Here is a 288358-nt window from a genome sequence, read left to right on the forward strand (position 1 = left end):
TATTACTGCAAATCGGACGAACATATATATGGGATGGGATATCCCAATCTGAACCAATTTTTTCCAATTTTAAAAGGCTTCGTCTCTAAGGCGAAAAACATGCCTGTACCAAATTTTAAGACGATCGGATGAAAACTGCGACCTGTACTTTGTACAAAAACTGACATGGACCGACGGACAGACAGACAGACAGACGGACAGACAGGTAGACAGACAGACTGACAGAGGGACATAGCTAAATCGAATCAGTAAGTGATTCTGTGTCGATCGGTATACTTATCAATGGATCAATCTCCTTCCTTTTGGGTGTTACTAAAAAATTCACTAAGCTATAATACAATGTGCCACAGTAGTGGTGTAGGGTATACAAAATTCTCTTATAAACATGTGCCATACCATGGAAAAGAGTGGTGATAGCGACAATAATAATATTTTTCTTACATATCAAAATAATTGGATAATTCAAGTTTGAATGTATGGTAATAGATGGTTGCATCACCATTCAATGACTGAACACTCTTAGAATCACTTTTTCAAATAAAAACAAGTAAGAGCTTGCTAAGTTCGGACGGACCGAATCTTATATACCCCTTCATGTTTATATAGGAGCAGTATCAATCTATTGATCGATTCGGACCCTATTAGACACGTATGTTGAAGGTCATAAGAGAAACCGTTGTAAAAAATTTCTGCCAAATCGGATGAGAATTGCGCCCTCTAGAGGCTCAAGAAGTCAAGATCCCAGATCGGTTTATATGTCAGCTATATCAGGTTATGTACCGATTTGCGCTATACTTAACACAGTTATTGGAAGTCATAACAAAAGACCTCATGCAAAATTTCAGCCAAATCGTATGAAAATTTCGCGCTCTATTGTCTCAAGAAGTCAAGATCCAAGATTGGTTTCTATGACAGTTATACCAGATTATGAACCGATTTGAATCATACTAAACAAAACTGTTAAAAACTGTTTGGCCGGACCGAATCTTATATCCCTCCATGTTTATATAGGAGCAGTATCAATCTATTGATCGATTCAGACCCTATTAGACACGTATGTTGAAGGTCATAAGAGAAACCGTTGTAAAAAATTTCAGCCAAATCGGATGAGAATTGCGCCCTCTAGAGGCTCAAAGAGTCAAGACCCAAGATCGGGTAATATGGCAGCTATATCAAAACACGGACCGATTTGAACCATACTTAGCGCAGTTGTTGGAAGTGATACCAAAACACCACTTGCAAAATTTCAGTCAAATCGGACCAGAATTGCGCTCTCTAGAGGTTCAAGAAATCAAGACCCAAGAACGGTTTATATGGCAGCTATATCAAAACATGGACTGATTTGGCCCATTTACAATCCCAATATTTGTGCAAAATTTCAAGCGCCTAGCTTTACTCCTTCGAAAGTTAGCGTTCTTTCGAAAAACGGACGGACGGACGGACCTGGCTAGATCGTCTTAAAATGGCATGACGATCAAGAATTTATATACTATGGGGTGTTAGACGCACATTTCGAGGTGTTAAAAACGGATTGACGAAGTTAGTATACCCCACATCCTATGGTGTAGGGTATAAAAAACAACCTAACTCTAAAAATTCTTTGTTGGATTTCTTCGTCAGCAAAATAAAAACCTTTTTAAAAAGTTAAGGCAAAATGTGGTGTGCTATATGTGCACACACGTAAGTCAAAATATGATATCATAGAATGTTCTCTAACCGAGGCCATAGTTCACTAATTAGTGAGTAGGTTGGAGCATGTAATCTTTTTGGGGCTCAGCGGACTGATGATAAAGCTCTGGTCAGCTTCGAAATTGCGACCTCCTGCCCTAGCCTGTCTAATGTATTTGTAGCACACCACATTTTGCCTTCACTTTTTAAAAAAGGTTTTATTTGGCTTTGTATAGCAGCAATGCCATAGTTGATTGGTTTCAGCTGGAGAAGAATATCCTACAATAAAATGAAACAACCAAAATAAAAAGTATCTCAGAAGCAGATCTAACAAGTGCGAGCCTGGTTAGCTTGGCAGGGGCGAATCTTATATAACCACCGCGATGAATCGCATTTGGCAAGTTTTTGCCTGGTATCTTTTTATGAAAACTAAGGATAATGGATATGAGTTCCTAAGCTATTGAAGTTTTATCTGGTTAAGGACAGATATTTGGTTTTGCTGTTAGAGACCAAAGTTGAGGTCATTGCACAACCAAATCGATTAAGAATTGCTCCTTGTAGAGGCTCAAAAAGTAAAATCGACAGATCGCTTAATATGGGAGCTATATCAGGTTATGAAACGATTCAGACCATATTTGGCACGTATATTGAAGGAAATCGGAGATGTTGTTGTGCAAAATTTCAGCCAGCTCAAATAAGAACTGAGGGCGAGGAGCTCAAGAAGTGGAGTTTGTATGGCAGCTATATCAGGTTATGAACCGATTCTGGCCATACATAGCACGTACGATGAAGTTAATGGGGGAAATAATTGTGCGAAATTTCGGAAAAAAGCCGGATCGGATAAAAATTGCGCCCTCTAGAGGGCCAAGAAGTATATTACAAAGACCGGTTAATATGGGGGCTTTTTCTGAATTTGAACCGATTCGGACCATACTTGGCTTATCTGTTGAATGTCATAGAACAAACGTAAAAATACAAAATTTCAGGCAAATCGAATAAGAAATACGCCCTCTAGAGGCTCAGGAAGTATAAACCGGAGATCGGTTTATATGGGAGCTTTATCAGGTTATAGACCGAGTGAATTTCGAACAGCTGATACTCGATTATGCACTCGTTCACGTATGCGGTGATTAGGCTTCTGGATTTTGCCAATTTAAACCCAATCAGAATCGTTGCTTGATTTCCAACATCCTCAAGTCACCGAGTTTTGCTCAAGTGTCTCACAAAGTCTGCCAAAATCCTTTGGGCGAAGAAAATATAAATTTTTAGTAATTTTAACAAATTCTGAATTGGTTGTGACGAAATTTACCAGATGCTTGTGTTATCAAAGGGTCCATGTTCCACGCAGTGTCGATTACACATTGCCTGGGCCGTTTTTTGGTAAAAAAGTACTGTACCACTATTCCTGATAGAACTCATTGGAACTACAATATCCCCGGTAATAGAAGATACATAGACTTTTATACGGATGGTTCCAAACTAGACGACCAGGTGGGCTTTGAGGTGTACTCTGAAGAACTAGAAGTGGTTATATCGAGCGGATATACTTGCAATTGAAAAAGTTGTGAACTGGCTAAGGGCTGCCATTTACGTATTCCTGAATTCAAAAGTCTGTCCTGGACTGTCGCAGATCTCTCAAGGAGTTGGCTGAACAGCTCCAAATTTACCTGTTTTGTGTGCCGGGCCACAGAGATATGACAGGGAATTGTAAAGCGGACACGCTTGTGAATTTAGGAACTACCCTTCACATTCCAGGGATACTGGAATCTGTGGGTGTGCCTCTAGTGACTTGCAAGCTAAGTTTTCAGTATCAGACCCGAAGGGCAATAAATGATGGAGAGGGGGCTGTGAGCATTCCAAAATTATGTGGCCTAATCTAGACTTGAAGAGGTCTACCGCTTTGCTTTCACTGGCTAGAACAGGCTTCTCACTCATTGTGTCCCTCACGACAGAGCACTGTCTAATCGGAAAACATGCTGACAGACTGAAGGTTGCCAGTAACGACTATTGCAAAAGCTGTGAGGATGTCGAGGAAGAATATACTATAGGACAACTGCTGTGTGTGAGTGTCCCGTACTGGTTGGCAGTTGGAAAGAGTTCTACATTAAGTTTTTTATATAATTTTTTGATATCTGTAGGGGGGCGGACCCTCCCCCTTGCCCCAAAAGTACTACCCAAAAATTAAAGTGGACCGATCGGGACAATATGGGATTCACATGAAAGGTATTCAAGAGTAGAGTACGAATTTCATAATAAAAGTTGGTTCCACGTACCTGGGAGGCCGCACCAACCCCGAAACCCCTTAAAATAGGTTTATTTGACAATCATGACAATATGGGACTCAAATGAAAGGTATTCGGGAGTAGATTACGAATATGGTCAGGAATTAGGAATAGGCTTTATAATTTATTGATAACGGAAGGGGGCGGACCCTCCACCGTTACCCCAAAAACACCATCCAAAATCTAAAGTGGACCGATAAGGACAATATGGATGGGTATTGTATGAAAAGTATGCAGGAGTAGATAACGAATCTGGCATACAAATTCATATCGAAGTATAGGGGGTCACCCCACCCCCACGAAAACGCCCAAAATGGGAACATTAGCCAATCACGGATATATGGGACTCGGTTTGTTTGTTCCGTGTATAGACTGAAAAACGGTAGAACCGATTTTCTCGAAATTTCCTCTTATTGTGTAGGTTGGCCTGAAAGGAAACATAGGCTATATAATTTTTCGGTATCGGAAGGGGGACGGACCCTCCCCCTTATGCAAAAAACACAACCCAAAATCAAAAGTGGACCGATCGAGACAATATGGGTATCAAATGAAAGGTATTGGAGAGTAGAATACGAATATGGTATTAAAATTTGAGTTAAAGTACCCATCGGGCTGCCCCAACCCCAAAACTCCCTCAAACAGACATATTGGACGTTCATTTCATGAAAGGTATTCGGGAGTAGATTTCGAATCTGGCATACAAAATCAGATCAAAGTGTAGGGGGTCACGGCAACCCTCAAAAACGCCATTAGACCCATTATGACAATATGATACTTGGCTGAAGCGATTTTCTTAAAATTTTCATAGATTGTGTACGTTTGTCTGTTAGGAAACATAGGCTATACAATTTTTAAATATCGGGGGGAGGCGGACCCTCCCCCTAACCTCAAAAATGTCACCCATATCCGAAAGTGGTCCGATGGGCACAATAAGGGTATCAAATGAAAGGTGTTGGAGACCAGAAAACGAATATGGTATTAAAATTTGGCTCCAAGTACCCAGCGGGCCCGGTTCGGCTAGTACTTAGTTTAAAAAAAACACTTCAAAATTACCAATACATTAACATTTACTAATCGCAAACATTATATAACCAAAATATATATTAAGACATTAAATTTAGGACAACAGTTACCGATACTAAAGAAACCTCCAGAGAATACTCAAACAATAAGCAAACAATCATTCAATATATTGTTATATATGCACGAATTTCAAGTCCTCTACTTTCAGAATTGTAAAATCGAAGACGTATCTGATAGGTATTAGGTGGAAAGGGTATTAAATGGATTGCATCCGTTGTTAAGATCAGATCCTTAATAATGACATCATGCTACACCCAGTGAAAAGTTATAGAAATTACCATAAATAATAAATAATGTTCGCTTTGCTTACGTTCAAGGGGCAGGTGTGATTGAGATTTGTGGCAGGAAATACAGCATCCCAAATAACATCCAACGCTTGGGATTTTTCATAAATTGACAAAAATTCAGGGTGTTGTTGTACAAATAGGGCCTATATCCATTGCCTCGATGAAGTAGTTGGGCGTTCAGCTGAGACCAGGACAAAAAATAGCTCTGCGCATTAGGTAATAGACCGTTGAATTCATAGCCTACCTTTATTTCATTGACAGGATAGGTATCGAACTTTACATGCACATTTAAGCTGACATTATGTCGACCTAAAGCTTTCAATGTACATTTTTCGAAATCGGTATAAGTCTTATCGAAAGATTCACTTTCTAAATTGGTGAATTTGATAAATAACCCCTCGCTGATTATGGTCAAACTCCATAGTATTGCGAGTGCAAATTCTGATGCTAATTTCATGGTGGTTTTTTTGAAAATGAGAATAAAACTGAAGATTGATTTTAAATTATTATTGTATTTTAATTGAAGACTTTCACAAAAAACAGAGAAAATGTATTTGCTATTATTTTATTATACCCACCACCGAAGGATGGGGGTATATTCATTTTGTCATTCCGTTTGCAACACATCGAAATATCCATTTCCGACCCTATAAAGTATATATATTCTTGATCAGCGTGAAAATCTAAGACGATCTAGACATGTCCGTCCGTCTGTCCGTCTGTCTGTTGAAATCACGCTACAGTCTTCAAAAATAGAGATATTGAGCTGAAACTTTGCACAGATTATTTTTTTGTCCATAAGCAGGTTAAGTTCGAAGATGGGCTACATCGGACTATATCTTGATATAGCCCCCATATAGACCGATCCGCCGATGTAGGGTCTTAGGCCCATAAAAGCCACATTTATTATCCGATTTTGCTGAAATTTGGGACAGTGAGTTACGTTAGGCCCCTCGACATCCTTCGTCAATTTGGCCCAGATCGGTCCAGATTTGGATATAGCTGCCATATAGACCGATCCTCTGATTTAGGGTCTCAGGCCCAAAAAAGCCACATTAAGTATCCGATTTTGATGAAATTTGTGACAGGGAGTTGTGTTAGGCTCTTCGACATCCTTCGTCAATTTGGCCCAGATCGGTGCAGATTTGGATATAGCTGCCATATAGACCGATCCTCCGATTTAGGGTCTTTGGCCCATAGAAGCCACATTTATTATCCGATTTTACTGAAATTTGAGACAGTGAGTTGTCTTAGGCCCTTTTACATCCTTCGTCAATTTGGCCCAGATCGGTTCAGATTTGGATATAGCTGCCATATAGACCGATCCTCCGATTTAGGGTCTTAGGCCCATAGTAGCCACATTTATTATCCGATTTTACTGAAATTTGAGACAGTGAGTTGTCTTAGGCCCTTCTACATCCTTCGTCAATTTGGCCCAGATCGGTTCAGATTTGGATATAGCTGCCATATAGACCGATCCTCCTATTTAGGGTCTTAGGCCCATAAAAGCCACATTAATGATCCGATTTAACTGAAATTTGGGACAGTGAGTTGCGAAAAGCCCTTCGACATCCTTCGTCAATTTGGTCCAGATCGGTCCAGATTCGGTATGAAAGGTGGTTTACATATATACCCGAGGTGGTGGGTATCCAAAGTTCGGCCCGGCCGAACTTAACGCCTTTTTACTTGTTTTTTTAATTGCTTAGCCATATGATTCGATATTGTTTTGCTCAAGAATCGGGCTTTATCATAAATTGTATTCTAAACAATAAATTGAAAATGTTCATTTTAATATGCGCTCATTATTCAGCTGTAAAGGGTTCTCCAATAGGGACTTGACAAACTATGAATTTCGAACTGCCAGTTAATTTGCTCAGTAAACTCAACATTTTCATCATGTCAAAGTAAACGAAAGAACAAAGTCTGAAAATCATAAAAATCCCATGGCAGCGTAACGGATTGACCCGATGATGTCTTTCATCGGCAACTGCAGTACAATACAATACTACAACAACAACGTCAACCACACAAAAATTTACAATCGAAATTAGGAGTCAGTGATCATACACAACACAAAGCCACCGTAGCGCAGAGGTTAGCATGTCCGCCTATGACGCTGAAAGCCTGGGTTCGAATCCTGGCGAGACCATCAGAAGCAAGTAAAAGCGTGCTAAGTTCGGCCGGGCCGAATCTTATGTACCCTCCACCATGGATCGCATTTGTCGAGTTCTTTTCCCGGCATCTCTTCTTAGGCAAAAAAAGAATAAAAGAAAAGATTTGCTTTGCTTTAAGAGCAATATGAAGCTATGGTCCGATTCGGACCACAATTAAATTATATGTTGGAGTCCTGTGTAAAATGTCAGCCAATTTGAATAAGAATTGCGTCCTTTAGCGGCTCAAGAAGTAAAATATAGAGATTGATTTATATGGGAGCTGTATCAGGCAATAGACCAATTCAGACCATAATAAACACGTGTGTTGATGGTCATGAGAGGATCCGTCGAACAAAATTTCAGGCAAATCGGATAATAATTGCGACCTCTAGAGGCTCAAGAAGTCATGATCCCAGATCGGTTATGAACCGATTTGAATCTTATTTGGCACAGTTGTTAGAAATCATTACAAAATACTTCGAACAAAATTTCGTTCCAATCGGATTAGAATTGCGCCCTCTAGAGGCTCAGGAAGTCAAGATCCCAGATCGGTTATGAACCGATTTGAACCTTATTTGGCACAGTTGTTAGATATCATAACAAAATACTTCGAACAAAATTTCATTCCAATCGGATTAAAATTGCGCCCTCAAGACGCTCAAGAAGTCAAGACCCCATATCGGTTTATATGGCAGCTATATTAGGTTATGGACCGATTTGAACCATACTTGGCTCAGTTATTGGATATCATAACGAAACACGTTTGCGCAAAATTTCATTCCAATCGGATTAGAATTGCGCCCTATAGAGGCTCAAGAAGTCAAGACCCAAGATCGGTTTATATGACAGCTATATAAGCTTATGGTCCGATTTGAACTATACTTGGCACAGTTATTGGATATCATAACAAAACACGTCGTGCAAAATTTCATTCAAATCGGATAAGAATTACGCCCTCTAGAGGCTCTAGAAGTCAAGACCCAAGATCGGTTTATATGACAGGTATATCAGGTTATGGACCGATTTCAACCATACTCAGCACAGTTGTTGGAAGTCATAATAAAACACCTCATGCAAAATTTCAACCAAATCGGATAAGAATTGCGCCCTCTAGCGGCTCCAGAATTCAAGATCCCAGTTCGGTTTATATGGCAGCTATATCAAAACGTGGTCCGATATAGCCCATTTACAATCCCAACTGACATACACTAAAAAGAAGTGTTTGTGCAAATTTTCAAGCGGCTAACTGCACTCCTTCGAAAGTTAGAGTGCTTTCGACAGACTGACGGACGGGCGGACGGACATGTCTAGATCGACATAAAATGTCGCGACGATCAAGAATATATGTACTTTATGGGGTCTTAGACGAATATTTCGAGGAGTTACAAAAAGAATGACGAAATTAGTATACCCCCATCCTATAGTGGAGGGTATAAAGAACAATTTTCAGCGGTGGGTTTTCCCACCTAATGCTGGCAACATTTGTGAGGTACTATGCCATGTAAAACTTCTCTCCAAAGAGGTGTCGCACTGCGGCAAGCCGTTCGGACTCCGCTAAAAAAAGAAAGCCCCTTATCATTGAGCCTAAAACTTGAATCGGACTGCACTCATTGATATGTGAGAAGTTTGCCCCTGTTCCTTAGTGGAATGTTCATGGGCAAAATTTGCATTTTGATCATACACAACAACTAACTATTCGATGCGGTTTGCATGCCGGCCATGTCATTGGGCCATACTTCTTAGTCGACGATGCCAATCGTCACGTTACCGTAAATGGATCCGCACCATGCTCAGTGATTAATTTTGGCTTGAATTGAAAGATATGGACCTGGAGGACATGTGGTTTCAACATGACGGTTCCACAAGCCACACCGCACACATTACATTTGATGTGGGGAAGAGTAAGATTCTAAACCCCACCAAAGAGTCAAGAGTCAGAAATAGAAAAATTCACCAGCGGTAAAAGCAAATAAGAGTCGGGTCAAATCTAGAGTCAAATTTGAGGTATGAGAGAGAAACAGCAAGACTGGTGGTGAATGTTGCAAATTTGCTCAAGAACATACCATTAAGGAACAGGGGCAAACTTCTCACATATCAATGAGTGCCGTCTGATTGAAGTTAAGGACTTCTTTTTATAGCACAGTATGAACGGCGTGCCGCGGTGCGACACCTCTTTTGAAGACAAGTTTTTACATGACATAGTACCTCGCCAGCATTAGGAGAGGATAACCACCGCTGAAAATTTAATGATAGTCTAGCTAGGATTCGAACCCAAACATTCAGGACCATAGGCGGACATCCTAACCTCTGCGCTACGGTGGCCTCCTTTCGTGGTAATGCCGGAAATATTGCATCAGATCCGAGTGTCTTAAATGTTTGGAAGCTACTCAAGACTTCCTTTACCATAAATTCTGTAATGATAAGCCTTCCATTAACCTCTTTATTCCAATATTCCGGTATTACCGTGAAATATGGTCCCGATGGGATTATATATAGATATAGCTGCCATGTAGACCGGTCTACCGATGTAGGGTATTAAGCCCTAAACGTCGCGTTTAGTTCCCGAATTCGCTGAAATTTTAATCAGTGAGTCCTATTATTCTTATCTGCATATGAACCGGAGTCTAGGCCTAGTCTAAGTCAACGTCGAAGTATTAAGCCGGAGTCGGAGAGCGGTTCGGAGTTGAGGCTAACGTGCTCAACTCTGAACCAAACTCCCACTTCAGCTCAATATTCCGACTTTGATTACGGCCCCAAACACTTGACGCCGGTCGACTCCGCAGCGCTGGGTACATCATATAGTGAATTCTGGGAACCCACCACCATGAATTTTGGTAAAATATGGGAGCTTTATCTAATTATAGATCGAATTGGACCGTACTTGGCGCAGTTGTTGAGAGTCATAACAGAACACTATATGCCAAACTTTAGCCAAATCGGATAAAAATCGCGGGTTGTAAGGGCTCAAGAAGTCAAATCAGGAGATCGGTTTATATGGAAGCTATATCCGTTTCTTGACCGATTTGAACCGTACTTGGCACAGTTGTTGGGTGTCGTAACAGACACATAACAGTTGTTTGGGTGGTGTCATGGGGGTGGGGTGGCCTCATGGACACTTTTCCCGAATATTGATATCAGATTCGTGCTTTACTCCCGTGCTTGAGACCCATATTGCCGTGGTCAGTAAATAAGTCCTATTTAGGGGTGTTTTGGCGAAGGAATGGACCCACATTGGGATGTCAGATTCGTGTTCTTCTCGCCAATACCTATCATATGAGTCCCATATTGCCATGGTCGGTAAATATGTCCGATTTAGGGGCGTTTTGGGGGTTGGGTTGGTCCCCCAAACACTAGGTCCGGCAATTGGATATCAGATAAGTTTTCTAATCTTAAATACCTTTCATTTGAGTCCCACATTGTCGTAATTGGTCTTTATATATATTTGGTAGGTTTTGTGGTGGGGCGGCCCCCCTAAGTACCCCATCCGAAATTCGGATACAAAAATCTTGTTTTTAGGATGCTATAAGAGGACACACAAGAGGACGCTTAAATCGATCGACCCATCGCAGAGATCTGGCATTTTTGAAAATTATGGTAAGGGGGGTGAGTCCGAGGGTAAGGTGGAGGGTTCAGATATCAAACAATTTAGTACCCTATTTTGACCACAGGATGATTATGCACCATCTGTGGAAATTTCAAGAAAAGTCGGTTTAGCCGTTTTTGAGTCCATACGGAAAAGACAAAAAACACAATTGAATTTTATACCCAACACCGAATGATGGGGGTATATTCATTTTGTCATTCCGTTTGCAACACATCGAAATATCCATTTCCGACCCTATAAGGTATATATATTCTTGATCAGCGCAAAAATCTAAGACAATTTAGACATGTACGTCCGTCTGCCTGTTGAAATTACGCTACAGTCTTTCAAAATAATAGTATTGAGCTGAAACTTTGCACAGATTCTTTTTTTGTCCATAAGCAGGTTAAGTTCGAAAATGGGCTATATCGGACTATATCTGGCTATAGCCCCCATATAGACCGATCGGCCAATTTAGGATCTTAGGCCCATAAAAACCACATTTATTATCCGATTCTGCTGAAATTTTGGAACAGTGAGTTGTGCTAGGCCCTTCGACATCCTTCGTCAATTTGACTCAGATCGGTCCGGATTTAGATATAGGTGCCATATAGACTGATCCTCCAATTTAGGGTCTTAGGCCCATAAAAGCCACATTTATTATCCGATTTTGCCATAATTTGGGACAGTGAGTTGTGTTTGGCTCTTGGACATCCTTCGTCAATTTGGCCTAGATCGGTCCAGATTTGGATATAGCTGCCATATAGACCGATCCTCCGATTTAGGGTCTGGAGCCCATAAAATCAACATTTATTATCCGATTTTGCTGAAATTTGTGGCAGTGAGTTGTCTTAGGCCCTTCGACATCTTTCATCATTTTGGCTCAGATCGGTCCAGATTTGGATATAGGTGCCATATAGACTGATCCTCCAATTTAGGGTCTTAGGCCTATAAATGCCACTTTTTTTCCGGTTTTGCTGAAATTTGGGACAGTGAGTTGTCTTAGGCCCTTCGACATCTTTCATCATTTTGGCTCAGATCGGTCCAGATTTGGATATAGGTGCCATATAGACTGATCCTCCAATTTAGGGTCTTAGGCCTATAAATGCCACATTTTTTCCGGTTTTGCTGAAATTTGGGACAGTGAGTTGTCTTAGGCCTATCGACATCTTTCTTCATTTTGGCCCTGATCGGTTCAAATTGGGATAAAGCTGCCTTATAGACCGATCTCTCGATTTAAGGTCTTAGGCCCATAAAAGCCACATTTATTATCCGGTTTTGCTGAAATTTGTTGCAGTGAGTTGTGTTAGGCCCTTTGACATCCTTCGTCAATTTGGCTCAGATCGGTCAAGATTTGGATATAGCTGCCATATAGACCGATCCTCCGAATTAGGGTCTTGAGCCTATAAAAGCCACATTTATTGTTCGATTTTGCTGAAATTTGGAACAGTGAGTTGTGTTTGGCCCTTGAACATCCTTCGTCAATTTGACTCAGATCGGTCCGGATTTAGATATAGGTGCCATATAGACTGATCCTCCAATTTAGGGTCTTAGGCCCATAAAAGCCACATTTTTTAACCGATTTTGCTGAAATTTGGGATAGTGAGTTGTCTTAGGCCTGTCGACATCTTTCTTCATTTTGGCCCTGATCGGTTCAAATTGGGATATAGCTGCCATATAGACCGATCTCTCGATTTAAGGTTTTTGGCCTATAAAACGCGCATTTTTTATCCGATGTCGCCAAAATTTAACACAGTGTGTTAAGTTAAGCCCCTTGACATACTTCTGCAATATGGCATAGATTTGTCCAGATTTAGATATAGCTGCCATATAGACCGATCCTCCGATTTAGGGTCTTAGGCCCATAAAAGCCACATTTATTTTCCGGTTTTGCTGAAATTTGTGGCAGGGAGTTGTCTCAGCCCTATCGACATATTTCTTCATTTTGGCCTTGATCGGTGCGGATATGGATATAGGTGCCATATAGACCGATCTCTCGGTTTTAGGTTTGGGGCCATAAAAGGCGCGTTTATTGTCCGATTTTGTTGAAATTTGTGGCAGTGAGTTGTCTTAGGCCTATCGACATCTTTCTTCATTTTGGCCCTGAACGGTCCGGATATGGATATAGGTGCCATGTAGATCGATCCTCCGATTTAGGATCTTAGGGCCATAAAAGACACATTTATTATCCGATTTTGCTGAAATTTGTGGCAGTGAGTTGTGTTTGGCCCTTGGACATCCTTCATCAAATTGGCTCAGATCGGTCCAGATTTGGATATAGGTGCCATATAGACCGATATCTCGATTTAAAGTCTTGGCCCCACAAAAAGCGCATTTATAATCCGATTTCACTGAAATTTGACACAGTGACTTATGTTATGACAATGACATGTACTTATTAGTGTTTGTTCCAAATCGGAACATATTTCGATATAGCTGCTATGGGACAAAAGGTATGCAATTTTCACCGGATTTTAATGAAAGGTGGTTTAAATATATACCCGAGGTGGTGGGTATCCAAAGTTCGGCCCGGCCGAACTTAACGCTTTTTTACGCCTTATACACCTCATCCCATGGTGGTGAGTATAAAATGTCCAATAAACCCGGTCAGATAATTTAAGGCATAGTCGGCAATTTTGAGAGCCTCAGACAGGTTCGGCCTGTTCGGTCGGTGTGTTTCCGACATCAACTTCCCTTAACTTACCTTTTATTTTTTAATTTTACCAAAAATAAAACATTAAACTTTTTTTTTGTTTAATAATATTTCTCTACATTTATTTTTTTTTTTAATATAATTCATTGTTACAAACTGTCGTCTCGCATGCTGTATATAGCTACTTGGTATTGAATAAATCCAATATTTATAAGTTTTTGGGATACTTTAGCAAATTTTATGAAATAAATGTATGCATATACTATTCAGTATAGTAGTAGTAGTAGTAGCAGTATTATGTATACAATATACAAGTAAAATATATAACATATGTTTTTTACACATACTTAAATAAGTATATATGTGTGTATGTATATATGTATAAATAAAACTTCAAAATAACTTATGAAAACTAATACATAATCTTAAATATTTTTTTTTTTTTTTTAATTAGAAGAAAAAAATCTTTAAGACTTTTTTTTGTTGTGTTGTTGAATTTTTTGCGGCTAAAGTTGAAGGTTTTTTTTTTATTTGTATACCAAGTTGGAGGGGGAACTTAGAAATAATTCGTATTTGGATCATATGCATGTTGTGTTATATAAAATTATATCTCTAAGTACTTTGGGGTTTCTTTTGTTAATTGTTTCGCTTCGAAGGCTTCGAAGGTCTACCTTGCGCAAATGGTCAAGCCTTAAAATCTAGATAGTATTGCTTAAGATATTTGACTAAAATGATGAGGGATAGGAAGGGGAAGGGCAAGGTTTAAAACGGGTGGAGCAGGAGTTGGGGACAAATGACAAAGGTACATAAATGGACTATTTACAAATAATGAAAATAAGAAAAAACAAAAATACAAAATAAATACATTTCAAATTATATATACAAAAATGTTCAGTTATGACAATGATATCTGGCATAAAGCAGTAACAGATATAAGCCAGACTATCTAACTCTTTGTCTCAGAGAGTTTTAGATATCATAGCATGTGTTTAGCCCTCTAAGCTTGTTATTGCAAATTGTTTGTGTTACACAAAACGCATGGGAAGAAACAGAAAAGCTTATGAAAGAAACCAAACTCTTTTTTAAAGTATCGATATTTTTTTCTGATATTTTTTATTGAGAAGTTATATTTTATATTTATATATGTGTGATTTGTAATATTTTGTAAGGAACGATACGCTGATTTCAGACTGTTATATGTAAATGTGTGTTTGTTTTTTCAACAATTTTTCAACAGAGATCCAAGAGAATTGGACAATATGAACAAGGATAACATTTTAAAAGAAATGATATTCAAATATTAAAAATGTTTAAGCTTTTGGCCAAGTAAAATAAAAATTAAAATCAAATAAAAAATATAAAATATAAATAAAATAAAAAAAATTAAAATAAAAATAAAATAAAATAAGATAAAATAAAATAAAATAAAGTAAAATAAAATAAAATAAAATAAAATAAAATAAAATAAATGAAACAAAATAAAATAAAATAAAATAAAATAAAATGAAATAAAATAAGATAAAATAAAATAAAATAAAATAAAATAAAATAAAATAAAATAAAATAAAATAAAATAAAATAAAATAAAATAAAATAAAATAAAATAAAATAAAATAAAATGAAATAAAATAAAATAAAATAAAATAAATGAAATAAAATAAATGAAATAAAATAAAGTAAAGTAAAATAAAATAAAATAAAATAAAATAAAATATAAATAAAATAAAAAAAATAATAAAAAATAAAATAAAATAAAATAAAATAAAATAAAATAAAATAAAATAAAATAAAATTAAATTAAATTAAATTAAATTAAATTAAATTAAATAAAATAAAATAAAATATAAAATAAAATAAAATAAAATAAAATAAAAAAAAAATAAAATAAAATATAAATAAAATAAAATAAAATAAAATAAAATAAAATAAAATAAAATAAAATAAAATAAAATAAAATAAAATAAAATAAAATAAAATAAAATAAAATAAAATAAAATAAAATAAAATAAAATAAAATAAAATAAAATAAAATAAAATAAAATAAAATAAAATAAAATAATATAAAATAAAATAAAATAAAATAAAATAATATAAAATAAAATAAAATAAAATAAAATAAAATAAAATAAAATAAAATAAAATAATATAATATAATAAAATAAAATAAAATAAAATAAAATAAAATAAAATAAAATAAAATAAAATAAAATAAAATAAAATAAAATAAAATAAAATAAAATAAAATAAAATAAAATAAAATAAAATAAAATAAAATAAAATAAAACTAAAATAAAATAAAATAAAATAAAATAAAATAAAATAAAATAAAATAAAATAAAATAAAATAAAATAAAATAAAATAAAATAAAATAAAATAAAATAAAATAAAATAAAATAAAATAAAATAAAATAAAATAAAATAAAATAAAAACAAAATAAAATAAAATAAAAACAAAATAAAATGAAACAAGAAAAATATAAATAAAATAAAAACAAAATTAAATGACATAAAATAAAATAAAAATAAATAAAAAAAAAATAAAATAAAAAAATAAAATAAAATAAAAAAAAATAAAAAAAAATTAAATAAAAAAAAATAAAATAAAATAAACAAGTAAAAGCGTGCTAAGTTCGGCCGGGCCGAATCTTATATACCCTCCACCATGGATCGCATTTGTCGTGTTCTTTTCCCGGCATCTCTTCTTAGGCAAAAAAAGGATATAAGAAAAGATTTGCTCTGCTATTAGAGCGATATCAAGATCCGGTCCGGTTTGGACCACAATTAAATTATATGTTGAAGACCTGTGTAAAATATCAGCCAATTCGAATAAGAATTGCGCCCTTTGTGGGCTCAAGAAGTAAAATAGAGAGATCGATTTATATGGGAGTTGTATCGGGCTATATACCGATTCAGACCATAATAAACACGTATGTTAATGGTCATGAGAGAATCCGTCATACAAAATTTCAGGCAAATCGGATAATAATTGCGACCTCTAGAGGCTCAAGAAGTCAAGATCCCAGATCGGTTTATATGGCAGCTATATCAGGTTATGAACCGATTTGAACCATATTTGGCACAGTTGTTGGATATCATAACAAAATACAACGTGCCAAAATTCATTCAAATTGGATAAGAATTGCGCCCTCTAGAGGCTCAAGAAGTCAAGACCCAAGATCGGTTTATTGACAGCTATATAAGGTTATGGACCGATTTGAACCATACTTGGCACAGTTGTTGGATGTCGTAACAAAACACGTCGTGCAAAATTTCATTCCAATCGGATAAGAATTGCGCACTCTAGAGGCTCAAGAAGTCAAAACCCCAGATCGGTGTATATGGCAGCTATATCAGGTTATGGACCGATTTGAACAATACTTGGCACAGTTGTTGGATATAATAGCAAAACACGTCGTGCAAAATTTCATCCCAATCGGATAAGAATTGCGCACTCTAGAGGCTCAAGAAGTCAAGACCCAAGATCGGTTTATATGGCAGCTATATCAAAACATGGACCGATATGGCCCATTTACAATACCAACCGACCTACACTAATAAGAAGTATTTGTGCAAAATTTCGAGCGGCTAGCTTTACTCCTTCGGAAGTTAGCGTGCTTTCGACAGACAGACGGACGGACGGACGGACGGACGGACAGACGGACGGACATGGCTAGATCGACATAAAATTTCACGACGATCAAGAATATATATACTTTATGGGGTCTCAGACGAATATTTCGAGTAGTTACAAACAGAATGACGAAATTAGTATACCCCCCATCTTATGGTGGAGGGTATAAAAATAAAAATTATAATATATAATATGTATATGACAGCTATATCAGATTGAGGGCCGATTTGAACCATAATTGGCACAGTTGTTGGAATCATGACGAAACACGTTGTGCAAAATTTTATAGGGTAGGTGTAGGGTATTATATAGTCGGCTCCGACTTTTCCCTTTCCTTACTGGTTATATTTAATTCTTATTTCAATTCTTTCCAAAATCTTTCAAAATTAATTTTTATTTGATAGAAATTTTTTTTAGGCTTTAAAATATTTTTTTTTTACCACTTAAAAAATTTTTTTACACATAAAATTTTGTGTGTTTGAGAAATCTTAAAAAAAAAAGAATCAAATAAATTTTCCATCATGAGAAAAATATTTATTTTTGCCTTAATTTTCGTTTACTTTTTTAAATTATAATTTTTTTAATATAACTTTTTTTAAATTATATTAAAAAAATTATAATTTGAAATGTTTTTCTTAATTCACTTTGTTTTACTTAAAACAGCAATTTAGCATGCCAAAAGTCAAAGCTTCGATGGGTTAGCGCTTCTATAAGTGCTTTTTGAATCATTTCGAAAGAACATTAATTAGTTCAACCTTCCTTAATTCTAATAAATTATAAACTAAAAAAGATAAAAAGCTTTTTCAAACTTTAAAGAGGTAAAAGCTTTGCAATAAAAGCATAAACTAAACACACTTTTCTGAAAAGAAAAGCTTCATGTAAGCTGACCGGTGGCTTAGTTGTTAGCCAGCAGGGATAACCTGTGCAAGGATCTTGACTTCAATTCCCACCTCCGGCCTTGGTCTGACGTGGTATTACAATGGACTGTTGTTTTTAAGGCTACCTCGATCGAAATCAAACTTTGCCTCAAAAAAAAGCTTTTAGTAGGCTTTAAACCTACTTTCAAGCTTTATTCGCTTCTTTTCTCTACTTTCAAAAAAAGAATTCTCTGGATCTCTGTTGTATGCTTTGATTGAGAAAATCGTCTATCAAGTTTAGAGTAAGCTTTTAGTTAAGCCTCTGAAAATTCATTGCAAGCCGAAAGCTTTAACTAAACTTAAGCTGTAAAACAAATCTACAAACCTTTTCCAGCTATTCCGGCAAAAGCTTAGAATTGTTAATGGGCCTTGCAAGCTTGTTTGCAACAGCTTTTGATTTAGTTGTTCGCAGGGATTGTGGGGGTTTAACATTAACTTGTTCGTTGCCAAAAGCTTTTTTCCTAAAAAAGTTCTATAATTCATATGTATGGAAGACTTTTGAAGCCTTTTTTCTCGTTCTCTTTCATTCTTACTTTTTTCCCCTTTGCCTCATGCTTACATTGTCAATTGATGGGCATGCAACATCACTGTCTTCAGAGCACAAGCCAAGTGGCTGATGTCCACCACCGAATCCACCATTTCCTGCACCGCTGTAACACTAGGGAAATAGGCTGCAGCTTGTTTGGACTTAAGAACACAGGTTTTCAAAGCTTCAGCTAAATTGTTGGAACATCTAAGAATTTTCTCCTTTAAATCGGCTTTGGACACATTGCGATGCACAATGTCGCCTATGGTCACCAAGTTATGGGCACTGACCACCACAAACTTGCCATAGGCTATGAAGAATTTCGGTGGCTGATTATTTTTCACCGTTTCCAGAAAAGAGTCTATGGCTTGACCCAAATTACCCATGTGTGTGGTGATCTGTACTGCGTAATAACGCACCAACATTTTATCCTTTTCGTTCATTTCCACTACCACCTTTTTGCCATTGGGTGTGGCCGGCATGTTGTTGCTGGCGGTGGTCAGAACTGTGTTCTCAGCCACCTTTAGCACTGTATCGAATTTATTTTTCATATTCTCGGGTATGGCCTCTCGCAGTAAGGAATTTTTGCGTGCCGCTGCATCTTTGGACTCAAACGACACATAATCATAATCTTCCAACAAGACAGCGGTGGTTCGTTCCTCCTCCGCTGTGGGAGTTTGTGGCACCGACGTGGTTTGATTTGCTGCCACCGATGACTCCTCGATGACCTCGCTTAGCTGACGCTTAAAGAGCAGGGAAGCATTACCTTGTATAAACGAAGTGGTTGAGCGAACATCTTCGGTTAGGGTTTGAGCACAGGCTATGAGACGATCCAGGCTATCGGGTGACTTGCAGGTGTTCTTATCATCATCACGCACCAACAGATCCATAGACCATCCTCCGTTAGCCTCTAGGACTTCACAGGAATCTTGCACCAAATTGTTGGCATCTCGTAGAGCTCGTATAATGGGTTTTAGTTTTGTGGCCAGGGTACGATCCTCCGATTTAGAGGCATTACCCAAGGCTCCCTCGCCAAACTCCGCCAGATCGTGTAGGGCAGTGCGCAGCCGCACTGCAGCCAGTTTGACTTCCATGAGAACAGGCTCGAGCTTTTCGCGGCAACGCCATTCGGGAGAGACAAAAGCCAAAAGTCTGAAAGAAAGGAAAAGGAGAAAAAATGGAAAAATTAGACAAAATTTAACAAAGAGGAAGACAGGAAGAACGAAGCGTATTTAGGCCTTATTTTACTACCCCCCCTCCCTCCCTTGGACATCGTCGCAACTTTGAAGTGTCGAAGGAAGCATTTAAGTGCTTGGGCTTCCTTAAACGGTGAAGGAATTACTTCACTCCGTCTGATCTTCTTAACATCTACACCACTTTCATAAGACCCAAATGGAGTAGAACTCACATGTAAGGGCTGGAGCTTCAAAGTCATCCCTGTAGCTACTGGACCGTGTACAGAGGAGAACGATGGCGTTGATTGGGGATAGTAGGGTATCCAACTTTGTTGCCTCCCTTGAACATCGTCGGTACTTTCATGGTGTGTGTTCGTCTGATATTCGTCTTCTTATTCCTGATGTAAGACTGTTTGTCAGGGATACTAGACATTATAGGAACTTACACCCGTTTGCAATTGATTGGCCAGCGGACCGCACAATGTATCATAGGGCGAATTCTTATTTCGCCCGAACCGTTCGTATGTGGAATCGACTTCCGGCTAATGTTTTTCCCACCCACTTTGGCATCCAGAGATTTAAGACAAATGTCAATAAAAACAGAGAATTGCGCCCTCTAGAGGCTCAAGAAATCAAGATCCCAGATGGGTTTATATGGCAGCTATATCAGGTTATGTACCGATTTGCGCCGTACTTGGATGAAAATTGCGCCCTCTAGCGGCTCAAGAAGTCAAGATCCAAGATCGGTTTCTATGACAGCTATACCAGACTATGAACCGATTTGAATCATATTTAACACAGTTGTTGGAAGTGATACCAAAACACCACGTCCAAAATTACTGTCAAATCGGATATAAATTGAGCCCTCTAGAGGCTCAAGAAGTCAAGATCCCAGATCGGTTTATATGACAGCTATATCAGGTTATGTACCGATTTGCGCCATACTTTGCACAGTTATTGGAAGTCATAACAAAACACATCATGCGAAATTTCAGTCAAATTGGATGAGAATTGCGCCCTCTAGAGGCTCAAGAAGTCAAGATCCAAGATCGGTTTATATGACAGCTAAATCAGGTTATGTACCGATTTCCGCCATACTAAGCACAGTTATTGGAAGTCATAATAAAACACCTCGTGCAAAATTTCAGCCAAATCGGATAAGAATTGCGCCCTCTAGAGGCTCAAGAAGTCAAGATCCAAAATCGGTTTATATAACAGCTATACCAGATTATGAACCGATTTGCGCCATACCTAGCACAGTTATTGAAAGTCATAACAAAACACCACGCACAAATAGATCCATATCTCGATTTAAGGATTTCAGATTTCGCCGAAATCTAAAGCAGTGAGTAGAGTTAGGCCCTTCGAGATCCTTCTTCTGTTTGGCCCGGATCGGTCCAGATTTGTATATAGCCGCCATATAGACCGATCTCTCTATTTAAGGTCTTGGACCCATAAAAGACGCATTTATTGTCAGATTTCGCCCAAATTGAAGACAGTGAGTTGTGTTAGCCCCTTCGGCATCCCTTTTCAATTTGGCCCAGATCAGTACAGATTTGGATATAGCTGCCATTAAGACCGATCTCTCGATTTAAGGCCTTGGACCCATAAAAGGCGCATTTATTGTCCGATGTCACCGAAATTTGGGACAGTGAGTTAAGTTAAGCCCCTCGATAGACTTCTGCAATTTGGCACAGATCGGTCCAGATTTGGATATAGCTGCCATATAGACCGATCTCTCGATTTAAGGATTTTGGCCCATAAAAGGCGCATTTATTGTCCCATGTCGCCGAAATTCGGGACAGTGAGTTGTGTTAGGACGTTCGATATCCTTCTTCAATTTGACCCAGATCGGTTCAGATTTGAATATAGCTGCCATATAGACCGATCTCTCGATTTAAGGTTTTGGGCCCATAAAAGGCGCATTTATTGTCCGATGTCACCGAAATTTGGGACAGTCACCGAAATTTGGACCGTCCGTCCAGCTGTCGAAAGCACGACAACTTTCGAAGGAGTTAAGTTAGGCGCTTGAAATTTCGCACAAATACTTCTCATAAGTGTAGGTCGGTTGGGATTATAAATGGACCAAATCGGTCCATGTTTTGATATTGCTGTCATATAAACCGATCTTGGGTCTTGACTTCTTGGGCTTCTAGAGGGCGCTATTCTTATCCGATTTGGCCGAAATTTTGTGTGAGTTGTTTTATTATTACTTGCAACAACTGTGGTAAGTATGGTCTAAACCAGTCCATAGCCTGATATAGCTGCCATATAAACCCATCTTGGGTCTTGACTTCTTGGGCTTCTAGAGGGCGCTATTCCTATCCCATTTGGCCGAAATTTTGTGTGAGTTGTTTTGTTGTGACTTCCAGTAACTGTGCCAAATATGGTCAAAATCGGTTTATAATCTGATATAGCTGCCATATAAACCGATCACCCAATTTAACTTTTTGAGCTTCTTGAGGGCGCAATTTGCCTTAAGTTTTGCAGGTTATATTTTTCTATGACTTGTACGGCATGACAAGTTCGGTCCATATCGATCAATTACTCGATATAGCTCATGTATATTTGATAAACTAATTCAATGAACTTGAGAAATGCGATCCATGGTGGAGGGTATACGAGTATAAGATTCGGCCCGGCCGAACTTAGCACACTTTTACGTGTTTACAAAATTTATGAACGCTTACCTCGTTATTGCCATTGTCGTCTCCGATTGCAATTTGGCCAGTGTTTCCAGAGCCGATGACAGTTCCAGCGGTAATTCTTTGGTTGCTACTACAGCTTGACCTGCGCCTTTTTTGTCCAGGCCATTTGTGGGTATGGGAAAATCATATGTCGAACAATTGCCATTCACCGAAGATGCTCTCGATGAGGGTCTCTGCTGTTGTTGCTGCTGCTGCTGCTGTTGCTGCAAAACTGCCCTCACAGGCAATGGATTGCGACGTGGTATATCATAATCCGGCATATTTGCCAGCGATGAACGATTTGATGATGAGAATGAAAGTGAGAGACTATCATTTGTGAGCAGTGATGAATTTGAACTGCTTGGGGTTAATGTATGCTGATGTTGCAGCAATGAATTCAAAGGTCTTGGCACATCGTAATTCTCATCTGGTATGGGTGTGGAGCATGCTTTCTTGGCAGCAGCATGTAAATGAGCCATATTGCGTTTTATGTAGCGTGGTATATCGTAATTGATGGGTACGGCTGGTTTGGGTATATCGTAGGTCTCAAATTCGTGACTTACAGAGTGGCCAGGAAGATTTTGGTAAATTTGTTGCTGTTGCAGTTCTTGTTGAGCAAAAGCTGCCGACAGAAGGTGCTGTGAATTGTGTGATTGAGCCTGATGTTGCTGTTGCTGTGGGGGTATATTGTAAATGTAGACATCACCGTGACGTTGTGGTGTGATAACCTGAAACGAAATGGGAAGACAAATTAGAAAAGTTGTAACTAAAAAAAAGAAGTTTCTTAACAAAAATTGCGGCTTGTAGGGATTCATAAAGTCAAGTCGGGAGATCGGTTTATATGGGAGCTATATCAGGTTATAGACCGATTTGGCACAGTTGTTGGAAGTCATAACAAAACACCACATGCTCAATTTAAAATCGGACAAAAATTGAGGCTTGTAAGGGCTCAAGAAGTCAATTCGCGAGATTGGTTTTTATGGGAGCTATATCAGGTTATAGACCGATTTAGACCGCACTTGGCACCGTTGTTGGACAAAAATTGAGGCTTGTAAGGGCTCAAGAAGTCAATTCGGGAGATCGGTTTATATGGGAGCTATATCAGGTTATAGACCGATTTGAACCGTACTTGCCAAAGTTGTTGGAAGCCAAATGGGACAAAAATTGAGGCTTGTAAGGGCTAAAGAAGTCAATTCGGGAGATCGGTTTATATGGGAGCTATATCTAAATCTGAACCGATATGACCCATTTGCAATCCCCAGTGAAAAGATATTGAATTGAAAATTTGCACATGGAGATTTTTTTACATTGGCATGTTAAGTTCGAAGTAGGGCTATATGGGACTGTATATTGATAGTCCTCATATAGACCGATCATCCGATACCCGATTTTGCGGAAATTTGTATCAGAGAATTGTTGTCTCGGCATCCGGCATCGGGACCACGTATGTCCCAGATCGTATGTATGTATATAGCCCCAATGTAATCCGATTTGGTTTCTTGGGCTCATAAAATGGGTTTCTTAGATCCGATTTTGTTGAAATTTTGCCACATTGAGTTGTTTTGGTCATCCGCCGATATCAGCCGACCGACTTTCATGAAATTTTCACAGAGGGTAGAGTTTGAGCCCCCGGTGCAAATAGGGAACTACATTTTTTGATATCCGAAGGGGAGGCGGACCTTCCCCCTTACCCCAATTTTCAAAAACGCCCGATCTCGGAGATGGGTGTACCGATTTAAGTGAGATTTTGTATGCCACCTTATGGTACCCCGAAAACACGAAATTGGTATACCAAATAAATAACCTGGGGGAACGCCCCATCCTAAAACCCACCCGAACGGACGTGTTTACCAATTGGGACAATATGGATATCAAATGAAAGGTATTTAAGAGTAGAGTACGAACTTGGCATACAAATGTCACACTAAGTATCGGGGGGTCCTCCACCCCCCAAAAACACCTCCCAACAGTACACTTTTACCGCTTTGGGCAGTATGAGTTTCAAATTAAATGTATTTAAGAGTAGAGTACAAATCTGGCATAAAAATTTATTCCTGGATGCCTGAGGGGCCTCCCCACCCACCAATACCCTCCAGCACGACACATTTATTCGAATCCCAGGATCGGTTTATATGGGGGCTATATCTGTTTATAGAACGATTCGGATCATACTTAACATGGATGTTGGAAGTCATAACTCAAGACTTTGTTCCAAATTTCAACTAAATCGCATGAAAATTCAGGCTTCTAAGGGCTTAAGAAGTCAAATCCGGGGATCGGTTTATATGGTGGCTATATCTGTTTATAGACCGATTAGGATCATACTTGGTATGGATGTTGGAAGTCTTAACTCAAGTCTTTGTTTCCAAATTCAAATCGGATGAAAATTGAGGCTTCTAGGGGTTCAAGAAGTAATATTAGGGGGATCGGTTTATATGGAGGCTACATCTGTTTATAGACCGATTGGGATCATACTTGGCATGGATGTTGGAAGTCATAACTCAAGTCTTTGTTCCGAGTTTCGGCCAAATTGGATGAAAATTGAGGCTTCTAAGGGCTCCAGAAGTAAAATTGGGGGATCGGTTTATATCAGGGCTATATCCAAATCGAATCCCATATGGCCAATTAACAATCCCTAACAACCTACATTAATTGGAAATATCTTTGCAAAATTTTAAGAGGTTAGCGTGACGCGTTTGACCGCTTTTGTGATTTCGACAGACGGATGGACGGACATGGCTAGATCGACTCAGAGTGTGGAAACGATCCAGAATATGAGGATATGGGGTTGCCGATCAATATTTCGAGGTGTTACAAACGGTATGACCGGATTAGTATACTCCTATCCTATGGTGGTGGGTATAGTAAGAGAGTGAAAGAAGGCGCAGCGGAGGGGGCCCTGTCCAACTAGTCTTCTTGTATATAAAAATCAATTTGTGTTTGTTTGTTTGTGTGTTCCTTATAGGCTCAAAAACGGCTGAACCGATCCCGTGGTGAAAATAGGGTACTACATTTTTGAATATCTAAAGGGGGGGGGGGGGGGGGGGGGGGGGCGGACCCACCCTCTTACCCTAATTTTCAGAAACGCCAGATCTCGGAGATGGGTGGCGCGAATTCAGCGAAATTGTGTGTGCTCTCTTATAGTAACCTAAAAACAAAATTCGGTATCCAAATTTCGGATGGGGTACCTAGGGGGACCGCCCCACCCCCAAAGCTACAATTTACATATATAGACCAATCGCGACAATATGGGACTAAAATGAAAGGTATTTAAGATAAGAAAATGTATCTGATATCCAATTGTCGAACCGAGTGTTTGGGGGACCACCCCAACCCCCAAAACATACCTAAATCGGGCATATTTATCGACCATGGCAATATGGGACTCAAATCAAAGATATTTGCGAGTAGAATACGAATCTGATATCCAAATGTGGGACCAAGTGTTTGGGGGGTTCACTCCAACCCCCAAAACACCCCCCAAATAGGACTTATTTACTGACCATGGCAACATGGGGTTTAAATAAAAGGTATTTGAGTGTAGAATACGAATCTGATATCCAAATGTGGGACCAAGTGTTGGGGGGGGCCTCCCCTCCTCAAAAACATGCCACAAAGAGGATAAATTTACGACCATATCAATATGGGGCTCAAATGAAAGGTCTTTGGGAGTATAGCACGAATCTGATATCAATATTCGGGAAAAAGTTTCTATGGGGCCACCCCACCCCCATAACACCACCCAAATAGGAAGTATTTGCTGACTATTGCAATATGGGGCTCAAATAAGAGGTATTTTAGAAAAGGATACTAATCTGATATATGTTTTCAAGGCCGAGATACTGAGTGGTCGCCCCATCCTCCAAACCGGTCATGTTTGCCGACTATGGAAATATGGGGCTCAAATGAAAGGTATTTGGGAGTAGATTACGAAGCTGATATCAACATTCGGGACCACTTGTCTAGGGGAAGCCCCAACACCGTAAAAACCCCCAAGTAGGACATATTAGCTCGCCAAGACAATTTCAGTCTTCAAGGCAGTAGAGCTCGATACTGATAGCTTTTAGGGTCCATACCCCAAACCGGCCATATTTGTTGACTTTTGCCATAAAGGATTTAAATGAAAGGTATTTGAGATTAGAAATCAAATTTGATATCCAATTTTGAGACCAATGGCAATATGGCGTGCAACGAAATGATGTATCCATATATGAGAATAGAGATGCTGATATATTTTCAAGGCTAAATGTTTGGGGGACAACCCCACTCCCCAAAACTTAATCGAGCTTATTTACCGATCATGTTGATGTGGGGCTCAAATTAAAGTTCTTGGGGAGTAGAGCACGATATTTATACCCACTTTCGGGACCAATTTTCTGGGGGTCTACGCCTTTCCCAAAATACCCCACAAACAACAATTATTTAGTGACCATCGAAATATGGGGCTCAGATAAAGGTATTTGGCACAATGTGGGACCATGTTTTTGGGGTACCGCTCCTTCCTCAAAATACCCCCCAAAGGGTAAAAATTTACCAACCATGCCAATATGTGGTTGAAATAAAAGATATTTAAGATTAGAAATCAACTTTTATAACCAATTTTGGAGTCAAAGGATACTTTTGTTCCATATAAAGTAAAGGAAGCCGCAGCGGAGCGGGCGCGGTTCAGCTAGTCTATTTTATAGATCGAACTATTTTATAGATGAAATGGAAGAGATCCCTGATTATCCATGCCGTATATCAAGATATCAGGATCAGACCAAAATGACAGCTATAGACATAGCTGTATATAGAGCTAGCTCCCGAATAAACTTTTTCGATTCATAAATGGTGCTTTTCAGATCGAATTTAGACGAAATATAGATACGATATATGTATGTCAGTGGTGGTGGGTATCCAAAGTTTATGTCTGTTTTACTTGTTGAATTTTCATATTTTGTATTATAATTTTGTTTCTAAACAATTTTAAAAATATCTTCAATAGAGTGCAGCTTGGCATTTTCCGTTTTGCATAACTGAAGGTTATTTAAGTATTTTACAGTAGAAGACGTTCGTTGAACACAGGAAGTAAGATTTTGTAACTCGTTTTGTTGTTTGTGTGGCTTTTCAGTTTTGAGGAATTGTAAGTTTGTAAATTTTTGAACGGTTTCCAAAACAATAGCAGTAAAATGAGAAAAAGCACGACTTTAGATTTTAGCTTTCTGAAATTTTTAAATTTTTTATATTCGTTTTTGGCACTTTTTATATAAAAACACGTTTTTTCTAAGGCATCACAGCTCAAATTTTATTTCCTTCCAATTTATTTAAATTTTTTTTTTTTTTTTTTTTTGAAATTTTGAATTTTTTTTGTGGTTGAGGTGTAACTGCATAAAATATTCATAAAACCATGTTGTCTTGTCTCTTTGTGGTATCTTGTATCTTTCCACACCTTTTTACACTTCAGGGATTACAGAAGGCACGTTTTACTACAAGTTCAAGGCATTACAATGTGTTATGCAGCCCAGGGTGAATGTAGACAATTTTAGAATCTCTTTCAATAAATCAACTTTCTATGAATTTTATTTATGCTAAATGGTATTTTTTTTCTAAAATTTCGGTATGAATTTGTTTTAATTTTCTCGCCGGAGAAAAATTTCACATGTTTTTCTTTACAACTCAAACTCAAACATACTCACACACACACCTTTTACAGCAGGCACTCATACACGCACAAACACCTTATGCCAGGAATGTCTAGCCTGCAGGAGTCATTTCAACCTTTTGTACGTCTTATTATATTGATTTTCTTCTTCTTCTTCTTGTTCTGCTTCTCGTTTGTCTTCCCCACAAAAGAACAGTGAAATAGCAGTTTATTCTTAAAGATTTTCGTTTTTGGTTAATAACTGTATAAATTCTCCATTTTTTTTAAGTATAAAAAAAATATAGTCAGTCAATTGTTGCTTGATTCGTTAATAGCTTGGAATTTTTTTACAACTGCAACTCTGTTGTATGCGGTATAAAAAAATATTAAAAATTCCACACTTGATTCGTTTTTCTTATTGTCTATGTCTATGTCGTTAACTATGAAAAATACTACTGTTTCAGAGGCATATTGTTGTTGCAGAGTAAACATACACTTGGCACAACATCCTCACAGTACTGTTAACTCTCCTTTTAGTGTGTGTGTGTGTGCGAGAGAGTGAGAGCGAAACTAAAGCGCATGTCATTGACTCTGCAAATGAGTTTTACGCTTATGTGGGTGGTGGATTTCATCCTTTTTGTTTTTCTTTTTTCAAAGTCCATTGACTATTGGACGTTTGTTTGTAGAGGTCGCCGCTGTTTGTATATGCATTTCGAGTAGAAGTTGTAAAGCTCGTTAAGTGTATGGAGGCCTGGCAACAGGCCTTTACCTGTGTTTAGTATTCAATTTTATCGTTTTATACGACGTGATGCGCTAACTCTAAAATCAGACATTTATTACCAAAAGTTTAGACATCTAGAAAACTCATGGTGTGCTGCTTTGGAAATGGTTGGTTAAACAAGAAAGTAACTTGCATAGGACTAATTTACACTTTTGAACAAAATTGGCAAAAATTGCCAAGTAATCTTTTTTTTTGTAAAAATAAGAATGATGACAAAAACTTTAATAAAATAAAATGTCAACCATATTTGGACAAAAAATTTTCTCTAGAAGAAGAAACGCTGTCAAACATATCACACAATTCCATAAAAGTAGAATTTTTATAAAAAAAATTCTAAAATTTTTTTAAAAATAAATTCTAAAAAATTCTATTTTAAGAAATAAAATTTTGATACATTTTCTGTAAAAAATAAAATTTGCAAAAACATTTTCTCTAAAAATAAAATTTTGACATACAGACACTTTAGAAGAAGAAACATTGTCAAACAAATCACATAATTCCATAGAAATAGAATTTTTATAAAAGTTTTAAAACAAAAATTTTCCAAAAAATTTTTAAAAATAAATTCTTAAAAAATTTTATTTTAGGAACTAAAGTTTTGACACATTTTCTGGTAAAAATTTAATTTGTAAAAACATTTTCTCTAAAAATAAAATTTTGACATACCGACCCTTTATAGGCCGATCGGTCTCTATGGCAGCTATATCTAAACATGAACCGATCTAATCCATATTTAGGTCAGATGTCGGGAGGCTTAAAACTACGCACTCCAAATTTTACCGAAATCGGACAATAAATAAAGCTTTTATGGTCTTCAGACCCTTTATCGGGAGATCGGTGTATATGGCAGCTATATCTAAATATGGACCGATCTAATCCATATTTAGATCAGATGTTGTGAGGCTTAAAATAACCCACTGTTTTAAATTTCAGTGAAATCGGGTATTAAATAAAGCTTTTATGGGCTTGAGAGCCTTTATCGGGAGATCGGTCTATATGGCAGCTATATTTAAACATGGACCGATCTAATCCATATTTAGGTCAGATGCCGGGAAGCATACAATAACCCACTGTTGCAAATTTCAGCGAAATCGGGTATTAAATAAAGTTTTTATGGTCTTCAGACCCTTTATCGGCGGATTGGTCTATATGGCAGCTATATCTAAATATGGACCGATCTGAACCATATTTAGGTCAGTTGTCGGGAACCTTAAACTACTCACTGTTCCAAAATTTCAGCAAAATCGGATGAAAAAAAAGTTTTTATGGGCATTAGACCCTTTATCGGAAAATCGGTCTATATAGCAGCTATATCCAAATATAGTCCGATTTGGCCCGTTCAAAAATTTAACCAGCGTGCATCAAAAAGACGTATCTGTGCCAAATTTCAGCTCAATATCTCAATTTTTGAAGGCTCTAGAGTGATTACGGACGGACAGACACACGGACATCGTTAAATCGTCTTAGAATTTTACGACGATCCGAAATGTAGATACTTTGTAGGTTCGGAAATTGATATTTCGATGTGTTGCAAACGGAATGACTAAATGAACGTACCGCCTATCCTACGGTGGTGGGTATAAAAACACTTTAATCACATAAAAAATTGCAAAAATTAGGTCTTTCAAAGGGTAAACAAGTAAAAGCGTGCTAAGTTCGGCCGGGCCGAATTTTATATACCCTCCACCATGGATCGCATTTGTCGAGTTCTTTTTCCAGCATCTCTTCTTAGGTAAAAAAGAGGATATAAGAAAAGATTTGCTCTGCTATTAGAGCGATATCAAGATATGGTCCGGTTTGGACCACAATTAAATTATATGTTGGAGACCTGTGTAAAATGTCAGCCAATTCGAATAAGAATTGCGCCCTTTGTGGGCTCAAGAAGTAAAATAGAGAGATCGATTTATATGGGAGCTGTATCGGGCTATAGACCGATTCAGACCATAACAAACACGTATGTTAATGGTCACAAGAGAATCCGTCGTACAAAATTTCAGGCAAATCGTATGATAATTGCGACCTCTAGAGGCTCAAGTAGTCAAGATCCCAGATCGGTTTATATGGCAGCTATATCAGGTTATGAACCGACTTGTACTTTATTTGACATAGTTGTTGAAAGTAACAATAAAAAACGTCTTGCGAAATTTCACCCAAATCGGATAGGAATTGCGCCCTATATAAGCTCAAGAAGTCAAGTCCCCAGATCTGTTTATATGACCGCTATATCAGGTTATAAACCGATTTGAACCATATTTGGCACAGTTGTTGGATATCATGACGAAACACGTCATGCAAAATTTCATTCCAATCGGATAAGAATTGCGCACTCTAGAGGTTCAAGAAGTCAAGACCCAAGATCGGTTTATATGGCAGCTATATCAGGTTATGGACCGATTTGAACCATACTTGGCACAGTTGTTGGATATCATAACAAAACACGTCGTGCAAAATTTCATCCCAATCGGATAAGAATTGCGCACTCTAGAGGCTCAAGAAGTCAAGACCCCAAGTCGGTTTATATGGCAGCTATATCAGGTTATGAACCGATTTGAACCATACTTGGCACAGTTGTTGGATATCATAACAAAACACGTCATGCAAAATTTTATTCTAATCGGATAAGAATTGCGCACGCTAGAGGCTCAAGAAGTCAAGACCCAAGATCGGTTTATATGGCAGCTATATCAGGTTATGGACCGATTTGAACCATACTTGGCACAGTTGTTGGATATCATAACAAAACACGTCGTGCAAAATTTCATTCCAATCGGATAAGAATTGTGCACTCTAGAGGCTCAAGAAGTCAAGACCCAAGATCGGTTTATATGGCAGCTATATCAAAACATGGACCGATATGGCCCATTTACAATACCAACCGACCTACACTAATAAGAAGTATTTGTGCAAAATTTCAAGCGGCTAGCTTTACTCCTTCGGAAGTTAGCGTGCTTTCGACAGACAGACGGACGGACGGACAGACGGACGGACATGGTTAGATCGACATAAAATTTCACGACGATCAAGAATATATATACTTTATGGGGTCTCAGACGAATATTTCGAGTAGTTACAAACAGAATGACGAAATTAGTATACCCCCCATCTTATGGTGGAGGGTATAAAAACGGTGATTCTTGAGAAAGGATCAGATCTCTCTGTTCTCCGTTTTATTTTTAGAAACAAAATTACAAAACAAGTAAAAATGTGCTAAGTTCGGCCGGGCCACATTTCGAGAAACCACCGCCACGGAATTGGCGATTGGAAGCCGATCCAATCTGTCTTCTCTTTATTGATAAACGGTCGGCACTCAGAGGTTATAAAGTCGGGTGGTCGGTCGATGGTGTTGAAATGAGAATCTCAGAAACAAGTAAGAGCATGCTAATTTCGGCCGAGCCGAATCTTATATATATATAGAGGTTCAAGAAGTCAAGACCCAAGATCGGTTTATATGGCAGCTATATCCGGTTATGAACCGATTGAAACCATACTTGGTACAGTTGTTGGCTTTCATAAGAAAACTCCTCATGCTAAATTTCAGTCGAATCGGATTAATATTACGCCCTCTAGAGGCTCAAGAAGTCAAGACCCAAGATCGGTTTATATGGCAGCTATATCATGTTATATACCGATTTGCGCCGTACTTGGCACAGTTGTTGATATCCAACAAATATAACAAAACACGTCGTGCAAAATTTCATTCCAATCAGAATTGCGCACTCCAGAGGCTCAAGAAGTCAAGACCCTAGATCGGTTTATATAGCAGCTATATCAAGTTATGGACCGATTTAAAACATACTTGGCACAGTTGTTGGATATCATAACAAAACACGTCGTGCAAAATTTCATTCCAATAGGATAAGAATTACGCCCTCTAGAGGCTCAAGAAGTCAAGACCCAAGATCGGTTTATATGGCAGCTATATCAAAACATGCACCAAATTGGACCATTTGAAATCCCAACTGACCTACACTTTTGGAAAGTATTTGGGCAAAATTTCAATTTTTGTCTTGGTATCTACCTTCGACTGCAAAATTCAGCTTACTGCCAAAGTCCCTCCCAACTCAGGCCTTTTGAGCATCGCTACTGTTTAGGGCAGCCAAAAGAAAGGTGTGTTAATACAATGCCCGGTTTGTTCTACGAGTATGCAGAAGTTCAATAACATTTCTCAATGTTTGCAGACACCATCCTAAGAGGTCCTAAGAGTACCTCTTTAGGCAATACACATCTGCAGAGGCTTAGGCATCATGGAAGGGACTGCAAAAACAAAATACCTAACAACAAATGAAAACCATGGTCTGCAAAGTTTCGAGTGCATTGCATGCCATAACAAATGAATGCATTCTTCATGCAATGTCAAGGTTTTAGTTGTGCAAAATTTTATTATTTCGATGAAACTAATCTAGGTTTTACTTTCAAAATAACTACAATTCGTTGGGAAAATCGAAAATAATAACCATGAAATAAGGCGACCTTCAAAAGCAAACTACCTTATCTTCTGTTTTCATCTTAAAACAAAGGCAAACACAACAACAATTCAAAAGAGTTTGCTTCAATAAAGGCTATATGTGTGCGTGCATATGACACGTAACACGGGTCAAACGTCAAAAAGGACCCTAGATAATTTCGTTGTGATGGACAATTTTGCTGCCCGCATATTCGAAAATTGATGAGGGACCAAAAGAGTGCCAAAGAACAACATCTGCAAACTGATTCTTCTGGTGAAAAATGTGTTGAAACTCAGGTAGTCCGGATGTCATGTCAGGCAATTTCTATTCAACTATTCACTCACCCTTAGGTGTTGGAGTGGAGTCATAAAAGAAACACCCAATCGCAGATATATGAAATGAAACCCAAATAGTTTTTGTCTTCATGTCAATATCCGGTAATGATTCAATTCATGGCAAATAAGCGTGCAACAGCGGCAGCCGTCACAACAATAACAGCAATTGTTTAGGTAACGAATGCCAAATTTTATATGAATCGGTAGGGGTTTTTGTAATGGCCTTTGTGTAGCTTAGTTTTGGGCAAATTTACTAAAACAGAGTTTTAGCAATTATCACAAATTGACTATGGTGGAAGTAGAAAAGGGAGTTTAGCAGCAAAAGAATGCAAACAAAAACATTTTTTTTTTGTTTTGACAAAAAGTTTGCTGAGTGGTAGATCGTTGCTTATCAAGGCTGAAATAGCTTCCATTTGAGCCCCATATTTCTATAGTCGGCAAACAGGCCACTCAGTGACTTGGCCCTGAAAATATATATCAGATTCGTGTTCTACTCTAAAAACCCTCTACTTTGAGCCCCATATTGGAATGGTCAGCAACTACGTTCTATATGGGTGGTGTTATGGGGGAGGGGTGGCCCCATACACACCGTTTCCCGAATATTGATATCAGATTCGTACCTTACTCCCAAAGACCTTTCATTTGAGCTCCATATTGCTAATGTAGTTAATTTGTCCTCTTTGGGGATTGTTTTTGGAAGCGGCGGCCTCCCACACACTTCGTCCCACATTTGGATATTAGTTTCGTATTCTCTACTCAAATACCTTTTATTTGAGCCCCATATTGCCATGGTCAGTAAAGCCAGTCCTGTTTGGGGGTGTTATGGGGAAGGGATGGACCCCCAGAAACTTGGTCCCACATTTGGATATCATATTCGTATTCTACTCGCAAATACCTTTCATTCAAGTCCCATATTGCCATGATGGGTAAATATGTCCGATTTAGGGGTGTTCTGAGGGTTGGGCTGGTCACCCATACACTTGGTCCAACAATTGGATAGCAGATACGTTTTCTAATCTTAAATACCTTTAATTTGAGTCCCATATTGTTGTGATTTGTGTATATATATTTTTGGTAGGTTTTGGGGGCGGGTACCCAATCCCACCCTTGGGTACCCGATCTGAAATTTGGATACCAAATTTTTGTTTTTAGGTTACTATAAGAGAGCACACAAAATTTCGCTTTAATCGCACCACTCATCTCCGAGATCTGGCGTTTCTGAAAATTAGGGTAAGGGGGAGGATCCGCTCCCCCTTCAGATATCAAAAAATGTAGTATCCAATTTTCACCATTAGAAAATCGGTTCAGCCCTTTCTGAGTCTATAAGGAACACACAAACAAACAAACAAGTACAGAAACCTACAAACAAACACAAATTGATTTTTATAATCTCCACCATAGGATGGGGGTATACTAATTTCGTCATTATGTTTGTAACACCTCGAAATATTCGTCTCAGACCCCATAGAGTATATATATTCTTGATGATATTTTACATGACATTTTAAGTCGAACTAGCCATGTCCGTCCGTCCGTCGAAGGAGCAAAGCTAGCCGCTTGAAATTTTGCACAAATACACCTTATAAGTGTAGGTCGGTTGGAATTGTAATTGGATATCGGTCCACGTTTTTATATAGCTGCCATATAAACCGATCTTGGATCTTGACTTCTTGAGGCACTACAGGGCGCAATTTTTATCCGATTTGACTGAAATTTTGCATGAGGTGTTTTTTTATGATTTTCAGCAATTGTGCTAAGTATGGTTGAAATCGGTCCATAACCTAATATAGCTGCCATATAAACCGATCTGGGGTCTTGACTTCTTGAGCCAATAGAGGGCGCAATTCCTATCCCATTTGGTTGAAATTTTGCACGACGTGTTTCGTCATGTCTTTCATCAAATGTGCCAAGTATGGGTCAAATCGGTCCATAACCTGATATAGCTGCCATATAAACCGATCTGGGGTCTTGACTTCTTGAGCCTCTAGAGGGCACAATTCCTATCCGATTTGGCTGAAATTTTGCAAGATGTGTTTAGTCATGACTTCCATCAACTGTGTCAAGAATGGTTCAAATCGTTCCATAACCTGATATAGCTGTCATATAAACCGATCTGGGGTCTTGACTTCTTGAGCCTCTAGAGGGCGCAATTCCTATCCGATTTGGCTGAAATTTTGCAAGACGTGTTTCGTCATGACTTCCAACAACTGTGCCAAGTATGGGTCAAATCGGTCCATAACCTGATATAACTGCCATATAAACCGATCTGGGATCTTGACTTCTTGAGCCTCTATAGTGCGCAATAATTATCTGATTTGGGTGAAATTTTGTACGATGGCTTCTCTCATGACCTTCAACATACGTGTCAAATCTAGTCGGAATTGGTCTATAGCCTGATACAGCTCCCATATAAAACAATCGCCGTACATTACTTCTTGAGCCCCTAAGGGGGGAATTCCTTATTCGATTTGGCTGAGATTTTACACAATGACTTCTACTGTGGTCTCCAACATTCATTCCATTATGGTACGAATCGGACCATAACTTGATATAGCTCCAATAGCATAGCAATTCTTTTCTTTTACCCTTTCCTTCGTTTGCCTAAAAAGAGAGACCGGGAAAAAAAACTCAACAAATGCGATCCATGGTGGAGGGTATATAAGAATCGGCCCAGCCGAATTTAGCACTCTTTTACATGTTATATATAGAGTACCTCTAGGATCCGATCAAGGATGATTGAGAGACCGGTTTACATGGAAGCTATATCAGGTTATGGTCTGATTTATAACGTTCTTGGCACAGTTTTTGTAGGTTATTACATAACACCGCCAAATCGGACACGAATTGTGGCTTATAAGAGCTCAAGAAGTCAAATCGGGTGATCGGTTTATATGGGAGCTATATCAGGTTCTTGGCCGATTTCAACGGTAGTTAGCACAGTTGTTGAAAGTCATAACAGAACACTACATGCAAAATTTTAGCTCAATCAGACAAAAATTGCAGCTTCCAGGGGCCCAAGAAGTCAAATCGGGATATCGGTTTATATAGGAGCTACATTCAAATCTGAACCGGTATGGCCCATTTGCAATCCCCAATGACCTACATCAATAGTAAGTATCTGTGCAAAATTGCAATCGGCTTTAGCTTTACGCGTTGGAACGCTATCGTGGTTTCGACAGACGGACGGACGGTCATTGCTAGATAGATTGATAGCGAAAACGTATCTATGATACAATTACCAGATTAACCAAGCTCGACAACCCTGCCTATTAGCTGTACTTTTTCCAATGCATATATTTTTGTGTAATGACAGCCATTCTATCTGTATAAAATTACACTTCTTCCGTACTACACATGATTTTTGTTCATCTGTTGGAAGTTGTGTTGATGGCTTCGAACGCTAAAACAACGGCATTGTCTCTTGCCGTTGCTCCGTGGTCCCAGGTTCGAATCCTGGCCGGGCTCTGACGACTTTTTAATTTTTAAAGTTTTTTGCCTTTTTTGACATTTCAAAGAAAACCAGACTTGAAGGTGAGGAAAACTTCAGGCAAACCTCAAGGACACAACATGCATACCTTAAGGACGCAACATGCATACCTCAGTCGGGGCAGTTCGAAAAGACATCCCCTCTACGCAGTGATGCAAGAAGTCGAGACGGCTTTCTTACTGAAGGAGTACGCGATGGCGGCCTTCCTAAATATTGAGAGGGCATTTAACAACGAGGAGATGGGTCGGCAGTAACCGCTCTAAGCCGCACGGGAATCTACCCGAGTGTATGCTATGTGACAGCACCATCAAAGCGGACTTCGGAGATAGAAAGATCACTGGAAAAATCACTGTCGGGATGAGCTACAACAAAATTGAGGATGATAGATATGGTCCTTTTCATTCGGAGATATAAGATACAGGTTTATAGACTTTCGTCTTTGGACGTTCTTCACAGATGGCTGCAAGATGGAGCCAGAGAATGGAGCGGGATATACTGTGATACTCACAACATTGGTATATTGGTGAGACTACCGGACAAGTGTACGCTTCATCAGGCAGAGTTCTGTGTCAAAACCATAGACGAATAAGATATTCTAGGCTGAAATTTACCATTTTCTAAACTCAGGATTTATAGTATGGCGGCCCTCAAGGCATTGCGTTCGAGTACAGTGGGATTGAAGTGCGTGGCGGAGTATTTGAAATCTCTGAATATACTCCGGGCTCACTAATAGTGTTGTAATTTCTTCTCATATCAACTATAAATTGTTAAATACTACACATAGAAATCATAGAACTGAAGTAAAAGTTTTCTAAATACACATTTTTGGGTTTGAAATTTGTTCAAACTTTGAATATTTTATCAACTGACACGAAAACGGAACTTAAAATTTAGTATGTAATGAATTCTACTTTCCAGTTATGGTCGACAGACGTTCGGTAATCGTTTACATGTGTTTTCATAAGGCAAAACAAAAGAGCTGACACGTTGTTCTTCATTTACTGTACATTTGCGAGAGCATAATCAGGCCTTAAATCATGCAAACCTCATCCATTGTAATACAATTTGGTATTGTGCGATATACTAAAATCTATCTTCGACTGCCAATTAACAATCCTCAATCCATCAATAATCCATCGTTATTCAATTATGGAAATGAGTTGAAGCCCTTACCAACCATTGTTTCATGTTTGCCATTTCCTACCAAGTTTCCTCTTCTACTTCCACAATTTCTTGCCTTAGTAAATCATCATAAGTTTGAAGTTCTTCTTTATTATTCAATAAAATATGGCACTTAATGTTTTCATTAATTTCCATTTAATCATTTAATGGTGAGGGAGCGTTCTCACTCAATACATTCCAAAAATATTCATCAAAAAAAAAAAAAAAATAGGTCACCAAAAACCCATCCCATATCTGCAGAATAATACCACAACCCAAAATTATTCCAATTTTGAGTTTTTTTTTTTTACTGTATTTCTATACTCCAAGGAGTATTTATTGCTATGTGACTTTGTTTTTCGTTTTTGAAGTGAACATTCATTCCTTCTTTATCCTTCCTTAATAGAGTTATGTGTGGGGCATAAAATTTATAGTGGCTTTGCCTGTCAGTGCTTTGAGAAGTTTTTCATTTGAGGAGTGGTAAGATGAATGTGCGGAATATTTTTTTTTTTGTACATTTTGTGCAGGAAGTTCTACTCTAAGGATTTGACTATCTTGTTTTGTGGTTTGACAAAGTGGGAATTTGGTGATTTATTATGTATTGAAGAACAAATGAAGTAGGAGCTGGAATAATGTATTCTACATATATGTGTTTTTGTGAGGTCTATTCGTATAGATAAGAAGAATTCAGTTTTTTGATAATGGAGGCATTATTTTCAATGTTTTGCCTTTTTGGTGATTTAGTATAGAGAATGATGGATTTTCTTTTTATTTTAGGGGGTTTGCGTCCGTTGATAATGTCTGTCTATCAGTATTGGTAAGTGCGTTGTTGAGAATAAATTGCTGATAAGATTTGTTGCCATTTTGTGAAAGTTGTCACCATAAAATAATTCTATTTCTAACGAGAACATCTGGAAAAAATTCCATAATGGCATTTTGAATATAAAAAAGGAATATTAAAATAGAATAATAACTTCCTTAATAGTGTTGAAAAAATTTTTAAATTGAAAGCAATACATTTTTAAAAAGGATATAAAAAAGGTTAAACTTAAAAAATTAATTGATATTTTTATTTATATTCACTTGTATATAGCTAATAGATAAAAATGTTGCATTCACTCTAAGTCGAAAACACTAGGGATATTATTATGGAGATGTACTCCTCAACTGTAACCGCTGATCTACATATAACTGTAGAAGATTCTAAGGTACTACGTACAAGCTATATATAGGATTTATGATCATAGTGATCAAAGTGTAAGGAAATTTCTCCAAATCTGCTTTAAAAAATGAAAATGTGAAAAAAATCATTATTATAGGTCTTTGGTCCAATAACACTGCAGAACAGTTTTATGTTAATGGTCCGGGTAGTGAGACAATTCAAATTGGGGTCATCGTATTTGGAAAGTAATTAAAATCCCAAAAGGGGTTATAGTTCATGGGTGAAACTGTTTTTAGGGTCCATTATAAATAACTTTAATCAAAGGCAAAACATTCGAGAAATATCGAAGATTAATAGATTAATAGATGCCTTAAATTACAAATCGGATATTTAAATGTGGGGCCCAACATCTGGGGGAACGCCCCACCCCAAAATCTTCTCAAACGGGCATATAGACTGATCCGTACAATATGGGACTTAAGTGAGAGGTATTTAAGTGTAGAGTACGAAACTGATATAAACAAGTGAAGAAGCATTAAGTTCGGCCCGGCCGAACTTTGGATACCCACCACCTCGGGTATATATGTAAACAACCTTTAATCAAAACCCGGTGAAAATTTCATACCCTATGTCCCATAGCAGTTATATGGAAATATGATACAATTTGGACCAAATACTAATAAGTACAAATCATTGTTACATGGTGTATAGCAAAATATTGATCTTTTAAGTAGCTAGATCTAAAAATAAACCGATCTGAACCATATACAACATGGATGTCGAAAAGCTTAACATAAGTCAATGTGTAAAATTTCAGTTAAATTGGATTATAAATGCGCCTTTTTTGGGGCCAAGACTTTAAATCGAGATATCGGTCTATATGGCAGCTATATGCAAATCTTCATCGATCTAGACCAAATTGTAGAAATATGTCCCAAATTTTGACAACATCAGATAATAAATGCGCCTTTTATGGGCCCAAAACATTAAATCAAGAGATCGGTCTATATGGCAGCTAAAGGGTGATTTTTTTGAGGTTAGGATTTTCATGCATTAGTATTTGACAGATCACGTGGGATTTCAGACATGGTGTCAAAGAGAAAGATGCTCAGTATGCTTTGAACACTGATTTTGGTAATAAAATTCAATGATTTGCAAGCGTTGCTCGTTAGTAAGTCTATTCATGATGAAATGTCAAAGCATACTGAGCATCTTTCTCTTTGACACCATGTCTGAAATCCCACGTGATCTGTCAAATACTAATACATGAAAATCCTAACCTCAAAAAAATCACCCTTTATATCCAAATCGGGACGGATCTGAGTGAAATTGGAGAAGGGCCTAACGCAACTAACCGTTCCAAATTGCGCCGACATCGGACAATAAATGCGCTTTTTATGGAGGCAAAACCTAAAACCGAGAGATCAGTCTATATGGCACCTATATCCAAATCTGATCCGATCAGGGCCAAATTGGGGAACAATATCGAAGAGCCTAAGACAACTCACTGTTTCAAATTTCAGCAAAATCGGACAATAAATGTGGCTTTTATGGGCCCAAAACCTAAAATCGAGGGGTCGGTCTATATGGCAGCTATATCCAAATCTGATCCGATCTGAGCCAAATTGACGTAGGATGTCGAAGGGCCTAACACAACTCACTGTCTTAAATTCCAGAAAAATCGGATAATAAATGTGGCTTTTACGGGCCTAAGACCCTAAATCGGCGGATCGGTCTATATGGGGACTATATCAAGATATAGTCCGATATTGCCCATCTTCGAACTTAAACTGCTTTTGGACAAAAAAAAAAAAAAAAGAACTGTGCAAAGTTTCAGCTCGATATCTCTATTTTTAAAGACTGTAGCGTGATTTCAACAGTCAGACGGACGGACTTGGCTAGATCGTCTTAGATTTTACGCTGATCAAGAATATATATACTTTATAGGGTCGGAAACGGATATTTCGATGTTTTGCAAACGGAATGACAAAATGTATATATCCCCATCCTTCAGTGGGGGTATATACATTTCAGTATAAAAAGTAAAAGTAAAATAGGGAGATCGGTTTATATGGGAGCTGTATCAGGCTGTAGTCCGATCCAGACCATATTCGACATGTATGTTGAAGGCCATGGGAGAAGCCGTTGTACAAAATTTCAGCCAAGTCGGATAATAATTGCGTTCAAGATCCCAGATCGGTTTATATGGCAGCTATATCAGGTTATGGACCGATTTGAACTATTCTTAGCACAGTTGTTGAAAGTCATATAATGCAAAATTTCAGCGAAATCGGATAACAATTGTGTCGTCTAGTGGCTCAATAAGTCAAGACCCCAGATCGGTTTGTATGACAGCTATATCAAAACATGGACAGATTTGGCCCATTTACAATCCCAAAAGACCTACACTTATAAGAAGTGTTTGCGCTAAATTTCAAGTGGCTAGCTTTACTCCTTCGAAAGTTAGCGTGTTTTCGACAGACAGACATACGGACTGACGGACATGACTAGATCGACTTAAATGTCATGACGATCAATAATTTATATACTTTATGGGGTCTAAGACGAATATTTCGAGGAGTTACAAACGAAATGTAGAAATTTGTATTCCCCCATCCTATGGTGAAGGGTATAACAAATGAATGAGTGTAGTAGGATGTTAGTTATTATTCCTCGCTCCAACTGCCCAAAAGGCAAATTTGATTTCCATCTGTCAATGCTGTGGTAGCACAATGGCCGGCAAATTGCCTAAGGGTATCTCTGGCACTATTTCTTAACTTATGATTAGGTTAATTCAGCTAAATTTGATACGAAATGCTACCTCCAAATGCATGGCATGGGTGTTGAAAGCCATAACAAAACATCCAATGAAAAATGTCCGCCAAAAGTGAATAAGCTTACGACCTCTATGCGCTCCAGTATTCCGGAATTTTAAAATCGGTTTATGAGGATGATATATTAGGTAAACAAGAAAGGCGAACTACACATGACATCATGGTTTGAATATTAACCAGTTCAGTAATTTTACTAGTTCCATGATTTTACAATTTCAGTTATTTCACTCGTTCAGCTAGTTGAGTAGTTCAGTTAGTTTAACGGATGGCAACGTCATTTAGTACCCTAGTTTATTTTGTTCGATAGTTCAGTTAGTTCCCCTAGTTAACGAGTTTAGTTAGTACACTAGTTCAGTAAGTTCACTAGTCTAGTAAGTTCATTAGTTCAGTTAGTTCATTAGTTCAGTAAGTTCACTAGTTCAGTTAGTTCACTAGTTCAGTTAGTTCACTAGTTCAGTTAGTTTACTAGTTCAGTTAGTTCACTAGTTCAGTTATTTCACTAGTTCAATTCGTAAAGGGAGCTATTCAGAATATGAGACGAATTTCAGAAGGTTCATAGGAAACTTTAGTTAGTTCAGCTAGTTAACGAGTTTAGTTAGTATACTAGTTCACTAGTTCAGTTAGTTCACTAGTTCAGTTAGTTTACTAGTTCAGTTAGTTCACTAGTTCAGTTCGTAAAGGAAGCTATTCAGAAAATGAGACGAATTTTAGAAGGTTCATAGGAAAATTTATAAACATCATTGAAACAAAACCTAAATCAAAAAACACTATATGACAAAAAAGACATCTATCTCCTTTCAATTCTTCGAACTAGCCATGCCCGTCCGTCCGTCCGTCTGTCGAAATCACGATAGCGGTCGAACGCGTAGAGTTAGCTGCTTGAAATTTTGCACAGATACTTAGTATTGATGTAGGTTGTTGGGGATTGTAACTGGGCCATATCGGTTCAGATATGGATATAGCTCCCATATAAACCAATCTCCCGATCGAACTTCTTGAGCCCCTTGAAGCCACAATTTTCATCCGATTTAGCTGAAATTTTGCACATCGTGTTCTGTTATGACTTTCAACATGTGTGAGAAGTACGGTCTAAATCGATCTATAACCTGATATAGCTCCCATATAAACCGATCTCCCGATTTGATTTCTTATGCCCCTGGAAGCCACAATTTTCATCCGATTTGGCTGAAATTTTAGGCATAGTATTTTGTAATGACTTCCAACAAGAGTGACAAATACGGTCTAAATTGGTCAAGAACCTGATATAGCTCCCATATAAACCGATCTCCCGATTTGACTTCTTGAGCCCTTAGAAGCCGCAATTTTCATCCGATTTGGCTGCAATTTTGTACATAGTGTTCTGTTATGACTTACAACAACTGTGCGAAATACGGTCCAAATCGGTCTATAACCTGATATAGCTCTCATATAAACCGATCTCCCGATTTGACTTCTTGAGCCCCTGGAAGCCGCAATTTTCATTCGATTTGGCTGAAATTTTGCACATAATGTTCTTTTATGACTTTCAACAACTGTGCGAAGTACGGTGCAAATCGGTCAAGAACCTGATATAGCTCCCATATAAACCTATCTCCCGATCTGACTTCTTAAGCCCTTACAAGCAGCGATTTTTTTTTCGATTTAGCTGAAATTTTGCATATAGTGTTCTTTTATGACTCTCAACAACTCTCACCGACTCTCAAGACCAATTCGGTCTATAACCAGATTGTTTTATTTTCATTTTAATCAAAATGTCTAAAAATTCCTACGAAAACATTTACAATGCACACTTAAACATGGTTTTAATATTCCCCTCATTGTTTTGGTTTATTATTATTTTTTATTAGAAACAAAACATTTGCTTATCTGTCACAGAAATGCGTTACCAATTTATGAGTTTCACGAGCAATGTTTAGGGCATGCTGAAATTGTATACTTGACATACATATTCCATATAACGGGAATGGGAATATGAAATTGCTATAAAATGTTGATTATGCAGAAGTTTTCGAAAAAAAAAACCAAAAAATACAAAGAAAATTTTTATTTATGCTAAAAGTCAACATGCCATACATAAATCCCAACATTTAGGGAACTCTTAAATCATGAAAAGCGTTACTTTTTGAATTTCTGGGGAAAAAAAACCCAAAACACAGTGTCAGTTTACACAACAACAATATGCCAGAAAGACAAAAACCAAAAAGTTGTTTGCTTCTCATTTTGGCAAATATCCTCCATACACATCCCGCTTCAAATGCAATGTCTGCATTTTATTCTCAGGAGGGTGGTACACAACACAAAGTACGAAGTGGTATAACAAAACTTTTAGAAACAAATTTTTATTTTGCCAAACGGAAAAGTTTGCTTAGCTTGTTGTTTGATGATGGGACAGCTGAGACCAAGAGAACTTACTGTTGTTGTTTTATGTTAGCTTTGGTCTTTGGGTTTGCAGCAAACGACAAAACTCATCCAATCCTTATTTGGAGACTACTATGCCAACAAACAGATACGAGTACAGGGAAAACAAAAACAGCAGGCAACACATTTAATGACATATTTTAGTCACCATCATACAAAATGATAAGATTGGCGCTCTTTTCATACCCTCCACCATAGGATGGGGGTATACTAATTTCGTCATTCTGTTTGAAACTACTCGAAATATTCGTCTGAGGCCCCATAAAGCACATATATTCTTGATCGTGGTGACATCTTATGTCGATCTAGCCATGTCCGTCCGTCTGTCCGTCCGTCCGTCTGTCTGTCGAAAGCCCGCTAACTTTCGAAGGAGTAAAGCTAGCCGCTTGAAATTTTTGCACAAATACTTCTTATAAGTGTAGATCGGTTGATATTGTAAATGGGCCATATAGGTCCATGTTTTGATATAACTACCATATAAACCGATCTTGGGTCTTGACTTCTTGAGCCAAAAGAGGGCGCAATTTTACTCCAATATGGCTGAAATTTTGCGTGAAGTGTTTTGTTACGACATCCAACAACTGTGCCAAGTATGGTCCAAATCGGTCCATAACCTGATATAGCTGCCATTGGGTCTTGACTTCTTGACCCTCTAGAGGGCGCAATTTTTATCCGATTGGAATGAAATTTTACACAACGTATTTTGTTATGATATCCAACAACTGTGCCAAGTATGGTTTAAATCGGTCCATAACCTGATATAGATGCCATATAAACCGATCTTGGGTCTTGACTTCTTGAACCTCTAGAGGGCGCAATTCTAATCCGATTGGAATGAAATTTTACACAACGTGTTTTGTTATGATTTCCAACAACTACGCTAAGTATGGTTTAAATCGGTCCATAACCTGCTATAGCTGCCATATTAACCGATCTTGGGTCTTCACTTCTTGAGCCTCTAGAGGGCGCAATTCTAATCCGATTGGAATGAAATTTTGCACGAAGTATTTTGTTATGACTTCCACAAACTGTGCCAAGTATGGTTCAAATCGGTCCATAACCTGATATAGCTGCCATATAAACCGATCTTGGGTCTTGACTTCTTGAACCTCTAGAGGTCGCAATTCTAATCCGATTGGAATGAAATTTTACACAACGTGTTTTGTTATGATTTCCAACAACTACGCTAAGTATGGTTTAAATCGGTCCATAACCTGATATAGATGCCATATAAACCGATCTTAGGTCTTGACTTCTTGAGCCTCTAGAGGGCGCAATTCTAATCCGATTAGAATGAAATTTTGCACGAAGTATTTTGTTATGACTTCCAACAACTGTGCAAGTATGGTTCAAATCGGTCCATAACCTGATATAGCTGCCATATAAACCGATCTTGGGTCTTGACTTCTTGAGCCTCTAGAGGGCGCAATTCTAATCCGATTGTAATGAGATTTTACACGACGGATTCTCTCATGACCATCAACACACGTGTTTATTATGGTCTGAATCGGTCTATAGCCCGATACAGCTCCCATATAAATCGATCTCTCTATTTTACTTCTTGAGCCCCTAAAGGGCGCAATTCTTATCCGAATTGGCTGACATTTTACACAGGTCTCCAACATAAAATTTAATTGTCGTCCGAACCGGATCATATCTTGATATCACTCTAATAGCAGAGCAGATCTCTTCTTTTATCCTTTTTTTTTTGCCTAAGAAGAGATGCCGGGAAAAGAACTCGACAAATGCGATCCATGGCGGAGGGTATATAAGATTCGGCCCTGCCGAACTTTACACGCTTTTTTTTTCATTTATCGTTCGGTAAACATTTTCTTCAAGTCTTCCCAAAAAAGGAAAAAGACCAAAACTGGGATGTATGGCAACGTACAGGCAAGATGGCCAGGCAGCATTGGTTTCGTTGAGAAGACGTTGCAATTGACAGACGTATGGCTTGAAGAAAGATGAAACCACAATGGAACACTATGCGAAAGGAAGGACAGACAGACAGACAGACAGACATTGTTCATCCAAGTCTTAGTTAACATAGGTAAACAGTTAGTTCGGTTGGCTGATTGTTGGCTTGGTTTTGTCCTATTCAGGTACATCAATTTATAGCTGTTTTGCCAAAATTAAGTAACTGATATTGCACAGTGGGTTTGAAGGGGCGTTTTTATTCATTGAAAAAGTTTTTATAACCTCCATCATAGGATGGGGGTATACCAACCTCGCAATTTTGGTCTAAGACCCCAAAAAGTATAGGAATTATTGATCGTCATGACATTATAAAACGATTTAGCCATGTCCGTCCGTCTGACCGTCTGGCCATCTGTCTGTCTTATTTTCGAAGGACTAAAGCTAGGCGCTTGAAATTTTACACAAATGCTTCTTATCAAAGTAGATTGGTTGTGATTGTAAAAGGGTCTTATCGGCCCATATTTTGATATGTCTGCCATATAAACCGATCTTGTATCTTGACTTCTTGAGCCTCTAGATGGCGCAATTCCTATCCGATTTGGCTGAAAGTTCATACGAGGTGTTTGCTAATGACTGCCAACAACTTTGTTAAGTATAGTCATAATCGGTTCATAACTGGATATAGCTGCCATATAAACCGATAACGGATCTTGACTTCTTGAGCCTCTATAGACCACAATTATTATCCGATTTGGCTAAAATTTGGCATGAAGTCTTTTGTTTTGACTTCCAACTACTATGCTAAGTACGGTCGAAATAGGTTGCAAACCTGATATAGCTCCCATATAAAAAGATCTCTCAATTATATTTCTTCAGCCTATAGAGGGCGCAATTCGTATCCGATTTGGCGGAAATTTTGAACAACGTATTTTCCTATGACCTTCAACGTGTCTGACAAATATAGACTGAATTGGTCTATAATCTGATATATCTCCTATATAAACCGATATCCCGATATATTTTTGTACTCTCCTCCATACGATGGAGGTATACTAATTTCGTCATTCTGTTTGTAACACCTCGAAATATGCGTCTAAGACGCCATAAAGTATATTGTATCTTGATCGTCGTGACATTTTAAGTCAAACTAGCCATGTCCGTCCGTCTGTCTGTCGAAAGCACGCTAACTTTTGATGGAGTAGAGCTACCCGCTTGAAATTTTGCACATATACTTCTTATTAGTGTAGGTCGCTTGGGATTGTAAATGGGCCAAATCGGTTCATGTTTTGATATAGCTGCCATATAAACCGATCTTGGGTCTTGACTCCTTGAGCCTCTAGAGGGCGCAATTTTCGTCCAATTTGACTGAAATTTTGCACATAGTTTTAGTATCACTTCCAACAACTGTGCGAAGTATGGTTCAAATCGGTACATAACCTGATATAGCCGCTTTATAAACCGATCTTGGGTCTTGACTTTTTGAGCTTTTAGAAGGCGCAATTCCTATCCGATTTGGCTGTAATTTTGCACGTGGTGTTTTGGTATCACTTCCAACAACTGTGCGAAGTATGGTTCAAATCGGTCCATAACCTGATATAGCCGCTATATAAACCGATCTTGGGTCTTGACTTCTTGAGCTTTTAGAAGGCGCAATTCCTATCCGATTTGGCTGTAATTTTGCACGTGATGTTTTGGTATCACTTCCAACATTTATGCGAAGTATGGTCCAAATCGGTCCACACCCTGATATAGCTCCCATATAAACCGATCTGCCGATTTGACTTCTAGAGTCCTTACAAGCCCAGTTTCTGTGCGATTTGGCTGAAATTTTGCATGCGGTGTTCTGTTTCGCCTTCCAAAAACTGTGCCAAGTACGGTCCAATTCAGTCCGTAACCTGATATAGCTCCCATATAATCCTGTCTCTCGTTTATCTTTGTTCGGTTCTTAGGAGCTTAAATTGTTGCTAATCCATGGTGGCAGGTTCCCAGGATTTGGCCCGTTCGAACTTTTGCTTGTTTTGATGCTGATGATGCTGAACGCCTAGGTTCGCATCCTGGTGAGAACATCAGAAAGAAAGCTTCAGCCAGCTTAAGGAGGGGATAACCACTGCTGAACAAATTTTTTGATGTTCTCGCCAGGATGTGCGGTTCTGTGTCATGTAAAAACTTCATCCCAAAGTGGAGTAGCACTGTGGCATGCCATTCGGAGTCGGGTATAAAAAGGAGGCCCCTTGTCATTGAGCTTAAACTTGAATTGGACAGCATTCATTGGTATGTGAGAAGTTTGCCCCTATGTCTTAAAGGAATGTTCAAGGGCAAATTTTCATTTACCTAATAATCAAATAACTCTATTATGATAAGCTTCTATTTAGCCCATTTTATGGTTTTTATGGAAATTCAATGATTCTCCAGAACTAAACAAATCCTCATTGCTTTGGTAAAATTTTTAAGAACTTGGATTTTTTTTCAAAAATTTTTGCACCCCATTGTGAATTGCTAAATATTGACGAACTCACAGTTAACAAACACACCATCTACCCAGACGCAACACTCCCCGATTAAAGAGACAACCGTCTTGCATCATCACCAAAGCCATTGACCATATGTGGGCTCAAGGAACTCTATAAAAGAGCACAGCAGCCTCTATAGCTAAGAGCCTACTCTTAGATCTAAGGAGACTTGTTGCAAGCACATAAGCACCGCAACGTATGTTCATGGGTTGCAACCCAGCCACAATGCTACTCCTAAAACAAATTGCAAATGCAATAAATGTCTTACGAGATGTCTGGTGGTGGTTGGTTGGTAGTTTTTCAGCTTCTTGAATAAATTTTTATTTTGGGCAAAAATTTTTTGAAAATGACTTGATTTCGATTTGAAATTAAAATGAGCAGGACAGACAAGAAAAAAAAAACTAAAAGTAAATAAAATTTTCTGGTGGGCTGAGGCTGACTGTTGGCTGTTGTGTTTTTAACACAATTTACATTTCCGCTCTAAATTCTAAGAAGTGTCGCCTGTCGTTGTTATTTTTCGAATTTTATCTATCGGTGTCTAAGTAGGCCTAGCCACGCAAACTACAAATGCCTGAATGGTGTTGATTTTATTATTATTTTTTCTTATTATTTTTTCTATCAAAGAAAACACGTTTCATTCATGCATTCAGCGAGTAGCAGCAGCACCAATCCATTTGGATTCATTAAAGGCGTTCATGTACAAATATAACACAGTGCACTCATTCTCTATACTCTTGCAGTTTTGTCATATGGTTGTTTGTACCTACTAATGTTCATGCCTACCAGGCTCCAGTCATATTAGTACATGACTGGATGTATGTCTAAGTTATGGCTGCCCGTCCATCCATTCATTAATATCTCATTCATAAAGTCTAATGGGCAATAGACCGCCAAACAATCAGGCAAATAACCGATTGCTAGGGTTGCCATGGGAATATCTTTTTAAACCCCCATCTCGAGTCCTTACCTTGCCCTTGCCCGGTCGAACTTAATGCCTTTTTACTTGTTTTGGTCTCAAGAAGTCATATCGTGATATCGGTACTTAGGGGGGCCTATATTACCATACTAACCGATTCGGGTAAGACTTGTCACTGATGTTGTAAGTCATAAGATACGGTTTTGGGCCTATTTTCAGCCAAATCAGGTGAAAATATAGGCTTCTAAAAACTCGAGAAACCAAATCCGGGGATCGGTTTATATGGGGGCTATATCTGTTTATAGACCGATTCGGATCATACTTAGCATGGGTCTTGGAGTTCATAACTCAAGTCTTTGTTCCAATTTTCAGCCAAATCGGATAAAAATTTAGGTTTCCAAGAGCTGAAGAAATCAAATCCGGGGATCGGTTTATATGTGGGCTATATCTGTTTATAGACCGATTCGGATCATAACTGACATGGATGTTGGAAGTCATTACTCAAGTCTTTGTTCCAAATTTCAGCCAAATCGGATGAAAATTTAGGCTTCCAAGAGCTGAAGAAATCAAATCCGAGGATCGGTTTATATGGGGGCTATATCTGTTTATAAACCGATTCAGATCATACTTGACATGGATGAAAATTGAGGCTTCCAAGAGCTGAAGAAATCAAATCCGAGGATCGGTTAATATTATGAAATTCAGCTCTTTTTAGTTCAGTGAACTAGTTCTCTAGTTTAGTTCAATGCTTTTCTTTTTCTATTGATTTTCATTTACCAATCAGTTTCAAGGATCGGTTAATATGGGGGATATACCTGTTTATAGACCGATTTGGATCATTCTTGGCATGGGTGTTAAAAGGCATAACTCAAGTCTATATTCCAAATTTCAGCTAAATTGGATGAAAATTGAGGCTTCTAAAATCTAAAAAAATCAAATCCGAGGATGGGTTTATATGAAGGCTATATCTGTTTATTGACCGATTCGGATCATACTTGGCAGATGATTGCTCTTTTCGTATATACAAATGCAAATTTTGCCCATGAACATTGCACTAAGAAACAGGGGCAAACTTCTCACATTCATACCGATTGCATTCCGATTCCATGTTAAGCTCAATGATAAGGGGCCTCCTTTTTATAACCGAGTCCGAATGACGTGCCCCAGTGCGACACCTCTTTGGAGAGAAGTTTTACATGGCATTGTATTTCACAAATGTTGCCAGCATTAGAAGGGGAAAACCACCGCTGAAAATGTTTTCTGAGGGTCCCGCCAGGATTCGAACCCAGGTGTTCAGCGTCATAGGAGCACATGCTAACCTCTGCGCTATGGTGGCCTTCCCTTTTCATATATACGAGTACCAATCATTTGTGACCCTTGGAGTCCCGTCCGCTCTACGTATCCGCTTTGGTGGTTTTGTAGGGGGGAGATGGGGTGACCTCCGAAATATCACATTTTTAAACCAGATTTAAACTTTATCTCAAATATCTTTCATTTGAGTTCCATATTGTCTTGAGTGGCCCCTGTGTTCATTTTAGGGATGGGACGGCTTTCCAGGCACTTGCCTCAATGTCTTTCGTTAATGCTATTGAGATCTCGAAGATGGGTGCATCCAATAATGTTCAATTTTGTATTCCACCTTACGGTACCTCAAGAACACAATAAGGGTATAAATCTTTGGGGTCAAACAACCGTGGGGAATGCGCCAACCCAAAACTCACCCTAACGGACATGTTTACCGATTGGCACAATATGGGTATCAAATGAAAATTATTTAAGGGAAGAGTATGAACTAGATTTAAAAATTTATCCCTAAGTATCGGTTAGACCGTCCCACCCCGCAAATGCGCCACAAATATGACATGTTTACCGATATGGGTATCAAATGAAAGGTAGTTGTAAGTTGCATTCGAAACTTATAGAAAATTTTGGGGTCAAGTCCCAAAATTGCCACCCCAATTTTATTTTTATTTTATTTTAGTTTATTTTTATTTTATTTTATTTTATTTTTTTTTTTTTATTTTATTTTATTTTATTTTATTTTATTTTATTTTGTTTTATTTTATTTTATTTTTTTCTATATTATTTTATTTTATTTTATTTTATTTTATTTTATTTTATTTTATTTTATTTTATTTTATTTTATTTTATTTTATTTTATTTTATTTTATTTTATTTTATTTTATTTTATTTTATTTTATTTTATTTTATTTTATTTTATTTTATTTTATTTTATTTTATTTTATTTTATTTTATTTTATTTCATTTTATTTTATTTTATTTTATTTTATTTTATTTTATTCTATTTTATTTTATTTTATTTTATTTTATTTTATTTTATTTTATTTTATTTTATTTTATTTTATTTTATTTTATTTTATTTTATTTTATTTTATTTTATTTTATTTTATTTTATTTTATTTTATTTTATTTTATTTTATTTTATTTTATTTTATTTTATTTTATTTTATTTTATTTTATTTTATTTTATTTTATTTTATTTTATTTTATTTTATTTTATTTTATTTTATTTTATTTTATTTTATTTTATTTTATTTTATTTTATTTTATTTTATTTTATTTTATTTTATTTTATTTTATTTTATTTTATTTTATTTTATTTTATTTTATTTTATTTTATTTTATTTTATTTTATTTTATTTTATTTTATTTTATTTTATTTTATTTCATTTTATTTTATTTTATACTTAAATTTATTTTTTTATTTTTTTTTTTCATGCGGCAACCCTATCACCTATCCACGCAACCAGTCCGCCAGCTTACAAACCATTTTCAAATTCTTTCCGATTGTGGTTAGATAAGTGTTTGCGGCTTAAGTTTTGTTTTTTTTCTAAGTATTTCTTAATAGTATCTATCTTTCATTCATTCAATACAAATGTTTGCCGTTGTCGAGAATTATTATCTGTAAGCTGCAAATAAGGCTTAAAAAATCTGCGTAGGTGTTCCTTTTGGCCATTTTTTCTTTGCCTTGCGTGCTTATGAATGCATTTAAATGAATTGCTTTAAATGGCATTGATTCTGTTTTCCTCTTTCAGGCTGAAAAGATCTATTAGACATCAAGAATAACTATTATATAATGTGAATGACTTGGTCTGTTGAATGGGTTGCATTTTTTTTTTTTTTGCAGTTGATGTGGGCATATTTGTGGTGCAATCACTTTTATTTCCAAGAATTTTTTCAACAAGCACAAATAGCGGTGGCCTGAGCCTACAAGTGCAGTAGTGTCCATACAGAGGTAGTACACTTGAAGAAAAAACAAGTAAAAAGGCATTAAGTTCGGCCGAACTTTGGATACTCACCACTTTTCGTCATAATCCGGTAAAAATGTATCATTAATGCACTTATACCAGCTATATCCAAATATGGTCGGATTTGGGCCAAATTCAATACGGACATCGAGAACAACAGATCTTTTTGGCAGCTATATCCAAATATAGACCGATCTGAAACATACACGACACGGGGCCAAGACTTTAAATCGAGAGATCGGTCTAATGGCAGCTATATCTAAATCTGGACCGATCTAAGCCAAATTAAAAAAAGGGTGGCAAAGGGATTTACACGACTCACTGTCCCAAATTTCGACGAAATAGGAGCCTAAAACCTTAAATCGAGAGATCGATCTAATGACAGCTATATCCAAATCTGGACCGATCTGTGCCATATTGCAGAAGTATGTCGAGGGGCTTAACTTAACCCACTCTCCTCAAATTCGGCGACATTGGACAATAAATGCGCCTTTTATGGGCCCGGATCCTTAAATCGAGAGATCGGTCTAATGGCAGCTATATCCAAATCTGGACCGATCTATGCCAAATTAAAAAAGGATGTTGAAGGGCTTAACACAACTCACTGTCACAAATTTCAGCGAAATCGAACAATAAATGTGCCATTTATGGGCTCAAGACCTTTAATCGGTATGTATCGCAGCTATATCCAAATCTGGACCGATCTAAACCAAATTGAAGATGAATGTCAAAGTACCTAACATAACTCACTGTCCTAAATTTCAAAGAAATCGTACTATAAATGAGCCTTTTATGGGCCCAAGATCTTAAATCGAGAGATCAATCTATATGGCAGCTATATCCAAATCTGAACCGATCTGAGCCAAATTGAAGAGGAATGTCGTGTAGCCTTATGCAACTCACTGCCTCAAATTTCAGTAATATCGGATAATAAATGTGGCTGTTATGGGCCTAAAATCATAAATCGGCAGATCGGTCTATATAGGGGCTATATCAAGATATACTCCAAAATAGCCTCCGATATAGGAAGAATTCAAAAAAATTTATACATTTTTAGCAGAATCCATGGTGGTGGCTTCCCGAAATTCGCCCCGGCCAAACTTCTTTTCTTGATAGTCGTAAAAATCTAGGACGATCTAGTCTCAGCTCGATGCCGCTGATTGTTTGCGACTGCCATAGCAGCTACTCCGTACAGAGCATTGCACTATCCGCAACCTGTTGACGCGCCCTAAGCTTCTCGTGACAGCAATAAACACCACACACACCCTGTGTGGTGCTCACATCTATCCCGCACTGAGCTTTACGGGTTCGACCGCTATCGTGATTTCGACAGACGGACGGACGGCCATGGCTAGATCGACTTTTTGGGGTCTTAGACGAATATTTCGAGGTGTTACAAATAGAATGACTAGATTAGTATACCCCCATCCTATGGTGGTGTGTATAAAAAAATGGGTGAAATGAAACAAATTTTAGAGGACACGATAGTGTTGGAACGCGTTAAGCTAGCCGCTTGAAATTTTGCACAGATACTTAATATTGATGTAGGTTGTTGGGGATTGTAAATGGACCATATCAGTTCAGATTTGGATATAGCTCCCATATAAACCGATCTTTCGATTTGACTTCTTGACCCCATGGAAGCCGCAATTTTTGACCTATTTGCTGAAATTTTGCACCTAGTGTTCCGTTATGACTTCCAATTACTGTGCCAAGTACGGTCTACATTTTGAGGATAAATGGTCCTGAATCATTTTAAGTGGACATTTGATCAATATTTGTCTTGAATTGTTTTAAAGAAAAAAGGGTTTCTTCTGCATTTGTTGCATTTATTGAATTTTTTCAACGAAATTAGTTCCATTTTTCCTCGAGTGTTTCCAATCATTTCCATGAACAATCAATGCCAACGTTAAACTCACGTACCGCTCACTCATGTGCTATGATTACTTTCAGTTACATTGTATTTAGAGAGTCTCCCTCTGTTGTTTTCACCCCGATTTCTGTTCATTATAATCATTACAATTTGTTAAGTCTTTCAAGTGGATTTTGAGTTATTCAGAGAAAAAGAAAAACAAAACAAGAGCGATTGTTTTTCTTGAATTTTGAAATGTATGTCAAACAATTTCCAAGTTTTGTTTTTATGATTGTTGTTGTTGTTGTTGTTATCTACTATACACTTCTGTACACTGACTTCATAAAGAATTTTTTTTTGTTTCTTGTTTTGGGGATTTTATTGAAAGGCCTTTCAATTGTTCAGGCATCACACTGATGTCTGCAATTACAATTTACAAGTTAAAGGCAAGAAATGTGCATACGAGTCTTGTTTCTCCTTTGTTTTGGGGTTTTTTTTTGCCTCCCCATACTCAGTCATTGACTACATGGACTAAAGGAAAGATTACGGGAAAACGTTTCATTAAAGCCCTATGGTTATAAAGTAATTTTTAACTTTCAGTTATAAAAGTGAGGTATTATAAATGCTACAATCTTTGCAAAATTTGCCAGAGATCTTGAAGTATGGTATTTAAAATGATTAAATGGCATATTGTTTCCGTAGGCTATGAAAACATAAATTTTGTAGTGCTTGAATTGTAGTGGGAAAGTGGAAATGTTGTTGGCGTTGGGCGCCAATTGCAGGTCTATGCATGCCTCATAACCTTTGATGTGGGAAGTGTTTTTGTTATTGCAATAAAAGAAATTTGGGTAATGGCTTAAGTGGGGTTGGGTTGAAAAGAGGGTGCGGATGACAATCCACGCCATGCCACTATGGACATACACCTAAGCCTGTAATCGGCTGGTTGAGCGCTCGGCGGGGCCGAACTTTGGATACCCACCAACTCGTGTAAATCCCATTTCGTCATAATCAGGTGAAAATTGGAAAACTTAAGCAGCAAAATTCGGCACGGGCATTAAGTGGTCTAATATATGAATTTTTTTTTGGGAGATATATCCAATTATAAACCGATCTGAATCTTATCAAGGTCGGAAATCGCGAGGCTCAGAAAAACTCACTGTTTAAAATTTCAGTGAAATCGAATGATCAAAAAAGCTTTTATGGGCTTCAGACCCTTTATCAGGAGATCGGTCTAAATGACAGCTATATCTAAATATAGTTCGATCTGAACCATATTGAGGTCGTATGTTGGGAGGTCTTAACTTACTCACTGTTTAAAATTTCAAGGAAATCGGGTTATAAATAAAGCTTTTATTGACTTCGGACCCCTTATAGGCAGATCGGTCTAAATGACAGCTATATCTAAATATAGTCCGCTCTGAGCCATATTTGGATCAGATGTAGGGAGGCTTAAACTAACCCACTGTTGCAAATTTCAGGGAAATGGGGTAATAAATAAAGCTTTTATTGGCTTCAGACCCCTTATCGGCAGATCGGTCTATATGACAGCTATATCCAAATATAGTCCGATCTGAACCATATTTAGTTCGGGTATCAGAAGGCTAAAAATAACCCACTGTTTTAAATTTCACCGAAATAGGGTAATAAATAAAACTTTTATGGGCTTCAGACCCTTTATTGGGAGATCGGTCTATATGGCAGCTATATCTAAATATAGTTCGATCTAAACCATATTTACTTCAGATGTCGGGAGGCTTACAATAACCCTTTGTTTTAAATTTCAGCGAAATCGGGTAATAAATAAAGCTTTTATGGGCTTCAGACCCTTTATCGGGAGATCGGTCTATATGGCAGCTATATCTAAATATTGACCAATTTAATCCATATTTTAGTAGGATATTGGAAGGCTTAAAATAACCCTTTGTTTTAAATTTCAGCGAAATCGGGTAGTAAATAATGCTTGTATGGGCTTCAGATCCTTTATCGACAGATCGGTCTATATGACAGCTATATCTAAATATGGTTAGATCTGAACCATATTTACGTCAGATGTCGGAAGGCTTAAAATAACCCACTGTTTTAAATTTGAGAGAAATCGGGTAATAAATAAACCTTTTATGGCCTTCAGTCCCTTTATCGGGAGATCGGTCTATATGGTATCTTTATCTAAATAAAGTCTGATCTGAACCATATTTAGATCAGATGTCGGGAGGCTTAAAGTAACCCACTGTTTTAAATTTCAGCGAAATCGGATAAAAAATAAAGCTTTTATGGTCTTCAGATCCCTTATCGCCAGATCGGTCTATATGACAGCTATATCTAAATATAGTCCGATTTGAACCATATTGAGGTCAGATGTCGGGAGGCTTAAAGTAACTTCTTGTTTCAAATTTCAGCGAAATCGGTTAAATAGTAAAGCTTTTATGGCCTTCAGATACTTTATCGGGAGATCGGTCTATATGGCAGCTATATCTAAATATAGTTCGATCTAAACCATATTTACGTCAGATGTCGGGAGGCTTACAATAACCCTTTGTTTTAAATTTCAGCGAAATCGGGTAATAAATAAACTTTTTATGGCCTTCAGACCCTTTATCGGGAGATCGGTCTATATGGCAGCTATATCTAAATATAGGCCGATCTGTACCATATTTACAACGGATGTCGGGAGGCTTAAAATAACCCACTGTTCTAAATTTCAGTGAAATCGGTTTAAATATAAGGCTTTATGGGCTTCAGACCCTTTATCGGGAGATCGGTCTATATAGCAGCTATATCTAAATATTGACCAATTTAATCCATATTTAGGTAAGATATTGGAAGGCTTAAAATAACTCTTTGTTTTAAATTTCCGCGAAATCGGGTAATAAATAATGCTTGTATGGGCTTCAGACCCTTTATCGACAGATCGGTCTATGTGACAGCTATATCTAAATATGGTTAGATCTGAACCATATTTGCGTCAGATGTCGGAAGGCTTAAAATAACCCACTGTTTTAAATTTGAGAGAAATCGGGTAATAAATAAACCTTTTATGGCCTTCAGTCCCTTTATCGAGAGATCGGTCTATATGGCAGCTATATCTAAATATAGGCCGATCTGTACCATATTTATAACAAATGTCGGGAGGCTTAAAATAACCCACTGTTCTTAATTTTAGCGAAATTGGTTAAAAAATAAAGCTTTTATGGGCTTCAGACCCTTTATCGGGAGATCGGTCTATATGACAGCTATATCTATATATAATCCGATCTGAACCATATATGGGTCAGATGTCGGGAGGGTGAAAAAAACCCACTGTTTTAAATTTCAGCGAAATTGGTTAAATAATAAAGCTTTTATGGTCTTCACACCCATTATCGGGAGATCGGTCTATATGACAGCTATATCTATATATAATCCGATCTGAACCATATTTAGGTCATTTGTTGGGAGGCTTAAAATAACCCACTGTTTTAAATTTCACCGAAATAGGGTAATAAATAAAGCTTTTATGGGCTTCAGACCCTTTATCGGGAGATCGGTCTATCCGATCTGAACCATATTTAGATCAAAAGTACCCCAAAAGTACTACTCAAAAATAAAAGTGCACCGATCGGGACAATATGGGATTCAAATGAAAGGTATTCAAGAGTAGAGTACGAATTCCATAATAAAAATAGGGCCCGAGTAACTGGGGGCCGCCCCAGCCCCAAAACCCCTTAAAATAGGTTTATTTGACGATCATGACAATATGGGACTCAAATTAAAGGTATTCGCGAGTAGATTATGAATATGGTCAGGAAGTAGGAATAGGCTTTATAGTTTATTGATAACGGAAGGGGCGGAATTTCCCCACACACCCCCCCAAAACACCATCCAAAAGAGGACCGATAAAGACGAATCTGGCATACATATTCATGTTGAAGCATAGGAGGTCATCCTACGGTGGTGGGTATAAAAAGTAACCTCGTGAGAGAAAATCTAAGTCAGGAATACCGTGCTACTTACCAAATTCATTAAACACTTTTCCATACCAAACAATGTCTTAAAATTTGAGAAAAAAATTGTAAAATTCGGTCTATTTTGTCTAGTGAAGAAAAAATCAGAAGAGTTCACCAATTCTATAGCAGTTGAAGGCTTTTAAAACCCTTCGTCATATCGTACGAATATTTCTGCTCGTTAGTTCTGGAAATTATAATCGACAGCTTATATGTATGCAAGCTGTTGATTATCATAACATAACTATGATAGTTATCACATTATCACCTTCATCAGTGAATACATCCCCCAAGCAATTCATCCATCATAATCACAATTTTCAACACAAAAAGTAGTTTTCACACCGGTTCATGGTAAAAACAACTAAAATATCGACTATTTCAATTACCACTCTCAGTTGATTATAATAATTTGAATTTTCTCAAAACAACACTCAAACATAAATGCCTTAAAAAATATTTGAAAAATTAACACAACATTTTTATTAGTATCACCCATCACAATCGCAAAAGCATAAACAAACTGTTGTGGCAGTTATTTTTCAACAACAAAAAAATAAGCACGAAATATGAAAGCTGCATTAAGAAATTAAAAAATTAATTTCAAGTGCAAATAACTGGATGAGAGCAAAAACTCAAGAAAATGACAACAAAATTTTTCGAATAACATCATTCGGTGGCTTCTGGGGGCTAGTCTGTCTGACGGTTAGTTGGCCGGCCGCACTGGCGATGAGGCATTAAATCATAGCCATGTCAAAAAAAAGCCAAAGTGGCTCCTTTCACTTGTAATGCCTGCACAAGACAAGATTTTACCGGCTCCCAGTGATAATGATGACAAAAAACAATGTTTCGTGTAAAAAAACGCCAGAAATGCAGTAAAAAAGGCGCCACAATTTCAATCTGTAAGGCGTTGGTAATGAGCCACACAAGCCGACCGGTTACTTGTAGCCACTCAGAGGAGCAGCGAGGTTGATCGCTGCACACAGCCTAAGGATGCTGGTAGCCATGACTGGTCTGTTGATGTAAAACGGCGCGACAATCACGCAAAAATTATGATATCCGCAAGGAATCTTCCTGCCATATGTTTGCCGTGTGTGCTCATGAGGATGTATGAATGCTTGGATGCATGGATGGAGGTAACTAACCGAGCCAGCGTCCATTGCTTCGTTTCGGTATGAAACAAATTAAACTTTCCCACTGAATGTCATTTGCTCGAGTAGCACAAAAAACAGCCACAAATTAAATTTAAATATGAAGGAAGAGAAAATAAGAGAAGCCACAAAAAAAAAACAAAAAATTGCCGACAGCATCTGGAATTGTGCGTGCAGTTAAATTTGTCATTAAAAAGGAGGAAAAACATACATAAAATGATTACACCCGAAGAAAAATATTTGTAAAGAAGGAAAGAAACAAGCAAAAACATGCAACCTAACCTAACCTAGGTTGAAGTGGGCCGCCCACCAAAGGTGAGTTCACTCGAAGGCCAGTTGGGGCCATTGTGGTACCCTTGAGAGAGAAAAAGAAGAAAAAGGAATGTGAAGCCTCGTACTACACGAATAAAAAGAAAAAGACAGGAGGAGTGGAGTAAATCCAAGCGGGGGGAATAGAATCGCACTTCTATACCTAAGCACGGACCTACCTACGCCGGAGCCTGTGTAACCCCCCTTCGGAACCATCCTGTTCCCTCAACAAATCTGGGGAGAGATACCAGAGGTACGTTCGCAAGTTCACCCAGATCACAGAAGAAACGGCTCCCCAGAAAGGAAAGCCTACGTCTCTGCAGACGCGGACAGGAACAAGGCAAGTACTCAATAGTCTCCTCCTTATACTCATGGAAGCAACTCCTACAAAAGTCATTGTGCAATATCTCCATGCGCGCCTCCAATGGCACAGTGTCCGGTTATGACCCCTGTCAATGTACTCATCAACCTCTTATCGAATGCCAACAACTCCCTCACACTCCTCCGGTCGATGACCAGCCATAGAGCCTTCGCAGTCCGGCAACTATCTACCGTGTCCCACCTCGGCCTATGGCACAGTGCCCGTTATGACCCCTTTCAAAGTACTCATCAACCTCTTATCGAACGCCAGCAATTCCCTCGTTCCCCTCCGGTCGATGACCGGCCATAGCGTCTTCGCAGTCCGGCAACCATCTAGCGAGTCCCACCTCGCCACCTCGGCCTATGGCACAGTGTCCGGTTATGACCCTTGTCAAAGTAATCACCAACCTCTTTTCGAACGCCAGCAACTCCCTCATCCTCTTCCGGTCGATGACCAGCCATAGAGCCTTCGCAGTCCGGCAACTATCTACCGTGTCCCACCTCGGCCTATGGCATAGTGTCCGGTTATGATCCCTGTCAAAGTACTCATCGACCTCTTATCGAACGCCAGCAATTCCCTCGTTCTGCTCCGGTCGATGACCGGCCATAGCGTCTTCGCAGTCCATCAACCATCTAGCGAGTCCCACCTCGCCACCGACGCCGCCCTGGCCATCTCCTCTACTGTGTTCAGTAGGTCGACAATTGCCAAGTAGGCAAGACCGATCACTGTTCCGCCCCGCGCAGACGAACCCCTCCTGGTGCACTCGTCCGCCCTCTTATTTCCTGGAATCCCCTCATGCCCAGGAACTCATGACAGCGTCATATCGTGGTCCCGGAACCTATCCAGGGATTCCGAACACTCCACCACGCATCTCGACCTTACCATCATCGACCCCAAGGCGCTGAGCTCTGCCATACTGTCTACATAAATTCTGAGTTTCGAGGACGAACCCCTCCTGGCGCACTCATCCGCCCTCTCTTTCCCTGGAATCCCCTCATACCCAGGAACCCATGTCGGCGTCACATCGTGCGCCCGGAACCTATCCAGGGATTCCGAACACTCCACCACGCATCTCGGCCTTACCATTCTCGACCCCAAGGCCCTGAGCGCCGCTGTACTGTCTACATAAATTCTTAGTTTCGAGGGCGGTAGGCTGCTTGCCAGAATTTCTCTTGCGGCTACTGCAATGGCACCGACCTCTGCCTGAAAGACCGTACACTCGTCCGGCAGTCTCAGAGACATACTGATATTGAGTGCATCAGAGTAGACCCCCAATCCAGTCCTTGACTCAATCTTGGAGGCATCTGTGTAGATCGAGGTCTCATCCTCCTCAAGTGCACCATCCGCCCTCCATTCGTCCCTCTCAGGAAAACGAATCGCGAATGCCCTCACTCCAGTCGGCACTGGTGCCAGGTAGTCGGAGATCCTCCTCAGTCTACCCCCTACGTATCCATAACACCCAGAATCGAACTGTGACCATAACTATCCTCCTTCAACATGGCGAGCCCTCTCAGCCTAAGCGCGACCCTGGCGGCGCAGTTCCAAATATAGGCCCCAATGGGCTGCACATCCAGCATCGCCTCCAGGCCCGCCTGCGGTGTTATAGCGGAACACTATGTGCAAAGTTTCAGTCAAATTAGATGAAATTTGCGGCTTCCAGGGGCTCAAGAAATCGAAACGGGAGATCAGTTTATATGGGAGCTGTATCAGGTTATAGATTCAGACCGTACTTGGCACTATTGTTGGAAGTCACAACGGAACATTATGTGAAAAATTTCAGCCAAATCGGATGAAAATTGCGGCTTCCAGGGGCTCCAGAACTCAAATCGGGAGATGGGTTAATATGGGAGCTATATCAGGTTCCTGACCGATTAGGACCGTACTTGGCACAGTTATTGAAAGTCATAGAGGAACACTATGTGCAAAATTTCAACCGATTCGGATGAAATTGCGGCTTCCAGGGGCTCAAGAAGTCAACTCGGGAGATCGGTTTATATGGGAGCTATATCAGGTTCCTGACCGATTTGGACCGTACTTAGCACATAAACCATATCAGAATACTATGTGCTAAATTTCAGCCAAATCGGATGAAAATTGCGGCTTCCAGGGGCTCAAGAACTCAAATCGGGAGATGGGTTAATATGGGAGCTATATCAGGTTCCTGACCGAATAGGACCGTACTTGGCACAATTATTGAAAGTCATAGCGGAACACTATGTGCAAAATTTCAACCGAATCGGATGTAAATTGCGGCTCAAGAAGTCAAATCGGGAGATCGGTTTATATGGGAGCGATATGGGACCGATTTGGACCGTACTTAGCACATAGTGTTTTGATATGATTTATGTGCTAAGTACGGTCCAAATCGGTCCCATATAAACCGATCTCCCGATTTGACTTCTTGAGCCGCAAATCGGATGAAAATTGCGGCTTCCAGGGGCTCAAGAACTCAAATCGGGAGATCGGTTTATATGGGAGCCATATCCAAATCTAAACCGATAGGATTCATTTGTATCTATGCATATTTTGATATATGAGATCTGGCAAAATAACATTGCTCCTATAGAGGGCGCAATTTTCATCCGATTGGCCTAACATTTTGTATAATGATTTCTCACATGACTTCCAACTGACTTTATTAGATTTGGTTATATTCAGTCTGTGCAATCCATCTCCAGATGTTTACTTCTCATTTTCGTTTGAAATATAGGTGATGAGAAATTAACGATAGTATCGATATTTATTTATATATATATTTATAAATATCGATTGTTGCGACTATCGATAATTTGCCATCACTATCCCATATACACCGCTCTTCCGACTTAAGTTCTAAGGCCCTTAAAAGTCGCATTTATTACCTGGCTTCACTGAAATTTGGTACAGTGAGGTGAACGAATAAAATCTGGATATAGCCGCCATATAAACCGATTTCCCGAGTTAAGATCTATACTTCCCATGGAATCCACATTTTTTGCTTCATTTCGCTGAAATTTGTCATAGTGATTGTCTTAGGATCAATGTTTTGAGGTCATAGGCCTATAGAAGCGGCATTTATAACCCGATTTCGTTAAAATTCCTCGCAGTTAGTTTTTTAAGCTCCTCGACATCCGTGCTTAATATGTTTCAGATCGGCTTATATTTGTATTGGGTTGCCCAAAAAGTAATTGCGGATTTTTTAAAAGAAAGTAAATGCATTTTTAATCAAACTTAGAATGAACTATAATCAAATACGCCGACTATATGAAAAATCCGCAATTACTTTTTGGGCAACCCAATATATAGCTGCCATATAGTCTGATCTCCCAATTTAAGTTCTTGGACCCTTAAATGAACGTGACCTTAAATATACGTGACAATTATGGCCTGAATATAGTTCCCATATAATCAGATCTCCGGATTTTATTTCTTGAGCACCTTTTCCGCAGTTGACCTGAGGGATCTTTCCGCAGTCTATACGTATTTTTTCCTCTCTATGGCTGCGAACTTTTTCAGCCGTGTTGCAATTATGAGGTCAATTTCTGAAATTCGACGCAATTTCGATTTACAACATCCTCGTTGGGCGCCATTACGTAAGGGTTGAACACTCCTATAGAGGGCGCTATTACGTAAGGGTTGAACACTTATTCAACATTAGAGGGGCTTCACCTTATTTCTATTTTCAAAACTTAAGTTTTTCTTTTCAACGCTATTAATTCTTCGGGTGCATTTCCTGTAAACTTAAGGAATTTCACCAGACTTTAACTTTATTTCCCTAACACACACACAAATCGAGCATGAAATGAAGAAATTTTCTTACTTGGATGCTAGTGGCTGGCAGAGGAGGCTACAAAAAAATGAGACAACGTTTAAACGTCAGACACCGGTTTGGGTTTTGTTTACTGAATTTAATGTTTATCGCTTATGTCCCCCATGCACCCCATCCTATCAACTGGTCAGTGGTGGTGTCTGGCCCGCCATCAGTCGGTAATGGATATGACTATGACGTCGTTGCAAAAATATGTGATTACAAAAAAGAAGGTTGTATGGTGAACTTACCTTGTTGGGAGACACATGCCATGACCTTCGTGTGCCATGTCGTTGATGCTGTTGTTGCTGTTGTAGCATGTTTGTTGTGGCAGACGTTGTATTTAGTTGGGTTTGACTGACGCTTATGCCACAATTGCTGCCATTGCCACTGCCACTGCTGTTGCTGCTGATGCCACTACTGCCTGAGCCGCTGATTATCGATGTGTTTTCATAAATGTCTGCCGAACATATTGAGCTATTTAAAGTGGCCGTACTGGCAGCCAACGAGGGGCATGGTGACGATGAGGGCGATGGCGAGAAGCATCCAGAATCATATGAATTTACAAATCTCAAACGATTGCCAGGACAAAGACCCTGTGTTTAATGAGACATGAAATTAACAGAGAGGGAGAAAGAGAGAGAGAAAGAGAGGGAGAGAAAAACATGGTTCTTGTTAGTCATGCTGCCATAAACTGGAAAAAGGCTATAAAAATTTCATTAAAGTAAAAATTGTGCTAAATTTAAGAATGTTTATAAAAAAACCAAATTTATTGTAATATTGGATTTTTTTTTTCGTATATTATATGTCCCTTTTTTTTATAGTTCATCTTTTTGTCCAAGAATATTATCTCTAACCTTGAATGCTGTTTAAAACACATGTTTTTTTTCATTATTTATTGAGAACACTTTTTTCGGTTTAATTTATTTTTCTTTGGCTTTGACTAAAGCTAAGTAAACAACATACCCACTTGAAATTTAGACACACCATATCATATTGTCTTTCTGATGTTCTTATCCCCTATAGTCTTAGTAAGACATATGTATTGAGTAAATTGAATGATGGAGCGCAACCAACTCAAAACAAAAAAAAAAAAAATCACACCATTTGTTTAAATCAAACATATGTTTAAATTGAGACTGAATATAATACATGAACCTTCTTAAGTGGAAGTGAAAAAAAAATCATTCAAGGGGACAATATTAGTTCATAAAGTTTAATCTTCAGTTCCCGAAAACTATATCTAAGGTCATTTTAAAACACCTATACAACTTCCTGGGAGGCCACCGTAGCGCAGCTGCCATAAAAACCAATCTTGGGTCTTGACTTCTTCAGCCTCTAGAGGGCGCAGTTGTAGTCCGATTGGAATGAAATTTTGTGTGTCGTGTTTTGCTATGACTTCCAATAACTGTGCTGAGTATGGTTTTAATCGGTCCATAACCTGATATAGATGCCATATAAACTGATCTTGGATCTTGACTTCTTGAGCTCCTACAGGGCGCAATTCTCGTCCGATTTGACTGAAATTTTTGCTTGAGGTGTTTTGTTATGACTTCCAATAACTGTGCCAAGTATGGTTCAAATCGGTCCATGTTTTGATATAGCTGCCATATACAGCGATCTTGGGTCTTGACTTCTAGAGCTTAGGGCTAAGATCATTTATTTCATAATTTTCGTCTGTTTCTCTTTCGAGACGACCTTAATGATCGAAGATTTTTTGCAATGGATAAAGAAAGCCAGAGATTGGAACATACCAACCGCTTTGGGATGCGTTTTGTCATGGGTTTGGGGAATTTTCAACCACATTAGGTGGGAAGGCTTCAAGGTAGAGTTGTGCAAAATTTCGATGGCGCTATCGATATTTAATTTTTTGACTGAATATCGATTGACATTTTTCCGATGGGTACTATGGCAAAAGTTAAATTTTTTGCAAAAATAAGAAATTCGACAGTGAATGCATCCTTTAAGATACATTGCGCCTATAGAGGGCGCTATTTTCATCCGTTTAGGCTAACATTTTGTACAAGGATCTCTCTCATGACTTCCAACTGACTTTATTAATCTTGGTTTTAGTTGGCCTGTGCATTGCTATTACTTCTATATAAATCGATCTCCTGATTTTTACTTTTCATTTCCGTTTGAAATATAGGTTATGGGAAATTAACGATAGTATCGATACTATCGATATTTATTATTAAAACTATCGAAAATATCGAATTTAACGATTATCGATAGTTGGTTAGCTCTACTTCAAGGTTCAAACATTGGTAGTAGAGCTGTCAATAAAAATATAAATCGATATACCGACAAAAAATAAAATATCGATAGTGCCATCGATATTTTATTTTTTGTCTGTATATCGATTAATATTTTTCCTATAGTTACTAACGACTAAGTTTTTGTTTTTTCTTGTAAAATTTGACAAAAATTTAGCGATCCGACACGGAATGTATCCTATAAGATGCATTCCGACTATAGAGGGCGCAATTTTCATCCGATTGGTTTAACATTTTGTGCAATGTTTTTTCTCGTGACTTCCTACAGACTTGATTAAATTTGATTTTATTCGATATGTGCATTGATATTGCTTCTATATAAATGGATCTCCCGATTTTTACTTCTCGTCTTCGTTTGAAATATAGGTTATGGGAAATTAACGATAGTATCGATACTATCGATATTTATTATTCGAAATATCGAAATGTCGAAAATATCCAATGTTGCGAATATCGATAGTTTGTCAGCTCTACTTCAAGGGTCAAACATTGGTAGTAGAGCTGTCAAAATATCGATGACACTTTCGATATATTATTTTTTGTCTGTATATTGATTGATATTTTTTCTATCGATACTATCGGCAAAGTTGTTTTTTTTTTTTTTGTAAAATTTGATAAAAAAATAAGCGCTCCAACACTGAATGTATTTTTATACGATACATTCTGTATTGGAGCGCTTATTTTTTTATCAAATTTTACAAAAAAAAAAAACATTGCACCTATAGAGGGCGCACTGTTCATCCGATTGGTTTAACATTTTGTGCAATGTTTTTTCTCGTGACTTCCTACAGACTTGATTAAATTTGATTTTATTCCGTGTGTGCATTGATATTACTTCAATATAAATCGATCGATCTTTTACTACTCGTCTTCGTTTGAAATACTGGTGATGGGAATTTTACGATAGCATCGATACTATCGATATTTATTATTAGAAATATCGAAAATATCGAATGTTGCGATTATCAATGCCAGCTCTAATTGGTAGTTCGTGCTTATGCTGCTTTGAAGTGAAAGGAATTTTTAAAAATTCAGGAAATTTTGTAGGTATGGTCTATGTAGCACAGCTTACACAACTAATTGTCTGTATATTTAATTTAACACTAAGAGAAATACATTTTAAAAACGTATACATATTTTAATCGTTCAAAATATGTTTTGGTATTCGGAATCCCATATTTGGAGATTTCTGAACAATTCTGGGAGTTATTGTTCGAGCATGTATTTTTCATATTATGTCTATAAAAGTTATCCAAGTATCTCAAAATAGCAAAGTATTTCTCAATGACTGAATTACTCATAAACTCGCCAAATTATTTTCAAATGTGAATGTGATCATTAAGAAATATCCTAATCAACGTTTCGATTATTTATTTCTGGATTATCAATGTTTGTTCCTTTCATTCTTCATTTCAGCTTGTCTCAAAGTAAAAACTCATTAGTACCACTTGAAGTAACTGCTATGTGAATAGCTTTGTAATGAACTTCCTTTCAAAAATGTTCCCACCTGACTTGTTTTCCCTTAAAAAGTCACTTTTGAGCTCTAAACAAAGTGTAATGAAATGTCTTGAGTTGCTTGCTGTTTAACACATGTGCTAAAAGATTTGTAAAAAAAAAAAATCCTAAACATTTATGTCTTTGTTAATTTTGCATTTCCTTTTATTTTCTGATGCTCAGAGATCGAGGTATGACAGCCTGAAATGAACTTCACTTCACTTCGAAGTCAGATGGTGGGGGGTAATCAAAATAAATTACAATTTATTCTTTCTACACGATGGACTAATTTTATGATTAAACCATGATTTTTCACTCATACCATGAAGGGGGAACAACAATTTTAAGCGACTCTAAGGCTGTCCATTGGTTGGTTGCTTTGCGTTTTGACTTTATGCAGGAAATCTCTGTTAATTTTGATTGACATGCCGAGTCAAAGTTTTGCAAAAAAGACAAATAAAAAAAAACCTTCAAAGGATGAATGCATGAAGAGCATAGGAGTAAATGCTGGAAAATATTGAGGGGACGTATGTTTTGATAAGACTGGTCAGTCTCGCTGTATCTTTGCTGTGGTTACGAACAATCTTCAGATCACATTTGCATCGAACTGGTCATTTGGCTTTGAGCGGTATAATGCTGATGATCAAGGCCATGTGGGGAGGCAAGGTGAGTATGCTGTGTGTGATGTTAATACCCTACTTCATTAAAGGGTAATATAACTTAATCCAATTACTTGTTAATGTAAGGTAGAGAGAAAGATTTTTTAGTATTGGGTTGCCCAAAAAGTAATTGCGAATTTTTCATATAGTCGGCGTTGACAAATGTTTTCACAGCTTGTGACTCTGTAATTGCACGCTTTCTTCTGTCAGTTATCAGCTGTTACTTTTAGCTTGCTTTAGAAAAAAAGTGTAAAAAAAGTATATTTGATTAAAGTTCATTCTAAGTTTTATTAAAAATGCATTTACTTTCTTTTCAAAAATCCGCAATTACTTTTTGGGCAACCCAATATATTGATCGTCTCGACTTCCTGAGTCGATCTAGCCATGCCCGGCCGTCCGTCCGTCCGTCTCTCGAAATCACGATAGCGGTCGAACGCGTTAAGCTAGCCGCTTGAAATTTTGCAGATACTTAGTATCGATGTAGGTCATAGGGTATTGCAAATGGGGCATATCGGTTCAGATTTAGATATAGCTCCCATATAAACCGATCTCCCGAATTGACTTCTTGAGACCCTGGAAGCTTCAAATTTCATCCAATTTGGCTGAAATTATGCACATGATGTTCTGTTATGACTTCCAACATTTGTGTCAAATATGGTTCAAATCGGTCAAGATGCTGATATAGCTCCTATATAAACCGATCTCCCCATTTGGCTTCTTGAGCCCCTGGAAGCCTCAATTTTCGTCCAATTTCTCTGAAATTTTGCACATAGTGCTCTGTTATGACTTCCAATAATTGTGCCAAATATGGTTCAAATCGGTCAAGATGCTGATATAGCTTCCATATAAACCGATCTCCCGATTTGACTTCTTGAGCCCCTGGAAGCCTAAAATTTCATCCGATTTTACTGAAATTATGCACATGATGTTCTGTTATGACTCCCGACATCTGTGTCAAATATGGTTCAAATCGGTCAAGAACCTGATATAGCTCCCATATAAACCGATCTCCCGATTTGACTTTTTGAGCCCCTGGAAGCCTCAAATTTCACCCAATTTGGCTGAAACTTTGCACATGGTGTTCCGTTATGACTTTCAACAAGCGCGGCAAATACGGTTCAAATCGGTCAAGATGCTGATAAAGCTCCCGTGTAAGCCGATCTCCCGATTTGGCATTTTGAGCCCTTACAAGCTACAATTTTTTCCGATTTGACTGAAATTTTGCACATGACCGGCCTAGTACGGTCCAAATCGCTTTACAAGCAAAAATCACTCCCCTTTTTTTTAGCAGAATCCATGGTGGTGGGTGCCCCAGATTCGGCCCGGCCGAACTTTGCACACCTTTACTTGTTTGTGTTAAAATCGGTTTAGCCGACAATTCTTTATTCTTAATTTTTTCCTTTTGTTCAATTTTTAGGTTCATCAGTTTCTCATCAGTCTCTGTCTTAGAACTCTTCATTGCCTTTTGCAAACATCCAGATAACATCTTGAAAGCGAAACTTGTCTGACACTTACCTTACGGCCGCGTAATCTGCACAACCACCAACCGGTTAAACCTTCGGTGTCCTGTTCCAAAACTTCCAGTATGTCACCCTTTCGGAAGGGCAATTCATCGGGTGAGTCAGCGGCATTGTCGTACAAAGCTTTGGCTTGAAGTTTCTGCAAAAAAATCAAGAAAAAACCAAAATGAGTAAAAAACGTTAAATGGTCTTTGGGATTAGAATAAAGATTATGAACAGCCATAAGGCATTTTAATTATGGTATAAGCTGTGATGACTAATGGCTGAACAACATAAAAGAGTGCTCCCGGCGCGCATGCGCATAACATAATTTGCAAAAGTTTTGAATGTTTATAAAATTCCAAGAATACTAAATTCACAGACATAACAAATATAATAAGGAAAAAAACGAAATGAGAAAGAAATTTGAGGATGGAAAGAAACAAAAACCAAAAAACTTCATTTGAAGCCTTTTCTATAGAAAAACTTCATTTGAAGCTTTTTTTATAGAAAAGCTGCATTTGAAGCTTTTTCTATAGAAAAACTTCATTTGAAGCTTTTTCTATAGAAAAACTTCATTTGAAGCTTTTTCTATAGAAAAACTTCATTTGAAGCTTTTTCTATAGAAAAACTTCATTTGAAGCTTTTTCTATAGAAAAACTTCATTTGAAGCTTTTTCTATGGAAGAACTTCATTTGAAGCTTTTTCTATAGAAAAACTTCATTTAAAGCTTTTTCTATAGAAAAACTTCATTTGAAGCTTTTTCTATAGGAAAACTTCATTTGAAGCTTTTTCTATAGAAAAACTTCATTTGAAGCTTTTTCTATAGAAAAACTTCATTTGAAGCTTTTTCTATAGAAAAACTTCATTTGAAGCTTTTTCTATAGAAAAACTTCATTTGAAGCTTTTTCTATAGAAAAACTTCATTTGAAGCTTTTTCTATAGAAAAACTTCATTTGAAGCTTTTTCTATAGAAAAACTTCATTTGAAGCTTTTTCTATAGAAAAACTTCATTTGAAGCTTTTTCTATAGAAAAACTTCATTTGAAGCTTTTTCTATAGAAAAACTTCATTTGAAGCTTTTTCTATAGAAAAACTTCATTTGAAGCTTTTTCTATAGAAAAACTTCATTTGAAGCTTTTTCTATAGAAAAACTTCATTTGAAGCTTTTTCTATAGAAAAACTTCATTTGAAGCTTTTTCTATAGAAAAACTTCATTTGAAGCTTTTTCTATAGAAAAACTTCTCTTTGAAGCTTTTTCTATAGAAAAACTTCTCTTTGAAGCTTTTTCTATAGAAAAACTTCTCTTTGAAGCTTTTTCTATAGAAAAACTTCATTTGAAGCTTTTTCTATAGAAAAACTTCATTTGAAGCTTTTTCTATAGAAAAACTTCTCTTTGAAGCTTTTTCTATAGAAAAACTTCTCTTTGAAGCTTTTTCTATAGAAAAACTTCATTTGAAGCTTTTTCTATAGAAAAACTTCATTTGAAGCTTTTTCTATAGAAAAACTTCATTTGAAGCTTTTTCTATAGAAAAACTTCATTTGAAGCTTTTTCTATAGAAAAACTTCATTTGAAGCTTTTTCTATAGAAAAACTTCATTTGAAGCTTTTTCTATAGAAAAACTTCATTTGAAGCTTTTTCTATAGAAAAACTTCATTTGAAGCTTTTTCTATAGAAAAACTTCATTTGAAGCTTTTTCTATAGAAAAACTTCATTTGAAGCTTTTTCTATAGAAAAACTTCTCTTTGAAGCTTTTTCTATAGAAAAACTTCTCTTTGAAGCTTTTTCTATAGAAAAACTTCTCTTTGAAGCTTTTTCTATAGAAAAACTTCATTTGAAGCTTTTTCTATAGAAAAACTTCATTTGAAGCTTTTTCTATAGAAAAACTTCTCTTTGAAGCTTTTTCTATAGAAAAACTTCTCTTTGAAGCTTTTTCTATAGAAAAACTTCTCTTTGAAGCTTTTTCTATAGAAAAACTTCATTTGAAGCTTTTTCTATAGAAAAACTTCATTTGAAGCTTTTTTTATAGAAAAACTTCTCTTTGAAGCTTTTTCTATAGAAAAACTTCATTTCAGGTCTTTTAAACACTTTATCACCCAAAAACTTCCAAATTCACGCCTTCTGGTTGTGTTTTTGTTTTTATTCTTAAGTATGCGTGATTTTAACAACTTCCCTTTCATCTCAACTTTTTGGCTTGGTATAAATTTTTAAGTTCATCCACATCACATCTCACATAAAAACCACACGCATGCTTGAATTGCGGAAATGCTTTTTGTGCTCAAAGAGTAGCGTTTGTGATTTTCAAATAAATCTGAATTGCTTTTAGTGTCGCTTTTTATTTGTTCAACATTTCTTATTTTTTGTTTTACTTGTTGTACGTTTGTGCCATTTTTAATGGGATGGCGTGCTCTATTCATGTTAAAGTTAGGGGGCCGGGGATTTGGTCGCTTTCAAAATACAAAGAGTCATTTTTGTCACTTCCAAAGAGAGTGTGTAAAAAATGTGTGTAACAACACTTTAGAAATCCCAAAGTGCTTTGAGATACAAACATGCAGCCAAATAGACCTTAAAAATTTAACCAGAAATAAAAGACTTGGCAGCTTTTTAATTGTTACAAATGTTGACACGAACTTCAATCAACTATTCGAGCATAGGTAGTTGTTGCATGGTTTATGCTTGTTTCGTAGTTATATTTTGTGGTTAACAGGCGGATATGTCATGTAATAGATCTTGTCTAGGGCCAGGTAATTTGTTTTATTTTACAAGCAATTCATGGTTTACAAGCCTTACACAACAAAATAATAGAAATAGAACGATTTATGGTTAAAATGCCTTTTTTGAGTTTTGCATAACTTCAAAAGTCTAAATTTAAAGAATTATGCCTTGAAGAAGGTCACCAAAAATTCAGAATGGGAATTATTAAAACTTAAACTGACCCTTACCCCCTTTTCAAAAACGCCAGGCTCCAAGACCTGGCTGTACCGATTTAAGTAAAATTCTGTGTGCCTCCTTATGGTACCACAAAAACAAGAAATGGGCATATAATTTTAGAGTCAAATAACCTGGGGGGACGCCCCATCCCAAAAACCACCAGAACGGACATGTTAACAGATTGGGACAATATGGGTATCAAATAAAAGGTATTTAAGAGTAGAGTATGATCTTGATATAACAATTCGACCTCACATGTCGAGGGGCCCAGCCCTGCCCCCTATAACCGCCCAAATATTCCATATTCACAGGTTGTTGCAATATGGGTTTCAAATGAAAGGAATACCCCCAAACAGACATATTGGCCGATCGGCATAATATGGGATTCAAACGAAATGTACGTGAAGCTTTATTTACTGTCCGATTTCGCTGAAATGTTAAACATATAGACCGATTTGCCGATTTAGGTTCTGAAGCCCATAAAAGCTGCATTTATAACCCGATTTCGTTGACATTTGAAATAGTGAATTATTTTAAGCCTCCCGACATCTGTTCCAAATATGATTCAGATTGGACTATATTTAGATAAAGCTGCCATATAGACCGATCTGCAGATTTAAGGTCCTAAATATGTTATTATCCAATTTCGCTGAAACTTGGGACAGTGAACAACGCACGGCCCCTCGACTCTCTTGTTTAATTTGTCTCAGACCGGCTCAGATTTGGATATAGCTGCCATATAGACCGATCGCTCGATTTAAGGTTTTAGGACCATAAAAAGAGCATTTATTTATGTATTAGGCCCCTCGACATCCCTGTTCAATACGGCTTGGATCGGTCCCGATTTGGATATAGCTGAAAGAGTTGCGTGACTGACTGGGTGATTGAACTATAGCTCTGAATTTTGGAACTTAGGCACAACCTTAATTGGGTGACCATAAGAGTTTTTGGAAATAAAGACATTTAGGTACAAAAAAATGTACAAATAAGTACGAAATCGGTGAAATTTGTACGGGCGGATGGAGAGATCTAGATAAAATTTCACTTAAAAGACATCTGGTGCAAAATAATGAGGGTGAAAAAAAAAACAACGGAAAAATAGTACTGGTAACGGGAGAAAACGTACGTTTACTATCGCAATTGGTACCATTTTGGTACTTTCTTTATCGATGGAGCAAGAAGTCTGAAATTTGGTATATAGGTACAACTAAGAAAAAAAAAATTATGGTTAACTAAATGATCTATTCAAAAACGAACATTTTGGTACTAAAAATGGTACAATTCGCTACTTTCTCTTCAGATGGAGCTAGAGGCCTAAAATTTGTAGGTACAACTAAGAAATATATGATGGGTGGCTAAGTGATCTATTTAAAGTTCTATCATTTTGGTTCACAAATTGGTACTATTTGGTATTTTCTTTACAGATGGAGGATAGAGAACCAATATTAGTACCATTTGGTACTTTCTGTGTAGATGGAGCTAGAGGTCTAAAATTTGGCATGTAGGTAACACTAAGAAAAATATGATGGGTGACTAAATGATTTATTTAAAATTCGTACATTTGATACTTTCAGTTCAGATGGAGCTAGAGAAAAAATTTGGCAAGTAACAAAAATATGATGGGTGATTAAAATTTAAGCATTTTGGTACCAAAATTGGTGCTTCCTTACTCCCCAAAACACCCCTAAATCGGACATATTTACCGACCATGTCAATGTGGGGCTCAAGTAAAAGGTATGGGGGAGTAGAGAACGAAATTGTTCGGGCGTTGCCGACTGTATAATACCCTACACCTACCCCTTAAGTACAATGTGGGACCTATATCCTATTTCGAACCAATTTTGATGGACCTCGGTGAGCAAATATGTTCTATCAGTAAAAAGTGCGGTTGACAAATGACAACGCTGTGGCAAATAACCCAAAATCTGATGTACGAATATGTGGGAGCTATATCTAATTCTGAACCGATTTCAAGCAAACTCCTCAGATACTGTAGCAGTCGTCGAGGAAAGCTTTGAGCAAAATTTTGACAAGATTGGTCAATAAATGTGCTTGCAGTGGCTCTTAAAGTGAAAATCGGGCGATGTACATATATGACAGCTATGCATAAATCTGGGCCGATTTCCATGAAATTCACAAGTAATATTGAAAGTCACGAGAAAATCCCTCCTGCCGAATTTCGAGAAAATCGGTTAACAAATGATCACTTTTTTGCAATATTACTGGAAATCGGACGAACATATATATGGGAGCTTTATCTAAATCTGAACGATTTTGACCAAACTCTATGTTTATTGTGGTCGTCATCGAGGAAAGCGTTGTGCAATATTTTGGCAAGATTGGTCAATAAATGTGCTTGTAGCGGCTCTAGGAGTGAAAATTGGGCGATATATATACATGAGAGCTATATCTAAATCTGAACCGATTGCCATGAAATTCAACAGTAATGTCGACAGTCGTAAAAAAATCCTTCCTGCAAAATTTCGTGAGAATCGGTTAACAAATGACCATTTTATTGCATTATTACAGAAAAGCGGACGAATATATCTATGGGAGCTATATCCAGATCTGAACCGATTTTTTCCAATTTCAATAGGCTTCGTCTCTAGGCCGAAAAACATGACTGTACCAAATTTGAAGACGATCGTATGAAAACTGCGACCTGTACTTTGTACACAAATTAACATGGACGGACAGACAGGCGGACGGACGGACAGACAGACGGACATAGCTAAATCGAATCAGAAAGTGATTCTGAGTCGATCGGTATACTTATCAAATTAACATGGACAGATAGACGGACATAGCTAAATCGAATCAGAAAGTTATTCTGAGTCGATCGGTATACTTATCAATAGGTCCTCTTCCTTTTGGGTGTTACAAACTAATTCACTAAGTTATAATACCCTGTACCACAGTAGTGGAGTAGTGTATAACAAGTAAAAGCGTGCTAAGTTCGGCCAGACCGAATCTTATATACGGTCCACCATGGATCGCATTTGTCGAGTTCTTTTCCCGACATCTCTTCTTAGGCAAAATAAAAAGGATATAAGAAAAGACTTGCTCTGCTATTAGAGCGATATCAAGATGTGGTCCGGTTTGGACCACAATTAAATTATATGTTGGAGACCTGTGTAAAATGTCAGCCAATTCGAATAAGAATTGCGCCCTTTGAGGGCTCAAGAAATAAAATAGAGAGATCGATTTTTATGGGAGCTGTATCGGGCTATAGATCATCTAGCTTTACTCCTTCGGAAGTTAGCGTGCTTTCGACAGACAGACGGACGGACGGACAGACGGACGGACGGACGGACAGACGGACGGACGGACATGGCTAGATCGACTTACAATTTCGCGACAATCAAGAATATATATACTTTATGGGGTCTCCGACGAATATTTCGAGTAGTTACATCCTATGGTGTAGGGTATAAAAATGGTTTTTAAGGGTAGAGCATGATTCTATTAATTTTTCAGGGCTAAGTGTCTGGGGATCTTGGCAATTTGTGGGACAAATGAAAGATATTTGGGAGTAGGGCAGAAAATTCATACCCACTTACGGGACCACGTTTCTGGAGGTACACAGCACCCCTTTAACCCACCAACCACCACCCTGGGGTACTTCCCACTACCGAAATCCATATGGGAATATCGGGTTGCAATAAAGTCTTTAAAGCTAAAATAAGTCTTTAAAATCCAAACTTAAATGACCATAACTCCCCGAGCGAATTCAAAGGCGCAGCGGAGCGGACCCTGTCCAGCTAGTGATGTATAAAAATCATCTGAAATATTTTTCTGTATCGTTTAATATCGAAAATTTTGTAACTTTTTACGGCTCATACAAATTTGTTACACAACATTAGAGATTTAAGGCTAGAGATAAATGCGATATATTTTGTTAGTTGAATTTTGTTGGCCATACGTATTTGAAGACGCAATTTAATGGAGTCTTGTGATAAAAACCTATACCCCATATACATATATTGGGTCACAAAACAATTAATCACGAAAAAAATAAGCAAATGTCACGCTTAAAGATTATGGGAAATGATATTTGAATCGTTTTGGGGTATTAATAATGATTTTCACAAAAAAAAAAAAAAAACAAACAACAAGTTTTTCTGCCATTGTTGTGCGCAGGGAGTATCCATGCGAATGTGACAATTTGGTCATATGGTATTTCTAATCGAACTATTGAAATTTGATTAGAGTTATGGAAAATTAACAAAATATCTATGGGACTATAGAATTTCTCAATGTCATTCTAAGCGAGCGAATGCTAATGAAAAATCCCTTAATGAATCATTTTTGGCGATTAATCGAATTGAAACTTAAAGACAGTTTAGGGGTGATTGAGTTATCATTCAGATATTGTACAAAAAAAAAAAATAAAGAAAACTTTGCCTGAGGTGAGTTCATATCAAAGTCTAAAGTCGACGAGCATGAAATAAGAGGTTTTCATAAACATTACGTGACAATTAGGGAGTTTAGAATTTTTTTTTTATTCATTATGAAACAAAATGCAAAATGGCCAAAAACAAAAATCTAATATATGATGGTCGAAAGAGAATTTAGCTTATGCCATATCATTAAAAGTTTTCTAAATTAAAAAAAATTAATAACAATTTTTTGTTAAAGACTTAACCTTCCTTTCGCTAATCCCCCTATTTTTTGTCTTCTTTGTCTATGTTCTCTGATTCAAACGGAAATATTTGACAATAACCAACATAAAGGTCATTTTAAAACCGTTGAACGTTATCGTCGAGCGATAAGAAATCGCATTTAATTGTGAAAAAACCGCTGCCATATTTCTTTTATATAGTCTTGGTTTTCTTGTTTTTGTTTTTTTTTTTTTGCTGAGTGTAATAAATAATAATCTAAGAGTTGGAAAATTTACGACGACGGCTTGTAAAAAAGTAAAATTTTTTTCATATTTTTGTTTTTATACCCTCCACCATAGGATGGGGGTATACTAATTTCGTCATTCTGTTTGTAACATCTTGAAATATGGGTTTGAGACCCCATAAAGTATATATATTCCTGATGGTCATATCATTTTAAGTCGATCTAGCCATGTACGTCTGTCCATCCCTCCGTCTGTCCATCTGTCTATCGAAAGCACGCTAACTTTCGAAGGAGTAAAGGTAGCCGCTTGAAATATTCGTCGTGACATTTTATGTCGATCTAGCCATGTCCGTCCGTCTGTCCGTCCGTCCGTCCGTCCGTCCGTCCGTCCGTCCGTCCGTCTGTCTGTCGAAAGCACGCTAACTTCCGAAGGAGTAAAGCTAGCCGCTTCAAATTTTGCACAAATACTTCTTATTAGTGTAGGTCGGTTGGTATTGTAAATGGGCCATATCGGTCCATGTTTTGATATAGCTGCCATATAAACCGATCTTGGGTCTTGACTTCTTGAGCCTCTAGAGTGCGTAATTCTTAGCCGATTGGAATGAAATTTTGCACGACGTGTTCTGTTATGATATCCAACAACTGTGCCCAGTATGGTTCAAATCGGTCCATAACCTGATATAGCTGCCATATAAACCGATCTTGGGTCTTGACTTCTTGAGCCTCTAGCGTGCGCAATTCTTATCCGATCAGAATGAAATTTTGCACGACGTGCTTTGTTATTATATCCAACAACTGTGCCAAGTATGGTTCAAATCGGTTCATAACCTGATATAGCTGCCATATAAACCGATCATGGGTCTTGACTTCTTGAGCCTGTAGAGGGCGCAATTCTTATCCGAATGGAATGGAATTTCGCACGACGTGTTTTGTTATGATATTCAACAACTGTGCCAAGTATGGTTTAAATCGGTCCATAACCTGATATAGCTGCCATATAAACCGATCATGGGTCTTGACTTCTTGAGCCTGTAGAGGGCGCAATTCTTATCCGAATGGAATGGAATTTCGCACGACGTGTTTTGTTATGATATCCAACAACTGTGCCAAGTATGGTTCAAATCGGTCCATAACCTGATATAGCTGTCATATAAACAGATCTGGGGATTTGACTTCTTGAGCTTTTAGAGGGCGCAATTCCTATCCGATTTGGCTGAAATTTTGCATGATGTATTTTATTTTTACTTTCAACAACTGTGTCAAATAAGGTTCAAATCGGTTCATAACCTGATATAGCTGCCATATAAACCGATCTGGGATCTTGACTTCTTGACCCCTAGAGGTCACAATTATTATCCGATATGCCTGAAATTTTGTACGACGGATCCTCTCATGACCATCAACAAACGTGTTTATTATGGTCTGAATCGGTCTATAGCCCGATACAGATGCCATATAAATCGTTCTCTCTATTTTACTTCGTGAGCCCCAATGGGCCCAATTCTTATACGAATTGGCTGAAATTTTACACAGGTCTCCAACATATAATTTAATTGTGGTCCTAACCGGACCATATCTTGATACCGTTTTAATAGCAGAGCAACTCTTTTCTTATATCCTTTTTTGCCTAAGAAGAGATGCCGGGAAAAGAACTCGACAAATGCGATCCATGGTGGAGGGTATATAAGATTCGGCCCGGCCGAACTTAGCACGCTTTTACTTGTTTTTTCTACTTTCTTGTTTCTCGTATAAACTATCTTTGTTTGATAATCGTTTTTTTTTTGTTTGAATATTTTTTTTTTTACAATTGGAAACTCATTCGCATGCAAACAACAATAATATCATATTTGTCTTTAGACCATAACAAAAAAAAAAAAACTTAAAGTTTATAAAAACAAAAATAAAACAACAAAACGATCGATTTATAGCTGATAGTTTAACAAATTTGTAATTTGACTTTGGAGTCAAGTGAATTGTAAACAAATCATTTCCTCCATAAAAAGAAAGACAAGATAGACGAAACAAGTGAATGGACAGACGGGCTTGAGAAATATAAGGTGCACTGCGTTGCATTGTTTGGCAAACACTAGCATACAGAGAAGTTATGTTTTTATAAGACACTAGTTGACCCGGGCCCGCTTCGCTGCACCTTCTTTTACTTTATGTGGAACAAAAGTTTCCTTGGAATATTTATTTTCGACAATTAAGGAGCTTTTAGTGAAATACCATGGTTCGAAAATAGTATATCGCTTGACCAACAGTTCAGCAATGTAAGTGCCCTTACCTGAGCCCATATGGTCTTTATTGATCTACGTACTCCATTCTTAAAATACTTCATTTCAGCCAGATATTCTCATGATATCTGATTTAGGGGCGTTTTCGGGGGTGAGGTTGTCCCCCAGACACTTGGCCCTGAAACCATAAGCATCGTGCTCTTCTTTCAAATACCATTTATTTTAATCCATAGTGCCATTGGTTTAAGGGGAGTTTACACGATGAGGCGTCCCCCAAACATATGGCCCCAAACTCCTTATTGCAAAAGTCAGCAAATATGTCCGGTACGGGGTATTGGCCCTAAAAACTAAAAATATTTAGTTCCACTCTCTTTACGACCCAAATTGTCTTGGTGAGCAAATACGTCCTATTTGGGGGTTGTAATGGTGGTGGGACGTCCCCTAGACAGTTGGTCCCTAAAGTTGATATCAGATACGTGGTCTACTCCCACCTACCTTTAATTTGAGACCCATATTTCCATAGTCGGCAAACATGACCGGCTTGGGGGTGTTTTAGGGAATGGGTGGCCTCTCAATGAGTTGGCCTTGAAAATATATATCGGATTCATGTTCTACTCTAAAAAAACCCTCTACTTTGAGCTCCATATTGCAATTGTCAGCAAATACTTACTATTGGGTGGAGTTGTAGGGGTGGGATGTCCCCATAGACACTTTTCCCGAATATTGATATCAAATTCGTGCTTTACTCCCAAAGACCTTTAATTTGAGCCCCATATTGATGTGGTCGTAAATTTGTCTTCTTTGGGGGATGATCTCGGGAATGGGCGGCCCCCCAAACACTTGGTCCCATATTTGGATATCAGATGGGTATTCTACACTCAAATACCTTTTATTTAAGCCCCATATTCCTATGGTCAGTAAATAAGTCCTGTTTGGAGAGTGTTTTGGGGAAGGGGTGGACCCCCAGAAACGTGGACCCACATTTCGATATTAGATTCGTATTCTACTCGCAAATACCTATCATTTGAGTCCCATATTGTCATGGTCGGTAAATATGTCCGATTTAGAGGTGTCTTGGGGATTGGGGTGGGCCCCCTAACACTTGGTCCGACAATTGGATATCTGATGCTTTTTCTTATCCTAAATACCTATCATTTGAGTCCCATATTGTCGTGATTGGTCCAAATATATGTTTGGTAGGTTTTAGGGTGGGGCGGCCCCCCTAGGTACCCCATCCGCAATTTGGATACCAAATTTTTATTTTTAGGGTACTATATGAGAGCACACAAAATTTCGCTTAAATCGCAACACCCATCTCCGAGATCTGGCGTTTCTGAAAATTCGGGTAAGGGTAATGCGTCTTTTATCGGTCTTAAGCCTTAAATCGAAAGATCGGTCTATATGGCATCTATATCCAAACCTGAGAATGTCGAAGGTCCCAACACAACTTCCTGTCTCAAATTTCGGCGACAACAAATGCACCTTTTGTGGGTCCAAAACATTAAATCGAGAGATCAGTCTATATGGCATCTATATCCAAATCTGAACCGATCAGGGCCAAATAGCAAAACTGTGTCAAGTGGCCTAGTACAACTCAATGTTCCAAATTTCGGGGACAATAAATGCGCGTTTTATGGGCTCAAAACCTTATTCCGAGAGATCGGTCTATATGGCATCTATATCCAAATCTGAACCGATCTGGGCCAAATTAAAGAGGGCTGTCGAAGGGCCCAACACAACTCCCTGGACCAAATTTCGGCGAAATCGGACAATAAATGCTCCTTTTATGGACCCAAAACATTATTTTGAGAGATCGATCTATATGGCATCTATATCCAAATCTGAACCGATCAGGGCCAAATTGAAGGATAATGTCGAAGGTCCTAATACAACATTCTGTACCAAATTTCGGCGAAATCGGACAACAATTGCACCTTTAATGGGTCCAAAACCTTAAATCATGAGATCGGTCTATATGACAGCTATGTTCAGATCTGGACCGATCAGGGCCAAATTAAAGGAGAATGTCCAAGGTCCAACTTGAGCCCGATTTGACTGAAATTTTCCACGTGGTGTTTCGGTATCACATCCAACAACTGTGCTAAGTATGGTTCAAATCGGTCCATAACCTGATATAGCTGTCATATAAATCGATCGGGGGCATTGACTTATTGAGCCTCTAGAAGGCTCAATTCTTATCCGATTTGGCTGAAGTATTGCATGACGTGTTTTGTTACGACTTTCAACAACTGTGCCAAATATGGTTCAAATCGGTCCATAACCTGATATAGCTGCCATATGAACCGATCTGGGGTCTTGACTTCTTGAGCCTTTACAGTGAACAATTTCTATCCGATTTGGCTGAAATTTTGCATGAGGTGTTTTGTTATAACTTTCAATAAATGCGCTAAGAATAGTTCAAATCTGTCCATATCCTGATATAGCTGCCATATAAACCGATCTGGGGTCTTGACGTCTTGAGCCACTATAGAGCGCAAGTGTTACCCGATTTGGTTGAAATTTTCTACAAGTGCTTCTCTCATGATCTTTAACATACGTGTCGAATATGGCATGAATCGGTTTATAGTCTAATACAGCTCCCCTATAAACCGATCTCTCTATTTTACTTCTTGAGCCCACAAAGGGCGCAATTCTTATTCGAATTGGCTGACATTTTACACAGGTCTCCAACATATAATAAAATTGTGGTCCAAACCGGATCATATCTTGATATCGCTCTAATAGCAGAGCAAATCTTTTCTTATATCCTTTTTATACCCACCACCGAAGGATGGGGGTATATTCATTTTGTCATTCCGTTTGCAACACATCGAAATATCCATTTCCGACCCTATAAAGTATATATATTCTTGATCAGCGTAAAAATCTAAGACGATCTAGACATGTCCGTCCGTCTGTCCGTCTGTCTGTTGAAATCCCGCTACAGTCTTTAAAAATAGAGATATTGAGCTGAAATTTTGCACAGATTCTTTTTTTGTCCATAAGCAGATCGGTTCAGATTTGGATATAGCTGCCATATAGACCAATCCTTCGATTTAAGGTCTAAGGCCCATAAAAGCCACATTTATTATCCGATTTCACTGAAATTTGGGACAGTGAGTTGTCTTAGGCCCTTCGACTTCCTTCGTTAAATTGGCCCAGATCGGTTCAGATTTGGATATAGCTGCCATATAGACCGATCCTCCGATTTAGGGTCTTAGGCCCACAAACGCCACATTTTTTATCCGATTTTGATGAAATTCGGGACAATGAATTGTGTAAGGCCCATCGACGTACTTTGTTAATCTGGCTCAGATCGGTCCAGATTTGGATATAGCTGCCATATAGATCGATCCTCCGATTTATGGTGTAAGGCCCATAAAAGCCACATTCATTATCCGGTTTTGCTGAAATTTGGGACAGTGAGTTGTGTTAGGCCCTTTGACATATTTCTTCAATTTAGTCCAGATCGGTTCAGATTTAGATATAGCTGCCATATAGACCGATTTCTTGATTTATGGTTTTGGGCCCATAAAATGCTCATTTATTGTCCGATGTCGCCGAAATTTGGAACAGTGAGTTAAGTTAAGCCCCTTGACATACTTCTGCAATATCGCACAGATCGGTCCAGATTTGGATATAGCTGCCATATAAACCGATATCTAGGTTTTAGGTTTTGGGGCCATAAAAGACGCATTTATGGTCCGATGTCGCTGAAATTTGACACAGTGAGTTAAGTTAGGCTCTTCGACGTCCTTCCTCAATTTTGCCCAGATCAGTCCAGATTTGCATATAGCTGCCATATATACCGATCTCTCGATTTAAGGTTTAGGGCCCATAAAATAGGCATTTATTGTTCGATTTCGCCGAAATTTGGGACAGTGCTTTGTGTTAGGCTTTTCGACATGTTTATGCAACTTGACCCAAATCGGCCCAGATTTGGATATAGCTGCCATGTAGACCGATATCTCGATTTAAAGTCTTGGCCCCATAAAAGGCGCATTTATAATCCGATTTCACTGAAATTTGACACAGTGACTTATGTTCGGCTTTTCGACATCCGTGTCGTATATAGTTGAGATCGGTATGAGGTATATGAGTATAAGGTATGCAATTTTCACCGAATTTTGATGAAAGGTGGTTTACATATATACCCGAGGTGGTGGGTATCCAAAGTTCGGCCCGGCCGAACTTGTTTTACTTGTTTTGCCTAAGAAGAGATGCCGGGAAAAGAACTCGACAAATGCGATCCATGGTGGAGGGTATATAAGAATTCGGCCCGGCCGAACTTAGCACGCTTTTACTTGTTTTAACTAAGTTCGTTGTAATGTTTTTTGTTCTTTTTTCTATTATTCTTCAAATCAATGATGACCAGTGTAAAACTCACGATCTACTGCATCTTCTAGAGACAACAAGCATTTAGCCTGAGGGTACTCTATGTTGTCTCATGCATCCACAATCTTTCGTTGTGTTTTGTATCTTAAATGCATTGGAGCGGGTCTCAGCGGTAACAAGCAAAACGCATTGATGGTCAACGCTGATGACATTAAAGCTAGACGGATATATAGGCAGAAAAGCGTTTAAACAAATCATTTGTCTACGTTTTACAATCTTACAGCTTTTTTTTCTAAAATCGAAACATACAACCGCACCGAATGCATCCATCAATGCAACGACATTCAGTTTTCTAATTTTTCCCAAGGAAACTCATCAAACTTTGAATTTATTGAAAACACTTTTTTTATGGTGTTGTTACTCTTTTTTATTGGAGAAAAAAAAATTATTTCTTCTAGTATTTTATGTGGACTTTTCAATTAGCATTGTGTTAAAAAAGAAATAAATGCTAAGTGCTTACTCGAAATGGCTGATATAGACTAGGGGAACTTGGGGAACTGGGGGCATCGGGGACAAAGAGTTGGAAAATGCATTTAAATCCATTATCACCATCTCTAAAACAACTCGGCGTTGTAGACGTACACGTCGCCGACATTTGTATGAATGCGATGCACTTGCCTTGGCTGCATTTTGGTTGGCAATACACAACACTGACTTCAAATGTTTGCTACTCATGCAAGTGCATAATTTATCTTTTAGGGAAATTTAGTTGTTGTCTTTGTTTGTTTTTTTTCTTCTCTATGCTTAATGAAGAAAACAAATGGTAATAAATAATATTTTTTATTTTATTGTTTTTTGTATTAGGTGTTGGAAATTGTTATTAATGGTATATGGGTGTTTCCATAAATTATTGGAAAAAAAACATTTGCATAATTGACAGTTTTTATACCCATCATCGAAAGATGGGGGTATATTGATTTTGTCATTCCATTTGCAACACATCTACATATCCATTTCCCACCCTACGAAGTATATATATTCTTGAGCTGCGTAAAAATCTAAGACGATCTAGCCATGTCCGTCCGTCAGTCCGTCTGTCTGTCGAAATCACGCTAGAGTCTTTAAAAATAGAGATATTGAGCTGAAACTTTGGACAGATTCTTTTATTTTTGTCCATAAGTAGGTTAAGTTCGAAGATAGACTATATCGGACTATATCTTGATATAGCCCCCATATAGACCGATCCGCCGATTTAGGGTTTTAGGTCCATAAAAGCCACATTTATTACCCGATTTTGCTGAAACTTGGGACAGTGAGTTGTGTTGGGCCCCTCGATATCTTCCTACAATATGGCTCAGATCGGTCCAGATTTGGATATAGCTGCCATATAGACCGATCTCTCGATTTAAGGTTTTGGGTCCATAAAAGGCGCATTTATTGTTCGGTGTCGCCGAAATTTGAGACAGTAAGTTGAGTTAAGCCCCTCGCCATACTTCTGTAATATGGCACTAATCGGTCCAGATTTGGATATAGCTGTCATATGGACCGATCTCTCGATTTAAAGTTTTGGGTCAATAAAAGGCGCATTTATTATCCGAATTCGACGAAATTTGGGACAGTAAGTTATGTTAAGCCCCTCGGCATACTTCTGTAATATGGCACTAATCGGTCCAGATTTGGATATAGCTGCCATATAGACCGATCTCTCGCTTTAAGGTTTTGGGTCCATAAAAGGCGCATTTAAAATCCGATTTCACTGAAATTTGACACAGTGACTTATGTTAGTCTTTTCGACATCCGTGTCGTATATGGGGCTCAAATTAAAAGGATTTGGAAGAGTAGCAAGAATTTGATATACATATTTGAGTCGAAATGTTTGAGATGCCATCCCTTCCCTAAAAGCACTTCTCGTTACCCTAATTTTTAAAAACACCTGATTTCAGAGATTGGTAAAGCGATTCGTTCGAAATTTTTTGCACTCTTACAGTCAGCAAAAATAAAACATGGTTTCTATTGTTGGGGTCTGGTGCCTCGGGGGCCGCCAAAAACCCGCCAAATGAATATATAGATCATACGTGCCAAATATGGCCTGAATCGACAACAAGTAAAAGTGTGCTAAGTTCGGCCGGACCGAATCTTGGGAACCCACCACCATGGATTCTGCTCGAAAATGACCCACAAATCCTGGGAGAGCGTCTCATCCTTAATGCGCCTGATGTCCACAATCTCTTGAGGACTGGGCCTATGGTCGAATGAATATGAATGACACAGACTACTGTCATCGGCAAATGAGTAGACTGGATTCGAAGTCTGACCCAATAGGTCGTCAATGAAAATAAGAAAAAGGGAAGGGAAAAGGAGAGAGCCTTGTGGCACATCTGCGCTCAATGGTCGAATGAATATGAATGACACAGACTACTGTCATCGGCAAATGAGTAGACTGGATTCGAAGTCTGACCCAATAGGTCGTCAATGAAAATAAGAAAAAGGGAAGGGAAAAGGAGAGAGCCTTGTGGCACATCTGCGCTCAATGTACAGGGTGGCTGATGAAAGCCGCTACCAAAAAAAAATGTAATAACTTTTTTTCTATTTAATAATAATAATTTAATAATTAATTTAATTAATTAATTAATTAATTTAATTAATAATAATTTAATAATTAATTTAATAATTTAATTTAACATGAATAAAAGAAAAATGTATTCTATACACCGAAAAAAAAATGTAGCAATATTCATCAGCCACCCTGTATACTCATCGGATGAGAACCCATCTATAACAACTCGTATAGTGCGATCTCTGAGAAAGCTCGTTATAAATCGAACGAAGTTATTACCGACTCCAAAAGCGACAAACTTTGATAAAAGTGCACCCTGCCAAACCCTAACAAATGCCTTGGAGATATCCAGAGCCACAACCTTACTCTCACCAAACTGGTGGATAGAGCGACTTCATCGTTCCGACAAAAATGCCATTAGGTCTCCCGTAGAGCGATTTCTGCGGAAACCATACTGTCTGTGGCTAAGAAGGCCAAGAAGGACTCTAAGTATCTGACAAGATGATGGTTAGCCATACTCTCCATAACCTTGGAGAGCGCGGAGCATATCGCAGTTGGCCGGTAATTCTCAGGCTTGTTCGCCCCACCTTTGGGCTGAACGTTTGCAACCTTTCAACTCGCCGGGAAAACTCCCGCACGGTAAGCAAGGTCAAAAAGGTTGCGTAGAGGACGAGCAAGCGTCGAAGAACACTTACAAAGGACAAGTGTAGATATACCGCCCGGGCCTGAAGATTTTTAAACGTCAACATCCACAAAGACCCTTTTGACTCCATGTGTTCGAAAGAATATCTGAGAACATGAGGTACACTATCACAATCACGGGGAGTGGTTGACTGCTAAACGGCAAGGAAGAATTTCCTGCAAACATGTTTTCTTTCTAAATATCTCTAAATATCACTTCCTTTTCATTCTTACAAGAATTTAACAAAAAGGCATACCGTTTATGTATTTCTATTTTGTTACTCAAAAATAGTGTATTTACCAAGATACCATTAAGCCTACAATATGTTGGTTGTGATGAAATCTAGGTAAACCTTATGTCTACATATAAATCATAATTTATTGTTATTTCTTTTCTCCAGTTATTCAATTTCAGTTCAATAACCGACCATCAACAGTTTTGATACAATTGCTTTGTATCTTTGTTAGCGGCTTATTTCAAATTGCAACTACATTCGTGCTGACTTGTTGATACTTTACTGCGAATCATCGGTGATCTATATATTTCCACACCTTTATGTGTTATTCTTTTTTTTTTAAGGCCTACGTTTTTGTTTACATCCACTCAGAATTATAACAACAAACAAGAAATGAGGACAGAAAAATTACAGTTTTACTCGCCGATCACGTACGATCTTTGCATTCCATAGTTTGCAAAGAATTTTGCAGAGGTTACCAAGTAAAATGCAAAAGAATACAACAACGAAAATCAGACTGAAATTCACTCATTATACTATTCTCCGAAATCCATTCAACCATACGGTTCAGCAATAAACTGTTAAAAATCTTACAAACTGAATCTCTGACTGCACTACACTCAACTGCACTCATTGATATATGAGAAGTTTGCTCCAGTTCCTTAGTGGAATGTTCATGGGCAAAATTTGTATTTGTATTTGTAAAATTCGTAGGATATCCCATCCTACCCAGGAAATTTGTTAGATATTAGGCTATTAATAACCGCGCTCAATTCGTAACACTCAAATGGACTAATGCTGACTACATTTGTAAGGTATCCTGCCATTTTGATCCTACTGCACTCATTGATATGAGAGAAGAATTCCTTGTTCCTTAATGGAATGTTCATGGGAAATAAGATCCATATATTTTGAAGAATAATATAGATTCTTCATAATACTTTCTTTAATTGGCTATGACAGAACATTAGTACATTAGTTCCACTAGACGAACGTAGAGTAGTGTTCCAAGCGCCTCGATCTTCTGCGCCCATTTTAAAGTCTCTGACACCAATTTTCGAGGTGTCTCCCACCACCCATCGGTCTTTTTGGTATTCCCGGTTTGCGACATCTTTGCTGAAGCTTCTTCATCCATTCTTACAACATGACCTTGCCAACGCAGCCGTGTAACTATGTGATCGTCGTCATACAGCTCGTGGTTCATACGTCACTTATATTCTCCATTAACGAAAACTCGTCCATATATTTTACGAAGAATCTTTCTCTCAAATACTCCAAGCACTGCCTCATCTGCCTTCACAAGTACCCTTGCCTCAGAACCATATAACAGCACGGGTAGTATTGTATCAGTGCCTTGTATAGTGTAATCTTCGTCTGTCGAGAGGTGGCCTTGTTTCTAAACTGCTTACTTAGTCCAAAGTAGCATCTGTTTCCCAGTATTATGGTCTTTTGAGAGGTGGCCTTGTTTCCAAACTGCTTACTTAGTCCAAAGTAGCATCTGTTATTCTACGCTTTATGGCAATACTGGTGTCATTCGTTTCGGTTACGTCGGTGCCGAGGTAGATAAAGTTACTGAATGTCTCAAAGTTGTGGTTCCCAACTTTCTCCATTTTCTTTATCTGCTCGCTTATACAAAGCGTTTTGGGAGTTGAAACCATCCATTTTGTCTTATCTCCATTTACTGCTAAACCCATTTTCACTGACTCTTTTTCGATTCTTTCAAAGGCTGCAGTTCTACAATACTTCCGGTGGCCGACCTATGATATCGATGTCGTCGGCATAGGCGAGTAGCTTGTGTTCTCTTGTGATTAATGTACCATATCTATTCACATCTGCATCTCGTATAATCTTCTCCAACAGGATATTAAAGAGGTCACACGATAGGCTGTCTCCTTGTCTGAAACCTCGTTTGGTATTGAATGGTTCCGAGAGATTCTTTTCTATTCTTACTGAGGAACGCGCATCAGCACGTATCATCCTGCAGAGTCCTACCAATCCTGCAGGGATACCAAACTCAGACATGGTTTGAAATACCTTTGAATGTATAGGGGTATTGAAAGCGGCTTTATAGTCAACAAGGAGATGGTAGGTGTTGATTTGTCATTCTCGGGTCTTTTCCAGGATTTGGCGCAATGTGTGTATATCTGATCCATGGTGGATTTACCAGGTCTAAAGCCGCATTGATAGGGCCCAATTATCTCATTGACCTTAAGTTTTAATCTTTCACACAGTACGCTCGAGAGTATCTTGTATGCGATGGGGAGCAGACTTATTCCTCTGTTGTTTCCACATTCCGTCTTCTCTTCCTTCTTGTGTACGGGATATAGTATGCTGAGGTTCCATTCATCGGGTATGCGTTCTTCTAGCTAGATTGCGCTGATAGACTGATGCATACGCCTTATCATGTCGCCTCCGGTCTTAAATAGTTCAGCGGGTAACACGTCGGCTCCTGCTACCTTGTTGTTCTTTAGTCGGGTCACTGCTACTTAGACCTCATTCTGACTAGGAAGTAAACATTCTATACCATCCTCATTGATTGGTTCTGCGGTATCCTCTTCGCCGCCAACATCGGACACTAGCAGTTGGGTAAAATGTTCTTTCCATATCCTCAGCATACTATCTGTGTCAGTTACCAGATTTCCTTCTTTGTCTCTGCAAGAGGATGTGCCTGCACCAACGGTTTGATGTTTAGTTCTTTGGTAGAATTTCGGGACTTCATTTTGACTTCTGTACATCTCAATTTGTCGTGACATTTTAAGTCGAACTAGCCATGTCCGTCCGTCTGTTTGTCGAAAGCACGCTTACTTTCGAAGGAGTAAAGCTAGCCGCTTGAAATTTTACACAAATACTTCTTATTAGTATAGGTCGGTTGGAATTGTAAATGGGCCAAATCGGTACATGTTTTGATATAGCTGCCATATAAACCGATCTTGGGACTTGACTTCTTGAGTCTCTGGAGGGGGCAATTCTCATCCGATTTGGCGCAAATTTTGTACAACGGCTTCTCCCATGGCCTTCAACATACGTGTGCAATATGGTCAGAATCGGTCTATAGCTTGATCGAACCCCGAACCGGACTATAACTTGATAAAGCTCCTCCTCCGTTCTTCTTCATTATTCTTTCTTTGCCCAAAAAGAAATGCTGCGCAAAGAACTCGACAGATGCGAGCCATGGTGGAGGGTATATAAGATTAAGCCAGCCGAACTTAGCACGCTCTCATTTGTTCTTTCTGTGGAATAGACGTTTCTCCTCTCTTCTTTTCTCCCAATACCTCCCCTTCATCTGGCGCGTTGCTACTGATTGCAGAGTTACTCTATATGCCGCATTCATATATCACATGGAGATCGATATATCGAAAGATGATATATGAAGAATTTATAGTATGGTATACTTTAAGACCACGTTCCACATCATACAACCTTTCAGTAATGTTGGAATTTTGGATTGATTTATTTTTGTAAGTTCAAAAATACCAGATGATTTGCAGTTTGGTGTTTGAGTTGCTCAAATGCTTTACATACATTGTCTAAAGGATTGACAATATCCATATGTCTACTTAAAATCTTCTACGTTCCCATATTGTACGTTTGATATTCATCAAAGTGATCATGTTGTATAATTTGCATATACATAGTGGATTATTCTTCATCCCATTGGTTATAGTGTATTTGTCATTTATCTTACTTTGCTTTTGAACTTAACACTATAAGTCAACGTTAAAATGTGTCTTATTATGAACGTGTTAAAAGTTGAATACTTCATTATAAAACAAAACCCAGAAAGGTAGCAATAAATAAATAAAACAAATCGACCATATATGTATAAGTACGAGTATATAGGCAAAACAAAAAATGTAGGGCTTTATGCAAGGCCACCACGCCTTTGTTTAAACCCACAACTCTAGCTAATTTGTCTAGGTTTTTATTACTGCGGAAGAAGTGCATCATGCATGTATATATGATAATTTTGATATTTTCTATATACAGACAAAAAGAATACAATATATTTTAGCAACCATATATATTTAATTTATTCCTTTATTAGTTTGCTTGCATAAATTGAATAGAATTAATTGTACAACAACTCGTAATCAATAACAATGGCAACTATTATACAATGGAAATGTCATCATTGATTGTAGATCTATACATAAATACAGCAAACGAATAGTGACACTTGAACAAGCCACGGGCGACTTTGACATATTACAAACAAGCCTTTCCTGGTGGCATATGACAATAGTGAAAAATAAAGCAAAAAACAATTGAATGCTATAGCCAGCGTGTTGAACTTCTGAATAATTACGAGACTATATATATGTGATGATTTCAAGACACCTTGAAGTGATTGATGTAATACTGCCCCATATGGACATAAGTAATAAAGGGTGATTTTTTAGAGGTTAGGATTTTCATGCATTAGTATTTGACAGATCACGTGGGATTTCAGACATGGTGTCAAAGAGAAAGATGCTCAGTATGCTTTGACATTTCATCATGAATAGACTTACTAACGAGCAACGCTTGCAAATCATTGAATTTTATTACCAAAATCAGTGTTCGGTTCGAAATGTGTTCAAATTTTGACAAATTTTGTTCAGCGATGAGGCTCATTTCTGGTTGAATGGCTACGTAAATAAGCAAAATTGCCGCATTTGGAGTGAAGAGCAACCAGAAGCCGTTCAAGAACTGTCCATGCATCCCGAAAAATGCACTGTTTGGTGTGGTTTGTACGCTGGTGGAATCATTGGACCGTATTTTTTCAAAGATGCTGTTGGACGCAACGTTACGGTGAATGAACACATTTCGAACCGAACACTGATTTTGGTAATAAAATTCAATGATTTGCAAGCGTTGCTCGTTAGTAAGTCTATTCATGATGAAATGTCAAAGCATACTGAGCATCTTTCTCTTTGACACCATGTCTGAAATCCCACGTGATCTGTCAAATACTAATGCATGAAAATCCTAACCTCAAAAAAATCACCCTTTTCTAAACTATTTCCATTAAAATTTTAAATAAAAAATATACATATTGAATATGAATAAAGAAACCATATTTCCTTATGAGTAAGCAATGGATTAAAAGATTCACGTAGTTCAAATGGGATTGAAAATGGGCCAAATTAGTCCATGTTCAGATACGACAACTTACCCATTAGAATTTTATTACAGAACAGTGAAGAATTCTCTCATATCAATAAGTTCTGTCTGATTTAAGTTTACCTCGATGATAAGCGACAAACTTGTAATAACCGAGTTCGCTAAACGACATCTCCTTGTAGAGTAGTTTACATAACTGAATCAGGGTTTTGGAGTTTGACTACGAGAAAAGCTTGGCCAACTCAGAACAGGACTCCGTAAAATGGGCAAAAAGACTCCGTACCACTGAACTGTTTCACTCACACATGTCGCCATAATAAGAGATGGTTTAACAATTAGTTAAAAAATCTTCTGACTTTCTCGCTAGGCTTCGAAACTTGGCGCTACGGTTACCTCCCATGTTTTAAGAAACTTTCCACATAAACTGATTTGTCTGAGATGATAGTGACCATACATAGAGTCTTCGATAGATTGACGGCAATCTATTCATATAAACACCAGATACAACAAAATAGAATTTAACTTATTTCAGTGCTGTTCGCGTTAGAGTTCATTTAACATTCATTCATTCGATTGGGACATTTCTGATTGGGGAGGAATAAACAGAGTAGATTTTATAGTACGGAAGACGCAGTGCGGTGTGTTATAACACCATATGTGTTATTTACTGATGCATAAGGCATTGTCAAAACCTATTGAAAAAGTAATTATTGAGCAGTCAAAATCTCTTGAGTTCTGGGCATAAAGATGCAATGTGATATAACCCATTAACCAAAAAAAACCTTAATTAAGGACTTGCAAGCATTTTAAGTTTTTTGAGTAAAGTATACTCAACCTTTCATCATGGAAGCATTATCTGCAACTTTTTGGAAGAATCAGCTTTCAAACACTGAAGAGTAATTCAAAATTATATCAAATTCTGATGCATTTTGTTCTACAAGGATTTTCAGAAGATAATTGAGTATCATGACATTACTTAACCTCAATTAAGGACTTGCAAGCATTTTAAGTTTTTTTTTTTTTGAGTAAAGTATACTCAACATTTCATCATGGAAGCATTATCTGAAACTTTTTCGAAGAGTCAGCTTTCAAACACTGAAGAGTAATTCAAAATTATATAAAATTCGGATGCATTTTGTTCTACAATGATTTTCAGAAGATAATTAGATAATTGAGTATCATTACATTACTTAACCTTAATTAAGGACTTGCAAGCATTCTAAGTTTTTTTTTTGAGTAAAGTATACTCAACATTTCATCATGGAAGCATTATTTGAAACTTTTTCGAAGAGTCAGCTTTGAAACACTGAAGATTAATTCAAAATAATGTCAAATTCTGATGAATTTCGTTCTACAAGGATTTTCAGAAGATGATTGAGTATCATAACATTACTTAACCTTAATTAAGGACTTGCAAGCATTTTAAGTTTTTTTGACTAAAGTATACTCAACATTTCATCATGGAAGCATTATCTGAAACTTTTTCGAAGAGTCAGCTTTCAAACACTGAAGAGTAATTCAAAATTATATCAAATTCTGATGCATTTTGTTCTACAAGGATTTTCAGAAGATAATTGAGTATCATAACATTACTTAACATGTGGTGAATGAAATCGCAGGAAAACTATTCCGACCACTGATGGCAATTTTAGTCAAATTAGATAAAATTGCTGCCCTTCAAGTTACTTACATAGGTAGTCAAAACTAAAGATCTTTCTTTAGGGTAGATATATAAGCAATCATTTCTCATATCTAATCATACTAATCCTATTCTACATCCAATTGGTTGTGTTCATTAACATTTGAAGTTGATGTTATAATACTCCCTTAAGTATACATTACATTGTTATATAAATAACATCTGTCAGTTTCAGGCCAATCCTTAAATTTTACAGTTCAATAATCTCTATCAACATAACACAAGTGGCATATTGCTAGCTCATTGCTAACTTCATGTATTATATAATTTTATGTTTACAATTCGGTTTCTGTTGTCCATTATTATACTCACTCTTCACCACCCAAGTTCTATGGTATGTGTTATTCTATACAGTACTCTGGCCATCGACGCCATAGCTTTGCTATCGGTTAGAATTCAAACGTGGCTTATAATTAAATGTAATTATTTACCTTAACATTTACGCGTAATTACATTGAATGTGTAATTTTTCACATTCAGTTTTGTTAGCCATTTTATTGGAGTGCCTTTGTGGGGTTTTGGTTTCTTCAATTTTGCTAAAAACCATTAATACATCATATCACGTCGCGTCAGTAGTCTAGTCCTCTTTGGTGTATATGAGTTACTGGTTTTGCTGTTGTCTTGTTTTTTTTTCATTTTTTGCTCTTTGTTGTATAATTTTATATTCCTGTCTTGTTTTTTATTATTTTTATAGCGCCAATTGGCCGGAACAGAAGCGTATTTTTAACTTGAGAGATAAGCTTACTTTGTTCGAAACGAAGATTCAGTTGAATGTAATGGGAAGTTTTTTATAGTAATTGTCTCAGAAGAAAGTTAAATGAAGATTAAGGAAAGTAAAAATCAATATTAAAAAAAAATCTTCAATAAGAGAAACTTTGAAGAAAACTCGTTGGTAGTTTTCAGGAGATTTAAAACATTTAAGGGCTTTGAAATTTTTGAAGAAGTGAGAACTACCGAAATAGTACCTTATACTAGATATCAATTGAAACAAAAGGAGATTTGTACAGCTTTAGCACTACGTATAGCAAGAATGTTTCATAGAGTAAGTCACATATCTTGCAACTTGAACTGAGGATACACGCTTCTTGTTCTTCTGTTTATATCATCTCCAAATACTGACAAACCGTCCCATGATGTACATTCCAATCAGGTCTCTATGACATTCTAACTTGTTTTAAAGAAGTTTCTATTTTTGTCTGCCTAAATTCCTCGAACGAAATGCTTCTTACCGGTACATGGCACTCGAGCTTGTTAATGGGCTTAGTCGGTTAAGATATAACTTCCATAAAAACAGATTCTCTGATTTTACTTGTTGAGCCCCTGGATAGCACAATGTTTATTCGATTTGAATGAAGTTCTGACCGAATCGGCCAATAAACTGAAATAAAAAACAAACAACAAAAATTTGTCCATGAACATTCCATTAAGGAACAGAGGCAAACTTCTCTACGTTTAAGTTTAAACTCTATGATATGTAAAGAGCGGATAAATATGCACTTTTTGTTTATGGACCGAAAATTGTATTAAGACATTATTTGGTGTAAGTAAACGAATTTTGACGTCATATGTGATATATGCCAAATGTACGTGCCAAAATAAATACATTTAGAACCCTACACGATTTAATGGTTTGGGTTCTAAGTACTTTTGTGGGTATAACTGTGCTCTTTAAACCCATTTTCCACTAACTGTATCCTAGGAACCTACTAAGAACCAAATTTGTACCAGTCTCCCGATTTAGGGTCCTACGCCTATAAAAGCCACATGTATCATACGAATTGTGTTAAATTCCCAGATGTCTGTGCCGAAAATGGTTCAGATCGGTCCATTTCTTACTATATCGCTCCCATATAGGCCGATTTCCCTATGTAAGGTTTTAAGCTCATAAAAGCCGTATTTGTTTCGCGATTTCCCTGAAAATTGTCAAAATTAGATTTTTGATATCTTTGCCAAATATAGTGCGGATCGGTCTATATCTCAGCATAGCCCCCATATAGACCGATCTCCCAATTTAAGGTTTTAAGCCCATAAAAACCGTATTTTTTACCCGATTTAGCTGCCGATTCTGTGCCGAATATGGTTCAGATCGGTATATATCTTAGTATAGCTCCCATATAGACTGATCTTATTATTAAGGTTGATCAGAATGACGAAATTAGTACACCCCCATCCTATGGTGGAGGGAATAATAAACAACAAAAATTTGGCCATAAACATTCCATTAACGAACAGGGGCAAACTTCTGACATATCAATGAGTGCTGTACGTTTAAGATTAAGCCAATGATAAGGGACCTTCTTTTTATAGGTGAGTCAAAACGTTTTGCCGCAGTGCAACACCTTTTGGAGAGAATTTTTTACATTGCTGCCATACCATTTTTTTCAAATAGCATAGTTCCTCATAAATGTTGCTAGCATTAGGAGGGGATATCCACCGCTGAATATTTTTTCTGATGTTCTCGCTTAGAATCCCGGCGTTTGGCGTCATAGGACAATCTAACCTCAGCGCTACGGTGACCTCCAGATATATGAAATATCTCCCATGTAAATCCCCAATATGACTTCCAGAGCAGTAGGAAGCCGTAACTCTTTTCCGTATAATTTAATGCGGTAAGTAATTTTGAATTTTGTAGTTAAATTGATAATTGGGTATACTTTTTGCACTATGATTTAATGTTTTTTTTTCAGGTTCAATTTGACTTCCAGAGTAGTAGGGGGTCGTAACTTTATACGGTAAGTAATTTTAAATTTTGTAGTGAAATTGCAAATCGGGTATACTTTGTGCACTATAATTTAATGCTTTTTTTCTCAGGTTCTAGAGTTGAGGAGATACAGTGATTTTAAGTTATATAGGGTTCGGATGCTAAGTCAATCTGCTATCCAAATCACTTTACCATAATGCTTATTCTTATCACATATTACCATTGGACCAACCAGGAAACCATTACGGGAGGGCTGACTTAGTCTTCCTAGCGTACTTGAAAGCGGGCGCTCTTTTTCTTTTTCAGCGCTTTAAAAGTGTTAAGATCTTCAGGAAATCTCTTTCCAGCTTCCGTAATTTTAAATTTTGTAGTGAAATTGAAAATTGGGTATACTTTGTGCACTATGATTTAATGTTTTTTTTTCAGGTTCTAGAGTTGAGTAGATACAGTCATTTTAAGTTATATAGGGTTCGGATCCAAAGGCATTCTGCCATCCAAATCACTTTACCATATTGCTAATTCTTATCACATATTGCCATTGGACCAACCAGGAAACCGAAGAAATTTAGGTTTGCCTTCATTGTCATGAATCCCTCACAATTTGTGACCATCTGTTATCCGTTGCTCTTCGAGCCTAATGTCAAGGAATGAGCTTAAATATCGCTAGAGGCATACTCTAAAAATCTAGTTTATCTGGATTGTGGGGAGTGTGCAAGGTGGTTCCTAGTTTTGCAAGCTTGTTGGCTTAAGGTTCTCTGAGTTTTCCCACCCGTCAAATACTTTACTACTATCTTTCGATTTTCCCTCTTCTTATTACTCATTGCCACGCCTCTGTCCCTGCACTTTGCAGGCAATATTTTAGTGGCATGCACATATTTAATATTGGTAATACTATGTTTTACAATGCACATAACAATTGTCGCCTTTTGTATTCGCCAATAGCCTGTGTCCATGAATGAAGACAAAAGGCAGGGCTATGAGAAACTGAGAATACAAAGCAAAAAAAAAAAGAACTTTAAAAGGAACCGCCAAACAAGTAGTCTGCCTATTTTGTTCAAGTTAATAATTTTGTTCCGTTCTGTATGACCAAATAAGATTCTTTATAAATATTTCACAAATAACTACATATGGATACAACAACAAGTGTAATAAAAATGAGATCTGTTTCTTGAAAGAAGAGTAAAAAAATCGAAAAAATTAATATCTCACTTGAATATGACATTGATTTATAATTGATTTTAAATATACCAAAAAAAAAACCCAGAACCAATTTTATGCAGTCTCCGACATAAGCAATGTGTGGCACTTAAAATACCAAGAAAATGTTAATTTACTTTGGCATATTTGTAGTCAATTTCCCAAAGCAATTCCCATGGAGCGCTCATACAATGTAAACATATGCCCTGGTGCTATGTCCGTAGCCATTGGAGCGGGCCATTAAACAATTATCGATATGACAGAAACAATATTCGTAATATTTGCTTTGGCTATGATGTCTTATTTTGGCGTTTAAGTAAGTAAAGAGAAATAAAAAGAAAAATAAAAATGGTTAAATAAATAAATGTGTAACACTTTTGTTTCTTTGAGCGTTGAGCTCTATGTGGCCCCTGCGGCAAAATAAACAAAAACGTCTCTCTGTGGGACATAGTATCAATGAACTCCTTTTATTTGTGGCGTTTTTTGCATGGTTTTTAATAATCGCTCGGATTTCAGTTGCCATTTTGTGCAAACTTTGCAAAATATGAACCACAAAAAAACTTCGAATGTTGAAAAAAATTAACTGAGTTCATTTTGAACTCATTAGCGCTTGCTTTGAAGTAGATTTCCTTTCAAGAGTGCGAGCCTTTATGAGGCCATACTTTGCTTATATAAATATCGATACGCTAATATAGTACTTTTTTTCATAAAATTGCCATATATACATATTTTTGTGCTTTGTTTTTACAATAGGCTTGGTGATATTCATTATAATGAGGCGGCACAATAGGAAATTAGCAAAAAATAGGGTGGAAGTGTAAAATATTGCGAAATGCCAAATTTTTGTAATGCCTTGAGGTAATTAAAAGTGAATTAAGAGGTTGTAGGGACTTACATACTGGGAACAGTATGAAGATAATTGTTACATTTTCGTTTCTTATTGAAAAATTGATCTGGAGCTCGACTACAAATATACGAAAATAGGTCGATGGGATCAAAATAGTTAACTAATAATATTTTTAAAAATCTTATAAACATATCGAGAAGTTTATTAGTTTTCCCATATCGGGCAAATTTTGTCATGAAAAGTCATTTCGCTTGTAACAACGTCGAAATGTGATTCTGCTACACCACAAACCCTATATCATTGAAGCCAAGACTTCAAAACCACTCTGTAATGCGAGAGATGTATTCGCGGGAAATTTACATTTCCTACACAATTTGGCTGAGATTTTGAGTTTGGAGTTCTAATGAATCTGCCAATAAACTCGAATATCTCATGACCGATCTCCTAATTTGTCTGCTTTCAGCAGAATGAGACCTTAATTTTAGGAAATTTACATTTACTTTCCAATTGGGCTGAGATTTTGAATGTGGAGTTCTGATGAATCTGCCAATAAACTCGAATATCTTATCACCAATCTCCTAATTTTGCTGCTTTCTAAAGAATGAGACCGTAATTTTAGCCTTTTTTCATCATACAATCATAGCTTTTTGATCTTTGATTTTCTCTGTTGATAATTGGGTCTACGAGTACTTTAAGCACTAGCATTAAACTTTTTTCAGTTTCTCAAGTTGAGGGGGTACAGTCATTTCAAGTTTAAAAAACTATTTTAATAAGTAGGGTCTAAAGACAATCTGTTGTCAGACTTACCTTGACAATGTAGGTCTTTGGAATACCTTAAGAGCAATAGAAGGAAGAATGACTTATAGTTCCTCTTCGTTGAACAACCAGATTGCTTTATATAATCTAAGCCATGAGAGTGTTCACCTTCTCTTATTCAAACAAGTCTTTTTTAATTAATGAAGTCCTAGAGTCTATCTCTCTTGCAGATGTTCCTTAGTTTTTTAATAGATGAAATCCTAGAGTCAATCTTCTTTGCAAATTTTCTTTAGTTTCGTCTTCAGCTACGTCCCCATAGCTTTTGCAGAAATTTTAAGTTGAGGGGAACTATCTTGAAATTTCCTAGGATCATCTTCCAGCCAAATAGAGTTAAGCCTTAGTCTATCTCCTTTGCAAATGTTCTATAGCTTCGTCTTCAGCTACGTCCCCATAGCTTTTGCAGAAATCTTTAGTTGAGGGGAACTATTTTGAAAATTCCTAGTATCATCTTCCAGCCAAATAGGGTCAACCCTTAGTATCTCTTAAGTGTAAGTTGAGTCACATTATCTTCAAGCCTTTACAGTCCTCAATTTGCTGCGATGTGTGATCAATTGAAGTAGCTTACATGCCGCTACTATCTCTTTTGCAGATGTTCTATAGCTTCGTCTTCAGCGACGTCCCCATAGCTTTTGCAGAAATTTTTAGTTGAGGGGAACTATCTTAAAAATTCCTAGGATCATCTTCCAGCCAAATGGTGTCAACCCTTAGTATCTCTTAAGTGTAAGTTGGGTCACATTATCTTCAAGCCTTCACACTCCTCAATTTGCTGCGATCTCTGATCAATTGACGAATTAGCTTACATGCTGCTACTGACATTCCCACAGTATCCAGTTCCTCTGGAATGTATAAATAGCTTCCTAGTTTTACAAGATAGTTAAAAATTCCTAGGATCATATATGTAGTCCTACATTAATGCCTAGTTTAAACTAGGATTGAACTCCATTGAACATATAGGCGCATAAATATATATGGTTATGGAGGCCATATAAATATATATAAATATATGGTTGCCCAAAAAGTAATTGCGGATTTTTTAAAAGAAAATAAATGCATTTTTAATAAAACATAGAATGAATCCGCAATAACTTTTTGGGCAACCCAATATATTAACCAATCCTCAGCTATGACTACTTGGAAAACTACTAGCCTGGTCCACACGAAAACTAAGCTAATTCATGTACAAGGAGATAGATAGCCAAATATTGGCATTAACGACCTTAGAATGTTTTTTCTTGATATAATTTTTCTCACTTTTTCGAAATTTCAATTATTAAATAAAAAAAAAATTTAATGTTCTTATTATTTTTAATTTCAGGAGATGCAAACATTTTAAGTTATTCTTTAAAAGTGAAGAAAAGCCTTCCTTCCTTAATATAATTTTCTTGGGCATTTATGAACCCATTTTGCTGAAATTTGTCACAGCTGTATGAGGCTCTTCCACCTCTCTGTTCAATGTGCAATACGTCAGTCAAATATTTGGATGTAGGTGTCATCGACACCCTACTCTAGGTTTCGAGCCCATAAATTATTTATTACACGATTTGGCTAAAATTTCGCCGCAATGAGTTGTGTAAGTCCCCTTAAGATTCGCACAGAGTATGACCAAGGACGGACGGATTTGGATATCGCTGTCATATATATATCAATTTCCCGATTTAAAAGGCGAACGTATGACACGATATCCCTACCGAGTATGACCAAGATCGGATAATATTTGGATATATCCGCCATATGTACCGATCTCACGATTTAAGGTTTTGGGTCCATAAAAACCGCATCTATGAATCGACTTCGCTAAAATTTCATAGAGTGAGTTGTGTTAGGCACCTAGACATCGAGTATAATTATGGTCCGCACCGGATAAGACCAATTTGGGATAAATTTTCTATGGGTTCATAAATACTCCTCTCTTCACCGCAAAAAATGTAAATTTATCCATGAACATTGCACTAGGGAACAGGGGTAAACTTCTCACATAAGCTCAATGGTAAGCGGCCTCTTTTTAAAGCCCCATAGTGCGACACTTCTTAGAGGAAACGTTTTTACATGGCTTCTATGCATGGCATAATACCTCACAAATATCGCCATCATAAGGAAGGGAAAACCACCGCTGAAAATTTGTTTCTTATGTATGTTCTCGCCTTTACTCGAACACAGGCGTCACAGGCGGATATATCCCTTCGCAACGGTGGCCTACTCTCTCTTCACTGGATTTGGACGAAATATGGTTAAAATACGTATATCCGAAGTGGTGGGTATCCAAAGTTTGGCCCGGACGAAATTAAGGCATTTGAACTTCTTTAATAAATATTTGTTATACCCTTCACCATAGGAGGAGCGTATACTAATTTCGTCATTCCGTTTGTAACACCTCGAAATATGCGTCTAAGACCCCATAAAGTATAGATATTCTTGATCGCCATGACATTTGAAGTCGATCTAGCCATGTCCGTCCGTCAACTTTCGAAGGAGTAAAGCTGGGCGCTTGAAATTTTGAATAATTTTAATAAGTATTGATCGGTTGGGATTGTAAATGGGCCAAATTGGTACATGTTTTTATATAGCTGCCATATATACCTATCTGGGGTCTTGTAAATGGGCCAAATTGGTGCATGTTTTTATATAGCTGCCATATATAGCTATTTGGGGTCTTGAGCTCTTGACCCTCTAGAGGGCACAGTTCTTATCTTGAAATTATACATGTGATGGTTTGGTATAACTTCCAACAACTGTGCCAAGTATGGTTCAAATCGGTCGATAACCTGATATAGCTGCCATATAAACCGATCTTGGATCTTGACTTCTTGAGCCTCCAGAGGGCGCAATTCTTATCCGATTGGAATGAAATTTTGCACGACGGATGCTCTCATACGTGTTTATTATGGTCTGAATCGGTCTTTAGCCCGATACAGCTCCCATATCAATCGATCTCTCTATTTTACTTCTTGAGCCCTCAATAGGCGCAATTCTTATTCGAATTGGCTGACATTTTGCACAGATCTCCAACATATAATTAAATTGTGACCCAAACCGGACCATATCTTGATATCGCTTTAATAGCAGAGCAAATCTTTTCCTATATCCTTTTTTTGCCTAAGAAGAGATGCCGGGAAAAGAACTCGAAAAATGCGATCCATGGTGGAGGGTATATAAGATTTGGCTGAACTTATCACGCTTTTACTTGTTTTTACTCCATATTGTCCCTTAACTCATGGAAAAATTTTTTGGGATTTTTGTAAAAAAAATTGGGCAGATTTTTTTTTGGGTATTCTAGAGACACTTTTATGGGCGTAATTCAAAAAGAATTATTAAAATATCTCTTTATGGTTTTTTTCTTACAATTTAGACAACTTTAAGTCCATTGTGATACCACTGCAGCGATAAACCACCAAAACAAATTCTGCTGGAAATCGAACCCACGATCAACGCACTTTCAATATGAGTACCCTAACAACTAAGTAAACGGGGGGCCTTTTAACTTAGCCTTATAGATTTTCCAGTACTGCGGTGCTCTTGTGACAACCTTTACTTAGACCAACTATCATCTATCTGGCTGTCGCAGTTTACCCCATTGGTTTGGTTATGCTAGGGCATGCAGACTTCAGTGGCTGATTCGTGATCCGCTTTATAATGTTCTTCACAGTTGGCTTATCTGCACTGTTTAGCAAGCGAGCATGAGTACTAATTCCTACAGTTTTATTAAGCCCATCGAGCCACTTCAAGTATGCAAAGGTTAAAATTCTTCGGATTTTAATAACCATTCAAAGGAGAGTCTAGCCCATAAAAGGTTTTAAAAGTTCATTTAATCTCTAATATTTTTCCTAATAAAACTGCCCGAGCCATAACACCCCTTCGAATACACCCAAAAATAAACATCATATTTCAATAAAATCTCCAATTAAATTTTTTTTTGGGTTATTTTACCTACTAAACACTAATCTAATCTTAATTGACACGCTCGTTTAATAAAAATTCAAGGAAAACATGCTTGTAATCCCAAAAATAACAAAAAATGGGGATGGCATGCCATGTTAGCTTGATTCAGTTGCAACGCCCCATTAAATGCAACATGATTAGCTTACTATACCATTTTATTTTGGGGATTTACATTAACTAACCATGTCAAGGGAGAAAAGGGGTGAAGCATTTACCACTTTTGTAGTTTAACTGTCATTAAGTAACCTCCCATAAGCTTTGATATTTTAATGTGAAAATTAAAAAAATAAATGTTTACCTTGAAACTTTACATACAACAAATGAACCACCAAAACGATATAAAATGGGGTTTGAACGAAAAATGATTAATAATAAGGCTGGTATATATATGGGGGATATGAACTTGCAGCCCAAAGATTTTAATAACATTAAATGCTCATTTCCCAAAAAATAAACACAATTTTTTTGCTGGCAAGTTCATTTGTTGGTTTAGCTTTACCCCCCCCAAAAAAACCTTCATTGAATTTTTGTTTTGAAATTTCTCAGAAAATCATAAACATTTCCATGAAATGCTAACAAATTGAATTTAAATTGACGTCACTAATATCTTAACACCCAATATTACACCTTAATGTTTGGCTGTCCACCTTCAAAAAAAACCATCATCACAATAATACCATGTGAACTCCTTCATATCGTATCGGAGAGATGAGCAGATGACTAATATCCAATATTGAATATGAGGGCCTGCATAGGCCTTAAAAACATGGTCATCTCCAAAAAAGAAAACAAGCTGAGCCTGTAGGTCGTTTTCGTAGAATTTCAAAAGTCACACAAATGTTGGATTTTTATACCCTACACCATAGGAAGGGGGTATACTAATTTCGTCATTCTGTTTGTAACACCTCGAAATGTGCGTCTGAGACTCCAAAAGGTATATATATTCTTGATCGTCGTGACATTTTAAGTCGAACTAGCCATGTCCGTCCGTCCGTTCGTCCGTCTGTCTGTCGAAAGAACACAAACTTTTGAAGGTGTAAAGCTAGGCGCTTGAAATTTTGCACAAATACTTCTTATAAGTGCAGGACGGTTGGGATTGTAAATTGGCCAAATCGGTTCAGGTTTTGATATAGCTGCCATATAAACCGATCTTGGGTCTTGACTTCTTGAGCCTCTAAAGGGCGCAATTCTTATCCGATTGGAATGAAATTTTGCACGATATGTTTCACTATCACTTCCAACTACTGTGTTAAGTATGGTTCAAATCGGTCGATCTTTTGATATAGCTGTCATATAAACCGATCTTGGGTCTTGACTTCTTGAGCCTCTAGAGAGCGCCATTCTCATCCGATTTGATGAAATTTTCCACGAAGTGTTTAATATCACTTGCAACAACTGTGCTAAGTATGGTTCAAATCGGTTCATAACCTGATATAGCTGTCATATAAACCGATTTGGGATCTTGATTTCTTGAGCCGCTAAAGGGCACAATTCTTATCCGATTTGGCTGAAATTTTGCATGAGGTGTTTTATTATGACTTCCAACTACTGCGCTGAGTATGGTTGAAATCGGTCCATAACCTGATACAGCTGCCATATAAACCGATCTTGGGTCTTGACTTCTTGAGCCTCTAGAGGGCGCAATTCTTATCCGATTGGAATGAAATTTTGCACGAAGTGTTTCACTATTACTTCCAACAACTGTGTTAAGTATGGTTCAAATCGGTCGATCTTTTGATATAGCTGCCACATAAACCGATCTTGGGTCTTGACTTCTTGAGCCTCTAGAGGGCGCAATTCTTATCCGATTGGAATGAAATATTGCACGAAGTTTTTCACTATTAATTCCAAAAACTGTGCTAAGTATTGTTTAAATCGGTCGATCTTTTGATATAGCTACCATATAAACCGATCTTGGGTCTTGATTTCTTGAGCCTCTAGAGGGCGCAATTCTCGTCCGAATTGACTGAAATTTGGCACGTGGTGTTTTGTTATCACTTCCAATAACTGTGCTGAGTATGACGGAAATCGGTACATAACCTGATATAGCTGCCATATAAACCGATCTTGGATCTTGACTTCTTGAGCCTCTAGAGGGCGCAATTCTCGTCCGAATTGACTGAAATTTGGCACGTGGTGTTTTGTTATCACTTTCAATAACTGTGCTAAGTATGACGGAAATCGGTATATAACCTGATATAGCTGCCATATAAACCGATCTTGGGTCTTGACTTCTTGAGCCTCTAGAGGGCGCAATTCTCGTCCGAATTGACTGAAATTTGGCACGTGGTGTTTTGTTATCACTTCCAATAACTGTGCTAAGTATGGTCCAAATCGGTCCATAACCTGATATAGCTGCCATATAAACCGATATTGGATCTTGACTTCTTGAGCTTTTGGAGGCGCAATTCTTATCCGATTTGACTGAAATTTCGCATGAGGTGTTTAACTATGACATCCAACTACTGCGCTGAGTATGGTTGAAATCGGTCTATAACCTGATATAGCTGTCATATAAACCGATCTGGGGTCTTGATTTCTTGAGCCACTAGAGGACGCAATTCCGATCCGATTGGAATGAAATTTTGCACGACGTGTTCTGTTATGATATCCAATAACTGTGCCAAGTATGGTTCAAATCGGTCCATAACCTGATAAAGCTGCTACAGAAACCGATCTTGGGTCTTGACTTCTTGAGATTTTAGAAGGCGCAATTCTTATCCGATATGGCTGTAATTTTGAACATGGTGTTTCGGTATCACTTGCAACAACTGTGCTAAGTATGGTCCAAATTGGTCCATAACCTGATATAGCTGTCATATAAACCGATCTGGGATCTTGACTTCTTGGGCCTCTAGAGGGCGCAATTATCATCCGATTTGGCAGAAATTTTGTACAACGGCTTCTTTCCTTCAACATACGTATCTAATATGGTCTGAATCGATCATTAGCTTGATCCCATATAAGCCTATCTCCCGATTTTGCTTCGTGAGCCCCTACAAGGAGCAATTCTTATCCGAATGATTTGAAATATTACACAATGACTTCTACCATTTTCAGTATTCATTTATGGTCCGAATCGGACTATAACTTGATATGGATCCAATAGCATAATAGTTCTTATTCAATATTCTTTGTTTGCCTAAAAAGAGATACCGCGCATAGATCTCGACAAATGCGATCCATGGTGGAGGGTATATAAGATTCGGCCCGGCCGAACTTAGCACGCTCTTACCTGTTTCTTTCTGATTTTTGTTGTTGACCCCTTTTCTCTTTGGGCTGTCTAAACGCATTTTTGCCTCCAACAATTGTTGGATGCCCCAAGCATTTGTGCCATCCATCAATGAGCGCACGATTTTCATATGAAATTAATTCATATTGACACCATAATAAAAGAAATTTTGTTACGAGTAGGGAAAAAGGCCATAAAATAATAGAATTTTTATTGCCATCCATTTTTCTGTGTCCAAGCATCTATCCATTCGTTGGTCTGTCTGCCCATCTATCTGTCCCTTAAGTTCGCCTTCTTTGGCATCTTTGAGAGATCAATTGATCAAAAAGATATGCATTCTTTGATGTACCATGCCAGAGTTTTATGGAGAAATGTGGAAGGCATAAAACAATCAGCCAAATAGAGTAGCCATGGCTTTGATTGCATTAGGAGGAAAATGTGTTTTCAGCTTTCGGTGAAGACATTGTCATGATCTTTTGACTCTTCCTCCCCATTTGTGTAGACCCACGCTACATTTTTCGAAAGTTTTTTTTTTTCTTGGTTTTGTTAATTTTATTTCTGGACTTCTGGCACTTTGCTTCCGCCCCCTTCCAGCAACAACCTACGATTTTTATTGCTTTAACATTTTTAACATAACTTTTGATAGATTTGAACTAAAAGATATGATACCATCACGTATTATGTAGCTACAGTGAGTGTCTAAAAAAAGAAAACTGCCAACTTTTATGGATGGATTGGATGACGGACATGAGGATGTTTATAAAGAAAACTTCTTTTTCCCTAACGCTATTTAGAGTTTATAAAATTTCAAAAAAGTGATTTAGCTGCATTCAAATCGGGAGATCGGTTTATATGGAAGCTATATCCAAATATGAAGCGATATGGCCCAGTTGCAGTCCTCAACGACCTACATCAATATTAAGTATCTGTGGAAAATTTCAAGCGGCTAGCTAAACGCGTTCGACCGCTATCGTGATTTCGACATACGGACGGACGAACATGGCTAGTTCGCTTCAGAATGTCGAGTCCAATAACTGTGCTAAGTGTTTCGCAATGACTTCCAACAGCTGTGCCAAGTATGATTCACATCGTTCCATAACCTGATATAGCTGCCATATAAACCGATTTTGAATCTTGACTTCTTGATCCACTAGAGGGCGCAATTCGTATTTTAGTTTTAGTTAAAGCTCCTAATAATTGTGCCCTTTACGAGTGGTTAACCACCGATTAAAGTATTTCCTAATGTTCTTGCCAGGATTCGAACCCAGGCGGTCAGCTTCATAGGCGGACATGCTAACCTCTGCCTCAAAAACGATGACAGGAGATGAAGCCTCGAAAAATGTTTTCCTTGAAATCATATGATCCAAAAATTGTAAACTCCATCAAAAATTTTATTTTCCTTTAGCACTGTACAACATTTATCAAACCCAAATCGATCCAATTCAATGTCAGACCCCCTTTCTATTAGCTTCTTACATCATGTACTCATGATTTATAGCAAAATGTTTTATTTTGAGATGATTGAAAAATTTCATACTCCATGCATTAGTGGATGGTGGTACAAGCTGCTGTTGTTAATGGCATATGCCAAGGGGCAAATATTGATTTTCTACTTTAATTTTTTTCCAGGAAGAAAGGTAAAATACCAAAAATATCCCCTAAAGCTTCAAAGCAAGCACTTGTGAGTCCACTCGAAAAGTTGTTACATGAGCACGAATGTCATGCCATGTAATTCGGAGAAGGGAAAGCAATAAAAGACCCTTGAAATGAGGTGTTAAAGTAAAATGGAAAACTTAATTAGGGGATAAACTAGTATGTGGCACGGAGGGCAATGGTAGGAAAACAACAACAACAACTAAATATATTAACCTTGAAAAGCAATTTCCTGGGGGAAAATTATGCTAGTTGTTGTATCTCCCTCACACATTTGAAAAAAAAAACAAGAGAAATTTGTTTGACATTGTAAAATTTAATTTTCACATTCTCAACCAAAGTGTGAGTGAAGTGTGTTGTAAAACCTTCCTCTCTCTCTCTCTCTCTCTCTCTCTCTACCCTTCCTTGCTGACAAACAAGTTACCTCTCCGCCTTCAGTCATTATATGACTGTCTATTAGTTTGGTTTGCTTAAAAGACTTCAAGTCCTTTATTTGGTTAGAAGAGGGAAGAAAGAAAAAAAACAATATTGCCACATTTGTGCCTTTGTTATTTTTCAATTTCATCTGTAATGTCCATTAAAAACTGTTTAAACTGTGTAAACATTTATTTTATTTTTCAATTTTCTCAGTTCGGTTTTTTATGGCCCGACATATGAAACTTACGAGAGTGAGCATTGATGTCGAGACCAAAGTGATTATTACAAGTGTCCAATGTACTTGGCCCCATACGGCCAATGGGCATTGCAATGCAAGTCTGTTTTGTTAAAATCATTAAACTACTCGTAACTCGTAACCTGCATCCATTAGATAGACATTTACAAGTGCAGATAAAGATATGGAAGCAATAAGCAGTTTGCCAGAGTTGCCATGTAAAGAAATAAAAACTAAAATAAAATGAAACAAAATAAAATAAACTAAAATAAAATAAAATGAAACAAAATAAAATAAAATAAAATAAAATAAAATAAAATAAAATAAAATAAAATAAAATAAAATAAAATAAAATAAAATAAAATAAAATAAAATAAAATAAAATAAAATAAAATAAAATAAAATAAAATAAAACAAAATAAAATAAAATAAAATAAAATAAAATAAAATAAAATAAAATAAAATAAAATAAAATAAAATAAAATAAAATAAAATAAAATAAAATAAAATAAAATAAAATAAAATAAAATAAAATAAAATAAAATAAAATAAAATAAAATAAAATAAAATAAAATAAAATAAAATAAAATAAAATAAAATAAAATAAAATAAAATAAAATAAAATAAAATAAAATAAAATAAAATAAAATAAAATAAAATAAAATAAAATAAAATAAAATAAAATAAAATAAAATAAAATAAAATAAAATAAAATAAAATAAAATAAAATAAAATAAAATAAAATAAAATAAAATAAAATAAAATAAAATAAAATAAAATAAAATAAAATAAAATAAAATAAAATAAATGAAAATAAAACAAAATAAAATTAAATAAAATAAAATAAAATAAAATAAAATAAAATAAAATAAAATAAAATAAAATAAAATAAAATAAAATAAAATAAAATAAAATAAAATAAAATAAAATAAAATAAAATAAAATAAAATAAAATAAAATAAAATAAAATAAAATAAAATAAAATAAAATAAAATAAAATAAAATAAAATAAAAATAAAATAAAATAAAATAAAATAAAATAAAATAAAATAAAACAAAATAAAATAAAATAAAATAAAATAAAATAAAATAAAATAAAATAAAATAAATTAAAATGAACCGAATACCTTGAAATTTTCACAGATTGCGATCTGGAGGGAAACATAGGCTATATAATTTTCTGATATCGGGAGGGGGCGGACCCTCTCGCTTACCTCAAAATTTCTACCCAAAAATGAATGTGGACCGATGGGCGCCTTAAGGGATTCAAATGAAAGGTATTTACGAGTAGAGTACGAATTTCATAATAAAAGTTGGGCCTAAGTACCTGGGGGCCCGCCCCAGCCCCAAAACAACCTCTTAAAATAGGTTTATTTGATGATCATGATAATATGGGACTCAAATGAAAGGTATTCGGGAGTAGATTACGAATATGGTCAGGAAGCAGAAATATGCTTTACAATTTGTTGATATTGGAAGGGGTGGACCCTCCCCGTTACCCCAAAAATACCACCCAAAATCACAAGTGGACTGATAAGGACAATATGGATATCAAATGAAAGGTATTGAAAAGTAGAACACGAATATAGTAAAAAAAATCGGGTTCAAATACCCAGGAAGTTGCCCTAACGTCAAAATGTCTAATAGCAGACAAATTTGTCGTCAATATCAATATGGGGCTTAAAAGAAAGGTAGAAAGGTATTCGGAAATAGATTACGACTCTGGCATACATAATCAGATCGAAGTGGGTCTAAGTTGACAGGAAGTTGCCCTAACCCCAGAATGTCTAAAAGCAGACAAATTTGTCGTCAATATCAATATGGGGCTTATATGAAAGGAATTCGGGAGTAGATTGTGAATTTGGTATACAAAATTAGATCGAAGTGTAGGGGGTCACCCCACCCCCCCAAAAGAGCCCCAAATGGGCATATGACCCATCATGACTATATGAGACTCGATTTGTTTGTTTGTTCTGTAGAATCAAAAAGTAATGAAAAGTATCCGGCAGTAGATTACAAATATGGCATAAAAAATTAGGTCCATGTAATGGGTGGTCGCCCCACCCCCAAATACCCCCAAAATGGGCATATCAGACGACCATGGCTATATGGGATTCAAATGAAAGATATTTGGGAGTAGATTTAAAATATGACATTAAAATTTGCTTTCAGGACAAGGTGGCGCTTTTTCTCCTAAAAATACGTCGAATAGGTCAATTATGGCAAAATGGGACTCCGAACGGCGTGCCTCATAGACATACCATTTGGGGAAAAGTTTTAATGTGGCAGCATACCTCACAAATATAGCCAGCATTGCAAATTGCAAATTTTGCCCATAAACATTCCACTAAGGAACAGGGGCAAACTTCTCAAGCTTTAGTAAAGGAAAAACATTTTTTTAATGTTCACGACGGGACATTCGGCATTTGGCGTCATAGGCAGACATGCTAACCACAGTGGCCTCCCAATTTTGACTTAGATCACCTCATATCTCTCTTATGGCAACACTGTTTCAAAATGCCTCTATGCACAAATGGATGTTCAGGCGGTTTTTAAGGTTTAATATTTAGTACGGGCTAGCACTTAAATTGATAACGCGAGCAATTATTGCCAGCTTGCGTTTTTTCACCAGTTAACAAGTTCATGCAGTGAAGCAAACGAAACAAAAAACCTCAAGTGGCTGAGTAGGAAAATGTGTACGTTAACAGGTTGTTCGTATGGCAGTCTAGCCTCCGTTCATTGGTTTGCCCCTTTTGCAAAGTCTATTTAAGAAATGTGTTAAGTTTATTATCCATTAAAAAAAAAAACTAAGCAAAAAGAAACTAAACTTTGTTTTTCAGTACTTAGTTTGAAATTTACGTAAGGCTCTTGCTGTTCAGTTTATTGTTTTTATTGGATGCTAAAGTTGCTCTTGTTTGCTACTTCATTCATTTAAGAGATTTTGTGTTTTTTTTTTCTTTTGTGTAGCTTGAAGAATTATTACAAAATGCCATTTAAGAGATAAACACAAGATGTTTGAATTACGATCATGTTTGATAACATAATAAATTTTTCTTTATATGATTGGCGCCATCTATTAAGGAAAATCGAGTTGCTTAGTACCAACTGCAAGAAAAAAGAATTATAGAGTTGGTGTGATATTTCAAGGCTTGTGACAGAGCGAATGTCAACACTTTATAAGTGGTTTTAATAAATTAAGCACGCATTTTTATTAGGTAGCCAGATGGTCTCATAAATTTAAACGAAGTTTTAAAAGCATGTTTAGTTATGGATATTCTGAGAAAATCTAACATAACTGGACTAAGAATGCAGAGGAAATGCATAATTTTTTTAATTTATTCTGCATAACAAACTTCTGCCAAAAGATCAAAAATTAAAGCTTCTACGAACCGAACAGGGATAATCCAGAGACCGGTTTATATGGGAGCTATATTAGGTTATAGACTGATTTAGACCGTATTTGGCACTGCTGTTGAAAGTCACAACAGAACACTATATGCAAGATTTCAGCCAAATCGGACTAAAATTGTGGCTTGTAAGGGCTTATGAATTCAAATCGGGAGATCGGTTTATATGGGAGCTATATCGGGTTATATACCGATTTGCACTGTACTTGGCAAAGTAGTTGGAAGTCACCACAGAACATCACATGCAAAATTTTAGCCAATTTGGACAAAAATTGCGTCTTCCAGGGGCTCAGGAAGTCAAATCGGCGGATCGGTTTATATGGGAGCTATATCAGGTTATAGACAGATTTGGAACGTAATTAACACAGCTGTTGGTCATAACGGAACACCGCATGCAAAATTTTAGCCAAATCTGACAAAAAATTGCAGCTTGTAAGAACCTAAGAAGTCAAATCGGGCGATCGGTTTATATGGGAGCTAAATCGGGTTATAGACCGATTCGTTCTTCACACAGTTGTTGGAAACCAGCCAAATCGGACAATATTGCGGCTTGTAAGATCTCAAGAATTCAAATACGGAGATCGGTTTATATGAGGGCTATATCAGGTTCTTGACCGATTTGAACCATACTTAGCACAGTTGTTGGGAATCATAACAGAACACTGTGTGCAAAATTTCAGCCAAATCGGATAAAAATTGCGTCTTCCAGGGTCTCAGGAAGTCAAATCGGGAAATCGGTTTATATGGTAGCTATAACCAAACTTGAACCGATATGGCCCATTTGCCATCCCCAATGACCCTACGTCAATATTGAGTATCTTTGCAAAATTTCAAGCTGTTAGCTCTACGCGTTCGACCGCTATCGTGATGTCGACAGACGGACGGACATGGCTAGATCGACTCAGAAGGTAGAGACGATCAAGAATATATATACTTTATGGGGTCTTAGATGAATATTTCGAGGTGATACAAACCGAATGACTAGATGTGTTCAAAATTTGCTGCAAAAATTATATGTATTGGGTTGCCCAAAAAGTGTTTGCGGATTTTTCATATAGTCGGCGTTGACAAATTTTTTCACAGCTTGTGACTCTGTAATTGCATTCTTTCTTCTGTCAGTTATCAGCTGTTACTTTTAGCTTGCTTTAGAAAAAAAGTGTAAAAAAAGTATATTTGATTAAAGTTCATTCTAAGTTTTATTAAAAATGCATTTACGTAAACCACCTTTCGTCAAAATACGGTGAAAAATGCATGCCTTATGCCCCATAGCAGTTATATCGAAATATGTTTGGACCAAATACTGATAAGTACAAGTCACTGTTCAATTGTGTATAACAAAATATTGATCTTTTTAGTAGCTATATCTAAAAATAAACCGGTCTGAACCATATAAGACACGGATGTCGAAAAGCTTAACATAAGTCACTGTGTCAAATTTCAGTGAAATAGGATTATAAATGCGCTTTTTATGGGCTCAAAACCTTAAATCGAAAGATCGGTCTATATGGCAGCTATATCCAAATCTGGACCGATCTGTGCCAAATTGAAGAAGGGTGTCGAGGGCCTTGACTTAACGCACTGTTTCAAATTTCGGCGACATCGGACAATAAATGCACCTTTTATGGGCCCAAAGCCTTAAATCGAGAAATCGGTCTATATGGCCGATATATCTAAATCTGAACCTATCTGTGCCATATTGCAGAAGTATGTCAAGAAGCTTAACTTAACTCACTGTCCCAAGTTTCGGCGAAATCGGACAATAAATGCGCCTTTTATGGACCCTAAACCTTAAATCAAGAGGTCGGTCTATATTGCAGCTATATCAAAATCTGGACCGATCTGTGCCATATTGAAGAAGAATGTCGAAGGGCTTAACTTAACTCACTGTCCCAAATTTCGGCGACATCGGACAATATATGCGCCTTTTATGTCCCCAAAGCCTAAAACCGAGAGATCGGTCTATATGGCAGCTATATCCAAATTTGGACCGATCTGTGCCAAATTGAAGAAGAGTGTCGAAGGGCTTAACTTAACTCACTGTCCCAAATTTAGGGGACAACGGACAATATATGCGCCTTTTATGTCCCCAAAACCTAAAACTTCGAGATCGGTCCATATGGCAGCTATATTCAAATCTGGACCGATCTGTGCCAAATTGAAAAAGGGTGTCGAAGGTCCTAACACAACTCGCTGTTCCAAATTTCGGCGACATCGGACAATAAATGCGCTTTTATGGGCCCAAAACCTTAAATCGAGAGATCGGTCTATATGGCAGCTATATCCAAATCTGGACCGATCTGTGCCAAATTGAAGAAGCCAAGGTGTCGAAGGGCTTAACTTAACTCACTGTCCCAAATTTAGGCGACATCGGACAATATATGCGCCTTTTATGTCCCCAAAACCTAAAACCTCGAAATCGGTGTATATGGCAGCTATATCAAAATCTGGACCGATCTGTGCCATATTGAAGAAGAATGTCGAAGGGCTTAACTTAACTCACTGTCCCAAATTTCGGCGACATCGGACAATATATGCGCCTTTTATGTCCCCAAAGCCTAAAACCGAGAGATCGGTCTATATGGCAGCTATATCCAAATTTGGACCGATCTGTGCCAAATTGAAGAAGGGTGTCGAAGGGCTTAACTTAACTCACTGCCCCAAATTTCGGCGACATCGGACAATATATGCGCCTTTTATGTCCCCAAAACCTAAAACCGAGAGATCGGTCTATATGGCAGCTATATCCAAATCTGGAACGATCTGTGCCAAATTGAAGAAGGTTGTCGAAGATCCTAACACAACTCGTTGTCCCAAATTTCGGCGACATCGGACAATAAATTCGTCTTTTATGGGCTTAAAACCTAAAACCGAGAGATCGGTCTATATGGCAGCTATATCCAAATCTGGACCGATCCTTGCCATATTGCAGAAGTATGTCGAGAGGCTTAACTTGACTCACTGTCCCAAATTTCGGCGACATCGGACAATAAATGCGCCTTTTATGGGCCCAAACCCTTAAATCAAGAGATCGGTCTATATGGCACCTATATGCAAATCTGAACTGATCTGTGCCAAATTTCGCTAAAATTAAGTTATTTTTAGCCTCCTGACGCCCAATCTAAATATGGTTCAGATCGGACTATATTTTGATATAGCTGCCATATAGACCGATCTGTTGATAAGGGGACTGAAGGCCATAAAAGCTTTGTTTTTTAACCGATTTAAACGAAATTTGAAACAGTAAGTTTTTCTGAGCCTCACGATATCTGACTTTATTATGGTTCAGATCTGTTTATAATTGGATGTATCTGCCAAAGAGACCTGTATTTTGTTCTACAAAATTGAATAGTGCCATATATATTAGACCACTCAATGTCCATGCCGAATTTGAGTGCTTAAGTTATCCAATTTTCACCGGATTGTGACGAAATGGCATTTACATATATACTCGAGGTGGTGGGTATCCAAAGTTCGGCCCGGCCAAACTTAATGCCAATTTACTTGTTCTTATTAACTTGGTAAAATTATATTTTGGTCTATAATTAAATATTTCCATGTGTGGGCTTGCGTCATAATTAACTTTAAAATGCAGCTCTTTATACTATTTCACAAATGCTGCATGCTTTAAAAGTTACCATGGAGCTAATGGTGCATAATTAACTATCATCATGAATGTTGTTGTTGGTGGTGGTAATGGTGGATTAATAAATCATTTTGCTAGCCATTCATGGAGATTAATTTTAATGACAGGAGCAAAAATAACATTTAATTCAATTTTTAATTTGTTTATTATTCCATCAAGTGCAAAATTATCAACATCATTATCATTATCAGCATCCGTATTGTCCTCTTCATTATCACTACTCCATGCTACTGTTTGTGTAGCAACATTTAATGCTTCACTTATTTGCAAATTAATTTAAAAATCTCTATGAATATTTGTTGTGTAAGCCATGTGTCATATGGCAGAAACCACATGATTTATTCATTATGCATATGGATATTTTAAACGGATTTCATATACGTATGGTTGTAATTCAATAACTTCAATATTGAACACGTAGTATATGGAGTAATCCAAATCCCTTTAAATTCCAACATATGTTTAGAATTATTACAACCTTCCCCATGGTTTTGAACTTTATACCAAGTAGATAATTGCGTCTTTAATTTGTATATCATAAAATGTTTAAATTACAATACTATTCATAATTTGAGGTTTCTATCTGGAAATGAAATGATGTAATGAATAAAGAATCTGAGTAATATTTCACATTTCAAATATTTATAGACAAAGTTAATCTTCCCATTCAATCTCACACATATTGATGATGATACTGTATTATTAGCAACAAAAGAGAGAACGATAATTGCACCATAATTCTTCATTCTTCTTTCTTAGCTTTGTCAGTTCTTCTTGCCTTTGTAATGAATGTGTTCATCTTCATCAGCTAATTTTGTTGCATTTAAACTATGATGCCAGATTTGAAATTTTGTCACAAAGACTTCTTTTTGTACCTAATTGAGCTAATTATTCTCTTTAGCTGTAATAATGTTGAATGAAAAAAAAATCTGGCGAGGATTTTAAGTGATTACCTGCTATAAATGTGACTTATTTGGCATGCCAGCGGATGTGTAGCCTGAAAACACACTTGCCGCTATATGCATTTCCGTTCAACGCTGAACAGCATTGATATTTTGCAATGTTTTCTTTTTAAAAATATTTATTAACATTTTTTTCTTAAAGAAAATATTATTGAAAATGTTTAAAAAAAGTATATTTTTTTGAAATGTTACATACAAAGAATATTTTATCGGTTAAGGTAAAGTTTCCCGGCACTTTTAGAAAAATGCTTCAGAAAGTCCAATGAACCACAAAGAAGTGGGCTGCCGAAAGTGGTCTAGCAGGAGATAAAGTAGCACCTGTCTCTTTGGAGAAACAGAATATTCCACTTATTGAAATCGCAAAATACCTGGGTCGACAGAAAATTGAACTTATGAACCGATTTGGGCTATACTTGATGCAATTGTTGACGGTCAAACGAAAACACCTCATGCCAAATATCACCTAAATAGGATAATAATTGCGCCCTCTAGAGGCTCTCGAAATAAAGATCTAAGATTGGTATCTATGGCAGCTATATCAGGTTATGAATATATAGGTTAGAACAATACACTGCATGCAAAATTTCCCCTAACTCGGATAATAATTGCGCCCTCTAGCGGCTTAAGAAGTCACAATCCGAAATCGGTTTACATGACAGCTGTATCAGGTTATGAACTGATTTAGATCATATTTAACACAGTTGTTGACAGTCAAGAAGTCAAGATCCCGAAATCCGAAATCGGTTTACATGGCAGCTGTATCAGGTTATGAACCGATTTAGATCATAATATTTAATACAGTTGTTGACAGTCAAGAAGTCAAGATCCCAGATTGGTTTATATGGCGGCTATATCAGGTTATGAACCGATTTGAAGCATACTTGGCGCAGTTGTTAGAGGTTAGAGCAATACACAGCATGCAAAATTTTACCCAAATCGGATAATAATTGCGCCCTCTAGTGGCTCAAGAAGTCAAGACCCAAGATCGGTTTATATGGCAGCTATATTAGGTTATGAAGCGATTTCAACACAGTTGTTGGAAGTCATAATAAAACACCTCGTGCAAAATTTCCTCCAAATCGGATAAGAATTGTGCCCTCTAGTGGCTCAAGAAGTCAAGACCCGAGATCGGTTTATATGGCAGCTTTATCAGGTTATGGAGCGATTTCAACCATACTCAGCACAGTTGTTGGAAGTCATAATAAAACACCTCGTGCAAAATTTCCTCCAAATCGGATAATAATTGCGCCCTCTAGTGGCTCAAGAAGTCAAGACCCAAGATCGGTTTATATGGCAGCTATATCAGGTTATGGAGCGATTTCAACCATACTCAGCACAGTTGTTGGAAGTCGTAATAAAACGCCTCATGCAAAATTTCAGCCAATTCGGATAATAATTGCGCCCTATAGCGGAACAAGAAGTCAAGATCCGAGATCGTTTAATACGAGAGCTATATCAAACCATGGACCGATTTGGCCCATTTACAATCCCAACTGACCAGCACTAACAAAAAGTATTTGGATATAGCTGCTATATAGACCAATTTTCCGATAAAGGGTCTAATGCCCATAAAAACATTATTTTTCATCCGATTCAGATCGAACTATATTTAGATATAGCTACCATATAGACCGATCTCCCGATAAAGGGTCTGAAGCCCATAAAAGTATTATTTTTTAACCGATTTCACTGAATTTAAAAATGTGGATTAGTTTAAGCTTACCGACATCTGACCAAACTATGGTTCAGATAGGACTATATTTAGATATTGCTGCTATATAGACCGATCTCCCGATACAGGGTCTGAAGGCCATAAAAGCTTTATTTTTTACCCGATTTCGCTGAAATTTGAAATTGTGCGCAGCTTTAAGGCTCCCAATATCCGACCCAAATATGGTAAAGATCGAACTATATTCAGATATAGCTGTTATATAGACCGATCTCCAGATAAATGGTCTGAAGCCCATAAAAGCTCTATTTATTACCCGATTTCGCTGAAATTTGAAAAAGTGGGTTATTTTAAGTCTACCGACATCTGACTTAAATATGGTTCAGATCGGACTATATTTAGATATAGATGCCATGTAAACCAATCTTGGGTCTTGACTTCTTGAACTACTAGAGGGCGCAATTCTCGTCCGATTTGACTGAAATTTTGCACGTGGTGTGTTGGTATCACTTCCAACAACTGCGTTTAGTATGGTTCAAATCGGTTCATGTTTTGATATAGCTGCCATATAAAGCGATCGTGCGTCTTGATTTCTTGAGCCTGATTTCTTGAGGTATCACTTTCAACATCTACGCTAGGTATGGTTCAAATCGGTCCACGTTTTGATATAGCTGCCATATAAACCGATCGTGCGTCTTGACTTCTTGAGCCTCTAGAGGGCGCAATTCTTGTCCGATTTGACTGGAATTTTGCATGTTGTGTTTTGGTATCAACTAGTATCAACAACTGCGCTAAGTATGGTTCAATTCGGTTCATGTTTTAATATTGCTGCCATATAAACCGATCTTGGGTCTTGACTTCTTGAGCCGCTAGAGGGCACAATTCTCACCCGAAGTGGCTGAAATTTAGCATGAGGTGTTTTGTAATGACTTCCAATAACTGTGTGAAGTATGGCGCAAATTGGTACATAATTTGGTATATCTGCCATATAAACCGATCTTGGGTCTTGACTTCTTGAGCCTCTAGAGAGAGCAATTATAATCCGATTTGGTTGAAATTTTGTACAACGGCTTTTCCCATAGCCTTCAACATATGGTCAATATGGTCTGAATCGATCTATAGCTTGATACAGCTCCCGTATAAACCAATCTCCCGATTTTGCATCTTGAGCCGCGAATCGAACTATAACCTGATATAGCTTCTCGTCCTCCTTTTCCGTCCTTATTCATTATTCTTTGTTTGCCTAAAAAGAGATACTGAGCAAAGGTTTCGACAAATGCGATCCTTGGTGGGGGGTATATAAGATTCGGCCCAGCCGAACTTAGCACGCTCTTACTGGTTTTTTAATTAACGCAGCGATTTTTGTTTGCCGGCATCACTTGGCTTAATAACAACTTTGCTATGAAAATCACAACTACTTACTCTGTACCTTGTCATCTAACATATCCTCCTCATATACATCAAATGCAAAAGAAACTTACCTAGAATGAGAAAAGAGAAAACATATATTTATATTAGAATATTAAATTTTTTAACTTTTAATTGGCTTAAAACAATATAAAATTCTAAAGTGTTATAGTCATAAATAAAATGGCTTCATTTCTAAAATATGTGTTTTTGCCAAACGATTTAAAATTCATTCATTTTCATTTGACCACCAAAAGCCATTAACAAGATAGGTATTTCTTAGAAATTTTGTTGACTGTACAAAATTGCCCAGCCAATTTTATTCATTAGTTGATAAAATGGAATCTTCTTTCACCCATCGCTTGCCTAATAATTCATTCAAATGGTAATCTATGCCATTGAATTTTTTGGCGCCTTTTGTTAGACGCCACCAAGCCCTTGTAAACTTGTTTTCATTATAGGTTGGGGTAATGTTTGAGTATTTCTGTTTCTGTTGTTGTTGTCCTTAACCACAAAACAAATCAATTTATAGCGAAATGTCTCATTTAATTACTCAACAATAAAAGTTATTTCGCAGAAAAATCTGACAAATACATTTTGTTTCATGTATGTATGTATGTTGTGTGTGGAAAAAAATGTAAAACTATTTTTTCTTCAAAATCATTTAAACGCCTACATCAATTGGTAAGCGGTCTATTGTCTGGCGCTGTTTGTAAAAACCACAAAAAAATCCTTCATAATTTGCATAGTTGTACGAGTAGATACATTATGATGGTCTCCATGGACGCAAAGCACTTCACGGAAATGCTTTTTGTTGCTTAATTTTTAGTTCAATAATTGGAAATATAAACATTAAACTATGGCAAATGCATTTGTTTGCAAACCAATTAAATGTTATGCAGGTCATATGAAACTTTATCCATCTATGTATGATGCATGATGGCTAAGCCATTGTGATGGATGATGATGGCTGCTAACAACAAAGTCCAATTAACTTTAAATTAAATATAAAGTTTTTTCCATATTTTTGAGAAACAAAAACAGTTCAGTGGTTATCTATTACAATAGGGTGCTTCACTAATTTATGAAATCATAAATCTAAATTAGGGTGAGCAAAAGAGTAAAGTTTTGGAGAGGAGTTTGAATTTGAGTTGAAACAACAACAAAGTTTCTTAATTTTTATGTTCAACGGAAATCTTTTTTTTTTAGCTTTAAAATATCAAAATAAAACAAATTCCTATTGTTATATTATATGGTCAATAACCCTAGCCACATGAGTCCATACCGGTTAATGCTGCCATTGTTATAATCAGTTTGCAGTTTGTTTGATTTTGCACCAACAAAGTCCAGTCAGTAATCTCAGTTTGTTCAATCTATGCCATTCTTTTGCTTTTATTGCCTTTTTTATTTTTTTGTTCTAAACACATGAAATGACCTTTTGTGACATCGCCTAGCTAGATTTTATTTTTGCCATATCCGCTAATCTTTCAACCTAACACCTCAGTGTGAAGGTAAACCACACTGAATAATAATTTCAGTGGAATACACGGCTATATATAATTAGTAAAGTAGGGTAAGTCTAAAAATTGACTAATATTAAGAATTGACAAGTAAAAGCGTGCTAAGTTCGGGCGGGATGAATCTTATATACCCTCCTCCATAGATCGTATTTCTCGAGTTCTTTTACAGGTCTCTGTTGTGCTGTTTGAGGCTACAGATCGATTCTATTTCAGGCTATAGACCGATTCAGACCACATCTGACACATATGTTGAAGATCATGGGAGAAACCGTTGTACAAAATTTCATCCAAATCGAATAATAATTGCGCCCTCTAGAGGCTCAAATATCAAGATCCCAAATCGGTTTATACGACAGCGGCATCAGGTTATGGTCCGATTTGAACCATACTAAGTACAGTTGTTTGAAGTCATAAGAAAACACGTCATGCAACAAATTTCAGTCAAATCGGATAGAAATTATGCCCTCTAGTGGCTCAAGAAATAAAATAGGAAGATCGATTTATATGGGAGCTGTATCAGGCTATAGACTGATTCGGACCGCATTTGACACGTACATTAGAGGTTAAGGGAGAAACCATTGTTCAAAATTTCAGCCAAATCGGATAAGAATTGCGCACTCTAGAAGCTCAAGAAGTCAAGTCCCCTGATCGGGTTATATGACAGATATATCAGGTTATGAACCGATTTGAACCATTCTTCGCACAGTTGTTAGATATGATAACAAAATACTTTGTGCAAAATTTCATTCCAATCGGATAAGAATTGCGCACTCTAGTGGCTCAACAAATTAAAATTCAAGATCGGTTTATATGGCAGCTATATCAGGTTATTGGCCGATTTGAACCATACTTAGCACACTTGTTGGAAGTCATAGCGAAACATGTCGTGCAAAATTTCATTGCAATCGGATACGAATTGCGCCGTCTAGAAGCTCAAGAAGTCAAGACCCAAGATCGGTTTATATGGCAGCTATATCAGGTTATGGACCGATTTAAACCATACTTGAAACAGTTGTTGGATATCATAACAAAATACGTCGTGCAAAATTTCATTCCAATCGGATAAGAATTGCGCAATCTAGAGTCTCAAGAAGTCAAGACCCAAGATCGGTTAATATGGCAGCTATATCAAAACATGGACCGATTTAAACCATACTCAGCGCAGTTGTTGGAAGTGATGTCAAAACACTACGTACAAAATTTCAATAAAATCGGATAAGAATTGCGCCCTCTAGAGGCTCAAGAAGTCAAGACCCAAGATCGGTTTATATGGCAGCTATATCAGGTTATGGACCGATTTAAACCATACTTGAAAAAGTTGTTGGATATCATAACAAAATACGTCGTGCAAAATTTCATTCCAATCGGATAAGAATTGCACAATCTAGAGTCTCAAGAAGTCAAGACCCAAGATCGGTTAATATGGCAGCTATATCAAAACATGGACCGATATGGCCCATTAACAATCCCAACCGACCTACACTAATAAGAATTATTTGTGCAAAATTGCAAGAGGCTAGCTTTACTCCTTCGAAAGTTAGCGTGCTTTCGACAGACGGACGGACAGACGGACGGACGGATGGACATACGGACGGACGGATGGACAGACGGACGGACGGATGGACAGACGGACGGACGGATGGACGGACGGATGGACAGACGGACGGACGGATGGACATACGAACGGACGGATGGACAGACGGACGGACATGGTTAGATAGACTTAAAATGTCATGTCGATGAAGAATATATACTTTATGGGGTCTTAGACGAATATTTCAAGGAGTTACAAACAGAATGATGAAATTAGTATACCCTCATCCCATGGTGTAGGGTATAACAAGTAAAAGCGTGCTAAGTTCGGCTGAGCCGAAACATGGATACCCACCACCATGGCTTCCGCCAAAAATGTATCCTTATTAACTTAGTTCGTATTTGAATTATTTTGGTCTCAAGAAATCCTATGGGGCTATCGGTCCTCATCGCTCCGCCTCTGCCAAGATAACATGTTCTCCGAACTAGCCTACGGCCCCTCTACATAGTGTCCAACATCTGTGAGCCTTCTCAGTACGCTCCTGAATGAGAAGGCTCACAGATGTTGGGCACTATGTAGACGGGCCGTAGGCTCATTCAGAGAACATGTTGCCTTGGCATAGGCAGATCGATGAGGACCGATAACCCGATAGGATTTCTTGAGACCAAAATAATTCAAATACAAACTAAGTTAATAAGGATACATTTTTGGATACAGGCCCCGAAATGGGGCCTGAATCTGAGGATAGTCCACTGGCTCTACAGGAGCGTGATTAGACCAGTACTTACTTACGCCTCAGTAGTTTGGTGGCCTGCTATGGAGAAAAAGTGCAACATAAGGACCATACAACAGGTTCAGAGCTAATGTTGTCTTGGCATAGGCGGAGCGATGAGAACCACGCCCACTAGGGCACTGGAGACTATTCTAGATATCCGACCCATTGACATACAGATTAAGTATGAGGCAGTCACTACGGCTATGAGACTTAAGGCGATGGGAGAATGGGTTGAGGATGGGAGCAGCTTATACCACCGCGGTATAATCGAGGCAACGATAGGAAACCTGGAAGGAAGGGAAGAGGTTTCCGATTGGATACCTGAGATGAATGCGAATGCGAGGCACTGCTGCCATCTGCACGGTCTTGGATTGACTGAACCCTAGTATTGCCATCTGAAAGATCATGTGTCATGGATGGATCAAAGCTAGAGGACAAAGTGGGCCTGGGCGTTTACATTGATAACCCAGGAACTGAGATCTGTTTTAGACTGCCTGACCATAACACGGTTCTGCAGGCGGTGATCCGTGCGATCACGGAATGCTTGAAGCGGTGTGGTGCTAACGCGTCGAGTACGTCGAGTGTGAACATCTTTACCGACAGTAAATTTGCCATAAGGGCAATAACAACCAGGACGGTAAGGTCACGAACAGTCTTGCAGTGTAAGAAGGAGATTAACGCCTCCTCTGAGGATGGCAAAATCCGCATCGTTTGGGTGCCGTGCCATAACGGAGTAAGGGGAAAAGAAAAGGCAGACGATTTGGCGGTGAAGGCCAGAAGACTGCCGTCAGTAAACTTGGTTAAACCGAAGCCTTTTAGGGTCGACGCAGACCGAGTTAAGGGAGTGGGCGACGAATGCGCATGCAACATTGTGGAACAGCGAAACGATCGTTAGGACGGCGAAAATCCTATGGGGGGATCCAGATCGTGAGAAGACGAGGCTATTACTGAAAGGAAGTAAGAAGGAGGTCAGTGTAGCTATTGGTATCATAACGGGACATATAGGACTTCGAGGTGACTTATGTAAAATCGGTGCGGCAAGTGAAAGCATGTTTAGGACATGCGGGGAAGATGGTGAGACGTTGGAACATTTCCTTTGTCATTGCCCGGCTTTCGCGTTTAACAAATGCCGGCACTTAGATCATTTGTTTGCTTAAAAAGATATACCGGGAAAAGAACTCGGCGATCCAAGGTGGAGTGTATATAAGATTCGGCCCGGCGGAACTTAGCACGTTTTCACTTGTTTTTTAAATTTAAAAATTTTTTTTTTTTGACTTAGGCTATTTCGAAATTAAACTTCCATAGACAAAATAATATTCACTTTTTGTTTGCCAAATGAAATATTTTGCTCAAAATTAAATTAAATTTTATTATCTCTTGTTACTAATTCAATTATTTTAATTATTATGTTATTTGTGGCTGTGGTGTGTTTCTATGACTTTACGCCTCAACAAATCCATTTAAGGGCTTTGTTTAATTATAATAATGGATATTTTCTCTTTTTAGGAATTTAGTTCTAAGTACTTCAGCATAAGCATATCTACAGCATCATTCAAGCTCCTGTTATTCAAGGTATATGAACAAGCTGTCATTAATGTTTTCCAAGAAAAGGGCTATGCCTGTTTTTGGCTTGCCATCGGTTCCTTTGTTTTCCTGTATTTTTATGGCAAATTTATTTGTCATGGCATGCAAATAATTTTCACTTCACTCGACCATGGACAAATAAAGACAAAGTGCAGCAAATTTATCAATCGTTTAAAATCAAATAAATGGACATTAAAGGCCTGCAGACAGACAGACAGAAACAAACGAACTCAACACCAGATGAGACCAACATGTTTTTTGGACCTCATACTAAGCCAAGAGTTTTGTATGTTGCTGCACACTACTTTCCGCATAAGGAGGGAAATGCAAATTTTTTGCATTGAAACGGGAGGGAAATTTAAACCGAAAAAAAACAAACCATTTATATCAATTACCAACTTCCTCTTCAGCTTCATGTGACGCGTCTGATAACTGATGCAATGATGTATAAGGAGTAAACTTTTGGGATGACGAAGTAAAAAAAAAATAAAATTTTTAAAAAATCCTCTAAAGGAATAACAGATAGAAATTAAAAAAAGAAAAATTGGGTCGTCCCACCCACAAAACCCGATCAGGATAATATCCGATCCCGGCACGGGATAACCACGAACACCACATAGGCTGGAACATTGAGCTCCGATCTGTGTGGTGGTCATATGTAGTTATCACGAGAAGCTCAGCCGAGACCTACCTGGAGCGTACACAGGTTGCGGATATGGAGTGGATGCAACTGCAGTCGCAGCCAATCAGCGATTTCGAGTGGAGAGTCTCAGTGAGAGATCGGGCGCCACCGGCTCTTGCTTTAATACTGAGTGCCTATGATGCTCGATATGACGAGGCGAGTTTGGCGCCTTTATATAGCCAATGACCATTTCGTTCCCGCAGCGATCGGTCTTATGGACCGGAACGAACTTAAAGGTATTTAAAACTAGAATACGAGTCTGATGTCCAAATGAGGGATCAAGTGTTTGGGTGGCCGCCGCTCCACTAAAGCCCCATCCAAATAGTAAAAATTTACCTAGCATAGCAAGATGGGGCTCAAATGAAAGGTCTTTGGGAGTAGAGCACGAATCTTATATCAACATTTGGGAAACAGTGCGTATAGCGCCACCCCACCCGCATAACACCCCCCCAAAAAGGACTTATTTGCTTACCATTGCAATATGGGGCTCAAATAAAAGGCATTTTAGGGTAGAACACGAATTTGATATAGATTTTCAAAGCCAAGTCACTGAGTAGCCGCCCCATCCCCTAAATTGCTACCCACTTTCGGGACCAAGTTTAACTTTGGATATCCACCAACTCGGGAATATATATAAACGATATTTCGTCATAATCCGGTGACTGCACAATTTAAGCCCCCTTAGCAGCTATATCGGAATATGGTCCGATCTGTACCAAATTCGGCACGGACATTGAGTGGTCTTATAAGTACAAGTCATTATTCAATTTTGTAGAACAAAATATTGGTCTTTTTGGTAGCCATATCCAAATAAAGACCGATCTGAACCATATACAATACGAGTGTTGAAAAGCCTAACATAAGTCTCTGTCGCAAATTTCAGCGAAATCGGACAATAAACGTGCCTTTTTGTGGGCCATAGACCTTAAATCGAGAGATCGGTCTTTATGGCAGCTATATCCAATCTGAGCCGATCTGAGCCAAATGGAAGAAGGATGTCGAGAGGCCTAACACAACTCACCGTCCCAAATTTCGGCGAAATCGGACAATAAATGCGCCTTTTATGGGCCAAGATCTTAAATCGAGAGATCGGTCTATATGGCAGCTATATCCAAATCTGGACCGATCTAAGCCAATTTGAAAAAGGATGTCGAAGAACCTAACACACCTCGCTGTCCCAAATTTCAACAAAATCGGATAATAGATTGTGACTTTTATGGGCCTAAGACCCTACATCGGAGGATCGGTCTATATGGCGGCTATATCCAAATCTGGACCGATTTGGGCCAAATTGAAGAGGGCTGTCTAAGGGCCTAACGCAACTCCCCGTCCCAAATTTCAGCAAAATCGAATAATGATTGTGGCTTTTATGGGCCGAAGACCCTAAATCGGCGGATCGGTCTATATGGGGGCTATATCAAGAAATAGTCCGATATAGCCTAACTTCGAACTTAACCTGCTTATGGACAAAAAAAAGAATCTGTGCAAAGTTTCTGCTCAATATCACTCTTTTTAAAGACTGTAGCGTTATTTCAACAGACAGTTTGAAGATGGGCCATATCGGACTATATCTTGATATAGCCCCCATATAGTCCGATCCGCCGATTTGGAGTCTTAGACCCATAAAAGCCACATTTATTATCCGATTTTGCTGAAATTTGGGACAGTGAGTTGCGTTAGGATCTTCGACATAATTCTGCAATTTGGCCCAGATCGGTCCAGATTTGGATATAGCTGCCATAAAGACCGATCTCTCAATTTAGGGTCATAGGCCAACAAAAGCCACATTTATAATCCGATTTTGCAAAGATTTGGGACAGTGAGTTGTCTTAGGCCCTTCGACATTCTTCTTCAATTTGGCTCAGATCGGTCCAGATTTAGATATAGCTGCCATATAGATCGATCCTCAGATTAAGGGTCTTAGGCCTATAAAAGCCACATTTATTATCCGATTTTGCTGAAATTTGGGACAGTGAGTTGTGTTAGGCCCTTCGACATTCTTCGTCAATTTGGCACAGATCGGCGCAGATTTGGAAATAGCTGCCATATAGATCGATCTTCCGATTTAGGGTCTTAGGCCCACAAAAGCCACATTTATTATCCGATTTTGCTGAAATTTGGGACAGTGAGTTGTGTTAGGCCCTTCGACATCTTTCTGCAATTTGGCCCAGATCGGTCCAGATTTGGATATAGCTGCCATAAAGACCGATCTCTCAATTTAGGGTCTTAGGCCAACAAAAGCCACATTTATAATCCGATTTTGCCAAGATTTGGGACAGTGAGTTGTCTTAGGCCCTTCGACATACTTCTTCAATTTGGCCCAGGTCGGTCCAGATTTGGATATAGCTGCCACATAGACCGATCTCTCTATTTAGGGTCTTAGGCTCACAAAAGCCACATTTATTGTCCGATTTGGCCAAAATTTGGGACAGTGAGTTGTGTTAGGCTCTTCGATATCGTTCTACAATTTGGCCCAGATCTGATCAGATATGGATATAGCTGCCATATAGACCGATCCGCCGATTTAGGGTCTTGGGCCCATAAAAGCCATATTTATTGTCCGATTTGGCCAAAATTTGGGACAGTTAGTTGTGTTAGGCCATTCGATATCCTTTTCAGTTAGGCTCAGATCGGTTCAGATTTGGATATAGCTGCCATATAGGCCGATCCTCCGATTTAGGGTCATAGGGCCGTAAAAGTCAGATTTATTATCCGATTTCGCCGAAATTTGGGACAGTGGGTTGTGTTAGACCCTTCGACATCTTTCTGCAATTTGGGCCAAATCGTTCCAGATTTGGATATAGCTGCCATATAGACCGATATCTCGATTAAAAGTCTTGGCCCCATAAAAGGCTCATTTATAATCAGATTTCACTGAAATTTGACACAGTGACATATGTTGGGCTTTTCGACATTCGTGTTGTATATGGATCAGATTGGTTTATTTTTCGACAAAGCCACTAAAAAAAAACAATATTTTGTTATACACAATTGAATTTGGTACAAATCGGAACATATTTCGATTTAACTGCTGTGGGGCATAAGGCATGCATTTTTCACCGGTTTTAGACAAAATGTGGTTTACATATATACCCGAGGTGGTTAGTATCCAAAGTTTGGCCCGCCCGAACTCTACGCCCTTTTTACTTGTTTCTTTTTAAACTTTCTGTCACCCTAAAGATCACATCCCTTTAACATCTTTCTCCATGTGAATGATGGGGAGATTTTCTTAGCCAAAACACATCAAAGGAAACACTTATGCCAGTAAACGACAGTAAACTTCTTCGATTACAGTCACATATCTATTTCTGGGTTTTCAAATCCCCTCCTTACTAACATTTGAAAGATGAGAAGTTGCAACGAAAGAAGTTGGTAACATAGCAGCTTTGGAAAGCTACCACAAAAACCTCAAGAAACTAAGACTAAACTCTGGCGTTCAAATTTCAAATGGGGAAAACCAATTAAAGGCGAAAACTACACATTTTTCTTCATAACCCAAATCTACACTAATGGAGATTAAAGTGCTTTAGAAAGACTTTTCCCTCCGTATATTAGATAAGCCCTTAGCACAACTAATTTACCACATAGTTTCGTTTTTTTTTTCATAAAGAGAACAAACCCCAAAAGTCTTGATATCTTATCACTGCGACAAAGGAATGCATACTGCACCAAAAAGATTTTGTCTTGCAAGAATTTCGGATTAGACTCTTGAAAAAATAAAGACAAGCAACCAGCAAGCACATTAAAGAAAAAAGTCTCCAAAATTTGTATTGGGCAATAAATCCTTGTAATTTGATACTAATTCCCATTTATTTGTTCACTTCAATTTTCCCCACCAAACACCAACAACATCAAAAAAAAAAAAAACAACAACATGAGTGATAAAATGCAGAACCTCTGCTGTATGCTGGTTACCGAACAATACAAATTTCTGGAATTTATGGTTAATTTAACCCAAAAATTGGATGTTGGTTGGTTGTTCATGTTTCAAGTAATTGACTTGGTGATATGGCTTTGCTTGGCAATGGGTTGCCCCCATAATTTGTTAAGAAATATTAAAGAAAAAAACAGAGTTTTTTTCTTGGATATTTATTTTATATATTTTTAAGCATCTTTTCTCAGAAGATATTGATTCAAGTGGTTAATTGAATTTTATAGCCCACTTAATCAAGATTTATACGATAATAGTGATACTGTATTAAAGAAAAGATCAATAAGTAAAAGTTATTCTTATACTTGACCGCATCAATATTAAACAGGAGATTTTAAATTTGGTCATTTCTTTGATCGTACCAAAGGGGGAATAGAATTTTGAAAATATCTTTAATGAACAAATTATTGAAAACAAGTAAGAGGGTGGTAAGTTCGGCCGGGCCGAATCTTATATACCCTCCACCATGGATCGCATTTTTCGAGTTCTATGCGCGGTATCTCTTTTTAGGCAAACAAAGAATAATGAATAAGAACTGTTATGCTATTGGAGCTATATCAAGTTATAGTCCGATTCGGACCATAAATGAATGCTGAACATTGTAGAAGTCATTGGGTAATATTTCACTTCATTCGCATAAGAATTGCGCCTTGTAGGGGCGCAAGAAGCAAAATCGAGAGATTGGTTTATATGGTAGCTGTATCAAGATATTGATCGATTCAGGCCATATTGAACACGTATGTTGAAGGTCACGAGAGAAGCCGTTGTTCAAAATTTCTTCCAAATGGGATGAGAATTGCGCCCTCTAGAGGCTCAAGAAGTCAAGATCCCAGATCGGTTCATATGGCAGCTATACCAGTTTATGTACCGATTTGCGCCATACTTAGCACAGCTAGTGGAAGTCATAACAAAACACTTCATGCAAAATTTCAGCCAAATCGGATGAGAATTGTGCGCTCTATTGGCTTAAGAAGTCAAGTCCCCAGATCGGTCTATATGACAGCTATATCAGGTTATGGACCGATTTGAACCATACTTGGCAAAGTTGTTGGAAGTAATAACAAAATACTTCGGGCAAAATTTCATCCACATCGGATAAAAATTGCGCCCTCTGGAGGCTCAAGAAGTCAAGTCCCCAGATCGGTTTATATGGCAGCTATATCAGGTTATGGACCGATTTGAACCATACTTAGCACAGTTGTTGAATATCATAACAAAATACTTGGTGCAAAATTTTGATTCAAATCGGATAAGAATTGCGCCCTCTAGAAGGTCAAGAAGTCAAGTCCCCAGATCGGTTTATATGGCAGCTATATCAGGTTATGGACCGATTTGAACCATACTTAGCACAGTTGTTGAATATCATAACAAAATACTTGGTGCAAAATTTCATTCAAATCGGATAAGAATTGCGCCCTCTAGAAGGTCAAGAAGTCAAGACCCAAAAAGGATTTATATGGCAGCTATATCAGGTTATGGACCGATTTCAACCATACTTGGCACAGTTGTTGAATATCATAACAAAATACTTGGTGCAAAATTTCAGTCAAATCGGATAAGAATTGCGCCCTCTAGAAGGTCAAGAAGTCAAGACCCAAGAAGGATTTATATGGCAGCTATATCAGGTTATGGACCGATTTCAACCATACTTGGCACAGTTGTTGAATATCATAACAAAATACTTGGTGCAAAATTTCATTCAAATCGGATAAGAATTGCGCCCTATAGTGGCTGAAGAAGTCAAGATCTAAAATAGGTTTATATGGCAGCTATATCAGGTTATGAACCGATCTCATTTATACTCATCACAGTTGGTGAAAGTGATACCAAAACACCACGTGCAAAATTTAAGCCAAATCGGACAAGAATTGCGCCCTCTAGAGGCTCAAGATATCAACGCCCAAGATCGGTTTATATGGCAGCTATATCAGGTTATCATCCGATTGGAACCATAGTTGGCACATTTGTTGGAAGTTATAGCAAAGCACGTCGTGCAAAATTTCATTTCAATCCGATAAGAATTGCGCCCTCTAGAGGCTGAAGAGGTCAAGATCTAAAATCGGTTTATATGGTAGCTATATCAGGTTACGTACCGATTTAAACCATATTTGGCACAGTTATTGAAAGTCATAACAAAACACCTTATGCAAAATTTCAGCCAAATCGAATAAGAGTTGCGCCCTCTAGAGGCTCAAGAAGTCAAGACCAAAGATCGGTTTATATGGCAGCTATATCGAAACATGGACCTATATGGCCCATTTACAATCCCAACCGACCTTCAGTAAAAAGTATTTTTGCAAAATTTCAAGTGGCTAGCTTTACTCCTTACGAAAGTTTGCGTGCTTTCGACAGACAGACAGAAGGACATGGCTAGATCGGCATAAAATGTCGTGACGATCAAGAGTATATATACTTTATGGGGTCTCAGACGAATATTTCGAGGTGATACAAGCAGAATGACGAAATTAGTATACCCCCATCCTATGGTGGAGGGTATGAAAATATGTTGGTGAGATTTCATAGAACTGGGGAATTTATATTATGAAACAGAAACAGGGATTCCTCCTGAGCCATCAGCTCTGATTTGCTCACTGAACTCTCAATCACAAGTGTATGGGACGTAAAGTCGATGTATCTCTCCTCAATGTTCGTAGACCCTGTGCGTTGGTTGAATCTCCGAGAGCTTATCGGCCAAAGAGTTCGCCTTGGACTCTTCTGAGGTGAGTGGTTCTCCGGTTGGTCCTACGAGATCTCCTATCTTTGTTATTATTTTTCTGTGAAAATACTAAAGGTCAAGACATTGATTGAAAAGGATTGTCAGCAACCCCCAGATCGTCGCATCCACTTTCCTCAGAATGAAGTACGGAATACCATCAGTGCCCGAGCTCTTCTTGTTGTTTAGCCTTCTGACTATCGCACCTACTTCACTTGTCCTTAATAGTTTCAATTGCCCTGGGATTCATCCGGAGCCATTAGCTCTGATTTGCTCGTTGAACTCAATCACAGGTGTATGGGACGTCAAGTCTATGTATCTCTCCTCAATGTTCGTAGACCCTGTGCGTTGTTGAATCTCCGAGAGCTTAGCGGCGAAAGCGCTCGCCTTGGACTCTTCTGAGGTGAGTCGTTCTCCGGTTGATCCTACGAGATCTCCGTTCTTTGTTCTTCTTTTGGCAGTACAAAGTCCCTTCAAGTTATGGAACATATTACACCCCGGTCGAATGGCTCCTAATATCTCCAATTTGGCCTCCTCTTCAAAAATGACAATTCTCTGTGCAATTGCGTTACTCAGGTTCCGAATAATCGCTCCCAGGGTATTAGCCTCTTGACGGTCAAGCAGCCGATGACGCCTTCTTTTGAGCGATTTCTTCTGTCTGATCAACTCTAGTATATCCCTCGGGAGGTCCCTCATCACTTCTCGGCTTTTCACTTCCTTAATGCTTAAATATGCAGTCCTCTTAATCAATCGCAATTCAAAGACTTCACCATATTGAAAGTGCAAACAAGTCACTGACATTTTTTATGCATACTCGTACATTTCCACTGAACTTTACTGTATAGTTCAGATTTTACAAAAAAAAAAAAAATAGAAAAAGAAAACTAAAAGCCACCACTCATCCACATGTAGGCAATTGTTATAGTTTATTGCTCCCAAAATAAGGTTTATTAGGATCAATTACAAAAATCTCTTCATCCTCTGCATATGGAAGAGGAGTAGTTGGAGTGCCTACATCACTCTTCAACATGGACGACTGACTAATCCCTATCAATTTTACATACACAGCAATCAAAGCAAGCCATTCCAATGGGGCTGTAGCTGAGATTTCTGACAAGATTAATCAACATCTTGGTGCAGCTAGAGATCATGATGTGGTGGCCTAGGCCGCATCATCATGATGTGGTGGCATCACTCCCCATATGCTGACAGAGTTTAATGTATCGACTAATAGTGTGTAATTGAGGGATTGTTCGGGTTGCACATTCAACGGCATGCCTCATGCAACACTATGCACTCTAATATCACATAATAATAGGCAGACGACCAGGAAAGAATAAAACGTGGCAAAAATGGACAGACATGCCGATGGACGGACAATGATGGTGAGACATTAGGTCCAAGAGATCTATCTGCATACTCTTTAACATATGAGTTTTTCTAGCAAAGCAATGACTATGTGTAAGTGGTCTTGGCACTTTGCCATGTATTCGAAATCTGCATCTGTCTTTCAAGAGAAGATGTACGCACAAATAGCCATTCTAGTTCAGCAAAATCTTTATGTGGCAATAAAAATGGAAAATAGAAAGACAAGCATCACTTTTATGGGCCATGTGTGTGTGTGTGTGTGTGTGAGTGAGTGCTACTCACTCATCACACTCGCCTTCATCATCAGCAGCTTGAGTATTATGGAGAGGAGTAACACCGCTTTGCCACCGCCGTATAATTTTTATACCCACCACCGAAGGATGGGGGTATATTCATTTTGTCATTCCGTTTGTAACACATCGAAATATCCATTTCCGACCCTATAAAGTATATATATTCTTGATCAGCGTGAAAATCTAAGACGATCTAGACATGTCCGTCCGTCTGTCCGTCTGTCCGTCTGTCTGTTGAAATCACGCTACAGCCTTTAAAAATAGAGATATTGAGCTGAAATTTTGCACAGGTTCTTTTTTTGTCCATAAGCAGGTTAAGTTCGAAGATGGGCTATATCGGACTATATCTTGATATAGCCCCCATATAGACCGATCCGCCGATTTGGGGTCTTAGGCCCATAAAAGCCACATTTATTATCCGATTTTGCTGAAATTTGGGACGGTGAGTTGTGTTAGGCCCCTCGACATCTTTCGTCAATTTGGCTCAGATCGGTCCAGATTTGGATATAGCTGCCATATAGACCGATCCTCAGATTTAGGGTCTTAGGCCCATAAAAGCCACATTTTATAACCGATTTGGATGAAAATTGACACAGTGAGTTGTATTAGGCCCTTCAACATTCTTCGTCAATTTGGCTCAGATCGGTCCAGATTTGGATATAGCTGCCATATAGACCGATCCTCCAATTTATGGTCTTAGGCCCATAAAAGCCACATTTATAATCCGATTTCGCTGAAATTTGGGACAGTGAGTTGCGTTGAGCCCTTCGATATCCTTCGTCAATTTGGCTCAGATCGGTGCAAATTTGGATATAGCTGCCATATACACCGATCCTCCGATTTATGGTCTTAGGCCCATAAAAGCCACATTTATTATCCGATTTTGCTAAAATTTTGGAGAGTGAGTTGCGTTGAGTCCTTCGACATCCTTCGTCAATTTGGCCCAGATCGGTCCAAATTTGGATATAGCTGCCATATAGACCGATCCTCCGATTTATGGTCTTAGGCCCATAAAAGCCACATTTATTATCCGATTTTGCTGAAATTTGGGACAGTGAGTTGCGTTGAGCCCTTCAACATCCTTCGTCAATTTGGCCCAGATCGGTCTAAATTTGGATATAGCTGCCATATAGACCGATCTCTCGATTTAAGGTTTTGGGCCCATAAAAAGCGCATTTATTGTCCGATGTCGCCGAAATTTGGGACAATGACTTGTGTTGGGCCCTTCGATATTTGTCTTCAATTTGGCTCAGATCGGTCCAGATTTGGATATATAACAATGACTTGTACTTATAAGCATTTGGTCTAAATCGGATGATATCTATAGAGCTGCTATGTGGCATAAGGTATGCATTTTTCACTGGATTTTGACGAAATGTGGTTCACATATATACCCGAGGTGGTGGGTATCCAAAGTTCGGCCCGGCCGAACTTAACGCCTTCTTACTTGTTTCTTTTGCTCTACCGTACAATGGTGGTCTTTGCTTGAGTAGGCTTTGCTTTGTACTATTATTATGAGTAGGTAAAACTAGCCAATATGTCCAAACGCCCAGTCAGCCAGCCAGCTAGCTAAGCTTGACTGACCATACGTCTATTCATTCGCTAGACTGCTGTCATCGCCCGTTTATCTGACAGATGCTCCTATTCGTTAGATTCGCGTAGCGGGCCCAGCCTAGAACACATAGTTACGAAAAGTAAAAACGTATCGTCTTTCATTTATTCTTATGGCAGGTCTAATATTGTGTTGTAAAATATTATTATATGGTCAGTGAATATTAGGTGGGGGAGAAATATTTGGGAATAAAATATTTATTTTATGTTCATGTCTATATTTTGTTCCAATAAAAAATGTTAAAATTTTTTTTTGTACAATTTTTTTTTTAAATAAAAAAATCGTTTTAAGGCAAATTTTGGTTGTTATAGACAATTATATCTTTTTTGTTATAAAAAAGACATCATTTTCTTTTTATTAAAAACTTTGTAAAATTATTATTTTATAAAAAATTTTTATTTTATAATAAATTTTGTAAAATTTTTTTCACAGAAAATTTTGTAAACTTTTTTTACAGAAAACTTTTATAATTTTAGAAAATTTTGTCAAAATTTTTTTTCAATTTTGTCAAAAAAAATTTTTTTGTTGAAAATTTTGTCAAAAAATTTTTTTTGTTGAAAATTTTGTCAAAAAAATTTTTTATTGTTGAAAATTTTGTCAAAAAATTTTTTTTGTTGAAAATTTTGTCAAAATTTTTTTTTAAAAAATTTGTCAAAAATTTTTTTTTTGAAAATTTTGTCTAAATTTTTTTTACATTTTGTCAAAATTTTATAGAAAAATTTCCCAAAAATTATAATAAGAAAATTGTGTAAAAAATTTATTTTAGTGAAATTTTTGTCAAAATTTACTTCTGTAGATAATTTTGTTGATATTGCATTTTTATAGACAATTTTGTAAATTTTTTGTTAAAAAATTTAAATATTTTCTTTTTATTAAAATTTTTTTCATAGAAAATTTTGTACAAATTTTTCATAGAAAATTTTTAAAAAAATTTTGTTTTTATAAAAAAATTTTGTCAAAATTATGTTTATAAAGAAAATTTTGTCAAAATTTAATTTTTTTTTTTTTGAAAAATTTCCCAAAAATATTTATAATTAATTTGGTAAAAATTTTTTCACAGAAAATTTTGTAAAATTTTTTTACCATATGAAAGATTTTTTTTCATAGAAAATTTTGTAAATTTTTTTCACAGAAAATTTTTTACAAAATTTTTATTTTTATAAAAAATTTTTGTCAAAATTTAATTTTGTTTGAAAAATTTCCCAACATTTTATTCTATAAAAAAATTTATAGAAAAAATTTTGTTTAAATTTGATTTTATACAAAATTAAGTTAAAATATGATATTTTTAGAATACTAGCTGACCCGGGCCCGCTCCGCTGCGCCTTCTTTCACTTTATATGGAACAAAATTCTCCTTGGAATATTTACAACAAATTTTGCCCATGAACTTTCCACTAAAGAACAGGGGCAAACTTCTCACATATCAATGAGTGCAATACGATTTAAGTTAAAGCTCAATGATAAGGGGCCTCCTTTTTATAGCAGTGTCCGAACGGCGTGCCGCAATGCGACAACTCTTTGGAGAGAAGTTTTACATGGCACAGTACCTCACAAATGTTGCCAGCATTTGGAGGGGAAAACCTCCGTTGAAAATTTTTTTTCTGATGGTCTCGCCAGGATTCGAACCCAGGCGTTCAGCGTCATAGGCGTGCATGCCAACTTCTTCCCTACAGTGGCCTTATTTTCGACAATTAAAGAGCTTTTAGTGAAATACCATGGTACGCAAATAGTATATCGGGATGGGCGGCTACTTAGTGAGTTGGACTGAAAATATACATCGAATTCGTGTACTACTCTAAAATACCTCTTATTTGAGCCCCATATTGCAATGATTAGCAAATACTTACTATTTAGGTGGTGTTGTGGGGGTGGGGTGGCCCCATAGACACTTTCCCAAATATTGATATCAGATTCGTGCTTTACTCCCAAAGACCTTTCATTTGAGCCCCGTATTGCTATGATCGTCAATTTGTCTCCTTTGGGTGATGTTTTTGGTTATAGGCGGCCCCCCAAATACTTGGTCCTATATTTGGATATCCGATTCAAATTCTGCACTCAAATACCTTTTCTTTAAGCCCCATATTCCCATGTTCAGTAAATAATACCTGTTTGGGGGGTGGTTTGGGGAAGGGGTGGACCCCCAGAAACGTGGTCCCACATTTGGATATCAGATTCGTATTCTACTCGCAAATACCTTTCATTTGAGTCCCATATTGCCATGATCGGTAAATATGTCCGATTTAAGGGTGTTTTGGGGGTTGGTGTGGTCCTCCTAACACTTGGTCCGACAATTGGATATCAGATACGTTTTCTTATCCTAAATAACTTTCATTTGAGTCCCATATTGTTGTGATTGGTCTAAATATATATTTGGTAGGTTTTAGGGTGGGGCGTTACCCCTAGGTACCCCATCCGAAATTTGGTTACCAAATTTTTATTTTTAGGGTACTATATGAGAGCACACAAAATTTCGCTTAACTCGCACCACCCATCTGCGAGATCTGACGTTTCTGACAATTAGGGTAAGGGGGAGGGTCCGTCCCCCCTTCAGATATAAAAAAAATGTAGTACCCTATTTTCACCAAGGGATTATTATGCACCATCTGTAAAAATTTCAAGAAAATCGGTTCAGTCGTTCCTGAGTCTATAAGGAACACACATACAAGGAAACAAACACAAGTTGATTTTTAGCTCCCCTCCTAATGCTGGCGACATTTGTGAGGTACATTGCCATGTAAAAACTTCTCCCCAAAGAGGAGTCGCTCTGCGGCATGCCGTTTGGTTTCGGCTATTTAAAGAAAGTCCCTTATCATTGAGCTTAAAATTGAATCGGACATCACTCATTGCTTTGGGAGAAGTTTGTTCCAGTTCCTTAATGGAATGTTCATGGACAAATTTGCATTTGTGTGATTTTTTAGCTATTTTCCTTTTTTTTGGCAACACTGGTTTAAGCAGCTCACACGCGTTTCGTCAAATTTTCAGTTTGGTGTATAATTTAACCATGAATCGGCTTACAAACGAACAACGCTTGCAAATTATTGCATTTTTTTATCAAAATGCGTGTTCTGTTAAGAAAGCTAATCGCGCACTTCTTTTATGACGAAGCTAATTTTTGGACGAAGCTCATTTTTAGCTCAATGGGTACGTAAATAAGTGGAATAGTTGATTTTGAAGTGAAGATCAGCCAGTAGCATTGCAAGAGCTACCAATGCATCCAGAAAAAGTAAAATTTTGGTGCGGTTTATGGGCTGGTGGCATCATTGGACCGTACTTCTTCAAAGATGATGCGAATCGTAATGTAACTGTGTATGGTGAGCGCTATAGTGAGATGGCATGAGCTTGTCTTGCACGACATGTGGTTTCATCAAGACGGTGCCACATGCCACATAGCACGCATAACAATGGACGACTTATTGAGAGGGGAGTTCAGTGAATATTTAATTTTACATTCGGGACCGGTCAATTGGTCACCTAGATCGTGCGATTTAACGCCTTTAGATTATTTTTTTTTTTTTTTGGGGCTATGTTGAAGCTCATTTCTATAAAGATAAGCCTGCTTCAATTTGACGCGTGATTTGCGAGATACCGGCCGAAATGTTGGAAAGATTGAATTGGTTGAAAGAGTAAGTCAAAATTGGATTAAGCGGATGGACCATTTGAGGCGCAGTCACTGTCAACATTTGCATGAAATAATCTTTAAACATTAAATTATATGGACCGTGCTATCGATTCAAATATAGATTTCATGAACTTTTCAGAATTTCATGGGTTTTTTTTTAAACTTCCCTATAGCTCTTAAAAGTTCCCCTTTATGTTAGATAAAATTTTTTTTTGAATACATGTCAAATTTATGACGTTCAAATTTTGAAAGTCATAGGGTAATATGAGTTGCTAGAAGTTAGCTCAATGATTCTGATACCTGATAAGAATGTTACATTTAATTTCAGTTAAAATCCAGTAATGCTAAAAGCTCTTCTGAAAAACGGCAAGTTTTAACCGCGTTTCTTATTGTCTCCTCTTTAGTTTAAAATTACTTTCAAGCGTTTTTCAATATTCCATATTCCTCAATTATTCTATAAAATTCCCATTCATCATCAAATCATACCATTTAGTTGTAGTAGACAACTCATGAGATTCATTTCGATTGAAATTTATTTGCCTTGTGTTGGCAGTTTATTGTGATCAATAAATTTGCAATATATTTTTCTTAAATTGAGGCTGCAAATTGCAGTTAATTGACAGCGCTCTACAGACTGTCATTACGATTGATCAGAGAAGACCTTGAAACGCTGCATTGGCCTGATTGTTTCATAGAAATTTTTCTGAAAACATCCATCACCATCATCATCGTCATCTACAGAAACAATCGATTGCCTCTAATGTTCATAACCCAAAATTGTTACAGATTAAACAAAAGTGAGGATAGATGGATAAATCAACGAATAAATGGATGGATAGTTAGAACTTTGTACCAAAGTCGTACATAAAACTATGATGAGATGCTGACATTACAGCAGATGTATCCAGTAATGTCTGTGTGCCATTCAGGCAGCTCTCAGCCCAAACCACCAGCCAGCATAGAACAAATCTGCCTGTTCAACCAACACAGTACGTCCGTCTTTTTTAACCGTACCAAAACGTCTGCACACATGACGCTCTCATTTTCAACTAAACCAACATTTTGTTTGATGAATAAACACAACACTCTTGAAATTGGATCTGGGTTTTAAAAGATCAGATCATTGTTGCTTTCCAATGTATTGCAGTTTGTTTAAATAATTCCATATCATCAACATGGTCTCCGACTGTCCACAGCCAGAGATGACAGGGCAAACATGTATACTCGCAAGCAAATGTTTGGATATCCTTTGCCGTAGGATTGCCACAGCCTTAAAGGGAAAACAAAAAGCAACCGACAAATGCCATGAAAGGATGTAATTTTATCTTGAAGGGTATGAGTTGCACAAAAATTATGATTAATCTAAAAAAACCAATGCAAAATTATAAGCCAGAGACAAAGGATGTTGAAGACAGATGAAGGATATGGTGAAACTAACAAAATATTCTAAGAATAAGAATAAAATGAATAAACTACAATAAAATAAAATAAAATACAATAAAATAAAATAAAATAAAATAAAATAAAATAAAATAAAATAAAATAAAATAAAATAAAATAAAATAAAATAAAATAAAATAAAATAAAATATAAATAAAATAAAATAAAATAAAATAAAATAAAATAAAATAAAATAAAATAAAATAAAATAAAACAAAACAAAATAAAATAAAATAAAATAAAATAAAATAAAATAAAATAAAATAAAATAAAATAAAATAAAATAAAATAAAATAAAATAAAATGAAATAAAATAAAATAAAATAAAATAAAATAAAATAAAATAAAATAAAATAAAATAAAATAAAATAAAATAAAATAAAATAAAATAAAATAAAATAAAATAAAATAAAATAAAATAAAATAAAATAAAATAAAATAAAATAAAATAATATAAAATAAAAAATAAAATAAAAAAAAATAAAATAAAATAATTTTACAAAAAGTAAGAGGGTGGTAAGTTCGGCCGGGCCGAATCTTATATACCCTCCGCCATGAATCGTATTTGTCGAGTTCTATGCGCAGTATCTCTTTTTAGGCAAACAAAGAATCTTGAATAAGAACTATTATGCTATTGGAGCTATATCAAGTTATAGTCCGATTCGGACCATTGATGAATGCTGAACATTGTAGAAGTCATTCTGTAATATTTCAGTTCATTCGGATAAGAATTCGGCCTTGTAGGGGCTCAAGCAGCAAAATCGGAAGATCGGTTTATATGGGAGCTGTATCAAGCTATTGATTGATTCAGACCATATTAGACACGTATGTTGAAGGTCATGGGAGAAGCCGTCGTACAAAATTTCTTCCAAATTGGATGAGAATTGCGCCCTCTAGAGGTTCAAGAAGTCAAGACCCAAGATCGGTTTATATGGCAGATATATTAAAACATGGACCGATTTGAATCATACTTAGCTCAGTTATTGAAAGTCATAACAAAACACCACATATGAAATTTCAGCCATATCGGATGAGAATTGCGCCCTCTAGAGGCTCAAGAAGTCAAGATCCAAGATCGGTTTATATAACAGCTATACCAAATTACGAACCGATTTGAATCATACTTAGCACAGTTGTTGAAAGTGATACCAAAACATCACGTGTTAAATTTCAGTCAAATCGTATAAGATTTGCGCCCTCTAGAGGCTCAAGAAGTCAAAACCCAAGATCGGTTTATATGGCAGCTATATCAAAATATGGACCGTTTTGGCCCATTTACAATCCCACCTGACCTACACTAATAAGAAGTATTTGTGCGAAATTTCAGGCGGCTAGCTCTACTCCTTCGAAAGATAGAGTGCTTTCGACAGAAAGACGGACAGATACTTTATGGGGTCTCAGACGCATATTTCGAGGTGTTACAAAACAGAATGACGAAATTAGTATACCCCCATCCTATGGGTATAACAATAAAATACTTTTGTCCATCTCCGAATATTATGCTGTTTAACTTCACATTTCGTTATTCGACGTCTATTTGCGCAACACAAGTGGAATGTAATTCTCACTTGGCTCATTTGAAGTCTGAACTTAATATCACACTTTTCTGAGGATGGGCATTAGTCGCTGGAGGGGAGAAAATCATTAGACGTATGGCATGGTGCACAGTCGGTTTAGATGCCCTTGAGATTTAATCAGCCAGCGCGAATCGTTCGCATTCTAAAGCGAATCGTTCGCTTTCTAAAGCGACTCGTTCGCTTTCTAAAGCGACTCGTTCGCTTTCTAAAGCGACTCGTTCGCTTTCTATCGCGATTCGTTCGCTTGCTAAAGCGATCCATTCGCTTCTTAACGCGACCCGTTCGCTTTCTAAGGCGACTCGTTCGTTTACTTATGCGATTCGTTCGCTTCCCTACCCGACTCGTTCGCTTCCGAACACGACTCGTTCGCTTCCTAACGCGATTCATTCACATCTTTTCGCGATTCATTCGCTTCCTAACGCGATTCGTTCGCCTCTTACGCTATTCGTTCGCTTCCGAACGCGTTTCGTTCGCATCCTAACACGACTCGTTCGCTTCCCTATGCGACTCGTTCGTTTCCCTACGCGACTCGTTCGCTTTCCTTCTCAAACTGTTCGCTTCCTAACGCGAGTCGTTCGCTTCCTACGCGACTCGTTCGCTTCCTAACGCCAATCGTTCGCTTCCTTAGGCGAATTGTTCGCTTCCTTACACGACTTGTTCGCTACCCTACGCAACCCGTTCGCTTCCAACGCGACTCGTTCGGTTCCTAACGCGACTCATTTGCTTCCTAACGCGACTCGTTCGCTTTCCTACTCAACCTGTTCGCTTCCTAACGCGATCCGTTCCCTACGCGACTCGTTCGCTTCCTAACGCGATTCTTTCACATCCCAATGAGATTCGTTCATTTCCTTACGCGATTCTTTCGCTACCTAAAGTGACTCGTTCATTTGATTATGCGAGTTGTTCGCTTCCTTACGCGACTCGTTCGCTTCCTTATGTGATACTTATGCGATTCGTTCGCTTCCTAACGCGATTGTTTCACATCCTAACGGGATTCGTTTGCTTCCTCACGTGATCCTTCGCTTCCTTATGCGATTCGTTCGATTTCTAACGCGACTCGTTCGTTTACTTGTGCGATTCGTTCGCTTCCTAACGTGATTCTTTCACATCCTAACGGGATTCGTTTGCTTCCTCACGCGATCCATTCGCTTCTTAACGCGACCCGTTCGCTTCCTAAAGTGACTCGTTCGTTTAATTATGCGACTTGTTTGCTTCCGATCGCGACTTGTTCGCTTCCTAACGCGATTCGTTTCGCTATTCGTTCGCTTCCTTATGCAAACCGTTCGCTTCCGAACGCGATTCGTTCGCATTTTAACGCGTTCCGTTCGCTTTCCTACCTAACCTGTTCGTTTACTAACGCGATCCGTTCCCTACGCGACTCGTTCGCTTCCGGGCCCGGTTCGGCTAGTTATCAATAAAACCAAGATTGCGTTTCCCGAAGGGAATATCTGAATCCTTATATGACTCGTTGGTTTCTTAACGCCATTCGTTCGCTTCTTAACGCCATCCGTTCGCTTCCTTATGCGATCCTTTCGCTTCTTAACGCGTTCCGTTCGCTTTCCTACCCAACATGTTCGTTTTCTAACGCGATCCGTTCCCTACACGATTCGTTCGCTTCCGGACCCGATTCGGCTAGTTATCAATAAAACCAAGATTGCGTTTCCCAAAGGGAATATCGCAATGCGATATTGTTTAAGGTTTATGGCTCCTTACAAGTAAACCCTGGTCTACCCCAGCCACGTTAGAATTTCTTTGGCAATAAATAACCTTTTTAGAATAATTTATTATTCGTTTCAAGACACTCAATCAACCCATCAGAGAAGCACATTTTTTCAAAATTTATTTTTGCGTTTTCGATTCAGCATCGAAAAACGAACTTAGTTTTATTATTTGCATAAAATTTGCGTTAATTTAACACCAGCAGTCACTAATGAATCGGCTTTTGATATGACCAGGCATATCTTATCACCACTAAATAACAAACAAAATATATTTCCAGTTAATTTTCTGTGACTCAGTCACATGTGTTTGTTTGTTCGTCTGTTTGCAGTTGATTGTTAAAATGGCAAAGGTGTGTTATCGCTCTGGGGTTTGTCTTTTATCCAATTGAGGTTGGAAAAAAAATGTCTCAGGCTAAGATAAGGTATGCGAAAATATTTCTAAAATAAATAAAATTTGGAAAAGAGGAAGATTCTCATACAAAATAAAAATTTTAAAAACAAATAATGAATTACTTTCTTTGTGAGAATAAATATTGAGAAATAGATATTGAAATGTGACAAATAAAGTCAAGATTATCAGCCAATGAAGGGGTGAAGGAAGATATTAAAAAAAAATAGATGGGCAGTCATTCGATTTTTATAAAATCTGAGATTGTGGGTTATACTTACATCTGACTTATCTGAGCCAATGCTCCGGGAGAAGACAAGGACGCACAGACAGATGATAGAGAGAACCTAGGGAGACAGATGATAGAGAGAACCTAGGGAGAACATATGAAGCCTGTACCGCACATGACATTAAAATTGTGCTGAGAGCAGTGAATATCGATTGGGAGCTCTAAGCGTAAGAGGCATTGGCTCAGAAAACGCATATGATATAAACATTTGGGTCAATTCTCGGGGAGTCGCTTCACACCAAAATTATACCCGAAACGGACATGTATGCCAATATGAGATTCTAATGAAAGGTATTTGAGAGTTAAATGCGAATATAAATTATTTTCAAATTTGGACCATGTCAAAAGGAGGCCGCAAACACTTAAGGGTCTAGCGAAGCACATCGGGCCAGCTAGTTAAACCTTAAAAACCGATGACTTTGCTACAAGCACATCCTATTGCATATACAAAGAAGGTAATCTGGTAACAGATACAGACAGTGTGCTTAGGATATGGAAAGAAGATGTCTGATGTGATCCATCTCTGATGAAATATAAATGAACACCGACAATTCAAATTAGGCTCAACGCAGCAGTAAACCAGCTAAAGAACAACAAGGCAGCAGCAGCCTAAAGGTTACCAGCTAAAATATATAATGCCGAAGGTGATCAAAGACTTTTTCCTATGGAAATAGAAAGCCAGAGATCACAACACACCAACCATTATGTGCTAAAATATTTAATATTACTGTTGAACTGACAAACAAACGTTGCTACGATAACTAACAGTTTGGTATGCTATAAGAGCACAATGTGTTTGTTATTGCAGCAAACATATCTGCAATAAAAGATGACAGTTTTTTAACTTAAGGCCGCTGCTGTAAAAAGTAGATTCCCAGCATTTGGAATTGTTAGTGGATTAGATTAGATTTGATTTAAAGTATACAAACTTTATTAAACACTTTTTTTGACAACGTTGTTACTTCAACTACCTCAAATTGTGGGAAAAAAGCCTTGCCTAGAGGGACGACTTTGTTCCATGCATATGTGACCTTCTTCAGCCATAGGTAGAACGGTGCATTCGTGTTGTTCTCTATTTTTATACCCATCACCGTACGATAGGGGGTACGTTCATTTAGTCATTCCGTTTGCAACACATCGAAATATCCATTTCCGACTCTACAAAGTATATATATTTCGGATCGTCGTAAAATTCTAAGACGATTTAACGATGTCCGTGTGTCTGTCCGCCCGTCTGTTGTTATCACTCTAGAGCCTTCAAAAATTGAGATATTGAGCTGAAATTTGGCACAGATACGTCTTTTTGATGCATGCTGGTTAAGTTCTTGAACGGGCCAAATCGGACCATATTTGGATATAGTTGCTATATAGATCGATCTGCCGATAAAGGGTCCAATGCCCATAAAAACTTCATTTTTCATCCGATTTTGCTGAAATTTTAAACAATGAGTAGGCCTCCAAACATCTCACCCAAATATTATCCAGATCGGACTATATTTAGATATAGCTGTTATATGGACCAATCTGCCGATAAAGGGTCTGAAGCCCATAAAAGTTTTATTTATTACCCGATTTCGCTAAAATTTGGAACGGTGAGTTGCTTTAGGCCTCCTATCGTAGGACCTAAATATGGTTCAGATCGGACTATTTTAGATGTAGCTGGCATATAAACCGATCTGCCAATAAAGAGTCTGAAGCCCATAAAAGCATTATTTTTTAACCGATTTCGCTGAAATTTAAAACGGTGAGTAGTTTTAGGCTTCCCAACATCTGACCTAAACATGGTTCAGATCGGACTATATTTAGATATAGCTGCCATATAGAGCGATCTGCCGATAAAGGGTCTTAAGCCTATAAAAGCCGTATTTATTGCCCGATTTCGCTGAAATTTGAATCGGCGAGTTGATTAAAACCTCCCGATATCCGGTCTAAATATGGTTCAGATTGGACTGTATTTATGTATAGCTGCCATATAGACCTATCCGCCGATTAAGGGTCTTAAGCCCATAGAAGCCTCAATTATTACCCGATTTTACTGAAATTTCAACTAGTGAGATATGGACTGATCTGCCGATTAAGGGTCTTAAGCCCATAGAAGCCGGCAATTATAACCCGATTTCGTTGAAATTTGAAACTGTAAGTTTCAGATTGGACTATATTAAGATATAGCTACCATATAGACAGATCTTCCAATTAAGGGTCCTTATCCCATAAAAAGCGGATTAGTTGCCCGATTTCACTGAAACTGTGACTTGTATAAGAGTTCACGGCACCTCAATCAAATATGATCCAGACCAGCCCTGATATGCATATCACAATGGATATGGTAGTAAAGTTGTTATAAAAGAGGATGGTTAGGATATTCAATAGAAAATTTGTATTTTACCCTCCACCATAGGATGGGGGTATACCAATTTAGTCATTCTGTTTGTAGCTATTTATCTAAGACCCCATAACGTGTATATATTTTTGATCGTTATGACATTTTGAGTTGATCTAGCCATATCCGTCCGTTCGTCTGTCCATCCGTCAGTCTGTCTATCAAAAGCATGCTAACTTTCGAAGGAGTGAAGCTAGCCGTTTGAGATTTTGCACAAATACTTCCTATTAGTGTAGGTCAGTTGGGATTGTAAATGGGCTATATCGGTTGAGACTTAGATATAGCTCTAACATAAACCAATCTTGGATCTTTACTTCTTGAGCCACTAGAGGGCGCAATTCTTATGCGATTTGGCTGAAATTTTGCATGAAGTGTTTTATTGTGACTTCCAACAAATGTGCTGAGTATGGTTCAAATCGGTTCATAACCTGAAATAGCTGCCATATAAACCGATCTGGGTTCTTGACTTCTTGAGCCTCCAGAGGGCGTAATTATTGGGTTGCCCAAAAAGTAATTGCGGATTTTTTATATAGTCGGCGTTGACAAATTTTTTCACAGCTTGTGACTCTGTAATTGCATTCTTTCTTCTGTCAGTTATCAGCTGTTACTTTTAGCTTGCTTTAGAAAAAAAGTGTAAAAAAGTATATTTGATTAAAGTTCATTCTAAGTTTTATTAAAAATGCATTTACTTTCTTTTAAAAAATCCGCAATTACTTTTTGGGCAACCCAATATTATCCGATTTGGCTGACATTTTTTATAAAGACTTCTCCCATGACCTTTAACATACTTGTCAAATATGGTCCGAATCGGTCCATAGCCTGATGCAGCTCCCATATAAACTGATCTTGAATTTTGACTTCTTGAGCCAGTAGAGGGCGCAATTCTTATCCGATTTAGCTGAAATTTAGCATGAGATGTTTTGTTATGATTTCTAACAACTGTGTCAAATATGGTTTAAATCGATCCATAACCTGATATAGCTGCCACATAAACCGATCTGGGATCTTGACTTCTTTAGCCTCCAGAGGGCGTAATTATTATCCGATATGGCTGACATTTTTTACAAAGACTTCTCTCATGACCTTTAACATACTTGTCAAATATGGTCCGTATCGGTCCATAGCCTGATGCAGCTCCCATACAAACCGATCTCTCTATTTTACTTCTTGAGCCCCTAGAGGGTGCAATTCTTACTGAAATGGGCTTAAATTTTCTACTATGGTCTCCAATATTCAATTCAAGAATGGTCCGAATCGGACTATAACTTGTTCATGATTATCCTTTCGCCACACCTGTGTGTGTTTATGGATGTCAGCAGACATTTTTAACAGACAACTGACTTTTCAGCAGTCTGCCTGCTGTTCCAAAGTTGCAAACATTTTGTTATAAGATATACTGATATAATGGCGCAAAATTTGAACCGATTTGAACAGTCAGCAGATAGTGTTTTCTTTTATTATGAGCAGATTTGTCCCATGAGTGTATGAAACTAGTCTCCCAATTAGACATCTTTAACATTTTGAAGGTGCACAAACTTTTTCAATTTAAATATTGGGTTGCCCAAAAAGTAATTGCGGATTTTTTAAAAGAGAGTAAATGCATTTTTAATAAAGCTTAGAATGAACTTTAATAATATATATTTTTTATACACTTTTTTTCAAAAGCAAGATAAAAGTAACAGCTGATAACTGACAGAAGAAAGAATGCAATTACAGAGTCACAAGCTGTAAAAAAATTTGTCAACGGCGACTATATGAAAAATCCGCAATTACTTTTTGGGCAACCCAATATTTTGCTTGAGGACTTTTAATAAACCTTTCAAACTCCATTTCAAATACGATCCTACTCTGTGACAACCTTGATTAGTTAATTAATCTTCGGTTTTGCCCTCCAGAGGGCGTTCGAACTTAATACATTTTTACTTGTTTTCATTTCAAAAGTAATTCAAAGTCATTTGAATTGCAAATAACTTTTCAACAATTTATTTACCCATTGACAATGGCACATCACTTTTGTTTATTAATATAAAAAAAATTTCTTAAAAGCTAAGTCTGAATAATCATTTAACAAACCTTGATAATTTTTATAGGTCTTGTGACCGGTACATCATAATCCAAAGAACAGTATTCGCTTGTTTTATCCAGCATGTTGATGGCCTTTTGGAGCTTGGCGTGTTTGCCTCTCTTTTGGTTTCACAGAATATTTGGGGTTTTTTATGTGGCAAAAACTTCTTGGAATTTTGAAGCCATTCAGTTTGGTAGGTTTAGGGGTATTAGGTGGTTTGGTTACCACACAAAATTGATTATGGGGAGTTTAAGCACATTTTTAGGCTCCATTTATGAATGGCTATTTTTTTTTTCAATACAAAAACAGTTGAGATTCTTTCACTTTAGGATTATTTGCCAAACGAAAAGACTTAAGTTTCGAGCTCTTTAAATATATTTAATCCAGGACAATATAGATAAAGTAACTCGATATTTTTTTTTTTGTTTTTTGAAATCTTGCACAAAATATTATCAAAGTTGGAATTTCGGGTTAAAAGAGTTCCAATTGGCTTCCTTTTTTATCACTCTATTTTTTTCTTTTGTTTTTTCCAAATTTTGTTTTTTTTTTTTTAATATATTTTACTATTCCATTTTCCTTGATTTTTCATATTTTCTTTGCTTGCTGTCAGCCCGTATTATTCCTCTTGTTACAATTCATTTTTATAGGAAACAAAACCATGTTGTTTTGGGCTTTCAATCATGTTTTCTTTTCAATGGTTGTTTTTTTTCTATTTCCAGCTTTTTTGTTGTCTTTTTGAGAGATTTCTTTTCGAAATAAAAATCGCACTAAACAAAAAAGAAAAAAAAAATGATAATCAAGTTAAAAAAAAATGCTGCCAAAATACCAACGAACCGACGAAACAGCGGGCAGTATCAACAAATGTATACCAACCAGCAATCCCAACAGGCAGTGTGCCTGCTTGCCAGTTAAAAACCGTCAGCAAGGTAAGAAGGGTACAAAAGCACCAACAACAACGTCAACAACAAAAATTGCCAAAATTTTAACAAAACAAAAATTTCGGTAAACAACTTGAAAAAACACACATCAGACACACAACAACAACAATGGAAGTTAAAGAGCCGCAGCTAGACGGACAGCTACTCTCGTCAGCAGACGAGATACGTGATTGTGGCCACTGAAAGGCATTTATTTGTAGCTAGCGAGCTCTCTTAACTTGGCTTATTGTTGTGTGCTTATGCCTGAAAAATATGGCAGTTACTGTTTTTCTTCGTTTATTTTTGATACAGATGGGGGTATGGGGTTTTTGCACTACTTTTTGTTTGTTTTGTTACTCTTGTTTTGCCGATAAAGGCGCGTTCAATATCTTTTGGATTAGATTTTTTAGTTTCTTAAAGGTAATACATCTATCTTTCATTCTTATCATTTCTAGTAAATTTTTGTTATTTCTTAACTTATTTATTGCCCCTTATCAATTCTTATATACGGGGATTATTCGTTTTTTTTTTCTCACTTCTTGAATTCTTAAACACTTGAAATATTAAATTAACGTATTTTTCGTTCTCGTCTCGTGTCTCGTGTGTGTCGAGTTACCGTAACCACGAACCGATGTTCGGCAAGTACCTTGTGAAACTAAACTTCATTGTGGAAGATACATCTGGCCTGCAATGGTCGTTGTCGCTCGCAAAGCGGCTTCTTTGTAAACATTCGTTGATATGTTTAGATACATCAGGGCTATGGCAACATGTAGGGATGTCATTTTAGACAATGTATAATGTTGCGAGAAAATTTTTAGGGTAGAGTTATTCTTGTTGTCCATGTGCGTTAAAGGTCATATGTTTTTGTTTGGCATTTACCACTAGCATAACTACCAAACCATTCGTTGGCCAACTTATTTATTATTTAACAACCGTGGGAGATTTTATTTATTGACTAGCCAAATCGGGCCCGCACCGCTGCGCCTTCTTTAACTCTCTCTGATATCTTTTTAGGGTGGTGAATGCGGATATCGAATTCGTGCCATTGTAGCCTATGACGCTAAAAGCGTTCGAATACTGGCGAGAACATCGGACAAGCGGTGTCTATCCCCTCTTAATGTTGGCGACATTTGCGAGGTACAATGTGTAGTCATTTCAAAAATTTTTCCCATAAAAGGTGTCGCACTGAGGGACGCCGTTCGGAATCGGCTATAAAAAAGAGACCCTTATCATTAGGTTTAAACTTGAATCGGAAAGCACACAATGATGTGTGAGAATTAGACTCTTCTCCGTTCCTGGTGGTAATGTTCTTCCTTAGGGTAATGTTCTCATTGGGGGAGAGGGATGGCACCTCAGACATTTCGACTCAAATCTTCTTATATATAAAAATCAATTTGTGTTTGTTTGTTTGTGAGTTCCTTATAGACTCTGAAACGGCTGCCCGGATTTTCTTGAAATTTTCACAGATGGTGCATAATAATCCCGTGGTGAAAATAGGGTACTAAATTTTTTGATATCTTAAGGGGGGGGCGGACCCTCCCCCTTACCCTTATTTTCAGAAACGCCAGATCTTGGAGATGGTTGGTGCGATTTAAGCGAAATTTTGTGTGCTCTCATATAGTAGCCTAAAAATAAAAATGTGGCTTCCAAATTTCGAATGGGGTACCTAGAGGGGCCGCCCCACCCCCAAAACCTATCAAACATATATGTAGGCCAATCACGAAAATATGGGACTCAATTGAAAGGTATTTAGGATAAGAAAACGTATCTGATATCCAATTGTCGGACCAATTGCTAGGGGGACCACCCCAAGCCCCAAAACACCCCTAAATCGGACATATTTACCGACCATGACAATATGTGACTCAAATGAAAGGTATTTGCGAGTAAAATACGAATCTAATATCTTAATGTGGGACCAAGTTTCTAGGGGTCCGCCCCTTCCCCAAAACACCCCCCAAACAGCACTTTTTACTGACAATGGGAATATGGGGCTTAAATAAAATGTGTTTGAGTGTAGAATACGAATCTGATATCCAAATATGGGACCAAGTGTTTGGGGACCGCCTCTCCCCAAAAACATCCCCCAAAGGGGACAATTTTACGACCATAGCAATATGGGGCTCAAATGAAAGGTCTTTGGGAGTACAGCCAATATCTGATATCAATATTCGGGAAAAGTGTCTATGGGGCCACCCCACCCCCACAACACCACCCAATTAGGAAGTATTTGCTGACTATTGCAATATGAGGTTAAAATAAGAGGGTTTTTAAAGTTGAACACGAATCCGATATATATTTTCAAGGCCAACTCACTATGGAAATATGAGGCTCAAATTAAAGGTATTTGGGAGTAGACCACGTACCTGATATCAACATTAGAGACCAACTGTCTAGGGGACGTTCCACCACCATAACAACCCCCAAATAGAACTTATTTGCTCACCACGATAATTTGGGTCTTACAGAGAGTGTAACTAAAAATTTATAGTTTTTAGGGCCAATACCCCAAACCGGACATATTTGCAGACTTTTGCAATAACGAGTTAAAATGAGATTAGAAAACGAATTTGATATCCAATTTTGAGGCCAATGGCAATATAGGGATCAAATAAATGATATATAGATATATGAGAATAGAACACGTTGCTGATATATTTTCCGGGCTTAGTGTTTGGAGGACCACCCCAATCCCCAAAACACCTCTAAATCGGGCATATTTACCGACCATGTCAATATGGACATAATCCGGGGCTAGAGCAAGAACTGATACCCACTTTCGGGACCAATTTTCTGGGGGTCAACCCCTTTCCCAAAATACCCCACAAACAGCAATTTTTTACTGACCATCGCAATATGGCTCTCAAATAAAGGTATTTGGTAGTAGAATACGAATTTGATATCCAAATGTAGGACCATGTATTTAGGGCATCACCCCTTACCCAAAACACCTCCCAAAACAGTAAAAATAAACATGCCAATATGTGGCTTAAATGAAAGGTATTTGAAATTAGAAAACGAATTTGATAACCAATTTTGGGGTCATGTGTTTGGCGGGCGCCTCATCGTGTAAACTCCCCTATACCAATGGCAATATGGGGTTTAAATAAATGGTATTTGGAAGAAGGGCACGATGCTGATATTTTTTCAGGATTAAGTGTCTAGGTTACTGAAAACACTCCTAAATCAGATATCAAGAGAATATAAGCCTAAAATAAAGTATTTTAAGAATGGAGTACATCTTACATCCAAACTTCGTAGACCAATAAAGATCATATGGGATTCAGATAAAGGCACTTATATTGTTAAACTGTTAGTCAAGCGATATACTATTTTCGTAGCATGGTATTTCACTAAAAGCTCTTTAATTGTCGAAAATAAATATTCCAAGGAAACCTTTGTTCCATATAAAGTAAAAGAAGGCGCAGCGGAGCGGGCCCTGGTATGGATATAAAATTTGTGCTGCACTTCCAAATCCCTTTAATTTGAGCCCCATATTGCCATGGGCGGTAAATGCGAACCGTTTGGAGAGTGGGGCTAGGGTCTAGGGCGACCACCGGTACTTTCATTATTCCCGATTTGGCTGACATCTTCCACATAGTGTTCTGTTATGTTTTTTAACAACAGTGCCAAGAACGGTCCACATCGGCCTATAACCTGATAAAGCTCCCATATAAACCGATCCCCAGATTTTACTTCTTGAGTCCTTATAAGGCACAGTTTTTGTACGATTGCGCTGCATGCGGTGTTCTGTTACGACTTCCCACTTTTGGCACTTTTTTACTTATTTATTCTGCTATTGTCCGGCTTTAAAGCATTGTAAGAATAAGATATTTTTTTTACTCCTACGTTTTGGATATTTTTAGAGGATTACCCTTTGACATTTACAATACAGAATTGGCATTCCTAGTAGTTTGCTTCAGCTACATATGATGCAGAAACATGTTGCCAATGTTTTGGTTAGCCAACCTTGGGCCCTTTTAGCAACATTAGCCCGCACAGTCAACAACAAGTTGTATGGGAATTTGTAAACAAGATCTGATATCACAAATGCTATGCAAAAAAAAACAACAAAAACAGGTAAAATAAGAAAAGATGACAATTTAGGGAAAATCAAAGAAAATCCCTATTGGCTGACACTCGCCTGTAAAGGCAACAAATTAAAAAAAAAGGACGACATGTTTTCAACAGGGAAAACCCATAAGAATATTTTCTTATGGAATAGCATTTAGCATCAAAGGACAAAGAAAAAACAAAGTTAAAATCTTTTGGGAAAATATAAATCGTCTAGGGATATGTAAATACTTGTAAACACTTGCCTCTAAAACTATGTTCAACAGCTTAATTTAGCCTTCATTAAAAAAGGAAATTTGGGCATATTAGAGAATGCTATGTTGATGAAACTGTCTTTTACACAATTTTCGATTCTAAAATTGTATTGTGTGGGAAATTTGTGAAAAAGGACATAAACTGTTGACATCATACAAACAGGTAAAACCAACAGGGATAAGATATGGGTATAGAAACACCCAGTGGTCACTTATCTTGTAAATTCCCACAAGTATGTTGTTCTAAAGTTAGATAAGAGAGAGAGAGAGATTAGTACCAGCAAGATTTTAAAGATATGATGTGTTTTGTAAACCCTCCAACATAGCATGAGGATAAGATAACTTCGTTATGACTTTTGTAAGGTGCGAATGATCTCCTGGGAAAAATTTAAAAAAAATTCTTGACTGATGTTGAACGAAGTTCAAAGCCGAATTATGTATTTTAAAAGCCCTGGTTGTTAACCACAGAAGATTATAGCCTGTGACACGGTAACCTAACTCCACTATACTTTCATTAATAATTTGTATACCCACCACCGTAGGATAGGGGGTATACTCATTTAGTCATTCCGTTTGCACCACATCGAAATACAATACCAATTTCCGACCCTACAAAGTATTGGGTTGCCCAAAAAGTAATTGCGGATTTTTTAAAAGAAAGTAAATGCATTTTTAATAAAACTTAGAATGAACTTTAATCAAATATACTTTTTTTACACTTTTTTTCTAAAGCAAGCTAAAAGTAACAGCTGAGAACTGACAGAAGAAAGAATGCAATTACAGAGTCACAAGCTGTGAAAAAATTTGTCAACGCCGACTATATGAAAAATCCGCAATTACTTTTTGGGCAACCCAATATAAATATTTCGGATAGTAGTAAAATTCTAAGACGATGTCACGATGTCCGTGTGTCTGTCCGTCCGTATGTTGTTATCACTCTACAGCCTATAAAAATTGAGATACTGAGCTGACATTTGGCACAGATACGTCTTTTTGATGCACGCTGGTTAAGTTCTAGAACGGGCCAAATCGGACCATATTTGAATATAGTTGCTTAAATGCTTTATTATACACTCCACCATAGGATGGGGGTATACTAATTTCATCACTCTGTCTGTAACACCTCGAAATATGTGTCTAAGATCCCATAAAGTATATATTTTCTTGATCGTCATGTCATTTTAAGTCGATCTAGCCATGTCCGTCCGTCCGTTTGTCTGTCGAAAGCACGCTAACTTAGGAAGGAGTAAAGATAGCCGCTTGAAATTTTGCACAAATACTTTTTATTAGTGCAGGTCGGTTGGTATTGTAAATGGGCCAAATCGGTCCATGTTTTGATACAGCTGCCATATAAACCGATCTTGGGTCTTGACTTCTTGAGCCTCTAGAGGGCGCCATTCTCGTCCGATTTTATTGAAATGTTGCTCGTAGTAGTTTGGTAGCACTTCCAACAACTACGCTAAATATGGTTTAAATCGGTCCATGTTTTGAAAAGCTGCCATATAAACCGATCTTGGGTCTTGACTTCTTGAGCCTCTACAGGACGCAATTCTCGTCCGATTTGGCAAAAATTTTGCAAAAGGTGTTTTGTTATGACTTCCAATAACTGTGTTCAGTATGGCGCAAATCGGTTCATAATCTGGTATAGCTGTCATATAAACCGATCTTGGGTCTTGACTTTTGGAGACCCTAGAGGGCGCAATTCTCATCCGATTGGGCTGAAATTTTGTACAACGGCTTCTCTCATGACCTTCAACATACGTGTCTTATATGGTCTGAATCGATCAAAAGCTTGATACAGCTCCCATATAAAGCGATCTCCCGATTTTGCTTCTTAAGACCCTACAAGGTGCAATTTTTATCCGAACGAACTGAAATATCGCACAATGACTTCTACAATGTTCGGCATTCATTTATGGTCCGAATCGGACTATAACTTGATATAGCTCCAATAGCATAACAGTTCTTATTCAATATTCTATGTTTGTCAAAACTCGACAAATGCGATCAATGGTGGAGGGTATATAAGATTCGGTTGTAAGATTCGGCCGAACTTAGCACGCTCTTACTTGTTTTTTATCTCATTTTGCTGAAATTTGAAACAGTGAGTAGCTAAAGGCCTCAAAGACCCAAATATGGTTCATATCGGTCTATATTTGGATATAGGTGCCATATATATCGATCTCCCGATAAAGAATCTAAAGCCGATAAAAGCTTTATTTATTACCCGATTTCGCTGAAATTTAAATCGGTGCGTTATTTGAAGCCTCCCCATATCTGACCTAAATACAGTTCAGTTCGGGCAATATTTAGATATTGCTGCCGTATACACCGATCTCCCGATAAAGGGTCTAATGCCCATAAATGCTTTATTTTTTATTCGAAATCGCTGAAATTTTATTCAGTGGGTGTTTTAAAGCCTCCCGACATCTGACCTAAATATGGTTAAGATCGGACTATGTTTAGATATAGGTGCCATATGGACCGATCTCCCGATAAAGGATCTAATGCCCATAAAAACTTTATTTTCTGTCCGATTTCACTGAAATTTGAAACCGTGAGTAGTCTAAAGCCTCCCAACACCTGATCTAAATATGGTTCAGATCGGACTATATTTAGATATAGCTGCCATATAGACCGATCTTCCGATAAAGGGTCTAATGCCCATAAAAGCTTTATTTTCTGTCCGATTTAGCTGAAATTTTAAGCAGTGGGTTATTTTAAGCCTCCCGACAACTGACCTAAGTATGCTTTAGATCGGACTATATTTAGATATAGCCGAAATATATACCGATCTGCCGATAAAGGGTCTGAAGCCCATAAATGCTTTATTTTTTAACTGATTTCTCTAAAATTTGAAACGGTGGGTTATTTTAAGCCTCCCAATATCTGACCAAAATCTTTTTCAGATCGGGCTATATTTAGATATAACTGCCATATAGACCGATCTCCCGATAAAGGGTCTGAAGCCCATAAAAGCATTATTTTTTATCCAATTTCACTGAAATTTGAAACAGTGAGTAGTTTGAGGCCACCCGCCATGGTAAAAATAGGACTGTATTTTGATATAGCTGTCATACAGACCGATATGCCGGTTTAGGGTCTGCAGCTCACAAAAGCATTATTTATTACCCGATTTTGTTGAAATTTAAAATACAAAATTCAACAATGACTTATATTTAGAAGACCACTCAATGTCTGTGCCGAATTTGGGTGCATTAATTATCCAATTTTCATCGGATTGTGACGAAAGGGGGTTTACATATATACCCGAGGTGGTGGATATCCAAAGTTCGGCCCGGCCGAACTTAATGCCTTTTTACTTATTAATTTTCTTATTATAGCACCTACTTAACGCTAATGAAATTCAAAACTTTGTAGTTGATGATATTTGTTGTAATAGGCCCATAATTGCTATGCTATCCCTTGTCCAAAGGGAAATTAAAATCAAAAAATTTTACATCAAAAATGTTCAAATGTTCAGGCTTTGGCATACGATTGCATGTTTAGAGCCCTCATCGGTAGACATCAATGTATGTGATACAAGGGCAAATATGTGTGAAAATGTTTCCAATTTCTTCAAAATTGAAAAAAAAAATAAATTAAGAAAAATAAAATAAACATAAAATTTTTATCCATGTTTCGTGTTTTTTTTTTTTTGGGGACTCATGTTTCATCCACAACCATTTGGAAATGCCGACACCCAGCATCGCATAGCACATTTTAACACTTTCAGTCTTCTTTTTCTTCTTCTTGTTTAGGGGCCCCTTTTCTGTTTGTTTTTGTGCGTGTGAATATTTTATTCATATTTTAAACAAAACAAAAACTCTTTATGAACTGCATATGAAGTTAGCTGTTGTAGCAAAATGTTGTTAATATGCGTAAAATAAACAAATATACTGGAAAAATATAAACACCCAGCATATGCATGTTTTGACGAAATATTTGATAAGGTTGAGTGAAGTGTAAGAATTACGAAAATTGATTGGTTTTTGTTTTTTGGCTGGGGGAGCTTTTGGCATGTGGTTGCCTAAAGATCCATCAAAAAGTTTTTGTTGTTTTTCAATTATAGAAAAATTCATCGAAATTGGGTTTTCAATTTGTGAGAGTTTAAAATAAAATTTGGACATGTAAGAATGCACTAAGTTCGGCCGGGCCAAAACTCGAATACTCATCACCTCAGGTATATATGTTAACCAAAATCCGGTGAAAATGCCTCATTTATACATAAATCCATAGCAGCTATATCGGAGTATGGTCCGATATAGGCCAAAATAGAGCAAGGACGTCCTGGGTCCAATGCTGTTAATTGTTGCAAAATTCAGTAAAATCGGATTATAAACAAGCCATCTATGGATGAAAGTCTGTAAATCAGGAGATCGGTGTATATGGCTGATATATCACGATTAGAGATGGGTTTCCACCGGGTAAATATCCAACCCTTGGGTATTTATTGGATAAATACCTTTTTTGGGTTTTAATAATTTTGCAGATATCTTGGGTGAAAAAACAATTTGCGAAAAATTTTTGATGATTTCGTATTCTTTGTAGATAAACCTGATCGGACCTGGGCCGATCTGGACGATGTTCGAAACAAAGGTGTAGAGGTCTATCAAAACGCACTGTTTCAAATTTCATCAACATCGGATGAAAAATGCTCCTTTTATGGGCTCAATAGTCTATATCGGGAGATCGGTCTATATGGCAGCTATATCCAAATATGGTCCGATCTGGAAGACATACAACAAAACGGTTTAGAAAGGTACCAAAACTTGCTGTGCTAAATTTCATCGAAATAGGATGAAAAATGCTCCTTTTGTGGTCTCATTACACTAAATCGGGAGATCGGTATATATGGCAGATATATCGAAATATGGTCCGATCTGGACGATGTTCGACACAAAGGTGTAGAGGTCTATCAAAACGCACTGTTTCAAATTTCATCAAAATCGGATCAAAAATGCTCCTTTTATGGGCTCAATAGTCTATATCGGGAGATCGGTCTATATGGCAGCTATATCCAAATATGGTCCGATCTGGACCACATTCGACAGGAATGGGTAGGGATCCACTGGAACACACTCTGCTAAATTTTATCGAATTCGGGTAATAAATGGATCTTTTATGGCCTCAATACCCTATATCGGTGGATCGGTCGGTCGGTCTATAGGGCAGCTATATCCAAATATAGTACGATCTGAACAGCCCTTCACAGAAATGGGTAGGAGGCTACCAGAACTCACAACATCAAATTTCATCCAAATCGGATGAAAAATACCAATTCATTGCCTCAAGACTTTAAGTCTGGAGATCGGTCTATATAGCGGCTATATATAACTAAAATCCGATTTTATGAGATCAGAACATCAGGTTTATATACAAAGAATACGAAATCAATAAAAATGGTTTGCAAAATGTTTTTATACCCAAGATATCTGCAAAATTATAAGTACACAGGTATTGGGTAAAAAATGGGTAAATACCCGGGTATTCACCCCATTTACCGGGTAGAATGTCGAGACGATTAGGTCAATATTTCGATGTGTAACAAAGGGAATGACTAGATTAGTATACCCCTATCCTATGGTGGTGGGTATAAAACAAGTTCGCCCGGGCCGAATCTTGGGAACGCACCACCATGGATTCTGCTAAAATTTGGGAGCTACATCTAGTTATTGACCGAATTGGACCGCACGTGGAGCAGTTATTGAGAGTCATAACAGAACAGTATATGCAAAATTTTAGCCAAATGGGATAAATATCGCGACTTGTAAGGACTCTAGAAGTCCAATCGGGAGATCGGTTTATATGAGAGCTATATCAGGTTTAAGACCGATTTTGGCCCTATTTAGCACAGTTGTTGGGAGTCATAACAGAATACTTTGTGCAAAATTTCAGTCAAATCGGATGAAAATTTAGGCTTCCATGGGCTCAAGAAGTCAAATCGAGAGATCGGTTTATATGGGAACTATATCAGGTTCTTGACCGATTTGGACCGTAGTTGACACAGTTATTAAGAGTTATAGTGCTAACAACTGTCCAAAAAAATTTCCGAAATTTCAGCCAAATCGGATAAAAAATTGCGGCTTCCAGGGGTTAAGAAGTCAAATCGGGAGCTCGGTTTATATGGGATCTATATCAGGTTATACACAAATTTAAACCGTACTAGGCACTGTTGTTGAAAGACAAAATAGAACACTATGTGCAAAATTCCAGACAAAGCGGACAAAAATTGCGGCTTCCAGGGGATCAAGAAGTCATATCGGGAGATCGGTTTATATGGGGGCTACATCAGGTTATACACAGATTCGAATCGCACTTGGCACAGTTGTTGGAAGTCAAAATAGAACACTACGTGCAAAATTGCAGCCAAATCGGATTAAAGTTGAGGCTTCCAGTGGCTCAAGAAGTCAAATTGGGAGATCGGTTTATATGGCAGCTATGTCAGGTCATGACAGAACACTAAGCGCAAAATGTCAGTCAAATCGGACAAAGATTGTGGCTTCCAAGAGCTCAAGAAGTCAAATCGGGAGATCGGTTTAAATGGGAGCTATACCCAAATCTGAACCGATATGGTCCATATGCAATCCCCAATGACATACATCAAAATTTCAAGCGGCCAGCTCTACGCGTTCGACCGCTATCGTGATTTCGACAGACGGACGGATATGGTTAGTTCGAATCAGAATTTAGAGACGATCAAGAATATATATACTTTATGGGGTCCTAGATCAATATTTCGAGGTGTTACAAACGGAATGACTTGATTAGTATACCCCCATCCTTTGGTGGTGGGTATAAAAAAAGATGATTGATATAACTATGATATTGGTTATCTCTTTATACCCTCCACCATGGCATGGGGGTATACTGATTTCGTCATTCTGTTTGTAACTACTCGAAATATTCGTCTGAGACCCCAGCTATATCCAAGTATGGTCCGTAAAGTATATATATTCTTGATCGTCGTGACATTTTAAGTCGAACTAGCCATGTCCGTCCGTCTGTCTGTCGAAAGCACACTAACTTTTGAAGGAGTAAAGCTAGTCGCTTGAAATTTCGCACAAATACTTCTTATTAGTGTAGGTCGGTTGGGAGTGTAAATGGGCCAAATCGGTCCATGTTTTGATATAGCTGTCATATAAACCGATCTTGGGGTCTTGACTTCTTGAGCCTCTAGAGGGCGCAATTCTCTTCCGTTTTGACTGAAATTTTCCACATAGTGTTTTTATATTACTTCCAATAACTGTGCGAAGTATGATTCAAATCGGTAGATAATCTGGTATAGCTGTCATATAAACCGACCTTGGGTCTTGACTTCTTCAGCCTCTAAAGGCACAATTCTCGTCCGATTTGACTAAAGTTTTCCACATAATGTTTTTATATCACTTCCAACATCTGTGCTAAGTATGGTTCAAATCGGTTTATAACCTGATATAGCTGCCATATAAACCGATCTTGGGTCTTGACTTCTTGAGCCTCTAGAGAGCGCAATTCTCATCCGATTTGACTGAAGTTTTGAAAATAGTGTTTTGATACCACTTGTAATAACTGTGTTAAGTATGGTTCAAATCGGTTCATAACCTGATATAGCTGTCATATAAACCGACCTTGGGTCTTGACTTCTTCAGCCTCTAGAGGGCGCAATTCTTATCCGATTTGACTGAAATTTTGCACGTAGTGTTTTGGTACCACTCTCAACAACAGTGTTAAGTATGATTCAAATCGGTTCATAATCTAGTAAAGCTGTCATATAAACCGATCTTGGATTTTGACTTCTTGAGCCTCTAGAGGGCGCAATTCTCATCCGATTTAACTGAAATTTTGAAAATAGTGTTTTGATACCAATTCTAACAACTGTGCTAAGTATGGTTCAAATCGGTCCATAACCTGATATAGCTGCCATATAAACCGATCTTGGGTCTTGACTTCTTGAGCCTCTAGAGGGCGCAATTCTCGTCCGTTTTGACTGAAATTTTGAAAGTAGTGTTTTGATACCACTTCTGACAACTGTGCTAAGTATGGTTCTAATCGGTCCATAACCTGATATAGCTGCCATATAAACCGATCTTGGGTCTTGACTTCTTGAGCCTCTAGAGGGCGCAATTCTCTTCCGATTTGACTGAAATCTTGCACATAGTGTTTCATATCACTTCCAACAACTGTGGAAAGTATGATCCAAATCTGTCCATAACCTGATATGGCTGCCATATAAACCGATTTTGGGTCTTGACTTCTTGAGCCTCTAGAGGGCGCAATTCTCGTCCGTTTTGACTGAAATTTTCCACATAGTGTTTTCATATCACTTTCAACAACTGTGCTAAGTATGGTTCAAATCGGTACATAATCTGGTATAGCTGTCATATAAACCGATTTTGGGATCTTGACTTCTTCAGCCTCTAGAGGGCGCAGTTCTCGTCCGATTTGACTGAAATTTTGAAAATAATGTTTTGATATCACTTCCAACAACTGTGCGAAGTATGGTCCAAATCGGTCCATAACCTGATATAGCTGCTATATAAACCGATCTTGGGTCTTGGCTTGTTGGGCCTTTAGAGAGCGCAACTCTCATCCGATTTGGCTCAAATTTTGTACAACGGCTCTTTCCATGGCCTTCAACATACGTGTGCAGTATGGTCAGAATCGATCCATAGCTTGATACAGCTCCCAAATAAACCGATCTCGCGATTTTAAATTTTGTTTTACTTTTTTACAAAGTTCTTTCATTTGAGTACCATATTGTCCCGATCGGTCTACATGTTTATTTAAAGGTGGATGATTTTGAGAGGGACGGTTCCTCTTAAACTTGGCCCGAAATGTTATAAAAAGTTTTAAGTTCTAATCTTAAATAACTATCATTTGAGTGCAACATTCCGATAGGACCACTTTTCAGTTTAGGTGATATTTTTTGGTCAGGGGGAGGGTGGGCCCCCTTCTGATATCAAATTAACAATATTATATAGCCTACTATTTTCATTTTCAATAATTTGTATATAATTTATTCCTCATGTAAATATTGCTTTACATTTTTTCTGCAACCTATAAATCTTCACTGCTCAATTATATCACTTACTCTAGGCTTGTTTTTGAGCTTCAACATATTGCCCATCTCAAGGGAGAAATAAAATCAGAAATCAATTTTCCGCCATTATTAACTCCTGCTTTCATCAGCCCCCTCCGATTAATTGAGTTTAGTTTAATCGATTTTTTTTTAAATTTCTTTCAATTTCAAAGGGCTGCGATGTACATGATGATGTTGATGATGGTGTGTATAATTTCTTCTGGCAATTTAGTCTAAACGACCAGTAACGTGATTATTAGGGCAAAACTCGCATCTCAACCAACATTTCGTGGTGCAAATTTGGCCATGTGTGCCGCACGTGATGGTGGCATCCATCTGAAGCCGCCAAACGAGAGTCAACAACAAATAATCCCAGCCAGGGTGGTGCAGATACATGGATTTGCTACTGTTTCCCCCTGATGAAGTTGGAAATTGGACAGGGGATTGATGTGAGTTATGGTTGTTTTTACGAATTGATTTTGAAGAAAGCTAAAGTGATGGTGGTCACGTGACTTTGCAAATTTTTCTTCTTTAGTCAGCCGGAATGGTAATGATGTTTCTTCTTTTGTTCGATTCAACCATCTCATTTGTTATGCCCTACATCATTAGTATGGGGAGAGGGGGAGGGTATTACAATAAAAAAGATGGAAGGGCAAAAGGACCTCACTGAGATGTACAAAAAAAAAATCCCAAGTTATAAAGTGGTTAAGGTTCGCAGCATGATTAAGGAATAGCAGTGCTGTATAGCATATATAAGTCGACGTTGACCAACATTTGCCCTTCCTCACTTGTTTTTTGCCTTGCATTTGCTTAGAAAAATTTCAAATCAAGGGGAACAAAGCATTATGATGCCCTGCCCCTGGCATATTGGCGATTTTCATGGTGGGTGGTGGGACAATGGACGTTTGACTGTTTATTTTTGATGAGGGTGGCTCTAAAATACTGGCTGCAGCGTTAACCAAACTAATGAGGGGCTGCTGCTCGACTTGTTAGGAAATGACATCTGTATTTGACTACAAAAAATAATTGTAATTGGTATTTTATATGGCCGTGCCATTTTACAGAAAATAGAATGCAAAAAAAAAATACTAATTTACATAAGAATACAATTATTTGCATTAAGAGATAGAACAAAGTCTGGTAAATGTATCCGCCCTCCACACATTCTTTCTGCATTAGCTTAAAGCAATGACTTTTTAAGTCATGAAATAAATTTACTCAGATGTAATTGAAACAAGACAGGCGTCATTTACTTTACTTCAACCTTTATTTTGCAAATTTTGTTTTTTTTGTTTTGATATTATAAAACATGCAGATAGTGGTGAAGATATATGGTGTTGTTTTATTAAGTGTGAATGTTTAGAAACAACTTAGATGAAATATCTAAAGAATAAATATTATCTCAAGCTGTGGCATGTTATACATCATAGGACGAAGTCACTTAGATAACAGAATCGGGATGACATTTCAAAGTTCTTTGTGCTCAGAAAATCACAATAATCATACATTCGTATTATAAATTTTACAAAATTTTTATACAATTTTCTGGAAAAATACCAAATAGCTGCCATGAGCTTCAGTTTAAGATAGTGAGATAAAAGTTGCCACGAGTTCATCATAAAATCGATATAAAAACAAAGGTGTAACAATGAAAATACGAAATTATTAGCTGCTGTTGTTGGGTCCCCACTTAATTGCGACATGGCCGGAGTTGGTCCTTAATTTTATGTGGAATTTAAATATGCAAATAATTTGGAAAAACAGCCTTTTTATCTGCCCAGCCAATCCTACATAACATAGAACCAGATCGATACGGACTCTGTCTGGGGCTTCTTAAAAGTAAATGGGGTCGATGCTGATTTATAGTTGCCATGGCTACCTTGACATGACTAACTTGACATGACTCCATTGACATGAGTACCTTGACATGACTATCATGACATGACTACCTTGACATGACTACCTCGACATGACAACCTTTACAGGACTACCTTGACATGACAACGTTGACATGACTACCTTGAAATAACTATCTTAACATTGGATCGCCACTTGCTGGAGTATTCCTCAATTTTATGTGGAATTTAATTGGAACAACAATCTCTTTACCTGCCCAGCCAATCCTACATAACAAACAATCAGATCGATACGGACTCTGCATGGGGCTTCTTAGAAGTAAATGGGGTCGATGCTGACTTATAGTTGCCATGACTACCTTGACTTGACTCCCTTGACATGACTACCTCGACATAACTACCTTGACATGACTATCATGACATGGCTACCTTGACATGAGTACATTGACATAACTTTCTTAACATTGGATCGCCACTTGCTGGAGTAGTCCTCAATTTTATGTGGAATTTAATTGGAAAAACAATCTCTTTACCTGTCCAGCCAATTCTACATAACAAACAACCAGATCGATACGGGCTCTGCATGGGGCTTCTTAAAAGTAAATGGGGTCGATGCTGACTTATAGTTGCCATGACTACCTTGACATGACTATCATGACATGACTCCCTTGCTGACTTATAGTTGCCCTGACTACCTTGACATGACTGCCTTGACATGACTACCTTGACATAACTACCTTGACATGTCTAATACGACATGACTACCTTGACATGATTACCTTGACATGACAACCTCTACCGGACTACCTTGACATGACAACGTTGACATAACAATCTTAACATTGGATAGCCACTTGCTGGAGTAGTCCTTAATTTTATGTGGAATTTAAATATACAAATAATTTGGAAAAACAACCTTTTTATCTGCCCAGCCAATCCTACATAACATACAACCAGATCAATAGGGACTCTGCATGGGGCTTCTTAAAAGTAAATGGGGTCGATGCTGACTCATAGTTGCCATGACTACCTTGACATAACTACCTTGATATAACTACCTTGACATAACTACCTTGACATAACTACCTTGACATGACAACGTTGACATAACTATCTTAACATTGGATCGCCACTTGGTGGAGTAGTCCTCAATTTTATGTGAAATTTAAATGTACAAATAATTTGGAAAAACAATCTTTTTACCTGCCCAGCCAATCCCACATAACAAACAACCAGATCGATACGGACTCTGCATGGGGCTTCTTAGAAGTAAATGGGGTCTGCAACCTAGATTGATGCACAGGATGTACTCGGCAGTGGTGCGATCGGTGCTGACCTATAGTTGACATGACTACCTTGACATGACTCCCTTTATATGACTAGCTTGACATGGCTACCTGGACATGACTACCTTAACATGACATCCTTGACATGATATCCATGACATGACTACTTTGACATGACTACTTTGACATGACTAGCTTGACTTGACTACCATGACATGACTACCTTTACATAGTTACCTTGACATGACATCCTTGATATGGCTGCCTTGACTTGATTAGCTTGACATGACTACCATCACATGATTACCTTAACGTGACAACCTTGACATGACTACCTTGACATGATTACCTAGGCAAGACTACCTTTACATGAAAACATTGACATAACTAACATGACATGACTACCTTGATATGACTACCATGACATGACTGTCTTGACATGACTACCTTGATATGACTATCTTGAGATGACTACCTTGACATGACAACCTTTACAGGACTACCTTGACATAATTATCTTAACATTGGATTGCCACTTGCTGGAGTAGTCCTCAATATTATGTGGACTTTAATTGGAATAACAATCTCTTTACGATATGGACTCTGCATGGGGCTTCTTAAAAGTAAATGGGGTCTGCAACCTAGGTTGATGCGCAGGATGTACTCGGCAGTGGTGCGATCGGTGCTGACCTATAGTTAACATGGTTTCCTTGACATGACTCCCTTTACATGACTAGCTTGACATGACTACCTTGACATGACTACCTTGACATGACTACCCTGACATGCCTGCCTTGACATGAAAATCCTGTCATCATAGCCTTTCCAAGATTACTTTGACATTACTACATCAATACCTTGACATGACATGACTACCATGACATAGCTACCTTGACATGATAACTTCTACATAACTACCTTGACATGACTACCTTGACTTGACTAGCTTGATATGATTACATTGACAAGACTACCTTGACATGAATACCTCAACATACCTACCTTGACATGATAACCCTGTCATCATAGCCTTGCCAAGACTGCTTTGACATGACTACATAAATACCTTGACATGACATGACATGACTATCATGACATGATTACCATGACATGTCTACCATAACATGACTACCTTGACATGATAACTTCCACATAACTACCTTGACATGACTACCTTGACTTGGCTAACTTGACTTGAATACCTTGACAAAACTACCTTGAATGACTACCTTGACATGCCTACCTTGACATGATAACCCTGTCATCATAACCTTGGCAAGACTACTTTGACATGACTACCTTGACATAACTACCTTGACAAGACTACCTTGACATGACTACATTGACATGACAACATTGATATGACTAACTTCACATGCCTACCATGGCCTGACTACCTTGACATGACTTCCTTGGTACGACTACCTTGACGTGACTACCATGACCGTTTTTATACCCTCCACCATAGGATGGGGTTATACTAATTCAGTCATTCTGTTTGTAACACCTCGAAATATGCGTCTGAGACCCCATAAAGTATATATATATTCTTTATCGTCATGTCATTTTAAGTCGATCTAGCAATGTCCGTCCGTCCGTTTGTCTGAAGCACTCTAACTTTCGAAGCAGTAAAGTTAGCCGCTTGAAATTTTGCACAAATACTGCCTATTAGTGTAGGTTAGTTAGGATTGTAAATTGGCCAAATCAGTCCATGTTCTGATATATGTGCCATATCGGAGGCCACCGTAGCGCAGAGGTTAGCATATCCGCCTTAAACCTTGAACGCCTGGGTTCGAATCCTGGCGAGACCATCAGAAAACATTTTCAGCGGTGGTTTTCCCACTCTAACTTTCGAAGCAGTAAAGCTAGCCACATGAAATTTTGCACAAATACTGCCTATTTGTGTAGGTTAGTTAGGACTGTAAATGGGCCAAATCAGTCCATGTTTTGATATATGTGCCATATCGGAGGCCACCGTAGCGCAGAGGTTAGCATGTCTGCCTTTGACGCTGAACGCCTGGGTTCGAATCCTGGCGAGACCATCAGAAAACATTTTCGGCGGTGGTTTTCCCTTCCTAATGCTGGCAACGTTTGTGAGGTGCTATGCCATATAAAACTTCTCTCCAAAGAGGTGTCGCACTGCGGCACGCCGTTCGGACTCGGCTATAAAAAGGAGGCCCCCTATCATTGAGCTTAAACTTGAATCGGACTGCACTCATTGATATTTGAGAAGTTTGCCCCCTGTTCCCTAGTGGAATGTTCATGGACAAAATTTGCAAAAAAAATGCATGTTGCCATATACACCTCGGGTTTGGCATCTTGAGCCTCTAACGGCGCAATTCTCGTGCGATTTAACTGAAACTTTGCACGTAGTGTTTTGGTGTCACTTCCAGCAAATGTGTTAATTATGATTCAAATCAGTTCATAATCTGGTATAGCTGTCATATAAACCAATTTTGGGTCTTGATTTCTTGAGCCAATAGAGCGAGCAATTCTCTTCCGATTTGGTTGAAATTCCGCACGAGGTGATTTGTTAAGACTTCCAATAAGTGTGCTAAGTATGGTTCAAATCGGTCCATGTTTTGATATAGCTGCCATATAAACCGATCTTCAGTCTTGACTTCGTGAGCCACTAGAGGGCGCTATTCTCGTCCGATTTGACTGAAATTTTGCACGTAGTGTTTTGGTATCACTTCCAACAACTGTGCTAAGTATGTTCATAATCTGGTATAGCTGTCATATAAACCGATCTTGGATCTTGATTTCTTGAGCCAATAGAGCGAGCAATTCTCATCCGATTTGGCTGAAATTTTGCACGAGGTGCTTTGTTATGACTTCCAATAAGTGTGCTAAGTATGGTGTAAATCGGTTTATTACCTGATATAGCTGTCATATTAACCGATCGGGGAACTTGACTTCTTGAGCCTCTAGAGGGTGCAATTCTCATCCGATTTGGCAGAAATTTTGTACAACGGCTACTCTCATGACTTTCAACACACGTGTCTAATATCAATAGCTTGGTACAACTCCCATTTAGGGCTATCTCCCGATTTTGCTTCTTCAGCCCCTACAAGGCGCAATTCTTATCCAAATGAAGTGAAATATTACACAATGACTTCTACAATGTTCGGCATTCATTTATGTACCAAATGGGACCATAACTTGATATAGCTCCAATAACATAACAGTTCTTATTCAATATTCTTTGTTTGCCTCAAAAAAGAGATACCGCGCATAGAACTCGGCAAATGCGATGCATGGTGGATGGTATATAAGATTCGGCCCGGCCGAACTTAGAACGCTCTTACTTGTTCAATTTCTTCTTTTCCATCTTAGCACTTCTTGCATTCTATCCTAGCACTTCTTGGACTCCATCTTAACACATACATATGTTTTCAACTCACCCCAATACACACATGGATAAATTATGTCTTCCGAGGAGTTATCGTGATGAAAAATGCAAAACTAATAAAAACCTATTAATAATAACAAATTTATGAGATGCATAAAATATTAGTTCCACCTCCATAAAAACCAGAAACTAAAACGCTCACCAATGGAATTTTTGCACCAGACCGCACAAAGAGTGGATACCAAAAAACCAGCCAAATCTAAAATGCTATGTGGCTTCTGTATTGAATTCTTCACAAAAATAAAGAAAGAAAACGCCCACTTCCGTCCCAAAAAGGGAACACAAACCAAATAAATGTGAGGAAACACAAAAACAAAACGACATTACCTTAAGTGGAAAGTGCCTGTGTAAATTAGTCTAAAACGTTAGTGTCAATTTTGATAGCTCCTAAAACAACAAAAGAAACACCTTTTGGCGTCTGCCATGAGGCTGTGGTCTTAATAGCGGTTGCATATTAATCGAAACCATAAAAGCCCAGGCATAAAATCAGAAGTTTGGTGTTTGTTTTTTCTATTTTCTGTTTTTGTTGCAATGCCTACTATCTCGAGCATTATTAATTTCAATTCCATTCGAGTTTAACAACTCATTAGATAGTGATTTTCGATATTTGCTCGTTATAGTCTATCAGATGGAAGGACAGACAGATGTTTCGATGAAGATGCCAGTCTTCGTTCGTTTTCATAGAAGTTGGAGGTGTGTTAGTTACAACAAACGGAAATGCTATTGTTATAAAGTATTTAAGATAAAAAATGTCTTTTGACCAAAACTTTATTTAAATTGAAACGAATTTATGACAATGTTTTTTTGTTTGTTTGATTGTTAATCTTCGATAAGAAGGAAAGGAAATACAAGAAAACTCCAATAAGTCGTCATAGAAAATTTTTCAAAGAATTAAGTGATCATCCCAATCCCATGACCATTTGACGAAGATGGAGTTGTTGATGAGGCTTAAGGTGAGTGAGTATAGTTATTGAATGAGTGGGTTGTTCGAAAGTTTACATGAAGTCCCCTGTGGGCCAGAAGACCAGAGTTGTCGTTAACGAGTAAGAATTTTCTTATAAGAATAAAAAAAAAAATAAAAATAACATATATTGTGAAAAAATAATTTCCAACAACAAGTAAGAGCGTGCTAAGCTCTGCCGGGCCGAATCCTATATACCTCCCACCATGGATCGCATTTGTCGAGTTCTTTGTGCAATATCTCTTTTTACGCAAACAAACAATAATGAACAAGAACTGTTATGCTATTGGAGCTATATCAAGTTATAGTCCGATTCGGGCCATAAAAGAATTGAATGCTGAACATTGTATTGGTTTGCCCAAAAAGTAATTGCGGATTTCTCATATTGTCGGCGTTGACAAATTTTTTCACAGCTTGTGACTCTGTAATTGCATTCTTTCTTCTGTCAGTTATCAGCTGTTACTTTTAGCTTGCTTTAGAAAAAAAGTGTAAAAAAAGTATATTTGATTAAAGTTCATTCTAAGCTTTATTAAAAATGCATTTACTCTCTTTTAAAAAATCCGCAATTACTTTTTGGGCAACCATAGAAGTCATTGTGTAATATTTCAGTCCATTCGGATAAGAATTCCGCCTTGTATGGGCTCAAGAAGCAAAATCGGAAGATAGGTTTATATGGGAACTGTATCAAGCCAAAGAACGATTCCGACCATATTGAACACGTATATTGTAGGTCATGGGAGAATCCATTGTACGAAATTTCTGCCAAATCGGATGAGAATTGCGCCCTCTAGAGGCTTAATCCCAGATCATTTTATATAGTAGCAATATCAGGTTATGTACCAAGTTACGCCAAACTAGGCACGGTTGTTGAAAATCATAACAAAACACCTCATGCAAAATTTCAGCCAAATCGGATGAGAATTCCGCCCTCTAGGGGCTCAAGAAATCAAGATCCCAGATCAGTTTATATAGCAGCTACATCAGGTTATGTACCGACTTGCGCCAAACTAGGCACGGTTGTTGAAAGTCATAACAAAACACCTCATGCAAAATTTCAGTCAAATCGGACGAGAATTGCGCCCTCTAGCGGCTCAAGAAGTCAAGATCCCAGATCAGTTTATATAGCAGCTACATAAGGTTGTGAACCGATTTGAACCATACTCAGCAGAGTTGTTGGAAGTCATAACGAAACATGTCATGCCGAATTTCAGCCAAATCGGATTAAAATTGCGCCCTCTAGTGGCAAAAGAAGTCAAGGTCTAAGATCGGTCGGATATGGCAGATATACCAGGTTAAGAACCGATTTGAACCATAATTATCACAGTTGTTGGAAGTGATACCAAAACCCCTCATGCAAAATTTCAGTCAAATCGGATGAGAATTGCGCCCTCTAAAGGCTCAAGAAGTCAAGATCCCAGATCGGTTTTTATGGCAGCTACATCAGGTAATGTACCGATTTGCGCCAAACTAGGCACAGTTGTTGAAAGTCATAACAAAACACCTCATGAAAATTTCTCCCAAATCGGATGAGAATTGCGCCCTCTATAGGGTCAAGAAGTCAAGACCCAAGGTCGGTTTATATGTCAGCTATATCAAAACATGGACCGATTTGAACCAGCACAGCACTGTTTTTGGAAGTAAAACCAAAACACCTCATGCAAAATTTTAGCCAAATTGGGTGAGAATTACGCCCTCTAGAGGCTCAAGAAGTCAAGACCCAAGATCGGTTTAAATGGCAGCTACATCAGGTTATGAACCGATTTGAACCATACTTAGCGCAGTTGTTGGAAGTGATACCAAAACACCTCAAGCAAAATTTCTGCCAAATCGGATGAGAATTCCTCGGATCTAAAAGCTGAAGAAGTCCAGACCTCAGATCGGTTTATATGACACCTATATCAGGTTGTGTACCGATTTAAACCATACGTATCACAGATGTTGAAAGTCATAACAAAACACCTCATGAAAAATTTCAGTTAAATCGGATTAGAATTGCGCCCTCTAGTGGCTCAATAAGTCAAAATCCAAGATCGGTTTATATGGCTGCTATATCAAAATATGGGGGAGGCCACCGTAGCGCAGAGGTTAGCATGTCCGCCTATGACACTGAATGCCTGGGTCCGAATCCTGGCGAGACCATTAAAAAAAATTTATAGCTGTGGTTTTCCCCTCCTTATGCTGGCGACATTTGTGAGGTACTATGCCATTTAAAACTTCTCTCCAAAGGGGTGTCACACTGCGGCTCGCCGTTCGGACTCGGCTATAAAAAGGAGGCCCCTTATCATTGAGCTTAAACTTGAATCGGACTGCACACATTGATATGTGAGAAGTTTGCCCCTGTTCCTTAGGGGAATGTTCATGGGCAAAATTTTGCAATATTAAAACATGGACGGAATAGGCCCATTTACAATCCCAACCGATCTACACTAATAAAAAGTATTTGTGCAAAATTACAAACGCCTAACTTTACTCCTTCGAAAGTTAGCGTGCTTTCGACAGTCAGACGAACGGACGGACAGACGGACATGGCTAGATCGACATAAACTGCCATGACGATCAAGAATATATACACTTTATGGGGTCTAAGACGCATATTTCGAGGTGTTACAAACAGAATGATGAAATTAGTATACCCCCATCCTATGGTGGAGGGTATAACAAGTAAAAGGGCATTAAGTTCGGCCGGGCCGACCTTTGGATACCCACCACCTCGGGTATATATGTAAGCCCCCTTTCGTCACAATCCAGTGAAAATTGGATAACTTATGCGCCCAAATTCGGCACGGACATTGAGTGATATCTTATATATAAAAAAATCACTTTGTGTTTGTTTGTCAGTTTGGTTGTTTGTGTGTTCCTTATAGACTCAGAAACGGCTGAACCTATTTTCTTGAAATTTTCACTGATGGCGCATAATGATCCCGTGATGAAAATAGGGTACTACATTTTTTGATGTATGAAGGGGGAGCGGACCCTCCCCCTTACCCTAATTTTGCCAGACCTCGGAGATGGGTGGTGCGATTTAAGCAAAATTGTATGTGCTCTCTTATAGTAACCTACAAACAACAATTTGGTATCCAAATTTCGGATGGGATACCTAGGGGGCGCGCCCCACCCCCAAAACCTAGCAAATATATATATAGACCAATCACGACAATATGGGACTCAAATTAAAGGTATTTATAAGTACAAAACGTATCTGATATCCAATTGTCGGACCAAGGGTTTGGGGGACCACCCCAACCCCCAAAACCCTCCTAAATCGGACATATATACTGACAATAGCAATATGGGACTCAAATGAATGGTATTTGCAAGTAGATTATGAATTTGATATCCAAAGGTGGGACCAAGTTTCTAGGGGTCAACCCCTTCCCCAAAATACCCCTCAAAGGGACAAAAGTGTTTATGGCCCCCCTCCCAACCCAATAGAACTACCCAAATAGGACGTATTTCCTGACCATTGCAATATGGGGCTTAAATTAAAGACAATTTAGAGTAGAACAAGAATCTGATATATATTTTCAGGGCCAAGTCACTGAGTGGCCGACCCATCCCTCAAAACGGCCCAAAAACGGTCTCGACAATGGAAATATGGGGCTCAAATGAAAGGTAATTGGGAGTAGATTACGAATGTGATATCAACATTCGGGACCAACTGTCTTACCGATGTCCCACCCACATAGGAGGTATTGGCTCACCATGACTATATGGGTTTTAAAGAGAGTGGAGCTCGATATTGATAGTTTTTAGGGCCCATACCCCAAACCGGACATATTTGGTGACTTTTGCAGTCCAATTTGATGTCCAATTTTGAGGCCAATGGCAATATGGGTTTCAAATAAATGAAATTTCAGAGTTGAGCATGTTGCTGATATATTTCCAGGGCTAAGTGTTTGGGCGACCCTCTCACTCCCCAAAACACCCCTAGATCGGACATATTTACCGATCATGTCAATGTGGGGCTTAAGTGAAAGGTATTGGGGAGTAGAGCACGAAATTGTTACCCACTTTCGGAATCAATTTTCTGGGTGTCTGGCCTTTCCCCTACAGCAACCCACAAACAGCAATTATTTACTGACCATCGCAATATGGGGCTCAAATAAAGGTATTTGGGAGAAGAATACAAATACGACCATGGTAATATGTGGCTCAAATGAAAGGTATTTGAGATTTAACAAGTAAAAGCGTGCTAAGTTCGGCCGGGCCGAATCTTATATACCCTCCACCATGGATCGCATTTGTTGAGTCTTTTCCCGGCATCTCTTCTTAGGCAAAAAAAAATGGATATAAGAAATGATTTGCTCTGCTATTAGCGCGATATCAAGATATGGTCCGGTTTGGACCACAATTAAATTATATGTTGGAGACCTGTGTAAAATGTCAGCCAATTCGAATAAGAATTGCGCCCTTTGTGGGCTCAAGAAGTAAAATAGAGAGATCGATTTCTATGGGAGCTGTATCGGCCTATAGACCAATTCAGACCATAATAAACACGTATGTTAATGGTCATGAGAGAATCCGTCGTACAAAATTTCAGGCAAATCGGATAAGAATTGCGCCCTCTAGAAGCTCAAGAAGCCAAGACCCAGCTATGTAAGGTTATGGACCGATTTGAACTATACTTGGCACAATTGTTGGATATAATAACAAAACACGTCGTGCAAAATTTCATTCCAATCGGATAAGAATTGCGCACTCTAGAGGCTCAAGAAGTCAAGACCCAAGATCGGTTTATATGGCAGCTATATCAGGTTATGAACCGATTTGAGCCATACTTGGCACAATTGTTGGATGTCATAACAAAACACGTCGTGCAAAATTTCATTCCAATCGGATAAGAATTGCGCACTCTAGAGGCTCAAGAAGTCAAGACCCAAGATCGGTTTATATGGCAGCTATATCAAAACATGGACCGATATGGCCCATTTACAATACCAACCGACCTACACTAATAAGAAGTATTTATGCAAAATTTCAAGCGGCTAGCTTTACTCCTTCGGAAGTTAGCGTGCTTTCGACAGACAGACGGACGGACGGACGGACGGACGGACGGACGGACAGACGGACGTACATGGCTAGATCGACATAAAATTTCACGACGATCAAGAATATATATACTTTATGGGGTCTCAGACGAATATTTCGAGTAGTTACAATCAGAATGACGAAATTAGTATACCCCCCATCTTATGGTGGAGGGTATAAAAAACGTCTTGCGAAATTTCAGCCAAATCGGATAGAAATTGAGCACTCTAGAAGCTCAAGACGTCAAGTCCCCAGATCTGGTTATATGACAGCTATATCAGTTATGAACCGATTTGAACCATATTTGGCACAGTTGTTGGATATCATAACAAAATACTACGTGCCAAAATTCATTCCAATCGGATAAGAATTGCGCACTCTAGAGGCTCAAGAAGTCAAGACCCAAGATCGGTTTATATGACAGCTATATAAGATTATGGACCGATTTGAACCATACTTGGCACAGTTGTTGGATATCGTAACAAAACACGTCGTGCAAAATTTCATTCCAATCGGATAAGAATTGCGCACTCTAGAGGCTCAAGAAGTCAAGACCCCTGACCGGTTTATATGGCAGCTATATCAGGTTATGAACCGATTTGAACCATATTTGGCACAGTTGTTGGATATAATAACAAAACACGTTGTGCAAAATTACATTCCAATCGGATAAGAATTGCGCACTCTAGAGGCTCAAGAACTCAAGACCCAAGATCGGTTTATATGGCAGCTATATCAGGTTATGGGCCGATGTGAACCATACTTGGCACAGTTCTTGGGTATCATAACAAAACACGTTGTGCAAAATTTCATCCCAATCGGATAAGAATTGCGCACTCTAGAGGCTCAAGAAGTCAAGACCCAAGATCGGTTTATATGGCAGCTATATCAAAACATGGACCGATATGGCCCATTTACAATACCAACCGACCTACACTAATAAGAAGTATTTGTGCAAAATTTCAAGCGGCTAGCTTAACTCCTTCGAAAGTTAGCGTGCTTTCGACAGACAGACGGACGGACGGACGGACGGACGGACGGACGGACGGACGGACGGACGGACGGACGGACGGACGGACATGGCTAGATCGACATAAAATTTCACGACGATCAAGAATATATATACTTTATGGGGTCTCAGACGAATATTTCGAGTAGTTACAATCAGAATGACGAAATTAGTATACCCCCCATCTTATGGTGGAGGGTATAAAAACGAATATAATAAACAATTTTGGGCCCAAGTGTTTGGGGGACGCCTCTACCCCCTATCCTACGGTGGTGGGTATAAAAAACTGGTGCGCAATTTCATGGCATTCATACATGGACACACAGACGGATATGGCTACATCGAATCAGAAAGTGATTCTAAGCCGGTATACTTATTAATGGGTCTCCGTCGTCTCTTTCCTAGCGTTGCAAACAAATGCACAAAGTTATGATACCCTGTACCTCTTGGGTGATGTAGGGTATAACTATGATGTCGGTTATAAAAATATTGAAGTTAACCCTTTATTCATTTTTTGAGAGATCAATTCAAAATTCGTTTTTTTGTTTGTTGGCAACACTGACAATTATATTCAACAAATATTGACTTAGCATGTCAATGTCAAAAGTCAAACTTGCATAACCAAAAAAAAAAAAAAACAAAAACGAAAAAAACTGAATGGAAAAATACTGGCGGGAAAAGCAAAGCCAGGAATGCCTATGCAGCAATGTTTGGTCTGAGCAAGGAGGAGGTTTGGGCTTTAATGGGAAATGAAGTGTTATAGGGCATTTAAGGTAACAAAGAAAGCAAACAAACAGCCAACAAAGGAGTGGCTGACGGTCCAACTCCAGCTGGCAAGCAAGAGAAGGCTTGTTAAGAAGTAACATCAACACCCAAAAAAGCAACAGCCACGCCAACGCTGGGAATATTGGGCTGTTGCTTTACAGGCATTGCAACGACTTCTTCTCAACGACTTCCTTTTGTTGCTGTTGGTTTTTTTTCAGGGGTTATTTGAGGTTTCCTCCAGTCACTCAGTTAGCCAGCGCTGGCAGCCAGCAAACTATTGTGTCAAAGGCGTTTTAAATGTGCCATATCAAATGTCAAAATCAATTTGGTTTTTTTGACTTACTTTACTTTTGTGATTTTCTGGTAGGCATTTTGAAGCCCACTAAAAGGCATTTAGTTTTCCACACTCCACATAATTCGGAAAAAAATAAGCCAAAGGCAAAGACATTTCTCTAAATCCAAAAAAAACCAAGACCTGTTGACTTCGAATGGCTTATGCATTTCACATGCCTGCAATTATGCATCCTCCCCTAAAATGTGGATGCCACCTTGTCAGTATTGAAGGGGGGAGGAAGAGGAAACTTTAGGCTTTTGGGATGAATGTGATTCACTTGCATAAGTGGAATGACACAGATTCACCTGTTTATGTATGGCTTTAGTTACAGTATTGCTCACGGAGGCAAATATTGAATCACCTCGGTACACATTGAATAGTCTCTCAGATGGTTGGATGGATGGCAGGCACTGCAATGGTGTGATAAACTACACAAACATGAGATTATATGGGGCTTTTTGTGAAGTCAACATTTAAATAGATATGCCCGCACTATGGCATGCATATATGGGGCAAATTACATTAGCGAGATGAAAATTTAACAAGAATGTGTTAGAAATTGTTTTCAGTTTTCTTTTTCCCTGCTTTTTTTATTTCCACACTTAGCGATAAAGTGTAGCACCTTGCTAAACAAGATACCGGAACTGGAATGTGATGGGATGAAGTGCAATATGACGAAGTAAGCATTAGGGTGAGCAAGGAAGAATTTGTAAAAGTAATTTCTATTTTTATACCCTCCACCATAAGATAGGGGGTATAGTAATTTCGTCATTCTGATTGTAACTACTCGAAATATTCGTCTGAGACCCCATAAAGTATATATATTCTTGATCGTCGTGAAATTTTATGTCGATCTAGCCATGTCCGTCCGTCTGTCCGTCTGTCTGTCGAAAGCACGCTAACTTCCGAAGGAGTAAAGCTAGCCGCTTGAAATTTTGCACAAATACTTCTTATTAGTGTAGGTCGGTTGGTATTGCAAATGGGCCATATCGGTCCATGTTTTGATATAGCTGCCATATAAACCGATCTGGGGTCTTGACTTCTTGAGCCTCTAGAGTGGGCAATTCTTATCCGATCGGAATGAAATTTTGCACGACGTGTTTTGTTATGATATCCAATAACTGTGCCAAGTATGGTTCAAATCGGTTCATAACCTGATATAGCTGCCATATAAACCGATCTTGGGTCTTGACTTCTTGAGCCTCTAGAAGGCGCAATTCTTATCCGATTTGAATGAAATTTTGCACGACGTGTTTTGTTACGATATCCAACAACTGTGCCAAGTATGGTTCAAATCGGTCCATAACCTTACGTAGCTGTCATATAAACCGATCTTGGGTCTTGACTTCTTGAGCCTCTAGAGGGCGCAATTCCTATCCGATTTGAATGAATTTTGACACGTAGTATTTTGTTATGATATCCAACAACTGTGCCAAATATGGTTCAAATCGGTTCATAACCTGATATAGCTGTCATATAAACAGATCTGGGGACTTGACTTTTTGAGCTTCTAGAGGGCGCAATTCCTATCCGATTTGGCTGAAATTTCGCAAGACGTTTCTTATTGTTACTTTCAACAACTATGTCAAATAAAATATAAGTCGGTTCATAACCTGATATAGCTGCCATGTAAAATAGAGGTCGCAATTATTATCCGATTTGCCTTGTACGACGGATTCTTTCATGACCATCAACATACGTGTTTATTATGGTCTGAATCGGTCCATAGCCCGATACAGCTCCCATATAAATCGATCTCTCTATTTTACTTTTTGAGCTCACAAAGAGCGCAATTCTTATTCGAATTGGCTGACATTTTACACAGGTCTCCAACATATAATTTAATTGTGGTCCAAAGCGGACCATATCTTGATATCGCTCTAATAGCAGAGCTAATCTTTTCTTATATCCTGTTTTGCCTAAGAAGAGATGCCGGGAAAAGAACTCGACAAATGCGATCCATGGTGGAGGGTATATAAGATTCGGCCCGGCCGAACTTAGCACACTTTCACTTGTTATTTATATTTAAATCATTACCTTAAGCAGGAAACTTATATTTTATAGCGGTTTAGTTCGGACAGGTAAAACTCTACATATTCTCTAACTGGAATGAGCTTGGCAAGTTTTACATATCATTTCGGGGTTTTATAGGATTACTAGTCCCCAAGCACGTTCCGTTGTGCCTTTATAATCTAAATTTCTAGGTCTCATGGGTGTATCTTGACTTCAAATATACTCCACATTGTTGGTATATACAACTTGCCAATACCCTCCGGTTGAATGCAATGCATTTTTTAACAAGTAAAAAGGCGTTCAGTTTGGCCGGGCCGAACTTTGGATACCCACCTCCTCGGATATATATGTAAACCAACTTTCATTAAAATTCGGTGAAAATTTCATACTTTATGTCCCATAGCAGTTATATCTAAATATGTTCCGATTTGGACCAAATATTAATATATACAGTCGTTATCTCTAAAAGTACACCGATCTGAACCATATACGACACGGTTGTCGAAAAGCCTAACATAAGTTCCTGTGTCAAATTTCAGTGAAATCGGATTATAAATGCGCCTTTTATGGGGCCAAGACTTTAAATCGTGATATCGGTCTACATGGCAACTATATTCAAATCTGCACCGATTTGGGCCAAGTTGCAGATAAATGTCGAAGAGCCTAACACAACTCACTGTCCCAAATTTCGGCGACATTGTACAATAAATGCGGCTTTTATGGCCCCAAAACCTAAAACCGGCAGCTATATCCAAATCTAAACCGATCAAGGCCAAATTGAAGAAATATATCGAAGGGCCTAAGACAACTCACTATCTCAAATTCCAGCAAAATCAGATAATAAATGTAGCTTTAATGGGCCTAAAACCATAAATCGGAGGATCGGTCAATATGGCAGCTATATCCAAATCTGAACCGATCACGGCCAAATTGAAGAAAAATGTCGAAGGGCCAAAGACAATTCACTTTCTCAAATTCCAGTAAAATCAGATAATTAATGTAGCTTTCATGGGCCTAAGACCTTAAATCGGAGGATCGGTCTATATGGCAGCTATATCCAAATCTGCAACGATCTGTGCCATATTGACGAAGGATGTCGAGGGGTATAACACTACTCACTGTCCCAAATTTTATCAAAATCGGATAATTAATGTGGCTTTAATTGGCCTAAGTCCCCAAATCGGAGGATCGGTCTATATGACAGCTATGTCCAAATCTGAAGCGATCTGGGCCAAATTGAAGAAGAATGTCAAATAGCCGAACACATTTCACTCTCCCAAATTTCATCAAAATCGAATGTGGCCTTTATAGGCCTAAGACCCTAAATCGACGGAGCGGTCTATATGGGGGCTATATCAAGATATAGTATTGTAAATGGGCCAAACCGGTCAATGTTTTGATATAGCTGCCGTATAAATCAATCTGGGGTCTTGACTTCTTGAGCCTCTAGAGTGCGCATTTCTTATCCGATTGGATTGAAATTTTGCACGACGTGTTTTGTTATGATATCCAACAACTGTGACAAGTATTGTTCACATCGGTCCATAACCTGATACAGATGCCATAAAAACCGATCTTGGGTCTTGACTTCTTGAGCATCTAGAGTGCGCAATTCTTATCCGATTGGAATGAAATTTTGCACGACGTTTTTTTTGATGATGTCCAACAACTGTGCTAAGTATGGTTCAAATCGGTTCATAACCTGATATATCTGCCATATAAACCGGTCATGGATCTTGACTTCTTGAGCCTCTAGAGGGCGCAATTCTTATCCGATTGGAATGAAAATTTGCACGCCATATTCCGCTATGACTTCCAAGAATTGTGCTAAATTAGGTTCAAATCGGTGAATAACCTGATATAGCTGCCATAGAAACCGATTTTGAATCTTGATTTCTTCAGCCACTAGAGGGCGCAATGGTTCAAATTGGTCCACAACCTGATATAGCTGTCATATAAACCGATCTGGGGACTTGACTTCTTGAGCCTCTAGAGGGCGCAATTCCTATCCGATTTGCCTAAAATTTTGCACGACGTATTTTATTATGACTTTCAACAGCTGTGCCAAATAAGGTTCAAATCGATTCATAACCTGATACAGCTCCAATCATCTCTCTATTTTACTTCTTGAGCCCCCAAAGGGCGCAATTCTTATTCGAATTGGATGACATTTTCCACAGGCCTTCAACATATAATTTAATTGTGGTCCGAACCAGACCATATCCTGATATCGCTCTAATAGCAGAGCAAATCTCTTCTTTTATCCTTTTTCTTGTCTAAGAAGAGATACCGCGCATAAAACTCGACAAATGCGATCCATGGTGTAGGGTATATAAGATTCGGCCCGGCCGAACTTATCACGCTCTTACTTGTTTTTACCTACTTTCATTTGTCCACTTTATGAACATCAAAATTTCATTAGGCTACCTATTTCCCAACTCTACGCAAATTTTTTCTGAAACAACTCTAGGTATATTTCTACCCATTCGTCGTTAATGGGTTAATTTTGTGGTTTAAAAGCCTCCTTGCAATAGCAGTGTTTGCAAAATTCGAACCCTATCATATCCTCTATACTCGCATATCTAAGTTCATGGGCCTGCAAAGCCCTCGTTGTACAAAGATAGCTCTTAATTTAAAGTTCAAAAAATTTATTATTCAATAAAATATATTTCCTATATCAACATATTTTTGTTATTGAACTCGAACAGTATTTTGGGAATAACCAATTAAATTTAAATGTTATGCTTCCTCAAAAGAATGTCGCTTCTGGCATCACAAAAAGAATTTGTAATTTAAGCCTTTATTTTCAATCAATAAAGTCTTTGTTCCCCCCAGTCCTAAAAGTAACAATTCCCAAGATATTGTTTTTCTATTGGTAGGGGATGGGGGGTCGAGGAGGTTTTATTGCTGTCTTCGATGGCTTATGAATAGTAAGTGAGTCAATGCGTGTGAAGTGTTCTTCTAAGAATTTCATTTTCATATCCATTTCCATGTTGAATTTTCATCGATGTCTAAGAGCCTGCACAAGTTCATAAATGTTTGTACATGCCGTCCTCAAAGACTCATCAATGAAAGAAAGAATTTATTTCAATTTTAAGTATGGGTTAAACAGAAAAAACGAAGAAAAAGGAATTTTTGGAAATAATTTTCCACTCCCAAAGAGAGCATGACCACGTAATGAGACCATGTGTGGGGGGTTTTCGTAGTTCTTCTAATCCTCAATGATTTTTCATCCTCAATTAGTGCCATAGAGAATTGAGAAACTGTTTGGCATTGAAAAGAGTTTTGTTTGCCTGCCACTTTCCCTAAAGCAAACACTTCCAAGGAGGGCTCTTTAGCCCTAGACGTCTGTCCGTCTTTCTGTCCGCCTAAGCAGTCGATGAACGTATGAATATTTGCCTTACTTTTGGGAAGCGTGACTTTTATTTCTTCATACTCATACCCCTTATCCCTTGGCAATGGTGTATGAAGCAATGAATGGTTGGTTGAAGTTAAATTAGATCTTGCTGCATTGTGGTGGTTGTAGTTGCCATTGTTTGGATGCGATGTGCAGAACAATGACACTTGGTGTTCATTCATCAATGGTTATTGTTCTTGTTGGCCGTCGACCGTCTTGGTGTTAAGTAACAAGAATGTTGATCCTTAAACAGCTTAAAGTGGCACATGCGTCACTAATTTACTCAGTGCACCCAAGAACATCATCAGCCTCATTTTAGTGAACAAATGAAATATTAATGCCCTACTACGACTACAAATACTACTGTTTGGAAAGCCCATTGATTGAATTCCTTCATTGAGGCATTGTTTCATTCATGCCTTTATACAAGAAGAGTGTTGCCACTAGAAAAAACTATTGTATCAGTTTAAAAGAAAACATTTTGTTAAAACTTTTCCTGAAGAATAAAAATATTATATATAGAAATTACATTAACAGCTTTGTAGGAAAATATTCAAACGAAAAAATTTTTGTAAAAATTTGATAAAGAAAAAATTTTCAATTAAATTTCTATGAAGTTTATCCTTGGGACAATATTTCTGTAACAATTTTCCTAAAAAATTTTTCCTATGAAATTTTACTTATCAAAAAAATTTTTATGAAATTTTTCCTATCGAAACAATTTTTATGAAATTTTTCCTAAAGAAAAAATTTTTATGAAATTTTTCCTAAAGAAAAAATTTTTATGAAATTTTTCCTAAAGAAAAAATTTTTATGAAATTTTTCCTAAAGAAAAAATTTTTCCAAAAGAAAAAATTTTATGAAATTTTTCCTAAAGAAAAAATTTTTACGAAATTTTTCCAAAAAAAAATTATGAAATTTTTCCGAAAGAAAAAATTGCTATAAAATTTTTTCGAAAGAAAAAATTGCCATGAAGTTTTTCCTAGAGAAACAAATTTCTATGAATTTTTTCCTAAAAAAATTCTTTGAAATTTTTCCTAAAAGTTGTCTATCAAATGTTTCCCTAAGAAAAAACATCTTTAAAATTTCCATTATAAAAAAATTTTTACGAAGTTTTTCCTAAAAAAAACTTCTATGAAATGTTTCCTAAAGAAAAAAATATTTATAAAATTATTCCTAAAAAAAGAAATTCTATCAAATGTTTCCAAAAGAAAAAATTTCTACGAAATTTTTCTTAAAGAACAAATTTCTGTAAATTTTTTTCTAAAGGAACAAACTTTTATAAAATTCTTCCTTCAAGAAATTTCTATGTAATATTTCCAAAAAAAAAATATGAATTTTTTCTTAAAGAAAAATTTATATGCAATTTTTTTCTGAAAGAAAGAAAAAATTCTACGAAGTTTTTCCTAAGGTAACAATTCTCTAAAAGTTTTCTTAGGCCCCTCGACATCCTTCTGCAATTGTTGTAGATCGGTCCAGTTTTGGATATAGCTGCCATATAGACCGATCTCTCGATTTAAGGTTTTGGGGCCATAAAAGGCGCATTTATTGTGCGATTTTTCTGAAATTTGGAACAGTGAGTTGTGTTGGGCCCTTCGACATATTTCTCCAATTTGGTCTAGATCGATCAAGATTTGCATATAGCTTCCATATAAACCGATCTGTCGATTTAAGGTATTGAACCCATAAAAGGCGCATTTATTGTTCGATGTCGCCGAAATTTGGGACAGTGAGTTGTGTTAGGACCTTCGACATCCTTCTTCAATTTGGCCCAAATCGGTCCAGATTTGGATATAGCTACCATATGGACCGATCTCTCGATTTAAGGTATTTCGCCCATAACAGGCGCATTTATTGACCGGTTTTACTGAAATTTGGGACAATGAATTGTGTTAGGCCCTTCGATATCCTTTCTCAATTTGGCCCAGATCGGTCCAAATTTGGATATAGCTGCCATATAGACCGATCCTCCGATTTAGGCCCATAGAAGCCACATTTATTATCCGATTTTGCTGAGATTTTAGACAGTGAGCGTTGGGTCCTTCGACATCCTACCAGATTTGGATATAGCTGCCATATAAACCGATCTCTCGATTTAAGATTTTGGGGCCACAAAACGCGTATTTATTGTCCGGTTTAGTCAAAATTTGGGACAGTAGGTTGTGTTAGTCCACTCGACATCCTTCTTCCATTTGGCCTAGATCGGTCCAGATTTGCATATAGCTACCATATGGACCGATCTCTCGATTTAATGTTTTGTCTACTTAGAAAAATTTTATATAAAATTTTTTCCTAGAGAAAAAGGCTCTATGAATTTTTCCTAGAGAAAAAATTTTTATAAAATTTTTCCAAAGAAAGAAATTTAATGAAATTTTTCCTAACGGTGAATTTCTTTTAAATTTCTAAAGAATTTTTTCTTTTTGATATCAAAAAAGAATTTCTATGAAATTTTCCTTTAAGAAGAAATTTTTCTTAAAAAAAAAATGTCTATGAAATTTTTCCTAAAGATCAAGATTTGCATATAGCTTCCATATAAACCGATCTCTCGATTTAAGGTACTGAACCCATAAAAGGCGCATTTATTGTTCGATGTCTCCGAAATTTGGGACAGTGAGTTGTGTTAGGACCTTCGACATCCTTCTTCAATTTGGCCCAAATCGGTCCAGATTTGGATATAGCTACCATATGGACCGATCTCTCGATTTAAGGTATTTCGCCCATAACAGGCGCATTTATTGACCGGTTTTGCTGAAATTTGGGACAATGAATTGTGTTAGGCCCTTCGATATCCTTTCTCAATTTGGCCCAGATCGGTCCAAATTTGGATATAGCTGCCATATAGACCGATCCTCCGATTTAGGCCCATAGAAGCCACATTTATTATCCGATTTTGCTGAGATTTTAGACAGTGAGCGTTGGGTCCTTCGACATCCTACCAGATTTGGATATAGCTGCCATATAAACCGATCTCTCGATTTAAGATTTTGGGGCCACAAAACGCGTATTTATTGTCCGGTTTAGTCAAAATTTGGGACAGTAGGTTGTGTTAGTCCACTCGACATCCTTCTTCCATTTGGCCTAGATCGGTCCAGATTTGCATATAGCTACCATATGGACCGATCTCTCGATTTAATGTTTTGTCTACTTAGAAAAATTTTATATAAATTTTTTTCCTAGAGAAAAAGGCTCTATGAATTTTTCCTAGAGAAAAAATTTTTATAAAATTTTTCCAAAGAAAGAAATTTAATGAAATTTTTCCTAACGGTGAATTTCTTTTAAATTTCTAAAGAATTTTTTCTTTTTGATACCAAAAAAAGAATTTCTATGAAAAAACGTCTATGAAATTTTTCCTAAAGAAAAAATTTCTATGAAATTCTTCCTAAAGAAAAAATTTCTATGAAATTTTTCCTAAGGAAAAAATTTCTATGAAATTTTTCCTAAGGAAAAAATTTCTTTGAAATTTTTCCTAAAGAAAAAATTTCTATGAAATTTTTCCTAAAGAAAAAATTTCTATGAAATTTTTCCTAAAGAAAAAATTTCTATGAAATTTTTCCTAAAGAAAAAATTTCTATGAAATTTTTCCAAAACAAAAAATTCCTATGAAATTTTTTCAAAAGAAAAAATGTCTATAAAACTTATATATAAACAAAATTTCCGTGAAATTTTTTTTAAAAAAATAAATTTCTATGAAATTTTTCCTAAAAAAAATTTCCTGAAGAAAAAATTTCTATGAAATTTTCCCTAAAGAAAAACTTTCTATGCAATTTTTCCTAAAGAAAATCTTTCTATGCAATTTTTCCTAAAGAAAAAATTTCTACAAAATTTTTCTTAGAAAAAAATTTCTATGAAATTTTTCTTAAAGGAAAATTTCTATGAAATTTTTCCTACAAAAAAATTTCAATGAAATTTTTCCATAACAAAATATGCATATGTGTGTTTCGTAAAAAACCAATTTCTATGAAATTTTTCCTATGAAATAATTTCTATGAAATTTTTCATAAAAAAAATTTATGAACTTTTTCTTAAAGAAGAAACCTGTCCTAAATAATATTTTTATGTAATTTCTCCTTAAGAAAACATTTCTATGATGAGATTTCAATGAGAGTTCTCCTTAAACAACTCTTTCAAATTTTCCTCAAATACTAAAATTCCCTTTTATTTGAACCAAAAAAAATATTTACTGATCTAAAATTTCCTAAATATGGCAACTCTCCTTATGCTTATGCCAACTGGTCAAAGTCTCATTAGGGGCAATAAAAGCAAAGTATGTTTGCATTCTGTTTCACAATGTGCCAACGAAAGAACAAGGAGAAAAGGCGTTGGCGGGCATCAGTATTATTTTTGAGGGAAGACCGTTAGACAAACATAAAGAATGTTTTCTGAGAAGGCCACCCTCCATGCCTGAAGCATAGGATGGTGATTCTAGTCTTAGATGTTGGCAACTTGTTTTTGTGATGTCCTTGCGTTCGTCCTTTCATCCGGTCATGTTTCCTATAGCCAGTGGCTATTGATGTTGGTGTTTGTGTGTGTGTTCTTCTTGTACCGCAATTTATTGATTTGTGGAAATGCGTTTTTCGTTACATGAATTCCAAACGAAACAAACGAAAAAAGACGTATAAATATTTCATTCACATATTTTATGTTCGAAAAATACGCTGCCCAACAAGAGAAAGAAATAAAACAAAGTTATAAAAATAATGTTTGCAATTAGTTCCAGTAGCAAATCTATTTTTCTCCTCGGGGGGTAGGTTGGAAGGGGTGTAGAATTTTGGAAGAATGATTATTGTATTACAGGGATTTTCTTTTTATCTATTGTATCTTCATGTATTACACAATAGAATGAGTCCTTGAATGAGTTTAGGAATTTTGGATATTGGTCTTTTGTAAGCCATGTTTGAGTGTTGTTTCAAGAGATAGCAATTTGTAACAGTTTCTAGATTGAATTGCTTGTTTCAATTAGTTTGCCGAAGAGTCTTTTTCCTGCCCAGAAAACAAAGCTATTGATTTTATGACATGTGTAGTACTCTAGATAGCAAAATTGAATTCTTATCACATCTTAATTAAAAATTATAGCAAGGAAATTGTAGTGCAAACAAAGTATTTTCAAGTTGAATCGGCTTCAGGTACATTTGAAGAGTTTTACAACTTTTCATCATTTTAACTTCAACACCTTATCTATCCATTTGGTTCATTAAATAGCTTTTTTGATTGCAAAACTTGTTCTTGTTCGAGTGTAATAAGATATTTAAGACGCTAAGAATAACTTGATAGTGGCAGATAAAGCTGACTTAGGAACATTTGGTCCTTTAGATTACCAAATACCACTTTGCGAATGCGAATGTGCCCATGAACATTGCATTAAGAAAATATGGGCATCTATAGAGGGCAGTGTATACTAAGCAACGAATATATGCAATATGTGTGTTAGGTTGGGTAAGAGTGGCAGTCGTTTACAGACTCACTTAGACAATTTCATGTCAGTTGTGATACCATAGTAGCGACAGAACAAATCGTCTGGTGGAAATTGAAACTACGACCCCCACACAGGTAATCCGGGCACGCTACTAACTCGGTTACAGGGGCGCCCATGGAATATGTAACAAGTGCTAAGTTCGGATGGGCCAAGTCTTGGGACCCCACCACCATGGATTTTGGTAAAATTGTACACAAAGTATATTTGGTTAGGGGGCATGATTTACTCTACTTACTAAATATCTGTTAAACCAGGAAAAACTTAAAGTTTCTGGGAACCGAACAAGGATAATCGAGAGATCGGTTTATCTGGTAGCTATATCAAGTTAAATACCGATTTGAACCGTACTAGGCACAGTTGTTGGAAGTCGCAATAGAACACCGTATGAAAAATTTGAGCCAAACCGGGAAAAATTGCAGCTTCCAGAGGCTCAAGATGTCAAATCAGGGGAACGGTTTATATGGGAGCTATATCAGTTTATAGACCGATTCGGATCGTACTTAACACAGTTGTTGGAAGTCATTACAGAACATCACGTGCAAAATTTCTGCAAAATCGGACAAAAATTCCGGGTTGAAAGGACTCAAGAAGTCAAATCGAGAGATCGGTTTATATGGGAGCTATATCAGGTTTTAGACCGATTCGGATAGTACTAAGCACAGTTGTTGGAAGTCATAAAAGAACACCCCATGCAAAATTTCCGCCAAATCGGACTAAAATTGCGGCTTCCAGGGGCTCAAGATGTCAAATCGGGAGATCGGTTTATGTGGGAGCTATAGCAGGTTTTAGACCGATTCGGATAGTACTAAGCACAGTTGTTGGAAGTCATAAAAGAACACCACGTGTAAAATTTCAGCCAAATCGGACAAAAATTGCGGCTTCCAGGGGCTTAAGAAGTCAAATCGGGAGATCGGTTTATATGGGAGCTATATCAGGTTATAGACCGATTCGGATCTTACTTGGCGCAGTTATTGGAAGTCATAAAAGAACACCACATGCAAAATTTCGGCCAAATCGGAAAAAATTGCGGCTTCCAGGGGCTCAAGATGTCAAATCGGGAGATCGGTTTATGTGGGAGCTATAGCAGGTTTTAGACCGATTCGGATAGTACTAAGCACAGTGGTTGGAAGTCATAACGGAACACCACGTGTAAAATTTCAGCCAAATCGGACAAAAATTGCGGCTTGTAGCGGCTCAAGAAGTCAAATCGGGAGATCGGTTTATAGGGGAGCTATATCAGGATATACACCGATTTGGACCGTACTTAACACAGTTATTGGAAGTCATGACAGAACACTAAACGCATATAGGACAAAAATTCCTATAGGACAAAAATTCCGGGTTGTAGGGGCTCAAGAAGTCAAATCGAGAGATCGGTTTTCATGGGAGCTATATCAGGTTATAGACAGATTTGGACCCTAGTTAGCACAGCGGTTGGAAGTCATAACGGAACACCACATGCAAAATTTCACCTAAATCGGACAAATATTGCGGCTTGTAAGGGCTCAAGAAGTCAAATCGGCAGACCGATTAAGACCGTACTTGACACAGATTTAGGAAGTCATAACAGAAACTAAAAAATTCAAGACAAACAAATTTCAGCCAAATCGGACAAAAATTCTGGCTTCCAGTGGCTCAGGAAATCAAATCGGGAGATCAGTTTATATGGGACCTATATCTAAATCTGAACCGCCAAAACCCATTTGCAAACCCCAACGACCTACATCAATCTTAAGTATCTGTGCAAATCTTCAACCGGCTAACTTTACGCATTCGACCTCTACCATGATTTCTACAGACGGATGGACGGACATGGCTAGATCAATTCAGAATATAGAAAAGGTCAAAAATATATTTAATTTTACGGGGTCCTAGAACAATTTTTCGAAATGTTCCAAACGGAATGACTTGATTAGTGTACCCCCATCCTATGGTGGTGGGTATAAAAACAGGTGCTTCCACTACTTTCAAACATTCTTCATTTTAATAAGGGAACTTATTGTCCCAAATGATCCATATGCCCTCATGGAAGTTATCTGGGGATGGACGGAGGTTATTTGGGGTTGGAAGACAATCCAGGCAGTTGGTCACAAATTTTCACATTAGATTCGAACTCTAATCCCAAATACCTTTCAATTAACTACCATAATGGATGGAGCGACACGAAGGTCATTTTCATTCCGAAAACAGGAAACCACTACCACACGAAGGCCAAAGATTTTCGTCATATTAGTCTTTGATCCTTTATGGTGCAGACTCTTGAGAGGTTGATAGAAACATATCTTAGGGCAAAGATCCCTGGAGATCGCCCGTCGCAGCAGCAGCATGCATATAGTATAGGCAAGTCCACTAAAACAATCATTCACAACCTAGTCGACTACATAGAGAGTTATATCGCAATGGTAGCAGTTCTTGACATTGAAGGTGCTTTCAATAATGTAAAACTCCAACTCCTTCAATCATGAAGGAGTTGGAGCTTTTAGGCATCAACTCTACCATAAGAAAGTTTATTAGTAACTTTTTTACTAAGAGATGCATTACGACGGGCTTGTGATCTGTGGATCTAAAAAGATGAGTCAGCAGAGGAACACCTCAAGCAGGTGTACTGTCTCCTCTACTTTGGAATATAGCCATTAAAATAATAAAATATATTATTGTCTCTGGAAGAAAAGGGTGTAAAAAGGGTCGAGTATGCTGATGACGTGCCAATTGCGATTAGGGGAAAGTTTCCCATCACTCTAAGAGATATACTTAAGGAAGCTCTACGTGCAACAGCAAAGTGGGCAAACCGAAAGTGTTCTAGGTATAAATCCGTCCAAGACAGAAGTAGTTCTTTTCAGCAGGGGATACAAGTTGCATATAGTGGAACCTTTCTTCTTGGGTGGAGAGAATGTTCCATTTACAGAAAACGCAAAATACCTAGATGTTTTGCTGGACAGGAAGTTGACCTACAAATCCAACATTTTGGAAAGGGCAAGAAAGGCAACTCTTGCCCTATACACGTGCAAGACGGCCATTGGCAAAAGTTGGGGGGTTAAGACCGCTTGTCATGCATTGGGTATATATTGCAGTTGTCAGATCTATAATGTTATATGGTGTTGTGGTCTGGTGGACGGTGCTTCAAAGGTCCTCCTACTGCTCAATACTTATCTGGATCCAAAGGATAGATTGTTTGTGCATCACAGCCGCACTAAGGACTAAACCATCTGATGCACTGAATTTAATGCAACATCTTATGCCTCTGGACATTGTGGCTACCCAAATTGCAGCGACCACTACCGTGAGTTTAAGGGAGTTTTCTCATTGGTTATGTGGCGGCTACGGACACAGTGTTATCCTACCTGAGCCGCTTTTTGATAAAAACTACTGTACCACTATTCCTGATAGCATCGATTGGAACTACGATATCCCTGGTAACAGAAGTTACATAGACTTCCATACGGGTGGTTCCAAACTAAACGGCCAGGTGGGTTTTGGGGTGTACTCTAAAGATCTAGAACTGGTCATATCGAAAAAGATACCCGAGCACTGCAGTGTGTATCAAGCGGAGATCCTTGCAATTACGGAAGTGGTGGTATGGCTAAGATATAATGTCATTATGACGATTAGCATAAATATCAGATCAAGCAGCCAGGCAGTCATTAAATCTCTGGAGGACGTATTTCTGAACACAAATAACGCCCTCGACTGTCGCAGTTCAAAATCCACCTGCTCTGGGTGTCGGGCCACAGAGATATCCCAGGGAATTGTAAAGCGGACGAGTTTGCGTGACTAGGACCTACCCTACACATTCCAGGGATACTGGAATGTGTGGGTATGCCTCTAGAGACATGTAAGCTATGATTTCAGGACCAGGGTCGAAAGACAACGAATGATAGATGGTCACATAGAGGGGATTGTGAGCATTCCAAAACTATGTGGCCTAATCTAGACTTGAAGAGGTCTACTGCTTTGCTGTCATTGGCTAGAACAGATGTCTCAGTCATTGTGTCCGTCATGGCAGGTCACTGTCTAATCGGAAACATGCTAACAGACTGAAGGTTGCCAGCAACGACTTTTGCAGAAGCTGTGAGGACATCGAAGAAGAAGAGACTATAGAACACCTTCTGAGTGTGTGTCCCGCACTAGCAGTCAGAAGGAGTTCCACTTTAGGTTCTCATTTGAGAACCTGTCTGATTTAGCGGAGTTATTGAGCTTTTTATACCCTCCACCATAGGATGGGGGGGTATACTAATTTCGTCATTCTGTTTGTAACTACTCGAAATATTAGTCTGAGACCCCATAAAGTATATATATTCTTGATCGTCGTGACATTTTATGTCGATCTAGCCATGTCCGTCCGTCTGTCCGTTCGTCCGTCTGAAAGCACGCTAACTTCCGAAGGAGTAAAGCTAGCCGCTTGAAATTTTGCACAAATACTTCTCATTAGTGTAGGTCAGTTGGTACTGTAAATGGGCCATATCGGTCCATATTTTGATTTAGCTGCCATATAAACCGATCTTGGGTCTTGACTTCTTGAGCCTCTAGAGTGCGCAATTCTTATCCGATTGGAATGAAATTTTGCATGACGAGTTTTGTTATGATATCCAATAACTGTGCCAGGAATGGTTGAAATCGGTTCATAACCTGATATAGCTGTCATATCAACCGATCTTGGGTCTTGACTTCTTGAGCCTCTAGAGGGCGCAATTCTTATCCGATTTGACTGACATTTTGCACATAGTGTTTTAGTATCACTTCTAACAACTGTGCTAAGTATGGTTCAATTCGGTCTATAACCTGATATAGCTGTCATATAAACCGATCTTGGGTCTTGACTTCTTGAGCCTCTAGAGTGTGCAATTCTTAACCGATTGGAATGAAATTTTGCATGACGAGTTTTGTTATAATATCCAACAATTGTGCTAAGTATGGTTCGAATCGGTCCATAACCTGATATAGCTGTCATATAAACCGATCTTGGGTCTTGACTTCTTGAGCCTCTAGAGGGCGCAATTCTTATCCGATTTGGATGAATTTTTGCACGAAATATTTTGTTATGATATCCAACAACTGTGCCAAGTATGGTTCGAACCGGTCCATAACCTGATATAGCTGCCATATAAACCGATCTTGGGTCTTGACTTCTTGAGCCTCTAGAGGGCGCAATTCTTATCCGATTTGACTGACATTTTACACATAGTGTTTAAGTATCACTTCTAACAACTGTGCTAAGTATGGTTCAATTCGGTCCATAACCTGATATAGCTGTCATATAAACCGATCTTGGGTCTTGACTTCTTGAGCCTCTAGAGTGCGCAATTCTTATCCGATTGGAATGAAATTTTGCATGACGAGTTTTGTTATGATATCCAATAACTGTGTCAAGAATGGTTGAAATCGGTTCATAACCTTATATAGCTGTCATATAAACAGATATAGGGACTTGACATCATGAGCTTCTAGAGGGCGCAATTCCTATCCGAGTTGGCTGAAATTTTGCATGACGTATTTTATTCTTACTTTCAACGACTGTGTCAAATAAGGTTCAAATCGGTTCATAACCTGATATAGCTGCCATATAAACCGATCTTGGATCTTGACTTCTTGAGCCTCTAGAGGTCGCAACTATTATCCGATTTGCCTGAAATTTTGTACGACGGATCCTCTCATGACCATCAACATACGTGTTTATTATGGTCTGAATCGGTCTATAGCCCGATACAGCTCCAATATAAATCGATCTCTCTATTTTACTTTTTGAGCCCCCAAAGGGTGCAATTCTTATTCGAATTGGCTGACATTTTACACAGCTCTCCAACATAAAGGGTGATTTTTTTGAGGTTAGGATTTTCATGCATTAGTATTTGACAGATCACGTGGGATTTCAGACATGGTGTCAAAGAGAAAGATGCTCAGTATGCTTTGACATTTCATCATGAATAGACTTACTAACGAGCAACGCTTGCAAATCATTGAATTTTATTACCAAAATCAGTGTTCGGTTCGAAATGTGTTCAAATTTTGACAAATTTTGTTCAGCGATGAGGCTCATTTCTGGTTGAATGGCTACGTAAATAAGCAAAATTGCCGCATTTGGAGTGAAGAGCAACCAGAAGCCGTTCAAGAACTGCCCATGCATCCCGAAAAATGCACTGTTTGGTGTGGTTTGTACGCTGGTGGAATCATTGGACCGTATTTTTTCAAAGATGCTGTTGAACGCAACGTTACGGTGAATGAACACATTTCGAACCGAACACTGATTTTGGTAATAAAATTCAATGATTTGCAAGCGTTGCTCGTTAGTAAGTCTATTCATGATGAAATGTCAAAGCATACTGAGCATCTTTCTCTTTGACACCATGTCTGAAATCCCACGTGATCTGTCAAATACTAATGCATGAAAATCCTAACCTCAAAAAAATCACCCTTTATAATTTAATTGTGGTCCAAATCGGATCATATCTTGATATCGCTCTAATAGCAGAGCAAATCTTTTCTTATATCCTTTTTTGCCTAAGAAGAGTTGCCGGGAAAAGAACTCGACAAATGCGTTCCATGATGGAGGGTATATAAGAATCGGCCCGGCCGAACTTAGCACGCTTTTACTTGTTCAAACTAATGTCCACCCTTTAAAATACCGAAAAATTCTTCTTCCATCTAATATATATGTTAAACCATTCATCAAACAAAACGTGTATGTTAAATTTTATTTCGATATACCTGCATTAGCTCACATAGAAATTCAATTTCTAAAGACTAATTGGGTTTTCTAGGACGTGACTGCTGTCACAAAAGGATTAACTGAAATGACAATGCTTTCACATCATTAAAACTACATTTCCTGCCCAACTAAAACTTATCTCAAATTTGCAATACGTTCCAATGTCAATTGAAAATTCATAAAGGAAGTCCCCAACAGGTTTTTGTTCTCACCTTCTTGATAAGTTGATTCACTTGTGGCTTTAAAGCTCCCCGAAAAAAAAACCACCAACAACAAAAATGTAAATAAGACAAGAAACGGAATTTAAATGAGATTAAAATTGCGCACAGGATTAAAAACGAAATTGAAAAAGCCAACAACAAAAACACCAAAAACAAAAGGAAATCACGTAACCTTATTAGATCACCCCAAGGGTGAATGACATGGCAAAGTTGGCAAGAATAAAAGTTTCAGGCTATAAGAGACTGTATCTTAACAACAACAACAAAAAAATGCGAGACATCAAATTCAACACTTTGGGCTTTCGAAACCTTAGTAAATGCCTCAATCTTTCGGCCAAAGTTTGGCGTCATACCAAAACAAATGCCAAAAAAAAAAAAAAACGAGAAAGAAAAATCCCAATCAAAAATATCGAATAACAGAGTATTTATTAACGGTGTCTCGGTTTTTTGTTTGCTGCAGAGGATATATTCATGAGCTTCTTCTTGGTGATGTCTTAATTAAAAAAACAGTAAACAAAATATTTTTAACTCAAAAGAGATGAAATGGTAAAACTATTGCCAAATAAAATGGACTGTGGATGACATGTAAGAAAAAATTGCAACGAAAACAAGTAACAAGGCGTTAAGTTCGGCCGGGCCGAACTTTGGATACCCACCACCTCGGGTATATATGTAAACCCCCTTTAGTCACAATCAGGTGAAAATTGCATACCTTAGGCCCCAAGTAGCTATATCGAAATATGTTCCGATTTGGACCAAATACTATTAAGTGTAAGTCATTGTTCAATTGTGTATAACAAAATATTGGTCTTTTTGGTAGCTATATCTAAAAATAAACCGATCTGAACCATATACCACACAGATGTTGAAAATCCTAACATAAGTCACTGTGTCAAATTTCAGAGAAATCGGATAATAAATGCGCCTTTTATGAGGCCAAGACTTTAAATCGAGAGATCGGTCTATATGGCAGCTATAATCAAATCTGGACCGATTTGGACCATATTGCATAAGTATGTCAAGGGGCTTATCTTAACTCACTGTCCCAAATTTGAAATCGGACAATAAATGCGCTTTTGATGGGCCCAAAACCTTAATTCGAGAGATCAGTTTATATGGCGGCTATATCCAAATCTGAACAGATGTGAGTCAAGTTGAAGAAGAATGTCGAAAGGCCTTACACAACTCACTGTCCCGAATTTCGGCGATATCGGACAATAAATGGGTCTTTTGAGGATCAAAACCTTAAATCGAGAGATCGGTTTTTATGGCAGCTATATTCAAATCTGGACCGATTTAAGTCAAATTGAACAAGGATGTCGGAGAGCATAACTAAATTCACTGTCTCAAATTTCGGCGACATTGGACAATAAATGCGCTTTTTATGGCCCCAAAACCTTAAATCGAGAGATGGGTCTATTTGGCATCTAAATCCAAATCTAGACCGATCTGTGCCATATTGCAGAAGTATGTCAAGGGGCTCAACTTAACTCACTGTCCCAAATTTCATCAAAATCGGACAATAAATGCACCTTTTATGAGCCCAAAACCTTAAATCGAGAGATCGGTCTATATGGCAGCTATATCCAAATCTGGACCGATCTGAGCCATATTATAGGAAGATATCGAAGAGCCTCACACGAATCACAGCAAAATTGGATAATAAATGTGGCTTTTATGGGCCTAAGACCCTAAATCGGAGGATCGGTCTATATGGCAGCTATAACCAAATCTGGACCGATCTGGGCCAAATTGAAGAAGCATGACGAGCGGCTTAGCACAACTCACTGTCCCAAATTTCGGCGACATAGAAGAATAAATGGGATGTTTATGAGCCCAAAATCTTAAATCGAGAAATCGGTCAATATGCAGCTATATCCAAATCTGGACCGATTTTGAAGAAGGATGTCAAATGGCCTAACACAACTCACTGTTCCAAATATCGGCAAAATCGAATAATAAATGTGGCTTTTATGAGCCTAAGACCCTAAATCGAGAGATCGGTCTATATGGCAGCTATATCCAAATCTCGACCGATCTAATCCAAATTGAAGTATGATGTCGACTGCCCTAACCCAACTCACTTTCTCAAATTTCAGCAAAATCGGATAATAAATGTGGCTTTTCGGGACCTAAGACCCTAAATCGGCGGATCGGTCTATATAGGGGCCATATCAAAATATAGTCCGATATAGCCCATCTTCGAACTTAACCTGCTTTTGGACAAAAAAAAGAATCTGTGCAAAATTTCAGCTCAATATCTGTATTTTTAAAGACTGTAGCGTGATTTCAACAGACGGACAGACGGACGGACATGTCTAGATCGTCTTAGATTTTTACGCTAATCAAGAATATATATACTTTATAGGGTCGGAAATGGATATTTCGATATGTTGCAAACGGAATGACAAAATGAATATACCCCCATCCTTCGGTGGTGGGTATAATTAGTATACCCCCATCCTATGATGGAGGGTATAAAAAAATTACCTTACAATTTTCGAAATTGAAAAATCTCTGTTCTTTATAAATCCCAATTTTTGCTGAAAATCGATGACCACTTGCTATCTTTATCAAAAATTTCCCCACTGTCCTTTTTCCAAGACCTTACCTGGCTAACAGTGCAAACATAATTTCTACCGGATGCAAAAATTATACATTTTTACACGTTGTCTTGTCATTTGCCAGCCACCGTATTTTGTTCTTTGCAAGCAGGCACATGAGTCGAGGAGCCATGGCTATTGCAGCCTACCCTGTGTGCCTTTGTGGATTGTGGTGATGTGCGATTTTGCAACATTCAGTCAGCGAGTCAGTCAGCTACTGTTTGCCTTTTGGTTTGGCCACATTCTCAAATTACCAGGCCAGTGTTTACGTGGATGTTTGGAACGACTAATTTTGTTTTCTCTTCTTCTTGGCAGATACATGTGAAGATTTTTTCTCCACAATTTTTCTTCATTTTTCCCCTATTTTTATGTGTATTTCGAAATGAAGTGATATCGAGAAGATAGTCTTCCCAATGGTTTTTATTTAATCCGTCCGTTGGCTCCAATTCATGATGCTGAGGCTGATTGGGCCAAACCAATCATTTGCCAACATATTTGTGGTTTAATTTAGTTCGTGTAAAAGTTTACACTTGGTGCGTTTTTCTTGTGAGGTTTGTTTTTTAATGCTGGAGAAATTTTATTCATGTTGAGTGACAGGGAAATTGGTGATATTTGTGTAAAACTGACAAATGTGGGAATATTAAAAGTTGAGTTGAGGTTATGCCAGAAGAAATTAAAATTTTTAAAATGTTTTGGGGATGGGCGGCCACTCAGTGACTTGGCCTTGAAAATATATATCGGATTCGTGTTCCACTCTAAAAATCCTCTAATTTGAGCCTCATATTGCAATAGTCAGAAAATACTTCTCCTCAAACAGGACTTATTTACTGACCATGGCAATATGGGGCTTAAATAAAAGGTATTTGAGTGTAGAATTCGAATCTGTTATCCAAATATGAGACCAAGTGTTTGGGGGGCCGCCTCCCCCAAAAAACATCCCCAAAGGGGACGAATTTACGACCATAGCAATATGGGGCTCAAATGAAAGGTCTTTGGGAGTAAAGCTCGAATTTGATATCAATATTCGGGAAAAGTGTCTATAGGGCCACACCACCCCCACAACACCACACAAAAAGGAAGTATTTGCTGACTAGTGCAATATGAGGCTCAAGTAAGAGGGTTTTTAGAGTAGAAATGCTTTAGTTTTCATCCGATTTCCCTGAAATTTGCAACAGTGAGTTGTTTGAGGCCTCCCAACATGTGACCCAAACATGGTCCAGAGCGGAATATATTTAGATATAGCTGTCATATGTACCGATCTGACGATAAAGGGTCTGAAGCCTATAAAAACTTTAATTATTACCCGATTTCGCTGCAATTTTAAACAGAGGGTTATCTTGAAATAGGGGTTATTGCACATTTTGCCCATGAACATTCCACTAAGGAGCAAGGGCAAAGCCTTTTGATATCTGACCTAAATATGGATCAAATCGGACTATATTTAGGTATAGCTGCCATATAGACCGATCTCACGATTTTGAAATTTGAAACATTGAGTAGCTTTGTACCTCATAACATAGGACCCAAATATGGTTCAGATCGGACTCCATTTAGATACAGCTGCCATATAGACCGATCTCCCGATTAAGGGTCTTAGGCCCATAAAAGCTTTATTTTTTAACCGATTTCGCTGAAATTTGAAACAGGGGTTTATCTTAAGCCTCCTGATATCTGACCCAAATATAGATCAAATTGGACTATATTAAGGTATAGCTGCCATATAGACCGATCTCCAGATAAAGGGTGTAAAGCCCATAAAAGCTTTATTTTTTTACCAATTTCGCTGAAATTTGAAACAGAGGGTTATCTTAAGCCTCCTAATATCTGACCTAAATATGGATCAAATCGGACTTTATTCAGGTATAGCTGCCATATAGACCGATCTCCAGATTAAGAGTCTTTGGCCCATAAAAGCTTTATTTATTACCTGATTTCGCTGAAATTTGAAACAGAGGGCTATCTTAGGCTTCCTGATATCTGACCTAAATATGGATCCAATCGGTCTATGCTAAGGTATAGCTGCCGTATAGACCGATCTCCCGATTAAGGGTCTTAGGCCCATAAAAGCTTTATTTTTTTTTTTCGTTGAAATTTTGAGTAGTTTTACGCCTCCTAGCATAGGACCCAAATGTGGTTCAAATCGGAAAGTTCGGCTTGGGTGAACTTAACGCCTTTTTACTTGTTTTCTTTAAAATAATTTTCTCCATTTCTAATAAAGGCCCCCATATCATTAAACAAACCTTTACAGTTTCCCTCAACTACAGCTTACTGAATATTTCACCTCAAAAATCTATTTCCTACATCTAAACATGGCTTCCTTCACATCGAGTTTTAAATTTCAACATGCATTACAAATTTTAATTGACATAATGACTGACTGGCCGCTGCCTCTGAGTTCTGCTAAGTGTACAACCGCAATTTTACTCACCGATGATTTTCTGGGTCGACGAAATCCAAAACTATAATTGATTATTTCCAAATGTTGTCACTCTGTAACATTGTATGATTAACACATTTTATTTTGTCCCGCTGGAAATTTGATCCTTGCTGCATTGGCTAATTTATCAAGAAAAAGAAAAAAGTGGAATTTCCCCCACATGCTAAAAAATACCCACCTCGGCCCTTTTGCGTCATCTCAAGCTTTGTTAACAACCACAAGGAGGCTGTTAAATATCACAGTTGCACCGCTACAGCTATTAACGTTGTCATTCTCAGAGGTAAATGCTGACATACGAACACCCCCATCTTGATGACATGGGTTGGAGAGGAGGCAAAAATGTCACAAGGGGGCCAAATACTGCTAAGTGTGTGTCAAAGAGATAGGATTTCACTGAAAACCGCATGGTTTGAGTATTTCAAAATTGAAAACATAATCAATATTATTTGGAACGACAGCAGCTATCAGCATGGAATGGCATGGCAATGTCATCATCGCAGGCTTCATCAGAGTCATCATCATGAGAGGCAATGGCAATAGCAACAGCAACAGCAACAACAGCATTGGCATCAAAGTAATGAATCTTATTGCAATTAATGGAATACACATTTCGAATGTCTCTACCATGACACCTCCCCACACCAGCTATGGATTGTTCTGTTATGAGGCCTCTAATGAATGACAATTGGAAAAAAAATAGATACGAACGAAGGAACGAGCGTGAATGATTTCTATCCAAAGTGATGGAATACTGCAGTTATAAAGAAGAATCGTCGTTTCAATTACATTTGTTGCATCATTACCGACTGGCAATGTGGAAACATAGAGTTAGGCTATGTGATATACACTCGAAAAAAAAAAAACTTTATATCCGCTTCTGGCCAAACACAAACAGGAAAAGGAAATTCTCTAAAAACAAAATTAGGCAACATTTTTTCTTAAGAAACCCAAATTGAAACTACGATATCCCTGGTAACAAAAGTTACAAACGGATGGTTCCAAACTAAACGACCAGGTGGGCTTTGGGGAGTACTCTAAAGATCTAGAACTGGTCATATCGAAAAGATTACCCGACCACTGCAGTGTGTATCCAGCGGATATTCTAGCAATTAAAGAAATGGTGGAATGGCTAAAATATAATGACATTACGACGATTGGCATAAATATCATTTAATCCCTGGAGAACGTATTCCTGAACACAAAAACCGCACTCGACTGTCGCAGATCTCTCAACGAGATGGCTGAACAGTTCAAAATTCACCTGTTCTGGGTGCCGGGCCACAGAGATATCCCAGGGAATTGTAAAGCGGACGAGCTTGCGAGACTAGGAACTACCCTACACATAACAGGGATACTGGAATCTGTGGGCATGCCTCTAGCGACATGTAAACCAAGTTTTCAGGACCAGGCACGACGGACAACGAATGATAGATGGTCACAAAGAGGGGGCTGTGGGCATTCCAAAACCATGTGGCCCAATCTAGACTTGAAGAGGTCTACCACTTTGCTGTTAATGGCAAGAACAGACCTCTCAGACATTGTGTCCCTCGTGACAGGTCACTGTCTAATCGGATACGGTGTTGACAGACTGAACGTTGCCAGCAACGACTTTTGCAGAAGCTGTAAGGACATCGAAGAAGAAGAGACTATAGAACACCTTCTGTGTGCGTGTGTCCAACACAAGCAGTCAAAAGGAGTTCCACTTTAGGTTCTCATTTCTTTGAGAACCTGTCTGATTTAAAGGATGTGAACATTCGCAAGTTATTGGGCCTTTTAAAGCCATCAGGATGGTTTAGCAATAGGATTTAGAAGGAATTTTCCTTCTTCTGTTTCTGTGGTATCACAATGTACGAAAACTTCTAAGTAAGTCTAATGACAGACGGCCACTTAAACCTAACCTAACCAAACCTAACCCAAATTTCAATGAGATATTCTTTTAAAACAAAAAACAAAATTTTTTAAAAAATTTACAAAGTATTAAAAAATTTCCCCAAAGGCAAGTTTTTTACCCAGCACCATATGATGGGAGTATACTTATCTAGTCATTCTTTTTGTGCCATCTCGAAATATTGATCTAAGACCCCATAAAGTATATATATTCTTGATTTTCTTGACATTTTGAGTCGATATAGCCATGTCCGTCCGTCCGTCTGTCGATATCACGATAGCGGTCGAACGCGTAAAGCTAAGCGCTTGAAATTTTGCACAGATACGAACGCGTAAAGCTAAGCGCTTGAAATTTTGCACAGATACCTTTTATTGATGAAGGTCATTTGGGATCACAAATGGGCCATATCGGTTTAGATTTGGATATAGTCCCCCATATAAACCGATCTTCCGATTTGACTTCTTGAGCCCTTACCAGCTGCAATTTTTGTCATATTTGACTGAAATTTCGCACATGGTGATTTGTGATGACTTTCAATAATTGTGCTTAGTCCAAATCGGTCTATAACCGGATATAACTCCCATATGAACCGATCTGCCGATTTGACTTCTTGAGTCCTTTAAAGCCGCAATTTTTGTCCAATTTTTCTAGGAAATTTTGCATGAGGTGGTCTGTGCCAAAAACGGTCCAAATAGGTCTTTAACCTGATGTAGCTTCAATATAAACCGACCTCTCGATAATCCTCATTCGGTTCCTAGAAGCTTTAATAATACCCACCACCGTAAGATAGGGGGTATATTCATTTAGTCATTCCGTTTGCAACACATCGAAATACCAATTTCAGACCCTACAAAGCATGTGTATTTCGGATCGTCGTAAAATTCTAAGACGATTTAAAGATGTCCGTGTGTCTGTCCGTCCGTCTGTTGTTATCACTCTAAAGCCTTCAAAAATTGAAATATTGAACTAAAATTTGGCACAGATACGTCTTTTTGAAGCACGGATCTAATCGGACCATATTTGCATATAGCTGCTATATAGACAGATTTTCCGATAAAGGGTTTAATGCCCATAAAAACTTTAGTTTTCATCAGATTTTGCTGGAATTTGAAACAGTGGGTTATTTTTTACCCTCCCGAAATCTGACGTAAATATGGTTCAGATCGGACTATATTTAGATATAGCAGCCATATAGACCGATCTCCCGTTAAAGGGTCTGAAGGCCATAAAATCTTAATGTTTTATCCGATTTCGCTGAAATTTGAAACAGTGAGTTATTTGTAGCCTCCTGACACCCGACCTAAAAATGGTTCTGATCGGACTATATTTAGATATAGCTGCCGTATCTGCCGATAAGCGATCTGAAGCCAATAAAAGCTTTATTATACCCACCACCGAAGGATGGGGGTATATTCATTTTGTCATTCCGTTTGCAACACATCGATATATCCATTTCAGACCCTATAAAGTATATATATTCTTGATCAGCGCAAAAATCTAAGACGTTGAAATCACGCTACAGTCTTTAAAAATAGAGATATTGAGCTGAAATTTTGCACTGATTCTTTTTTTGTCCATAAGCAGGTTAAGTTCGAAGATGGGCTATATCGGACTATATCTTGATATAGCCTCCATATAGACCGATCCGCCGATTTAGAGTCTTAGGCCCATAAAAGCCACATTTATTATCCGATTTTGTTGAAATTTGGGACAGTGAGTTGTGTTAGGCCCTTCGACTTCCTTTGTCAATTTGGCTCAGATCGGTCCAGATTTGGATATAGCTGCCATATAGACCGATCCTCCAATTAAGGTCTAAGGCCCATAAAAGCCACATTTATGGTCCGATATCGCTGAAATTTGGGACAGTGAGTTGTGTTAGGCCCTTTGACATATTCCTTCAATTTGGTCCAGATCGGTCCAGATTTGGATATAGCTGCCATATAGATCGATCCTCCGATTTTTGGTGTAAGGCCCATAATACCCACATTCATTATCCGATTTTGCTGAAATTTAGGACAGTGAGTTGTGTTAGGCCCTTTGACATATTTCTTCAATTTGGTCCAGATCGGTTCAAATTTGGATATAGCTGCCATATTGACCGATTTCTTGATTTATGGTTTTGGGCCCATAAAATGCTCATTTATTGCCCAATGTCGCCGAAATTTAAAACAGTGAGTTAAGTTAAGCCCCTTGACATACTTCTGCAATATCGCACAGATGGATCCAGATTTGGATATAGCTGCCATATAGACCGATATCTAGGTTTTAGGTTTTGGGGCCATAAAAGACGCATTTATTGTCCGATGTCGCTGAAATTTGAGACAGTGAGTTTGGTTAGGCTTTTCGACGTCCTTCTTCAATTTTGCGCAGATCGGTCCAGATTTGAATATAGCTGCCATATAGACCGATCTCTGGATTTAAGGTTTAGGGCCCATAAAAGAGACATTTATTGTCCGATTTCGCCAAAATTTGGGACAGTGCTTAGTGTTAGGCTCTTCGACTTGTTTATGCAACTTGGCCCAAATCGGTCCAGATTTGGATATAGCTGCCATGTAGACCGATATCTCGATTGAAAGTCTTGGCCCCATAAAAGGCGCATTTATATTCTGCTTTAACTGAAATTTGACACAGGGACTTATGTTCGGCTTCTCGACATCCGTGTCGTATATAGTTCAGATCGGTATGAGGTATATGAGTATAAGGTATGAAATTTTCACCGAATTTTGATGAAAGGTGGTTTACATATATACCCGAGGTGGTGGGTATCCAAAGTTCGGCCCGGCCGAACTTAACGCCTTTTTACTTGTTTATTATCCAATTTCGCTGAAATTTGAAACAATGCGTAGGTTAAGACCTCTAGGGAGGTTCATTGTTATCCAATTTTCACCGGATTATGACGATATGGGTTTTACATATTGTATATATCCGATGTGGTGGTTATCCAAAGTTCAGACCGGCCGAACTTAATGCTTTTTTGCATGTTTTTCTTAATTCTAAGAAATTTAAAATACAAAAATTATATGAAGATTTTTTCTAATTACTAAGAAACTTTTCTTATTTCTAAGAAATTTTAGTAACACATAATATCTTACTAAATTCTAAGAAAATTTTTTAATAATTATGAAATTTTACTATTTCCAATGAAAATTTTCTAAATTCAATGATAGTTTATTTAATTTAAATGACAATCAGAATTTTTTTTCTTATGACAAGATATTAAAGAAAGATAAATTTTCAATCAAATTTTTTTCAAAAGAAACAATTTCTGTCAAGTTTTCTCAAAAGAAAAAATTGTAGTAAATTTTCTCAACTTTAGTAAATTTTACTATTGGAAGTGGGAAAGCAAAGATCGCAGCACACACCAACTACTATGGGACGCGTTTCGTAATTTGTCATAGAATTACTCATCAGCCATTTTAGGTATGAGGGCTTTAAGAACCGTACATTGGAATGTTGTACTTGTACCGAATTTATTGCGTAAACGCCTCTATGATACAAATACCACATTAACCACGCTCGACAACACCGTCTACTGTACCTATTTGTCTACGTAACTACACTACTCCTATGGTATACACATGATTCTGTGCTCCTGTTAGAAGTTGCATTGATGGCTTTGAACGTTAGATAACGGAAACTGCTCTCGCTGTTGCTTCGTGTGTCCAGGTTCGAATCCCGACCGGGCTCCGCCGAAATTTTTCTTTTTCTAGTTATCCGCCTGTTAAGGCGATGATCACTCAATTTTACAATTTTCGCTTGGTTTCTCTTTCGAGACTAGCTCAATGATGGGCAATTTTTGTTTTTCAAATGGAAAAGGGAAGACAGAGATCGCAATACACACCAACCACTATGGGACGCGTTGCGTAATTTTGTTTAGAATTACTCTTACTTAGGCTTTCCATCCAAGGGAGGCGGTTCTTCTCCGATATCAACGAACTGGCAGTTTTGTCTTCAGAGATATCATAGTTCCAATCGGTTCTATAGGGAATAGTGCTACAAAAATTTTTATTAAAAAACGGCTCGGGCATTGAATCAAAGACCACGCATTGTCTGTAGCCGCCACGTGAAAGAGAAAGTTCTCTTAGCCTTACAGCAGTGGCCGCAACAATTCGTCTAACCGCAATGTCGAGAGCCATTAGATGTAGCATAAAATCCAGTGCATCATGTGACGTAGTCCTCAGTGCGGCTGTGATGCATAAACAAGCTATCCTTTTGATTTGGCTGAGTACTGAACAGTAGGTGGACTTTTGAAATGCAGTGTACCGAACCACAACACCATATAGCATTATAGGTCTGATAACAGCAGTAAACACCCAGTGCATAACACGCAGTTTAAACACCCAACTTTTGCTAATGGCTTTCTTGAAAGAGTTGCCTTTCTCGCCCTTTCCAAAATGTTGGAGAGTGAATACTTGAGTGAGTGTGGGCCCACTCTCTGGGGAAGCACTCGTGCGACAATCCCATGGTTGTTCGTGCCGGATTGACCCAATGGAGTGCTTCATCGGCAAGCGCTGCCGCTTCGGTGCACGACACACTGCTACAACAACAACTCGGGTGGCGGCGTGATTCCATGAATTTCCATGAAATTTTCTCCAAAGGCAAAAAATTATCTGTAAAGACAAAATTTCCATGAAATTTTCTCTAAAGACAAAATTTTTTTGAAATTTTCTCTAAAGAAAAAATTTCCATGAAATTTTCTCTAAAGACAAAATTTTTTTGAAATTTTCTCTAAAGAAAAAATTTCTTTGAAATTTTCTCTTAAGACAAAATTTCTTTGAAATTTTCTCTTAAGACAAAATTTCTTTGAAATTTTCTCTTAAGACAAAATTTCCATGAAATTTTCTCTAAAGACAAAATTTCTTGGAAATTTTTTCTAAAGACAAAATTTCTTGGAAATTTTCTCTAAAGACAAAATTTCATGGAAATTTTCTCTAAAGACAAAATTTCTTGGAAATTTTCTCTAAAGACAAAATTTCTTGGAAATTTTCTCTAAAGACAAAATTTCCATGAAATTTTCTCTAAAGACAAAATTTCCATGAAATTTTCTCTAAAGACAAAATTTCCATGAAATTTTCTCTAAAGACAAAATTTCCATGAAATTTTCTCTAAAGACAAAATTTCCATGAAATTTTCTCTAAAGACAAAATTTCCATGAAATTTTCTCTAAAAAAAAATTTCCATGAAATTTTCTCTAAAGAAAAAATTTCCATGAAATTTTCTCTAAAGAAAAAATTTCCATGAAATTTTCTCTAAAGTAAAAATTTCCATGAAATTTTTTATTAAGACAAAATTTCCTTGAAATTTTCTCCAAAGACTAAATTTTTTTTAAATTTTCTCTACAGACATAATTTCTTGGATATTTTCACTAAAGACAAAATTTCTATGAAATGTTTTCTGAAGATAAAATTTCTTTGAAATTTTCTCTAAAGACAAAATTTCTATGAAATGTTTTCTGAAGATAAAATTTCTTTGAAATTTTCTCTAAAGACAACAATTCTTGGAAAATTTCTCAAAGCCAAAATTTCTTTGAAATCTTCTCTAAAGACAAAAATTTTTTTAAAATTTCATTCTCTTAGGGCAAAATTTCTATGGAATTTTTTCTAAAGACAATGTTTTTATGAAATTTTCTCTAAATAAAAATTTTTTAAATTTTCCCTAAAATTTCTTTGAAATATTCTCTGAAAATTTCTCTTAAGACAAAATATCTTTGAAATTTTCTCTAAAGACAAAATTTCTTTGATATTTTCTCAAAAGACAAAATTTCTTTGAAATTTTCTCAAAAGACAAAATTTCCGTGATATTGTCGCTAAACACCAAATATTCACGAAATTTGCTCTAAAGATAAAATTTCCATGATTTTTTTTCTAAAATTGCTAATGAAATTTCCATGTAAAGAAAAATTTCACTATCTGTTTATCTTTAAACTGATTAATTTTCTCGAGTGTATTTATTTCAATTGCATATTAGCTCGCTGTGACTTTTACTCTGCGTGTGGCAATAATCATTGTTGTCTTATTGGTGTTGAAGATGTCGATGATGTAGATGCTGCTTGGTAGCCGGACTGATTTATGAGTACTATTTACAATACACCATGAAGCATTTTTATTGCGAAACATCGAACCAGTTTTTTTGCCTCTGATAAAAATTACATTAAGAATTAATTTTAATTTGATGATTTTAAAATCATTTAAAATGATAGCCGTCATATATACTCGTGTACTTTTTCCATTAGCCTCAAGCATGTGTTCTCTCTCATTGTCTTGTGATTGATTCCAACACCAACCATAGATTTTTCCTTATCAAAGTGAACAAATATTGAAACATTTGTTAGGTGTCAGTTGTATCATCATTAGGAGATAATAATGTAGGAATGTGATAGCAATTTGTTAACATTATTTTCACAATTTTGTGCAATACAATGTGTGGTTACAAAAGATTTTGTTTTTGAAAAACTACATTTGGTATGAAAAATTATAAATTATGATCTGTTATTTACTCAAAAAAAAAAATTTGTATACCCTCCACCATAGGATGGGGGTAAAAGCGTGCTAAGTTCGGCCGGGCCGAATCTTATATACCCTCCACCATGGATCGCATTTGTCGAGCTCTTTCCACAGTATCTCTTTTTAGGCAAACAAAGGATAAACGAAAAGAAGTGCTATGTTATTGGGCTAAAGAAGTGAAATAGGGAGATCGGTTTATAGGGGAGCTGTATCAGGCTATAAACCGATTCATACAATATTCGACACGTTAAAGGTCATGAGAAAAGACATTGTACAAAATTTCAGCCAAATCGGATAATACTTGCACCCTTTAGAGACTCAAGAAGTCAAGATCCCATATAGGTTTATATGACAGCTAGATCAGTTATGGACCGATCAGTTAAAAGTCATAACAAAACACATCATGCAAAATTTCAGCTAAATCGGATAATAATTGCGCCCTCTAGCGGCTCAAGAAGTCAAGATCCAAGATCGGTTTATATGGCAGCTATATCAGGTAATGGACCGATTTGAACTATTCTTAATACAGTTGTTGGAAGTCATAACAAAACACGACGTGCAAAATTTCGACCAAATCGGATAATAATTGCGCCCTCTAGTGGCTCAAGATGTCAAGACCCCAGATAGGATTATATGACAGCTTTATCAGGTTATTGACCGATTTGAACCATACTCATCACAGTTATTGGAAGTCATAACAAAACACCTCATGCAAATTTCAGTTAAATCGGATAAGAATTGCACAATTTAGTGGCTCACGAAGTCAAGATCGAAGATCGGTTTATATGACAGCTATATCATAACATGGACCTCTATGGCTCATTTTCAATCCCAACCATTCTACTTTAATAAGAAGTATTTTTACAAAATTTGGAGGGCCTAGCTTTACTCCTTCGAAAGATAGCGTGCTTTCAACAGACGGACGAAAGGAAGGACATGGCTAGATCGGCTTTAAATATCATGACGATTAAGTATAGATATACTTTATCTGTAGAGATGGGCGATGGGTAAATACCCAAAAGGTATTTACCCGGTAAATTGGGTATATACTCGGGTATTTACCCATTTATACCCAAAAACTGGGTATTTATAATTTTGCAGATATCTTGGGTATGAAAACATTTTGCAAACAATTTTTGATGATTTCGTATTCTTTGAATATAAATCTGATCTTCTGATCTCATAAAATCGGATTTTAGTTATACACCGATCTTCAGACGTAAAGTCTTGAGGCAATAAATTGGTAATTTTTAATCCGATTTCGATGAAATTTGGCACACAGAGTTCTGTTAGACCCTTATTCGTTTCTTTGAAGTGCGGTTCAGATTGGACTATATTTGGATATAGCTGCCCTTGGACCGACCATCCGATCTCCCGATATAGGCTATTGAGCCCATAGAAGATCCATTAATATCCGAATTCGATGAAATGTGCCACAGTGTGTTCTGGTAGACCGCTACCCATTCCTGTCAAATGTGGTACAGATCGGATCATATTTGAATATAGCTGCCATATATACCGATCTCCCGATATTGTGTAATGAGCCTATAAAAGGAGCATTTTTATACCCTCCACCATAAGATGGGGGGTATACTAATTTCGTCATTCTGTTTGTAACTACTCGAAATATTCGTCTGAGACCCCATAAAGTATATATATTCTTGATCGTCGTGAAATTTTGTGTCGATCTAGCCATGTCCGTCTGTCAGTCCGTCCGTCCGTCCGTCCGTCTGTCTGTCGAAAGCACGCTAACCTCCGAAGGAGTAAAGCTAACCGCTTGAAATTTTGCACAAATACTTCTTATTAGTGTAGGTCGGTTGGTATTGTAAATGGGCCATATCGGTCCATGTTTTGATATAGCTGCCATATAAACCGATCTTGGGTCTTGACTTCTTGAGCCTCTAGAGTGCGCAATTCTTATCCGATTGGAATGAAATTTTGCACGACGTGTTTTGCTATGATATCCAACAACTGTGTCAAGTATAGTTCAAATCGGTCCATAACCTGATATAGCTGCCATATAAATCGATCTTGGGTCTTGACTTCTTGAGCCTCTAGCGTGCGCAATTCTTATCCGATTGGGATGAAATTTTGCACGACGTGTTTTGTTATGATATCCAACAACTGTGCCAAGTATGGTTTAAATCGGTCCATAACCTGATATAGCTGCCATATAAATCGATCTTGGGTCTTGACTTCTTGAACCTCTAGAGTGCGCAATTCTTATCCGATTGGAATGAAATTTTGCACGACGTGTTTTGTTATGATATCCAACAACTGTGCCAAGTATGGTTCAAATCGGTCCATAACCTGATATAGCTGCCATATAAATCGATCTTGGGTCTTGACTTCTTGAACCTCTAGAGTGCGCAATTCTTATCCGATTGGAATGAAATTTTGCACGACGTGTTTTGTTGCGGTATCCAACAACTGTGCCAAGTATGGTTCAAATCGGTCCATAACCTGATATAGCTGCCATACAAACCGATCTTGGGTCTTGATTTCTTGAGCCTCTAGAGGGCGCAATTCTTATCCGAATGGAATGGAATTTCGCACGACGTGTTTTGTTATGATACCCAACAAGTGTGCCAAGTATGGTTCAAATCGGTCCATAACCTGATATAGCTGCCATATAAACCGATCTTGGGTCTTGACTTCTTGAGCCTCTAGAGAGCACAATTCCTATCCGATTTGAATGAATTTTTGCACCAAGTATTTCGTTATGATATCCAACAACTGTGCCAAGTATGGTTGAAATCGGTCCATAACCTGATATAGCTCTCATATAAACAGATCTGGGGATTTGACTTCTTGAGCTTCTAGAGGGCGCAATTCCTATCCGATTTGGCTGGAATTTTGCATGACGTATTTTATTTTTACTTTCAACAACTGTGTCAAATAAGGTTCAAATCGGTTCATAACCTGATATAGCTGCCATATAAACCGATCTGGGATCTTGACTTCTTGACCCCTAGAAGTCGCAATTATTATCCGATATGCCTGAAATTTTGTACGACGGATCCTCTCATGACCATCAACAAATGTGTTTATTATGGTCTGAATCGGTCTATAGCCCGATACAGATCCCATATAAATCGTTCTGTCTATTTTACTTCGTGAGCCCCAATGGGCGCAATTCTTATACGAATTGGCTGAAATTTTACACAGGTCTCCAACATATAATTTAATTGTGGTCCAAACCGGAACATATCTTGATATCGTTTTAATAGCAGAGCAACTCTTTTCTTATATCCTTTTTTGCCTAAGAAGAGATGCCGGGAAAAGAAGTCGACAAATGCGATCCATGGTGGAGGGTATATAAGATTCGGCCCGACCGAACTTAGCACGCTTTTACTTGTTTATCCTATTTTATTGAAATTTGACACAGCGAGTTCCGGTACCCCATTAAACCTTTTTGTTGAATATCATTTAGATCGAACCATTTTTGGATATAGCTGCTATATAGACTGATCTCTCGAAATAGAGTATTAAGCCCATAGGAGCATTTTTCATTTGATTTGGATGAAATTTGAAACAGTGCGTTTTGTCACCCTTCTCAACCTTTTTGTTGAATATCGTCCAAATGTCCGTAATGTCTCTGCTCCCGAACATCCCGATCATCGAGGTCCGACTGTACTGCCTGTTACTATATTTACATAAGGTATACTTACAGAAGAATCTTCAAATATTATAAACATTCACTCAAATGTAACCGAGTTGATACTCGATAATGGTTCAGTAATAGGACTTATTAGATCACATAAGAACATGTTATTTATTGTTAGCAATAAGATGCTTCCTCGAGCACTGCTTAGCAATCAACCTGCTGGAGACTTGTGCAATGACCAATCCAACGAACTAATTGTATTCGGTTGCCCAAAAAGTAATTGCGGATTTTTCATATAGTTGGCGTTGACAAATTTTTTCACAGCTTGTGACTCTGTAAATGCATTCTTTCTTCTGTCAGTTATCAGCTGTTACTTTTAGCTTGCCTTAGAAAAAAAGTGTAAAAAAAGTATATTTGATTAAAGTTCATTCTAAGTTTTATTAAAAATGCATTTACTTTCTTTAAAAAAAAACCGCAATTACTTTTTGGGCAACACAATATAATTGCTATAAATCCAAATATGATCCCATTTGGCCTAATGGAACTCAACTAAACTTACATTCAATACAAAATCATAATTTTGAAGGCTAAATTCATCCTTCACTTCATGTTTTATTATGTTAGTGGGTTATCATAGAATAAATATACAAAGCAACCATATTGTCTACTAAATATGACGACTCAGTATACTGCCGCCTTTATAGTGGGAAAAGCTCAACAATAAATATTGTATTAGTATCATTTTACGTAAACAAAATTTTTTTATGATTTATATGAACTCAGAGAGTTTGCGTATTTTCCCTAATACAATATATTCGCTATTTCCAACGCAATTTGTTAGCACCGTTTTTATACCCACCACCGTAGGATAGGGGGTATATTCATTTAGTCATTCCGTTTGCAACACATCGAAATATCAATTTCCGACCCTACAAAGTATATATGTTTCGGATCGTTGAAAAATTCTAAGACGATTTAACGATGTCCGTGTTTCTGTCAGTCTATCCGTCTGTCAATCTTTCCGTCTGTCAGTCTATCCGACTGTCAGTCTATCCGTCTGTCAGTCTATCCGTCTGTTGTAATCCCTCTGCAGCCTTCAGAAATAAAGATATTGAACTAAAACTTGGCACAGTTACGTATTTTTGATGCACCCTGATTAAGTTCTTGAGCGGGCCAAATCGGACTATATTTGGATATAGCTGCTATATAGACCGATTTTCTGATAAAGGGTCTAATACCAATAAATGTTTTGTTTTTCGTCCGATTTCGCTGAAATTTGAAACAGTGAGTAGCTTAGGGCTTCCCGACAACTGACCCAAATATGGTTCTGATCGGACTATATTTAGATATAGCTGTCATATAGACTGATCTGCCGATAAAGGGTCTGAAGGCCATAAAAGCTTTATTTATTACCCGATTTCGCTGAAATTTGAATCAGAGGGTTACCTTAAGCCTCCTGAAATCTAACCTAAATATGGATCAGATCGGACTATATTTAGATATAGCTGCCATATAGACCGATCTCCAGATAAAGGGTCTGAAGCCCATAAAAACTTAATTTTTTAACCGATTTCGCTGTAATTTGAAACTTAGAGTAGTTCTACGCCTTTTAACATGGGGCCCAAATATGGTTCAGATCGAACCATATTTAGATATAGCTGCTATATAGACCGATCCGCCGATAAAGGGTCTGAAGCCCATAAAAGCTTTATTTATTACCGGATTTCGCTGAAATTTAAGACAGATGGCCATCTTAAGCCTCCTAATATCAGAACTAAATATGGTTCATATCAGATTATATGTCGGTTTAGCTGCCATATAGACCGATCTTCAAATAAAGGGTCTAAAGCCCATAAAACCTTTATTTTTTAACCGATTACGCTGAAATTTGAAACAGTGGGTAGTCTTAGTTTTGCCGACATCCGTCCCACATATGGTTCAGATCGCACTATATTTAGATATAGCTGCCATACAGACCGATACCCCGATAAAGGGTCTGAAGCGAATAAAAGCTTTATTTTTTATCCAAATTCGGTGAAGTTTGAAACAGTAAGTAGTTTTGGCCCACCCGCTATCCGACACAAATATGGCAAAGATCGGACTGCATTTAGATATAGCTGTCATATAGACCGATGTACCGATAAAGGGTCTAAAGCTCATAAAAGCTTTACTTATTGCCCGATTTTGTTGAAATTGGAAATAAAACAAGTAAGAGCGTGCTAAGTTCAGCCGAGCCGAATCTTATATACTCTCCACCATGCATCGCATTTGGCGAGTTCTATGCGCGGTATCTCATTTAAGGCAAACAAAGAATATTGAATATGAGCTGTTATGCTATTGGAGCTATATCCAGTTATAGGCCGATTCGGACCATTAATGCATGCTGAACATTGCAGAAGTCATTGTGTAATATTTCAGTTCATTCGAATAAGAATTGCGTTTTGTAGGGGCTCAAGAAGCAAAGTCGGGAGATCAGTTTTTATGGGAGCTGTATCAAGCTATTGATCGATTCAGACCATATTAGACACGTATGTAGAAGGTCATGAAAGAAGCCGTTGTACAAAATTTCTGCCAAGTCGGATGAGAATATGGCAGTTATATCAGGTTATGTACCGATTTGCGCCATACTTAGCACAGTTATTGGAAGTCATAACAAAACATCTCATGCAAAATTTCAGCCTAATCGGATGAGAATTGCGCGCTCTATTGGCTCAAGAAGTCAAGATCCAAGATCGGTTTATATGACAGCTATATCAAAACATGAACCGATTTGAACCATACTTAGCGCAGTTATTAGAAGTCATAATAAAACACCACGTGCAAAATTTCAGCCTAATCGGATGAGAATTGCGCGCTCTATTGGCTCAAGAAGTCAAGATACAAGATCGGTTTATATGACAGCTATACCAGATTAAGAACCGATTTCAATCATACTTAGCACAGTTGTTGGAAGTGATACCAAAACACCACGAACGAGAATTGCGCCCTCTAGTTTATATGGCAGCTATATCAAAACATGGACCGATTTGACCCATTTACAATCGCAACAGACCTACACTTACAAGAAGTATTTGTGCAAAATTTGAAGCGCTCTGCTGTACTTCTTCGAAAGTTTGCGGTGTTTCGACAGACAGACAGACGGACATGGCTAGATCGACTTAAAATTACATGACGATCAAGAATATATTGGGTTGCCCAAAAAGTAATTGCGGATTTTTTAAAAGAAAGTAAATGCATTTTTAATAAAACTTAGAATGAACTTTAATCAAATATACTTTTTTTACACTTTTTTTCTAAAGCAAGCTAAAAGTAACAGCTGATAACTGACAGAAGAAAGAATGCAATTACAGAGTCACAAGCTGTGAAAAAATTTGTCAACGCCGACTATATGAAAAATCCGCAATTACTTTTTGGGCAACCCAATATATACTTTATAGGGTCTCAGACACATATGTCGAGGTGTTGCAAACAGAATGACGAAATGAGTATACCCCCATCCTTTGGTGGAGGGTATAAAAATCAACAGTGACTTATATTTATTAGACCACTCAAAATCCTCGTCAATTTTGGGTGCACAAGTTATCCAATTTTCACGGGATTGTGACGATATGGGGTTTCCATTTATACCCGAGGTGGTGGGTATCCAAAGTTCGGCCCGGCTTATTAAACAATTGCAAACTAGCGATATTTGTTTACGTTAATCCTTGCTAAAAAAAAAAAAAAACAAAAACAGCAACCACAATTGTTGTTATTAATACATTTTTATCATTCTATTTTTAGGGTTATGATTTATGGTATTAGTAATAGCAACCCTCCTCCATGATATTTGATTTCTGGGAAAAGATTGCAGCCAGTCACTCTGTCTGTTTGTGTAAGAATTGGGTTGCGAAATGCGTATTTCATTCCTAAGCATTCCAACGAAATACGTTAAAACTTGAAAAAAAAAGACAGCAGGGGCTGATTGGTGTCCTATCTTATCAATATCACCTAGAGCGATGAATAACACATACCATGGCGGATGCATGAGTAGCGTTATAAGCAGGGTGGTAACTCCATTTTTGAATATCTCACTGATAGTCGAAATAGAATTTCATCATCGAACTTTTCTATGAAAGAAAAATTTTTTTTTGAAACTAAAGTCTATCGATATGATAATTGGATTGAGGAAATTTCCAGCAGAAGGTTATTTCCAAAGAAATAGTTTTTAGCAGTGAAAATATGATCCAAAGTTCAACATCTTAGTCTTAAAGTACTGGTTGTGTCTTAAATAATTAACAAAATAGGGTTGCCCAAAAAGTAATTGCGGATTTTTCATATAGTCGGCGTTGACAAATTTTTTCACAGCTTGTGACTCTGTAATGGCATTCTTTCTTCTGGCAGTTATCAGCTGTTACTTTTAGCTTGTTTTAGAAAAAATGTGTAAAAAAAATTATATTTCATTCTAAGTTTTACTTAAAATGCATTTACTTTCTTTTAAAAAATCCGCAATTACTTTATGGGCAATCCAATAATAGATAATTCTTTTGGAGTTTACGCAGGCTGCAATAAAATTTCACTCCGATTCCTAGTAAATGCCCTATTAATTACCTCTAACATGGTTATCTATTTCCATTGTTTTAGACATTCCATCAAACTTTTTTCTCTGAAATTTGATAAAATAAATAACAAAGACTTGTTTGCACCACCTAAACTTTCGAAGAAAATTAGCTCATGTTTTTTTTTTTCAATTTTGTATAATTAAATTTACCTTCCCCCCAGAGCGAAAGGGTGGCCAGCAGTTTGCATTTGGTATTGTTCATGTGTGGCTGGTGTTGATGTTTCTCACTATCTGACCCGCATTTTTGTTGTTTCAACCATATTGGCAATCCATTCTTTGTTCTGCGTAACGCCACCACCTCTTTGCAGAGTGTATGCAATGGCTTAACCATTGATACAGTCTATCTAGCAGCCTGGCAGGCACTTCATACCACTCCAATTGCCTGCAGAAGCATCCAAACTATTTTGTATGCTATCTAATCTTATCATTGTAACAAAATTCCATGGAATGGTAAACAATCGACAGACACGAATGCAGTGAGTGATATTTTTCTCTGCTTGCTTGCTGACTCCCAGTGGTGAGTTAAATGGTGGTATGGCAAGTAAATGTTGTAATTGTTATCTTTGTGGCGCGATTGTATAAAAATCGATTTGCGAAACAAATAATCCCAAGTGTTACATGGCAACGCACTCAAAAACTATTTCCCTCAAGTATTTAGTTTAAGTAGAGTTCAATTTGCAATACTCGATGGCATTAAATTAAGGGCAGTTAAGTGGGTGGCCAACTCAGGAGAATTGCATGATGTATAGCGGAAGATTTGTGCACTCCTCTATACAGACTTAGAAAATTTTTTTATACAAAAACACTAGCTGACCCTAGCCCGCTCCGCTGAGCCTTCTTTTACTTTATATGGAACAAAATTTTCCTTGGAATATTTATTTTCGATAATTAAAGAGCTTTGAGTGAAATACCATGCTACGAAAATAGCATATCGCTTGACTAACAGTTTAACAATATAAGTGCCGTTATCTGAATCCCATATGGTCTTTATTGGTCTACGAATTTAAGTGTGGATGTAAGCTGTACTGCATTGCTAAAATACTTTATTTCAGTCCGATATTCTCATGATATCTGATTTAGGGGTATTTTCGGGAGTGAGGTGGTCCCTCAGACTCTTGGCCCTGAAGAAATATCAGCATCGTGCTCTTCTTTCAAATACCATTTATTTAAACCCCATATTGCCATTGGTTTAGGGGAGTTTACACGATGAGGCGTCCCCCAAACACATGGCCCCAAAATAGGTTATCACATTCGTTTGCTAATCTCAGATACCTTTCATTTGACCCACATATTGGCATGGTCGAAAAATTTTTACCCTTTGGGGGGTGTTTTGGGGAAAGGGTGATGCCCTAAATACATGGTTTCACATTTAAATATCAAATTCGTATTCTACTCCCAAATACCTATTTGAGCCCCATATTGAGATGGTCAGTGAAAACTTGCTGTTTGTGGGGTATTTTGGGGAAGGGGTAGACCCCCAGAAAATTTATTCCGAAGGTGGGTATCAATTTTTGCTCTACCCCTCAATATCTTTTATTTAAGCTCCACATTGACATGGTCGGTAAATATGCCCGATGTGAGGGTGTTTTGGGGATTGCGGTGGTCCCCCATGCACTAAGCCCGGAAAATATATCAGCAACGTGCTCTATTCTCATATATTTATATATCATTTATTTGAACCCCATATTGCTATTGCCCTCAAAATTGGATATCAAATTCGTTTTCTAATCTCATTTAAACTTCTTATTGCTAAAGTCAGCAAATATGTCCGGTTTGGGGTATTGGCCTTAAAAACTTTGAATACCTAGTTCCACTCTCTTTAAGACCCAAATTGTATTGGTGAGCAAATACATCCTATTTGGGGATTGTTATGGTGGTGGGACGTCCCCTAGCAGATACGTAGTCTACTCCCACATACCTTTAATTTGAGCCCCATATTTCCATAGTCGGCAAACATGACTGGCTTTGGGGGTGTTTTGGGGGATAGGCGGCCACTCAGTGAGTTGGCCTTGAAAATATATATCGGATTCGTGTTCTACTCTAAAAACCCTCTTATTTGAGCCTCATATTGCAATAGTCAGCAAATACTTACTATTTGGGTCGTGTTGTGGGGGTGGGGTGGCTTCATAGACACTTGTCCCAAATATTGATATCATATTCGCGCTTTACTCCCAAAGACCTTTCATTTGAGCCCCATATTGCTATAGTTGTACATTTGTCCTCTTTTGAGGGCCTTTTTGCTGAGGGGCAGCCTCCCAAACACTTGGCCCCATATTTGGATATCAGATTTGTATTCTACACTCAAATACCTCTTATCTAAGCCCCATATTGCCTTGGTCAGTAAATAAATCCTGTTTGGGGGTGTTTTTGGGGAAGGGGTGGACCCCAGAAACTTATTCCCACATTTGGATATCAGATTCGTATTCTACTCGCAAATTTCGTTCATTTGAGTCTCATATTGCCATGGTCGGTAAATATGTCCGATTTCATTTGAGTCCCATATTGCCATGGTCGGTAAATATGTCCGATTTAAGGGTTTTTTGGGGTTAGGGTGGTCCCCCTAATACTTGATCCGACAATTGGATATTAGATAAGTTTTCTTATCCTAAATATCTTTCATTTGAGTCCCATATTGTTGTGGTTGGTCTAAATATATATTTGATAGTTTTTAGGGTGGGGCGGCCCCCCTAGGTACCTCATCCGAAATTTGGATACCAAATTTGTATACCCGCCACCGATGGATGGGGGTATATTCATTTTGTCATTCCGTTTGCAACACATCGAAATATCCATTTCCGATTCTAATATAAAGTATATGTGTTCTTGATCAGCGTAAAAATTAGGACGAATGGCTAGATCGTCCGTCCGTCTGTCTGTTGAAATCTCGCTACATTCTTTAAAAATGGAGATATTGAGCTGAAACTTTGCACAGATTCTTTTTTTGTCCATAAGCATATAAAGTTCGAAAATGGGCTTTATCGGACTATATCTTGATATAGCCGCCATATGGACCGATCGCCGATTTCCGGGACTTAGGCCCATAAAAGCCACATGTATTATCCGATTTTGCTGAAATTTGGGACAGTGAGTTGTGTTGGGCCCTTCGACATCCTTTTTCAATTAGACCGATACGCCGATTTAGGGTCTTAAACCCATAAAAGCAACATTTATTATCTGATTTTGTTGAAATTTAGGACAGTGTTTTTTCTTCAACTTGGTTTAGATCGGTCCAGATTTGGATATAGCTGTCATATAGACCGATCCGCCGATTTTAGGCTTTGGGCCCATAGAAGGCTCATTTATTATCCGATTTTGCCGTAATTTGGGACAATGAATTAAGTAAAGCCTCCCGACATACTTTTGCAATATGACACATATCGGTCCAGATTTGGATATAGCTGCCATATAGACCGATCTCTCGATTTAAGGTTTTGGGCCCATAAAAGGCGCATTTATTGTCCGATGTTGCCGAAATTTGGGATAATGAGTTAAGTTAAGCCCCTCGAAAATCTTATGCAATATGACACAGATCGGTCCAGATTTTGATTTAGCTGCCATATGGACCGATATATCGATTTAAGGTTTTGGGCCCATAACAGGCGCATTTATTGTCCGATGTCGTCGAAATTTGCGACAGTGAGTTAAGTTAAGCCCCTCGACATATTTCTGCAATTTGGCCTAGATCGATCAAGATTTGCATATAGCTGTCATATAGAGCGATCTCTCGATTTAAAGTCTTGGCCCCATAAAAGGCGCATTTATAGTCCAATGTTGACGAAATTTAGGACAATCTGTTGTGTTAGGCTCTTCGTCATTTTTCTCCAATTTGGCCCATATCGGTCCAGATTTGGATATAGCTGTCATATAAACCGATCTACCGATTTAAGGTTTTGGGCCCTTAATAGGCGCATTTATTGTCCAATGTCGCCGAAATTTGAGACAGTGAGTTGTGTTAGGCTCTTCGACATTTTTCTGATTTGGATATAGCTGCCATATAGCTGCCATATAGACCGATACCTCGATTTAAAGTCTTGGCCCCATGAAAGGCGCATTTATAATCCGTTTTCACTAAAATTTGACACAGTGACTTATGTAAGACTTTTCGACATCCGTGTCGTATATGGTTCAGATCGTTTTTTTTTTTAGCTATAACTACTAGATCATTACATTGTTATACACAATTGAACAATGACTTGTATTTATTAGTATGATTGTATTTATTAGTATTTGGTCCAAATCGGAACATATTTCGATATAACTGCAATGGGGCATAAGTATGAATTTTTCACCGGATTTTGACGAAAAGTGGTAGTATACATATATACCTGAGGTGGTGGGTATCCAAAGTTCGTCCCGGCCGAACTTAATGCCTTTTTACTTGTTTTGGATAGGATAGGAGGAGAGCGGTTGCCCTCTGACACGTCCTTTCATTTGAATACACTACGTACTCGTTCCTCCTACATGACAGTTTGGTGTTGTTCTTATTGGGAGGAGAGGGTCGGTCCCCCTGACACTAAGACCAAAAGGACAATTTATTTAAGTCCTCTAATATGGAGACCTACATGTCCGGCTGAACAGCAGGATGGAACCCATATACTTGAATTCTTATATCAATATTAGATTCGAACTCAACTGTCATATCGCTTTCATTAAATTTCCTTATTATCCCGATCAAACTACACGTCTTAGTGAAGCGTATTAGGTAGGTGGGCCGGTCCCAGACTCTGTCCCAAATGTGTATATCAGATTCGTGGTCAACTCTCAAAGACCTTTCATTTTATTCCCATTTTGTGTCGTTAGACACTCATTCCCATTTTGGGGATTTATTTGTATACCCTTCATTTGAAACCCATATTCTCCCAAACCGGTAAATATGTTCTACTGAGGGGTTTTTGGTGGTGGGGGGCGCTTCAGATACCAAGGAATAAATGTTTATACCTTTCATTTGATATCCATATTATCCCAATTTGGGGGGTGGGTAGGCCCCTCACACACCAAGGATTACATTTTTATGCCAGATTTGTACTCTTCTTTTAAATACCTTTCATTTGATACCCATGTTACCCAAAGTGGACAAGTGTCCTGTTGGGTGGTGTTTTTGGGAGTGGGGAACCCCCTTCAAAAGACTCAAGAAGTCAATTCAGGAGATTGGTTTATAAGGGAGCTATATCCAAGTCAAGACCGATATGGCCCATTTGCATTTGCTAGCAGACCGCTATTGCAATTTTGACAGACGGACGGACATGGCTAGATCGATTCCAAATGTCGAGACCAGAAAGAATATGTATTCTTTACGGCTTCGTAGACGCATATTTCGAGGTGTTACAAACGGAATGACTAGATTAGTATACCCCCATCCTGTGGTGGTGGGTAAACAAAACAACAACTCTTTTGTCTAAGCTGGACACAATTTCAATGACAAAATTACAAATTGTTGTTGAAATTTTGAATTTAGAGCAAATTTCTATGAAATTTTTGTATGTCGAGCAAACTCCCTTAACATTCTGCCCATTGACCACAGCTAAAGCGAACAACCAACCAACAGTTCCTGCACAAAAAACCCACCTAAATAAATGATAAATAAACCAAAAAAACCATCTGACAACATTTTCCCTAGTATCCATACACATTTTAAAAGGATTTCACAAGATTAACTAAAAAGATGTCTTTGCTGTTTAAATTTTATTTAAGGAGAGCTTAAATCTTCGATATTTATTTGGACACTTTTTTAAATCAACTTTCTCCAAAAATGTTATGACATTGTGGCCAAGTCTTTACGTGTAGTGATTAGGGTGATGGTAACCCAAAGCAACCCAAACTACCTCGTACTCTTCAATCTCCTTTCAATTGTTCCAATCCATTTAATGTCACAACCGCATATAGCACCCTTCTGATATCCCACAGATGATATTCCAATTATTGACTTATACCCCAAAAGCCCAAAATACAGCCAAACATTGAATGAATTGACAGAAAGCGAGAGTGAGTGGTGGCGCAGACAGTCATAAAGCCTGGGGATTGGGCTTAAACGAACCCTGGAATCCAGGCAGTCATCAACATCGTCATCGAAGCCAATTGGTAATAAGACCATTCAAAGCGACACCATCACCAACACCCCAAGCAAAATGCCAAAAAAAAAACAAACACAATGGGGTCTTTGATAAGATAAGAACCACCATCTGTCCATCCACACTTAAAAACACACAATCATCCCACGAGAATGGCAAATATAAATTAAGTATAATTTACCACCCTCTTTCCCTTCTCCACCAGCATCAGGCCATAACAGAAAGTCAAGGGAAGAAAACAGATACCATTGCCAAAAAGGCGACAAATGTTACCATTGATAAGGTTGTGATGGAAGACAGTGTTTTCGGTAGAAACCAACAGCAGTAGAAGAGTACAAGAGGACCACATACAAAAGTCACTAGCCTCGTCCACATTAAGTAATGGACTTGCCGGGACATCACTATACAGACATACCCCATGCTCTTGACCAAAGTTAATCCCATTGTAGAAGGTCACTTTAGCCTTATCCCAGATGTTGGTGTAAATCACACATAGTTGTAACCACTGTCTCTCAATTGTAGGCTGTTAAGACAAATAACAGTGAGAAAAAAACATGATTATGGGCCTCCTTCCTCCTAAGGTGCCCAAAATCCAAAACAGAAAAAAAGTACTACCATTATGAGCGACAACAATATTCTCGAGTCGACTCGCAATGCGTTATGTAAATAAATAAACGCAAATTTATTCATATCTTTGAGCTTTTTTCCGTGTTAAATAAACACAGAAAAAACGAGGGGGGAATCCCAGCAACCATTGACATATTTTCCTACCATAGCCATCATTTTGGACCATGGCATTTTATTTTTATACCCTCCACCATAGGATGGGGGTATACTGATTTCGTCATTCTGTTTGTAACTCCTCGAAATTTTCGACCCCATCTTATACGTAAAATTTTGTGTTTGTTTGTTCTGTATAGGCTCAAACACCGCTAAACCGATTACCTTGAAATTTTTCACAGACATAGGCTACATAATTTTTTGATATCGGTAGGGGGACGGACCCTCCCCCTTACCCCAAAAGTACTACCTAAAAATATAAGTGGACCGATCACAACAATATGGGATTCAAATGAAAGGTATTCAAGAGTGGAGTACGAATTTCATTTTCACAGACATAGGCTACTTAATTTGTTGATATCGGTAGGGGGACGGACCCTCCCCCTTACCCCAAAAGTACTACCTAAAAATATAAGTGGACCGATCAGAACAATATGGGATTCAAATGAAAGGTATTCAAGAGTAGAGTACGAATTTCATAATAAAAGTTGAGTCCAAGACCCTGGGGGTCCGCCCCAGCCCCAAAACCCCTTAAAATAGGTTTATTTGACGATCATGACAATATGGGACTCAAATGAAAGGCATTCGGGAGTAGATTACGAATATGGTCTGGAAGTAGGAATAGGCTTTATAATATATTGATATCGGAAGGGGGCGGACCCTCCAGCACCAGCACCCAAATTGGTTTATTTGACGATCGAGACAATATGGGACTCAAATGAAAGGTATTCCGGAGTAGATTACGAATATGGTCAGGAAGTAGGAATAGATTTTATAATTTATTGATATCGAAAGGGGGCGGACCCTCCACCTCCTTAAATCAAAAAAATCAAAAATAGACCGATAAAGACAATATAGGTATCAAATGAAAAGTATGTGAATGAAAAGTAACGAATCTGGCATACAAATTCATATCAAAGTATAGAGGGTCACCCCACCCCCACAAAAACGTCTAAAATGGGCTCATTAGGCAATCAAGGATATATGGAACTTGGTTTGTTTGTTCGGTATAGACTGAAGAACGGCAGAACCGATTTTCTTGAGAAATGCCCATATTGTGTTGGTTTGTCTGGAAGGCTATATATTTTTTCCATATCGGAAGGGGGACGAACTCTCCCCCTTATACCAAAAACACCACCCAAAATCAAAAGTCGACCGATTGGGACAATATAGGATTTAAATGAAAGGTATTGGAATATGGTATTAAAATGTGAGTCTAAAAACCCATCGGGCCGCTCCAACCCCAAAACTCATATTGGACTTTCATATCAATATGGGACTCAAATGAAAGGTATTCGGGAGTAGATTTCGAATCGAGCATACCAAATCAGATCGAAGTATAGGGGGTCATGCCACCCCTCAAAAACGCTATTAGACCCATTATGACTATATGTGACTTGGCTAAACCGATTTACTTAAAATTTTCATAGATTTTGTAGGTTTGTCTGGAAGGAAACATAGGCTATATAATTTATAGATATCGGATGGAGGCGGAACCCCCCCTCTTACTCCAACAACGCCACCCATATCCGAAATTGGTTCGATGGGCACAATAAGGGTATCAAATGAAAGGCATTTGAGACCAGAAAACGAATAGGGTATTAAAAGTTGGGTCCAAATACCCAGCGGGCACCCCCCAAACCCAAAAACTACTCTAAACGGATATATTCGAAGTTCATGTCACTATGGGACGCAAATGAAATGTATTAGGCAGTAGATTACAAATATGACATACAAAATTACAAAATTTGGTCCAAGTAATGGGAGGTCGCCCATCCCCAACTACCTTCAAATGGGCATATTAGCCGACCATGGCTATATGGGACTCAAATGAAAGGTATTTGGGAGTAGATTACGAATATGACATTAAGATTTGCGTTCAAGTCTAGGTGGCGCTTTTCCTTCTAAAGATATGTCAAATGGGTAAATTGACCCATTATGATAATAAGGGACTCAAATGAATGGCATTTGAGAGTAAAAAACGAATTTGATATCCAATTTTGGAGCCAAGTGTTTTGGGGTACGCCCTAAACCACCCCCTAAACTTAACTTCATTTCCGACTATGGCAATATGGATCTCTAATCGACGGTATTTGGGAATAAAAAACGAATTTGATATCTATTTTTAGTGCAAAGTGCTGGTGGCCGCCTCAGCCCCAAACACCCTCCAGACAGTTCATATTTACTGATAATGTCAATATGGGGCTCAAATTAAAGGAATTTGCAAGTGCATCAAGAATTTGATATCCATATTTGAGTCGAAATGTCTGAGGTGCCATCCCTCACCTAAAAAACAACACTTCTCATTAATTTTTAAAAACACCAGGAACCGAGCAGGCAGAAACTTCTCACACATCAATGAGTGCTTTCCGACTCAAGCCTAAACTCAATGATAAGGGTCCCTTTTTTTATAGCCGAGTCGGAACGGCATCTCGCAGTGCGAGACTTCTTTGGGCAAAAAAATTTTTAAATGACCATGCACGGCATTGTACCTCGCAAATGTCGCCAACATTAAGAGAGGATAACCACCGCATTGTTCGATGTTCTCGCCAGGATTCGAATGCGTTCAGCGTCATAGGCTACAATGGTGCGAATTCGATATCCACACTCCGAGCGAAGTGTCCCCACCCTAAAAAGATATTAGAGAGTTAAGGAATGTGCAGCGGAGCGTGCCGGGTTCGGCTAGTAATGTATATATATTATTGATCGTCATGACATTTTAAGTCGATCTAGCCATGTCCGTCCGTCTGCCATTCGAAAGCACGCAAACTTTCGAAATAGTAAAGCTAGCCGCTTGAAATTTTGCACAAATACTTCTAATTAGTGTAGGTGGGTTGGAATTGTAAATGAGCCATGTAAGCCAATCTTGGATATTGACTTCTTGAGCCTCTAGGGGGCTCCATTCTTATCCGATTTGGCTCAAATATTGATGTTTGTGATATTTTGAGTTGTTTTGTTATGGCTTCCAACTTCCAACTTGAGCCACTATAGGACCCAATACTTATCCAATTTGGTACAAATTTGCATGAGATGTTTAGTTATGGCTTCCAACTACTATGCTAAGTATGGTTGAAATCGGTCCATACCCTGGTATAGCTGCCATATAAACCGATCTGGAATCTTGACTTCTTGAGCCTCTAGCGGGTGCAAATATTATCCGATTTGGTTGAAATTTTGCATGGCGTGTTTCGCTATGACTTCCAACTACTGGGATTAGTATGGTTTGAATCGGTCCATAACTTGAAATAGCTGGGATCTTGGCTTCTTGAGCCTCCCGAGAGCGCTATTATTATCCAATTTGGTTGAAATTTTGTACAACGACTTCTCCCTTAACTATCAACATACGTACCGAATATAGTCTGAATCGGTCTAGAGCCTGATACAGCTCCCATATAAACCAATCTCCCTATTTTACATCCTGAGCCCCTAAAGGACACAATTCTTGTTTGAGTTGAAATTGAGGCTGAAATTTTACAAAATGACATCTACTGTGGTCTACACTTCAATTCGATTATGGTCCGAATCGGACCATAACTTGAAATAGCTCCAATAGGGGGATAGGGGGTATATTCATTTAGTTATTCCGCTTGGATCACATCGAAATATCCATTTCCGACCCTATAAAGTATATATATTCTTGATCAGCGTAAAAATCTAAGACGATCTAGCCGTGTCCATCCGTTTTTCCGTCCGTCTGCCTGTCCGTCTGTCTGTTAAAATCACGCTACAGTCTTTAAAAATAGAAGTATTGAGTTGAAACTTTGCACAGATTCTTTCTCTGTCCATAAGCAGGTTAAGTTCGAAGATGGGCTATATTGGACTTTATCTTGGTATAGCCCCCATATAGACCGATCCGCCGATGTCTTACGCCCATAAAAACCACATTTATTATCCGATTTTGCTGAAATTTGGGATAGTGAGTTATGTTAGGCCCTTCGATATCTTTCTTCAATTTGGAACAGATCGGTCTAGATTTGGATATAGCTGTCATATAGACCGATCTGCCGATTAAGGGTCTTAGGCCCATTAAAGCCACAGTTATTACCCGACTTTGCTGAAATTTGGTACAGTGAATTTGACCGATCTCTCGATTTCAGGCTTTGGGCCCATAAAAGGCGCATTTATTGTCCGATGTCGCCGAAATTTGAGACAGGGAGTTGTATTAGGCCACTCGACATCTTTCTTTAATTTGGCCCAGATCGTTCCAGAGTTGGATATAGCTGCCATAAAGACCGATCTCTCGATTTAAAGTCTTGGGCCCTTAAAAGGCACATTTATTGTCCGATGTCGCCGAAATTTGGGACAGTGAGTTGTGTCCTTTCGACATCCTTCTTCAATTTAGCCCAAATCGGTCCAGATTTGGATATAGCTGCCACATAGACCGATCTCTTGATTTAAGGCTTTAGGGCCAAAAAAGGCGCATTTATTGTCCAATGTCGCCGAAATTTGGGACAGTGTATTATGTTATGACTTTCGGCATCCTTCGTCAATTTGGTTCAGGTCAGTCCAGATTTGGATATAGCTGCCATATAGACCGATCTCTCGATTTAAGGTTTTGGGGCCATATAATGCGCATTTATTGCCCAATTTTGGTGAAATTTGGGACAGTGAGTTGTATTAGGCCCTACGACATCCCTTTTCAATTTGGCACAGATCGGTCCAGATTTGGATATAGCTGCCATATAGACCGATCTCTCGATTAAAGGTTTCGGGGCCATAAAATGCGCATTTATTGCCCAATTATGCTGAAATTTGGGACAGTGAGTTATGTTATGACTTTCGGCATCCTTCGTCAATTTGGTTCAGGTCAGTCCAGATTTGGATATAGCTGCCATATAGAGCGATCTCTCGATTTAAGGTTTTGGGGCCATATAATGCGCATTTATTGCCCAATTTTGGTGAAATTTGGGACAGTGAGTTATGTTATGACTTTCGGCATCCTTCTTCAATTTGGTTCAGGTCAGTCCAGATTTGGATATAGCTGCCATATAGACCGATCTCTCGATTCTAGGTTTTGGCCCCATAAAATGTCAATTTTTTATCCCATGTCGCTGAAAATTGAGACAGTGAGTTGTGTTGGGCTCTTAGACATTTTTCTGCAACTTGGCCCAGATCGGTCCAGATTTAGATATAGCTGGCATATAGACCGATATCTCAATTTTCAGTCTTGGCCCCATAAAAGGCGCATTTATAATCCGATTTCCCTGAAATTTGACACAGTGGCTTACGTTAGGCTCTTCGACATCCGTATCGTATATGGTTCAGATCGGTTTATTTTTAGATATAGCTTCTTAAAAGATCAATATTTTGTTATACACAATTGTTCGGCCCGGCCGAACTTAACATCTTTTTAATTGTTTATCCTTTGTTGTCCTGAAAAGAGATACCGGGCAAAGAACTCGACAAATGCGATCCATGGTGGAGGGTATATATGATTCGGCCCGGCCGGACTTAGCACGCTTTCACTTGTTCTTGATTAGGTACGTACCCATGTATGTGCGTCCGGTGTTTATGTTAATGTCAACCCATAATGTTTATGACATTCATGTTTATTAGAAAAAAATTTACAAAATAAATGAAACAACCAACAACAGAATCTTTTTCATTTATCCCCCCTTAACACAATAACCCCCCGGCCACAGCATGCCACCAGCATCCGACCTCATCATCATCAGCATCACAACTGACTTACTGACTATAATGATGGAAATTTATCATTTGGCCAGAGAATTTGTCTCTGGTGAAACATAATTATGCTACACATAATTAAAACAAACAACATTTCACAGACTGTAAATATACAGCCAGAAAACGAGATGAAGAAGAACAACCACTGACAATCTCACTTAAACGAGAACAAAACAATACCAACTTAAGGGATTTGTTTTTGTTCGGCGCCTCTTCCACAAACTGAGGCTGATAACACGCCCACGCCCCCTGAGGCATTTGTATTTTTTTAATGGAATTATAAATTTTAATATCACACAGATGACGATGCAGCCAACCCGCATTGGATTTACGAGCATCATTGCGTCAAAATAAAAATTGTCAGAACAAAAGTTTTGAGATTTTTATGCTGTGTAATTTGTAGTCACAATAATATGGGCCTTTGAATTGTTAGAGATTGGCGGAACTTGGCACGGGTCTAGAATTTCTTTGTCTTTAATAGAGAATAAACGTTTTTCTCTCACCAGGATAAAAGGAGTTTTGTACTCACCATAACCTACGGCAATGTGGATTTATTTATTTTGAAGTCCTTGCCAAGTTTTGCAGGAAATGCATGGACATTTGAGATTGAGTATATCTTTGAAAAACATTGAGGAACATTTTTATTGTATTTTAATTTTCACAGAAAGCAAAAGTTCGGCCGGGCCCGAATTTTATATACCCTCCACCATGGATCGCATTTCTCGAGCAAGTACCCCTACATGGAATGCATGGGGACTGCAGTCCCCCTAAGTAACGACCAGCATGGCATAGCTTTGGCAGAGCAGATTGATAGTTCCACGTTTTGCACGGTGAATGAGGATGCCCCCACTAGGATTACGAGGAGGTGCAGCAGCTCGCCAGACATCTCCATTTCATCCCCTGATCTCCTGAGTGACGTATCCTGGCAAGCCGCCATCTCTTTGGGGTCAGACCACCACCCCATAATTCTTACCATCGACCGACCACCCGACTTCATAACCTCTGAGCGCCGCACGTTTTTCAATTATAAGAAGGCCGATTGGACTGGCTTCAGAGAGTATACCAATCGCCGCTTCAGTGAACTGCCACCCCCCTCTGATGTGCTTGTGGCCGAGAGGAAATTCCGAGACATCATCAACGCAGCAGCCGCTCGCTTTATACCAGCCGGTCGAATACCTCAAGTGCGACCCAATTTCCCGGCGCAAGCAGTGGTACTCGCAGACGAGCGTGATGGGATTCGTGCTATGGACCTCAGTCACTTTTGGCGAAATAACGGTGACGGATCCGAAGAGATGCGCCAGGTTGTTCAACCGTCAAATTATTGTGCATCCCAAGAGAGACAGGGCAAGGAGGAGAGCCATTTTCCGTATTCGTGGTCTCCGAGCCGATGAACAGCCATCACAATTTACCGTGGGCGAAGTTACGAATGTCATCCGTGGCGCCAAATCTCAATCCAAGACGTTGGGCCCCGACGGAATCTCTACATTGATGCTGAAGAATCTGGATTCACCTGGAGTTGAGTACCTTACCACTGTCCTGAACCTGTCATTGAACATTCTTATAGTTCCCGATGTCTGGAAAATGGGCAGAGTGATCCCGCTACTGAAGCCTGGAAAAGACCGAGTTTGGGGGAGTCGTACAAACCGATCTCCCTTCTCTCACCAGTGGCAAAGACGCTTGAGGCATTACTCCTCCCGAGCCTCGTAGGGGAATTTCCATTCGCCGAGCATTAACATGGATTTCGGAGAATGCACAGCACAACAACAGCTTTGCATACCATCACCGCACACTTTTGCCGTGGCTTCAATCAGCCCAGGCCATGTGATAGGACGGTCCTCGTGGCACTGGACCTATCGAAGGCATTCGACATGCCAAATTATTTGAGGACATCGCCAGCACATCCCTCCAGCCAGGCCTGAAACGATGGGTCGCGAATTATCTGTGTGGTCGCCAGTCATTTGTGGAATTTAGGGATAAGAAGTCGAAACACCGTAGAGTGAAACCGGGAGTTCCCCAAGGTGGGGTGATATCTCCGGCACTGTTCAACCTCTACCTATCCTCCATTCCACCACCTCCAGACGGCATAGAGATCGTATCATATGCGGACGATTGTACGATCATGGCATCAGGCCCCCCAACCATTGATGACATCTACGATAGGTTGAACGTCTACCTCAAAGAGCTTGCCTCACATTTCGCTGCAAGAAATCGGAAGATATCCGCCACCAAATCTTCAGCCACATTGTTCACTACAAATACGCGTGAGGTGAATACTGAGTTGACTGTGATGGTCGATGGAGAAATGATTCCTACCATCAAGTGTCCCAAAATACTTGGCGTCACATTTGACAGCTCTTACACATTCTCCTCACATGCCACAGCAATCTGCGATAAAGTCAAAAGTAGAAACAAGGTCCTCAAGTCACTTGCTGGCAGCACTTGGGGTGCAGACAAAGAAACCTTGTTGACCACGTACAAAGCAATTAACCGGTCTGTGGTAAGTTATGCAGCGCCAGTGTGGTCTCGTCAACTTTGTGACACGCAGTGGAATAATATTCAGATCTGTCAGAATGCCGCCCTCCGAACTGCGACGGGTTCTCATGTGGACCACCTCCATCAGGAGACAAAGATCCTACCATTGCGAAGACATAATTACATGCTGTCCAAGCAATACCTTTTGGGCTGTTATCGCAGAAACCATCCAAATCATCATCTTGTGGATAGATATCCACCGCCCAGAAGCCTTAAGGTAGATCTACACGATCTAGAGCGTGAGGTTCAGCGCTACAAGAGAGAACCTCTAGATCAAGCGGCATATCATGCGGGTCTAAACAACATTCATGCAGAGACGGTGGCAGATGCGGTAATTGGCTACCGGGTGAATGTAGTCCCATTTGCACCCAAAGAAATCGACCTCCCCCGACAAATCAGTGTAGTTCTGGCTAAATTACGTTCCGGCAGATGCAGCCGCCTCAATTCCCACAGAGCTAGGATTGATGCCGACGTGCAAGATGTATGTCCCGATTGTAACCAGGGACCGCACGATACACCTCACCTGTTTAACTGCCCGGCCAAACCCACTCGACTCAGACCCAGATCCCTGTGGACGCACCCCATCTTAGTCGCAGAGTTCCTGGGTCTTGACACTCAACAGAATCAAGCAGACGAAAGATAGAACACAATAAACTGCTAGAACAACAACAACAACAACGGTTAAGCAATTTTTAACTATAATTAAGCGACTTTTTAAAAAATAATTAAGAATCATAAGTTATGACAATTGAAACTTTTCATTCCCTGTAGGATATGTGCGGTGGCAGGTAACTAATTCTACAGTTTAGTACAGGCATATATGCGGGAATTGACTACACATTTCCCATAGGGTTGTTACTGCTTACTTATTATACCCACCACCGAAGGATGGGGGTATATTCATTTTGTCATTCCGTTTGCAACACATCGAAATATCCATTTCCGACCCTATAAAGTATATATATTCTTGATCAGCGTGAAAATCTAAGACGATCTAGACATGTCCGTCCGTCTGTCCGTCTGTCTGTTGAAATCACGCTACAGTCTTTAAAAATTGAGATATTGAGCTGAAATTTTGCACAGATTCTTTTTTTGTCCATAAGCAGGTTAAGTTCGAAGATGGGCTATATCGGACTATATCTTGATATAGCCCCCATATAGACCGATCCGCCGATTTAGGGTCTTAGGCCCATAAAAGCCACATTTATTATCCGATTTTGCTGAAATTTGCGACAGTGAGTTGCGTTGGGCCCTTTGACATCCTTCGTCAATTTGGCTCAGATCGGTCCAAATTTGGATATAGCTGCCATATAGACCGATCCTCAGATTTAGGGTCTTAGGCCCATAAAAGCCACATTTTACATCCGATTTGGATGAAATTTGGCACAGTGAGTTATGTTAGGCCCTTCAACATTCTTCGTCAATTTGGCCCAGATCGGTCTAAATTTGGATATAGCTGCCATATAGACCGATCCTCCGATTTATGGTCTAAGGCCCATAAAAGCCACATTTATTATCCGATTTTGCTGAAATTTGGGACAGTCAGTTGCGTTAAGCCCTTCGACATCCTTCGTCAATTTGGTCCAAATCGGTCCAAATTTGGATATAGCTGCCATATAGACCGATCCTCCGATTTATGGTCTTAGGCCCATAAAAGCCACATTTATTACCCGATTTTGCTGAAATTTGGGACAGTGAGTTGCGTTGAGCCCTTCGACATCCCTCGTCAATTTGGTTCAGATCGGTCCAAATTTGGATATAGCTGCCATATAGACCGATACTCCGATTTATGGTCTTAGGCCCATAAAAGCCACATTTATTATCCGATTTTGCTGAAATTTGGGACAGTGATTTGCCTTACGCCCTTCAACATCTTTCTTCTATTTGGCACTGATCGGTTCAGATTTGGATATAGCTGCCATATAGACCGATCTCTCGATTTAAGGTTTTGGGCCCATAAAAAGCGCATTTATTGTCCGATGTCGCCGAAATTTGGGACAATGACTTGTGTTGGGCCCTTCGATATTTGTCTTCAATTTGGCTCAGATCGGTCCAGATTTGGATATAGCTGCTATAAGACCGATCTCTCGGTTGAACAATGACTTGTACTTATAAGCATTTGGTCTAAATCGGATGATATCTATAGAGCTGCTATGGGGCATAAGGTATGCATTTTTCACTGGATTTTGACGAAATGTGGTTCACATATATACCCGAGGTGGTGGGTATCCAAAGTTCGGCCCGGCCGAACTTAACGCCTTCTTACTTGTTAACTATAATTAAGCGACTTTTTAAAAAATAATTAAGAAGCTTAACATATGACAATTGAAACTTTTCATTCCCTGTAGGATATGTGCGGTGGCAGGTAACTAATTCTACAGTTTAGTACAGGCATATATGCGGGAATTGACTACACATTTCCCATAGGGTTGTTACTGCTTACTTATTTTTTTTTTTTTTTTTTTTTGATTGTGGTATCTAAAAGCAACCATGTCGGCAGACACTGGAATACACGGGTGTTTCGAATGCTGATGTTTTCAGTCATTTCTCCCCCTAAATCACTCAACTGCTAAGCCATGTTGCTAAATATGTTGCATTTAATCTGCATGGATGTTGCATCACTCATTTTTAGTTCATGCTTTTCGTAAAGGGAAGGGATTGGGAAAGGGATTTTAATGAAGTTTGTGAAATCACATTACATTCTTAGCCTAGATAGCATGATGTTCTAAATGTTAATCACTTTGTCCCCATAAACCAAAAAAAAGATTTTTTTTATAGACCCCGAAAGCCTTTGCCATTTGTCCTCATAAATAAAAAGCGAGAGTGAGAGAAATGGACAAAAAAAATTCCAAAAAATAAATTAAAAATCTCTAATTAATGAGAAAAACAAAAATGAATTTATGAATTTCGTCTAATTGCTTTGAGCATTTCTGTCACAACGATTTTAGAGGCGTAAAATCTAATCTCAAAAGAGGCAATCAAATTTCCCACATCAACATAAATTATTCGGGCAAAGGAAAAACTAAAATAAAGTGGAAACTTAAGAACTGGCTTGATTTTTGTAAGATTTTTTTTTTTTTTTTTTTTGATTGGGGGAGTGGTGGAATGGTGTGAGTGAATTTTCATACGTTTTTGTAAATTACGATGACACTTTCCATATTTATTGATGTCACATAAAAAAACACGTAAAAAGATCAAAGAGCAGCAATGCAACTCAAAATGCTGACGCTGATGTTGATGCTGATGGTGATGGAGATGATGATGGTGATGGCTATGGTGTTGTTGACAAATATAGCAGGCGATTATTTTATTTGGGTTTTATTTGAATTTGAGTGTGTGGTCGCAGATTTCAAAGATAAATTATCCGCATCCGCATGTTGACGACCATGGCATGTCTGTCCCATTGTTCGCCCAATTTGATGATCACTTTGGGATACTCACACTCTCTCTCTCTACCATCTGATGGAACTGACACCCACCCTAGCCAGCATGGACTGTTACAACAACATCGCTCCATGTTGTTTTGGCCCATTCTATTTTGAAAATTTATGTTGTTCAACATCAAAATCCAATCCAAATGAAATGTTCTCAATGACCTTAGCAAAGCGATTTGATATTTTGATTTTGATTTTTTTTCTGCTTGTTTCTTCTTCTTGTAATGGAAAATCTAATAAAGTCATGTTTTTTTAATGCAAAACATCAAAAAGATTTTAAAATTGAACACAACCTGGTAGTGCTGACAAACGTGAAAATTTCGTTTGAACTATCAATGAACAAATCATGTCTTCATTTTGACACTTCCTACGTTCAGGTTGCTTGGGGAGAACATCAGGTGTAACCTAGGTGGCGAAAATATTGTGCAATCCAATTAAAATCAAAACATTTATTTAACAATTTTTGATAAGAAACAAATTTTTACAAAATTATCAAGTTATAGTCCGATTCGGGCCATAAATGAATTGAATGTTGAAGACCATAGTAGAAGTTAGTTCAATTGGATAAGAATTGAGCCTCTCAAGAAGCATATTCAGGCTATAGATCGATATATTGGACACGTAGGTTGAAGGTAATGGGAGAAGCCGTTGCACAAAATTTCAGCCAAATCGTATAAGAATTGCGCCCTCTATAGGCTTAAGAAATCAAGATCCCAAATCGGTTTATGACAGCTATATCAGGTTATGTACCGATTTGAACCATACTTAGCACAGTTTTTGAAAGTCATAACGAAACACTTCATGCACAATTTCAGCCAAATCGGATGAGAATTGCGCCATCTAGCGGCTCAGGAAGTCTAGATCCAAGATCTAACCACTTATGTGAAATTTCAGCCAAATCGTATATGAATTGCGCCATCTATAGGCTTATGAAATCAAGATGCCAGATCGGTTTATATGACAGCTATATCAGGTTATGTACCGATTTGAACCATACTGAGCACAGTTTTTGAAAGTCATAACGAAACACTTCATGCACAATTTCAGTCAAATCACATGAGAATTGCGGCATCTAGCGGCTCAGAAAGTCAAGATCCAAGATCGGTTTATTTGGCAGCTATATCGGGTTATGGAGCGATTTGATTTGTTGGAAGTCATAATAAAACACAAACAAAATTTCAGACAAATCGGATAAGAATTGCGCCCTCTAGAGGCCTAAGAAATCAAGATGCCATATCGGGTTATATGGCAGCTATATCAAGTTATGAACCGATTTAAGCCATACTAAGCACAGTTGTTGGAAGTCACAACAAAACTTATCGTGCAAAATTTCAGCCAAATCGGATAAGAATGGCGCCCTCTAGAGGCCTAAGAAATCAAGATCCCAAATCGATTTATATGGCAGCTATATCAGGTTATGTACCGATTTCAACCATACTTAGCACAGCTGTTGAAAATCATAACGAAATACCTTGTGCCAAATTTCAGCCAAATCGGATAAGAATTGCGCCCTCTAGAAGCTCAAGAAGTCAAGATGCAAGATCGGTTTATATGGCAGCTATATCAGGTTATGTACTGATCACCATACTGTCAACCATACTTTACACAGTAGTTGGAAATCATAGCGAAACCACATAAGTGAAATTTCAGCCAAATCGGATATGAATTGCTCCCTTTAATGACTCAAGAAGTCAAGACCTAAGATCGGTTTAAATGCCAGCTATATAAAAATATGGACCGATATGGCCCGTTTACAATCCCAACCGAACTACACTGAAAAGAAATATTTGTGGAATGTCTAGATTTACTCCTTCGAAAGTAAGTGTGATGACGGATGGACAGACGGACGGACATCGCTAGATCGACTTAAAATGTCATGACGATCAAGAATTTATATACTTTATGGAGTCGTGGATGAATATTTCAAGGTGTTACAAACGGAATGACGAAATTAGTATATCCCCATCCTATGGCGGAGGGTATAAAAATGTGCCAAATTCTGCCGGGCTGAATCTTGGTAACCCACCATATATTTGTATTTATTCTCTACTAGCTGAACGGTGCCCCCCCCCGTTGCGCCTTCTTTTACTTTCTATGGAACAAAACTATCCTTTGAATATTTATTTTCGACATTTAAAGAGCCTTTAGTGAAATACCATGCTACGAGGGCTAAGGGTCATAAACGTTTTGCTGTTTATTCTTAAAAGTCTTTATTTCAGCCCGATATTGTCATGATGTCCGATTTGGGGGTGTTTACTGGGGTGAGGTGGTCCCCTTGGACACTTGACCCTGAAAAAAATATCAGCATCGTGCTCAAATACCATTTATTTAAACCCCAAATTGCCATTGGTTTAAGGAGAGTTTATGAGATGAGGCGTCCTCAAACTCTTGATGCCTCAAACACATAGTCCCACATTTAAATTTCAGATTCGTTTTCTACTCTCAAATACCTTTATTTGAACCCCACATTGACGTAGTCGGTAAACATGTCCGTTCGGGTGAGTTTTGGGATGGGGCGTCCCCCCAGGTTATATGACCCTAAAATTTAATACTAATTTCGTATTTTTGGGGTACCACAATGTGGCATGCGAAATGTCGCTTAAATCAGTGCACCTATCTCCGAGATCTGGCGTTTTCGAAAATTAGCGTAAGGGGGAGGGTCCGCCCCCCCTTCGGATATCAAAAAATTTAGTCCCTATTTTCACCGGGGGCTCTCTCTGCGAAAATTTCAGGAAAATCGGTTCAGCCGATTTTGAGTCTATACGGAACAGACAAACAAACTAACAAAGCACAACAATTTCATTTTTATGTAATAGATTTTCTTATAACTCTACTATATCTATATTGGCATTCAAATATGGAGCAATATGGATCATATTTGGTTCAGGTGTAGAGGAACCTTTTAAAAATCACAGTCTACAGATCAGTCTATATAACAACTCTATTCAAATATGATCCATAGCCGGTTCGGATATAAGGAAGCCTAACTAATCTAACTGTTCCAAATTTCAGCAAAATTGGGTTATGACCCTAAATTAACATATCAGCCTATATTGCAGCTATATGTAAATATGGTCCGATGTAGACCATATTCGGTACTAATATCGGAGGCTCTAGTATAACTCACTGTTCCAAATTGAGTAATAAATGCCTTTGTTATGAGATTAAGACCCCAAATAGGCAGATCGCTCTAAAAGGCGGCTATGACTATTTTAAATTACAAATTCCAGAAATATTTCCAAGATTTTTATACCCACCACCGAAGGAAGGGGGTATATTCACTTGGTCATTCCGTTTGCAACACATCGAAATATCCATTTCCGAACATATAAATTATATATATTCTTGATCAGCGTAAAAATCTAAGACGATCTAGCCATGTTCGTCCGCCTGTCTGTTGAAATCAAGCAACAATCGTCAAAAATAGAGATATTGAGCTGAAATTTTGCATAGATTCTTATTTTGTCCATAACCAGGTTAACTTCGAAGATGGGCTATATCGGACTATATTTTCATATAGCCCCATATAGACCGATCCGCAGATTTAGGGTCTTAGGCCCATAAAAGCCACATTTATTATCCGATTTTGCTGAAATTTTGGACAGTGAGTTGTGTTAGGTCAGTCGACAACCCAGTTTAGTTTGGTTCACATCGGTCCAGATTTGAATACAGCTGTCATACAGACCGATCTCTCGATTTAAGGGTTTGGGCCCATAAAAGGCGCATTTATTGTGCGATTTTGTCAAACTTTAGGACAGTGAGTTGTGTTAGGCTCTTCGACATCCTTCGTCAATTTGGCTCAGATCGGTCCAGATTTGGATATAGCTGCCATATAGACCAATCTCCTGTTTTAAAGTTTTTGGTCCATAAAAGGCGCATTTATTGTCCGATCTCTCCGAAATTTGTGACAGTGAGTTGTGTTAGGCCCTTCGACATCCTTCTTCAATATGGTCCAGATCGGTCCAGATATGTATATTGCTGCCGTATAGACCGATCTCTCGATTTAAGGTTTTGGGCCCATAAAAGGCTCATTTATTGTCCGATCTCTCCGAAATTTGTGACAGTGAGTTGTGTAAGGCCCTTCGACATCCTTCCAGATCGGTCCAGATTTGAATATTGCTGCCATATAGACCGATCTCTCGATTTAAGGTTTTGGGCCCATAAAGGGCGCTTTTATTGTCCGATCTCGCCCAAATTTGGGACAGTGAGTGGTGTCGGACCCTTCGACATTCTTCTTCAATTTGGCTCAGATCGGTCCAGCTTTTGATATAGCTGCCATATATAGACCGATCTCTTGATTTAAGATTTCGGGGCCATAAAAGGCACATTTATTGTCCGATTTCGCCGAAATTTGGGACAGTGAGTTATGTTAGACTCTTCGACATGTTTCTGAAACTTGCCCGGGCCATCGGGCCAGATTTGGATATAGCTGTCATATAGACCGATATCTCGATTTAAAGTCTTGGGCCCCATAAAAGGCGCAATTGAACAATTACTTGTACTTATAAGTATGTCCTCTTGCTATGGGGCATAAGGTATGCATTTTTCACCGGATTTTGACGAAAGGTGATTTACATATTAAAGATGAGCCACGTTCAGGTCGGCCAAACGAAGTTGATGATGACCAAATCAAAGCATTAATCGAATTGGATCGTCATGTAACTGAGCGTGAGATAGGAGAGAAATTAAATATACCAAAATCGACCGTTCATTATCACACAAAAAGTCTTGGACTGGTGAAAAAGCTTGATATTTGGGTACCACATGTATTGAAAGAAATTCATTTAACAAACCGTACATCTTTGGTCACCCACCAAAAATTGAGTGAGCTTGGCTGGGAACTTTTGATGCATCCACCATATAGCCCTGACCTTGCACCATCAGACTACCATTTATTTCGATCTTTGCAGAACTCCTTAAATGGCAAAACTTTCGGCAATGATGAGGCTATAAAATCGCACTTGGTTCAGTTTTTTGCAGATAAAGGCCAGAAGTTCTATGAGCGTGGAATACTAAATTTGCCAGGAAGATGGCAAAAGGTTATCGAACAAAATGGCAATTATATATTTGATTAAAGTTCATTCTAAGTTTTATTAAAAATGCATTTACTCTCTTTTAAAAAATCCGCAATTACTTTTTGGGCAACCCAATATATACCCGAGGTGGTGGGTATCCAAAGTTCGGCCCGGCCGAACTTAACGCCTTTTTATACCCACCACCGAAGGGTGGGGGTATATTCATTTTGTCATTCCGTTTGCAACACATCGACATGTCCTAGACATGTCCGTCCGTCTGTCCGTCTGTCTGTTGAAATCAAGCTACAGCCTTTAAAAATAGAGATATTGAGCTGAAATTTTGCACAGATTCTTTTTTTGTCCATAAGCAGGTTAAGTTCGAAGATGGGCTATATCGGACTATATCTTGATATAGCCCCCATATAGACCGATCCGCCGATTTGGGGTCTTAGGCCCATAAAAGCCACATTTATTATCCGATTTTGCTGAAATTTGGGACGGTGAGTTGTGTTAGGCCCCTCGACATCTTTCGTCAATTTGGCCCAGATCGGTCCAAATTTGGATATAGCTGCCATATAGACCGATCCTCCGATTTATGGTCTTAGGCCCATAAAAGCCACATTTATTATCCGATTTTGCTGAAATTTGGGACAGTGAGTTGCGTTGAGCCCTTCAACATCTTTCTTCATTTTGGCTCTGATCGGTCCAAATTTGGATATAGCTGCCATATAGACCGATCCTCCGATTTATGGTCTTAGGCCCATAAAAGTCACATACTGTCTTCTGGACGGAAATTGGCGTACGTCTCATCAGCGTTGCGGCTCCAAATTGCAAATTGCTAATTTTGCCAATGAACATTCCACTAGGGAACAGGGGCAAACTTCTTACCTATCGCTGAGTGCAGTCCGATTCAAGTTTAAGCTCAATAATAAGGGGCCTACTTCTTATAGCCGAGTCCAAACGGAGTGCCGCTGTGTGACACCTCTTTGGAGAGAAGTTTTACATGGCATATTATCACAGAAATGTTGCCAGCGTTAGGAAGGGGAAAGCCACCGCTGAACATTTTTTCTGATGGTCTCGCCAGGATTCGAACCCAGACGTTCAGCGCCATAGGCGGACATGTTAAGCTCTGCGCTACGGTGGCGTTGCGGCTCCTGTTGTCAGTAAATCAGCTGGTAACCCATCGGCTCCAGATGCTTTGTTGTTCTTCAGCCGAAATACTGCTATTTGGTATACATTCTACTCCGTCTTCACATATTGGTTCTTACTTTTCGCCATCGCCACCATTATCGCATACCAGCGGTTGGGAAAAAAGTTTATCCATGTTCTATTATCTTTGTCTCTGGGGAAGGTTTCTCCAAATATTGGTTTATTGCTAAAGTTCCAATAACTTTTTTTTTCATTCATTCTTATTTATGAACATTCACATCCAATATACCAAAAGCCAAAATACTGATACACAAATCCAAATTCGCCATCGGCCTACTTTGCCTATTTCATAATTTTATGAGCCTAAATGAATAAATTTCAAAAACTCAATTTTATTAATAATTTTAAAATTTTATTTTCCAATTCTTAATGATTAATTAGAAAGTTTCAATCACCAAAAATTCACTGCTTCAATATTTACAAACGTTGAACTTCTTGCACAAGTATTTCCTAAAAATGTACTTGAGTCGAAATTGAAAAACTTTGATAAATATCCTTGCAGGTAATCATTTCAGTCTATGTCTCAAACTGCCATGAATATTTATAAGGAATCTCTCCTCTGTCAAGGTCATTAAACCTTGCTTGCTTGCTCCCCCCAATTCGGCCATATGTAAGTTAAATTTAACGGTCCTACCCACAAATGTTCCATTTCAAAGTTAAATATCCTTGGCAAAGTTTTAAATCACCCACAAGGCGTTTGTATCGTCAAACAACGGCGATAATATTTAAGCTAATTTTTTAATTAAAACCATCTCAGAACATAAAATGTAGCAAAGTTTGCCTGCCTTTCCGCCTGCCTGCCTTATGCTTTAAAGCATTTAATTTTATTGAAAATCCAATCCACCTTCCTTCGTATGCTCAAAAATCCTAAGCGTCCTTAGGCCTAACGAGCATTTATATGGAAACGCGTGGAAGTGAATATTTGTGTATAGGCAAAAAGGAAGACGAAGTAGAAAAGTATGAAACGACATCGTCTTTCCTCCCACCCCCTTGGCTAAAGTGGAAAACGGCAATGGTTCAGCTGTGTTACATGACGGTGTAGAGTCCTTAACAAAAGTTCAATTGAGGACAAACACTGAGCCTTCCTTTGCTGTTGTTTGTTGCCACACAATCCGAGTACAAACAGCCAGGACCTTTTATTGTGGGGTAAATATTCATGCACTAGGAAAAAGAAGAAGAGACAACTGAAAATAAAAACAACAACAGCCAACATCACACCGCCACCACTGCCACTCCACTAGTGGCAATGCTCTACCACTCCATCGAACATAAAAAATGGTAAATAAACGAAATCTTAAACATTTCAAGGATATCCGCAACAAATCAAGGATATTTTTTTTTGAAGCCATCCCCTGCATCACCACCATTACCACCGCAGCCACTATCCCAAAATACCACCATCACCACCACCACCACTCCAACTCCCTTGTTAATGGCAGGGAGAGAGAGAGCGGGAGATCCCTTGCACCCTTTTCCATCATCTTAAAGGTTTTTGGGTGAACAAAAGCTCCCCCAACTACTTACCAGAAGTAGACGAGTAGAGTCGAGTCGAGTAGATTCGAGTTGAGTACATTTAAGTCCATAGACAATAGATTTGTTTGCTGGGGATTCCATCAGCTAAGGCGTCCCAAAAACAAAAACACATCCATCCCTCTTTAAGAACGAAACGGCTTAAATAAACATTAAAGCCAAGTCAAACAATTGCTCTCTCGCTAGCTGACTGTGAATGCAGTCACAGCGATTACAACCACGAAGTTAATGTAGCGCAGCGAACAGACAAAGCACGCCGGGCGAATAGAAAAGCCCATGAGCTGAGAAGACAATTTAAAAAGCAATGAGTGTTGCCACTATGAGACAAGAATTTTAAACATGATTTTTGTTTTACAAGAAATTCATAAAGAAAATTCAATATCCCAACTGAGAGGCCTAATTTTTATGTCGATTTCGCTGGCTTTTAATGTCCATCCCTATGAGAAAGGCGTTTTTTTTCGTTTATGTCGATTTCGCTGGCTTTTAAAGTCCATCCCTATGAGAAAGTCGTTTTTTCCGGAAGTATGAAAACAAAAAAAGTTGATGCTGGTATTTAAGGCCATCCTCATACAGGGCAACCCCATATGATTAGAGATATGCGATGGGTAAGTACGCAAAAAGTATTTACCCGGTAAATTGGGTAAATACCCGTTACCCATTTATACCAAACAGCTGGGTATTTATAATTTTGCAGTTATCTTGGGTGTGAAAACATTTTGCAAACAATTTTTGATGATTTCGTATTCTATATAAACTTGAATTTCTGACCTCATAAAATCGGAATTTAGTTATATATATCCGCTATATAGACCGATCTGCAGACTTAAAGTCTTGAGGCAATAAATTGGTAATTTTTCATCCGATTTCGATGAAATTTGGCACAGTGAGTTCTGGTAGACTGTAAAGTGTGGTTCAGGTCGGTCTATATTTGGATATAGTTGCCCTTAGACCGACCACCTGATCTTCCGATATATAGTATTGAGGCCATAAAAGATCCATTTTTTTATCCGAATTCGGTGAAATTTGGCACAGTGTGTTCTGGTAGACCCCTACCCATTCCTGTCAAATGTGATACAGATCGGACCATATTTGCATATAGCTGCCATATAGACCGATCTCCCGATATAGTGTAATGAGCCTACAAATATGGTATGAGCCGATATATGGTATTTTGTAATTTGTAATTGTATTTGGATATAGCTGCCATATTAACCGATCTCCCGATATGGTGTAATGACCCTACAAAAGGAGCATTTTTCATCCGAATTCAATGAAATTTGGAACAGCGAGTTCTGGTATTCTATATAAACTTGAATTTCTGACCTCATAAAATCGGATTTTAGTTATATATAGCCGCTATATAGACCGATCTGCAGACTTAAAGTCTTGAGGCAATAAATTGGTAATTTTTCATCCGATTTCGATGAAATTTGCCACAGTGAGTTCTGGTAGACCCCTAACTGTAAAGTGTGGTTCAGGTCGGTCTATATTTGGATATAGTTGCCCTTAGACCGACCACCCGATCTTCCGATATATGGTATTGAGGCCATAAAAGATCCATTTTCTATCCGAATTCGATGAAATTTGGCACAGTGTGTTCTGGTAGACCTCCTGTCAAATGTGGTCCAGATCGGACCATATTTGGATATAGCTGCCATACAGACCGATCTCCCGATATAGTGTAATGAGCATACAAAAAGAGCATTTTCCATCCGAATTCAATGAAATTTGCCATAGCGAGTTCTGGTATCCCTCTAAAACTTTCTATTGAATAGAAACCACAATTCAAGGTCAAGAATGCTTTCAATAATCTCAGATGGTTTGAAGTTCTTTGGGGCCGCAAAGAGAATTTTAATATACCATTGTATCCGATGACTATGAGGGCTATATGAGAGCTATGTGCTTATTGGGGTATTGATTTATAATTTTTCGCAACAGGAAAGGCGCAGGGTTGTATATTGGGACGGGCTATCTAAAATGCCAGCTATGATGCAATGTTGAGAAAAGAGATGCCAGACGGAACATTTCTAATAGGATGTACAAGACGCATCTAAAGCAGTGCGGATCCACGGCCGATAATAATGAGGGCAATTAACTGGGAGAACTCTCGTAGGATTGGAACTGGCGATGCACAAAAAAGAGTTAATTCTCCTAACGAAACGAAATATCTCAATGAAAGTGGACATAATTTAGGTGACACCGGGCCCATTGTGACACCCTAGTAAGAATAAGTAAAAGCGTGCTATGTTTGGTCGGTCCGAATCTTGGTAACCCACTACCATGGATTCTGCTAAAAATGTATATAAAATAAATTTAGTAAGAAGGGCACAATTTTATTCTACTTTCCAAACTCCAGTCAAACCAGCAAAAAACAAAGCTTCTAGGAACCGAACAGGGATGATCGAGAGATCGGTCCGGACGGTATATGCCACAATTGTTGAAAGTCGTAACAGAATACTACATGCAAAATTTCAGCAAAATTGGACAAAAATTGTGGCTTATAAGGACTCAAGAAATCAAATCAGGAGATCAGTTTACATGGGAGCTATATCAGGTTATAAACTGATATGGACCGTAATAGGCACAGCTGTTCAAAGTCGTAACAGAATACTGCATGCAAAATTTCAGGCAAATCGGACAAAAATTGGGGCTTATAAGGACTCAAGAAATCAAATCGGGAGATCGGTTTACATGAGAGCTATATCAGGTTATAGACTGATTTGGACCCTAATTGGCACAGCTGTTGAAAGTCGTAACAAAACACCGCATGCAAAATTTCAGCCTAATCGGACAAAAATTGTGGCTTGAAAAGACTCAAGAAGTCAAATCGGGAGATCGGTTTATGTGGGAGATATAACAGGTTATAGACCGATTTGGACTGTACTTGGCACTAATGTTGGAAGCCATAAAAAATACACCACATGCTCAATTTCACCCAAATCGGACAAAAATTGCGGCTTGCAGGGGCTCAAGAAGTTAAATCAGAAGATAGGTTTATGTGGGAGCTATATCAGGTTATAGACCGATTTGGATTGTACTCGGCACAGTTGTTAAAAGTCGTAACAGAATCCTGAAGCAAAATTTCAGAAAAATCGGACAAAAATTGTAGCTTGTAAAGACTCAAGAAATCAAATCGGGAGATCGGTTTACATGAGAGCTATATCAGGTTATAGACCGATTTGGACTGTACTTGGCACTAATGTTGGAAGCCATAAAAAAACATCACATGCTCAATTTCAGCCAAATCGGACAAAAATTGAGGCTTTCAGGGGCTCAAGAAGTCAAATCGGGAGATCGGTTTATGTGGAAGCTATATCAGGTTATAAACCGATTCGTACTGTACTTGACACAGCTGTTGGAAATCATAACAGCACACAATCTGCAAAATTTCAGCAAAATCTGGTAAAAATTGAAGCTTCCAGGGGCTCAAGAAGTCAAAATGGCAAATCGGTTTATGTGGGAGCTATATCCAAATCTTAACCGATATGACCCTTTTGCAGTTCCCAATGACCTACATCAATATTAAGTATCTGTACAAAATTTCAAGCGGCTAGCTTTATGCGTTCGATCGCGAATTCGACAGACGAAAGGACGGACATGACTATGGAGGCCATGGAGACCACCGTAGCGAAGAGGTTAGCATGTCCGCCTATGACGCTGAACGCCTGGGTTCGAATCCTGGCGAGACCATCAGAAAAAATTTTCAGTGGTGGTTTTACCCTCCTAATGCTGGCGACATTTGTGAGGTACTATGCCATATAAAACTTCTCTCAAAAGAGGTGACGCACTGCGGCTCGCCGTTTGGACTCGGCTAAAAAAAAGGAGGCCCCTTATCATTGAGCTTAAACTTGAATCGGACTGCACTCATTGATATGTGAGCAGTTTGCCCCTGTTCCTTAGCGGTATGTTCATGGGCAAAATTTGCAATTTTTTACAAACGGAATGACTAGAAAAGTATATCCCCATCCTATGGTGGTGATTATCAAAATACTAGAAATATGACAAATATAATAGGCAGCAAGCGCCTATACATCACGCCAGCAAGCGAATGCTTTCCCGGTGCGTAAGCCCGCACTCGGTCAAGTATTCACTTGCCAAACATTGGTGTTCTGCGTCTGCGCATACAGGACAGCGTCTTGAAGATTTCATCGCGTCCCTCGTCGAATCAAAAACGTTTTATACACGTACCGGAGGAGACTTCCCAGAGACATATCTGCAAGTTTGCCAAAATTGGAGAAGAACCGCCTCCCTAGGATGGAAAGTCTATGCCCCTGTAGATCCCGGCATGAGCAGAACAGGTACGATCGTCTTCTTCTCTACCTCAACATCCAATGCACAACGACTATTGTACGGGACTCCCATGCACGCGGCCATATGACCCATAGCATAGTGTCCAGTTATGACCCCTGTAATCGTACTCAGTTATCCCTTATCAAGGGCCAGCAAATCCCTCGTCTTATCCAGTCGATATCTGGACAGAGTAATCTGTCAATTCGACAACCATGCTCAGATTCTTACTTCTCCTCCAATTCCGCCCTGGCCACTTCCTCTACTATGTTCAGTAGTTCGACTAAAGACACGTGTGCAAGACCGGCCACATGTCTGCTTGGCGTGGAGGATTCCCTTCTGACATACTCGTCCACCTTCTCATTTCTCAGAAGACCGTTGTGACCGGGAACCTAGGCCAACATGAGGCAGGAGTCCGTGCTGGTCTCCAAAACACTCCGCCACGCATTTCCAGCTCATAGTCCTTAAATACAAAGCCTTCAGGGCCGCCATACTGTCCACATATATCCTGAGCTTGGAATATGGCAGTTTGATCTTCCGGTACTCCTTTGCTGCCAACGTAATGGCACAGACCTCTGCCTGAGCTCGTCCCGCAGTCTAACTGACATACCGAGTTAACCCCCAGTCCAGTCCCCTAATTCATCCTGGAACCTTCAGTGGAGACTTAGGTCTCATCCAGCTCAAAAACAGCATCCGCACCCACTCCCCCCCTTCCGGGTAAGCGAATTCGAAACAAACTCTCCCGAAGCGATCTCAGCAACAGGTACTTTGAGATCTTCCTTAGCCTATCTGCTGCATCCATGGCCCCCAGAATGGAGTAGTAGGCGTGTTTGCCTTCTCTCAGCATGCCAAGTTTTCTCAGCCTAAGCGCTACTTTAACAGCACAGCCCCGAATATATACCTTAACAGGTTGTAAATTCAGCATCACATACAGACCCGCCTGCGGCTTGGATCTTAACGCCCCATTTGATTCCGACGCAGGCCAGTCTCTGTACCTTTTAAAGTTCTTTGGTCCGTACCCTCTTCTTCTCTTCTCAGCATTTCATCATACCAGTGCTCCATATGTCAGCACTGGCCTCACAATGGCAGTGTTCATTCAGAATATCATCTTCAGGCTAACTCCTCACTTCCTACCGAACATCCTTTTGCAGGAGTAAAAGGCGGACATCACCTTTTGGCACCTTTCCTCCGCATTCAACCAACAACTAGGCCCAGGTTTTTTGCCTCCCTAGGCAACTGCAGAGTGGTCCCGTCCAAAGACGGGAGTCTGAAACTCGATATCTTATAACTCCGAGTAAAGAGCAACAACTCCGTCTTTTTTGAGTTGGTCCTCAAATAATTCCTTGTAGCCCATCCCTATAGCCTCAAAAGTGTCCTTTCCATAAACTCCCTAATCTTCGACAGAAATCTACCTCGTATCAATGAGACTTCGTCGTCGTTGAGATACAATAAGACTTCGTTTATCACCATGTCCCAGAGAATAGGCGAGAACACTCTTCGTTGAGGCTTCCCCTTGTCACCTGCCTTCTGACCACACTATTCCAAAGTCCTTAATAATAATCCTGGCTCGAAACATATTATCCGCCCACAGGCAGACACTCGGATGGATTCCCGTTCGGACCAGGGCGGCGAAAATCGACCCTATCTCCACGTTTTTAAATTCCCCCTTAATATCGAGGAAGGCTGTTATTGTGTACTCCTTCTGTTGGAAAGACATTGCTAGCTCTCGTACCACTTCATGTAGGGCAGTCTCCAGCGACCTCCCTTTGATGTATGCATGTTGTGCTCCACTAAAAATCTCCGGTGTCAGTCCCTACCTCACCTTCAGCACAACCAGTTTTCCAGTGTTTTAGGTAAAAACGCTGATAGACTGATTGGTCTATAATCCTTCGCAGTACTGTGGTTTATTTTTTACCGCCTTGGGGATAAATACCACCTTGGCCTCTAGATGAATATCAACAATACGCATGCCCACTTTGACATCGGTGACATCGTTGAGGAGAAAAATATAGTGTGGGCGATTCGCGATACGCATCATGCACGTACTAGAAGAAACCAACGAAAAATGGCAACTAAGGAGAGTCTTTCCAGGTGGGAACAAAGACTAATCTCCCATAAACAGATGTGAAGACATGAAGGCAGGACGATGTGTGTCAATACCTGACATTGATAATGTAAACCAATGAAGTACTGTACCGGTAGAAGTTTGACTTAAACGCAGCGGCATACATCTGATATAACGCAATAAATACGGCTTTTATGGGACCAAACCCCTAATAAGAATGATCGGTATAAATGCCCCGTTTATGGGCCTTACACTTAACAACGGGGGATAGTATATATGGCAGCTATATCCAGATATGTTCCGATCTAGACTCAGCAATAATGTCTCTTCGATGTTATTTTTGAGCTTCGCGTTTTTCTTTAAATGCCTTTATTCATTACCGATAGTTACGATATGGTATTTTGGCTAAGAGATGGGTCCAATACTGTCATGATCGGTCAATATATCCGTTTAGGAAATTTTCAATAGGGAGCGGTCCCCTTTTAACGCTAATCTAATTTCAATCTCCAGTTTCGTGTCTTGCTTCAATCACTTCGCTCAATTCCAAGATTTGGCGATTTTGAATTTTGATCACGGGGAGGGTCCCATTTTATCATGATAGGAGAATACACACATTTAGGGAGTTTTCAGTAAGGGTAAACCCCTTTCTCGTCGACAAATATTTAATTTTCAGTTCCGCGTGTCATTTGAAGTCGATCTAGCCAAGTCCGTCCGCTTGTCCGTCCTTCTGTCTGTCGAAAGCACGCTAACTTTCGAAGGAGTAAAGCTAGCCGCTTGAAATTTCGCACGAATACTTTTTATTAGTGTAGGTCGGTTCGGATTGTAGATGGGCCAAATCGGTCTTATCCGATTTGACTGAAATTTTGCACGTGGTGTTTTGGTATAACTTTCAATAACTGCGCTATGTATGGTTCAAATCGGTCCAAATCTCGTCCAATTTTACTGAAATTTTGCACGTAGTGTTTTGGTATCACTTCCAATAACTTTGTTAAGTTTGACTCAAATCGGTTCATAATCTGGTATAGCTGACATATAAACCGATCTTGGGTCTTGACTTCTTGAGCCTCTAGAGGGCGCAATTCTCGTCCGATTTAGCTGAAATTTTGCATGAGGTGTTGTGCTATGACTTCCAATAACCATGCTAAATATGACGCAAATCGGAAAATAACCTGATATAGCTGCCATATAAACCGATCTTGGGTCTTGACCCTTTAGAGGGCGCAATTTTCATCCTATTTGACTGAAATTTTGCACGTAGTGTTTTGGTATCACTTCCAATAACTGTGTTAAGTTTGACTCAAATCGGTTCATAATCTGGCATAGCTGTCATATAAACCGATCTTGGGTCTTGACTTCTTGAGCCTCTAGAGGGCGCAATTGTAATCCGATTTGGCTGAAATTTTGCACGAGGTGTTTTATTATGACTTTCAATAACCGCGCTAAATATGACGCAAATCGGAAAATAACCTGATATAGCTGCCATATAAACCGATCTGGGATCTTGACTTCTTGAGCCTGTAGAGGGCGCGATTCTCATCCGATTTGGCTGAAATTTTGTACCACGGTTTCTCTCGTGACCTTCAACATCCGTGTCTAATATGGTCTGTATCGATCAATATCTTGACACAGCTCCCATATAAACCTATCTCCCGATTTTGCTTCCTGAGCCCCTACAATGCGCAATTCTTATCCAAATGAACTGAAATATTACACAATGACTTCTACAATGTTCAGCATTCATTTATGGTCCGAGTCGGACTATAACTTGATATAGCTCCAGTAGCATAACAGTTGTTATTCAATATTCTTTGTTTGCCTAAAAAGAGATACCGCGCATAGAACTCGGCAAATGCGGTCCATGGTGGAGGGTATATTAGATTCGGCCCGGCCGAACTTAGCACGCTCTTACTTGTTTTATTTTTCAATTATTTTTCACAAAATATTTCCTCAATATTTGATTTCAAACTCCATAAGCGGTAACCCTGTGAGCAAACAGGACCACAAAACTTTGATAGGCGAAGCGTTAAGGACATGAACAAGGATAAAACGATAACATTTTAAGTACATTTAGATACGCATTCGAACCCAAAAACAATCCAAATGACTTCTTGGGCTTTAAGGAACGCGAATAAAAAGATGCCAACGACGTCAACGACGACAGTTGAAGATGTTTTTCCAGCGAATCGCAAACGTCGCGGTTATTCAGATGGAAGCAGCCACATTTTACACAAAACTGCTACTCCATAAAACCCTCTTTTCGTTGCCTGCATTTTAAAAATGTGCTGTATGATGGAAGGACAACAAGAACATGCTATGGCCCATGTTTTATCCTACTACCCTTCCTGCTGCTTGCCGCCGACGACACTCTTCTCTGTAATGGCGTCAACAAATCAATTCCACATCAGAGCACTCTGATGAATGAGCGAACAGACACCACACGAGGAATAACTTTGTCTTGTTTTTGGAGGATGTTTTTTCGTTTACTTGTGGGTATTTTTCTTTATTTTTTGCTTCCCTTTCCGTGGGTCCTGTTGCGGTGGGGTTTGTTTGCCTACGCGTTCCTCTACGGCCGAATGCCTGTAAAGTGGAAGACAACAAATAACAGGAGCAGCAACAGCAGTAGCAGTGGAAGCAGCAGCAAATAGGGATATGGTCTTTGTTAAACAAAAATTACAGAGCAAAATAAAAACAACGGAGATGGGAATTCTCATAGGCAATACAATTATGTGTTCTGTGATAATGATCGCAAAAGTAGCCTAAACCAGAAAAATGAAAAAAATGCAAAAAAAAAATTACTTTGAAATTTTATCTTCAAACCAGTAAGGAAGGGCAAAAGTCGGGCGATACCGACTGTATAATACCCTACACCTACCCTATAAATACAAAGTGGGACCTATATCCAATTCTGAACCAATTTTGATCGGACGAACCTATATATGGGAGCTATATCCAGATCTGCACCGATTTTTTCCAATTTCAATAGACTTCGTCTCTAGCCCGAAAAACATGCCTGTACCAAATTTTAAGTCGATCGGATGAAAACTGCGACCTGTTGTTCTTTGTACACAAGCTGACACGCGTCTAAACCTCTAACTTTGGCCAATGGCTCTCTTGCAGGTGAATAGGGTTGACTTTCTTGTCCTTTCCAAAATGTTGGATTTGAAGTCCAATTTCCTGTCCAACAATACACCCAGGTATTTTGAGCTTTCTGTAGGTGGATCATTCTCTCCACCCAAGGAGACAGGTCCACTGTAGACAACCTGTACCTCCTGCTCAAAAGAACTACTTCTGTATTGCACCGATTTATACCCAGACCACCTTCGGTAGCCCACTTTGGTGTTGCACGTAGAGCTTCCTGAAGTGTATCTCTTGGAGTGCCGACCCATAGACATACAGATTAAATGTGAGGCAGCCACTGCGTCCATTAAATATAAGGCGATGGGAGAATGGATTGAGGATAGGAGCAACTCATACCATCGCGGTATAATCGAGGCGACGATTGAAAACCTGGAAGGAATGGAAGAGGCTTCCGATCGGTTACCTGAGACGATACTTCAGCTCAAGTGCAAGGCACTGCTGCCAGCGGTACAGTCTTGGATTGGCGGAACCCTTGAATTGCCATTTGGAAGATCATGTTACACGGATAGATCAAAGCTAGAGGACAGAGTGGGCCTGGAGGTCTTCATTGAGCACCCAAGGACTGAGATCTTTTTCAGGCTGCCTGATCATAATACGGTCCTGAAGGCGGAGATCCGGACGATCACGGATTAGATGAGGTGGAGTGGTGTTAACTCGAGGACTTCGAGTATGAACATCTTTGCAGACAGTAAACCGGCCATAAGGACAATAACAAGCAGGTCGGTAAGATCACAAACAGTATTGGAATGTAAGATGGAGATTAAAGCCTTCTCTGAGGACTGCACGATCCGCATTGTTTGGGTGGCGGGCCATAGCGGAGTAACTGGAAATGAGAAAGCAGACGATTTGGCAGTGAAAGCCAGAGAACTGTCGTCAATAAACTTGGTTAACCCGAGGCCATTCGATTCGAAGCAATCTGAGTTAAGGGAGTAGGCAATGAATGCGCATGTAACGCTGTGGAACAGCGAAACGATGGTTAGGACAGAGAAAATCCCATGGGGAGATCCAGAAGACGAGACTATTACTGAAAGGTAGTAAGAAGGAGGTCAGTATGGCTTTCAGCCAAATCGTGAGAAGACGAGAATATTACTGGAAGGAAGTAAGAAAGAGGTTAGAAAAGCTTTCGGTATCATAACGGGACACATACGACTACGAGCTCACTTATCGGTGCGGCAAGTGAGAGCATGTGTAAGGCATGCGATGATGAGACGTTAAAGCATTTCCTATGTAATTTCCCGGCTTTCATGGCTAACAGATACCTGCACTTAGGTGGGGATATAATACCAGACATGAAGCAACTTAGGTGTGTGTCATCGGAAAACAATTAAGGATTTTGTAAGTAGCACGGAAGTCCGAATACTGGCTTAGGCGTATGTCCATAGTGACAGGGGGGAGATTAATATCCGCATCCTCTTTTCAAGCTCATCTTACTTAACCTATTGGTTAATATGTCCGCTTTGGGTATTTTTGGGGTTGATGGCTTCCCTGACATTTGGCTCTAACTTTTAATGACACATTCTTACTCTTCTTGCAGAAACCTCTCTTTTTGAGTCCCATAGTGTCATAATACATGAAGATGATGGGACGTTGAGGTATTTCCTATGTCATTGCCAGGCTTTCGTGGCTAACAAATACCGGCACTAAGGTGGGGATATAATACCAGACATGAAGCAACTTAGGGGCTTGGCATGAAGAACAATCAAGGATTTTGTAAATAGCACATAATTCTGATTACTGGCTTAGGCGTATGTTCGCATCCTCTTTTCAATCTGACCTTACCTAATCTAATATGTCCACTTGGGGGATTTTTGGGGTTTGATGGCTCCCCAGACACTTGAATGACAGATTCTTATTCTCCTTGCAGAAACCTCTCTGTTCGAGTCTCATGTGTCATAATAAATATATAGGTCCACTGTAGTATTAGGACATCTTCCTAAAACTCAAGCCCCCACCTCACTATAAATCTCATTCAACCAAAACTAATCTCGTGTAACCCATGCCACAACCATTTATTTTTATACCCTCCACCATAGGTTGGGGTATACTAATTTCGTCATTCTGTTTGAAACACCTCCAAATATGCGTCTGCGACCCCATTAAGTATATATAATCTCGATCGTCGCGACATTTTATGTCGATCTAGCCATGTCCGTCCATCCGTCCGTCCGTCCATCCGTCCGTCCGTCTGTCTGTCGAAAGCACGCTTACTTCCGAAGGAGTAAAGCTAGCCGCTTGAAATTTTGCACAAAAACATGTTATTAGTGTTGGTCGGTTGGGATTGTAAATGGGCCAAATCGGTCCATGTTTTGATATAGCTGCCATATAAACCGATCTTGGGTCTTGACTTCTTGAGCCTCTAGAGGGCGCGATTCTCGTCCAATTTGACTGAAATTTTGAATGTGGCGTTTTGTTATGACTTCCAATAACTGTGCTAAGTATGACGGAAACCGGTACATTCAACCAAAAATGTTCTAACTAATCTCATGTAACCCATGCCACAACCATTTATTTGTATACCCTCCACCATAGGTTGGGGGTATACTAATTTCGTCATTCTGTTTGTAACACCTCCAAATATGCGTCTGCGACCCCATTAAGTTTATATAATCTCGATCGTCGCGACATTTTATGTCGATCTAGCCATGTCCGTCCGTCTGTCCGTCCGTCCGTCCGTCTGTCCGTCCGTCCGTCCGTCTGTCCGTCCGTCCGTCCATCCGTCCGTCCGTCCATCCGTCCGTCCGTCTGTCTGTCGAAAGCACGCTTACTTCCGAAGGAGTAAAGCTAGCCGCTTGAAATTTTGCACAAAAACTTTTTATTAGTGTTGGTCGGTTGGGATTGTAAATGGGCCAAATCGGTCCATGTTTTGATATAGCTGCCATATAAACCGATCTTGGGTCTTGACTTCTTGAGCCTCTAGAGGGCGCGATTCTCGTCCAATTTGACTGAAATTTTGAATGTGGCGTTTTGTTATGACTTCCAATAACTGTGCTAAGTATGACGGAAACCGGTACATAACCTGATATAGCTGCCATATAAACCGATCTGGGGTCTTGACTTCTTGAGCCACTAGAGGGCGCAATTATTATCCGATTTGGCTGAAATTTAGCATGAAGGGTTGTGTTATGATATCCAACAACTGTGCGAAGAAAAGTTCAAATCGGTCCATAACCTGATATAGCTGTCATATAAACCGATCTGGGGTCTTGACTTCTTGAGCCACTAGAGGGCGCAATTATTTTCCGATTTGGCTGAAATTTAGCATGAAGGGTTGTGTTATGATATCCAACAACTGTGCGAAGAATAGTTCAAATCGGTCCATAACCTGATATAGCTGTCATATAAACCGATCTGGAATCATGACTTCTTCAGCCTCTAAAGGGAGCAATTCCTATCCGATTTGGCAGAAATATTGCATGACATGTTTTGTTATGACTTCCAACACCTGTGTTTAGAACATTTCAAATCGGTCCACGTTTTGATATAGCTGCCATATAAACCGATCTGGGTTCTTGACTTCCTGAGCCCCTAGAGGACGCAATTCTTATCCGATTTGGCTGAAATTTAGCATGACGTGTTTTGTCATGACTTTCAACAACTATGGCAAACATGGTTCAAATCGGTTCATCATCTGATATAGCTGCCATATAAACCGATCTGGGGTCTTGACTTCTTGAGCCAATAGAGGACGCATTAATTATCCGATTTATCTGAAATTTTGCATGAGGTATTTTGTTATGATTTTCAACAACTGTGCGAAGAATAGTTGAAATCGGTCCATAACCTGATAAAGCTGCCATATAAACCGATCTGGGGTCTTGACTTCTTGAGCGTCTAGAGGGCGCAAATATTATCCGATTTGGCTGAAATTTTGTACAACGGCTTCTCTCACGACCTTCAATATACATGTATAATATGGTCTGAGTCAATCCATAGCTTGATACAGCTCCTATATAAACCTATCTTCCGATTTTGCTTCTTGAGCCCCTACAAGGCGCAATTCTTATCAGAATGAACTGAAACATTACGCAATGACTTCTAAAATGTTCAGCATTCATTTATGGTCCGAATCGGACTATAACTTGATATAGCTCCAATAGCATAACAGTTCTTATTCAATATTCTTTGTTTGCCTAAAAAGAGATACCGCGGCAAGAGCTCGACAAATGCGATGCATGGTGGAGGGTATATAAGATTCGGCCCGGCCGAACTTAGCACGCTCTTACTTGTTTCGAATGTCACATTTTTCTAATAGAGCATTTTCCAACATTAAATCTTAATAACCCATGCCCATCTCTTGATGAATTCGTTATTTAAGGAAGAAGAAAAAAAATTGCCGTAGAAATTCCTTAGTTGCAACCTTGAAGGGCTCATTACTGCAGTAACTAAACTTCGACATAGGATGCCAGGAAGAAAATTTATGAAGCTAAACGAAGGAAAAACATCACACACGAACACTCGCATGCACACACATTTACAAAAATTGAAAGGACTTAGTATAAAACACACACACACACACACAAATCCCTATAAAAACACTGGAGACTCTTCGTGTGTGAAAAACCCATTGAATTAAACTGAAGGTAAGCCCCTGTATGGTGTGTGTGTGTGTGTGTGTGGATGTATATATGTTAGAATGTACCATGAATTTTGCAGAATTGCAGACATTAGCCATTGCAGAGCAAAAGACTGAAAAAACGGCAATTTAAAGCCGGCCGGCCGGTATTTGCAGAATTAACATTTGCTACAATTATCGTCATTCTTTGTAATGGAGCTTTACCATGGCCTTTAACAAAAAGTGGTTATAATGTTTTGTGTGCATGTGTTTGTGTGTTTGCGTGTCATGGAGAGTAGAGGGCAAATGGTCCCTAAAGAGGTGTTACGAACAAAAGCGCAGAAATAATTTTATGGTGTGAAATTTAAAACTCAAAACAAAGGAGATTCGGGGCCATAGAGTTCAAAAAGGTCAATGTGAATTTTTTATATTTTTATATCCTCCACCATGGGATGGGGGTTTTATAAGATCGTCATTTTGTTTGTAATACCTCGAAATATTCGTCTTAGACCCCATAAAGTAAATATATTCTTGATCGTAGTGAAATTTAAAGTAAAGCTGGCCGCTTGAAATTTTATACAAATACTTCTTATTAGTGTAGGTCGATTGGGATTGTAAATGGCCATATCGGTCCATGTTTTGATATAGCTGACATATAAACCGATCTCGGGTCTTGACTTCCTGAGCCTCTAGAGGGCGCAATTATCGTCCGATTTGACTGCACGTGGTATTCCGATATCACTTCCACCAACTGTGCTAAGTATGGATAAAATCGGTTCATAACCTAAGTCGATTGGGATTGTAAATGGGCCAAATCGGTCCATGTTTCGATGTTGTATCAGGCGATAGACCGATTCAAACCATAATAAGCACATATGTTGATGGTCATGAGAGGATCCGTCGTACAAAATTTCAGGCAAATCGGATAATAATTGCAACCTCTAGAGGTTCAAGAAGTCAAGATCCCAGATCGGTTTATATGGCAGCTATATCAGGTTATGAAACGATTTGAACCATACTTGACACAGTTTTTGGATATCATAACAAAACACTTCATACTCAATTTTAGCCAAATCAGATAAAAATTATGCCCTCTAGTGGCTCAAAAGGTCAAGACCCAAGATCGGTTTATATGGCAGCTATATCAAAGAATGGACCGATTTGGCCCATTTACAATTCTAACCAACCTACACTAATATGAAGTATATGTGCGAAATTTCAAGCGGCTAGCTTTATGCCTTCGAAAGTTAGCGTGCTTTCGACAGACAGACGGACGGATGGACAGACGGACGGATGGACAGACGGACGGACGGCCATGGCTAGATCGACATAAAATGTCACGACGATCAAGAAACAGAATGACGAAATTAGTATACCCCCATCCTATGGTGGAGGTTATAAAAATATTAAGCCAAAAATTTGCACAGATTCTTTTTGTCCATAAGTAGGTTAAGTTCGAAGATGGGCTAGATCGCACAATATATCTTCATGTAGCCCCCATGTAGACCGATCCGATTTAGGGTCTTGGGCCCATAAAAGTCACATTTATTATCCGATTTTGCTAAAATTTTGGAAAGTGAGTTGTGTCAGGCCCTTCGACATACATCGTCAATTTGGCCCAGATCGTTCCAGATTTGGATATAGCTGCCATATAGACCGATCCTCCGATTTAGGGTCTTAGGCCCATGAAAGCCACATTTATCGTCAATTTGGCCCAGATCGGTTCAGATTTGGATATAGCTGATATTAGACCGATCCCTCGATTTAAGAATTTGGGCCCATTAAAGGCCCATTTATTGTCCGATGTCGCCGAAATTTGGGACAGTGAGTTATGTTAAGCCCCTTGAAATACTTCTCGACCGATCTCTCGGTTTTAGGTTTTGGGGCCATAAAAGGCGCATTTATTGTCCGATGTCGCTGAAAATTGACACAGTGAGTTGTATTAGGCTCTTCGACGTCCTTCTTTAATTTGGCCCTGATCGGTTCAGATTTGGGTATAGCTGCCATATAGACCGATCTCTCGATTTAAGGTTTTGAGCCCATAAAAGGCGCATTTATTGTCCGATGTCGCTGAAAATTGAGACAGTGAGTAAAGTTAAGTCCCTTGATATACTTCTGCAATATGGCATAGATCGATCCTGGTTTGGATATAGCTGCCTATAGACCGATCTCTCGGTTTTAGGTTTTGGGGCCATAAAAGACGCAGTTATTGTCCGATGTCGCTGAAAATTGAGACAGAGAGTTAAGTTAAACCCCTTGACATACTTCTGCACTATGGCACAGATCTTAGATCGGTCCAGATTTGGATATAGCTCCCATATTGACCGATCTCTCGATTTATGGTTTTGGGGCCATAAAAGTCGTATTTATTGTCCGATGTCGTTGAAATTTGAGACAGTGAGTTGTGTTACGCTCTTCGACGTCCTTCTTCAATTTGGCCCAGATTGGTCTAGATTTGCATATAACTGCCATAGAGACCGATTTCTCGATTTAAGGTTTTGGGGTCATAAAAGGCCCATTTATTGTCCGATTTAGCCGAAATTTGGGACAGTGTGTTATGTTAGGCTCTTCGACATACTTCTGCAATTTGGCTTAGATCGGTCCAGATTTGGATATAGCTCCCATATAGACCGATCTCTCGATTTATGGTTTTGGGGCCATAAAAGGCGCATTTATTGTCCGATTTCACTGAAATTTGGCATAGTGACTTATGTTAAGCTTTTCGACATCCGTGTATTATATGATTCATATCGGTTTATTTTTAGATAAAGCTACTAAAAAGACCAATATTTTGCTATACACAATTTAACAATGACTTGTACATAATAGTATTTGGTTCAAATCGGAACATATTTCCATATAACTGCTACAGGACATAAGGTATACAATTTTCACCGGATTTTGATGAAAGGTGGTTTACATATATACCCGAGGTGATGGGTACCAAAGTTCGGCCCGGCCTAACTTAATGCCTTTTTACTTGTTTTTTCTTTCTTTATTTTTTTTTAATGCAAGTTGACTTTCAGCCAGGACGGCTTACTAGTCTGACTACCTTTAACGGAAGTTATTAGCAGAAACACCAGGTAATACCGCGGGGGATCTGGCATAACAATACAGAAAAATTTCTATGAAAACCTTTTTGGAATTTCAAAATTTTTTCATTTGAAAATACTGGGAACTTAGCCATATTACAATTGAATGCCCAAAGGACATTGCCCATTCCATTCTTTTTGAATATTCATGGAGAATTTTAAAGTATTTCCAATATTCCTTTGTTTTGGTTTTAATATTCCTAAAAGAGAATGCAGCGCTGCTACTGCTCTTTAAAGCAGTATCATAAGTCAAAAATAACATGGACTTTGGATATTTTGAAAATAAATCTAATTTATATTCAAATAAATTTCAAAAATATTTTAAAATACTCACTTAAACCCTAGAATAAAACTCCCATCCTCTTACTTAAAAAGTCCCCTGAAAAATACTCGTGTTTCCATTTAACTCGAAGAATAAAATTTTACCTTTTGTAACTCCCCCCCTCAGATTTTAAAATATCCACAAAGGGTTTTTAAAATTAAATATCCCTTTGTTATGTTTTCCTGTTTTTGGTTAACCTTTAGGAAATATGTGAGCGAAGAGAGAGTAACAACAAATTTCTGTGAAAATATTTCTCCTCTTCAGAGGTACGTACCTGCGCAATGGGACCGCGACTGAGCGGAGTAGCAATGCTGGCTGATGAAGTGCTTTGCGAAGTATAGCAGGAATTTGAGGTAACAACAACAGCAGCAGAGGCAGCAACACCACCCCCATTAGCTGCATTGCCGGCATTCTCTGTGATGGCCAAGGACCTTTGAAAAGTTGATGTTCCCACTTTATTGTTGATGTTTATTGGCATTGTAGGTGAAATTTGATGTTTCGATGATGTTGAAGAGGCTGCTTCAGCAGCTGTTTCAGAGGAAGAGGTTGCTGATGACGATGATATGTGCTGCTGATGTTCATTTGAATGTTGATGTTGCTGCTCTTGTTCTTGTTCTGGTTCTGCTTCTTCTGATACTTGATGTTGATGTTCCGATTGGTGTTGTTGGCTTTTTATGGGGTCTTGTTGAGGTTGGCTGTTGTTGGACTCATTTGCCTCTTCATTTTTCAATGCCACCAATGTCTGCAAGGTTTGCTCCTCTTTGTCGGTGGCGGTGGATACGGCTGCTGCTATTGTTGTTGATGGTGGTGTTGATGCCATTGGGTCTAATAACTCTGTGGTCGACAAGGTGTTGTCGTCCGTCGTTGTTTGCTGAGTTGTCGGTTGACCACCAACAACCATAATTGCATTCTCTTGCTCTTGCTTCTGTTCCTGTTCCTGCTGTTGTTGCAGTAGGAGTTGGAGTTGCTCTTGAGGTGTTGTCGTTGGTAATTGTTGTGGTGATTTATTTATTTCTAAATTGGACATTGATATGACTTTTAAACTACACTTCACAGGTTATGAGCAAGGCAATAAATTTTCAATTTAAGTAAACAGGAAAATTTTTTTTTTTATTATCTGTTATTTAGAAAAACTAAAATTTTGTTATTTAAAATTTTCCAAACACACTTTCTTTTATTAGCTTTTTGTAATTCCTCTTATTAACAATTTTCACATATTTTTTCTAGCCAAAGAAAAACACCTTAAATTCAAAATTTCCACAATTCAAATCACGCGCGCTTTATTTTTTTTTGTAATTTTTACTGCCTAAAACTTTTCAAAATTCCTCTTTTCTACACTTCTCGAAATCGTTGTAATCTGTTCTGTACCGGATTTCAAACTGACTTCCCGCAACAAAATGCTTCTTCTCCAATGCCTCAATGGAGGCAGGCAAAATAAATATTCCTTAACGAGGCTCAAGGAAAGACCTACGTACCCAAAAAAAAACACAAAGGAAGAAAAAAACAGCACGGTGTAAATATTTCTGTAACTGCGCACTTTATCCCTGAGCGGAGAGATGGCCCCCTCCAGATTTGTATGTTCTCCATTTGATGTAGTATCCGTATCCGCAAACGTATGCGGATACGTAGTGCGTATCCTTTTCCAACCCCCTTTGATTCACGCTCTCTCTCTGTATCTCTCTACCATCATCATAGTCATCATGGTTTGGATTTAAACACCGACATCAAGGAAAACGAATCGACCATCAGTCGTATGCCCATTTGGCATACGACAAGCTAAGCTGAAAATAATTGCAAAACATATAAAAATAATTTTACAGTATTGTTTGTTGAAACCCCTTAAAGTGTTAAACTTGAGGGTTGTGATAAACATAAGGATGGAATGGCAATAGATCCCAATGCACAGTCTTACGAGACAAAAGAAATTTGAATTTCTTTTTTTTTCATTGAAACCATTATCCATATTTTGTATGCCATGATAAAGAGTTAGACTTACAGCGAATGTATCGTCTCTATGTCAAAAAGCCTATTGCCATGAGTGAGCATTGATCCTTTTCCAGAAATTCGAACTAGCTATGCAAAACGCTTGAACTAGGACTCTGACCCTTGTCCCATTGACCATTGTTTCCCCGACAAAACGATTACGAAGAGTAACACATATATCGAATGTCTCGTCCCTACGTCAAATAGCCTATTCTAATGGAACAGCCAATGCAAAATGCAAATTTTGCCCATGAACATTCTACTAAGGAACAGGGGCAAACTTCTCACATATCAATGAGTGGAGTCCGATTCACGTTTAAGCTCAATGATATGGGATCTCCTTTTTATAACCGAGTCCGAACGGCGTGCCGCAGTGCGACACCTCTTTGGAGAGAAGTTTTACATGGCATAGTACCTCACAAATGTTGCCAGCATTAGGAGGGGAAAACCACCACTGAAAATTCTTTCTGATGGTCTCGCCAGGATTCGAACCCAGGCGTTCAGCGTCATAGGCGGACATGCTAACCTCTGCAATACGGTGGCCTCCTAATGGACCAGCATAGGTCCTTTTACAGAAATTCAAACCAGCTATGCAAAACGAGTGACTGGGCTTGAACTAGGGCTCTGACCCTTGTGCCAATGATGCTTGCTCGACAGAACGATTTCGACATCCCACAAGGTAAAATACTAGGCAGTGATCTTGGATAGAAAACTGAACTGGTACACCCAAAAAAGAAATAACAAGTAAAAGCGAGCTAAGTTCGGGCCGGGCCGAATCTTATATACCCTCCATCATGGATCTTATTTGTCAAGTTCTTTACTCCGCATCTCTTTATAGGCAAACAATGGATAATTAATACGAATTGCTATGCTATTGGACATTCGAGGCATCCTTGGCTTGGATTTTGAAGACCATAGTAGATGGTTATGTTAGGTTAGGTTGAAAAGAGGGTGCAGATATTAATCTGCCCCATGCCACCATGGTCAAACACCTAAGCCAGTAATCGGCTTGTTACGCGCCTTAAATATTAAAAAACAATTATTAGAAGTGTGCTAAGTTCGGCCGGGCCGAATCTTATGTACCCTCCACCATGGATCGCATTTCTCGAGCTCTTGTCACGGTATCTCATTTTAGGCACACGAAGGATACAAGAAAAGAATTGCTATGTTTTTGGAACAATATCAAGCTATGGTTTATTTCGGACCACAATTGCACTGAATATTGAAGACCATAGCAGAAGTCATTGTGTAAAAATTCAGCCAAATCTACGCACTATAGGGTTGAAGAAGTAAAATAGGGAGATCGGTTTATAAGGGAGCTGCATTAGGCTATAAACCGATTAATGCCATTTTCGACACGTATGTTAAGGGTCATAAGAGAAGCTGTTGTACAAAATTTCAGCTAAATCGGATAATAATTGCGCCCTCTAGTGGCTCAAGAAGTGAAGACCCCAGATCGGTTTATATGGAAACTATATCAGGTTATGGACCGATTTGAACTATTCCTAGCACAGTTGTTGAAAGTCATAACAAAACACCTCATGCAAAATTTCAGCCAAATCGGATAATAATTGCGTCCTCTAAGGGGTTAGGAAGTCAAGGCCCCAGATCGGTTTATATGGCAGCTATATCAAGTTATGCACCGATTTAAACCATACTCAGCACAGTTGTTGAAAGTCATAATGAAACACCTCATTTGAACCATACTTGGCACAGTTGTTGGATATCATAGCAAAACACGTCGTGCAAAATTTCATCCCAATCGGATAAGAATTGCGCACTCTAGAGGCTCAAGAAGTCAAGACCCAAGATCGGTTTATATGGCAGCTATATCAGGTTATGGACCAATTTGAACCATTCTTAATACAGTTGTTGGATGTCATAACAAAACACGTCATGCGATATTTCAGCCAAATCGGATAGGAATTGCGCCCTTTAGTGACACAAGAAGTCAAGACCCCAGATCGGTTTATATGGCAGCTATATTAGGTTATGGGCCGATTTAAACCATACTTAGCAAAGTTGTTGGAAGGTATAATAAAACACCTCATGCATTTCAGCCAAATCGTATAATAATTGCTCCCTATAGAGGCTCAAGAAGCCAAGACCCCAGATCGGTTTATATGGCAGCTTTATCAGGTTATGGACCGATTTGAACTATTCTTAGCACAGTTGTTGAAACTCATAACAAACACCTCATGCTAAATTTCAGCCAAATCGGATAAGAATTGTGCCCTCTAGCGGCTCAAGAAATCAAGATCCTAGATCGGTTTATATGGCAGCTATATCAAAACGTGGACCGATATAGCCCATTTACAATCCAAACCGACCTACACTAATAAGAAGTATTTGTGCAAAATTTCAAGTGGCTAGCTTTACTCCTTCGAAAGTTAGCGTGCTTTCGACATACAGACGGACGGACATGGCTGGTTCGACTTAAAATTTCCGATGTAGCCCATCTTCAAACTTAACCTGCTTATAGATAAAAAAAAGAATCTGTGCAAAGTTTCCGCTCAATATCTCTATTTTTAAAGACTGTAGCGTGATTTCAACAGACAGACGGACAGACGGGCGGACATGGCTAGATCGTCTTAGATTTTTACGCTGATCAAGAATATATATACTTTATCTTTCGGTGGTGGCTATAAAAATCACACTTTATAGACACTGTGCTGCAAACCTTACCCTTAGACGCATTTACCACACAACATCTACGCCTGGGGGTGTTTTTTTTTTTTTTTTTTGATGCTCCTTCCATTCCACTAAATCTCGGCAAAAGTTCCCGCGCATTTTTATCGTTTGTCGTAGTCGTTTTGTTGTTTTTCCCCATTATTTCCATTCAACAAATACTAGTGTGCGTATAGAAAAAACAATCAATGGGCATTCATTCATCGAACAGGTTATCACTACAAATGGGTGGGTGGGGTAAGAATTCAGCAATTTCTATTCCTTGTTCCATTTAGAAGTTGTCATTGGGTTTTACAACTACCCCAATTGAGGGGTTTTTTTTTATCTTTTTCAATTCATGATCCCAAACTTTTGACAATTTTTTTGCTTTTACTCGGAATGAATCCTTGGGGTATTGCTGATAAAACTAGTCCCATTTTTATGAGGAATTCCAATCGAGTTTAATGATAGGTTTTTTTTTGGCAAAGGAATTGGAAAAATTTCTATGATGGCTATATTTTTTTTTTATTTTTTAAATTATACTCGTGGGGTTATATTTGGATGGGAGGCATTTGATGAAATTTTTAAGAGGACAGCAAGTACTTAAAATATGAATTATGGAAATTGTAAATATTGGATTGCCCAAAAAGTAATTGCGGATTTTACATATAGTCGGCGTTGACAAATTTTTTCACAGTTTGTGACTCTGTAATTGCATTCTTTCTTCTGTCAGTTATCAGCTGTTACTTTTAGCTTGCTTTAGAAAAAAAGTGTAAAAAAAGTATATTTGATTAAAGTTCATTCTAAGTTTTATTAAAAATGCATTTACTTTCTTTTAAAAAATCCGCAATTACTTTTTGGGCAACCCAATATAATTAATAAAATTTAATGGCCGGAGTACATAAATAGGAAAGCATTAAAATTTTGACTTTAGCGAAACTTTCATTGAAATATTGTTTTTAGAGAAAATTTTATTGAATTTTATCCTCTTAATCAAATTTTTTCTTCAAAGAAAATTTCAATATTTGGTGAGGTGGTCCTCCAGGCATTGTGCTCTTCTCTCAAATATCATTCATTTCAACCCCATATTGCCATTGGTTTAAGGGGAGTTTATAGGATGAGGCATCCGCCAAACTCATGGCCCCAAAATTGATTATCAAATTCGTTTTCTAATCTTAAATACCTTTCATTTAAGCCCCATATTTCCATAGTCGTCAAACATGAGAGTTTTGGGAGGTGTTTTGATGGATGGGTCGGCCACTCAATGACTTAACCTTGAAAATATATATCAGATTCGTTTTCTATTCTAAAATACCTCTTATTTGAATGGTCAGCAAATGCTTCCTATTTGGGTGGTGTTATGGGGTGGGGTGGTCCCATAGACATTTGTTCCGGAATATTGATATCAGATTCGTGCTTTACTTCCAAAGACCTATCATTTGAGCCCCATATTGCTATGGTCGTAAATTTATCCACTTTGGCGATGGGCAGCCTCCCAAATACCTTTCATTTGAGCCCCATATTGCTATGGTCGTAAATTTTTCCCCTTTAGACGGTGTTTTGGGGAAGGGGTAGCCCCTCAGAAACTTGGTCCCACATTTGGATATCCGATTCGTATTCTAATTGCAAATACCTTTCATTTGAGTCCCATTTTGCCATGGCCGGTATAAATGTCCGATTTAGGGGTGTTTTGGTGGTTGTGGTGGTCCCCCAAAACACTTGGTCCGACAATTGGATATCAAATAGGTTTTATAATCTTAAACTCCTTTCATTTCAGTCCCATATTGTCGTGATTGGTGTATGAATGTATTTGGGGTGGGGCGGCCCCCTATGTACCCCATCCGAATTTGGATACCAACATTTTTGTTTTAAGGCTACTATAAGAGAGCACACAAAATTTCGCTTAAATCGCATTACCCATCTTCGAGATCTGGCATTTCTGAAAATTAGGGTAAGGGGGAGGGTCCGCCCCCCCTTTAAATATCAAAAAATGTAGTACCCTATTTTCACCACGGGATCATTTTGCACAGCTTGTGAAAATTTCAAGAAAATCGGTTAGGCCGTTTTTGAGCCTAAAAGGAATACACAAACAAACAAATAAACCAACAATCTAACACAAATTGATTTTTATATCCGCCACCGAAGGATGGGCGTATATTCATTTTGTTATTCCGTTTGCAAAACATCGATATATTTTCCGACCCTATAAAGTATATATATATTCTTGATCAGCGTAAAAATCTAAGACGATCTAGACATGTCCATCCGTCTGTCCGTTGAAATCACGCTACAGTCTTTAAAAATAGAGATATTGAGCTGAAATTTTGCACAGATTCTTTTTTTGTCGATAAGCAGGCGAAATTCGAAAATGGGCTATATCGGACTATATCTTGATATAGCCCCCATATAGACCGATCCGCCGATTTAGGGTCTTAGGCCCATAAAAGCCACATTTATTATCCGATTTTGCTGAAATTTGGGACAGTGAGTTGAGTTAGGCCCTTCGACATCCTTCTTCAATTCGGCACAGATCGGTCCAGATTTGGATATAGCTGCCATATAGACCGATCCGCCGATTTAGAGTCTTAGGCCCCTAAAAGCCAAATTTATTATCCGATTTTGCTAAAATTTGGGACCGAGAGTTGTATTAGGCCATTCGACATCTTACTTCAATTTGGCCCTGATCGGTCCAGATTTGGATATAGCTGTCATGTAGACCGATCTCTCGATTTAAGGTTTTGGGCCCATAAAAGCCATATTTATTATCCGATTTTGCTGAAATTTAGGACAGTGTGTTATGTTAAGCCCTTCGACATGCTTCTCGAATATGGCCCAAATCGGTCTAGATTTGGATATAGCTGTCATATAGACCGATCCGAAGATTTAAGGTCTTGCGCCCAAAAAAGGCGCATTTATTGTCCGATGTCGCCGAAATTTGGCACAGGGAGTTGTGTTAGGCCCTTCGACATCCATAGTCAATTTGGCTTTGATCGGTTCAAATTTGGATATAGCTGCCATATAGACCGATCCTCCGATTTAGGGTCTTAGGCCCATAAAAGCCACATTTATTATCCGATTTTACTGAAAATTGGGACAGTGAGTTGTCTTAGGCTCTTTGACATCTTTCTTCAATTTGGCTCTGATTGGTCCAGATTTGGGTATAGCTGCCATATAGACCGATTTCTCGATTTAAGGTTTTGGGCCCATAAAAGGCGCATTTATTGTCCGATGTCGTCGAAATTTGGCACAGTGAGTTGTGTTTGGCCCTTCAACATCCTTCTTCAATTTGGTCTAGATCGGTTCAGATTTGGATATAGCTGCCATGTAGACCGATCTCTCGACTTAAGGTTTTGAGCCCATAAAAGACCCATTTATTGTCCGATGTCGCCAAAATTGGGCACAGTGAGTTTTATTAAGCCCCTCGACATCCTTCTTCAATTTGGCCCAGATCGGTCCAGATTTGGATATAGCTGCCATGTAGACCGATCTCTCGACTTAAGGTTTTGGGCCCATAAAAGAAGCATTTATTGTTCGATGTCGCCGAAGTTTGGAACAGTGAGTAATGTTAGGCCCTTGAACATTCTTCTTCAATTTGGTCTAGATTGGTCCAGATTTGGATATAGCTGCCATATAGACCGATTTCTCGATTTAAGGTTTTGGGCCCATAAAAGGCGCATTTTTTTTCCATGTCGCCGAAGTTTGGAACAGTGAGTTATGTTAGGCCCTTCAACATTCTTCTTCAATTTGGTCTAGATCGGTTCAGATTTGGATATAGCTGCCATATAGACCGATTTCTCGATTTAAGGTTTTGAGCCCATAAAAGACCCATTTATTGTTCGACATCGCCGAAATTTTGCACAGTGAGTTATGTTAAGCCCCTCGATATACCTCTGGAATATGGCCCAAATCGGTCCAGATTTGGATATAGCTGCCATATAGACCGATCTCTCGATTTAAGGTTTTGGGCCCATAAAAGACGCATTTATTGTTCGATGTCGCCGAAGTTTGGAACAGTGAGTAATGTTAGGCCCTTGAACATTCTTCTTCAATTTGGTCTAGATTGGTCCAGATTTGGATATAGCTGCCATATAGACCGATTTCTCGATTTAAGGTTTTGGGCCCATAAAAGGCGCATTTTTTTTTCCATGTCGCCGAAGTTAGGAACAGTGAGTTATGTTAGGCCCTTCAACATTCTTCTTCAATTTGGTCTAGATCGGTCCCGATTTGGATATAAAGGGTGATTTTTTTGAGGTTAGGATTTTCATGCATTAGTATTTGACAGATCACGTGGGATTTCAGACATGGTGTCAAAGAGAAAGATGCTCAGTATGCTTTGACATTTCATCATGAATAGACTTACTAACGAGCAACGCTTGCAAATCATTGAATTTTATTACCAAAATCAGTGTTCGGTTCGAAATGTGTTCATTCACCGTAACGTTGCGTCCAACAGCATCTTTGAAAAAATACGGTCCAATGATTCCACCAGCGTACAAACCACACCAAACAGTGCATTTTTCGGGATGCATGGGCAGTTCTTGAACGGCTTCTGGTTGCTCTTCACTCCAAATGCGGCAATTTTGCTTATTTACGTAGCCATTCAACCAGAAATGAGCCTCATCGCTGAACAAAATTTGTCAAAATTTGAACACATTTCGAACCGAACACTGATTTTGGTAATAAAATTCAATGATTTGCAAGCGTTGCTCGTTAGTAAGTCTATTCATGATGAAATGTCAAAGCATACTGAGCATCTTTCTCTTTGACACCATGTCTGAAATCCCACGTGATCTGTCAAATACTAATGCATGAAAATCCTAACCTCAAAAAAATCACCCTTTAGCTACTAAAAAGACCAATATTTTGTTATACACAATTGAACAATGACTTGTACTTAAGAATTTGGTCCAAATCGGAACATATTTCGATATAGCTACTTGGGGCCTAAGGTATGCATTTTTCACCAGATTGTGACGAAAGGGAGTTCACATATATACCAGAGGTGGTGGGTATCCAAAGTTCGGCCCGGCCGAACTTAATGGCTTTTAACTTGTTTTAAATTTAGAAACCTTACAAAAACAACATATCGGAAATAGAATAGCGTCAAACATTTTACATGCATCATTCCAAACACAGGGAACAAACATCTAATTATAAAATAAAAACCCATAAAATAAGCATTTACCCAAAAAAAACTGCAAACAAATGGGATATAAATAAAAAAAGGTTCTTTGTACCCCTATCAGCCACTTTTGGAGATGTTGTTTTTTGTTGACTGTAGGTCCCCCCATAATTCACTTTCCGGTGAAACCGAAGAGTTCATTTAACTGTCATTATACATATTTCGAATGCCATGTAAAGCGTTCCATTTTGCTTGAAATAAACATTCATTATTGCTTTGTTGTTATTTTTGTTGTAGGAGGCAGTGTCATCGAGGTGTTGTTGATAGCAATGACGATAATGATAAGATGACGACTATGGCGTTGATGATGGTGATGGGCATTAAAATGGTATCACTTTTCTGCTCCAATTTTTGTTTTTTTTTTGTTTTTGTTTTCATTTGAAGAACTCACCTACGCCCGCCTTGAGGTGTGTTTTGGCTTGCCGAAGTGATAAACAAGGCAACAACAACTGAAAGAATTCTTTGAAAGACTTTGCCAACCAACAGACAGAGACCATCAATGAAATGTACCTTCTTTTATTGTTCGTTTTTTTTTTGGTTGGGGGAGGGCAAGTAATGCTGGTCATTCTTATTGTTATTGTTGTTGTTGTTACTGGTTTTGTTTGTGGTACAACACTCATTATTATGCAAATTTGCCCACTGACATTAACAATTCTGTTATTCTGCTCCCGCTGTTGCTGTCACTGTAGTTAGTATTGTTGCGGGTTGATATTCAACACCAGATCTCTGCCCTGCCAGCTATCCACTCACTACCCATTCTTGTCCAGTCTGATTCAATTCATTCCAATCCATTTATTTGTTCTTACTCGTTGACACTCAGGTTGTAAAGTGCACAATATAACTGCCACAGTGGGGTACAGGAAGCGAGGAATATTTTTACACCCACAATAGACTCTTTCACGCCATTAAAGAGAAACTTTTTTCTCGCAAATAGGCCTACGCATTCCCTCCAATCTTTTCTCTTTCGATACCAATATGGACAAGTAAACGCATGCTTAGTTCGGCCGGGCCGAATCTTATATGCCCTCCACCACGGAGAGCATTTGTCAAGTTAATTGAATTACTTTTTCAAATATATATGGGCTATTTCAAGTTATTGACTGATATAAACCGTACTTGTCATGGCTGTTAGAAGTCATAGAAAAACACCATCTACAAAATTTCAAGCAAATCAAGTAATAATTGCGCCTTCCAGAGGCTTAGAAGATCGGTGTATATCGCATATCTATATCAGGTTGTCAACCGATTTAGATCATATTAAAACGATATATTCAAAATTTCAGTCAAATCGGATAAGAATTGCGCTCTCTAGAAGCTCATGAAGTCTAGTCGGGAGATTGGTGTATATAAAAAACAAAGCTTTTATGGGCTTCACACCCTTTATCGGCAGATCGGTCTATATGTCAGCTATATCTAAATATAGTCCGATCTGAACCATATTTAGGTCGGGTGTCAAGAGCCTAAAAATAACTCACTGTTTCAAATTTTAGTGAAATCGGTTAAAAAACAAAGCTTTTATGGGCTTCAGACCCTTTATCGGCAGATCGGTCTATATGACAGCTGTAACTATATATAATCCGATCTGAACCAGATATATATAAACATAGTCCGATCTGAACGATATTTAGGTCAGATGTCGGAAGGCTTAAAAAAATTCACGGTTTAAAATTTCAGCGAAATCGGGTAATAAGTAAAGCTTTTATGGCCTTCAGACCCTTTATCGGGAGATCGGTGTATATGACAGCTGTATCTATATATGGTCCGATCTGAACCAGATTTATATAAATATAGTCCGATCTGAACCATATTTGGGTCAGTCGTCGGGAAGCCTTAAACTACTCACTGTTTCCAATTTCAGCAAAATCGAATGAAAAATTAAGTTTTTATAGGCATTAGACCCTTTATCGGCAGATCGGTCTATATAGCAGCTATATACAAATATGGTCCGATTTGGCCTGTTCAAGAACTTAACCAGCGTGCATCAAAAACACGTATCTGTGCCAAATTTCAACTCAATATCTCAATTTTTGAAGGCTCTAGAGTGATTACAACAGACGGACGGACAGACGAACAGACGCAGGGACATTCTTAAATCCTCTTAGAATTTTACGACGATCCGAAATATATATACTTTGTCGGGTCGGAAATTGATATTACAATGTGTTGCAAACGGAATGACTAAATGAATATACCACCTATCCTACGGTGGTAGGTATAACTGGTAAAAGCGTGCTAAGTTCGGCAAGGTCGAATCTTGAGGAGCAACCACCATGAATTTTGCTAAAATATGCGAGCTATATCTGGTTATAGACCATTTTGGGCCATACTTGGCACAATTGTTGACAGTCATAACAGAACACTATATGCAAAATTTTAGCCAAATCGAACAAAAATTGCGGCTTCTAGGGGCTCAAGTATTCAAATCTGGAGATCGGTTTGTATGGGAGCTGTATCTAAATCTGAACCGATATGACCCATTTTCAGTCCCCCAAAAGACCTACACTAATATTAAGTATCTGTGCAAAATTTCAAGCGGCTACCTTAACGCGATCGACTGCTATGGTGATTTCGACAGACGGATGGACGGACATGTCTAGGTCGACTTAGGATTTCGCGATTATCAAGAATATATGTGGTTTATGGGGTCCTAGATCAATATTTCGAGATGTTACAAATAGAATGACTAGATTAGTATACGCCCATCCTATGGTGGTGGGTATAATAGACAGCTAGTAGGACAAAGTCTTGAGTTTGGTTGGAGTTGTATGAATTTCATAGAGGTACTTCCGCAACTTCTTCGAGATAGATACAACCCATGACATAATTACCTGGTAGTGTACCATAAACAGCTGAGTACAACTTTTTCTCGCGAAGTGCACTATCTGTCAACGAGGTTTGATTGTGTGTGTGTGTATTATAGTTAAGAATTATAACACACACAAGCAACGAAAAATGGCGCGAACTAGTGGGTTGCCCAAAAAGTAATTGCGGATTTTTTAAAAGAAAGCAAATTCATTTTAATAATACTTAGAATGAACTTTAATTAAATATACTTTTTTTACACTTTTTTTCTAAAGCAAGCTAAAAGTAACAGCTGATAACTGACAGAAGAAAGAATACAATTACAGAGTCACAAGCTGTGAAAAAATTTGTCAACGCCGACTATATGAAAAATCCGCAATTACTTTTTGGGCAACCCAATAGTTACATACACAAAATCAGAGTTACACTAATCATTGATTTTGAAAGGTAGTGCACTCAATATGTTGTTGTTGGGAAACTGCCACTACCTGTAAATGAATATATCTTGATACAACCTACGAATATTCGACCTTTGAAACCCCGACACCTCAAGATTTCTGTGATGACCCCCTTTTACGCTCGAAGGCTCCCATTTTTGACAACAACCACAACACGCATTTATTATTGGAAGGCTAATTTGAAATTTTGTATTGCTGTACCTCCAATTATTCCCAATTAAATATCCATTACATAATAATCTAAATAACAGAAGCCATTATTTGCTTTTTTTGTGAGTCAGTTAAAAGTCTAGTTTTTCAAATTTAGCACATAAGCTTTCGAACAGTACAATCAGTGTAGTCTATCGGAGACCTCTGAAAACAAGCCATGGATTTTGGACCTAAGTTATGGCCTGTAATTTTTGCACTTTTATGCTGTGGAGTGGCATTACAATTGAAATTTACTAATCTGCAATGTGAGGTATTCGATAAATCTTTTGGATCATTTGAAAAATGCTATTTAAAAGCATTGAGTCGAACAAATATTAGCCTGGATTTGTATGTGAAATTAAATAAACTACCCCTTACGAGTATAATGGTAAGTCCAATTGAAAACACTTCCATATGAGAATAAATCTGTACATCTATTCAATTGTTCGAGAACAGATGAATGCCCAGCTGCTTCAAAAGGCAAATGGGTTTAGGCCATTTCTCTACAACCAGACCATGAATTTTTGTAGCTTTATGAAAAATCCCAACCGTTGGATGTTCTGGAAAATTTTATGGGATGAATTGATGCCATACATGAATCTAAATCACACTTGTCCCCTTGATGTAAGAGCAGTATATAGCTGGTACAGTTCGTTAAACGACAATGATAATTTTCTTTCTTCTTCTTAAGCACGATATAATTGTTAGCAAATGTATTCTTAATGGAGACATGCTAAAGTTAATACCCTTTCAACCGAATACCTATATGGTGCGTTTGCGATTTTATGATACCTGGACCAGTGGAGTTGAAATTCGTGTGCAGATATTAGTTTACAATTGAGAGCACGTGGAGCAGGCAACATATCGATGGTACTATCGATATTTCAATTTTTGGCTAAATATCGAACAGCGAACAGCTGCCGAAACAAATTGTGGTTTTCAATATTAATTTCAATTAAAAGACTTTAAAACTTAAAAAAAAAAAAATTGTGAAACAGTTACCTCTGGCGAGATGCGCTTCGCTACACCTTAAAATGTCTTTTTGAAAATATATTCATATTCAATCTATTACACTGTGGAACACAACCACATATAACAGAAATAAGTAAGAGCGTGCTAAGTTCGGCCGGACCGAATCTTATATACCCTCCACCATGCATCGCATTTGCCGAGTTCTATGCGCGGTATCCCTTTTTAGGCAAACAATAAATAAAAATTGTTATGCCATTTTAGCTATATCAAGCTATAGTCCGATTCGGACCATAAATGAATCCTGAACATTGTAGAATTCATTGTGTAATATTTCAGTTCATTCGGATAAGAATTGCACCTTGTAGGGGCTTACGAAGCAAAATCGGGAGATAGGTTTATATGGGAGCTGTATCAAGCTATTGATCGATTCAGACCATATTAGACACGTATGTTAAAGGTCATGAGAGAAGCCGTTGTACAAAATTTCAGCCAAATCGGATGAGAGTTGCGCCCTCTAGAGGCTCAAGAAGTCAAAATCCCAGATCGGTTTACATGACAGCTAAACTAGATTATGAACCGATTTGAATCATACTTAACGCTGTTGTTGAGAGTGGTACCAAAACACTACGTGCAAAATTTCAGTCAAATCGGATGAGAATTGCGCGCTCTATTGGCTCAAGAAGTCAAGATCCAAAATCGGTTTATATGACAGCTTTACTAGATTATGAACCGATTTGAATCATACTTGGCACAGTTGTGGAAAGTAATACCAAAACACTACGTGCAAAAATTCAGTCAAATCGGATGAGAATTGCGCCCTCTAGAGGCTCAAGAAGTCAAGACCCAAGATCGGTTATATGACAGGTATACCAGATTATGAACCGATTTGAATCATACTTGGCACAGTTGTGGAAAGTAGTACCAAAACACTACGTGCAAAATTTCAGTCAAATCGAATGAGAATTGCGCCCTCTAGAGGATGAGAATTGCGCCCTCTAGAAGTCAAGACCCATGATCGGTTTATATGGCAGCTATATCAAAACATGGACCGATTGGCAGCTAGAGTGGAGCAGAGCGGAGAGTGGAGCGGAGCGGAGAGGGGAGCGGAGCGGAGAGGGGAGCGGAGCGGAGAGGGGAGCGGAGCGGAGAGGGGAGCGGAGCGGAGAGGGGAGCGGAGCGGAGAGGGGAGCGGAGCGGAGAGGGGAGCGGAGCGGAGCGGAGAGGGGAGCGGAGCGGAGCGGAGAGGGGAGCGGAGCGGAGAGGGGAGCGAAGCGGAGTGGAGAGTTGAGCGGAGTGAAGAGTGGAACGGAGTGAAGAGTGGAACGGAGCGGAGAGTGGAGCGGAGCGGAGAGTGGAGCGGAGCGGAGAGTGGAGCGGAGCGGAGAGTGGAGCGGAGCGGAGAGTGGAGCGGAGCGGAGAGTGGAGCAGAGCGGAGTGGAGAGTTGAGCGGAGTGAAGAGTGGAGTGGAGCGAAGAGTGGAGCGGAGAGTGGAGCGGAGAGTGGAGCGGAGGGTGGAGCGGAGAGTGGAGCGGAGAGTGGAGCGGAGAGTGGAGCGGAGAGTGGAGCGGAGAGTGGAGCGGAGAGTGGAGCGGAGAGTGGAGCGGAGAGTGGAGCGGAGAGTGGAGCGGAGAGTGGAGCGGAGAGTGGAGCGGAGAGTGGAGCGGAGAGTGGAGCGGAGAGTGGAGCGGAGAGTGGAGCGGAGAGTGGAGCGGAGAGTGGAGCGGAGAGTGGAGCGGAGAGTGGAGCGGAGAGTGGAGCGGAGAGTGGAGCGGAGAGTGGAGCGGAGAGTGGAGCGGAGAGTGGAGCGGAGAGTGGAGCGGAGAGTGGAGCGGAGAGTGGAGCGGAGAGTGGAGCGGAGAGTGGAGCGGAGAGTGGAGCGGAGAGTGGAGCGGAGAGTGGAGCGGAGAGTGGAGCGGAGAGTGGAGCAGAGAGTGGAGCGGAGAGTGGAGCAGAGAGTGGAGCAGAGATTGGAGCGGAGAGTGGAGCGGAGGGGAGCAAAAAAAATTGCCGGAGCGGAAAAAAGTACCCGCTCCGGATCCCTGGTTTAAATACTGGCGAGAAAACAATTCGTCGGTGATTACCCCTTTATTAAAAACTTCCCTACTATGCGGCTAGCCCTTAAGCGTATCATATTACTGTCATTTCCCAAAATTTTCCCCACTGTTCAGTAAAGATGTTGGAGCTGTGTGCACTGATTGTTGGCGGTTACGCCGTTTTGCTTGCAACAAACGATGACAATGACGAAGACGACAACAACGACCGTTGACTGAATGAGTGACCACCAACAGAGTTTTGTGACATTTTTGGTTCGTTGGAGGTACGCTGGCCATCAACACACATGTGTATGTATGGTGTGTCAGTGAAAACTCCATCCGAGGGGGGAATATCAACCTGAAGCTGATGTTGTTGTTATTGTTCTTGTTTTTTATGTTCAAATGGTGCATCGTGGCTATGTTGTAGTGTATGTGAACAAGATCTTATCGAATAAAACGCACGATAATACCTCACAGCAAAGCAGACTCAACTCAAAGTGAATAACGAGCAAAGGTATTGAATTACCAACAGTGTTTACATGGTTTTATGAGCCCCACTTCTGCTTGCTCACATTTAGCGCGACAACGTGCATAAATTGCATTTTAATGATGTTTTTTTATGGGGTTTTCCTGAGCTCAACAAAATATCAAAAAACAAAAAAAAATAGAAAACATACCCAATGATTTACGATTAAGATTTGGAGGGAGAAAAATATGTCACAGCTGACATACAATAATTTTTAAAATTCGTCTCTTTCCCCTTCTACAACAACGAAGATTTTCATAAATCCACACTTAAAGATAATTTATTTTGATTTCTATTTGAAATTTATATCTTAGGCCAAAGATGGGGGTCTTACTTTGAGCGGCTATGAATCATTCATGCCACTTGTAATCAGTCAAAATATCTACACGTACAGTTTGAGAGTAACAGAAGAGACTTTAATTGGATTTTAAGTAGCTGCCGTTTTTCAAAACAAGAATTTTGTGACAAGTTTCCCTAAAAAGGTTGTTGAACTCAAGACATGTGGTAAAAAAAGATAGAGGTCTAGAGTAGAGTAGAGTAGAGTAGAGTAGAGTAGAGTAGAGTAGAGTAGAGTAGAGTAGAGTAGAGTAGAGTAGAGTAGAGTAGAGTAGAGTAGAGTAGAGTAGAGTAGAGTAGAGTAGAGTACAGTACAGTACAGTAGAGTAGAGTAGAGTAGAGTAGAGTAGAGTAGAGTAGAGTAGAGTAGAGTAGAGTAGAGTAGAGTAGAGTAGAGTAGAGTAGAGTAGAGTAGAGTAGAGTAGAGTAGAGTAGAGTAGAGTAGAGTAGAGTAGAGTAGAGTAGAGTAGAGTAGAGTAGAGTAGAGTAGAGTAGAGTAGAGTAGAGTAGAGTAGAGTAGAGTAGAGTAGAGTAGAGTAGAGTAGAGTAGAGTAGAGTAGAGTAGAGTAGAGTAGAGTAGAGTAGAGTAGAGTAGAGTAGAGTAGAGTAGAGTAGAGTAGAGTAGAGTAGAGTAGAGTAGAGCTGTTGGAAGTTCCAGCAAAACGGCTACGGTCTGCCTAATCAGACTCTAGAGGCTGAAGAAATCAAATCGGGAGATCGGTTTATATAGGAGCTATATTAGGTTATAGACCGATTTAGGCCGAACTTGGTACAGTTGTTAGAAGTCAAAACAGAACACTATGTGCAAAATTTCAGCCAAATCGGACAAAAATTGCAATTCCCACGTAGGTCGTTGGGAATTGCAAATGGGCCATATCGGTTCAGATTTGGATATAGCTCCCATATAAACCGATCTCCCAAATTGACTTCTTGAGCCCCTGGAAGCCTCAATTTTCATCCGATTTGGCTGAACTTTTGCACAAAGTGTTCTGTAATGACTTTCAACAAATGTAATAAGTACAGTCTGTATCGGTCTATAACCTGATATAGCTCTCATATAAACCGATCTCCCAATTTGACTTCTTGAGCCCCAGAAAGCCTCAATTATCATCCGATTTGGCTGAAATTTTGCACATAGTGTTCTGTTATGACTCTCAACAACTGTGGCAAGTACGATCCAAATCTGTCTATAACCAGAAAAGCTCCCATATTTTTGCTCCCAAGATTCGGCCCTTACAAGATTCGGCTTTTAGCATTGAATCTGGCATACAAAAAAGATCATAAAATTTCACAATTTTTGTTTGTTTCTCTTCCGCGACGAGCTCAATGATCGGATATGTCCTTGCAAATAGAAAAGGAAAGCCAGAGATCGCAAAACACACCAACCTCTATGGGAGGCGTTTCGTCTTTGGTTAGAAGACTTTCCAACCATATTAGGTGTGGTGGCTTCAAATTTATTTATCTCTCAGGTTTCACTTTGTGTTGGCCCCTCTTATTTTAATTTGAGAAAATGTACCCCAAATTGTTATTTTTGTTGTAAAAGAAATACATATGAGCCCCAAAATTATGAAATTTGACCCTTAAGTATTCGGTTGCCCAAAAAGTAATTGCGGATTTTTCATATAGTCGGCGTTGACAAATTTTTTCACAGCTTGTGACTCTGTAATTGCATTCTTTCTTCTGTCAGTTATCAGCTGTTACTTTTAGCTTGCTTTAGAAAAAAAATGTAAAAAAGTATATTTGATTAAAGTTCATTCTAAGTTTTATTAAAAATTCATTTACTTTCTTTTAAAAAATCCGCAATTACTTTTTGGGTAACCCAGTATAATGAAAATGTGTCCCATTATATTTTACATCCCAATTTAATAGGGAAAGTTCAAATTTACTTGAGGACAACCCAATTGATTCCAATAGCTGCATAAAGCCCTAAAAAATTAAAATGAGCCCCGAAAGTTTTGTTGCTGTTCTCCCTATACCGGTTTGGGGTTTATTTTCATTGTGGATTTGGAGTGTAATTTCCCAGGACCATACTTTATATCCCCAAATTTTTAATCTGCTTTGTACCCTACTCCCAAATACCTATGCCTTCAAACTTGATTTCAGATACTTGAGCGCTTGAGAGTTTTCGGTATTGGGGCGACTCCCCAGGCACTTCACTCCAAATTTGGATATCAGTTTCGTACTCTACTCCCAAATAATTTTAATTTACTCTACTCCCAATATGAGACTCCAATCTCGCCGGAGATTGGAGTATTATATCTCATTGGGAGTCTTTTTGGTTTTTTTCATTCCTGCGAGGGTTCCTATTTAAGTTTCTGGCCTATACAACACCAAGTGTTGTCAGGTGCAAAAGTTGTAGGATACTTTGAAAGACATTAAACTAATTTTTGATGATAAAAATTTGCATTTTCATTTTCAATAGGCCAGAAACTTATATAGCAACCCTCGTATAAACTCCTGACACATGGGGAGTTTGGGATATGGGAAACTCATCCAAATATCTTTGGCATTATTTTCATATCAAATACCTTTCATTTGATATCTTTATTGCCCCAGTAGTAAAACTCATCCTTTGGGAGGTTTTGGGGTCGGGCGTTCCCCCAAGTTGTCCTGAGTCTGTCACTTATCAGCTTGTATATAGGGCATTCCCACCAGCTACTTGGGGCCAAATTTGTATATCAGATTCATACTCTACTCCCAATTATATTTCATTTGATATCCATATTGTCGCTGTCGTTATCCTTATCGCTAAGGGACGATTTTGTGGGTCTTCCCCCTTATATGTCAAGTGCACTGCAAAAAAATCCAACTATAAAGTATATGAAATAGTGTAGCAGACAATTATTTCAGATTTGACATCACATCAAATTATAGCAGAAATAAAATGATGTGTGTGTGTGTGTGGTCACCAAGCATACACTCTGCAATTGATGGCATTACACATTCTGTAGATCTTTTCATACAGAAATGTTGCAAAGAGGAGTAGAGAAAGAGTGATGAAGTAATGGAAGGCCATTACTTCATCTCAATGTTTCCATAAAATTATATGTTTCTGTAAATATCATCATCACCATTATCATTATCATCATCGTCAGCATGGTCGTCATCAGCATTGTCAGCATATCATGACTGACAATGATGACAGCACCCAGAGATGGCCGGCCGTACATGCACTAATCTTTCCGAATTGTCGACATCAAATAGAGCGAAAATGTGGTGCAAAAAACAGCAAAAACACCCAACCAAACGCAAAAGCCATGCAATCCACCAACTGAAGCATAAAAATGCACACAAAATGCGATATATAACAAATCTATAGAAAAAATTATAGTTCAAATAAATTTGTACTCGTTTATGGTAACAAACACAAGGCCATTAAGCCGGCTGGCATGGGGGCTGGGTTGTGCCATGCTAACGTTTCAAATTTGGCAAGGCAAAACAAGGCAGTCAACCAGCCAGTCAGTCAGTCAGTCAGCCAGCCAACCCACCAGGCCTAGAGTTTTATGTCTCCTCACAATGGACGGCGATTGATTTGGCAACATTAGAGTTAGTCGTGGTAGTCGCATGTCGCACCAACAACACAATCTTTAGATGGGGCTTCCACCAGCCATGCCACCGCTTTTTGCCACCAGCGTAGCTTTTGGCCCACCGAGTTTCCAGTGCTGTGTTTACTGCCATGTGCCAGCCAACAGCTTGCCAGTGAACTCCATTGGATCTCCATTTCTTGGTTGTCACATCACAGAAACTTCAGTTGCTCAGCCCGCTGTTGCCGGTTGTAACAAATCTCTCGTTTTTATGGCTTTTAAACTTTCCAAGTTTATTTGCAGTAAATGTGAATAATGTCTGTTTTTTATACAATCGAGAGACGGCAAACGTCTTGTCTTCTTTGGTGGCGGCTTTGGATGGCACTGTCTTTGACTCCCACACTTGGCCAGCTTTTAAGTGACGAAATTGAGCTAATGTGGATAAGACTGAAGTAGTGTCGGATTAAAAGTCAAGCAGATAATCATTCTTGAGTTATTTGAAATGATATTAATGACAATTGCAATTACCATGAAGTGTTTTATTTGACGCTATTCATATGTAGAAAGAATCATTGAAAGTGGGGGGGGGAGAACGAAGAGAAAAATGTGAAAACAAATAAAAGCAAGGCACTGTGGTGCAAAAAGCCCAAGCAGTGGAAATAAGTCCACAACTATTGATCTGAAGACTATCAAATGATTTTCAAAGACAAATTTTTTCTAAAGCGAAAATTTCTCTAAATTTTCTCTAATGTAAAATTTTTAAAAAATTTCTACCAAAGAGAAAATTATTAAACAATTCTTTTTTTTTAAAGAAAAAATTTAAAAAAAATTTTTCTGAGGCGAAATGAGAGAAAATTTCAATGAATTTCTTCTAAAGAGAAAATTTCAATGACATTTTTTCTAAAGAGTAAATCTGAATCTCTTATTAGGGAAATAAGTGCCGGTATCTGTTAGACGCAAAAGCCGGGCAATGACAAAGGAAATGCGCCAACATCTCAACATCTTCCCCGCATGCCTTGCACATGAGATGTTGGAGCATTTCCCTTGTCATTGCCCGGCTTTCGCGTCTAACAGAAACCGGCACTTAGGTGGAGAAAAACTTGGGGGAGTGGCAAGGAAAACAATTAAGGATTAAAGGGATTCCTAACTTAGATTTCCTTTTTCGAGTTTATTATACCCACCACCGAAGGAAATATCCATTTCCGATCCTATAAATTATATATTATATTCTTGATCGTCGTAAATATGTAAGACGATCTAGCCATGTCCGTCCGTCTGTCTGTTGAAATCACGCTACAGTCTTTAACAAGTAAGAGCGTGCTAAGTTCGGCCGGGCCGAATCTTATATACCCTCCACCAAGGTTCGCATCTGTCGAGTTCTTTGCGCAGTATCTCTTTTAAGGCAAACAACAAATTATGAATTAGGATGGAGGAGGAGCTATATATAGGAGTTATAGTCCGATTCGGGACTCAAACTTTGTGCCAAAGCGGATGAGAATTGCGCTCTCTGGAGGCTCAAAAAGTCTAGATCTTAGATCAGTTTAAATGGCAGCTATATCAGGTTATGTACCGATTTGCGCCATTCTTATCACAGTTTTTGGGAGTCATATCAAAACAGCTCATGCAAAATTTTAGTCAAATCGCATAAGAATGGCGCCTCTAAAAGCTCAAGAAGTCAAGACCCAAGATCGGTCTATATGGCACCTATACCAGGTTATGAACCGATTTGAAGCATACTTTGCACAAATGTTGGAAGTGATATCAAAACACCAGGTGCGAAATTACAGCCAAATCGGATAAGTATGGCGCCTTCTAAAAGCTCAAAAAGTCAAGACCCAAGATCGGTTTATATGGCACCTATACCAGGTTATGAATCGATTTGATCCATACTTCGCACAGTTGTTGGAAGTGATACCAGAACACAACGTGTCAAATTGGACGAGATTTGCGTCCTCTAGAGGCTCAAGAAGTCAAAATCCAAGATCGGATTATATGGCAGCTATATCAAAACATGAACCGATTTGGCCATTTACAATCCCAACCGACCTACACTAATAAGAAGTATTTGTGCTAAATTTCAAGCGGCTAGCTTCACTCCTTCAAAAGTTAGCATGCTTTCGACAGACAGACGGATGGACGGACAGACGGACGGACAGTGAGTTGGCTTAAGCTTTTTGACATTTTTCTTTAATTTGGTTTAGATCGGTCCAGATTTGGATATAGCTGCCATATAGACCGATCTCTCGATTTAAGGTTTTTGGGCCATAAAAGGTGCATTTATTGTCCGATGTCGCCGAAATTTGAGACATTAACTTAAGATAAGCATCTCGACATACTTCTGCAATATGGCACAGATCGGTCCAGATTAGGATATAGCTGCCATATAGACCGATCTCTCAATTTAAAGCTTTGGGCCCATAAAAGGCGCATTTATTGTCCGATTTCGCCGAAATTTGGGACAGTTGTGTTATGTCCTTCGACATTCTAATTCAATTTGGCCCAGATCGGTCCAGTTGTAAATATATCTGCAATATAGACCGATCTCTCGATTTAAAGTCTTGGTCCCATAAAAAGCACATTTATAATCCGATTTCGCTGAAATTTGAAACAGTGACTTATGTTAGGCTTTTCGACATCCGTGTCGTATATGGTTCAGATCGGTCTTTATATGGATATGGCTACCAAAAAGACCATCCGAACTTAAATAACCTGAATTCATAGACCAAAAAAGATCATATGGGATTCAGATAAAGGATACTCAGATATTGTTTTGCTGTTAGTCAAGCGATATATTGGGTTGCCCAAAAAGTAATTGCGGATTTTTTAAAAGAAAGTAAATGCATTTTTAATAAAACTTAGAAAGAACTTTAATCAAATATACTTTTTTTACACTTTTTTTCTAAAGCAAGCTAAAAGTAACAGCTGACAGAAGAAAGAATGCAATTACAGAGTCACAAGCTGTGAAAAAATTTGTCAACGCCGACTATATGAAAAATCCGCAATTACTTTTTGGGCAACCCAATGCATATACCATTTTCACCGAATGATGTTTCATTAAAAGCTCTTTAATTACCGAAAATAAATATTCAAAGGATAATATTGTTCCATATAAAGTAAAAGAAGGCGCACCGGAAATATTCTTTAAAAACAATATTTTGAGAAAACTTCTTTGAAGGCTAAAATTTCAGTGATGGGATGGGAGTAAACTAGTTTTGCCTTATTTAATTGTTCTTTATTTTATTTAATTTTTTATTTTATTTTATTTTATTTTATTTTATTTTATTTTATTTTATTTTATTTTATTTTATTTTATTTCATTTTATTTTATTTTATTTTATTTTATTTTATTTTATTTTATTTTATTTTATTTTATTTTATTTTATTTTATTTTATTTTATTTTATTTTATTTTATTTTATTTTATTTTATTTTATTTTATTCTATTTCATTTTATACAGTCGATTTAACACATTCTTGAACATTTTGATAAAAATTCTTAAAAAATAAATTTAATTTAAAACATTCCATTTTTGTACATAATTCTGTGTAAAAGTCTTTGCAATAAATGAACAGAAAAAATATTGATTCGTTAAATAGCCCCACTGGAGATTTTTATTTGTGGCAAACTGAAAAAACAGAAATGAATGAATGAATCAATGAATAATTTACAGAAATGATGCGAAAATATGTATGTCAAACAATTTAATTGTTATTAATTAATAATTGTCACACGCTTTTACGTTGTACGAGAGTAAACCGCAAAAACAAAAAGCCAGCGGCAGACCAACGACACTCGCAATGGTCGATGGCCAGCAGCAATAAAACGCCCAAATAAAATCTCTAACGAAGTACAGCAAAGAGGCGCAGAGACTCGAACGAAGCAAAGGCAAACGTATGGACGAATGGTTTCATATTTGAAAATTCATAAATAAATATAAAATACAATTTTATGTTGTTTGCGCTCCTTTTCTGTGTTCTTTGGTGGATAGACAAAAAAATGGCTTTTTAATAGAAACAATTAACCCAAAAGTCAATTGCGAAAATACGCACATAGACGAAACGCGCAACGCTTAAGCGAAAAAAATTAAATGTCTCAGGAGAAGAAATCGACCAACAACCACCCGACCATTCAATAAAGGCAACCAAAGACGCACAACTCTCAACCAGGGCAAATAAAACGAAAATTAAGCTCAAATGAATGAACATTTGGCGTAAAACAAAAAGGCCACCTTCAGCGATGGCGACAGTATTGGGAACACCATCCTCATCAGCCCAAAACGTCAACAACGATAAGGCGACCAAATATCGAGGAAGAAACACTACTCAACTCAAAATACGTGGCCCAATGCACATTTGCAGCAAACGCAGCGCTACATAGATTGGGTGCCAGAAAGAACCGAAAGCCGCAAAATAAACTGATTGGAAATAAAATCACACACATGTTGTAAACATGTGTCTCATTGGGTACCGACTC

General features: G+C 38.2%; 3 protein-coding genes and 1 long non-coding RNA gene across 8 annotated transcripts in view; all 4 read right to left on the reverse strand.

Annotated features, from left to right (window-relative positions):
- Positions 1–5385, reverse strand: part of LOC106093847 (uncharacterized) — an 8500-nt gene extending 3115 nt beyond the window's left edge. Inside the window, exon 1 of the mRNA XM_059369016.1 lies at positions 5344–5385. The gene's annotated coding sequence lies outside the window, so the exon portion shown is untranslated. The remainder of the gene's footprint in view (positions 1–5343) is intronic.
- Positions 5386–18489: 13104 nt separating this feature from the next.
- Positions 18490–152670, reverse strand: LOC106095138 (breast cancer anti-estrogen resistance protein 1). 5 transcript variants are annotated; one of them, XM_059370791.1, is made up of 6 exons: positions 152556–152670; positions 151111–151869; positions 70883–71026; positions 65190–65534; positions 22650–23374; positions 18490–19936 (listed from the first exon to the last, which is right to left on the reverse strand). In XM_059370791.1, exons 2-6 carry the CDS (start codon positions 151183–151185, stop codon positions 18814–18816), a joined length of 2412 nt encoding a protein of 803 aa, XP_059226774.1. In that variant the 5' UTR covers positions 151186–151869; positions 152556–152670; the 3' UTR covers positions 18490–18813. The 5 variants fall into 5 exon arrangements, with proteins under 5 accessions (XP_059226774.1, XP_059226776.1, XP_059226777.1 ...); XM_059370793.1 differs by having other exon boundaries at positions 152497–152670; XM_059370794.1 differs by lacking the exon at positions 152556–152670 and adding an exon at positions 152358–152490.
- Positions 152671–171679: 19009 nt separating this feature from the next.
- On the reverse strand, positions 171680–172446 carry LOC131995627 (uncharacterized). Its single transcript, XR_009397518.1, has 3 exons — positions 172290–172446; positions 172105–172222; positions 171680–172026 (listed from the first exon to the last, which is right to left on the reverse strand). It is a non-coding gene; the product is annotated as an uncharacterized LOC131995627 (long non-coding RNA).
- Positions 172447–254589: 82143 nt separating this feature from the next.
- LOC131997700 (ras-interacting protein RIP3-like) lies at positions 254590–264240 on the reverse strand. The gene is made up of 2 exons (XM_059369018.1): positions 263488–264240; positions 254590–254865 (listed from the first exon to the last, which is right to left on the reverse strand). The coding sequence occupies exons 1-2, from the start codon at positions 264238–264240 to the stop codon at positions 254590–254592; spliced, it is 1029 nt and encodes a 342-aa protein (XP_059225001.1).
- Positions 264241–288358: the final 24118 nt, after the last annotated feature.

Source organism: Stomoxys calcitrans, chromosome 1, assembly GCF_963082655.1.
Source record: "Stomoxys calcitrans chromosome 1, idStoCalc2.1, whole genome shotgun sequence".
Lineage (NCBI taxonomy): Eukaryota > Metazoa > Arthropoda > Insecta > Diptera > Muscidae > Stomoxys > Stomoxys calcitrans.

Bases quoted from the DNA above. Each gene is read 5' to 3' on its own strand.
- LOC106095138 (XM_059370791.1), bottom strand. From the start codon at position 151,185: ATGCTGGATAAAACAAGCGAATACTGTTCTTTGGATTATGATGTACCG. The intron at 23,375-65,189 runs GTAAGTTCACCA...ATTTCGTTTCAG, and splicing joins GGCATGTGTCTCCCAACAAG to GTTATCACACCACAACGTCA. The intron at 19,937-22,649 runs GTAAGCGTTCAT...CCTTTCTTTCAG, and splicing joins ACGACAATGGCAATAACGAG to ACTTTTGGCTTTTGTCTCTC.
- LOC131997700 (XM_059369018.1), bottom strand. From the start codon at position 264,240: ATGTCCAATTTAGAAATAAATAAATCACCACAACAATTACCAACGACA. The intron at 254,866-263,487 runs GTACGTACCTCT...TTTCTGGTTTAG, and splicing joins GTCGCGGTCCCATTGCGCAG to GCTACTTTTGCGATCATTAT.